The sequence below is a fragment of the Plectropomus leopardus genome, chromosome 18 (assembly GCF_008729295.1).
Source record: "Plectropomus leopardus isolate mb chromosome 18, YSFRI_Pleo_2.0, whole genome shotgun sequence".
Lineage (NCBI taxonomy): Eukaryota > Metazoa > Chordata > Actinopteri > Perciformes > Serranidae > Plectropomus > Plectropomus leopardus.
The window spans coordinates 17,308,344-17,595,887 of NC_056480.1; the positions used below are offsets into that span (position 1 = coordinate 17,308,344).

A 287,544-nucleotide genomic window follows, 5' to 3' on the forward strand; every position below is an offset into this window, starting at 1 on the left:
AAAGTAAACAAAGAGCAGCCTCAGAGTATGTATCTGTGTGTGGGAGGGTGTATGTCAGTTATACTCAACTTAAGGTCCGCGGGCCAAATATGGCCCCTGATAGGGAGCCGAGTGGCAACCAACCAATTCCTAATTCGCAAAGAAAAATTAAGTGATTCACACGGAATACATTTTGTACTTTTGGTATACATAAGGTGCCAGAGTGTAAGAAAAAGGGTCAATTGAGAATCCCACGCACCCTCTGACAGAGGTCCTATAGCGAAAGTGGACCTTAATCATAATGTCCTCCTGATTTCCATACACCTTTTGTCCTCTGGGGTCATTCTGACCCTGCCCTGTTTTGAGTGTTATGTAAAGCATATTGTATAAATTGTCAGTCAATTCTGTGAAACACCTTTAGTCTTACTTCAGTGCAACCCATTAACACTTATTTTCCCCTTTATTTTGGAATTAAGGGCCAATAGATAGAAGTATAAAAAACACATTTTGACGGCAAAAGATTTCATTTGGGGTCAGAATGATCCCAAGGACAACAGCAGGGTTAAAATCCTAGAAACATCCTGAAATCCTCCTAACATCCAAAATCTGTGAAATATCCTGCGATCATAGAAAAATCCTTAAATTCTGAAAAATGTCCTGAAATCCTAGAATTGTCCTAAAATCCAAGACGTGTCCTAAAATCCTAAAAACGTCCTAAAATCCGAGAAATGTCCCAAAATCCTATAAATGTCCTATAATCTTAGAAACATGTATGGGGCTGCTGCGACTGGCCCCTGGCCTCCTGTCATTTTGCCCAAGTGGCCCCCAAACAGAGCAAGTTTAGTATTCCTGCAGCAAAGCGTATGTTTCCAGTTTGGAGTTGTATTTTCTGCTGACTGTGAGAGATTTCTTGAAGCTGAGAGCTTTTTTTTTCATTCCAGTTTAACCTGAGACAGAAGACAGGTGAGCTGAAACATGAGAGGGTCCCAGCCCTGCTCGCTGTGGGGTGTTGAAGATGGTGGTGTATGTTTGCACAAGATGCTGGCTATAATGGGGGTTAAAATCAATCCCAGTGTGTGCCTCTTATGTGTTAAAGGTCCAGTGTGAAGGATTCAGGGGGATATAGTGGCAGATATATAATATAATTTAAAATAACACATTTATTTACTTTAGTATATGATGACCTAAAAATAAGAGCTGTTGTGTTTTCATTACATTAGAAAGAGCCATTTACAGGGAGGAGATCACCATGCTGTAACATTATTTTTCTACAGTAGCTCAGAAAGGACAAACCAAATGGCTCAAGAATAGGGCCATTCGCAATTTCATGTTGGCCACCACAGTTAGAAGCCCATCTGCAACAACCAGCACAGCAAAAGCACCAATTTAAAACATGAAACTGCTTTATTCAGCATTTTCACTGGTTTTAATCACCGGGTCAGTTTGTTTTGCAGAGGAGGAGACCTCTGCGGTTAATTTGGCTCATGGTAAAAAACCTCTTGAATGTCTGAATGTTAAGGTCTAGACAAAGAAGGCTAGAACAAAAAAGCATGTGGTGGACGAGCCCTCCGTCTCCAACATGCCAAACAGCATCAGAGATACACTGATTTGTAACATGAAACTGCAACAATGAAACAATGAAACTTTTTTAAGGGTTTTTAACTCGTTTTAATCACCTGGTTGCTTTGTTTTGGAGGGGAAGGAACCGCTGCAGATAAATCGTCTTCTGAAAGAAAAAAAAACTCCTGAACAATAAACACTATAGGAATTCTAAAAAAGAGAAATTTCAGGTGGATACAGTCTGCAATCTCCACTGCTAGATGCCTCTAAATCCCCCTAAATCCAAAACACTTGACCTTTAAATAGAACCTCTTTAATTAATCCAATACCTTTTTTAATTTCAATCACATTGAGATGGACAACAAAACGAATCTTTTTTTGAATATTAATACAACAGTAAAATGGGTCCCTTGCATTTTAATTTAATGTTGTTTTTTTTGTTGCAACACACATATCAAAATCATATATTTTGCATGTAGCTTGTAGCATTATGTGCAGTGAATGGGACAAGATTCACTGTAAATTTACACAGCCCTTTTGGGAAGTTAAGTGCATTAAATCTGATTAAAGATTACAAGTGAAAATCATCTAAGAGAGAATTAATTTGAAATCAGCAGATCCAGGAGGATCTGAGTCTGATACTCCAGATGACATAAATCTGAGCAGAGTTCGGTTTGAGTGCAGTCGGCTCAGTTGTATAACTCAGATGTCGAGTCTGTGTTCCTGATAGGATGTGTAATCTGGGATAATTGGCCCCTTTCAGGGACTGAGATTATACCAACATCATCGCTGTCAGATGTAATGGGCCAGCATACATACTGTTTAGCAGCTGAATAACACACACACACACACACGCACACACACACAAGGAAAAACTCTTTTATTTTGTTTAGATCAAAAGCTAGCTGTAACATGTTGAATGCAAGTTTGGTGAATCCAGACACAAAGGAGAAAAAAGGAGCAGTGATGTGCTCCATAATATTCAACACACACTCACAATTATGACGTGTTTATTTCTTATTTCTCCAAGGCTCTCCATATTTTGGCTGTCGGTGTCACCTCTCCTGTCATAATACTGACATCGGCAGCTGTGGCTCAGGAGGTAGAGCAAGGTCGCACACTAATCAGAAGACTGGCGGTCAATCCCCAGCTCCTCCGGTCCTTGGGCAAGATATTGAACACCAAATTTGCTCCTGATGGCTGTGCCATTGGTGTGTGAGTGCGTTTAAACTGGTGGTCCCCTGTATGGAAGCCATGTGCGTGGTCAGAAGACTAGAGAGGCCCTGTACACGTGCAGGTCTGTTTACCATATTGCACACTCACAAAATCCACAATGAAAAAAAGAAAGCGTCCGCACATTCAAATCTGTGCAAGAATCATGTTTACTATATGCAAGCTTTTAGTCAGAGACTTTCTTCAAGGCATGATTTTTCCACTGATTTGAATGTGTGGATGTGCTTTTTTTTCACTGTTGATAACGATTCAGCTCCAGCACCGAAGTCCAAATAGCAGGTGAGCAGTGTTTTTCCAGGACACTCACAAAATCTAAAAGTCTGTGTCAGTGAAGTGTCCCTTTCTCTCTGTGCTCACTCAGCCCAGTCACCAGAAGAAAATGTTGGCATTTTACATTTATGCAAACCTTAGATTTTAGAGAGTGTCAGATTTCTGATTATGGGCTGCTTTTATCATTTGGAGCTGGAGAGGATGTTAGATGGCATGTCACTTGGGCGAGACACCTGCCAAGCTGCAGACCACTGCTCAAGACCAACAAACGGCAACACCCATTGTTTTTCAGTGAGACATTGCTGCATTTTTTTAACGGAGATTGTGCAGCCAAAAGTGTGTATTTTAAGCCAAAACATGATCTTTTCCTAACCATAAACAAATGTTCTTTGGGTCCTAACAGAAACAAATGAAGTACAATTGTGACACACGTGTGGTTTACAGACACGTACAAAGCCAACATTTATTCTGGTGATTGGATTTTGTTTTAGTGTAGTGTTCAACACAAAGTTTTGTTTTTCTTCTGTGGGTAAAGAGAGGAGGAAAGCATTGATAGGCGTTAAAGCCACTGAAAACTTGGTTTCAAATCTGTTTGTACAGGGAAAAAAGCCCCAAGTCTGGCCTCATGTGTGCCATAATCTGCCATCGCTCTATAGGAGAGCTGAACACAATTACTGAGAGCTCACTCCTTTTTCTGATCATTGTTCAGATAGCTGTCTTTTGAGATTAGGTGGGCAGCGCTGAAGGAGAAGCTATGAATCATCGGTCAGCTGTGAGGATGAGATATTACTGCTGAGGAGAAACGCTGCCAAAGATGCGGCTGAAGATTTTGCATGCACTAAAATAAACACTAAGTCATCATTTAAACAGGGTTCCCACACATTGCCATGGAGAAAATTTCAAAACTTTTCCATAACTTTTCGAGGACCAAAAGTTAAGTTTTATTTCTTGCCTCACTTGCTACAATTTAAGATTTCAAGATATAAGAGATTTGAAAATCCAACAACTATTTTTGTTTTCACAGTTTCTGGCCATGATAAATGGCATTATTTTGGTGATTTTTAAAGAAAACATGCCCTTCAAAAATTTAAGAAAGAAAACTTTCCCAAATCTTTATGTTTTCTTTAAAAATTGCCAAAGAAAAAAAAAAACCCAAAAATGAAAAAGAAAAAAATCTCTAAAACACTTGAGCCTTCCAATGCCTTCCAAACCCATTTCCTTACATTTTTTTTAAGTCTGACAATTTGACAAAAATTAAAAAGAGGAAAATATCATCAAAAGTTATCAAAGAAAACATGCATTTCAAACATGTAAGAAAAAAACAGAAAGAAAAATTCTATGAAAATCGTCCAAAAATGTCAGAGGAAAAAATCACCCAAAAACAATTAAAAAGTAGAAAAAAATATTTATATGTAAATATAAATTTAGAAAAAATTAAATATTGCCAAAAACATGGATGTTTTCTTTTAAAATCTGTGGTAAAATAAATGCAAGATACAACCATTTAAAGTTGTACGCCACATATTTAAGCTACGTTTAGTTGTCCACTACAGAAAATAAATTCCCTGTTATGTTACATTAATATAATTTCATTTATTACAAACAACACATTTCCATGATATTTACCAAAACTTTCAATGTTTTTTAGTAGTTCCATGACTTTTCCAGGCCTGGAAAATGTGATTGTAAAATTTCATGACTTTTCCAAGTTTCCCATGACCGTGGGAACCTTGTTTAAATATAATCCTGGAACTGTTATTGCACAGTGCACATTGTCACCCTGGTCAAGACTGAGAAAGAAGTATGACAATCAGTATTCTTTCTCCACAGAAGCCCAGAGGTTCGCTTTCAAAGGACCTCAGTTTGAAGTAGTGAGCGGCACATGCTTCAATAGCTCTATAGTAATTGTGAGGAAAGCAGCAGAATTTGTATTTAGACTTAAAGCAGCAGCAGACGCCTGAAAGTGAAAGAAGGAAATAAGAAAAACACTCAGTGATTGCTGAATTGCTGAAGAAGCAAAAGATGAGAAGGGGACTTTGGGCTTTCTTGTGCCGAGTCTGGAGGATGATGAAATATGCTGCTCTGCGGTCCCCGGGGACCACTGGGACCAGCCGCTGAAACTAACACACACACACACACACACACACACACACACACACAGTCGCAAATGCACACACAGCAAAATCAAATAAACCTGAAAGTACAGCATTTGAATGAATGAGCCCTACATAGTAATGCACACACATACAGTACACCAGGGTTATGTGATGATGCACAGGGAGAAGAATGGATTATAGGGGGAGGGGAAATGGAGTAAAGGAGGAGATGGGGAAAGAAAGCGCAAAAAGGAACAAGAGGGCTGAAGCAGGGAGAGAGAGAGAGAGAGAGATAGTAAACCAATTACCATAGGACTGGAGCAAGCCTTTCATCCCAAAACTGTCACCACGCACGCAAATATACACACTTTCTTCTGCCTCTCCCCTGCATACAAATACAGTATCCACACACACACACATGGTCAGACATCTCTCTTTATCACTCACTCACACACATATTCAGAGCTCTCTTCAAACAAATGCACTCTTGATTAAATATTGAAGAGTGCCTGTGGCGAACTGAGCAGAGATACAATTCCTCTCCTCTCTTATGGAGCTCTTCGTCCGTTGGAAAAAGAAGAAGTGCCAGAGGAGGGAGAGAGAGAGAGAGAGAAGAAGAGGCAAGAACGTGGTGGCCTGAGAAAAAGGCACAAAGAGAAAGGCAGGATAAAGAGGAGTGGAGAGAGAGTGGTGAGAAACCAGCTGGGCGGCGATGAAAAGACGAGAAAGGAGAAACTGAGCACAGACAAAAAGATGGAGCAGAATCTAAAGGGACAGAAAAGTGAGGTGAGGATTGCCATACTAAAATGAACAAGAAAGTATAACACAATATGACAGATAAGGTCATATATAAAAGATCAGAGGCGAGCTAATGGTGATCTGTGCACTTTTTGGTAACTGCACTGCCTTTTGGATCCAGACTGAAATATCTCAAAACTATCAGATGTAACACAATACGTTTTTATATGAACATTAATGGTCCCCAGAGGATGAATTCAAAAGACTTTGGTGACCCCTGACTTTACATCCGGCTGCATCATTAGGTCGAAATGTCAAATCGAACCGAATACCTTGCTTCATGAAGCACCTACCTTCTAAACATCAGCATGTTGTTATTGTGAGCATGTTAACGTAGCTGAAAGCACTGCTATGCTTACACCCTTACAGAGATGCTAGCATGGCTGCAGCCTCGAACTTTTCCATCCATCTATTCATTTTCAGATCATTTCCTCTGTAGCAGTGCAGATAGCTGAATTGGACAATTAAGATTGTTTTCTATGTGACATAAACACACCAACATGTCAGAGAGCTCCTGGGTGACGGGCTGTACAACTGACAAGACCAGACAAATCAAAGTTTCCAGTTTTATATCATGAAAGCTGAGGAATCATGAAGGAAGACGTAACTGGCAGCCATTAAGAGGGCTCACATAAACATCCATTGTCAACCAAAACAGACTCGGGTCCCTCAAGTCAAGTCACACTTCGGTCTGAATAATTAACTGCTCTCATACTCATATAATGGTATAATTATGATACTCATGAGCCCATGTGTTTGGTCTTGCATTTTGATAGTCATTATAGGCCTGGATTTAGAACACTAGAAAAGTACTTTTACTCATACTCCTACTAATTAATCACTTTTATGTTAGTTTGAGGGTTGTGGTGTCATTTAAGACAACCCAAAGTATGATTCAAGGCCAGTCAGGGCAACTCATTTCCCATATCCTGCCTTCGATTACCAGAAAGGCTGTGAATTTAAAAAGAAAGGATGAAAAATGAAGCTTACTCATGCTTTTGCACTGTACAGACCACAAAATGGACAGCCCCTTTTCTCCAAACACGGATGGTGGCGATATTGTGACATCACATTGACTTAGGTAATGTAGGGTCAGCTTGCATCTGCAGAGCAATGATATTAGTATTTTAGTGTATGAAGCCGAAAATATAAAATGTGAACCTGCACTGCGGGACAAGATGAGACTCCAAAAGTTTTGCTTCCAAACATAGTAGAAACATGTAATGGACTTCAGAGTGATATGGATCAATTTCTGCAGAGACAATTAAAAAGCCATTAGATGATAAATACTTAGCATATACCACAGTAATTCATACTCATGTATATTCATATAAACATAAAGTCAAACTCGAGTCTAAACACTCACTTGTGTGTTCACAGAGGCCTTAAAGCAAGTTCTGTTCATTGTGAGGGTCATACATTACTGCTGTAATGCGTGGAAAAAGCACAGGGCTCTCCACACTGTTGCCTCAGGGTGTCTGTCTCTCAGAGGGGACTGAACTTTCTCTATATCATATCCATGCTGCGTGACTGCCATCTAGCGGTGATCATGGTAAACTGCAGACTTGAGGGGCCAGGGACACTAGCATGAAACAATTAGGGTTTTTTTTTAAGGTCAGACAATATAGGCACTGTTTTGGTCTTGTTGGAAACACCTTGAATTTAATCCTTCAGTTTCACTTTCAACCTCAAAGAGGTATGTACACTATGCTGCAATATTTTGTAATCATTGCAACTGATCTGATCAGCTTTTTGTTTTTAATGCTTTTGATGATATGATTTATCAGAATATGTCATCCATCCATCCATCTATCCATCCAGTTTATATACTTTATTGAAAGAGAGCACAAGTTGAACTTCCAGTTGATGATAACCTATTTTTTGCATAGCAATCCAACATGGTAAAAAATAAAATAAATAAATAAAAGCAGCCAAATAATAATTAATGAAATTATTTAATATTAATATAAAAGAAAAGGCCAACCTATTTCTTTCAAAATACATAATTATTTAGTCAGCTGAACATCCGGTTCATTATGTCCACCTGTCAGGGCTGTACCTGTATTTTATGAATTCTGTATCTGGCCAAATTTAATGACCAAAGTTAGATTAAAAGGTTGGCAACTGGGACCCAGAAGTCAATTAGTGTTTCTAATTTTATATTTAGAAATTTGAGGGGGGGGGGCTGTTTTACTGGGTTATTTTGTGAACCTGATATAAATGAGGTTCACTACAGAAATCATTGTTTTGTGGTGGTCAAAAACCTAGATATGAGAGCTGAAATACTGTAGTTTATATTGTGTTCACATCATGCATATTCATCATAGATTTAATTAAGTCTAATTTCAGCATATGAGTGCTGGCTGCACTGGATTTAACAGTGTTTTTATTTTGGCCATTGGGGGCAATATTGTAAATCAATGAGCAGAACTGCTTCATGGTAATACTGGAATTTCAGGATTTTTGCATTAGTGTGGTGAAGTGCCTTGACTTGACTCATTTTGTCACTGCATTAGCCAAAAACAGACATTCCCATCTGGTTATTACGATGGTTTCTCAAATGAATTCTTGGAAAATGTAATGTCATGGTACATATATTGATATTGATTTGTTGATATTGGTATTATATTGATATATAAATCAAATTTGATATATTGTATGTTTTTGTTCAATTTCTAAAGAATTATTTTACAGAGATATTTGAAATGTGAAATTGCGTGTTAGCTTAGTATCACATCTTTTTTGTAAATACAATGACTCATATTAATAAACTGTATGACATCTACAGTATGCCACAGTGCATATAGCAGAGCACAAACAGAGAATATGGTGACACACTAAGATGATATATATATATATATATATATATATATATATATATATATATATATACATATACACAACATGATGTATTTTTTCATAAAAAGTCATTAAATTATGTGCAAAATTCTCTGCAGCCTTATTTTGACCGATAAGGATGCAAATGCTGAATAAATTCATTCTCAAAGTATTTATACCAGGGGCGTCCAAACTTTTTTTGAATTGGGGCCAGATTAGATTTCTCTGCATAGTTCCAGCTTGATACATATCTGACTTTATAGTAGTCCTGCCAGTTTGAGGTAAACGGAAGATCTTGCTTATTTAACCAACAGTGTGGCGAAGCTGAGGGCCGTTTATCCGTCTGAAACCTGGAGTGAAATCACTTTTCTTGTACTCCTTTCAGACGCCTTTAACGAGTGTTTAGTACTTTGAACCTTTATTTAATTGGTGCAATTTCTTTCAAAAACATTGGAAAAAAGACCATGAGCAATTTAATAAGAAATGTTCCACAAATTGCAATAAATGAATAGATTTAGCGAATTATTTTTAAAAAAATTTTAGGGGAAAATGTCTCGGGCAAAAAAAGAAGAAAAAAAATGGGTACAACTATATTTACAGCTAAGTATTATAATTACACCTTTAAAATTATTTTACAGAATTATTATATTTCAAGCTATTTTTCCAAGACATTTTCTTTCTATTCTTCTTTTTAAATTTAAACAGATTTTATCAAATCAAGCCAATTTGCTCAGGTTTCAAAGGCTTAAAATTGCTCCACAGGCCAGACTTGGGACATGGCTGATTTTACAAACTGTCCACTGTTACACATGTTCACCTTAACAATACTGGTTAAATCATTTTTGCACAAAGTTTGCACAAAATGAGCAGAATTCCCCAGAATTTAAGTATAGCTGCTAATGAAAGAACAAAAAGAGGATCTGACTAATTCAGACACCATTTTTTTTTCCCTTTCTGAGGATGTAGGCTAATTATGATGGTGTTGCCTTTGAAGGGATTGGACATTAAAGGGAAAGACCAAGTGGGAATTTGATGGATCTTACCCAATTTTTAACCACATAGGATATATATCTATATTATATGTAAAAAAAAAAATATATATATATATATTTTTTTTTTTTAAGCGATGCAAGTGAATGAAAAAAAACAAGAGAAGATATGGGATTACTGAGCAATTTGATCCCCCCTTTCTTAGTCATAAAAATTTTACAGGAAGCATAAGAGAAACAAAAACTAAACAGGAAGCTGGGAGGGACGTCAGCCAAGGCGCCACCGGTACAAATATGCTGAATAATGTTTTGAAGGATGTAATCAGCATTAATCCTTTCTGCTACATTGAACCTGAACATGGTTTAGCCTCTGTTCATTGACGAATGTGTTCTGTTGTTTTACTCTTCTGACTCACATTCCCGTAATAATAGTGAAAGGAGTGTCCCTGCATGTAGCTGCCTAACACAGCAAGGAGATTGTCTGGACTTGTGCCCTTTGACCCCAAGACCAATTTTTTTCTACAGAAGCAATATAGTAGCAAGGGAAATTGAGTAAGCTTCTCAAAACCTGTGACGATTTAGCTTCCACCAAGCTTGTTTGTTCAGGATATCCTCATTGCCTTTGCAGTAAGAGTGACACTCTCACTGCTTACTGTACAGTCTGTCATACTGTAGTCACCACAAGGTTCAAAATACTGTATGTGAGGTGCTCTTGTTCACTTTTCTTATATTCAGACACTATTCTTTATATTGTAAAGATGTTAGCTTGATAGTGTTCATAAGCCTTCGGGTGATGGGACCATTTTGGCTCTGTCTAGGTTTGGTAAAATAACAGCAATGTATTATAGATCCAACACTATGGAGAATTATTTGGCACCAAAGTGCTTTACTAAAGGTCTTATGTGTCATTTTTTGTTATTATTCAGGTATTTCAATTTAGACCTTGAGGAGAGATTATTTTAGACAACAGTTTGTGTTATTTGCCAAAAGATTCAGACAAACATTACAGATTTGAGAGCCTATAATATAATTTTAACATTTGAACTCATGTGTCAAGGACATAGAGGAGGAATCTAATCAGCAGATTTTAAACCCATCTGAAGTGACAGTGCTAACTACTGACCCACCATTAAGTAATTTGGTCAAACACAAAATTGCAGAAATGAGAGTGAGCTAATGCTTTTGGCTTACCAGACTTTCTTCCTAAAAAAGAAAACACACAGTAACAATGCATGTATTAAATTCATGATTGTGCCTCAGTGCATTATAGGTTCAGAATTGGAAAAGGCATTTTCCAGATTTTTATTGCAAAGACACATTTCATAAAATTTTGCTCCATTTCCCAAAACTCAACACACACAAATACGAAACTGCACATTTATCTTCACAATATTAAACATCAGAATGCTTTAAAACCTGTTATTGCAGTGTATAATGGCACTTATGGCTTTCCCTCAAATAGACCTCTTACATGATGTGCATAACATAAAGACACAACACAAGTATACATTTTTACATTTCTAATGCTAAATGTACTGTGGAAGTGAAAAATTAAATGTACTGTAATCATCGACTGGACTTGCACCAGACACTATTTGTCCCCCTCCCCATCCCTTCCTCTTCTCTTCTGGTATTTGTGGATCTATTAGTCTAAAACAGGGGTGGGGGACCTTTTTCCTACCGAGGGCCATCTCAGTTTATATTAAGTCTTCCAAGGGCCACACTACATTTATGGACACATATGATGCAACGGTTATAGGTTTTGATAATATGAAAAACCACAATTGTCGCGGTTTCACGATTACTACAAGTGAATTAAACTCCTTCAAACACTCTCCTTTCTGTGTGAGGTTTCAGCTTCTTAGCTATTAATTCACTCACCACAAAACTTGGCCTCCTGACATTGTCTCTGTCAGTCTGTGGTCTTGAAAGCTGATTGTTGGGCACCCCAACTCCGACGAAGAGTTCATTTTATCAAAACGCATTTGTCCTTTCAGCTCCTCCAGTTTAGCATGTTTCGAGCTGTAACGACGCTCGAGACTGGCCTTCATCACTGCCAGCGTCACGCCGCAAACTAGGCAAAGTTTGCCTTTTACTTCGTCTGTCAATCATCGTCTGTCCATTTCTCCTGGAAAACGCGGTATTTTGCATCCAACTTCCTTTCCTTGGCACCGGCCATGATGCATTTCAATTGTGAATCAATCCCCGATGTTGTCGCGCGATGGCACGTAACCTCACGTGTTGAGTTCACTGACCCTGAACCTGACTCGGACCCCCGATATGCATAGGTCTCAGTGTTATCTTAGGAAAGTAATTGCTATCGACATTTTTTATATATATATTTATTTTTATAATTGCGTGGCGGGCCTGATAAAATGGTCTCGTGGGCCGTACACCGTTCCCCACCTCAGGTCTAAAACATGGGATCTGCCCCACTGCCCTTTTGTCTATCGTTTCCTGAGGTTCTGCTTGGTGTGTATGAGTGATTTTGACTTTCAGTGTTTCCAAATGGGGAATTTAAATATGATCAAAACTCTGTCCACAAACAATCTGCAAGAAATATTGATGTGTTTGATCAAAATTAAAATTGTGACACATTAAGGAATAAGTTCAGTTTTATTTTTTGTTTTTTTAAACTCCGAAATATCGCCAGAACTTCTGCCTAAAAGTATAACAGAGTGAATATCCATGCTTTTACCCCTTCCCACTTGAATTAGTGTAACTCCTAAATTTTTTAAGTTTGCAATGCATGACTTCAATTTGCTCAGAACTAGGCAGGAAGGCTGTTGATAAAAGATATCACCATCTTTCCAGGCCACTTACAAAGGCTCCTGTGCATTTCAGAATCTACTTCAAGATCCTCTGATCACATTCAAAGCCCTCCATGGCATTTCTGATTGTTAGTAGCTGATTGCTCTGTACCAAGATTTTTCAGATCATATGACCTTTCAGATCATATGACCTTTTGCTCTTATACAGTGATTATATATACTACTTATATATATATATACCACGATCCACGCTCAGTACAAAGGGAGACCATGCCCTTACTGCTTTAGCTCCAGCACTACGGACTTGCCTCCGTCTGTGTGGTCAGCTGAGTCTGTGCCACATTTAAAAAACTGGCAAAATCCCGTAAGCTCATGCAGGACAACCACTGCTCAACCTGGCTTAGTTTTGGCAAGGTGCTGGAAACATCAAAAAGTCCAAACTTGTAAAAGGAATTTCAGCACACTTAGGCCTTCATCTATGTAGTGCTTCACTTTGTTCTGAGCTTTTATCAGAGTATACATGAGTCAACATTGAGCTGGCAGGTGAAAGTAGCCCGTCTCAGTCTAATCACTGGCCGTATGCAACAGCACCTGTGCACTACCAAGTGGTAGAGACTCCGCCTCTAGATGTAGAGCAGGGGCTGGAACAAAATAAAAACAGAAAAACATATGTAAAATCAAGTTCCTTCTAAATTAGCTGCATTTTTTAATATATATATAAATTTGTTGCTTGTGATTCCTTTTGGTTTTATTTTTCTTTTAATTCTGTTATGTTTTTCATATATCTAGAGTTGAGTATCTTTTTCCATATTATACACTCCACAATTACCTGTTTCCATGCTGATTTATTATACATTTTTATTATTAACTGAATTATTTAAACTATTTATTACAAAGAAAAGTGAAAGTGTTTCTTGAGCTCTCCAGCTGGACGACAAATGTCCAGGATCGGTACTTCCCAATAACATCAGACAGAGCACTGAGCTATTCTAAAGTCTCAAATTGTCCTCCGAAAGTACATGAACTCTCCATGCTTAAAAGTGGTACCAAGCATATTGTTACATCATCTTCCACAGAACAGATACTGCATCAACTAGTATGGAGGATACTTTTGTTTTATTTGACCCAATTTGGGAGTTCTCCAGTTTGATTCCCATGAGTAATCCTAATACCCCGGGGGGAAGTTACACATCAAAAATAGTCAAAACAAGCCAATTTTTTTAATATAACCCAATATCACGATCACAATTTGCCTCAGGGGGCTCCCCAGATGGACAGACGTGCAAAAGAAGTCGTGTGCAGAAGAGAGAAGAGGAACCAAGCTTGGCCACATCTAGACAAAAATACTCAGGTGCAAAACAAATCAGTAAATTTGTTTCTCTTTCTGTGAGGGCAAATTTTGATCTACAAGATCTTCATCAAGAGTGTACAGAACTGATCAACATATAAATAACAATATAGACCATCCGTATGACAAAATGATACACTGAATGAGAACATTTGTAAAGAATGGAGCAGGAGGACGTTAGCGGCATCCGTGTCTAGACTACACAAAAACACAAATATCGAAAGTGAAGTGCATCATTCACACAGATAAGAGAATGAACAAAAAGAGGGGCAGAGAGACGAAGAGGAGACTGAATCTTCTGGAGAGTGGAAATCCTTGTCCAACATTTGGAGTGTGGACAGTGAGGAGAGAGAGGTCCCAAAATGGTTGATGGTCTAGCCCCGAGAAGCTTCAGTTTAAGGGAAAGAGGAAGGGAAGGAGAGAGAGAGAAAACGAAAGAGAGCAGTGTTTGTGGGACACAAACAACAGAGGGTTATTAAGACGTAGTGCCTCAAAGTTAATATTATTCTCATCTGCAGGACAATTGGCCTAAATTATACATTGAAACTGAAAATAAGAAACCAATTGAAAGTTCAGGCAATGAGATGACTTTTGAGTTTGGATTTAAAGGCCACAAAAGAGTCAGACTGTCTGATGTCCATAGAAAGCTTATTCCAGAGGATGGAGGACACGATGGGAAAAAGCTCTGTCCTGCTGACTTCTTTTTCACTCTGAGGGCAGACAGGAGCACTATATTCTGAGAGCGGAGGGCCCTGGATAGAATAAAACGTTTTAAGAGATCAGACAGGTAGGAGGGGCATGTCCATTTACAATTTTGTAAGTCATCAGAAGCACCTTAAAGTCTAATCTGATGTGGACTGGGACCCAATGAAAGAAATCTTAAACTGGTGTATTATGGCCCAATTTTCTGGTTTTAGTTAGAATTCTTGCTTTAGCTTTTGTAACCATTTGAAGACTTCTTGGCAGGTCTGAAAGTTAACAATAATCCAGTCTTGATGATACAAAGGTCTTGGAGAACTTTTTAATGTGCTGGTCAAAAAAAATGGGATGTAATAATGTATGGTCAAGAAGGGCTCATCAGCATCTCAGTTTTTTCTGAGTTTAGGAGCAAGAAATGACATACAGTTTTTCACAGCAGACAAGCAGGCCTCTTATTTAATAATTTCAACTGATAAACTATCTTTATAAAAAAAAAAACATACAGCTGGCAGTGGAAATTCATTCCATAATTGTGTATAAATTGGTCTAGAGTTGAGATGTGTAGAGAGAAAAACAGAGGGACGATAACAGAGCCCTGAGCTACTCCATATTTCATACCAGAAAATATCAGTGTCAAATTATTAAAGGAAACAAACTGTGTTTTTTCAGAGTGGTGAAGCTGTGACCACGCAAGTGCCAGGACAGAGATCGTGTATACAAAATACACTGATCAATAGTGTCAAAAGCTGCACTGAGATCCGATCGTACAAGCAACAAGGTGGAATCTGAATCTATAGTAAGGTAATCATTACAACTTTAGTAAGCACACCTTTTGTGGAGTAGCAGGTCCCGAGAGCAGGTCGAAATAGCGGGAAAAGATTAGGCTACTATTCAATGTATGGTCTCAACGTTGTTGAGACACCACTTTCCAGTACTTTTGAAAGGACTGGAAGATTAGAGACTGGTTAATAGTTATTTAAAGACCCCGGATCAAGGTGTGTTTTTCTTAAGTAGAGATTTAACCACAGTTAGTGGTACAATGCAGGTCATAGTAGCTCCAGTGAAATCAATTACATTACAAAGCTTCTCACAGAGCCTGCGGAGTAAATGATCACACATGTTCCAGTGCTGAATTGAAGGGAAGCAGCGTAGTTTGCATAATTAGTATGATAGAAGAATGTGAGGAAAGAAAGAAAGTTATGAAAACATTACTAAAAGTTGGTGGAGGAAGACGGAGTCACTTCTGGATCAGCAACAATAACTGGCACCATGGAAACGAAATTTATCAGGATTTTTCATGGGAATGAAAAAACATCAGAGGATTTACGTCTGTTATTTTCCCGGAGATGTGTTCCAGGAAAGGGAAGGAGACGAGAAACCCTGCTGCAGCTTGCAGGATCACATACAGGAAGGACACAGTGCATGGTGGAAGGTTACATGGTACACTGATAGCTCAAATTATATATTAAATCTTAAAACCTCCTCAAAATTATATCTGGCATGAACTGGAGATGTGTGTGAGGATTACTGTAGTCATACAGATTTCGCTAGTCAATACCCTGGCGGCAACTGAGAAACAGTTTATGCAATAATTAAATCTTAGCATTTTTGGACTAATATTTCCAGTCTACAACCACATTACGGGCTCTGTGTGGGTGTATGTATGTATGTATGTAGGCACAGTGGTGGCTCACAGTGACAATGCCAACATTTACATGTTTGCCATGTTTTCTATCTTACTTCAGAGTGTCAGCAAGCTAATAACTGCTATTGGCACAAAACACAAATGGCAGCTACATTACACCATTTCCCATTCAGGCAACAAAGTCAGCTCATATTTGTGTAACCACAACTACGTCACTTTAAACATTGACTGGATTTATTGTTTTTTCTAGGTTAAGGTTTCAGAAGAGACATTATCAGATCTATATGAAAAGCATCAGGCACAGTGTAGGTGACTGTATATTATTTGATGTAAATAAAGATTAGAAAAAATGACTTGGAAATATTATTAGCATTTTAATGAAGTCATTAGTGTGCAAACACAGCTGCCCTCTTGTTTCACAAGTAAGTCCTACAAGTTGCAATTTTGTGATCATTCCCAAAGTGAGAAAGCTCTTTAAATCTAATGTGTAATTCCAGAGGTCCACATGGCTCACTATCTGTATTTCATGCAGCTGAGAACGTCATACACACCTGAAACATCAAATAAAATAATAAAATCTGCTATTCTACATGTTTCCAATAGATATGTGAGGGGTTTTATGGAATCACAATAAACTTACTGATAACTTAATTTTTAGATGAGCTCAATTACCACTTTTTCGGAGCCTTGTTTTTCAGCATGCCGGCAAATTTTTGCTTCCACTCATCACCACGTCTACTGTATGCATGTATTTTGCTTGCTCAACACCACGATGCCTCTTTGTTAAGAATCATGTGTTTCCGCTTTACTTGGTGATCCACATACTATGACGCAAAAACAAAAACTATGGCGCTGAACAGGTTAACTATCAAACTCGTTCATGGAAAAATCTAGTATTGTGAATAATGTTGGAAGTGGAACATGACACAGAACATCACAGTGAAGAAATAACAAGAAAATCACTGATTTCATGAGACAAAAGAGAGGCCCTACTTCACCTTGTATTATTTTACGGCTCAATGTGAGATATTGATCATGTCAGCTGGTCACGTGAGGTCTATCTATCTATTTGTCGATCTATCTATATAAATATATTTGTATATATGTGTGTTTGTGTGTGTATGTATGTACATATATATATGTGTGTGTGTGTGTGTATATATATTACACACACACACACACACATAGTATTATAGTATATGTACTTGTATATAAGCTACTATAGAGTTTACTGCACCGAATCCCTGTGTGTACTTAAAATGAAAAATCATTATTATTTATTATTATTTATTTACTATTTATTAATTGAATCTAAACTAGGTGTAGGCCCGCGGGTCATTGGAATATTGCTAGGCAAATTTATGGTTTTGAGTGGGTTTCCCTTTAAAATATTTGGCTGAAAATATCATAGGGATTTTTTTTTTTTACCCCAGAATTATGTAAATACTGACTGGTCCGTGTGTGTGTGTGTGTGTGTGTGTGTGTGTGTGTGTGTGGGTGTGTGTGTGTGTGTGTGTGTGTGTGTATGAAACGCGCTTTTCTATTTTTCCAAGAAATGATGAAAGAACACTCTAATTTCAACCAGGGAGCAAAGATGAAAAACACACTGCAGCTAGAGTAAATTTGTTTCATTTTGATGATAACCATTTGTTATCTTTATTAAAATCACAATCAACCACAGGAGGGATCCCGGACCGGATGCTTGACGCAAAGTCTTAATTCCGTGTCTGCTGCAGGGAGGTATTGGGAAATCCCTCCAGTCTGAAGTATATAAAATGACAGCCCATCGCACTGACAGAGCAACTGCCTCTGGCCCTCTCGGCATCACTCAAGACTCAACAAGTGCCTCCCCGCAGCGCAACATGCCCTCTACACTCAGTAAGTGATCCGCATCCTGTGGTGCGCACGTTTCCTGCGTTTCTTCCTCTTTCCGTTGATTCACGCTTTCCCTCTCCGCACAGACGCGTACTTGCTGTCTGCAGTGATGCTGGCTGCTTTGCTGCTGTGCGCCCCAGGAGCTCCGCTGGAAGACGCGCCCACCGAAAGCCCGGCAGGTGACCCCTCAGGTGAGGAGGAGCTGGACTCCTCTGACCTGCTGAGCAACTTAGAGGTCTGGGACAAGATCCTTCCCACAACCAAGCGCCACGAACAGCAGGTAAGATAATGATAATTCTGGACATTTTTCCCCAGAGGTTTTTATTTTATTTTAAATCTAATCTTGGAAAAACACAGCTCACCTGGTATTTGGACTTAGACTGAGATACTGGAGCTGAATTGTTATCAGTGGTGAAAAAAACCACATCTGCACACTGAAATCCATGTAAAAGTAATGTTTATCATGTTAAACATAGATAATCATGTTAACATGACTTTTGCACAGATCTGGCTGTGCGGATGTGCTTTCTTTTTCACTGTTAAATTATAAATCTACTAATTTCTTTCAATTTGTGGTACGTTTCTTATCAAGGTGCGCCTTACCTTTTTTTGCCATATTTTAAAAATAAATTAAACCAACTTGCTCGGGGTTTAAAGGTTTAAATACTTGTGAAAGGTGCTTGAGCCCAAATTGATGTTGATCCAGGTTTTAAAGGGTTAAGCTGTTGTATAGGATGGTATAAACCGTCAATATGCGAGTAAAGAAGTGGCATACTGATACACTTTGGTTTCTTATTTTGCAGTGAATATTAACATCAGTCTTGTTTTAATGTGATATGGATGGACATGTGTTAGGCAATTCATTGTTCTTCAGATAGGCTGGGTGTCCTTTTTTCTTAAAATGACAAATATACAGCTTTATTTAAAGGACATCATTAATTAAAAAAAAATACTGGGAAAAAGCTGTCTCAAGTTTGGGGGAGACTCGTGTACTAGCATGACAAGGTTGGTATCAAATGATATCTTAGTTTGTCTGATTTCACAAGATGCCACTATGAGCACCACTGCATCTTAAAGACAGTCATGTTGGCCTCCAGTGATTTTCGTCAGGAGTCAGGCTCTGCAGGGGTCTGCAATTGTATTCGGGTGGCCACTCCTGGAGCAGGTGTCTGATAAACCAAATTCTTGACCTCCATCCTTCTCTTTTATCATTTCTCCTTGTTCAGTTTGAAGATGAGTTCCAAAATGAGGTGAAATACCATTTTCTGGATCACTACAAAATCTCGTCTCTCCCAGCTTACTGTCCCCCCTCCAACTTCAGCAAGGTAACCTGTCTCCGCTCGTCAGCCTGTTACACTGACAAAAGAAACTGGGTGATGAGGTTAACTTGAGCACTGACGGGGACTTTCTTTCCTCTCTCCAGGAGGCATGTCTCCACAGGTTTGTCTCAGGCCTGCTCACCTACAGCGTTCTTCTCATGCACGTGGAGAAGGAGTACCCCGGCAGCCTGATCTGCTCAGAGGTCAGACGCTTCAGCGTCATCCTGATCAACCAGATCAAAGAAAAGGTGAGTCTGAGATGCTGCATACTCTTCTTTCAAATTTCAGTTTGTTGCTGCATTAATAGACTTTAATGGCCTTTGTATTGGCCTTGCTTTTGTCTTTGCTTTTTTTTTTTTAATCTGACTTACTTCTTCATTATCTTTTCCACTAGAGGTGGGAAATGTATTTAGATATTTTATTTCAGTGAAGCAATATTTCACCTACTTTGAAGAGGGGCTGCAACTACCATTTATTTTCTCAGTTGATTCATCTGTTGGTTATTTTCTCGATTATTAGATTGGTTGTTGGGTCTTTAAAATGTCAAAAAATGGCGAAAAATGTCCATCAGTGTTTCCCAAAGCTCAAGGTGATGTCCTCAAATGTCATGTTTTGTCCACAAGCCAAAGATATTCAGTTTATTGTCACAGAGGAGTAAAGAAACCAGAACATATTCACATTTAAGAAGAATATGAACTTTTTCTTTAAAAAAATCTCAAAAGAATAAATGTACCAAATTATTTGACACTTAATTTGGTAGAAGACAAATAATCTGTTAATCTTTGCAGCTCGACTTTGTAGACTGTTAGGTAGTTGGCAAAGCTACATACTTCATCAATTTTGTATGTAATTTTCAAAGTAACTAGTCATTGCAGCTAGCAAATATATGTAGTTGAGTAGAAATGACATCATCTTCAGAAATGTTAGGAGTGGAAAAAGCACTGTTTGGAAATACATCAATAAAGTACTTCAAAATGGTACAGCTCACTAATTGAGAAAATGTACGTGGGTTCATCCCACCTCCAGTTATACCTTAATTAGGTATTTGTCCTATTTTTAAAAAAATAAATTTTTAGGTTTACTATTATGATAGAGGACTGCTTAGTCACATCACATCACCGTCACTTCTGCCCACAGATGAAGAACCCTGAGCGGGTGACGGCAGTGACCAGCAGCCAGGAGGCGCAGCTGCTGAAGGCCCTCGAGAACCCCAACACTTTCCACAGAAAGATGACTGCACACAGCATCCTGCAGCAGCTCCACTACTTCCTACTCCACGGCAAAAGACAAATTGCTAAAAGAGAGAGGACCAGAGGAAGTTCGGTCTTCAGGACGATGGAACCTGTCAGTTTCTACCAAACGCTGAAGAGATGAGAGTATTTAAAACCAGTTATGGCGAATACCTCAGGGAATTTGTGTGGCGTAAACACTGCAACTGTCGTCACACTTGGGTGGTTTTTGTTTGTTTTTTTATGGGAGGGTGATGAAAATGAATGCTGAGTGCAAAAACTGTATTTACAGTATAGTTACAATCTATGATTGTGTACATCCTAAAGGCCTCATGGCAACAGTCCACTGTCGCATAACTTATTTAACCTATTTATACTTGGTGAAAAGTGTTATTTATTGGTTATGGGAAAACCCATGATTGTGGGCATCCTACACTAAAAAATATTTTTTATTTATGATTCTAGTGTTGATTAATGCATTGTTAGGACTGCATTGCTTTTTATACAAGAAAACATTTTTTGTGAAGTAATAATACAACATATCTTTGTGAACAGTGAGCTTACACCAACAGTATTCTTAATTATTTATTCAAAATTACATTTATTTATTTACAACTATTAATGTTATTAAACTGAATTTGTTATTGAGTGGGATGACACGTGACCAATTGGTGATTGGAAAAAATAAAAATGTATTTGTCAAAATATAAAGCAAGTTTGTTCATTTCGACAACACACACAAGAAGTGTCATTGCAGGGTTGCCTCATATCTTAAACCTGTATGTTATTGAATGACTCTGACCTGTCTCCTTATGTACGTGTTTCATAAGAGACTTCTCACACTTGAGGAGAAAAACAACAACAGAAAAGTGTTGATGTAATAATCATTATTTCAGAATTTTGTCTGGATTTTCGTCATTTCTTTCAGCAGATTTTCAACCATTTTTTGCAATCACGCCCCAGTATGGTTGTTTTAAAAGGAACAGTGCTAAGAAATAAGTTTCATCTAGAAGTGAGGATTGCAGATTGAAACCAGCCGAAACTTCTCCTGTGTGCCAAACACGAAATCACGGTTAGAATTCCCTGTTTTCATTGCTCATCAGGTTTGTGCAGAGTCGAATTATCCCCAGAGGTCTCCCAAACACACGCACCCAGCGATTTACACAGCTAAAACACTAAATAAAGCCACTTAAAGTTGAAAAATTAGTGTTTTCCAAACGCTGTCTCCCTCGTCACGGAGGGAGCGCGAACTACAGCAACCAACACGAAAATGCAAAGGAATGGCCCTTTCTAGAGCCGCAGTGACATGACGGCGAAACGTGAATTTATCGGACGAGGACTTGCTAATTATTTAGATTATTTAGGGCTCAGATTATTTAGAAGACAACATAGTAATTATATTGTATTCCATTTATGCCAGTATATGACCTTACATCCTACACACCGGACATTAAATATTTAGTATCAACGCGACCCTTCATGAGACAAGAGTGACATTTCTTTATGGATTTATTCTCAGCAATCTTAAATTACAAATAAAAAGAGAAGGAAAAACTTGGAATGAATGGCATATCCAAACATCGCTGTCACACGTTCCCAACAAAACACAGACACAGAGTCCAGTCAACACTACATCACTTCAGGACGACGTCTTCCAGCTCGTTAATCCAAATATCTTCTGTTCATGGAGCCGACGACCTACGCGTGTGTGGCCGTAAACGGTACGGCCACACATCACGATCATTCATTACTTCTCTGACGTTGGACAACATGAATGTTAAAGGAGAGCGAAGTGAAAAATAATGTCCATTTCCTGGATTTCCAATGACAGCTGGGTCACGTGGTCTTGATGATGGGGGGGCGGCTGTGTGGAGACATTCTTTAGCCCCATAACAAACTACAGGATTTAAAAAAGAAAAAAAGGTTAAACTCAACTCAAGAAACTCATTTCCAGCTGCAAGTTATAAAAAAGTATTTGAGTCATCATACTTAGCACGCTTACTACTACAGCCAAAAATAGTTAAGATTTAGACAAAAGGATGTGCAACATCTACAGGTGTAAAATGTTTAGGAGTGAAATCATCATCATCATCGTCATCATCAGGGAAGTTTACAGTAAAAAAAGAAGGAAATATAAACTGGTTGAGCTTTGTTTCTTACAAGCCAACTGTGCAGTTCACTCATTATGGAGTGAAATCCAAAAAGATAAACCTGCAAACACTGAAGTACACAGCAGGAGGAGAAACTGAGGATTCTCCTAAAGATGTTGGCTCCTTTTTTTTTTTTTTTTTACATTTCATGACACACTTTGTGACTGTGTGAATATTTGCGTAGATAGTATTACAAAACTGAGATTTTCATGATACAACCATCTCTTTTAGTTGGACAAACATTGTATTCCTGTGCTCTACGACTACTGTGAAAAAACTTTTTTTTTTTTCAAATAAAAGTATGTGTAAAAAGTATTCCTTTTCAAATTACTAAAATAAAAGGGAAATTTTCCATCAAGCTGATTTTCAATAATGTAGATAAGCAAACATACACAGTATGATAACAGGCTATTTTTATATTTATTTGCATATCGTCTATTTGTATATCTCTGCAACCCTTCAGTAGCTGTATGTCAGCATATATTTTTTCTCTGGTTTTATGTAATTGTCATCCTTTTTTTTCAATAAAAATTTAATATTGTGCATTGGAGACTTTGAGTAAAAGGGGAAAGTAACTTTTAGATGTTTGTAAGTGTTTTTTTTTCTATGTAAATTAAAAATATCAGACAGAAAATAGCAACAATCTTAAAAAGATGCGGCTTAATAATTTCCCCTTTGAAACTATGAAAAACAGTAATGTCAAAAAAAATTTAAACTTTTAATCTTTATCAAATTCTCTACACTCTCAAAACGTACATCACCGCGTGTGTAATTACAGTCTTCACTTTCCTGCCAGTAATTAAAACAGCCACCAGTTTACAGTTAGCTCAACTATTCAAAGAATACAGGAAATATGTCTCTGTGGTGCAAAGCTGTGAAAACTCCCTTTTAGTTTCACATTTCACACCATATTATGTGCTGCTTTTGACACCACATACAGTATATAACTGTACAGCAAGCACAAATTTCACACATTTCTGTCCTCACCTCAACACTGTGGGTTCAGGCATTCCTGGATCTGCTCCTCGTTTAAAACCTGTGAATCAAAAACCAAAAATGAAGAATTTTAACATGCGGGTTTAAACTGTACAAAAGAAATACGATGTAAATATTTGACACAGCAAAAACAGAATCAAGTTCGTCCAAAATACTTCATTACGACTAGCTGCAAGAATCTAGTAAAGAAAATCATATTAGATATATAGTATGGCCCACAGCTTGGAAGTAAATACATCTGACCAACTGAATTTGTGACTATTCAGTTGTAAATGTTCTCTCAGCTGACAGTTGAGTTATTCTTTTTCACTGACTCATTTCAGTTTGTCAGCAGTTATCAATGCATCAAACTTGCAGATTTCATTTCTGTGGAGGGCCTGAAGGGCCCTGGTATTCACATGCAGCATATCCGATTACTGCCTCCACCTCACACACACAGCAAAGGGACAAAACACTCATTTCTCGAATATTTTTTTCTGGCTTCATTCACAGGTCATCAGCAGGGTCATCTATGATGCAACTGATTCTTGAGAAAACGACAAGAGATTCCTAGAAGACTTAAACGAACTTCAACTGACTACTCCCTAAATCTAGGGGTTTGTCGTGAGTAAAAATCTTCAAATCCTCACATCAGAAAAGTTGAGACCTATAAAAGATTGGAATTTTTATTTTACTGATTTATCACCAAAAATAACTTAATTGATAAGTTGTTTCCAAGCTATCAGGTCACGATGAAATATGCAGCTTCATTCAGACTGTGGCGCAAGAGCAAGAAATGATGTTAACATAATTCAGTCCTCAAGAAGTAACTGAGTTGCATAAGAGGAGTGCGTGTTCAAAAAAGGGAGAGACAGGAGAAAGTATGACGTCAGCATTGGTGTTTCCAATATGCTGAAGTCAGAGAAGATTCACTTACAGAGGGCAACTCCACCGGCTGTGACGCCAGAAATGCAAAAATCTTAACTTCCCCATTTTTACTCTAAAACCAGTATTTTAGTGCATTTGACACAAAAAAAATGTGCCCAGTCAGGTATTGGTGTAAAATTATTCATCTTGTAAGTCCAACTGCACAGGAATTATTTCTCAAGTAGTTCAAAATCAACTATATTCAACTTTTTTTTTGGCCAAGCAGACGGGAACTTGCACAGTCATTCAAAGTTATCTCTCCCTCTTTCACATGCGAGTATCAGAGCTAGAGCTCATGCATAGTTTCAACATCACATTTTTGCGGTCATTAATTGATTCAAATGTTCACCCACGTATTTATATGATTTTCACCTCAAAACTCATTGTACTAGGGGTTGACAGATATTGGTTTTTCAGGGCTGATACAGATATCAATTGTTAGTAATTAATTAGACCAATAACCGATATTTGGAACCGTCGTGCATTTACAGTAAAAGTCTAAATCTTAATATGCCAATATTCAGAGTTTAAATTATAACTCCAACACAAATCTTTGTTTATATGCCTTTAGCAAATGTTTAATTAAATCTATCATTTTCAACATCATGTACAGCAAGTTTTCAGTAGCTTTTTTTGTTGTTGTTTTAAGTCAGGTGAAAATTTGAATAAAAGAATAAAATTAACCCCCTGGGTTTTCCCCAGTTCCTCCCATGCTGACACTTTCTTTGCACTTTTTAATTGATTTGTTTAATCTGTATAAATCTGTAAAATGCAAATAAAGACAATCTTCAAAATGCCAAATATTGGCCCAATAGTTTCAAAGCTGAACTCTACAACCGATTAAAATAGCTACTAAAACTGACTTGGGACTGGAAACCGTGTTGACTTATGAGTTATTCATATAATATGTGCAATTATTACCGGTATGAGCTCACATTTACAACTAACAACCCACCCTGGAGAAGAAAAAGTCTCATAAAGCTAGTTTAGCTGAAGGCTAGTGTGCTAAGCTAACTGGCTAACATTAGCGAGGCATGTCTCCTCAGCACGCCGTGTCCCCCCTGCTCCTGTCGGAATACTGACCGAGGTACAGCACGGTTGGGATAAAACCCCATCGGATGACAAACTGGCCGCACTGGAACAGCTGCTGCAGCCGCTGTTTGGTCTCTTTGCTCAGTTTAGCCATGTGTTTATCCCGAACAGCGAGGACGCTGCTGACACCAAGGACGAGGAAGAGGAAGTGACGTAGAGGAATTGCTGTTAACTGACCTCATGCTTCCTCTGTCACAGAGTGCCACCTCGTGGACAGACGTGTAACTGCAGGTCACGTTCTGAATTTAATAAATGCCATTAAAGCTGATGTTAAGCCCAAAAGCTAATATATATTATGTAATAAATTAACTTGATAACAACATCAGACACATTATTAGGAAAATATTTTTAATTATTTAATAATATTATATCATAAAGTTAATACAATTAAGGAATGCTATTTGACATTTATCATGAGAATATTTTTATTTATATATTCAAGAATATTTTGGCAATCATTTCAGAACTGGATATCTGAACAGCATCCTCACGTAGCTATTTTAAATTATTATGACATAAAACTAGGGGTTTAAATAACATAAATCAATAAAATTGGCCCAAGTTTTTTACAAGTTTTGTCATTAATATTAGGCATGTGTTTACATTTATTTTTTGCTTTGTTTTTATTGTTACTTCATTTTTTAAAAGCACCAGAGTGCATAAAACACGATTAATCACAGCCTAATGACAATTAATGACAGTTTTCACAAGTAAATATTTGAAACCTGAGCAAATTGGTTGAATTTCTTTCAAAAACATAGGAAAAAGGCAACTTGGGGAGAAATGCCCCGCAAATTGCAAGAGATAAGTAAAAGGTGATACGTTTTATTTGATGATCCAAGAATGGGGAAAATAATAATAATAAATATGTTTAGAATTTTAAATGTAGAATTATGCAAGAGAAAAATAGACACTAAATAGCACTTTTTATAGGTCATTTTCTATTTTTCTTTTTTACCAATCCACTAAGCTCTTAATACTAATTGAATTAAACCACCACACACCTTTCTCAAGCAGTAGTGCTGAACAGCTGTCATAAACAGAAATAATAGATATCAAACAATATTTGTTTTAAAATTCTGAATTCATCTTTGTAATGTTTGGTGATGCTTTCCAGCAGAGATACAAAATGATCGAGTACACGAGTGAAATATAGAAACACTTTATTCCCAGAAGTTGTAGCAGTGAGTTATCTTCATACAGAGAAAGGCCAATATAAACCGACTAATGTACAACAGTATGATGTACAACAGGAGCTTACCCATTCATATTCGGTAAACCCGCATACAGAAACACGATGATTGTTATTGTTCCACCAAGCTATGGACACTCAACAGCTCTGGTACACAGATGACAGAAAACACATTTGCTGGAGGGTGGGGCAGCTTGATTTAGGACATCAACTGTAGCAGATTGGTGGAGTTTAATTCCTTTTTTGGTACTAGAGAATATCACCATGTCTTGGGATTTGATGACGAAGTGAACAACAAAGAGGGACAGAGGAAACACATCACCAAAGTACCACAAACAGCAGGAATGGTGGGTGGATCAGAGGAGGAAAGATGCCTTGTTGCCCACACACACATTCCCACTGCAGAACACACAGGAACAGATTTAGTAGCAGTTTTGGATTTCAACATCTTTACTCAGTGGTACCTCTGTGCAAGTAAGTGGACTTTGTATCTGTCTTGTAGAAATCCATACGGAACAACAAAGCGCATCTCTATCACAGGAAAATACCACAGTTGGAGAGTTAATCCTCACTTGTTCATTTTAAGAAAATACCAAAGTTGAAAACGCAACTCATTTGCTCTTTCAAGTGCAAAATTCAATACTTAACAAATCATACACACCCACCATCCCCAAAATCTAAACTGTCTTTGTCATTTGTCAGAAGTAGGAGTTTTATTTTTGCCATTGAATAAACGGCAATTCAGGAAGGTGCTAGAAAGAACGAGAGGGAAGGACACAAATATTGCTTCTCCATCATGATGACAACACTGTGCGATTGTAAACATAAAAAGTACAGATTTTTTTATCATACTGGCTGATTATTAGTGGTCATTTTTCTGACATTTTAGGGAAGAATGCAGATTTTCTGTCAAGGAGCACAGCTGTAACTGCTGACAAAAGAGAGAAATTGTCCCAAAAGATGGAAAACACTGAATAGGGGAGATTTGTATTGCTATGGTAAGGGATCTATTCATTAAAAAGTAGAAACATTTTTTTCAACTTGGAGAATCATACCTTTTCATCATATCAATCAGCAGCCTTTATTCTAAAAACAATTGTACATACAAACACACAGTACACGCACTCAAGCATGCTCACACATACTCAACATCTGCCCTCTCACAAACCTGGGCAAGGTCAGGGTGGACGTATGGAAAAGCCATGCAGGGCAACAAATGCCGATTAAAATACTTTCCAAATACTTTTCCACACAGTTTTTTTTTTAGTAATAAGTTTTAAGTACACCCATTTACAAACAGCTGCTCTGCGTCAGAGTGCAGTTTTGTCCTGGCACGACTTCACAGCAACAGTGCACTACTAAAAATCAGTGGCTGGAAGTGATATCCCTGACATCCCGGCTCCATCAGGCCCAGAGGAGAGCTGACAGAACTCCGGATGTCTGAGTGGAGCTGAGCAGCCGGCCGCTTCACAGCACAGACAATCAAAGACGTTAAAATGGAGCGACGAGGGAACCAGCAGGGGTGTTTGTTCATGTGGTCCGTTGTGGTTGGCATGGCTTGGAGTTCCAGGTCACAGGTACAGGGTCACAGGATCAGAGGCGACGGTTCAGGTAGTCAGAAGTCACAGAGGGTTCAAAGGTCAGAGCCAAGGTGCACGCTGATGCTAGGAGAGCGTTGCGTGTGGTTTGGCGCCGGACTCAAGTACCCCAGCCCATCCTCCTGCAGGCTGCAAGAATAGCGGCCAACTTCGGAGGCCGTGTGGTTGCTGGAGGGAGGGGCGATGCCGCTGGCCACCTGCTCAAAGGAGCGGGAGAAGACGGCGCTGGCGGTGCGCGTCAGGCTGGTGAGAGCTCCTGCCTTGGGCACTGATTGGCTGGAAGTGAGCGTCAGTCGCTTGACAGACAGCTCTGCGTTCTCGCTGGCGGCCCGGCCAGTTGTTAGAGGGCCCGTCTCCTTGTCCTTGTCCTTGCTGGAGCGCCCGCCGAGCCGACACTTCTTCATGGCCTTGGCCCCCAGGTTCAACGTGGTGACGCTGTTGCTAATAGTGATGGTGGGTGGGGTCATGTCAGGGCCCACCCCGCCAGGCCACACCCCTTCATCCACCTCCGAAATATCCATCAGCTCATCCGGGGAACCCAGATCCACTGCGTCTATGAGACGGACAGACAGAAGGAGACAAAACAAGCACTGGAATAAAAAACAGGAGCACGGAGAAGGAAAAATAACCAACTCATCTGTCATCCAGCCCATCTGATGAACGAAATGATTAAGATTAATGTAATTTAAACACAATATTCAGTGTTTTGAATTTGGGAAAAGATACACTTCACAAAAATTTAAGTGCAACACGTTTGTTTTTGGCTCCCATTTTTCACAAAGTTCTAACATATTTATGCACTCAATCGACATTTTTTTCTCATATTTTGGGAACAAATTCATTAAAATCTGTCTAAGTGAGAACTTCTCTATTCTCAAGTCCACCTGACAGGTGTGGCATGTCAGGATACTGATGAGGCAGCATCATTTTTGCCTGGGGATAGTCAAAATAAAAGGCCACTCTAAATTGGTGATTTGATCACATAACTCAATGCCACAGATATCCCAAGTTTTGAGGGAGCGTGCCAATGGCATGCAGGCTGCAGGAATGTCCACCAGAGGTGTTACCCCTTGAACTCAATGTTCATTTCTATCCCAGCACATCCAATCGGCCTCACAACAGCACAAGGCAGTTGCGTTGACAAACTGATTATCAGGTCAAGACCCTGGTGAGGATGCCAAGCATGCAGATGAGCTTCCCTGAGACAGTTTCAGACTGTTTGTGCAGAAATGTGTTGCTTATGTAAACCATTAGCTGCACAGCTGTTCGGATGGCTGGTCTCAGACAGTCTTGCAGGTGGAGATGCTGGATGTGGAGGTCCTGGGTTGGTGTGATTTCACATCTGCTGTTGTGAAGCCTGTTGGACGTAGTGCCAAATTACCAGAAACGACTTTGGAGATTGCTTATGCTTGTATAATGAACAGTCAGTTCACGGGCGACAGCTCTGGTGGAAGTTCCTGCAGTTAGCACACCAGCGGCACGCTGCCTCAAATTTTGTGACGTCTGTGACGTTGTGTTGTGTAATTAAACTAGACATTTTTGTAGCCTTTTATTGTGACCATTCCAAAGCATCAGCATCTCGATATGCAACACCTGTCATGTAGATGGATTGTCCTGGAAATATAAAGTGCTGCCTAACTGAAATCTGCAACCAAAATTTGAGAGAAATATATGATTTTTTTGAAGTGCAAAAAAAGTCTAAGACCTTAAAAACCTGTGAGAAATGGGAGCAAAAATGAAAGTGTTGCATTTAAACTCTTGTTCAGTATATGTCGGGCTGGATGACAGAGGAGCTCTATCACTGTCCAGCAGGTGGCGCCTTCACACAGTAAACCTCAGCTAACGGGGACATCTCGCCACCTGACATGAGACATTGTGAGTTCAGTATACAGCCCAGCACACAGATTAGTTTAACCAGCAGCACTGTGAGACAGTGAGTGTTTTTTGGCAGAGGAATGCATGTTTTGTCCCAAAGGCAGGAGAGGACAGAGTCTAAGAGCGTAAGCCTAGGAAAGACCACAAAGGGAGAGTAGAGGAGGGCAAACAAAGGCACAAAACCCTAAATGCACGCATCTTTGCCAACTCTAAAGACATACATAAACATCTGTCCTGCTCTGTTCAAGGCATGCATCCACACCCCTGTGAGTGGCCAACCACCTGCATGTGCACAAACACAGTTTTGACCTGATGCTATCACAGTAACAGAACCTGTAAATAGCTGGTGATCAGATAGATAGGCAGGTCCTTGTCAGATCTGTCACAGTCACATTTAGCCTGTTCAGAACAGTCATCAGATACAAGTCTGACTTCAACACTGAGAGCATCTTTTGCTTCAGATTATTCAAGACCTGCATATCTTTCCTCAGCTCTTAGCTACCAGTCAGAAGGAAGTGATCTGTCTCCAGGTGCAACCCAGGAGTATGTGTCGAGGCGTACCAAGGTGTGCTGTAAGAGACCCAAAAGCTTACTGATCTCTCCAGCAAAAAATAGAAAAAAAACCCCCACAGGTGTTATACCCCTAAATAACACTGTAAGAGCACAGCCTCACAGTACAGACACAGCTGACAGAGATCATATCTGGGCTTCATAATTCAAGGTTATCAGGCTTTTTTTTTGTTATCAGTGACCTCAGAGTGACTTTTACAGAATGAGATACAGCGAGCAAGAGTTTGCAGACTTATATCTACAGTATGTGTTTCATATCTATTGACAAATGTTCATAAAGGTACTTTTATAGCTGTTGTGCTGTTCCTTGTTTAACTGATGTTCTGCTGTTAATAGGTCCCACTTAATTTTGCTCAATGTAAAAACATCACATCATCTTGACTCTGGGATTCAGCCAAGCATATTTCATCTTTATGCATTTATTATTAGGTTATTGATCTGTTATTCGGTTAAATAATTAATTTCAGGGAACTCAGCAGGAGATCTTCATGAGGAAGCTTTAGCCACAAAGGAGAGAGTAGATGAATGAGTGACGTTGGATAGACAGATGAGAGGAATAGTGCAATTAGGCGAAAAGAGGATGTTGGAGCCCAGTGTAAAAAGGTAAAAAGGGAAGTCATCATGCAGCTTTTTAGACAACGCCCCAACACACGGTTACCTAGGTTACCCCAAGACTGGGGCAGGGGGAAGGAGGGGCAGGACCTTAGTACTGGCTCCTCCCTGTGGAGGCCGACCCAGAACCCTCATTCTCCACCATTCGCCTCACAGACTTCTGCCTCCTGACCTCCTGAACCCGCGTGCCGGAGTCATGGCCTCGGGAATCCAGGCTGACCTCGGAGGCAGCGCCCAACGGGTCGCAGTCGGGCTGGGCACGGCCGTCAGGGCGCAGCCGCATGGAGTCTCCGTTAGGCATTCGCTCGCCGCTCACACCTGTCACACTGATTTCGGGGATGGCCACGCCCCCCAGCGCAGCCTCACTGTCTACACTCACCTCCTGGGACTCTGGTGGCGGGGGAGCATGGGGGGTAGTGGGATAATACATAGACATATACACATACAAAGACACACACACACACACACACACACAAATGGACAAAAAGACATATCATGCACACATACATGAAAAAGACGGCCGTGTGCACAGGCACACACGACCACAGTGACACAAGACACACAGAGGTAATCAATGTAATGTAATGGCAGAAAAAATAAAAAGACAAAAATCATAGTGATCAGAACATAACACATGGTCAAAGTGCATGCAATGTGGAGATGAACATGAACACTGTATTTGAGTGGAACCAAATTTCACACCGAGTCACCGCTCGCCCCTATACATTAATTATTATTTAATAGCATTTTCCTCAAACATCTGCTCAAAACAAAAGCTTTCTGCATTAATAAGTAACTCTGATACTGGCCCCAGTGAGCAAGATCCATGACATGATAAAGGGGTGTTTGGCTCATTAAACTAGCTGAAGGCTGCAATTTACCTGCCTTATCTGCACACTGGGAAAACACTCATAATTCTAAACCACAAAGTTTCGTTTGTTCCATGGCCATCTGAATACTATCAATTTCCTTTGGCTCGAGCTGAAACTACAAAAAACACAATATATTCTAAAGTGTTCACACTACAACTCAGATGCATTACACTACAATTACACTACCTGCTCCCTGGTTTCTTGCTCTCTCCTATCTGTCAGATGTCGTTCATGGGGCAAACCCTAACAGATTGGGCAGGAAGTCATGGTTCTGAATGAGGAGATACTGAGAAGGCGTTAGTCACTACCAAGCTGAGAAAGGATGCTCTACGAACTCAGCGACTGATGATGACAACAACACTCAGGTACACAGTGACTGTGGGACATGAAATGGTAGGGTGAGTGAACAATGGAGAGATCTAAACCTCTTGCTCTCTCCTTTGGTGTGGATTTGTTCTTAAATCAATAATTCTATTTTCATCAACCTGTAAGAACGTGATTACAAAATGTATATGAGACCTCATCCTGAGTTTCAGCAAGTTTACCTTCCACATTTGCATCCCTACTTCTCAACTTGCTTTATTCCCTGCTTGTGAAACTTACCGTGTCTCTTCCAGCGGTGTCCCCTGATAGAGAGGGAGGTGACAGCATTTCGGGAGATCCTGGAGGAGGTGGGTGTGATCTCCACCTGGATACTCCGTGCGCCCTCCTTATTGTTGCTCTTCAGTGCAGCGCCGTGCAATGACGACTTGATGGCATTGCCCACCTGAGGGCGAGGAGAAGCACACATGCACAAACATAACTGCTTTGGAAGATGCCCAAATTTCACAGAAGGGTTGCCATGTGGCTCTCGGCCAGTGAGGAACTGGGCTGGCTCAGAGTCACACTGACAGGTTTGCAAGTGGCCCAGCATGTTTTATTCAGTGTTAACCCCTTGAAACCTGAAATTGTCTCAATTTCTTTCAAAAAATGGAATGCCAGCAATGAGCAACTTAAAAAAAATGACCAAAAAATTTGCAAGAAATTAGTAAAAACTTATAAGAAAATTACTAAATTAGCCACACAAAAAGAAAAAAGAAAAGTAAAAGAACCAAAACAGGAAATGACCCAAAAAAAGTGATAACATAAAAACAATATTAATAGTAATAATAATTTCTAATAAATATAAATATAGTTTTTTGGTATTGGTCCTTAATCCTTTGAACATTTTCTAATGATTCTCTCTCTTTTTTAGCTAACTTTTATGGTAATTTTCTTTTGTAATTTTACATTTTATGCAAAGTTGCTTATCACCTTTTTTCTCCATGTTTTTGCCTGGTGTTTTAAAGTTTAAAATGCTTGGGAAAGGCACAAGAAAACAGGTTAGGTCAGGTGTATGCAGGGGCATTACTACAAATTTGAAGACAATGGGGCTTAGTCTAGGTTTAGGGGATATTCCCCTGGCATTTTTTTTTTTAAATCAACACGCTCTATTTTAATGTTTTTTATTCACTCTGGCACTTTATATACAGCTTACAGCTTTAAGTTAAGTATCACTGATCATCACATATCACTGGCATTTTTGCTCTTAAGTAAGACTGAAGTTCAGATTATGTTACTAAACCAACAAACCTTGATCAATAATCCAATTTCAACCAGATTTATACCAAGGGATAAAACAAAAAGCTCAGAAAGACTGCTCTACACAGACTAGTGATATAAGAAAAACAACAAGTCTTTGTGTTTCGCTCTATATAACACTATTTCACAAGTCTTTATATAATCACCCTTTGCTCTCGCTGGAAATTCTCAAGTGACACTTGCACTAATGATCATGCAACAGCTGAGTACGTAACATGAGGTAGAGGGAATTATAGTCACAATACAACATGTCTTTTGTCTGTAAGGCTGCAACACGTTGGTCTCATGAGGGGCACGTCAGCATGCTATGCTAAGATAGCAGCCACCTGGTGTATCCACTGCAACAAGTAAACACTCAAATCAACACACTAGACAAAAACACTGATAATTTAACCCTTACACACTAGTGTTCACGGCCTGTGCCCACACAGCTGTTTCTTTATTTTAAAAACATATTTTTAAACCTCACATTATTCTAATTAGTATGAATCCAAAGGTTGTGTGTTTTGAGTGTTGTGGAGGAGCACACCTTGACTTGTATAGTAATGCTGTAAGCTTAGGTTCAATCCTCTACTCCCTGGGCCTCAAGGATTAAAGCTTAACGGAGCAGAGTGGAAAGCATGTAAATAATCTAGTGGGATTACATTCTGCTTGCAGTCTCTGACACACACAGACCAACACAATACAGCATACTGTGCTGCTGTGCATGAATCCAAACCACAGGCGAGCGTGTGCATCTTAAATCACATGCTCTCTCTCAAACACAAACACAACAGGTCCGAAAACACAAATATAGGAGGGAGGTATGATAGTAGAAGATGGAAAACGTGATTGAACCCACCAACAGAGCTTCAGGGAACAACTCTAGCTGGGCCCGATACAGAACGTCATCCAGGGCTTTGGATCCCAGTTCAACCTCCCCATTACACCTACACACAGGGAAAAAAAACAGAGAAATATGTAAACAAACACAGTGCATGAGTCTAAGATTAAAGGTTCCCTGAGGATTTTTAGACCTCTAGTAGTGCTGTGGAGCTGTTTTCTATTTGTGTCCATTTTGTTTTTCTCTGACACAAACGTACACAAGTGTTATAACACAGAGTCCTACCAGTAGTGTTGCACCATCCCACTGATCACAAGGTGGTGGTAACCCAATTTTTTTAAACTCGAGAAAACACACTAAAAATAGGCAACAGACTCCTTTCCCATTGCCAGTTGATCGTAGCTGTGTATACAACTCTGCAGATGAGTACATCCTTTAGGTTTTTTTCTGGTTTGTAACGTTCAATGTTGTAAATTAGCATGTAGACCCAGCTGCCATGTTTCCATCACTGCTGATCAGAGTCGATCAGATCTAGAGCTGAAAGATGTTGCCCTTGACTACTGCACAGTCACTTGTCCCTGAAATGCATGCAGATAGTACCCTTTCCCAACTTGAGATAAAAACTAGATATTGAGTAAGTTTATTGTCAAGTTGGAAAGGTGCTCAAGATACACTTTTTAAAAGATCTGATTTACAAGGTAAGAAATGCAAAGAATGTGTTTTGCTGAGTAAAACTCAATTAACTCCTAACTAATAACTTTCGCTTAATTTTTACAAGAAAACTCAGGGCAGGGCACCTTTAACAGCTTGATTACCAATTGCTTGTTACCAATTGTAAATTGGTTGATTGTTTTAAGTCTTTTGTTTGTAAAAAAAACTTAATGCTGTCTGTTTTTAACTTTTTAGTCTGTTGTTCTTTTATGTGAAATTCTTCATGCTTCTGTCTTGGACAGGACTCCCTTGAAAAGGAGATTTTGAAAATTAATAGGACAATTTCAGGTTAAATAAGGGCTAATTAAAAAAAAAAAGAGCAGAGACAGTAGTAAAACTGTGCCAACTACTTATGTTATATTGTAATAAAGATGAAAAGTAATTTGTGAAATGCAACATAGCAATGTTAAACTGGTTCACACTCAAAATGCAAAGTGAGCAGGTTCAATGACTGGCACAGTCCAACCGTTTTTAAACAGGTTTATCATTAACGTGTATTTGTAACAAATCAAATGGTTTCATAGAGATTAGACACATGGAGCAGAATTGAAGAAATCACTCTGACAAATGTAAGACACAAAAAGATCAAGCTGATCAGTGAGTCTGTGCTGTGTTGATCTGTTTGTTTGTGCAGGCATGCGTGTACACTCACAAGGCGTAGTGTATCCCGGTGATGAGCTGAACCAGGAACTCTGACGTGACTGTCAGCCGTGTGCTAATGCCTTTGTAGCGCCGCATCTGCTGTCGAGGGTAGCCACATATACACACTCTGGAGGATAACAAATAAAAACCCAACAGGGAAGCTCGTATTAGTGAAACAGGGAAGCTTCAATCAGGGAAACCACTCCACTGAGCCACTTGGCTGCAGCTCCATTAAGGCAATTTACTTCCCTGTGGTGAGCAGATAACAAAAACAACAATAAGCAAACAATTGCTGGATTTAAACATGCACGCTCACACAAACCCACATGCGTGCACAGACACAGACACAGACACAGACACAGACACACACACACACACACACACACACACACACACACAGTGCATGCTAAATAATGTTTTATAAATGGTTTACTACATTACCCACAAGATTTAAAAGTGCTGAATATTTTCTGTGCTTAAAACGTACGTCATTATTTAAAACAGATACAATACAAAGAAGATTCACCTGTGCATTAGAAGCAATCGCAGCTGCTATATGCTGTAATTGTACAGTGCACAGCTGACACACTGAAAACTGTCTTGGGGAAATTAAAGCTGATGACTTCTCTATAGCCCTCTGCTTATTGGAGCAATATTCAGCTACAGTTGGCAGATTACCAAAATCACTGAGCTGGGATGTGTGTACATCGTAGCTGTTTGCCGAATAGCGGTATCTTGGTGCTCTCTGGCAGCAAAGTCTATAAGAGGATCAGATAAGCAAGTGCTTACAAAAAGCTCCTGTGTGTTTATGCGTAGGGTTATTCAAGTACCCTCCTCAAAAACTTCCACAATCAAGAAGGTCATCACATAGTATCAAATTTGTGTGCGTGTGCATGCGTTTATAGTGTCCTTTCCTCATGAAAAAATGTGTGTGAGTGTATGTTTTACCTGGAGCTGAGCTGACAGAGGGACTGGAGGGAGGTGGGGGTCATGTAGCTGAGAGCAGAGTTGTAGCACAGCAGCAGGAAGGTCAGCACCTCAAATCTCAACAACACAAACACACACTTAAAATAGCACGTCTACATTACAGCATGACATATCGAACAAAATTGTTAATCTATCAGATCAGAAATCCACAGACACAGTTTCACTTCTTTACTACTGTCAAAAGAAATACCACAAAAAAGAGACTGGAAGATTATAAAAGCAGCACTGTATTCCTAGAAACAGAAATGTTTTATTTCATGCATTCGTCCTTCTTTTTAGACCCTGGCATCTACATTACCAACAGTGAAACTCAACTGCCAACAGTTTAGAAATTCGGGTGTGCCGTGCAAGAGGTCAGATAAGATTCCTTCTTTCAAACAATGCAACTCCAGATTTTCAAATTTGTGAACTTCAGTCCCAACCAATACTGACTTAAGGGACATCACTGAGACAATTCCCTCACAAAATCATTTTTTCACATATAAAGTAGTACTCCCAAAGACCTATAAACAGGCTCTAATACGTAACTCACGGGATTTTCCCCTTTAAAAACTATAGTCAGTGACAAATAGAGCATGCAATATTAAGATACCCGGCCACAACTTCCGACAGCTACTGCTACGCTGAAGAGATTGAGATAAAAGTATCTCTGCCTGATTTTAAAAAGAAGCCAGACTTGTTTTGTCACAAGAAAACTCCTCTCTATTTTAAATAATCTACTCAGTATAAGAAAACAGTGCTGAAAAAAGTTGAGGCCATTTAACTCAGACCATCATGACCTTCAGAGTTGGGCCGCAGTAGGGTCTCATTATATTAATGAATGCCACAAAGCAAAGACAACTGCCATGGGCCGTCAGTGAGGCTGGTGCATGAAATAATTGGCCCTGGCAGCAGTTAAACTTATTATCACTGCATACATTTAAGGACAGGAGACACTGCAACTACTATATTTAATGAGACTGTAAGACTAAATTTCACAAAAAAGTTCAGCTGAAAGTCCAAAATGTTTGATGGATTTGTGTCACAACTGATCGTCTCATTGACTCCATCCAAAACGGTATCTTAAGTGAATGTATAATAGAATCTCTTATCAGTTTAGAAATGTAAATAGGTACAAAGGTGGTCAACACATTCAACACATTTCTGTCGAATTTCACTAATCGTATGAGTTATTTGTACTGCATTTAACTTCTTGAGACAACTCCGTTGGTGAAAACATTATTTTAGACGGACTCAAACTGTCACAAAAGAAGAAATAAATGCCTTGGCAAGATGTTGCACACTTCACTTCAAAAGCAACAAAAAACCCTACAAGTGCCTCTTTGCCAGACTGTTCATTCTCCATCATGTGTGTTTCTATTTCGGTTGTCATCTGGTATTTGCTGCCAATTCAAAGCATTCAGACTGGCAGCCTGCTACCGGGAGAGCCTATTTAAAAACGTGCAAAATCTCCACCCTGTTGACGCCTCATCAACGGCCCATCAGCCTTTCAAAACAAGTGCGGCCATGAAGTTTCTTACCTGTTCTGTGCTGTAAAGGTCTCTCTCTGGAGGTGTGGTCCGCTGTACACCACTCTGCTCAGCCCGTGATTGGCTAGAGCCCCTTCTGTGAGGGCAATGGAGCCGATGGCTGAAGGCTGGAGAGGAAGAGGATGTTTTTAAACTAAACATTTCTGCGAAGGCAAGAGTTGTTTTTGTGCATTTGTGTGCATTTCTCACCTCATGGTACACTGAGGGTTTGGAGAGGGAAGGGACGGTAAAAGATAATACTTTACTTTGTCCATCTTTATCAACAATTTCCTGTGAAAGAGGAAGACAGGAAGACTATGAGAAATGTTATTGTGGGCGAGAAAAACAGAAGCTTTTTTTTTTTGCATTTGCCCTGAACCTCTGAAGTGCGTGTGCTTATCACTTCAAGCACACTCATCTGTTATGTGTGGGTGTTTGTGTGTGGCCCTCAGGGTCTCCGTTTCCCAAATCAGTCTGCTAGTGTATGTGTGTTCGCTTACTTGTGTGTATATTGTGTGAACACACATACACAAACCCCAGGGTTTTGGTGTCCCCTGAAGGCATGTTAATGTCAAATAGATTAATGGGAGCCAGTGAGTGTGCTGAGTGACAGCTGACCTATTCTGCTATTCATAGAGGAAGTTAGGGGACACTGCACTTTGCTGATAGAACATCGAGAGCCAAAATGGATGAACATAGGACTCAACACACTTAAATAATTACTGGTGCTGGCATCTCTCTGTGGTAAACTTAAGGGTATTTGCAAGGTGCAACCCTTCCAAACTATGTATTAGCAAAGTCACTGTCTTCCAGTTCCTCTATTTCTAAGCCATATTTCCTGCCACTCTCGATGCATAGCTGTCTAACAAGGCAGAAAGCACAAGAAATAATCTTTCAAAACACATGACGCAGATCCCAGAAATAGTTGAGCAGCTAAGTCCCCTGCCTCTGGAACTGCATGATTACACCCTTTTCTTTTCCTTACCTTATTTATAACACTGGAAACTGATTATTTTTATTAACAGAAGCAGAAAGTTCACAAAAGCACGCACATCCAGACGACAAAAAGGCGAAGTGACTCTAGGTACTGCACACTTAATTTTTATCTGAAACTAGCGCTATTAATGTAATTCTTCCAGTGATTTCTAGTACTGTACACTGGGGCTATGTGTATATATGTAGATATTTCTACAGTGTAATATAGCATAATCTAGTGTGCGAACTTTGTATTTTCTTCTCTTGTATTAACGGAGGCAGCTCTCCTCCACAGGGAATAAATAAATAGATCAGCTTTACCATAAGAATGCGGTGCTGAATATATAAAACACACACAAAGACCAATACACACACTGCCAGCACCGGCTTCATCCTCTCCCCTACCAGGTTGTAAATGCCCAGCAGCAGGGCCTCGATGCAACCGGACGTGTGAGGGTCTCTGGCTGCGCTGACGGACAGGAGGCTCCACAGGAGCTCTGGCAGGAACTGTAGCGTGAAACGCTGCAGCTGCGGCTCACCGCTTCGGTAAAACTCAAACAACTGGTGACACACTGGCTCCAGCAACTGAGGAGGACAGAGACCAAAAAAATATAGGCGCATGGTTACATCCTCACATCACCCCTAAAAAAAAAAAAAAAAAAAAAAAAAAAAAAAATCAGCCAACAGCAGCTGCTACTGTGACTGTAATACATTTTTCCATTTGGCATTCATGGTTAATCAGGAATGTCAAGATAAAGCACAACAATATTTACAGTGTGTTGGACATGGCAGATCATGGCAGATCCATAAACCAAAACACAATAGGACACAAGAACATAAGACACCCAGGGATGTGTAAAAATATAATAATTACCGGTAAATGGTGGCACTAGAAACATGACAAAATACTCAAAGATTTTGGCCAAAAATTAGTATTGTGATATTATTTATAAACAATGTGATACAGGATATAGATCTTAATATTTAAAAAGCTCCTCTAAATTACTGCAGACAACTAAATACCAAACAACTAAATACACAACTGCTATAATTAAGTAAAATAAAGTAGCTGTCACATAATAAAGGTAAATTAAATACTGCTATAATAAAGTTAAAGTGCTGTTAAAACTAGGTTTAATGAAACTACTTTCATTGTAAAGTGTAATAAAGTGCTGTTGTAATAAAGTTAAACAAAGTACTGTTAAAATTAAGTTAAATTAAACTACTGTCGTAATAAGGTTTGTTTAAATCAAAGTGGAGCCACTGATGCTTTTATTCTGAAGCACCCGGCTCGGCTCTTGCCGGAGGTCTTGACGTTTTTGAGTTGAACTTAAAGCTTCCAGTCAACAGTTAGGAAAGTTAGACCGTCACCTCTGCGCCATTAAACTCGAGGATTTATTCGCTGTGACCAGGAAACAAACAGCTCTCCAGTTCATATATAAAAAATACCTGCAAGTGGCACTGATGCTCAGTGGTCATAAAATGTAACTAAATGTTAGTGGCCTGGAGCCCTGCAGATACAAAACACATACCTCACCCGCTCAAATTACTGCCCAGGAGAGAGAGAGAGAGCGCCTAGTAGAGAACCAAAACACTAAAGCAAGTCTTTAAAAAATGACGCGACAATATACTCAATGTTCACAATAGTCATTTTATGCATCCCATGTGTGGAATAAGGCATGATGCATAAAATATAATCAATATATCACCACCCCTAACTCAAATAAATAAATTACATAAGTAAAACATTAAAGTGTGTAGCCATACATCACTGTAGTTCTCTCGGATGACTTTGTAGAGTGCAGGAACCAGGGCACCTTTGTCTTTTAGTGAGGCGGCATAGGTGGACACAGCACTGTCAGGGAGGGTCTGAAAAACACAGATACACTCAGCAGCTGAAGTCTGAAACACTAACTGACTGACCAATTCTAAAAATAAAAACACAGCATTACAGACTGTGAGGTAATTAGCAGAACATTTGTTGATGTAGTCTAAATTTGATCTGTTTAAATTTGACACTGCTTATTTTCGCATCACATCGAAGACACATAGATATAATTTAAATCAACAAATCCGTCCTTGATAGCATAACAGGTAAATGAGACAGACTTGATGTCAATAAAATTGAACTATAAGCAGCATAGCAATAAACTCAGTTTGACATTTGAATGATATTATGACAGCATCTAAAGCCAGCAGAGACAGACAGCAACAGTGTTTTTAGAAGAAGCTGTCAGTCACATCAATATGTTTGTATTTAGAGGTCAATTTCACTGAGAGGGGACAACAGGTCCCCATACGTCCACATGTGCAGTTCCCCTCTGCTCCTTTATCATCACACCTCACCGAGCCTTGGCTTTGTTAGCAGTCACATATTGGTGAGCACTCATCGTGTCTGAGTAGGAGCATGCAATTTTCTGGCAACAGCACGCTTCAGAGTGTGTGTTTGTTTATGTGTGTGGAACAAATAAGCAACAGCAGGGAATGTACCGCACATTAATCACGGGAATGTGCTTTTTGATATTGCGTTTCGTGCACACACACACACAGAGTAAAAGCAGTACCTTAAATTCTGACAGCCATTCCTCCACCACTCCTTGGTCCATAGCCAACATGTTCCCTCATTTGCAGTGGAGTCACCTCTACCTACGAGAGAAGGCAACAGTGTAAAAACACAAGCTGCGTAATTATTGACACACAGCATATATACAGGACATTTGCAAGTGCATACACACAAACACACACACACACACACACACACACACACACACACACACACGTAATTATAGCTGCCCAATGCTCCTTCCATGTTTTCCAGCCTTGTATTACTTTGTATCGTGATAGAAAAATAACTTTAAAAAAATACCCAAACAGCAAACAGTACCATGGCAGTGGTAAATAATGACTGTACAGGCTCCAGCCTCCAGGCAACAATTCAATACACCAAAGAAGCATAAGTCTCTTCTCCCCTCTCGCTCTCCTGTTTCCATCTCATTCCTCTCCAGACACACACCTCTACAAGCGAGCACCTCACCTTTTCTCAACCCAAGCTCTCAAATCGAAAAAAATCACCCACACAGAAAAGCCTGGCTGGCTTCACAGTCGAAGTACTGACGAGGGAAAAGAAAGTGGCACAGCAGAATTTAGACGCTTGCTGTACAGACTGTGCAGTTCCAATGTCCTTAAACAAAGAGACAGACAGAAAAAGCTTCTGCAAGCATGTACTTATAATGGTGAAATGAATGCCTTCCTTCATCTCTCCCTCCATTCCAGTTTTTTATACTCATCACTGCATTTGCACGGTGTGCATCTCTCTTTTTCCACCTCCAAGCTCTCAACTTGGATGCATGCAGCTTCTTTTCTGTTGAATCTCCACTGTTACCCCATCTTCTCTGCCTTATTCTCTGAACAGGGTATCTTTTGCTCTCAATGTAAACTTTAATTCTTTTGTGTGTGTGTGTTTTAATAAAGCTTCAGCTGGTTGCTATTTGACACTGCTGTCCTGCAATCACATATGAAGATGGGAGAAAGACAATAGAAACATAGGAGATGAAGGGAATATATAAGAAAAAATTAGAAGGGGCTTTTTATTATTTTTTTTCTTTTTTTAAAACTGTTGATCCGATACAGATATTAGTATAGGAAATGCCTCCGATACTGCCTTAAACACTGGATAGTATCAGTGTGTACACTAGTCTAAGCACTGATTCGATACCATGTAATTTATTAAAAACTTAAAATTACATTCACACCCTACTAAAACTGCAGTTTTCACAGAAATCAATTCTTCTTCATTACTTTCAAACAGTAGCCTACTTAACAAGTTTTCAGCAATATTAGCAGTATTTTATACTTGAAAGTACTACCGGTAAAAAGACAATTCCTAAAGTATGCAAAGCTTTATCATCTTTAAAATCATCAATTATTTTTCAAAAAATGATATCGGATCTGTACTTGGTATTTGCCGATACGCAACGTCAGGTGTAGGAATAAATACCAGGAAGGCAAAAAGTGGTATCAAAACATCTGTTTTTTCAAAATATCTACTGCAATGTGGGCATGATGAAGACAAAGGGCAGTATTTGATTGGTCGACTGAAGTTGCCATGCCCACAGCTTCTTGCGTGACTAAAAATGCCAAATACAAACAATTTTCTGCTTTTTTTCTTGTTTTATATTAAAAACTGAATACCATGGGCTCTGGGGAATTGTGATGTCTAATTTTCACCATGACATGTTCTTTCAAAAGAACAAACAATCAATAAATTGAAACAAACACAAAGAACTGATAATAAGAATAATCAGTAGTTGCAGTGCACTTGGGTCACCTTAACTGACTCTGCACTGTGACTGTCACCATAAGACATACGCCTTCTGCTGAGGAGGAGGAGGACACGCTCTCTGTTCATCTCTGACGGATTATCTGTTTTTCACTAGCAGTCTGTTTTCACTGCGGATTGTGTCGTGTCTGCACTCTGTCGTGTCTGTGCTGTAAAACTGCAGGCACAAAGCTGTATTGGCCATTGAATGCAAAAACAAAGTCCATGTTTGGTATGTCTGGTAACAGAGTCTGAGAAAAAGAACGTGGGAGGAAGAAGTCCTTGTATGTGCTCACTCATCATGCAGAAGCGTGCTCGGATATGAGCTGAAAGTGGCATAATTCCACCTTTTAATACTCTTACACTTGCGACACTTCACTTAGTGAATGACAGACACACGCAATCTGCTCTTAAAAAGCATTTCTGTCTGTAAAAGAAAATTTATCAAACCTATTCTAGAACTGAAGTCAAAGCAGGAGACCAGAGTACTGATTCAGAAGATTACAGGCTTGATTTTCAAAGACGAAAACCATTTAATGTGTAATTCATATTTGTGCAATACAAAATGAAAAAATACATCTATGGTCAATTTTCTTTTCATCATTTCTCCCTCTGTCCCTCCGCTTATCCTCCCACACAGCACCGCTTCTCTCTCTCTCTCTCTCTCTCTCCCCATCTTCCTTACTCCCTAATCCATCTTTCACACATTCAAATGCTTTCTTTTCTATTATTATGGTGCTTGGTCCCTCCATGGCAGCCAGGTGTCTATTTATGGACTGTACCAATGTCAGAAATGACAGGGGGGAGGGGAGTCAGTGACTCATGAAATGGGGAAGGATTATAAAACAGAATAGCCTCCATTTAGAGAAATTAGTCCTTTGTGGCGGTCTGTTGTTGCTGTTCTTTCATACTGGTGAAGACTACAGGGAGGACAGCGCCGATACCTAAAAGCCAGCATGCGTGTCTTTAATGGCAAGTTCACTGAATAACGAAAATAAAAGGCTGTGATTAGAGTGTGGATGAGTCAGTCCTGTAAGAGGACGGGCTCTCCTCCTACAGAGTCACTTTAACGCTATCAACTTTGTCCAGGCTGGCATCTGGGGCATGTCATCTATGTCCAGAAAAAGATACCTGAAGACTAAAAGCAGCAGCTGCCTGCCATTCCGCCTACCTGTGCGGTATATTCGCCTCCTACCTCAGCGGCAAGCTAAGAAGCAACTGCAGTGACATAAAAGCAGCAGCTGAGGATGGACATTCAGGTACAAAGTTATTAAACAGGAAGTAGCTGTAAATCAAAGTGCATATTTAAATGTTGATTTGAATTTGACAGTTTAAACCTAGTCAATGTTGCAAGGTAAAAGTCAAATGATTATTAAAAATCTTTTTAAGTGCCAGAAAGAGTTAGCCGCTCTGCTAATGATTATTTTCACTCTGCTAGTTATTTCATTTGGTCTATTAAAAGTTAAGCCTGTAAAATTCAGGGGGGTTGAGTGGGGTCTAGTAGTGAGGATTGCATATAGCAAAAAGCTGAAGTTTCTCCTGGTTAGATTTTTTTTCTGTCTTGGTTCATTGTTCAGGAGGTTTTTACTGGCAGCCAAATTGTCCACAGAGCTCTCTTCCTCTCCAAAACACATGAACCCAGTGATTTTAACCAGTTAAAAACACTGAATAAAACAGTTTCACATTACAAATCAGTGTTTCTACGACGCTGTTTGGCATGTCAGAGACAGGCGGCTCGACCACCACATGCTAATGTGTGCTACTGTGCTTGCCTTGGTGTGTCCGTTCTGGGCTACTGTACAAACATGGCGGCGCAACATGTTGATCTCCTCAAACGAGGACCCACTCCATATGAAGCTATAAATGGCTGAGGTGACGAAAACACGACAATTTTCATTTCCACGTGATTATACACTGAAGAAAATATACTATTACACCATTTCTGCCAATATATCTTCCTTAATTCTACACACTGGACCTTTAAATGTCACAAAGTAGTAAAACACACCCATCATAATCAACATCGACAATATAAAACAAAATTTTACACACCCACATTTCACCCTCGCCCCTAAAAATTGCGACAATTCATTCTGAAACTGTGTTCAAACCACAAGAGACAGCAGTTCAAACACATCTTGCAGGCAGGCACAAGCAACTAGGGGGGATGAAAATAGCAAACTAATTGCCCTGAGAGGACACTATAGAGTGTAATTATGTTATTAAGCAGATGTTTGTGTTCCATCTCAGTCTATTTAAATGATAGCAATCTCTCAGTCACTAAGGACTTACAGATCATGACAGAAATCAATATAAGATAGAGCGAGCACGTTGTAAATGATGTAGCAGGTGGTGAGCTTCTTCTGAGCAGCACAAACAACACAAATGAATAAACCAGTGTTAAAGATAAGTGGCTGAGTAGACTTGACAAGCACAAGTAACAAACCAAGGGAGTGATGAACAAGTGAAAGCAGGAGACGGACAGAAAGGGGATGCTGAGGGGATGAAAAGAGATGAGATCAATAGCTAAATGAATGGAGCGAGAGATTAATGGATGTATAGAGAGATGCGAGGCAAAATGAATGTACTACAACCCAAGGGAAGGATAACTCAAAAGGAGTGAGACAATAAGGTCAATGAAAGAGGAGAGTTCATTTGGTTTGCAATCTGTGCTGCTGCCCCAGGCAACCTCCTAAGCTCTGAGAAGCACACGAGATAAGTGAGGATACTGAAACACACACCTCTCTGTGATCTACACAGGCTTTAGGAACAGATCTAACCAATGAGCTTGGTAGTCTAGCTGTGGCTTACTGACTTTTTCCACCAATGCAAAGTTCTGACGGAGCCAACTACAGGGAGTGCGAATGTGTCATGCACAAGTGTGTATGTGCAAGTGTGTTTATTCAATGTCTGGTTTGACAAAACCTGTTCCTGTGAGCTAGCTAAAGTTGACAGCTCGTTCTCTCTGAATTTACACCCACGCCTCTGTCTTAAACTCTGTGACGTGCCACACACACACACACACACACACACACACACACACACACACACACACACAGACAAACACACTGGACTGGCGGTTTAAATTAGCTTATTTTTGACTCCTCCTTCCAAAGACATCTTCCAAGACAAATAGGTCTCCTTTGAATTTACATTCCTAATCCTCGTTGGAAGAATACTAGCATGTCCAGACAGAGTTACGGTACAACACTTGAGGCAACCTGTCCATACACATACTTCATATGGATTAATACAAAAATCAGAGGCGATCAGCACTATCAAAGCACACGAGAGTCCTCTGGTGCTCTGTAGTTAAGTGAGAACATACCTGTCTGGGAAAGCTGGCGGAAAACTGACGCGAGTCCGAGTGAGAATGAATTAAGGACACACACACACGCACGCAGCCCTCCCTGCTGATTACCTCATTTCCTATTACACATATGCTTTGGAACAATCTTTTTTCAGGAAGTAAGAGGACCAATAAGACTGAATGGAGGGAGGAGGGGAAGCAGAGAGAAAGACGAAGTGGGTGGTTTTGAGAGTGGCAGGGCTGCCCCAGCTGCTTTTTCCTGTGGTGCAGGGTGCGAGCCACACAAACTACTGGTTACGCTGACAATAACAATGACCCCTATGTTACTAAGACTTCTACAAATTAAAGCTACAAAGAGATGTAAAACTGATCAAATAAACTGAAATAAAGCGAATGTATCTTCAGCAGACTTTACTCTTGTACAGACACGCCCAAACCACTAATAAACTGTTTAACTAACACTAACCAGCATCAGAATAAGGAACTGCAGCAACATGACTCCAACCGAAATCTACAAATGAGGTCAGCTGTCAGATGTCAACACGCTGGACCAGTGACTCCAAGCTTGTTTTAACTAGGGGTTGACAGATTATCGGCCTGGCAAATTATCAGGGCCAGTATTTGGCATTTTGCCTATTATCTATATTGGCATTATGATATAATTTAATGATCTAAAATAGAATTAATTAATTATAAAATGCAAAGAAAGTGTCAGCACAGGAGGAACTTGCACTTTGTAAAACCTCAGAGAGCTATTGTTATTTATTCTTTTTTTATTTAATTTTTCACTTGACTTTATAAGAAAAAGTTGCTGGGAACTTGCTGTACATGATATTGAAAGTTTCAAAGTTTCAAAGTTCTGATTTAACATTTTCTAAAGGCATTTAAACAAAGTTTTGTGTTGGAGATTGTTATACTCCAAATTCTAAATATTGACAGAAACATTTGCATTTTTACTGTAAATGCATATTGTTCCAAATATCGGTTATCTGTCTAAATTAAAGACTAATAATTGGTATCCGCCCTGAAAAAACAATATCAGTCGATCCCTTTTAACTTGAATTGAAGCAAAAGCTATTAAGAAACTATTTTGAGGAGCTCTGTCCAAATAAAGGTGGTGGCAGGGTTATGTAACCATGGTCATAAAGGCCAGAGCCTCTAACGTGCCTAGAGCTCACGCTTCGCTCGAACTCATGCTCACCAGCCGTGCTGAGAGCTCTTTACACTGTTTGTCCACTCTTAAGACTGCAGCACTTTGTTTTGACATCTCTCTTCAGTTTGTATCAATTTTTTTCTCATGCTGCTTGATGCTATATTCTTTATTTGGACTATCATGACCTGCGGTTTACCCTGTTGCATCACCACCTCCCACCTTGCTCTCCCCCCTGGTCATCTTACATAGCAGGTTGGTTATAGCTTACAGGAAGGGGGGGCTTCTGCTTTTGTGCTTGTTGTTTTTCATCTTTCACGCGTGCGCATGCGGGCGCGCGCGCACACACACACACACACACACACACAGCAGAAGAAGACTGCAGGTAGCTAAGTAGACATGACAACACATTCTGTGGCTTGTGTGTGTGGTTTTTGCTGCTGAGGGAGACAGATACAGAGATCTGACAAGGAGGAATCCTCTTATAGCAGCCTACACTCTTTCCTCCATTGCCTCTAAACCAGTGATGCATCTTCGTCCCTCCTCTCTCCTCCTTTCAATTCCCCATCTGCTTGCAGCGAGTCAGCCTGAAGAGACCAATGACTTACATCACGGATTTTTCAATTTTAACGCTCTCTTTTATCTCTCCATTTTCTAGCCACAGTTGGATAACTCTATCAATACACAGCCCTGGAATTTCACATTTGAATACCACTTTTATTTCAGAAAATTTGCTTGATTTTCTTTATTTTTCATGGAGCTAAAAGTATGCTACATCTACTGCTGTCTATACCTGCAAAAATATTGTTTTGCTCTGAAAAGTCAACTTCTGTGTTTCACTTTTATTGTGCTTGCGTATGCAGGATCTGGTGCAGAATTCAATGACAAGTATTGCTATGGTTTTCATTGCTCAAATTGCCAGGATATTTCATGAACCCGCAGGCATTGGGTGACAGTAGCTGTGATGCTGGATGACAACAGAGCCTGTGCGATCTTCTCGCTTCATGACCTGCTGGGCTTCACTGTCAAATAGCATTACGAGGCCTGGGACACTAGCAGCTTCGGATGCCACACATTAACAAGACTGTTTATAGTTATTACGTGTGCATGCACATACATTCACAACCTAATGACAACACTTTAACAGTGCACAATCACCCACCCAACAAACAAGTCTAATGCTAAAGGACAAGCCTCTCCCAAATAACAAAGACAAACATACACAGAAAGCAATGGTCAAATAGGAATGAAGCCCCAGACAGTATCTTGTTAAAATAATATCTGACACGCCACCAAGAGCACAGCCTTTGTGAAGGACACAGATTGTAAAACACAAAAAATATTTATTTTTCAACTTGAGAATGCGTGAGTTGTGTAATTTGGGTTAGGTGGAAAGTGAGTCCTATTCTCTCTTCTACTGAATAAACTATGACGACTGGAAAGAGTTAGTATTCCATGAAATGGCTCGTTTACACCCTGACATTTTCTAGTGCTCGGATGACCAAAAGCAAGAATGGTTGTTTAATTTTGATGTGTTTAATTTTGTCAATTTTGTTGAAAAAGCCTGGAAGACAGGGCAAGAGAGTTTGTTTAATTAGTACTTACTCTGACTTTTCTTTCAGTGCTACACAGTAACTGTCTCTGTGAACGATCCATGAACACCATTCGTCTCAATGATTTGGTTATGTATAATGCTTTTGTTGCTTTGCTTCGCTCTATCTTCTTTCCTTTAATGCTGTCTTTTAATATGAACGCTGGACTCTGGTCCTTAGCTAGCTTTGATTTTATGGTGTCTTGTAAACTCATGGGCATAACTGATTGCATGAAAAAATAATTTTCATGCATTTTTTCAACTTCTAACAGCGTGTTAAGTAGTTAAGGACCTCTTTTCATACAGCAGGATCGCCACAGGGCTCTGCAGCAAAGCTTTACACTTGTTTTTATCATACAGGAAACTGCTGCACTGGACGGGTGGTACAGGGGACAGATGCATCACATGATTGCTATTAGAAAAAATCTGAACTACGCATTATCTGACATACCAGCCTGCAGTGGTTTCTGTGCCCCTAACAAACTGGCACACACACACCCACATATACACCGATCACCTGATGAAGTATCTGAGGAAGGTCCTGACAACCCACACACACCCATACAGCTGATACTCACCAGGGGAAAGTCAGGTACAAAGTCTGTGACAAACGTGACTTAATCTATAACTAGCAAAACTGGTGTAAATGAAAAGCTTGTTTGCTTTACATATTGGGAAGACATTCCAGTTTTATTTCATGTTTTCCAACTTTTGCCACAGCACTGTGCAAAAGTCTTAGGCTACCGTAGATTTGTTGATTTCACAAAGTAGCAATGAGAATATATATGTAACTATTTATGATTTTATTTATTTCTCAGTCTCTTCATTATCAAGATACAAACAACGAATATAGATGCATTAAAACACCCCAAAAAAGTCCGTACAAAATGGCTTCTTCAAACTGAAGTTAATATTTAGTATGAAAAGTGGAGTCGTACAACCATTATAAAGGGTAGCTCAAACTATCAATATTCAGCTTCGGACTTGTCTTGAATGCCACCTGGTGTAAACACACCTGAAGACTATCATCATACATCTCATATTTTCTGCCCGAGACATTTCAAGACATGCCAAGTGGAAAGGCAGGTCACACCAAATACAACATTAGCCTGTTGGAGGTGTTTTATTCTTAATTTTTTGCATTCTTAAGACTGTACACGTATTTTCTTCATGCTCTGGTTGTATTTTTGTAAATATACTTCTGAGAAACAAATACGTATCATAATTTTTAACCTTGCTATACCAACACATTTTAAGGTGACCTAAGACTTTCGCACAGTGCTGTATTTTAAACAGTACTTGTCCCCAGGCACTGCTAACCGGCTAGTTTGCCACAATGACAACCGTTAAGTTAACACAGTTGTCAAACAAACTGAAATTCTGTCTCGAGGTACTGGTAGCTCTGTCGAAAATATCAGCTTTCCCAGACATATAATTCATTATATTTTTTCGCCAGTGTCAAGCAGAGACCGTAAGTTAATCCGTCACTCTGTGTCTCTGCTCTCTGAATGACTCCGAGCTGTCACCACGGTTGCTTACAGATTAGCTAGTTAGCTAACTCGGCTAAGGCGCGACACCAAGTAAACCGGGGAAGTTACTGTGTACTTACGGGCATGCTATCTGTCAGTTTCCAGGTATCGCTGTCCTCTATCGTTCCGTCAAGACGAGTAAACAGCTATCACTTCGCTACTCCATAAATCTCCTCAATAATTCATCAACATCAGCTCCTTCCATCTTCATTACTTTCTCTACTCAGACTACCTTAGACGAGAGGGACTCGGTCTTTCCGGAGTGACAGGCGTCTGAGCCAATGAGTGAGCAGTATATATTCTGGCTGTCACACCCCCAATCGCAGTATCCAATCAGATCAGAGTTTTGGCTTCACGTTAATATTTCCACGATCACGGTAGGTTGTTGCTGTCAGTCACTGCTCTTTGACAGCAGTGATCTAACAGAGGTGATATTAACAATTCATAAAAAATAGTTATTTATTGATAGATGATTCATAATTGCATGGTAAGAATAACTGACTATAGATCATATATACTGAGGGTGAATGTTTAGTCAGTAACTGTCTTTGATCAGTGAGATTAAAATATATTCACATTTTAATTGTAAACATAATCAGTTACAGTTTTTTAAACATTTTTTTCACACAAACATTTTATCAAAGTCATGAAGGACATAATTATAATTTTCCTTTATTAAACATGTGCATTTTTTCAATTAAATTTAAATCCAGTTTTTTACTTTAATTCCCAAACTTTTTTCATTTAGCGTTTAGGAACTCATTGTCAGGTTTTACTCACCCCATCATGCACTCTTGACGCAAAATTAACACAAATTAATCTGTAAGGCTTAAGGCGAAAGCAGTATCCTAAAACTGTCTCCGTCTGATAAATAATGCATGAACACTTGACAATGACCTCTGGAACAATGGATTTTCCGAAATTAATTATCAAGATGGCATATGACCGTGTGTTTGTTTGCTTTCACATTAATAGCAGATGGAAAGCTTGGATTTTTAATCAGTTAATAAATGCATGGGCTTTTGTGGATAATAATCAGCAAAACTGCTCTTCCTGAGCGTTACAGACAATACACTCACAAAACTAACAAACCGTTACCGTTGCTGCTATAGGAAGCAGTGTCCTGTCTCTAACCCCCCCACCAAAAAAACAGTGCAGTATTTCACAACCAGAATACTTCTGCATTTGGCAAGCCAAAGAACGGTTTAAGTTTTTCAAAAATGTAAGCATCAAATAAGGCACAACATTCTTTTTTTCAAAACCCCCCAAAACCCTTTATTAATCTTATACCTGATTCTGGAATTTAGGTAATCTTTATCCATGTAGGGCAATTTCTGATAAACAGAGAAATATGAATCAAAGAGCAGCTGTTAGAATTGTAAATTGAGTCTGCAGTGCTCTCTAGTGTTAGCTGGTGATATTACACCCATCCCGGAAAATAATGTCTATACAAACATTATTTTTGTTAAAGTGAGTCTCTGCGATATTAATTCCATTTTTTCTATAAAACATTTAAAAGGCAGATATATTCGCAAGTCTTTGTATTCTTGTAACGTGATACAGCATATACTTGGTACATTTAAGGTTCAGTGTGTAAGTGTTAGGGGCATCTATTGTCAAAAATGGTAAAATATTAATAACTATGTTTTTATTAGTTTATAATAAGGGTCGCTCAATATTTGGTTTCAGGGCCAATATCAAAAACGACTATTTGGAAACAATAAGCATTTACAATAAAAATGAAAATCTCAATATTTAGACAATATTTAATATTTAAAAACTTTGTTTAAATCCCTTTAGCAAATGTTTAACCGAAATTTTTAACATCATGTACAGCAAGTTTCCAGCAACTTTATTTATAATGTCAATTGAAAATTTAAATAAAAAATGAAAAAAGAGCTCCCTGGGGTTTTACAAAGTAAAAGTTCCTCCCATGCTGACACTTTCTTTGCACTTTTTAATGAATTAATTTTGTCGGTGCTCATTAAAATAAAATGCCGGTGCAGATAATTGGCAAAATGTAACATTTTGGCCCTAATAATCGTCCAGGCTGATAATCTGTAGGCCCGTAGTTTATAATCACCTACAAATATAAATCATTGTGTATTAGTTACCTTAGAGTGAGTTGTTTATATACACAAGTTGTTTCTATAGTAACCAGGAATGGACAAGTGCAATACTGGCTCACATTTTCCATTTTTTAGATCTAACCGCATAGGACTCCTACACACTCTGCACATGGTTTCAGTTCTGCAACCTCACCACTGGATGCCACTAAATCCTTCACACTGGACCTTTAAATGCATGAAGCTCTGGGTGTGCGTAATTGTTAGAGTGTATGTTACCTCTGTAAATATTTGAATCCTGTAGGCATGTACTGTAATTGGTGGATTCCAATTACATATCTAAAGTGTGCATGAACTACAGAGAAGCCCCTGCTATCTGTGCAGCCTCAGTGAGGACGTCCCCGGCCTGCTGTCTGTATCTTAAGGACATCTCCTTCGCCCTCCTCACTTCCTTCAGATTCTCCTCCAGGTTCTCATGCAGTCTTCCTTGCTCCTGGTACGTTCCTGCAGCTGTGTACACTTGCTCAGCCATTTGATTCTTGCTATGGAGCAGCCAGACAATCAACTCCTGCAGCGTGGTGCCCTTTGAGATGGTGGCTTTGGCGCTATCAGAAATGCCCTTCACTTCATCCTGAGCCAATCGCAGATGTGGAGGCAGCAGCTCCTCCTCACTTTCAACCACAGGAGCCAGGCTGAGGGAGAAGTCATAGCCCTTTAACTTAAGGGAGATCCTGTAGCTGAGCTCTGGACGCAGATAGAGGGGGAGATCATTACAGAGAAACATGGGAAACAAAACATTTAATCCTTTGAAATCCCAGCAAATTGGATTTATTTATTTAAAAAATACTGAAAGATGGCAACAAAAGAGGAACTGACCCAAAAAGTAAAAAATAATTATTAACAAGTACAAAAAAGAACCTGAAAATCAGTATTTAAAAAAAGAAAGTTAAAAAAAAAGGAAATGACACAAAAAAGGTGCTTTAAAATGTAATGTGAAACATGTTATTATGATAATTCTAAACATGATTTTTTCCCTAGCATTTTTCCTTTTTTTCCTGTCTTTTTTTCTTTTTTTCCGAGAAATTTTTCCCTAGCTTTTATATTTTTCCATTGGCATTTCTCCCTGGCTTTTTTTCTTTTGTTCCCTTGGCACTTTTCCCCATCTGTTTTCTTTGTGTTGTTGTTGTTGTTGTTTTACCTAGACATTTTTTTTTCTTAGAATTTACTATTCCTTTTTTCCTGGACATTATTCCCTAGCTTTTTTGTTTTTGTTTTCCCTAGCTTTTCAAAAATATTTTTGTTAATCCACTAATTTCTTACAATTTGCGGAACATTTCTTATCAAGTTGCTCATTGCCGTTTTTCCCCATGTTTTTGAAAGAAATCGCACCAATTTGCTTAGGATTCAGAGGGTTAAGCACAGAAGTCTGGCATCATGTTGTCTGTATTGGCAGGGAGCTCTGAGTATGTCACTCACCGTGCTCATCTCTGATCCTCCCCACACATTCAGATAAAGCCAGTGTATCATTGTTATTACAGCCGTAGATCTGACGCAGGTTGCTGATATGTCGGAGCATGGCCTCATAGCACTCGTGCTGTTTGTTAAAGGTCTCGGCCATGTCAGAAAACCTCTGGTCCAACTCTGGCACACACACTCGCCTCATCACCAGCTTACCGATACGCTTCACGGTCTGTGCATCTGAGGGGAGAAAACACACAAAAGCACAGATAAAAAGAATGAACGTCGTTCAAATTCATCTCTAATTTTGTGTATTGTAAGTGAGTGACAGACACATAAACATTTCGAGAGACGATGTACCGCTGAGTGCTGGCCGGGTCTGCCTGGCTGATCCAGCTTCATTCAGGGCTGATGGTTGGGGGTGCAGGAGAGGCTGCCTCTGAAATACAACAGCAGAGTTGTTTGTTGACTTCACATAGAGTCAGTTTGTTTTTCGCTGGCACTTTTCCAAATAAAACATAAACAATATTTTTCATCTACAGTATGTCTGATATTAATTGGAAGAAGAAGAAAAAGAACTAATACAGCTTGCATTCACCTGGATATGTAACTAATTTGTCATAAACTCAGTGCGCCAATCCAGTGTTCATGTTTCAAACAAAAAAATACATCTTAAGTGTCTCATGTGGTTCATATTGTCTTTATGGAGGCCATATTATACTTCAAGGTTCTGTTGTATCATTGCACTTTGTACTTTTGACAGAACAATAAAATTATAGTGATTTCATTTAGTTTTGCCGTCTCTTGTGTGACACCAGCAAAATAAGCTCACATGGGCTTTTTTGTGACGGCATAATTCAAATATATTTTATCTTTACAATGGAAGTAGTCATGGATGAATTACTGAATTACAGGCCCACCAAGTATAAGCCAAGGGGGGCAAAGTGTCCAAGGGCCCTTTTATTTTAAACTTCAAAATAGCTCAAACTAACACTTGCTGACCAGGAAGACTCAAAACAACAACAAAGGGACACAGAAGAACTGCAAAGATGCACAAACGAATTACACAATCTGCAAAACAACCACAAAGAGACAAAAAAATGACTACAAAGCAAAACAAAATTAGCCCAAAGATCTGTAAAATTACCTCAGTAAGACACAAGAAGACATCAATGAGACAGAAAATGACTTCAGAGACACACAACCAACTAAAAAAAACACACACAATTAATCACAAGGAGACACAAAATGATCCCAAAGAAGACATAAAATTACCTCTGTTAGACACTGAAGACACATAAAATTATTTTAAAGAAATTCAAAATAAAAACAAGAGACAACAACTACAAAAAAGACAAAACTGCACGAACTGCTAAGAGGCACAAAAGAATATAAAATGGGCAAAACAACCCCAGAGAGACAAAAACTGACTACAAAGCAACACAAAATGACACAAAATTAACCCAGAGAGACATAAAATGATTTCAGTAAGACATAAAACACATGAAACAGATAAGAACGGCTTAAAAAACACAAAATGATCAAAAACAGAGACACAAATTGCACCAAAGAGACAGAAAAGGATCAGAAAGCAATATAAAATGACACAAAATTATCCCAAAGAGAGACACAAAACCACAAAGTCACAGAACCACCAGCAGATGCATAACTAGCTGCTACAAAGAGATGCAAAGTGACCACAGTTTACTTGTCTTGCCCCTGTGTATTAGAGGGGGTCCTTTACATATCGGTGCCCAGGGGCCCAATGTCTCATAATCCGTCCATGGATGTTGTCCTCGTGGCTCTTAAATTGTAGCCTAATAGCAGTAATGGGTTCATCCAGTAATCTGAGCAAAGCAATGATCCATTTTCTTGTCTGAACTCGACTAGCACGCTCTGACATTTACACAAAAGCCAACAAACAAACACATACCTCCTCGATGGCGGAGTTTTCATTCGAGAGGCAGCAACAGCAGAGAAAACGGAGCATTTTCCTGCAGCTCTGGGGTCTCTCGATTTGTTTTCGGGTCAATTATTTCTGACAATTGCATCTGTCGTCCGCACATTCCTACTGACGTCAACGTCACGCGACTGTTGCAAAAGTTTTCTTCCTGGTTTTATGATTCCTGGGTTACTGTACTGGTATGAGCGTGACAGACAGGTGAACCTACAGGTGAGCTGCAGCGAGGAAAACACAGCTCTGCTGTGGCCATTTAGCTGCATCAGTACCTTCACTGTATTAACTTTACTGACATATAACAACAACTAAAGTGTTTTTGTTTTAAATAACAAAAACATGATCTGTATATCTACAGGCTGTTTTGATGCATAAATCAGTTTCGCAGTCCTGCAGGTTAATCTTTAATTTCACAGATCTGTCGGCGGAGGGCGAACGCGAGCATCTTCAACTAAAACACTAACCGCCGAAGAAGAAATCACAACCAGAGACGATGCTGAAGTTGGTTTCCGATTCGTTGCTTCCGTTTCAGCAGTTAAGGGGAAAGTAACTTGTTAGATTCATTTTTTTTTTTCATTTTCAGTGTAAATGCATGTCTGCATGTCCAAATATCAGTTATCAGTCTCATTAAGTACTAATACTCATATTGCTATGGGCCCTGTTAACAAGGTGGACGGTCGGTCAACCCACAGTGGATTTTGATCTGGACCGGGTCTAATGTGGTCTAGAAGTGGAAAAACAGTGAAAAGTCCTTTATTTTGCATTTCAACAAAATAGAAAAACCTTCACAAATCTGAAAGTGGGTTTCAGATAACACTGAGGCTTTACTTAAAACGTCTAACACGCGTTCACCGCAGTATGAGGTGCAAAAAAGAGAATGAGTCTTTAAGCAATGCAGAGTATGTTTCCCTTAACTCTCCACTTAACCACTGACTCGGAAGCTATGAATCTGAAACTAACTTCAGCATCGTCAACCTCAGGTAGTTGTAGCTTACTAAAAACACCAGGCTAACCCGGTCTGTCACTACCTGACGCGACAGTGCGCTCATCTGTATGATTTTCTTTCGCCCCACGAGTTTTCAAGGACAAGCTCTCGTCAAACTTGCAGCTTTTTAGCTCATAAATGCGCCACCAGCTGCTGGCTGCTAGCAAGCAGAGTGTCAGCGGCTGATCGACAACAAAGAGGGAGAGAGAGCAGCTGCTGCAGCTGCACACCGCTGGAGAGGCTGCTCACGGTGCTGCAGTTTGATTTCACTGCAGAGTTTACAGTAATCTGGCTGACATGACGGGGGTGGCCTCTCCGGAGAAGGCGGCGAGCACCAAGAAGAAGAGCGAGAGGAAGTGTGCCACCAAAGAGGAGTACAGACAGCTGTCCAGCATCATGGGAGTCATGAACAACCTGCGGAAACAGGTGTGTGTGTGTGTGTGTGTGTGTGCGCGCGCGCGCGTGCGTGTGTGTGTGAGAGAGGGCGAGAGTAGTCTGTTACAGAGCTTTACACAAGGTATTTACTATAAGTGTGTGTCCATCTCTCTCTCTCTCTCTCTCTCTCTTTGTGTGTGTGTGTGTGTGTGTGTGTGTGTGTGTGTTTCTCAGGGTACTCTCTGTGATGTGACCCTGGTGGTTCAGGGGAAACACTTCTCTGCCCACAGAGTAGTGTTGGCTGCTGCAAGCCACTTCTTCAGCCTCATGTTTACCAGTAAGTGTGAACACAAATACACATAACACGCTTAAAAATGTGTACATTTTTCCCCACTACATTTATGCAAAAATGGCCTCTGCTGCTATAAGAGGTAGCAGAGGTATTGTGGCAGGGGACACGTCCCTCTCAATATCTTGAACATGTGCATTTGTCCACCCCATATAAAAACACGAAAGTGGCAGATGACTTTATTTTTTTTAATTTTTTTGGAAATACAATGCAAGGCATATAAATCATGGAGAAAGCAAGCAACTTTGAATTCTTATAAATATTTCCATGTTTTCTCCCCTTACCTTCCTGCCCCCCTAGAGAGAGGCCATAACAGAAATTACACTAACTGCAAATATCATGACAAGACTTATGGGTAGCAGTGACACCAACGTTATCATTACAATACACACACAAGATAAGAAAATAATGAATAAATAGTCAGGTGAAAAATGACCAAAAAAAGCAAACAAATCGAGAGAAAAAAAAAACAAGGAGGCTCAGTCATCACAACCAGGCAGGGAGGTCAATGGATTTTAGGAGAGGTCTCCAAGTTTTTTTTTTAAAAGAATGAACCTTTTAGAGAAAATCTGAGTTCCTCCAGAGGACTTTTGTTTTTGACAAAAATAGAAAAACTCTATTAATTCATGCAAAAACAACACAAATGTTTGCATAAACAATAACCAGAATGCAGGAAAATAAGTGTTTGACGCTTAAAACTTTCTGGCAGGGGATCCCCAAAATCCCCAGATAAGCCCATTTATGGTTAACTATCATAATCTGTACTGTTTTATTAATGAAAGTTTAAAACAAAGCCAAAAAAAAACAAAAAAAACTCCCAGTCATGTATTTAGATGTTATGATCATTATTATTTGTTAAAAGTAATTTTTTAAAAATTCAAATAAAATATATAGCATTTTCTCAACAAAAGGACTATTTTTGCTACAATTCTAATTTATAGCATTGTACATTATACATTACACATTGCTCCCCCAATTATTGCCAAACATAGCAGGATAAACATTTCTTGCTGCCATGTATTCCAAGTATGTGTTTATTTCTTTCTTTCTTTTCTCTCACCTCCAGCCAGAATGATGGAGTCGATGTCCCATGAGGTGGAGCTCAGGAGTGCCGAGCCTGAGATAATTGAGCTGCTGATTGAATTTATCTACACAGCTCGGTAAGAGTCTTGGCTAAAAGTAGAATGTTAGTAGTGACATGTTGTACACACTGTGTGAGACTGCGGCGTAAATGCTTTGAAAAGCTGCTAAACTTCACATCAGATTAGAAAAATCCTCTTTTAACTGTTTCTGTCACCCAATTTCATCAGAAATTCATCTTTGATAATGAAGTGCGGGTGTATTTTTATGTGTGTGTGTGTGTGTGCCAGGATCTCTGTGAACAGCAGTAATGTCCAGTCATTGCTAGATGCAGCCAACCAGTACCAGATTGAGCCTGTGAAGAAGATGTGTGTAGAGTTCCTCAAAGGACAAATCGATGCAACAAACTGCCTCGGTAAGAACAGAAACACAAACAAATGTTATTTGCTTTTACCTGACAGTGATGAACTATCAGACTGAGGGCCAGACATTTCTATCAGAGCGAGCTAGACTGGTACTCATGCCAGGTATGTACACAGAGGAGCATTTTTCTTTATTCTAGACTGGCTGCTCCTTGTGCAGGTATTTCCTCCCTGGCAGACTGTATGGACTGTCCCGAGCTGAAGGCAGCAGCAGAGGACTTCTTCCAGCTCCACTTCACTGAAGTCTACAAACTGGACGAGTTCTTGCAACTGGACGTCACTCAGCTCACACACTTACTGCATCAGGACAAACTCACCGTCCGTGCTGAGGCCCAGGTTTACAAAAATTCTTTGACTATATGCTTTATTTCTCTTGTGCTAGAATTTTTTAGAATATGCTTAAGATAAAACATTTCACTTGGTATTTTGGTGCCTAAGTTTGACGACATAGCAAAATAATACCTCCCCAACACTGTTTTGTGAAGTAATATATGCAAATTATGAGAAATGCTTCTTTTAACAATTTGGATTGTCAGGAAAAAAAATGGGTTTTTGATCACATCAGGAGAAAAACAATAGCCATTATAACCTATTTACACTTGTTCTGTTGCGTTTGTGTGCAGATTTATGACGCAGCGGTGCGCTGGCTGAAGTATGATGTGTGTAACAGACAGCAGTACATGGTGGAGGTGTTGGGGTGTGTTCGCTTTCCTCTGGTCTCCAAAACCTTCCTCTCCAAGACGGTGCAGGCTGAGCCCCTCATCCAGGACAACCCGCAGTGTCTCAAGATGGTCATCAGTGAGTAGGATGAGACACATGCACATAAACCTACAAACCATTATTTACGAGTGGACGCAATAAACACGCACAATACTGAGTGTGTTATATTCATGTTAAGAGCCACAAAAACACATGTAATGATGGCATTTTGATGGCATTGCCTGCAGTTTGTAGAAAAATGTTACATTATATCTGCGATATACTCTATTATAGTAGTGAGAGCTTAAATGTACGTATTATTGTTAGTGGAAAAATTCAAGGTTATTTCAGGGATCTAACAGAAATGCAGGTTTCCCAACTGTCCTTGAATAAGTAAAATCCTTGACTGTGTTGGAAAAATCGTGACATTTTGTTTTTTATAATACTTTTTTGTTGTTGTTGTTAATCTTTCACATCATTTAACAAAATGAATATACAAAAAATATACAAGCCACTAGCACAGATGTTGTAAACTCAAATAGTTTCCCTACCCTGAATTAATGTATATATGTTAATATATTTGACCTACATTATCTCATATTGTAGATTAATTAAGATTAAGTTAAAACTTGCTTGAAATGTCTCCTGGGTTGATGTGAGCACACACACACATGCACACAAAAAATAAATCAGCCAATGCTTGTGTCCCAGGTGGGATGCGCTACCACTTGCTTTCCCTGGAGGACCGAGAGGATCTTGGAGAGAGCAGCCGACCGCGACGCAAGAAGCACGACTACCGCATTGCTCTGTTTGGAGGCTCCCAGCCTCAGTCCTGCCGCTATTTCAACCCTAAGGTACTGAGCTTCTGTCAGTAAATATTGTATAGATATACTCTTGTACAGCAATGTTTGAAACCTCAGAACTGTCCTTAAATGAAACAATGTATTTGACCTCTTCAGCTTTACAGTGATTCTGACACTTCATTTCATATTTATCAGATCAGATATGGCAGAAATAAATGTTATAGCTGAAGTTTTGTAAAGTCTATCACATTTACCAGTTCTAAAGTGTCAGTCTGGCTTTTTCAATGCAGGAATCCACCTGGACAGACATCCGCTGCCCCTTCGAGAAGCGCCGGGACGCCACAGCTGTCTTCTGGGACAATGTGGTCTACATCCTGGGTGGCTCACAGCTCTTCCCCATCAAGCGCATGGACTGCTACAACGTCCTGAAAGACAGCTGGTACTCCAAGCTGGGCCCCCCCACACCTCGCGACAGCCTGGCTGCCTGCGCCGCCCAGGGCAAGATCTACACGTCTGGGGGGTCGGAAGTGGGTGAGCACCGGGAGGTGGAACGGGTGGACATGGGACTTGGGGATAGTAAATGGACTGTACTTGTATAGCGCTTTTCTAGTCTTATTGACCACTCAAAGCACTTTCACACTACACTGTCACATTCACCCATTCGCACACACATTTACACACTGGTGGCCGAGGCTACCGCACAAGGTGCCACCTGCTACTGAGTAATCATTCACACGCACTCACACTCCAATGACGTGGCATCGGGAGCACTTTTGGGCTCAGTATCTTGCCCAATGATACTTCGACATGTTGCCCGGAGGAACCGGGATCGAACTGCTGGCCCTCTGATTAGAGGATGACCCGCTCTACCTCTGAAACACAGCTGCCTTATGCTTACAGTGGACATAAATCCTAATTATGTACAGATCAGTACAGAGTTTTATTCACAGGTGAAGGATGTCTTTCTAAAAGCAATCGAAATACAGCATTTCAGATATAACCTCCATAATTCGTGTGTTGCGTAACACAGTCAGCGTTGATGATCTGTCATGGAGGAAAGACATCTCTGTACTGAAAGCAGTTACTCACAGTGTTGTGTACTGTACATGTGTGTCTGCAGGCAGCTCTGCCCTCAACCTTTTTGAATGCTACGACACTAGAACGGAGTCTTGGCAGGTGAAAACCAGCATGTTGATGGCTCGCTGCAGCCACGGCTCAGTGGAAGCCAACGGGCTCATATACGTCTGCGGAGGCACGGTGGGCAACAACGTGTCAGGCAGAGTCCTCAACAACTGTGAGGTTTACGACCCCAACACTCAACAGTGAGTTTCACAAACCTACAGCTCAGGACTGTGCAAACCAAAGGATGATGAAGGACGTTTTTCTGCACAATAGCCTTGGTTACAGTATTGATGAATGAAATAATGAAAAAGAAATATTAGGGGAAAGAAGGTTGCCTTATTGATAGGCACTGGCTGACATCAGTAGGAAATGCAAGAAAAATGTCCTTATTATTTTCTGGTCTGCATATTCATATCAGCATTGTTTGATGAAAAGTGTGTACCCCCAAAATGTCTCAGGAAGGAGCATAAATCGCCTTCTTTTTAGATTAAATTTTAGTTTTAATTATTATTATTATTGAATGATTTTTTAAATCAGACCAATAAGTCATGGGAATTTCACAAAGAAGCAGAGAGCATAAAGATTAGAAACCATAGCTTTTTACCAGATAATAATCTTATATGCACATGACACAAAAGTAGTAAATCACATAATGTTGTGGTCTACCGCTGCAGTTATCCATGTTTATTGTTACACTCTCCCTGAATCCTTTCCTTGTCCCTCTGTCTGTCTTTGTCTTCATGTTTCTGCTCTCAGATGGAGAGAGTTGTGTGGAATGAGAGAAGCAAGGAAGAACCACGGGCTGGTGGTGGTCAACAGCAGGATCTATGCTGTAGGAGGGCAGGGGGCACTGGGTACAAAAAATATTAATATTAAGACTACAGTAGTAAGGAATGAATGATACATTAATAATACTATAGAATTACTACTACTACTACTACTGTAGCAAAATGTGGCCTCCGCATGATTCTTTTTTTATGTGTTGTTTTTCTAGGTGGACTGGACTCGGTGGAGTACTACGACATTCCCAGTAACGAGTGGCGTGCTGCTTCAGCGATGCCGTGGCGAGGCGTAACAGTGAAGTGTGCAGCAGTTGGTGAGGTCATCTATGTGCTGGCAGGGTTTCAAGGTGTGGGGCGGCTCGGACACGTCCTGGAGTACCACACAGATAGTGACAGGTCAGTGTATTGACTAAATTTTACTTATATAAAACACATAGACATTGTGTTCTGTCACTAATAGGTGCAACTTATAAAACTATAAAACTTTAACTTATAAAAATCTGAGCACATGGGTTTAATTCTTTTCAAAAACATGGGGAGAAGGCAGTGAGCAACTTAAGACATAGCCCAAAAATTGGCACAAAAAAAATGAAGAAAAAAGTTACAAGAAAGTCACCTAAAAATAAGCAAAACAAAAAGTGAATAACAGCAAACAAATACCCTAGTATAGGGTAAGTATAAAAACTGATTGATTGTTTTGTATATTTTATCCTATTTTTTTCTTTAACACAATTTAAAATATAAAATTGTTCTAATTGTATTTTTTTCAGGATATTTTCCGTATTTCTTCAGATAATTTTCTAATAATCCCCATCTCTCTTTTTTAAACTAATTTTTAGGTCGTTTTCTTGTCACCTTAATTTCTTGCCGTTTGTGGTACATTTCTTGCCCAGTTGATCATTGCGTTTTTCCCTGTGTTTTTCAAAGAAATCTAAGCAGTTTGCTCAGGTTTCAAAGGGTGAAATATCTTGTGAGAGCGGCCAAATGCAGCACAAGAAAACTGATATCGATCCGGGTTTCAGGAGGATAAACCCTGAGTCTCATTACGCCAATATAACTAAAAAGTTTGATCCCTGAATCAGTTTTCTTCTGTGTGTTCAGGTGGGTGACATGCAGCAAGGTGCGGGCGTTTCCTGTCACCAGCTGCCTGATCTGCGTGGTCGACACATGTGGAGTCAATGAAGATGAAGACATGGACCTCATAGACTCTCAGTCACATGCTGCAGCCACTGCCTCTTCATCTGCCTCGACCTCATCCTCCTCATAGGACAAGAGGAGGATTCAGTGTATGTTAAATTGTGACGTTTGATGACTGTTGTGACAGTTTATGGATTCGTCCTTCAGTCTGGTATGCAGCTGATGGAGAGCTGTGCATATTTAGGCAGAAAACTGGTTTTGTTCTTTAAATAAGTCCATTAGCCACATTTCTTTTTAACTTTTAGCTGTGCCAGAATTGTAGGTCCTAATGTTTAAAGTGCCAATGGTACACTATTTCATAATTTAAGGGAACAAGGAGACTTTTTTTAGTTGCATACTTAGGCTAATTTCTTTTAAACAAAATTTAAAAAAAAGAAAAGCAAAAAAGTGGTAAATACAAGTGGAGCATTTTTTAAAAAATTTGATTTCTCTGTCCTTATTTTAAAGAGTTTTGTAATGTTGTTTCTGTTGTGAGAATTGTATTTCATTCCAGAGTGTAGCAAAGGAGCTTTAAAGGTTGATTTTTTTTGTTTTGGGGTTAATTGTTTACTTTATGTTTCCATGGGATAGTAAACCACCTAGCAACAGCCTGCTGATGTTATACCCCATGAAACTTACACCTCGCAAATTTGTGGGTATGACAGTTGTCTTGACTTTAAACATTTATATCTCCACAGTGGCAAAATGCATTTTTTCGTCACATTTAAACGTCCATATCCCTTTGTTCTTTTGCAATTTGAACTGTTAACTGAACTGCATTTCTGAATTGCTGCATCTTGGTTGTGTTGTGTACATATTTATAAGAGTATTTTGTTAATACACTGTCACTTAAAACTGACTTTAGAAAGAGTGAGTTAACATTTTTCTCAGCTGTATGTGGTTACAAGTAAAAAAAAAGTTGAATGTGAAAATTGAAATAAAAACGTGTCAGTAAGTTTGATTTATATTTTTTATTACATAAAGATGAGTAAACTCAAGCACCAAATTCAGAGTTTGAAGGCATCTGCGATAAAATAAGATTTACTCATTAAGATGACATTAGCTGCCAAACAGGAGATGATACGATAGGACATCTCTGTATATTCACCGTTTAAATCTTGTGGTGACGTTAAGTCAAGGTTGAAAACATGCATAAATTACAGTGGCGTTACTTTAATAAAAAGCTCTCATAAATCTGCTAAAATATGGCAAGAGTGGGCTATAGGAAACTGCGACATTTTGCTTGATATATTTTGACCTCACTTGATTTTAGACAGCGACAGAAGTTTTCACAGGCAGGTAAATATCACTTTTGGAGGTTAAATTAGTGCAATAAAGTTATAGAGATAGAAGCTCAGTGGTCAACATTAAGAGGTGTAGTTATTCACTGGTGAAATCTGTAGCATCCCCTGAGTGTGTTATTGATAAACACTGGAATGTCCTCCCTCATTTGGCCCCTAGCAAGTGCTTCTTATCGATCAGTTCATTTTTCTCTGCCTCCTCATCAATCGTCATCAAACTCTTCGTCACTCATCAGGAGAGCAAACCTGTTGTTAATCTCCTCAGCCCCTCTCTCCCCTCCCCTTCCTCCTCTCCCACCTCCCCCTCTTCCTCTTCCTCTTCCTCTCCTTCCTCGGCCTCTGCCTCTCCTCCCTCTCCCTGCTGCAGAAGAGGAGGGATGGCTTTTGGAGCCGCAGGTCCTCACAGCGTCCAGCAAGGAGGAGTAGAGTTGTCCAGATAAGAATCCCCCGGCAAGGAGGGATTCAGCAACTTGGCCTCCTTTCAGATACCTGAGGAGGCCGTGCACCAGTGTACCACTGTACAACCTGAGAGAGAGAGAGAGAGAGAGACACACACACACACACACACACACGCACACGCACACGCACACACACACACACACACACACACACACACACACACGCATACACACACAGGGAGGCAACCAGATCACAAAATTTACATTTTTTCCACTCAACCATGGTGGATAGTCAAGTCCTTCATGTATTTTTTTTTGTTTGTTTAAAATTTTTCAGGAGCTGATAAACTTTAAATTTATTGGATTTTTACGTTGGTTAACATTCAAAAAACACATTTTTTAAAAACAATGTCAGGTTCCAGGCTTGCAGGTGTTCACTTGTGGTGGCTAAAAAAATTATTTATTCATTAATTTCAACTTAAGCTATGGTAAATCATCTAGTTCTCATACAAATTAAACATGTTTAACATATCAACGAGTCTTGTCAAAATTTTGGAATTTCTAACTTTGATACAGTTAGAGATTGGTGGTTAGTAGCAGAGAACAGCAGAATGACTGCAGCAAACATTAAATATAAGAGACAGTGAGAAGAGCTCAGCAAGTACCGGTGTATCGATTCTGCAGAAAATGAGTATTGAAACTGTTTCATATAGTCCTTCAGTATATTGATGAATCAATATTTTTGACAACTCTAATAAAAATATAATTTTAACATAAAAATTCAAGCATCATAACAACATTTAAAAACACAAGTTTGTGTAAAACAGCAATTTGGATGAATTTTCTTTTAGTATTGTGAGCAGATTATTTCCTGTAAATACTGCATCAGAGATGAGTTTTCCTGATATTTTTAGGACATTTTTATATGATTCCCTTTCTTTATTACATTCTCCCTGACGCTTGTCCATTGTTCGGTTAGGTTGTTTTAACTGCGTACTTTTCTAATCCAGGACAAGGCTGTTTAGCAGAGAGTGGAGGCTCTGTGAAGATAGTCTGTGATCAGGTCTTCACTGTGCTCTTATCCTGTGAGTAGGAATAAAGGGGAACACACAGGTGTGTATATATACACAGAAGGCACTAATCAAGACAACGACACACACAGGTGGACAAAGCGAACAGGAGGGAAACACATGGATTAGCTAACAAATGCAGGTGTGGCAGGAAACTCAAGGGTGGTGCAAAAAAGACTAAAACAGAGCAGGAGTGCAGAGAAAACCCTAACAAGGAAGGACAAACAAGGCACAAGAAAGGTGAAACTAATCAGAGAAACACACAAAAGACTTGCGTTATTAATACTCTATAAATATTTCCTGTATGTTCGGGTTGTATTTTAGTGAAGAGACTACTGAGGAATAAATATGTACTATCATTATAACCTTGCTAAAACGACAAAGTTTAAGGTGTCCTGAGACTTCTGCACAGTACTTGTATGAATTCAAGAAATACATAATTTTTGTTGTCATGTTTACCTAGACGCAAGGGGTTCTGGGCTTATCCTGTGAGATTTTATTTAAATTAATATCTCGAACAATAATCTAAACTTTATAAATCATTTCATTTTGTTGTCTTCCTAAAAATGTATGAAATACTGAAATACAGGCCTAACCTGGACTAAATGATCCAAGAAATAACAGATTAATTGATCAAATAGTTGATAATTGCAACTCTGGTTTTCATCTGTGGAAAATACAGTGTTTTCTCTCTCCTCTTTCAGGTCTTACCATGATAGGTGCGGTTCAGGCAGTGGCAGCAGCAACAGCTGATTAAGACACAGTGTGCTCCAGAGGCAGGCCTGCCATTGGCTGAAACTGTGAGCCGCTCCAACATCCAAGCCCCGTCTCTCCCCTGGCCTCACACGCTGTCGATCAAGCCCTGACCACACGTTGCGCTCTGCAGCCCAGTTCAGCTGAGGGACTGGGATGATACGCAACAGGTTTTTGATCATAAAGGATAGATGGCTGTTTGTCTTGTTGCTGGGATAAATGTGTTTTTGTAACAAAAGATACAACACAACTAACCGGTATGTTGGTAGTGGGTAGCTCCTGGCTGGTTGTTCAAGGTCAGCTCTCCGTAAACCATCCCAAGCACCAAAGCCTGGAGCTGAGGCTGTGAGGGCGTCGGTGTGGCCTCTCGCACCCAGAAGGCTGTCACTGCTACAGCCAGCCTCAGGTGGGGAGGAACAGCAGTTAGGGCAGACTCCTTCGTCCCCAAGACTTCTAACAGGACAGCAAGACGAACTGCCACAGGAGCCTGGATAAATCATAAGTGATTTCACATAAAAACTACAGTACTGTGCAAAAGTCTTAGGCCACCATAAATTTGTTGATTTTTATAATATATATGTCTCTTTATTAAGATACAAAGAATACAGAAAACATGTTCAATGCATTAAAACACAGAAAAAGACTAAAACAGAACAGGTGTGCAGAGAAGACCCTAACAAGGAAGGACAAACAAGATACAAGAAAGGTGAAACTAATCAGGGAAACACACAAAAGACTCGCATTATTAATACTCTATAAATATTTTCTGTATGTTCTGGTTGTATTTTAGTAAAGAGACTACTGAGGAATAAATATGTACGATCATAGTTTAAGGTGTCCTGAGACTTCTGCACAGTACTCTATGAATTCAAGAAACACATATCATTTTTGTTGTCATGTTTACCTGGCCGAGTGTATCTAGACGCAGGGAGGTTCTGGGCTGATGTGCTTCCACCTGGTTTTTCTTTAAGTTCAGATCCACACGGTCGTACTCCTCTACACTGATTGGGGCATTAGAGCCCTGAGCCTGCACTGTAGCTGCTTGTTCAATGCCAAATCCTACATTAGCACCCTGCTGTGTGGGTAAAATGATGCCCTGACCCCTACCTCCACCAACATGACCACCTCCTCGCCCCCTTCCCCCTCGCCCTCGTGTACCCTGGCTGATGTTTTCTTGGCCCCTCATACCTCCTGCTTGGACATCTTGGCCTCTCTTCAGTAATATTCCATATATGGCCTGGCGTATGGCTCTGGCACTGCAATGACTGCTGGCTAGCTTGCTGTTCTCCACCTGTGGGATGAGCAGGACTCTATGCATCACTACAGCATCTACAACCAAAGGAGCCAACAGTCCCTGCGCTGCAGCCAGCGACAGGCACTCTGGCAGCCCAGAGATCCGCCCTCCAGGAGCCGCCTTACCTCCAGAGAACCAGCGAGCCAGAGAGCTCTGAGCGGTGATGTGGTACTCCTGCATACCTGCCCACAGCTGGGAACTGAGCCCACCCTTCTGTCCTCTCTTGCCCCTACCGCCTCCACCTTCCTCCCCCATTAGCCTGCTCACTTCCTCCAAAGCCTCAGCAGGACTTGAAAAAGAGCACAACCAGAGGAGAAAGCCCTCGATGCGTGAAGCGGGTGCTCTGCCTTTACCTCTGCCGCCACCTCTCCCTGCTGCACTCACATCTATCAGGCTCACGAGTGTCTCAGTATCTTTTGGAGTGCCGTAGTCATTACCAGCCAGGACGGCACACAGGGGCAGTAACTCCTGGTTCATGCCCCCAAACCAGCGACACAGCCCGTTAGTGGTGTAGCAGCGAGCCGAGATGTAGCGGTGAGAGGCTTTACCGTTCAGATTGGTCCACTGGAAAAAATGGAGTGGCAGATAACCACCTAGGAAAACAAAGCATATAAACAACATGTAAAACAACAGCTATATACTATCACTATCACTCATTACAAAGGTCTTTGTGGACTTGTGTTGATGGCAATTTTTTTTTCAAATTTAGGGAGAATTTTGAAGGGAAAAAGAAAAAAGCTAGGAAAAAACATATTTTCAGAATTACTATAATTACATACTTAAAGTTATGTTCCAGAATTATTAAGATTTTTAAAGCACTTTTTCCAAGTCTTTTTTGTCCTTTTTTAACTTTCTTTCTTTTCCTTTTAAAATAATTTCAGGTAATTTTCTTGATCTTTTTTTTTTAAACTAATTTCTTGTTAATTTTGGAGTAATTTCTTCATTTGTTGCTATTTGCCTTCTTCCCATGTTTTTGAAAGAAATCAAACCAATTTATTCAAGTTTCAAAGAGTTAAAGTCCTGTCTCTACCCACACCTGGCAGGTCAAAGATATAAAAGTCGCTGTCGTTGGTCAGAACTGGGCAGTTCCACTGTCGAGCCAAGCACGCAATTTCCCAGTCAGCCTCCGCTGGACACTGGAACAGTGGGACTCCTCTCTGGACGAGGACCTGAATGAAGACATCTCGTGTGAGGATGGGGAGTACAGAGCCGTTGCGGCCGTGGGAGAGACTGTCCGCCTCCTTTATCTTGGACTGCAGACGCTGGCGCAGAGTGGGAAACTTCTTTTCACTGGGGTCAATCCCTTATTAACATAAAAAAAGACAGAAAAAAATATCTGTTGGTGTTACAAATGCCGACAAACCTAATGGACAGTTATTTATTTAAGGAGAATTTGCCTTTCAAACCCAAAGGCAGGTCTTGTGGTTCATGGGAAGTCTTAAACTGAATGAAATCTCTGACTGATGTTTAAACATGGAAACATTCATATAATGAATTTTAAAAAGTTGAGTTTCCTAAAAAATAAGAAACTCATAGGCAGTGGTGTAGTTTATAAAAGTAACAATACTTTGTTACAATACAGAAGTATATTTTGGAAGCATCTGTACTGTACGTAAGTTTTTATATTTCTGTCACCTTTCACTTTTACTCCACTACATTTCCTAAATAAAAGGTATACTTTTACTCCACTACATTTCTATGTTTTGGAGTATTTTACTGTAGGAGCAGGGTGAGGGTTTCTTTCACAACTTCACCTACTACCAGGGTGCTTGGAAAAGATAATATATCAAAAGAGGTCCAAGCTCCAGCAACACTGGTAGTATTTCGAAGAACTTTATAGCAATAACAACATATTTTAGCTTGTGGCCTTCATCAAAATGACCTAAATAATCCACAGAATTCAGGCCGCTTTGTTTTTCTTTTTAAAACCAGCCTTTACTTGTTCGTATACAACGTGGTTAATGAGATTGATAATCAATATTTGGAATCGCTATGCATTTACAATAAAATTAAAAATCTTTCTGTCAATATTTAGAATTTGGAATACAACAAACTCCAACACAAAATTTTGTTTAATTGCCTTTAGCAAATGTTTAATGAAAACTGAAACTTTTATTAATTTATTTTTATTAAGTCAAGAGAAAATTTAAATTAAAAATGAATAAATAAAAATAGTTGCCTGAGGTTTTACAATGTAAAAGTTCCTCCCATGCTAACACTATACTAACAATTAATTTTATCGGTGATCATTAAATTTTCCAATACAGATAATCAGCAAAATGCTAAATATCGGCCCCAATAATCGGCCAGGCTGATAATCTGTCGACTCCTATTTAACATTATAACATTGCTTTTGATACTTAAGTACAGTAAATATCAGATACTTTAAGACTTTTACTCGAATAATATTCTAATAGGTGAATTAAACTTCTACCACAATCATTTTCTGGTTAGATATCTCTACGTTTAGTATGGCTTTTAGGTACTTCATCCACCACTGCCGATAGACACTGCAATTCCAAAGCATCCTCACCTCCATCCAGTACCACATATGGCTGGATGTTGCAGGCCGCCAATGCAGAGAGGAACTGGGTGAGCAGGCAAGCAAAAGCATCATAGTCCCCTCCATGCTGCTGGTCCAGACCGTGGTTAAAGTAGAGACGGAAATACAAGCTGCAGCCATCAATAACCAGGCGGCTGTCCCTGAACTTCACATCCTGGAGGAAGTTTCTGTTCCCCTCCACATAGGTGGTCAGACCCTGGACACCCATAGGATCTCAGGGCCTGCAGGAGAACATGTAGTGAGAGGATGAGTTAATGAGTTACTCACAGGGGTGCTGCAGTGACACGAAGAGTAGTTTCCTGGTTGCTGTGAGGGGTGTGGAGTCTGCGGTTTTGGAGATATCCAATTATAGAAGGAGACGGAAAAATATCATGCGCTCCTTCTGCTGAGTAGACAGTCAGCTGTACAGGAGTTTGTTTTCCTGACAGACATTGTGACTGACTCTTGGAAAATTACAAGAAAGCGGAAGTTTTTGCAACAAAACAATTCGTATAAAACAATGCTAAGAGATTTAACCTTATTATATATACATTTTCAAACAATTATTCGACACGTAGCTTGAAATTAAAGAGTTGCCACCGACCTATGTCACTTCACTTCTGTTTACATGACTCGCGCTGTTATTTCCTTGTTGTGTTAAACTTCAAAGTAAAAGCCCTATATTTTAACAACGGTATGTATTCTGTTGTGCATAACAAACACTCAAACACTTATGGTGTATTTTAAAGGGATAATAATAAATCAAAAAAGCATACGATAAATTTGTAAAAAAAAAAAAAAAAGAAAATGTAAAAATAATACATAGTTAATTACTCAGAAATTGAAAACCCTTATGCCGAACTGCGACAGTCACGTTGCGTCTCGCGAGACAAAACGAGAACTCCAAAGCTAGCAAGCGCGCTAGCCAGTTTTGTTCTCCCATTTGAGAATATCCTCGTTTTGTTATGGCCACAATGTCCGGAGGAACAAACCTCGGCATTCCCGGGACAAGCCAAACCAGCTCCGGAACATCCACACACCGGAAAAAAGACAGCAGTCCGTCCGCCAGGTTCTGGGAGAGCCCAGACACTTTAGCCCAGCTGGAGGTGGTGCGACAGTGGATCGGGAAGCACTACAAAAAGGTAGTTAGCTGGTCAGAAAGCTAGCTAACAAGCTAGCCGCCCCCTGCTAGCATGGCTCAGACTGTAAACAAACGACTCATGCTGAATAACGTTACGTTTACACTAGTCTGCAAGATTTGTGTGGTGAAGTTAAAGAGTGCCGTGTTTATTTAAAATAATAAATATAAAATATGAGGTCCAACTTTAGTTAAGTCTCAGAGGTTAATCAAAACAAATACAAGAGTTTAGGTGGCGATGCTATCGGTAAAACGCAGTGGGTTGCATTAAGCATGATGATACTACATTCTCCTCATATGCCTCATAAAAGCTCCGATTACGTTTGTGTGTCTGTCAGTATGTGCTGGTGGATGCTCCATCATGTCAGGCTCTGGCTGCAGTGATCCTACAGCTTCTTCAGTTTCAAGAGGATGCCTTTGGCAGACAAGCTACCAGTCCTGCGCTCACCAAACTGCCTGTAAGTCCGTTTTTGTAATCGTTACACTTCACTCTGAATTTATAATACCTGATCGTTTGATTGTTAGCAGTTCTCAAATTGCATGCCAAGATGTGATGATATGTTCTTGTAAATGGATAGATACATTTGTGTGACAACACTATTGCAATTATTATGCGTTTATGCAATCTATTCAATTTTTCCTATTTGTTATTTGTATTCTGGAGCTTGGTACAAAAGAATTGCACTACACCTTGTACTGTCTTTTTTTTTTAGTGTGACATATACAAGCAATTTGATTTTATCAAGTCAAGTTTTGATATTGTATATCTAGAATATTCAAGGATAAAAACACCAAAAATCTTGAAGCATCTACCAGTTGTGGTCCTCATTAGACAGCGAAAAGAGTAAAGTGACGGAAGATCTGGCAAGATGTGTTTAAAACATATAGAACAAAACAGACTGTTGATTTTTACAATTTCTCTGCAGGCACAGTACTTCTTGGACCTGCGGCCAGGGGGTGGACTCTGCCACATCCTTGGCACTGCCTACAAGTTCAAGGCTGAACAAGGCTGGTGAGTAGCATGCCTGTAATGTCTTTGCATTTTTCGTAATAGTATCCTTCATATCATCTCTCTTCTGTTCTCTTTCTTTTATAGGCGCAGGTTTGACCTGCAGAATCCATCCAGAACTGAAAGGAATGTCGAGATGTTTGGTGCTATCGAAAGAGCACTGATCCAGGTGACATAGACTCATATAAATACACACAAATTAACCTCACCAGAGATGCAACACTAATAAATGTGTGCATGTGTTTTGATTGTCTACAGAACAAATGTATGTCACTGCCTGTGGTATATGTGGACCCTACACTGGATGAGGAGCTGACGAGCAGACTTACGGATATTATTACCAAACACCAGGTAAAGTTCTGCTCGAGTGAATTACCTTTGAGCGAACAGTGTGATGAAGACAAAAGTGTTTTAGGTTGATGTACACATAGGCACGTCTAGATGACTTGAAAAGTAGCGAGCATATGAAACTCTGCATAGCTCTGATAATGTAGTTCAGTATCAGTGCTACAGGGTCACAGTTTGTCCCACCACAGGCTACACTCACTGAGGACCGAACGCTCGCCAGTCACCACATCTGCCCCTCACCCGCTTCGACAGAGGAAGGTGAGTTAAAGTTTTTGTGTGAATATGTGTTTGTTTTCCTTTAAAGGGCTACTTGGCACGTATATAATCTAATAAATTGTTTCTGACACATTTATTTTTAGATGAATGGATGCGTCCTGTAATGCGTAAAGACAAACATGTTTTGGTACACTGGGGCATGCACCCTGACAGGTAATACACGAGCACAGACAAAGATGCTCATACATAAACACAATACTTATACTTATTGTGTCGCTTGCCACTTTTTTAACAGTTACGACAGTTGGCTGTCCGCGAGTGATGTTGAAGGAGAGGTTGAAGAGCCACCACATTCAGAAAAGCCGTGGCGGGTCAGTAAAGCAGCACACATACCAAAAACATGATGCTGTTAATGCTGTACTAGATTACACAACCATTTTTGTTTTTGCTACGTTTACATTTACACTTTATCAATAAGTCTAAGTCAATTATGTTGTTGTTTTTTTCTATATGTTCTTTTATGTGGGCTTTTTTTGGGCGCTAGATGAGATGCACCAGTATGCACATTAACGCAAATTTTGTATGGGTGGGTGTGCTCCAGGTCCATGCTGGCTGGGTTCTGGACACAGATGTTTTCAACGAATGGATGAATGAAGAGGACTATTGTGTGGATGAGAGGAATGAACCAATAATTCTCCGACGACGTATTCACCTCAGAGACGACCAGGTTTGTGTGAAGCTGTTGGCTGTCTAGAGGGCTTGTGGGCAGGAAGGTGCTCTCAATTATTAATGCATTAATCCTCCTCTTTTTCCTGGCAGAAAATAGAGGAAATCGTAAATGAGGGGACTTTCATTTTCCAAACATCTTGATCTTGAGCTCTGATATTTCAGTCAATGATGTTTAAACTCTGGCTTTGTTGGTTTTTCATCATGTACCTCTTTGCGCTGTTGCAGGACTCCAAACCCACCCCTTCCAAAAAGAGAAGACGCTCCCCCTCTCCTCCTGCCTCTGAAGGCAGGAAGAAAGGAAAGAAGGGGTAAGAAACAACTGTTTTAATCAAACAGGAGGGTATGTTTTTGTTTTGGTAATTTAGTGTGTAGTCTCAACATTTATTTTTGTGTGTGTGCACAGGAGAAGGCGTGGACAACAGGAGGAAGAGCCAGAGGAGGACCTGACCAAAGACATGGAGGACCCTACCCCTGTTCCTAACATGGAGGAGGTTATACTACCCAAAAATGGTAAAACACTAAAAAATAATGACTAGGAAATTTGCCACATAGAATTATTCATTAAAGTAGCTTTTATCTCTAAATTATTTTCTTATGTTCTTGTAGTCAACCTGAAGAAGGACAGTGAGAATACTCCTGTCAAAGGAGGGACCATGGCTGACCTGGGTAGGTTAAGTGTTATAGCTAATGTTTCAAGGGATACTTCAAACCCCAAAATATCATTTGTACATCCATTACTCGTCTGGTATTACCTCAAATTCATAAAAAAAAAAACAATTCTTCTTGCATTCCTCCAATAAATATGGAATCCAAAAACTTGAGAAAATTCTTAAAGAAATTACATAAAGGGGGGCTACGTTTAAAAACAGCAAAACTATATCAAAACATCAGTTTAAAGATGCTCTCACAACTTGTACAGTATAATCTACGTCTCATATATCCGTCAGTTGCTCAGTACTTTACATGCACATGCATTTTTGCTAAAACGTTACTATTTAAAAACAAGTAACGCATCTGGGCAAGTACATTTGTCTGATCTCTGCGTGTGCATTCCATTGAAATCCTGCTTCTCAGCTCTGCCTGAGACTTGGATTTGCGTGAGTTGTGTGGGAGTTTGTAAACAGATGTTTTGAAACAGATTTGCGGTCATTAAAAACAGTCCCATTTGTTTCAAGAGTTAATCAAGAGTTGTTTTGTTTTTAGATAAGAAAAGCAATGTTTTCTTTATGTATTAATGCAACATCGGGTGAGTAATTGATATAAAAATGATCATTTTTGGGGTGAAGAATTTTTTCTATAAAGAAATGTAGCATTTGTAAATGATTCTTACAACAATAAAAAAGAATGAATTAAGGCTGGTATTTTGTTTGTGTAAATGCACCTTGAATTTTCACCCTTCCTGAAAATTTCTTCTTTCAGATGAACAGGAGGATGACTTCCCAGGAAGGGTAAATATGATGTCACTTCATCTCAGTGAAAATGTTTTCTAATTGCAGGAGGTCTGAGAAATCTGCCTCATGTATTGTCTTTGATGTTATAATGGTACTAAATGCACCTTGTGTCTGTATGTGTGGGTGTATGTGTGTGTGTGTAGGAAGATGAGGAGGGTAGAGCGGAGATACCTCGTCTGTCAGAGGGAGAGGATAACATCACAGAACAAACCCATCACATCATAATACCAAGCTACACATCTTGGTTCAATTATAATAGGTAAATGAAAACACACACAGATGCATTCTTCAGCACATACTCAAATTCATAACCTAATCCCCAATAACCTTTCCATATATTCCAGCACTCACTCCATAGAGAAACGTGCATTGCCTGAATTCTTCAATGGAAAGAACAAGTCCAAATCTCCAGAAATGTGAGTACTGCAGAATTTAAGACTTTTAACAATCAAGTCTGATCCAGTTATGGAGATGGTGTCACTAAAAAACCTTTTTTTGTCCTGCACACTGCAGCTACCTGGCGTACCGTAACTTCATGATCGACACATACCGGCTCAACCCCCAGGAATATCTCAGTTCAACGTCTTGCAGACGCAACCTCACTGGAGACGTCTGTGCAGTCATGAGGTATGACTTAGTGTGTGGGTGTTTGCCATCATGCATTGTCTCGCTGTATCTGCTTGAGTAAGTGCAGTATGTGGGTGTTCTGAAATATAAATGTGCGAACAAATTCAATCTGTTAGTGTTGGGATGAAACAATCGGTATGTGGTGCTTTTAATGCATCTCAAAAGCAGCTTTTACTTTTAAGTACAACGTGACACGAGTGGATTTGTCAGTGTATTTACATCCATATGTGGGTGCATTTTTATAGCTTCAACACTGTAGAAATGAACAGAAGGATAAAATATTCTTTGTGTCCAGGGTTCATGCGTTTTTGGAGCAGTGGGGTTTGATTAACTACCAGGTGGATGCAGAGAGCAGACCACTCCCCATGGGACCCCCACCCACCCCCCATTTTAATGTTTTGGCTGACACACCGTCCGGGCTGGCCCCCCTACAACACAAACCCCTGCAGGTAAAACAAACACACACACACATACAGGAGCACGTGACAGCAGCTCTACAGAGATGTCTGATTGCATCCTGATAAACTCGGCGCCCCACTCTCACTCCTGCAGGTGTCAGCCTCTCAGCACATGCTGTATTTCCCAGAAAAGAGCAGAGAGAAGCCTTCAGACTGCCAGAACTTTGGTCTTCGCTCCGACATCTACACCAAGAAGCACCCTAAGGTCTCACACAGTAACCATACAAAAATAGTGAAAATGGCTTTTTTTAAAAAAAAAACTTTTCTTGTTTTAAGATAGTTTAAATCATGTTTTGCACACAGGGTTGCAACGGTATGTTGTTATTGTTTGAATAAATGTTTTCCGTTCCATTTTCCATTCATTTGCTTTTTTTTTAGAACATTAAATAAAATTAATACTGTAGATAAGTAAAGGTGCATGTGAAGTACACAGGATAACCACCAATTTTCTTTTTATTACGGTTTACTGTAAACTGATAATCCGTTGCAACCCTTTTTCGTAAAATTACCTAGTTTTACATTTACATGTTGACATATTTTTTCTCAATTGTTTTCCCCTTTTTAATATACTAATCTCTCTTTTTTTAACAATTTCTGTGAATTTTTAAATGTCTTTAAATAAGAATTGTAATATTTTTATGGCATCTGTCTCAGACGAAAGGAGCAAGTGCAGGAAGGGAATGGACAGAGCAAGAGACGCTTTTGCTTTTAGAGGTAAGACACTAACTTTTGGATTTCTATCATAGATATTAGGCCTTATAAGTCATTGAAGTCTTCAGTTTGAATGTATCTGCTGTAATTGATCCATCTTTTAATTTCTTTTTTGTCAAAATGCGCAAAAGTCCACCTTTCTGATGTTACAAATCTTAAAATATCTTTATGTCTTTTCACATAATACTTGCACTTACCTGTTGGCAAAATTTAGATAAGCCGAACTCATTCTAAATTTTGTATACCTGCATAAAAGACGGGACCACTTGTGTATTACTTTCCTTCTTAACTAGCTTAAATAAGAAAAAGATGATTTGTCCAAAACTTTCTTATATTTTTTTTTATTTATTATTTTGACAAGGAATTTATGTGCCTGACACCCCTAGACACCCTTTTTATACGCGACTCTTATCTTCCAGTGAAAATGCTTAATTTTTTTATTACATGGTGATTGACGTTTAACGTTTTACAATCTCTTCTCTGCCTCGCCTGTTATTCTGTCTTTCCCCTCTGTCACTCTCAGGCCTTAGAGGTCTACAGAGATGACTGGAACAAAGTATCCGAGCATGTAGGCTCCAGAACTCAGGACGAGTGTATCCTCCACTTCCTTCGTCTGCCGATAGAAGACCCTTACCTAGAGGACTCATCTGCCTCCCTCGGCCCACTAGCGTACCAGCCTGTGCCTTTCAGTCAATCAGAAAACCCCGTCATGAGCACTGTGGCCTTCCTGGCATCCGTGGTTGACCCGCGGGTGGCATCATCCGCAGCTAAGGCCGCACTAGGTGAGAGGACAGAGAAGGAGGAGTGTAAATATCTGTGTAGTATGGATTATTGTATGGTTTTGATTCTACATCTATGTCTTCAGAGGAGTTTTCCCGAGTGCAGGAGGAGGCGACGGATAAGGTCTCTGAAACATCCAACCAGCCTGACAAAACAGGTAATACATGCACATAATCACACACAAATAAATATTGTTCTCCCCAATGCATCTCTTATTCTGTCTTCCTCTGTCCTTCAGAGTCGATGGATGCAGACAAAATAGAAACAAACTCCACCTCCCACCAGGTGAGTCAGCTGTAAGATCTCAGATATAGTTTTGTTGCAGCTGCTCTCGATGTTTTTTGTGGCTTACCTTAAGTGTGTGCACATTTGGATCTGTTCCAGGTCCCTTCAAGGGCAGATGGGCTGAAGGCAGAACCCAGTGGGGCCAAAGTGGAGGGAGACCTAGTCAAAAGAGAAAACGCAGAAAATATACTTGCAGAGGACAGAGACGGTATATAAATGTGTCCAGTTAATGCACTATGTGTGCGCACGTGCATGTCTGTCTAATGAAACTCTCTTATCTGTTCCAGGAAGGGGGGATGACGATGAGAGTTTAGGGCGGGGAGACGTGGATGAGGGAAGAGTGATGGAGCAGGATCTGGTGGAGGGCAGCGTTGCCACGGCAGCAGCAGCTGCTCTTGCTTCAGCTGCCACAAAAGCCAAGGTAAAGTCCCACCCTTCCACTTCAAAACCGACCAATCACAGGGATGGAAAGTGAAGCAATGGTTGTCATCTTAAATAGAGGGGTCTTTTTCAGTCTTGCCACTGTTTTTCTAGCAGCCAAGACAGACACCATCTTTCAGATCATTCTTTGCACACAAGTGTATATGTAGGATATACAATATATCTGACAGATTATAGATGGGGATTATTTGAAAAATGTTTTAATGCAGGTTATAAATGAAATAAATGGTCCTGTAAAGTGGGTTTGATTCCACATTGTGTTTTATTGTAAACCAAGAAGTTCTTTTCAGACTTTTGGTTTTTCCCAATCTTCCCTACATGAGTGAGATCACTTATGCGCCGCCTCTTGTTACCAATGATTGATTTTGTAGTTTCCTTTCATTCACTCTCTTAATTTATTTCCTCTCTCCCTCCTTGCCATGCTCTGTCACACCCAATTTATTCTACCTTCCTCGTACCTCTTATCTTTTCTCCTCTTCCTCAGGGTTTTCTCTCTTTTATCTTTACCTCTGCTACCTTTTTAATTTCCTTCCTTCTCAACTGTCAAATTTGCTTACCCATGCACTTCTGTACTCATTTATTGTGTCTATTCTTCTAACCTCTTCTCACTTTCTGCGTCTTTGCCTCGTGTGACTGCAGCACTTGGCAGCAGTAGAGGAGAGGAAGATCAAGTCCCTGGTGGCTCTGCTGGTGGAGACCCAGATGAAGAAGCTAGAGATCAAACTGAGGCACTTTGAGGAGCTGGAGACCATAATGGACCGTGAGAAAGAGGCTGTGAGTGAACATGAATATCTGCCAAAGCCAATCTTTAATTCCTGAAATGTAAAAGAAAGAATCTAATGTCTGCGTGTACGTGTGTGTCATGCAGCTGGAGCAGCAGCGGCAGCAGCTCCTGTCCGAGAGACAGACGTTCCACACTGAGCAGCTGAAACAGGCAGAGATGAAGGTTCGCCAGCAGAGGGAGCAGCACAGTCAGCCGGGATACACAATGCAGCAATCAGGTCTGACCACACACAAAAATCTAAAGCTGTCTAAGAAGTGACACACCCAAAAATAATGTTATTTTTTTAAGGACAAAACCACTGACACATTTTCACCTTTAAGTAATGGTTTGTTCCTGCGCTTAACATCTCTGGTACTCTCATTTCAATTTAGCCCTGCCTCCTCCGTCAGGTCAGGCCATGCCCAACCGGATGATGCCTGGTGGGGGAAACACTCAGGTGATGGCCCCTCGTCACCCTGGAGCTCCCAATGGCATGTGTGAGTTTTCGTTACTGGTTCAAAATGCTGTTTTTTGTTATTTTATCTATGGTCAGACTCTGTTGGTATAATGATACTATCTTCTTCTGTTTTGTGTCTCAGACCCGTCCTCACAACCTGATGGGATAGCACCAGCTCAGCCAGGTCCTCCTGCGTCCAGCCACAGCTGAACCGACCAGAAAAGACACACACACACACATACACACACACTTCCATTAACCACACATGAAAATGTAACACTGACAGAAATGTTCAGGAACAACTGTTAAGAAATTGAACTCTGTAACTCTTCATTAGTCACGTGTTTATGGACACAAGTAAGTACACTGTTAATGTGTAATTGGTCAACGGCTCAGTCCGTCTTATATCTGTGAAATATTTGTGCTCTGATGTCAGAGTTGGGAAAGACTGAACTCGACTCATTAAAGTTGTTTTACAAGAAACAAGATATGTCTTTTGTTTCAGTCCAGCTGGTTTCATTAAGTGCGTGTGCGTGCGTGCGTGCAAGCATTGCTGTTAAAAACATCCTAAAAATGACAACTTTTTTTGCCCCTTCTCTGAGATTGCTGAGTTTGTTCACTTAATGTACATAAAAAGTGGAACACTTGCCCTTTTATTAAGTATACTCCATGAATCAGGTTGCATAAATGTATTTATTGTTTTCAAAATCATACATATTCTTCCACACATTCTATAAACTACATATGTATGTAGTTTGTGGCATTTTATAAGACACTGTGTTGTTCTAGTTAAACTAGTTCAAATGTCCCATTTTGGCAGTGAGGGTGTATTAACTAAACCTGCTTTGTGTTTACATCCTCTGAACTCATCTTTGTATGTGACGACAATAAAGTTTCAAAGGTCTGTCAGCACACAGACCTTTGAAACTTTATTGTCATCACATATGAACTACAGTGTTTGGCCTCCCGGCCTGTTAGATGTCCACGCCTGGGCAGTGAATTTAAGAGGGAGAAATGATCATCAGAGGCTTGATGTCTTCGTTCAGTGGTGACTGAAATGGGCAGACCCAGAACACACTGGAGGAATTCAATAACTCGCCTGGTAAACTTAAAGGGCCCACAGGGGCACTGGAAAGCATTGCTTGGGAGAGGAACGTCTGGAGTGCTTTGCTCTGCTTGGTGCTCCAGTGAACCCGCCATACGTGAACGGACAACAATGGACAGATGGATGGGTGGATGTATCCATTTTTTTCTTCCTCAGTTCCCTCCCTGTTTTGTAGGAAGTATGTAAAATGTGTAGGGAAAATGTTGCAAAGAAAAAGAACACATTTTTCTTTAGGAAAAATTGTGGAAGAAAAGTAAAAGTTGACAGAAATATCAAAATGAAAAGTAAAGATACCCAAAAAAATCTTAGCGTAACAAAGCATTATTACTTACTGTTACATTACCCTGCTGTCTTCTTTTCAGCTGATTCCTTGTTTTCCTTCAATGACATAAGGCCAAGGATGACAATTACAAAAGCATTGAATCCACACGCCAGTTTAATTTCCATTTTGAGTACACCAGTGACGTTCAGCGCAATAATTCCAATGATCATCTTTGTAACATCTCTGAAAATACAGGAAGAGTAATTAATTAAAGATGAGTTTAGAATTGGCTGAGAATTTTATCTAGCTTCATAAATATCTCACAAGCTATAAAAATAACCACAACGTTACTAACTACGTTCAGTAAATGAATGGCAGGGAATACACGTAAACCTACCCTGAAGAAAGCTCACTGGTCAGTGCTTAGATTCCAAGAAAGACCAATGAGATTGTTATTGTCACCGTCACGACTTCATAAGATGGAATTGTGACATGTGCTGCTTTCACTGATGTCGCACCTCCAAATGTAAACACTAAATTTTTCCTGCAAAATGACAACAACAGAAAGAGATCACCAAAAGGTCAAACTCGGATTTCCACAAAAGAGGGCAGTTTTTAGATGTATATAGCAACAGCATAAGATGTATTAATACAAAGAGATGCACTGTGTCAGCTGTACTCACAGTTGGATTGGATCTATCATCGTGAGAAAAGCCCTCTTTGTTTCAGCAGTTGTGGCTTCAGTGAGATGACTTTTGTCTTGTCAAACTGTACTGAGGAGGCTTTGGAAATAAGCAGGTAATACAACTGGAAAGTGATCAGACAAACAAGACACAGGTGGTAAAAGGAGAGGAACACAGGGATTTGTTAACAACAAGGGTGTGGCAGGGAGCATTAGCGTGGAAAAAACAAGACTTTAATACTGAACAGGAGTGCAGGAAAGATTCTGGGATCAAGGAGGGACTAACGGGACTGATAAAAGACAGGTGTGACCAAAAACAGGCAGGAAACTTGTCCCTTGTTCAGCTGCTGCCTTCAGGCAGACGCTTCTGAATGCCAAATTGTATATTAAACTTGTTCATTTCACTTCATTTCTCCATCAAAACACTATAAGTCACTTTGACCAGAATGCTGCATCATATCTGATTTGGTTACACTTGGTTTTACAGTTTGACAGTGGCCTAGTTTATGCTTTCACTGATTTTATCAGATTTAATTCTGTGAAACAATTGTTTTTATCATTTTTATTATTTATAGGATGAATGAATTCAGGCACATCAATGCAAGTGTTCATATGTAAGATGTTTATGTGTATATGCTGTAAGACGCAGTGGCTTTAGATCAAATTTTCCTGTGGGACAAATAAGTATACCTTAACTGATTAAAACAACCAAAGAGCTAATGTAACAAAGGTCAAACCCTGGAAAGACGAAAACACGAGATTTGTCAAACAAATGAAGCCTATTAAATATGTATGATTGTTGTGAATAAAAAATTCTAAAAAATAAAAAAAAAATACAGCCACAGAATTGCATAAAAAGTTTATGAAAATGCAGGAAAGGAAATGTAATATTACATTTATATTCACAAGAAATAGTCTTCATCTGAATTGCTCCTTTTTTCACAAACTTCCTACAGTGATTGTGTTCAGTATCTGGGTTAATTGTGCATTTTTATCAGTTGTGCTGTACTGTTACTGTTATATGCTGACTAACATATGAAATATCCATAACATGCCTCTATGTCAATGGTTGCCAGCTTATTCAGTGATAGATGAAGAAAAAGGTTGATACCACTGAGATATGAAACACCTACCAACTGGGTTAACCCTTTGAGGGAAAAAACAAACACACATTGTCAGTAAAATGTATCCAGTGTCACTCAGTTCTTTATTTCGTATCTGTTAAATCACTGTTTGTACAATCTGTGGTTCTGTTGTTACATTTGACCCTGCCTCCTCCCTCAGGTCAGTCCATGCCCAACCGGATGAGGCCTGGTGTATAAATGGAGGTGATGGCCCCTCGACACCCTGGAGCTCCCAATGGCATTACCAAGTATTCTTAACAATTGGTATAGCTTCAAAATACTGTTTACTGTCATTTTTAGTATGGTCAGCCTCTGTGGGTGTGATGACACTATTGTCTACTGTGTCTGTTTCAGTCCCATACATTATACACAGCTTATATTTGTTTTTAATTCAAGTTATGATTCCATCAATGTTTTTGATAGAAGAATGACCTCGTCAGTCAGAGATTCTTTTCCGAGTCATCGTTTTCCTATAAATAAAAAAACAAATTGACACTTGAATGACATTGTGGTTGTGTAACACAGCATTAAAATATAATATAGTATATATTCATTTTTTTTCTCAGACAAAATAAGCTTATTTTAGAGAGATTTTTACACCACTTACCATGATCTTCTACTGCCGCTCCCACTGCCACTGCCACTACCACTACTGCTGTCACTCCAAATATTGCCCATCCCACTGGTCCCATTCCTAGTAATGTACATGCACCAGTCATAACGACTACAAGACCCTTAGATGCAGCCCTAAAAAAACAGCAAAAAAACCCAAAACAGTCAGCATTTAAAGACAGAACAGCGTGACAATTACACAATTTTTTTTTTACCACATTTGGAACTGACATTTTTGTTCCTATTAGGATGATTTGCAAGTGACTATAGACTCAAACATGATGAGACCATCCAATTACAACACTAAAATTGCATAACAAGTATCAAATTCAAGCCCTGGCCTCATGAGAATATTGCTTTGTTTGTTTAAATATCCAAAAAAAAAACATTCATTAGCTCTAAGCTATAATCTAGTATGGTGCATCAAATGGTAACAATTACATTAATTAATTAATGATATACAAACAGACTCCTATTAGCTATAGCTGAAGGTGAAATAACTTACATCTTATTTCTCTCTTCTCAGTGGGATCAGCTGTATCGTTGAGGTTCAGTGTGAAGTGTGGAGGTTGGTTTCAGTATGATGTGTCTAGCCCTTTTTGTACAGCTGCCAGAAGGGGCAGTGCAATGAACCTGTGCAATGACACTTTCAGTTTCATTCTTACTCAAAAATCCCCTCCATTAAATGGCAAGCCCTTTAGACACTCACCTGCATTGTTGCATTGCAACAATTTACTGGAAAACCCCACTTTAATTCAAATTCAGGAAAAACAACTTGACTTGGTGTTTCAACTGCAAATTAGACACATTTATAAGAATTGTCATATAACCGAGTGGCAGCACGACTAACTTCATTAAAGCACCTTGAATTTATTTTCTGTAAAATCATGAAGAGAAACTGAGACTTGTGGGTGGGAAAAGCAAACATGGAAGGGGAATTTTGTCACACAAGTTATTTGAAGCCAAAAGAAATGCTGCAGCAGCTAAAGTTTTTTCACCTTGTGAGGCTTCGTGTGTCTTCCGTGGAATCATTATGGTGAAATGTGATGCTGGTGAGATCTACTGTAGAGGGAAGTATCACAGAAACTTTCTGTCTTTTTGTATGTCTGTGGAGATTTTTTAACACTGTAACACCACAACTGTGCAAGATGCAGTCATGAAACTTTTCAGGTGTGTAGTTACATCACAATGACGGCTGTGTTTAAAGTTGAGTGTGGCACCAAGGAAGTATGTGGCAGTAAGGAATCTATTAACTTTTATTGCAAATGTCAGTGTACTCCAAACCACCAATGGTCAGTATTAATATTATTATTAGTTTTGTTTGTTTGTTAGTTTTTTGCAGCTAGGAATACCGGTATTTGTGTACATGCATATGTGTGTGTGTGTGTGTGTGTGTGTGTCTGTGCATGTGTGAGTGTACTTATGTATATACAGTACATGTGTATGTGTGTATATGGATGTACATATATATTTTTATAGAAAGCATATTAACTAAATATTTAAGTTATAGTATATATGATAAATTGTTTAGAAATTAAATTCTATTTTTTAGGACATATTTGGCTACAAATGATATATATAAATACATATATGCTGTATTTGTATGTTTATGCATGTATACATGTTGGTATGTGTGTGCATATATATATACATTATTTCTATTTATTTTGTATTCATGAGTTATGTTTAAGTAAGAAAGCATATGTAGATTTATTAGTTAATGAATAATGGAGAGGGGGTGGGATTTTGTTTTGTTTTGGGGTTTTTTTATGCACTAATCTTTTGTTGGTTTGTATATTTATGGTCTTGGGGAAAAAAAGGTACGTTCGAAATAAAGATTTCAATCAGTCTGCATTTTGTTTTTATTGCAGAGTTATGACTCTGCTGATGCTTTTGAAGGATAGATACACTTCATTAGACAAATATAATTACAACAAACATTACAGCTAAAGACAGACATGAAACCGCAGAGCACACCACAAAAATATCAGGCTTTGATTATAGGCGATGAAAATGCAGGAAACAAGCACAAACAGACATTTCACAGGAACTTGTTGGCAATGTGCAGTTCCATACACTCTATCTGAGAGGAATGAACTTGTCTGTCAGATTTCCTTTTCTTTGTCCTAAAAAACAGAAAAAAGACTTACTGCCACTTGAAAGTTGAAACATAGATTGTTGAAGTGTAATGTGTAAATTCATATATGTAAATATGGTGCAGTTTTTATTCTTTTTTTTTCTCTTGGAGAGATTGTTGAGTCACTTAACAGATGTTTGTACACCAGTACTCCTGCTGCCACAACTTCAATAATCAGTAAACCAGTGGTGGTTATAGCCAAGCCCGTAATATTTATGTCATACTAACCTCTCGCCAAAGAAAGAGATTCCCTTAAAAGGAAAGATAATCAGTCAGCGTCTGTCTGTGCAGCATGACACTATTTCATATGTCATGACAGATATTGACGTCCCCATCAGGATGAATTGTTATTACTTTGGTAACCCCCTGGCTTTTTATCTAATGCCATCATCAGGTCATATTTTTAACTTTTATTTTTTAATCTGTATTAGTGTTTGATCACATACCTGCAAAACTACCCCCATGCACATTCAGTTTCATTAAATTAGCTGAAACTTTTCCAAAGCTACTTATAATAAGTGCATTCAACAATGTGGGTAAAACCCCAAAAGTGCAACCTACATTCATGTACATCAACTTCATTGAATATGTTGAATTGCTTCAAGTAGAGACTATAAAAGAAAGAGAATGCTTTTTTTCATTTAGTATTTTACATTATACAGGCAAAGGTGCATATCACACCACCAGTCATACAAACAGCTATCATCTACATATTTGCAGGTAAAATTATTTACAAACTCACAACAACAGCTATCATCGGGATCTTATTTCTCTCTTCTCAGCAGCTTTTTGGGATAAACTATTTCAGACGCAATGTGAAGTTATATGGTTGGTATCAGTTTTTACCTTCAGCCTGTCATGGATAGCTGCGAGAAGAGGCGTGTTATAGCACATTCTAGCAATCGAAAAAAAAAAGTTGATCGGCTTATGTCTTCCAGTTAACAGTTTTAACAGTGGTGGAGGAAGAACTTAAGTGCTTTGTTTAAAAATAGCAATACCACATACAGTCTGAGGAATGAGTAGCTCTTGTTATCTTGTCTATCCTGATGTTATCAAATGTTATGACCATATCTGGAAGTTCACAGGTTTTTAACATACAGGGTTTCTTGTTTTTGTTGTTGTTGTTTTTTGCTGCTAAGGTGTAAAAATTCTGGCATGCATTACTCTTTTGGTTTCATTTTTACTCATTCAAGGTTTGTATGTATGCATTCCAGTCTTCTCACAGAAAACGATACAGGATGTTTCTGTCTAATAACTTTCACTAGTGGGAAAGCGGCCTACCGCCCTCATATTTATGCAAACTGAAATGATAACAACAGACACAACTTGAAAACATATGCAGTCGAATGCAGACAACAGTAAAGAGGGCGAGGTCATCAAATAGTTAACCTACATGAGTTGCAAGTTTAAGTCCAAATCCATTTAGTCTGACTACCTCATCTGTTCAATAACTATCCTTTGAAAACACATGGCTCATCTGTAAGCACCAAAACACGTTTGCATTCAGGTTAAAATGTGTGATGATTTGTTCAAAATGTTTAAAAATGCAGCTGACAGTGAGGAGTCCACAAACTATGAATTGGAATAAATGTTGCAAATGTCAGTGTATTTCAAACCACAGATGGTCTGCAGTTTTTTTTTATTTCAGAGTTATGATTCCATAGACACACTTAGTTGTCAGGAAAATATAATCACAACAAAGACTGTCAAAGACCGACATGGAACAGCAGAGCACCTCATAACATCATGAGGCTTTGATTATAAGGCAACAAAATGCAGGACATGAAAATGATCAGAGTGACGAATCACAGGCACCAGTTGCCACTGCGTGGAGCCATGCAGAGAGGAATTAACTCGTCTGTCAGTATCCCTTTTCTTTTCTCTACAAAAAAAGAAAGAGTTATAGACACTTGAAACTTTAACATTTAAATTTAGCATGTTATTAATTTCTCAGACAAAACAAGATTATTTTGGGGAGATTGTTGCATCACCTACCTTTTGGTTTTGGCTGTACACATACACTCCTACCCCCACTGATGCCACTACTACAACTCCAATAATCGCTAAACCACCGGTGGATATAGTCAAGCCCGAAAGTGAAAAACCACCATAAGAAGCAGCTTGCCTAAAAATGAGTGAGAAACAGGAAGAGTCTGTACTTACTCAGTGCACTGACAATGTTTCATTTCATTTCCGCCATGACATTTGGCACAAATATTTATGTTAACCCCCGGATGAATTATAATAACATTGATGATCCTCTGACTTTTCGTCTAACCCCATCATCGGGGCATATTTTCTTATTTGTATTAGTATAAGTAACAAAACTTTTAAATTCCATTTAACTAGCTGACACCTTTATCTATGTATGATTAGTACATTCAACAATGTGCACATCAACTTCTTCAAATATGCTGAACTGCTTCAAGTACAGGCAATAAGGGACAGAGAGTGAAATTACTTACACACTCACAGCAGTCCCCATCCTCGATATTGTATTTCTCACTTCTCAGTAGCTTAGATTGGCTGTATTATTCAGATGCAATGTCAAGACATGTAATGGGTAGAGTTCTTTGTCTCCGCTCTTAAGATATAAACAGGACGTGCTATGTTAACGCCCTTCCTCCTTGGCTGTACTGGTCTGGAGTCTGCCTGTGTTGAGTTGCTGCTGTTTGAGTTCCTGCTGTCTACCATCTAATGTAATGACAGGCTTTTTTTTTTTTTTTTTCATCGACAGAAGGAGCCTCACCATTTGACGCCTAAAAATTCACCAAAAAAAAAAGGTTTTTTTGGTGAATTTTTAGGCATCAAATGGTGAGGCTCCTCCCGTCGATGATGTCTGCAGAAAAGGGTTTCAAAATGGCCTCCAGAAAGTCATGTGACAAATTTAAACATTGCTATTGGTTTACTTAGAACCCCACCTCTTTTTTAATGCATTTCATCATAACTTGGAATGTATTATCTGTGTAGAAGGCTTAAAATGGGGTTGTTGTCATGTGGCAACGCTGTACCATAGAGGGTTAAAAAAATTGCTGTGATGGAACAGTGCTCCCCACCAAAGACTGAGAGTGGAAATGTACAGTTGCTAAGTCTATTTATTAAAAGCTTTTTAACTTTTGCAAAGAAGTTTTTCTTTTTTTTTTGGTTATGACTGATTGACAAAACAAATTACAAGGTGAACCTCTCCCTTCTCTTTTTGAGAAATTTAAAAGATGAGATTACACACTGCTCTGAACAAACCGGATTGCTATCTGCCCATTGTTAGCCATACATATCGTTGGCTTTATGATTGTAGATATAGTTTAACATGCAATCTCTTCTCCCCAGAGAATATGTTGCAATAGACACACTCACTGACATGCACAGGCAACGCGCCAGAGGAGATTTGGACGTACCATCCACCCCACATAGTTCAACAGTGCTGTAATGAAGTTTAAGACTGGATTGGATCTGTCATCTAGGGAAAACCCTCTTGTTTTTTTTTTTTTTTTTTTTTTTATTTTTTTTTCAGTGAAAAGGCCCTGTCTTATAAAAAGTCCTGAGGCAGTGTTGATCATGAACACGTGATGCATTTGTTTTCTCGTTATATATTTTGTTATCAGTCTGTAGGCAGTTACAGTATCAGGTGTTCCATATAAATTGTGTTCATTTTAGGTCACAGTCTGAAGTCTGCACTATCTACCCAATTGGAAGCAGTGGATTTTTTTTATTAGGTTGCATTTTTTATTTTCTTTATGCAATAAAAGTCGATTAAAAAAAAATCTCGACTGACTAATATAACTGAAAACCTCTAAAAGCTAGACTTACTGCCTCGAATTCTTATCAGTTCATTGTTTAGACTAAATGGTGATTGTGCCAAATTTTAAGACATTCTCTAAAGGTGAAAACTAGATTACAATATACACATGCTGCATGCTACGAGTGCACTCTGCAGTTTTTTTGGGCCTAATTTTCAGAACTCAATCAAATGCAAAAAAAATTTGAATAACCCTCTTAAATGATGTGTTCAGAATATCTAAAATGCAGCCGGCGGCAAGGTTTTACAAACTATATGTTGGAATAAATGTGAATGTCAATACAAAAATAAAAACCACAAATTGTCTTCCATCTTTGTCTTTATTCTTTATTGCAGAATACTAACTTCATCAATGTTTCTGCAGTTGATTTTGGAGGAAGGAACTCGACCATCAGCCTTTCTTTTGTTTCTTGTTTTCCTACAAAAAAGAAATTGTGGATTTCTAACATGCTGTTATGTTTAAATTCAACATTTAAATATTGTGCTGTTTATTCATTTATCAGACCAAAACTTCTTCCTGTGGAGAGATTGGCGATTTACTTACCATGAAATGGTCCACGGCCACGACCACTCCCACTCCTACCCCCACTACCGCCACCCCAGCAATCAGCGCGCCACAAAAGGGGGAAATAGCCACGCCCTGCGCTGCAACATTAACAGCCGCCCCTGCAATCCCTAAAGAACAGGCACAGCTTTCCCTACAAAGAAGTAAGAAACAGTCAGCGTAAAAAGTTAGTATGCTAAGTCAAACATTATATCTGCTAAACATCAACTAATTAAACTAAAACATTGTAAACAGTTTTAAATCAAAGCATGAACTTCATGAGAATACTGCTCTGTTTGTTCAAATATGAAATGTAAGTACTGTTTAATTGGCAACTGACACTCTAATGACTCTTAGAAATGAACACTGTCTCTTCATCACTTAGCCACCTACAGAATGCATATAGAACCCAGTAAACAAGAGTTACGATAAAAGTACTTACATAACGCAAGCCATATTGAATATGTTATTTCCCTCCTCTCAGCAGTGTCCTGGGATTATCTGTAATCTTCAGGTTCAATGAAATGTTTTGCAGTTGGTTTCATTTTTACTCATTTCAGCCCCTTATATATGTACAGTTCCCACTCCTACAGCTGTCAGAAGGGGTGGGTTTTAGCTGTTTTTAGCACAATGCAGCAATTTAAAAAATCACTGACTGAACTAGCTGTCTGCCATTTTACGCAGTGGTGGAGAAGATCTCTTATCTAAGTAGCAATACCACAGTTTAAAACAATACTTGTTAAAAGGTAAAAGTCTGGAGTAGCTCCTTATATAATTTTTGTCCTTTTGTTATCCAATATTGTGACCGCATTTAAAAGTTTACAGTTATTTAAAACAAAAAAGTATACATTTGTTCTGGACAATCTACATATCTATTTAGAGATAATGTTGTATGGTTACAGTATATAATGTCTGTGCCATGGTGGAAAACACTGATATGCACTGATTCAGTAACACTGAGCGGTAACTGAGCAGTAACAGTGGCAGCTCTGCTGTCTTTGTTTAAGCACCTTGAGTTTACTTTTTGTTCATCTATCCAGTTGCTGAACACCCTGTACTTTAGTGACGCCTTTACTGAGGTTCAAAAGTGAGATTTAGAATGTGATAAAAGAATGAATATTTCCAAGATGAGATTCCAAAGTGGTCTGAACAAACTTCTTGTTTGTTTTAGCAGTTGTTATGCCAACAGTCAGATGACATTTGTCATGCAGTCCAACAATCCTGAGCCAGTTTTTTCATGAACAAGATGATTCTGTGGTTTCCTTCTTTTCTTATCTTATCAGTCTGTAGGAAGTTACAATGGCGGGTGTTCCATATAACTTACTTTCATTTTTGGTTACAGTCTGAAGTCTGCAATATCCATTTAACCAGGGTGGTTCAGCCATCACAGTACAAAAAATAAAGAAATAAACAAAAATCTTGCATTCTTTTATCTGGGTGTTTGCTTTATTATTATGGTTGTTAGCTATGCTGTGTATTTTCATTTATTTTTTCCTTAGCGCTTGTTCTTTTATGTAGTATATGTGAAAGACATTACTACTACTACCACTAAATTATTGCTACTTTGCATTTCTTAGTTTCTGCAAGCAATACAAACAGATTTTCTTTTAAACTAAACACAGTTTTTTTTTATATGAGCCTCTACTTGGGTTTGAGGTGTTAACTTGACTAATTTAACATAGTATATATTTAAAATTCACATTCACATTAGGATTTCCACAAATAAACATTGGACTAGGCTACCCTTTCATTCACTGACACTGACAAATGCTTCTTTGTTATTAGAAAATTGTGTATTCTGTGGCAATATTCAGTTTTAGTACTTTTTCAATAAGAATAAGAAAGTTTAACTGTCAGAAATGCACTTATGCCATCAATGGACAGATGTTTGTTGAGGTTTTGTTCAATGTTCTTTTTTCAATGTTAAAGGTACACTACCCACAATTGCAGGTTAGTGTTTATTGATACACTGGCCAATGGATTTCAGATGATCAAATATCTTTACATAAAATTATGTTTCATAACTGAATGTTGTATGACATCCTGAGGTAGCTGAAACTAAAAGTATATTGTTTAACAAACAGTGACACAGAGTGTCACCTTTAAACACCAACTCAAGTTTGAATTCAGGCTTAAATGTATTAATATCCTAAAAAAGTGTTCAAAATGTTAAAATACAGACAGCAGTAAGAAATCCACCAACAAATGGTTGGAATAAATGTGAATGTCAATACAAAGAAACATGCTTCAAAACCACAGATTGCCTGCCATCTTTATTTTTATTGCAGTCATGATTCCGTTGATGCTGGTTTATTTTAGAGGAATTAATTTGTCTCCATCTGTGCTGCTTCCACTGATTGGTCGTCATTGTTCTACAAAAAAAGAGTATTAATTACAAACAGTGTAATTTATTAATTTCTGACAATGAAAATGTTTCATTTGATTTATGTCATAATATTTGTATCTAGCTCAGGATGAACTGCAAATAGTTTGGTGATCCTCTTACTTACGCCATTATCAGGTCATGCTTTTAATTTGTACTTTGTGTGCGACGAAAGAATCCTGCAAATTCAATAACTTTAACATAAGCCTCAACTCTAATTTTTCCTTTGGACTTATATTAGCAGATAGTAGCATGCCAACATGCTGAGCATGCTGGGTTGAACATTAAACCAGCTAAACATCAGCATGTTAGCAGCAATGTATCATCAAGTGTTAATTTTTCCTTTAAGTTTGATTTTAATTAGTTTTTGATGCTTTCGTAGCATCATATTATTATAGCAAAGGGGATGTGATGTCATAATTGACAGCTGTGTGTGGCAATCAGTGTTTTGTGATCAATTAGGCTGCTTGCTATTGGTTGTGTCCATGGCAGGGGGCTTTCTGCACAGAAGGGCCCTCGCCACGGACTGAATCCCATATTAACCCAGGATCGGACCAGGGACCCTCTTGTTGTGAAGCAACAGTGCTAACCACAACACCACCATGCCGCCTAGAAAATGTACCTGAATTAATATGTAGGATATTACTGCAAACTTTACTGTAATCTTTTGTTGCAGCATCTACTGTGTCCTAGACAGTAGCTCTAATAAAGATGGACGACATAACAGCTCCCCAAAAGTGAAGCCAAAAGATCTACATCAACCCTAAAAACTCAAAACACACGTCAAATAAATGATTCCAAGAAGTGATTTTTTGGCTGTGAAAGGAGACGTTATATTTATCTAAAAATTATGATGCTTTACACACCAGGGGAAAAAAAGATTCAGTTAAATGTATACAGTGTCTTATTCAGTTTGTTATGGATTATCACATAATGTCACAATCAAAATTTTACATTTGATTTACTTGATACTGGGTAGATGATTTTGGTGCTCTCTATAATCAACTGAAGGTGCGACATTTGTATAATGTTTCTACATAGACTGCACATTAAGATACATATAGGCAAACAGTCTGTGTAGGGTTTGTTACATTGTGTTTTCAGATTAGGGAATTTATATGTAAATTTTTATGTACTGTACATTTTCAATATATATGAATAAAACCATGATCAGCATATAACATAAATTTAACACTACTAAATTACAAATTTTATAGAGAACCCACACAAATGTCCTCCTCTTGGGCCCAGTGTACTCACTAGAACAACTGTGCAGCCTCATAGAGCTCAGAATGATAATTAGAAATGATCTCTCTGTCTCACTATCACTTAACCACATACAATATGCAAAACAGATAATATCATCGATAGTTGAAGGTCAAATTACTTAAATCTTGTTTCTCTCTTCTCTGTCGTGTTCTGGGATCAGCTGTAGATTTAATATGAATTTTAGTGGCTGGCCTCTGTTTCCAGCTATATATGTCTCCCTTGTCACTGTTTCGAGGAAGTACTTAGGTCTTTAACATATGTAAAAGTAGCAGTACCACAGAAAAAAAAGTTACATCTGTTCTGAACTACATGTTTATTTTCATATATTTTAAGCTAGATTTTCAGTACAATATGAGCAGTGCTTTGATGAACTGGTGTGCGAAGAATCTTTCAGTTTCATTCTTAGTCAGTCCTGATTTAAAAAAAACTGCATCAAGACAGCTGACTGGAATTTCGGTTGTTCATTAACATATATAATATAATGCTACAATTCTTGAAACGCTATTGCATGTCAGCAATTTACAGGTTAACCTCACTTTAACTTGAAACTAATTTGGGAAAAAAAAAAAAAAACTTTTCTAGTTTCTATCTGTATCTTATGCAGGCCCTCACCCCACTGATGTTATCTCACACAGTGGAATGTTATGCTGCTCCGCACAGATTTATGATTGTTTTACAGTGGTGGTAGTTAAGGAACAAAGTCCGGTTAAGTTAAATTAAGAGTTAATCAAAAACAAAGTCCTGAGACTGAGCAGGCTGTGCACTGTGTATACACTTTCCCACAAAAAGTAATGCACCAAAATTTGCACATAATGTAATCATTAGCCAGTCTACATACTTAAAATAGCTGCATCATGTGACCACGGCACTAACTAGCTTAAAACAAGGAAACGGTACCGTTAAGTGGGGTGGTAGCACAGGCTGTTTATAAGATATACGTTTATTGCAGTATATAAATAAACCTACAGTCTATGGGTCTTAAAAAACAGGTCACAAGACATAAAGCCCTCTCCCGGTACTTTCCCAGAGGCCTGAACCAAGTGAACTCTGCGTTAGTTCAAGGTATGTCATCAAATGTTACTTTTGCTAAACCAAACCACATTAGGCTAACTGTACGTGCTTAAATTTAAAGACGCCCAACCATTGTGTCTTTTATGAAACGTGACTACAGTTACTTCATTTGCGTTTGCGAAGATGCGTTTACTGTTTTCCTCCTGCCGACACAGTTACAGTGAACTATGCTGCGGACTGTGGAGCCAAGGTCTTGTGGTTGCTTGTGTGCGTGTGCGCGCGTGTGTATGTGTTTTTGTGTCTGTGTGTGTGTGTGATCACGAGTCTGTGGGCCTGGAAAGGTTGTGGCTCCCCCTGCTGGGATGAGGGCGTCCCTGTGCTGGTTGCCTATAATTAACCCCACCTGTGTATATTGTTGGTGAAATTGCCAGAATACATGATGATCTCGCCTGGAATGTGTGAGTGGCCTTTTTTTAACAATCCAACACAGGTCTAATCATGAGTTGAGCACATTTTGTGTCTTCTAAGATATTATACAACGCTTTTTTTCTGTGACGACATATGTTTAGAGGCCAGTCCAAAAGAGATATTCAGAATGTGGTAGAAGCTGGCGTACACTGAATGTTTTAAAAATGTGATTCCAGCTATCTCTACTATCTGCCCATTGTCAGACATGCAAGGCTTTATTGATGTATGTAGAGTATAATAAGCCGCCTTTTCTTCTCCCTACAGTGGAGACTGCAACATTGGACTCACTGACACACACACAGGGAATGCACCAGAGGGGTTTTGGACATCCTGTTTGCCCCACACTGTTCAACCCAGGAACAGGATGGAAAAAACGCCGTGGCCTGAGCACAACATGCACAAACACATGCACGCACAGAGCTTGGCGTCGACTAAGGTGAGTTATTCTTCCATTCTGCTTCTCAGTAAGATCCATCTGTTCATCCTGCACAAGACAACATGTCTCTCTCTTCCCCATACAGTCTGAAAACTAACCTATGCAGCCTGTAAAAAAGCCAAACACTGGATTAATTCAATCACTATAGGAAGATGAGAGTTGAAAGATGTACGTGTTTGTGTGTATTTTTCATGCCTGATATGCGTGTGTGTGTGTATGTGTATGGGGGTAGGCGGGTGCGGAAGCAATTTCGTTCTGCTCTGTTTGGCAGTGCATCAGTGAACATTTTTCTGTTTCTCCATCTCTACCACTCTCCAGCTCCCTCTCTCCAACACTCAGTCCATCCTCTGAATCCCATCACACACACCCTGTCTTTCTCTCTCTTACCCTCTTGTGGCTGTCCCTCTCTCTATCTGTCCCTCTCTCGCTCTGTCCCTCATTCAAAATCCCATTCTCCCGTCACTGACAGTGGGAATTTAAGGGAATGGACTCAGTTTAGGTTGTTTTTTTTTTTTTTAGAGGATGATTGATGGGGAGCAGCAGGGCGCTGCATAAAGCAGGCTCAGATCAATTCACTCCTGATTCAATGAGAAATGGGTGAAGCTGCAATTTTTCTTCTCACTAGGAACAGAGCATTTGGTCTCAATTATTTCATAATGTGTTTGACTTAATCCCATTTAGGAGAGTGGGTAGTCAGCCCTCCACAGGCCGTTTTGTTTGCAGTTTGTGACAGTAAAAGAGACAGCGAAACAGGAAAATGGATTAGTGTCACAGAGCAGTGATTACATAAATGTATTTAAAAGCAATTCTATTATCTATCATGGCATTTAGGATAGGGGGAATGATAGTTAAATTAAATGGTGTAAAGGCAGGGTGAAAAGTGTGCTAGGGTGTGAATAATACTGGGAGAGTGTATTAATGGTGGATGGGGGGCATGTGGAAAGGGGGAACATTTAAATTTTCATGGTCTGTGTGTGTGTGTGTGTGGGGGGGGTGGGGGGGCATTGTCTGGAGCATATATCACAATATATAACAGTAAGAGGATTACCATGCTCACACATACACTTGTCTTTGCTGACTACCCAGTTAACTGCCGACATATAAACACCACCCAAAGTAAAAGAGAAAGAGACATTTCCTGCTACACTGCAGCGTATATAAAGTTCTTTATAAAAATTACTCTACAAGATTTTGATATGCTCTGAGCAGATTAAAATGTAGCATCAGCTTCAAGAAAATAGTGTCAGCATCGCAGAAGCAGCAATAAATGTCAGACTCAACCGACACAACACATAACAGCTGGAGTTCATTTTACAGCTCACACTACCTTTTCATTTAGGCAATTACTCTTACTTTACATACGTTATTACTAATTTCGAAGTAATATATTGTTGTTGTTTCTTTGTTGATATGTATGTATGTATGTACAGTATGTAGGGGAGAGACAGAATGACAGAAGACAGATGCACCTCTAAATTTGATATAGGCTATATGGGATGAATGACTGTATATGGGTAAATTGACTTTATTTTGTGTTATTTTGCTTTGTAAGCTGCTTTTGCAACATCATATTTTTGTTCATGCTCATAATGCCAGTTGAATTTGAATTTGAGACTCTTGGACATGATGTTCACACACATTAACTGTCGTGTAAAATGGAGCATACTGACTCCCAGTGACAACAGACGCTGTTTAAATCCCCCACTCAGCCCCATTCTTCATCAGCTACAGCAGACTGGACACTGTCGAGCACCTACTCGTGTGTGTGTGTGTGTGTGTGTGTGTGTGTGTGTGTGTGTGTGTTTGCGCGCGCACTTTGACACCCAAACGCACTGTGCGCGCACGACGTGCCGTGCCGTTCTGCGCCGCGCCGTGCTGTGCCGTGCAGTGCTTTACCGCTCATCTTCTATGCAGCCAAAGGCTTAACGGATCGCACACAGACAGGCAGGCAGCGACAAACCTGGCTCATTAAAATCTCGTCTGCAGACCCTCCGCAGGTCGCGCGCAGCCACTACTACAGCTCCTCGCGGTGCTGCCGACGGACTCTGAAGCGCATACGCGCGCGCTGAAGGTGTGGATGAGAGGGCAGCCGCTCGGTACAATGGACCCCAGCCAGAGCCGTTAAACGGTCCAGAGATATCACAGCATCTGCGAGGGAGGCCAAACGTTGGGGAGGTTAACGGCGACATGGCGAAAACCGGCAAGATCTGAACTTTGAAGGATCCGCCGTGAGGATTATCGTACAGCCCCAAAATCTGACCGGCGAAACGAGGAACGGTATCACAGTTTGCATCAGTGTGTCTAAAAGATAGCCAACGGTATGGCGCGTGATGACCGTCGTTTGGGCACCTGGCAGGTGTTGCTGACCATCTCAATGGTCATCATCCCGCTGTCTGCTCACGGTAAGTCCACCGCACTACCGGAGTCCCACCCTGTGCGTGTGTATGTGCATGTGTTTGTGCAAGCAAGCGCGCACGTGCGTGGATCGAATCACACCTGCATTGACATACAATATGGAAAATGACAATTGTCCACGTATGTGACATGGGAATACAATTGCCATTTAATGTCTGGGGATTTATTAATCACATCTTTATAGTCTGCATCAACTGTCTTTGAGCCTTTTGATAGTGGCACGAGACGTTGACGTTTTGAATTCTGCTTTATGTGGACACTGATATTTTAAATATGCTGTTAATTCATAGTATTTTGGCGTTAATAGTTAATATCTTATTTGTTTGCTTTAAAATTGCACTCAAATGTTGTAAATCACGCCTGTTGTATGTTGCATATGTTTTGTCACTGCTTTATTAATGACATTTGAACCCCTTGCTGTGTCAAGCCATTCTCACGTCAAATCAGTGTGGCGGAAAAAATCTCCCTCCTGTAACTATGGCCTTTTTAAAGGTAAATGACTTGTTCTCAATTTTACAAGCTCCAGTAAGGAACATCTGTATAAAGAAAAAAAGACGGGCCTGATCAGAGACATTTGACAGCTCAGTGCTGCAGCTGGGACTCGCCGCCGCGGTGCGTGGCCCAGACAAAGGCGGGATTAGGTGCACCGTGGTCAGGCTACAGGAGGCCCATTCACCGTGCTGAAAGGATTGAATTCCTTCAGACATTCCGAGGAAGCCCGAGACAACCACCTCTCCCCCTCTTCGTCTTCTCATTTACTGTCAGTCCATCCCTGGAGACACGGATGAAGTCAGTGTGGGAACGAAAATCTGACAGTCTCTGCGATGTCTGTCTGGCGTACACATACGCGCGCGTGCGCTGAGAGTAGTGAAAATGTGGCAAATCTAGAAATATAGAAATGGGCGCTGCTGACGCTGCCCAGCAACAGGGTGGCGCGTGCACACCGAGGGTCGCCGGGGTTCACGTGGACACGAGCTGCCACTGCACCCCCTCCCCTTCTCGCCGCATCTCGCGCCCTCAATGTGTAACCAGGCGTTAACACAGTGACATATTGACCGGTAAATAAACGCCAGGCGTCCTGTCTGTCATGCTTAAAGCCCCAGAGACCACGTGGCTGAGGACATATGTGATTCATTAGGAGTGCTGTGTAGGTGGATCTTCATTAATTTCTTTGGGTATCTGGGGAGAATATGGGGAGAGTGAGAAGAAGATTTTTTTTTCTCCATGACCCATAATGTATGGCCTTCATATAGCGTCCTTGGGTCCCTTGAAAGGAGCTATAAAAATTCAAGCTATTAGGCCTGCAGACCATGCAATAAAAAGAAAAACACACAAAACAGACAATGGAAAAAAATCCTAAAGGGGACCCTGGACCATAATTTACCACGTTTTTGTGTCTAAGTGACAAGGAGTATTGAGGGAGGCCACTGCTGCAGTAGTTGTGAACCAGACTGAATGCAACCCCTACAGTGGTAATTGTGCAGCATCAATTTACATCCACTGACAGTGCTTGTTTTTGCCACTGACAGACTCAAACTGCTATTATAAGTGTCTGACAACATTATGAAAAAGTCTAGAGAAAAGAAACATTTTTTTATTTTTATAATTTTCACCTTTGAGAAGTAGGAATCAGTTGGTATTTGGGATTTTTTCTTTAGAATAACTTAAACTTAACTAATTGACTAATCAACTTTTCATTTCACCACCACATAAAACAGATAAATCAATCCACCCATACACACAATTATACAGAAACACAGATTGCTCTTGATAGCCGTGTAAAGCAATATGGATCAAATCCAGACTCTTGGGTGCTCCGCTATGTGAGTGTGTGTTTGTGTGTGTTTCTCAGTGAGCGCATACTGTGAGGTCCATCTGCCCTGTAGCCCCAGAAAGCTCATGATATGTCACGATAGATCAGATCATCAGCATCTCCCCGACTCCCTTTTATCCACACGCACGCACGCACACACAAAGATGGAGAGGAAGAATACTTTTTATATGCATGGATATATTTGATCATTAATTGGCTGTTATTTAGATTACACATTGTCACTGGGCTCTGTGTATTAACTGGGACCTAATCCCGAGTGCTGACTGTGAATTAGGTGGTTGTAGCAGAACAGCGTGCAGGATACCTACCCATAATTCCCACTGAGTCCTGTCCTGCTGGTAAGATGAAAAAGCTGCTGAGAATCTGCACTCTAGCCAATCACAGTGACCTCAGGTGAATCTTGTTACCATGGTGACATGCTCAGCATGATGCCAGAGGTGAAGAGATGATCACGAGTTAAAGGTGCAAATCACACTATTTCTAAGACGGAAATTGCTAAGCGGAGGCTCTAACATTCAATTTACGGGTCTTGCCCTCGTAATCTCTTCATGTTCCCTTTTGCTCTTGTAATCACTATAAGACTGCCAGCTGCTAACAGGATGCTGCATCTACGGCTCAACGGGGAACAAATTGGCAGATTGAACCTTTAAATGAAATTTGAATCAGCTGTAATCAGTTTTAACGGGTGGAGCATGTCTATCTCTTTGACAAACTGTGAAGCATTCGAGCTCACTCCGGCTCGGTTTTCCCAGAGATGGAGTTGGCATGTAACGCTTACTGCCTGGCTGGCTGATTGATTGAAAAACAAGAGAGAGAAAGCGTGAACACTGGATTCTCTGTTTCCATTGCAACTCCCTCGCTCTAATTCTCCTTTCAACATGGCACCTCTTTACATCTCACCATGGCAACTGCAGTGTGTGTTTGTGTCTCTGTGTGTGTGAGGTGAATCTCATGGTTCCTCAGCCACCACTAGTCTTCGTGACTCGAGGCACGTTCAGATGGTTTTAGTATTAGCTCTGAATGAAGTGCCAGACACTGAAAGCAGCGATCCCATTGGACACAGAGATTTCAGGGTGGCAGTGGGAGAGAAGCCGTCCAGCCAAGAATTTGGTTGAGTTTGGCTGTTTGTACCAGACCAGTGGAAAAGCGTGAAGAGGTGGCTTCTTGATTTTCAGTCAACTGTGGGAACGTTACATTTCCCAAACTGTATACTGTGCATCTTTCTTTTCCTTTCTTTTGTTCTTTTCTTTCTTTCTTTCTTTCTTTCTTTTTTTCTATCTCTTTTCCCTTGAAGGTAACATTTTTGGATATGCATATTTGTTTTCTTGCCAAGAGTTAGATTACAAGATCTCCTTATCTGACTCAAATAAGTGTATTTTCCAGCTATTATGACTAATGTTACTGCAACCTGGATGCGAACAAAGTGGCTACGTGTCACATTATTTTAGCTGCATCAGTTAAAATTGCTGTTTCAAAAAATGCCCAAGAGGCAACCTCAGAGATTGAAAATTAAAGCCAAGGCTGAAGTGCCAGAACTGCAGATCATCAAGTGGCCACTTGAGGCCGGCTCCAAAAAAGAGTAAATCCTCACAGAGCCCCGTCTGTTTGTGTGTTTTTATGCAGTCTATGGTCTATTCATATACCATCTCCCCTCGACAAAGCTCTGATTAAGTGCAGATATTTCTCAGTGAAGCTTCAATGCTGCAAACCTAGCTTTTGGGACAGCCTCGAAGTATCTCTATCAGCCTCCAACTCTTTCCCACGCTTGAATTAAGCCATGTGATGTTTATGCTGAGTTAAATGTACAAACCCAAGATTTCATGTTTTTACTGCTGCAACATTCTATGAAATGGAAATCAGCATGATGCCATGTACTTTTTAATATTATTTTTTACACCTTTAACCAAAATTGACCCTGTAAGGTTTTGTATGTTTGGAAACTTTGGGATCTCTACTTAAATTTAAAGGAGTTCTGTGGGTTTGAAATGCCTGGCTGCACAGCATGAGTTTTTCTGTCTCTGTCCATCTCTCTGCCTATTTATGTGCATCCTTTTTTGCAGATTGCCAAGTTCAGGAGAAGTGCCTGACCAATCAGCCTCTAACCTATTGCTCTAAATCCCAATCTAATCCTCACCCAGTCTCGGTCAACAGAGCACATTAGTCAGTCACTCGATGTGCCTAATCCTACATCATTACAGTCTGATTACACGGCAGTCTTCACCTCTTGTTCTGATTTCTTTGACAATTAATCACTTAGCTCACAAGCGTGAACCCCGACAGGCTTTTTGCTGAGCTGCACTTCTTCACAAATCAGCTCTCTGATGAGAACACATTGCCTGTATATTGCATATGTTTTATTGTATTGTATTCATCAAATTCAGCCAAATATATGGGGAAGGATATTGTGACATAATAGTTTCCTGTTAGAGAACTAGCCTGCACAGCCTTAAGGCATCTCTATGTATACTGTAGGGATCCATTTAAATTATTTATGCTTCATCCTTGGGCCACAATCTTTATCAAACAAAACACACTCAGTACCTTGGGATTAGTTAAAAAAAGGATTTGTGTGTGTGTGTGTGTGTGTGTGTGTGTGTGTGTGTGTGTGTGTGTGTCTAAGTCTTTTTTTCTCATTTTATTGTCTACATTAAGATAAGATCACAAAGATAAGTGACGAACTCTGGCACGAATGCAGTGTTGACAATAAGATTATGTTAAATCAATCAGTTTTACACATTACAGTCACTTTACCCATCACATGAAGTGCCACTCAGCCTGTATGTCATCAGTAGCTCTGGAAGAGCTACAAACGCTGGTGATGTCATCATGGTTATCTCTCACCTTGGACTCGGATTACTTACAATTGCTATATTTTAATATACCGGTTCCACAATTTGGGAAATGAGCTTTCTAATAGCACCATAGACGATAGTATTATTACCCCTGTTATACCTATCCATTAAATAAATAGCTACAGCCTGTCAGCCTAGCTTAGCATAACGACTGGATACGGGGGGAAAAAATTTGCCTGGCTCTGTCAAAAGGTACCAAAATCTACATACCTATCATTTATTAACACATTTTTGTTTGTTTGATCCGTACATAAACTAAAGTGTTAAAATGACAAGTTGTGGTGTTATGGTGAGTTATATGTGGGCCTATTTCTTGCTCTGCTTCCAAATCGCATAGTATGCTCTACAAAAACAATATGTGTAGTACTGCTTAACATATGTTTGTGTGAAAAAACGGTAGTATGTATTTTTTTACTGAGCTGTAATTGTCATGTAGTAACCATGGCAACCAGTGCCAAACTTAGCTTTGCCAGCATCTGCAATACAGAGAGAGCAAGCATGATGAGCATCTTGAGTTGAATTAAATCTTACACTTTAAATTAAACTGAAGCGTCATTGACGTTACAGAGCTGTCTTTGCTGCTGTCTGCAATTGTCTGTTATAAATTTTGTTGTCACTAACACATGGCATCGTGGGATATTTATACTGGCATAGTGTCAAGTGCATATACGTAAAATGTAATATTTTACCAGAAATAGTATGCAATTTATATTCTATCAGTTTCAAACTAATGTTTCGCACATATTAAATAAGTCTGACATACTAACATATAAGCGTGTTCGGCCCCAGTCAGACACAGAGTGCATTTAAGCAGCCCTAGGTTGGTTTTTAAAAAAGTTGTCAGTAAGAGTGAGTGTTTTTGCAGGAGCACCCTAGACCCCTCGAGTTGAGAAAACAATCACAACTTAGAGCGGAAAAATTGCCAGACATTATTATCATTTTTTCTCATTGTCCAGTCAGATTATTTGGGAGGTAGGCCCTCTGTGGTCGCAGTGATAACAAGTAGCAACGTACAGTGTCGGATCACAAGGTATAGATCTGTGAGATTGCTTCACAGCAAAATTGTGGTTAGGATAAAGACCGATGTTTCAGTGGTTGTCTCAAAAACAACTTGGGAAAAAAATGCCCAGCACTCAGGGAAAAAGTGTTCCCTTCGAGTGGGGCAGGCTTCAACAAAATGCAACTTAACTCATATTCCTCATAATGCTGAACCATTTCTTCAAAGACATAGGTGTTAACCATGTCTGATGAAAAGATACAATGGAATTACAGAGTATCGAGAGAATCAAGAGTTTTTGGAGGTTGGCCCATAATTTGGACTAAATGGTCTGGTTTTGACAAGTCTCTGTTTAACGTGACTCTTGCGAGTCTCTCAACTTTATCAAAGTGCAATACGTAATTGCTGGATTGCTTTGTTAAAACTTTTTTTTTTTGGTGTCTGATTTACAGGGAGGCATACACTGGCCAGGCACCATCATCACCACAATCAATCATCTGTCAACAAGGAGGCCTTGAACACCAGGATGGTGCTCAGTGACGACTCAGCAGAGAGGGACCACCTGATTGGGCTCGGAGCTAAACTCCCACTTAGCTCCACTAAGCGTCACCATTTGCATAAACATGCCCGCTTAGATGTAGTAGACGAGGATCCACCTGTTGGGGAAGAGCTCACTGCTGGAGGGGCGGGTCCAGACCAGCCCGGAAACCCCATGTCCGATGATGTTATTACCGTAGAGTTCCATAGCCCTGCGCCGGATATTGTACCCTCTGACGATGCTCTGGCTTGGGCCAAAGCACCACAACCCCAGAAACAAAAAGGAGGAGACCCCACTGCATGGACGCTTTCTGACTTTTACGACTACCTATCCCCTGATGATGACCTCTCTGCGCTAGATTCGACCCCAGAACCTGAGCCCAGCCCCTCACCTCCGCCTGACATGGAGGACGAGAATCCGCTTCTGGCTGGTTCTCCTGCTGTTCCCGACAACGTGAGGCCTAAGATGGATAGCGGACCCTCCTTACCAGCTCCTCCCATGCCAGGGCCGGATAAGGGTAAAGGGTTGGGCTTTGGTGGGGCCATGGGGGCCGACGGCTGCAGGCTGGGCTTTGTGCGCTCTGGACCTGGGGTGTGTGTGTCTGAATGTGATATTGAACCCAATTTCTGCTTCAACGGAGGGGTGTGCACCGTGGTGGCAGGAATGGGAGCCTTTTGCAGGTGAGAAAAACACAAAAACTTGTTAATTACACTAACTGGTTTGTTGTCCTTGAATGGAGAAATGTTTTTTCATAGCACTTGCAAGAAGGCAGTGACTTTTTAGAGGAAAAGTGGTACACACTGCACAGTATGTGAAGGCAGCAGGGCTATATGGGGTTGGGGGTTTGTCAGGCGCTTAAAAAGCATTCCCCTTTTTAATTATCTTGTTGGTATGATTTCCAATATGTTGCCTCTGCAACACAAAAGAAAAGATTTAGGACACTTCAGACAAGCGTACAGACACTGAAAACACAGACACGCACATAGATAGGAGGTTGGCTTAATGTGTCATCGGGGTTTGTCAAGATCACAGCAGGGTCGCCAAAGGATTAGCTCAGTTTTGGGGCGGGGGGGGTGGGGAGAGAATGTGTGCACATAGGCAAGGCAGCTGTATTGGTATAGCACGTTTCATACAGCAGAGCAATTCAAAGTGCATTGCGGAGCAATAAAATATGAAACATAATAAAGGATACAGATTTACAATAAAAAAAAAAAGTAAAGAGATAAGATATAAAAGATAAAATAAATTACAAAATGATTTACAAATTAAAATAAAGAGGTGCAAGAATAAAAAGATGATTTAAAATAATCAAAAATCAAGTTTAAGAATAATTTTGTAGTCATTACCGGGTGGAGTAAGCAGTGTAAAAAAATGGAACGCTTTTAGCTTTGACTTAAAAGTAGTTAGAGTCGAGTTTGTCTAACATCATCTAGGAAGTAACTGCAGGTTTGTGCGGCATGATAACAAAATGTGGTAACTCTTGGTACAGTCAGTAGGCTGGCCCCAGGTGTCCTAAGGGTCCTAGAAGGTTCACATGTCACAAACATGTCAGAGACACTTTAAGAACCTAGGCTTGTGACAGCTGATGCAGACACACACAGCATGTGCACAGAAAGTATAAGGACAGTACAGTAAGGTCAGGGAGGGATACACTTCTCGTGCACACACCTTCACAGACACACACGCTCATGCACATACACTACCACACCTTGATAACACCATCTGTCCTATCCAGCAGACTCAGTGTAAGCTCAGAGGTAAACTGTTGCTCACCACGTTTACCTGCTGAGTAACAGTGCACACATGCATACACACACTCACTCGTGCAGACACACTTTAAACTCACGTTCGAACACAAGCAAGTGCGCGGAGAAAGACAGGACTATCGCAAAGATGCACACACACAAACACATGCACGCACGTATCCTGATCCTTTGATCTCATTAAGAGCTAGGATGCAGGCCGAATCCCTGCTTTGCAGGACAGACCTCGGGACACCATGTCATCAGCTCTGAGTACCATTTTACACTCTTTACTCAGGCTTACATGCTGTGGCTATAAATATTGTAAACATGCTAGAGCAGTGGGCACACACTCATATTAAACCTCTCAGCTTTTTTATACAGCAGGTCAGGAGAGAGGTTATTTTGTGCTGTTTTTCTGACCTACAAAGTGCTTGTCAAAAAGGACAATAATGCTGCTTTTTGTGCATCCAGGTGCAACGTGCAGGACTACATCTGGAACAAAGGCACGCGCTGTGATTGGGCCGTCACAGAATTCCAGGTGATGTGTGCGGTGGTGGGCGTGGCCTCCGTGGTGCTCATCCTCCTCTTTATGATCATCGTATTCTTTGCCAAGAGGCTGCACCGCCTCAAGAATGAGAACAAGCGCCTTCGCAAACGCAGGTGTGTGTGTGTGTGTGTGTGTGTGTGTGTGTGTGTGTGTGTGTGTGTATGTGACCTGGAGGTGTGAATGTAAAAAAGTGTGTGCTGTGAGTTGCACTATGCAATGGGTGCTGAGGGAGGCAGCTGTGACTGTGTATGTGTCAGTCTAATTCCTGGTAGACTTTACAACCTAATGATTGAGAGAGGATGTTGAAATCAAACAAGAAAGGAAGCGTAGCAGCAGCAGCACAGAGGTGAGAACGGAGTAAAATGGAGATGAAGTCAAGTGTTGACAAGCAGTGAACAGTGAGAAAAATCCATCAGATCACATAGGATTTTATAGCTGCAATATAGTGTTTACAATGGACCTAATTTCTTGTTGATATCCACTAAATTATTTCTGTTACTGTGATGAGACATTTTTGAGGTTTTAACCCCAGTTTCACACGGTGCAGAGCAGTGTAGGGAAATGGACTGAAAGAGATACAAATGCATAGGTAGCTAAAATAAAAACCCTCCACGTATTAACTGCAATATTTATGACACAAATGTCTGTCTTTGCCCTCCTGCAGTAAGTACCGCCCACAGAGCAGCGAACCACAGACGGACGGCCTCTCCGTTTCCACAACAGCTGACGGCTCGCAGCCAAACGTAAGGAAACTGTGTGACACTCCTCCGCCCGCTCCCCAAGCTCACACTCACAACCTGGCATACTATGACAACATTATCTGTCAGGTACGCCCCAAACTCTCCTCATGTTTATTCTCCTTTTTATCTCCTTCTGTTCATCTTCTCCTCTGTTGATCATTTTCTAACTTTTCCACCCCTTCATCGCATCTTCGATTTCTTTTCTGTTTGTTTTCTGTTGTAACCTCCATCTGTTGTCCACTTTGTTTATGAAGCCCTCTCCTTTTTTTCCCTCTCTGCCAGCTTAGAGATTTGATTTTTGTATCTGTCTGGGTTTGCCTGTCTTTCTGTCTTCGCGCATGGCCATCTATCTGCTCCAAACCACTAAGTTAAAGGGGACCTATTATGCTCATTTTCAGGTTCATACCTGTACCTGGTTTACTACTAGAACATGTTTACATGTCTTGATTTTCAAACACACTTAACTTTCCTCATAGTGTCAGTGCTGGAACAACTATATTTGCCCTCCGTCTGAGACGGTCCATGTTAGTGCCTGTCTCTGGAAGTCACTCTCCAGAAAAAGCCCAATCTGCTGATTGGTCAACATTTTGCTGGTCTTCCCGTCTCAGTGTCTCTTCTCCATCATTGCAGCAGGGGGGGAATGACTATAATGGAGAACAGCAGCACTTTATAGCATGAAAAATCACCAGTAAAAGCTACAAAATCTAAAACCTACAGGGCAGAAAAATGAAGCCAAGGCAGAAGTGCCAGAAATAACAGTTTCTTGTATTGCCACTTAAAGCTGGCTCCAGAAGCGAGTTAATCTCCATAGAACCCCATGTTAAAAGGCTCAACTTTGCAGCAAAAATAAACATGTTTACAGCCTGGTACAAAAATGATTTTAGTCTCTGTAGCTAATTTCAACAATTATGACAACTGAACGGGGGTCAGTTTTGATATAACTCACCCGTTTCAGTTTCCTAAAGGCTTAGAGTTATGCATAATTAAGGGTGGGGCCACTTTAAGGACAGACTATCTGTGAGGCGTCGCTACATCTGGGTCAGATCCACCCATTGCTCCTCCACAACCTCATCCAAATGTGGTCACGTCTGGCTCTGAAAAATAAGAAGGTGACATGCAAAATGCCAAACTCAAGGCTACAAAACATCATTGTGACATCATTGTATCTACATCCATTATTTCATACAGTCTATGGTAAGCACTTGTAGCAACACACGTGGAGCAGACAACCATTTATAGAAATCCATCACAAGCTGATGTCACATTGTCTCAAAAGTGGAAAAAACAGTTGGAAACGGAATAATCTGAACTGTCAAGAACTTGAGGTTTTTGCTCACAGGGATTACTTTTACAAACATTTACCACATCATTTGAAACTTTGGCTATGTCTAATATAATCAGCCAACACTGTAATATTATATTCAGAAACGAGGAAAAGCATAATAAGTCCCCTTTAAGCTGTGCACACATCTGACTCACCTTAGTACCCTGATACATGAGGAACTTGTCATTTGGATTTCCACTTACAATTATAAATGTACAGTATGTGTGTGTTTAATGCTTTTTACACTCACTGATCCCCTCAGAGGCCACCAACAACCAGCTATACCTGGGAATATAAACCCAGAAACCCTTATAATCACTTACAGGTAAGCAGAGCGGAAATGTCCACATTGTCCCTCAGCAATTTCCCTCCCTGGCTTTGCTTTGAACTTTCCCTACTGTGCAAGCGCTAGCCACCAAATTTCGGCCCTTCATCTACTTCAAACCTCACTTCCACAAACTCTTGTTATCAGCTGTATTCCACGTACTCTGTAGGTTAAAATAATTAATCACCTCCCCGCAAGGAATCCTGCAACTAGTTGTTCAAAGGTGTTACGTGGTGACAGCTGTGTGATTAAATAGAAAGTTCCCCTATTTGCTACCTTTCTTGCCCATCTGTGAGGAAGCTGAGCCTCCATTTTGTTTTAACTGCTGGCTTCACTCTTGTGCCCATAAAGCTCAGACAGCCATTTTAGGGTCCTTGTGCAGCAGGTTCCCCTCTTTTTACCCAAATCTCTTGCAAAGGTCATGCATGTAGTGCTGCTATGACGTGAGCTGTAGCAGCATGTGTATCTATGCATATGATACTTGTATGCATTGATGCAGTTATTTCTATCTGTGTTTCTGAGTGTTTGTGGGGTTTTGTGTTTGCAGGCAGATTTGTGTGTGCCCCTGTTTGGTATTCATCAATGATGCTCGCCTACTGGGTTACTAGGCCAACACAGTGTGTACTGTAGGGTTACTAATGCATGGTTAAATTTTAATCTAAATAAACAATGAGGAATCTTGTTGATAGAGGCAGATATAAGCAGGGATGAACCATAAACAGCACATAAAGTCTATGAGATTAACAGAACATAGACATTTTCCCCCAGCGACTTTAAGCTTGTTGAGCTTGTTGTCTCTGGTGTGAAAGGGCGTTTAGCGAGTTTTGTCCAGCGGTAGCCAGTCTGGCTGATCAATGGTGCCCTACTTATTGCCTGCTGTGCGTGTGACCTTCAGATGTCTGTGACATGCCAATCGATCGATGGCTTGGTCATTTGCTAAATGACACATGCAGACAAACATAGTAGTTTCATAGCCATACAAACACAGATCTCTGACTCATGATTGCATAGGTGTCGATTTCAGGCGGGACGCAGGGGACACGCCCCTCTTACTATTTAGAACCTGTGCATTTGCCTCCTCCAATAAAACTATTAAAATAGCAGAGGAGTTTTATTTTAACACCACGAAAAAGCACAAGTTGGTGCATAAAAAATCCACCAGAATGCAGGAAATGAGGTGTTTGATGCTTAAAATTTTCTGGTTGAGCATCCCCAGACCCCCCATGTCATATTTGTTCCCCTAAATGTTGAAACAAAACCCACGTACTTAAATAATTGCATGTATTTACTGCATCTAACACCCGGCAACTACAAGCACACACTAATGGATTTTCCAAATCATATATTAATTTTCAGTTTATTAGCCACACCTGGCTGGGCTAAATGAAATGAACAAATAGTGACGTGCTTTTCTTATGTAAGCCACTGCTCTCAGAGCTCTGCTGGCATTTCAGTGTAGTGCTTATAGATGAGTGTCTGTGACTTCCGGATGCTCTAAATGTCAGGTCTAGAGGCTAAAAAGCCCCTGCAGACACATGGCCTGCAATACAGTTTTTAAAATGTCAGAGGTCCGACTGGCATTCTTTTAAATGCTGCGGCGTAATTGTCTGATTAGATAAAACTCTGAGTATGCAGGTGCAGTATTAGTCTATAAAGTGACCCGATATGAGCTCAGGAGTGATCATCTCTAACATGCAGGAGAACTCCCTGTGAGATATTTTGCTTCAGACGGTACTGATTTACTGATTTATTTTACATTTTCAGTTCGTTCAGTCCAAGCTAGTCCAAAGTTCCGATATGTGCCTCCTCCAGTACATGTGAGGTAGCCATGAAGCCTCTTCTTTCCACGTTTTGACCCAGAGCTTACCTGTGAGAGTGTAATGCACCACCTGCCTGAAATCAGAAAGAACTGTCAACTCATTAGACTGATGAGGGGATGAAGTGCAGGTGGAGAACAGGCAGGAAGCTGATTGGCTGGGTGAAACTCAGGAGCAGGGAGGGACTAACGAGGCCGATGCAGGACAGGTATGTAGATGGGTGAATAAAGGAAAGTTAGCACAGGAACACAGGAGGGGAAAACGCTGTAACTGAAATCCAAAACGCAAGAAAACATGATATTCACAATAATAATCTGACCTAGTAAAACAAAGCACTCAACAAAACGACAACTGACATGCATGAATTAAGTAGATGATGTCATCATTTCCCAGACACTCTTTTAAACACTATTTTACATGTCCACACAGACACACGATGACTGAGCTTTGAAAAATCTGTCCTTTAGATGGCGTTTTAAAAAAAAATCTGTTTTAGTGACCTCAAACTCTGTGTGTTCCAATACTCATACTACCATACTATATAGTGTGCCAGACAAAGATTTAGTATGCCCCAATACATAGTAAGTCAGGTGCAGCATGCCAAAAATACCAGGATGCTCTACTACATCCGGTCGGATTTTGCAATATGCAAGCCAGCATGATTATCTGGCTACTCTTACCCACAATCCTCTGTGCAGTGAGAGAATATGTCACACTGACTGAGCCGCAAACAGATAACAGCTGATTGACAGCTGACAGACGCCGCAGTGACTGACGACATTACAGTGACTGGAATCGAGGACTTAAATAGTAATATAATTGTATTATATAAGCTTTAATTGTTTAAATGAACGAAATAATCATAAAGATTAGCAACAAGGGCAAAAAAAACAGAACAACAATAGATAAATGTATATCTAGGCTAATTTTAGTGACATAAAATGTTTGAGTCCACAATGTTAAAACTTAAAAATTAAACATTATGAAGTATCAACAGCAGAGCTCTTTAGGTTGATATCCGACAAGCTCTGCAGATGTTTTCTTTGATATATGAACAAGGGGGTCAAAAATTAGGGCACAGTGTTATGAAGATCTAGTATGTCCCGACTGTGTGCCTACTGCATGTAATAGTACAGACCTACTCTGTAATGGCAGCCCTGTTTACTAAAATATCTGTATGTGTATAGACAGGGTCTCAGGGTGCAGAACATCTACTCACCTGTGTCCCATGTGTTCTGTGTGTGTCTATATTCAGTAATAAACTCTCTCCACAGGATGATCCTCAGAAGCAAGAGGACCCAGCAAAGTCCCCACAACCCAAGGAAGAGGGGTCAATGAACATCCTCAACTCTCACTCTCCCAAACACGAGAACAACCGTCCAACCTCTGTCGTCCACGACCAGGGCCACACCCCTAACAATGCAGAGGAGGGCGCCGAGGTAAACACGCTCCAGAACAACCTGGTATAATGTCACCTTCTGTCAAAGTGTGCTGCTTGAGAATCAGACCAAAATTTTTTAACACGCACACAAACTGCAACAAATTGTTATCTATTGTTACAAAGTGCATACTGTGTGTTTTAAACAGTCCAATCAGGCATAATGTCAAAAGTAAGCACAACATGAATTTAAGGACACAACTTGAGAAGCACAATAGTCCTGTTTACAAGGCGGCCATGCCAATGCTGATCACATAGTGGCGCCTCGCCTCCTTTCTTTCCTCTATCGCCTCTTAATAAGCTGGACTAAAATCACTGGCTTGGACCATCTAATGACTGACTTTCCTCTCTACTGATGCCCTGCCTTGGTCTTTGGCCAATGAACGCTCCTTCATTGTCTCCTCTCCTTTTTCCCAAAACCCTCCCTTCGCCTCTGCCTGCCCCGCCTTACTGTCTCTCTCTGCCCGCATGCATTGGTGTTATCGAAGAAAAGTGTCTGAAAACGTAATATTTGCAAAAGAAGTAAGTGGAAATCAAGTGAATCTGTATTTGCGAAATATTCATATTTGACATTGCTAATAAGTGGATACGTCTAGATTACATGAGGTCAAAGTAATTGCTTGGAGTTGATATTTGAATCTATATACATATATTAAACACGCTGTGTCTTGGTTTTCAATGTGATTTATAATACTTTAATGTACTTGAGGTTCTTTTGTACTTTTTTGGGTATACATGGAGGATTATAGTTCACAGTTGTTGGAATAAATCTTTTTAATTTTATCCAGCTTGTCCCTGAGTGTTGCTATTAGCTCTACTTTCCCTCTCTCTTTTTCTCGCTCTCTCTTTCTCTGCATGTCTGCTCATGATGAAGCTAACTACTGCCCAACTGCTCCCCTGCTATTAATGAGTGAATGCACGGCTGACCCTGCTTTTGTGCTACAGTAGGCTGCTCACAGATTACACCAGACAAACAATGGCTACCCGGGGCCCGATCAGCACCACAGACAGCTCTCCAAAATGAATGGAGGATACCACAAGGGCTTGAAATATAATTTCTTTTCTTATTCTCCCTCTCAGAACATTAAAAATCCAAGCTGGCTTTTTACTTAAAGGGGCAGCTCACCCCCAAATCAACTATAAATAGTGGCCTTTTACCCGTAGTGCTATTTATCAGGCTAGATTGTTCTGGTGTTAGTTGCCTAGTGTTGGAGGTATTGGTCGTAGATATCTCCAACGCAACTTGCACCAAAACAACCAAAACTGATAAAAAAGTACTACAGGTTAGAGATAAAATACTTATTTTTTGGGATAAATTGTTTCTTAAAATATTGATATGGAAATTTATTTTGAACATGTAAAAAACAAGAAAAGAGTTATTTATTATTATTATTGTACAAACAAACAAGCATGCAGACAGGGGAAAAGTAATATTTACAAACTATGAAAATAATAAAGCTTAATCTTTTTTTTAACACTTGATACTTGGTACACATATTCAAAAAGGAGTGAGAAGAAGTACAAACTTATTTAACCCCACTCCTTCTCCATAAGTCATTGATTTATAATTTATCAGCATCCTTATTGATTTAAGCGTATACTCTAATACACTCTAGCTAATTTTCCTAAACTTATCTTTATTACCTTTTATCTTTGTCATACATAAAATATAAAGTCATAACTGATATAAATTCGTATCAAAGAAAAACAAAGTCATTATTTGCATATTTATATCAGTCAAAAATACAAATTCATTACTCAAATGACCAACCAACTTACCCAGATTTTCTCTAGATGTCCCAGGACATGAATAACCTGTTTCTGACGTTCATCCTGGATGATCATACCATATAATTATATTTGGGATATGGCGTTTACATGAGTACAGGGAAAATCCCATCATGTGTATTCCTGGTATACATCCTAGTTTCTTTCAGAGTACTCCAGCTAGCATATTTGGGCTTCTCATGAACAGAATATGGTGTTTACATGCTCAAACACATAAACAGGATAGTCCAAAACCCTCATCGTGAACAGGTTATTCATGTCCACGTAAACGCTCTCCCTTTTTTTTGTTCACAGCGTGTTTCCACCCTCCCTGGGTGGCTAAGAAATCTACAGATTTATGACAACATGTCTGTACCAATGGGTTTCATGTCTAATGATTCAAACATGCCTGTATTTCTTTGTTTATTTTTCTGTCATTATTTTTGTCTCTCTGAATGTTCCTACATTGTTGCATGCTTCTCTACTTAACATATTCCCACATCAGGATGGGGTCACTATTGGCCTGGAAGTGCTCCTCCCCAAAGAGGCTAAGCTCCACCCAGAGACCAGCTCGCCTCTTCAGTATGACGTCTTCCTCTACAAGGTTGCCAACAATGGAGACTCCGCCTCTCCCAGCCAAGCCCCTCCCACTCACAGCGCCAACTCTTACTCCTCCTCTCACCCCATGCCTAAATCGCCCAAATCGCCCAAGACACCCAAGACGCCCAAGTCACCCAAGTCACCGAAGGTGCCAAAGTCACCCAAATCACCCAGACACACCAGGGACCACCCACCCGGTAACCGTGAACCATTGTCTGTGAGGCACTCCTCACCTGGTCGTCACCCCACACCTGGTTGCCACCCCTCACCTGGCCGCCACCCATCACCTAGTCGTCACTCTGCACCTGGTTGCTATTCCTCCCCCACTCGCCATCCATCATCCCATCACTCTCCCTCCATGTACAAATACATGCCGCCTTCCTCCACCACCCCGCCTCAGCTACGCAGGCCCAGAGGTCGGTCGCAAGCTCCCAGCTCAGAGCGCTCAGGGAGTGGGAGAGAGTACCAGAGCGGACATCTGCGTCCATCCCCCTCCTCCCCTCACCTCACCCAGCCTCCTCCATCACCATCCAGGGCGAAGTACAGCCCTGCCAGCACCCGATCCCTGCCGCCACTCTCCTGACCTGGCCTCCGCCCAGCCTGGCATCCATACGCACAAGCATCTGTCATAATCTAATCTGTCCAGCGATATGTCCATCATGGCTCTAACTTTTTTTCATAGTGATTTATAGATTATCAATCATCCATCTTTGCACCCTGCCTCCTCACATTTATACTCAGAGGAGGTGCACATCACCTGGTCTTGGTCCATGGAGCCAGAAAACTAGAACTGGGACAGCTGAATGCACCAAAACACACATTCAACACCGCTTAGTTATGCTGCAGCCATTCACACTTCCGTGTAAATAATAACCTCTCAAAGCTCAGGTTACTGCTCACAAAAGCACAAAGTGAACCACTACATGTGAATTTGCTGTTATAGCACGGTGCCAACGTCAGCAACTGCTGAGGATATTGTTCATTGAGGTTTCATAGAGGTTTACTACATTAGCCTTAGTGTTATCAAGTGTTTATATAAATCTTTTGGTATTCGGTGTGTACGATTATTTCATGTTTTCACAGGCTTTTTTGTATGTTTTTCATGTTTCTAATCCTCAATAAATAGATAATACAACAAAGTGTGCAGTACTGTGTTCGAAAGATGGAGAGAGCTGAGAGGAAAAGCAAACAAAGACTAAACAGACAGCAAAAGCCATAAGAAGATACAGGGGATTTGCCTTAAGTGTTGCAAAGCTACATGATTAAAAACAGAGTGACTCTGCTGCCTCCGTGTGGACGGAACAAACACTGGCGCTCCAGGAAGATTTCAGGCTGTAAAAGCAGTAAATCACAGGGGTAAAATCCCTTGTTAGCCTCCTTGTTTATTCTGTGACTTTTTAGAGCTCTGTTTGTGTTAGTCTACAGTATGAACTACAGTGTGTTAATCATGTACATGTGTCTATGCATGAGACTCACATTTAACCCTTTGAAACCTGAGTAAAAATTTCTAAAATATTGGAAGAAGGCAGTGAGTAACTGTAGAAGAAATTATCCAATATTTGCAGGAAAATTTGTAAATAAATAAAAAATAAATAAAAACCAAAAGAAAATTCAACTGAAATAGCCTGAAAATTAGTAAAAAAAAAAAAAAAAAAAAAAAAAAAAAAACTAAATACATAAAAAATAAACGAAAGTAAAAAAAAAAATCCAAGAGCATTAGTCAAGAAAGAAAGAAAAATAAAGTTTAAAAAAATGAGCTTTTGTTTTACTTTCTATTTTTCATTTTCAATAATGTTGAATTTGGATTTTTTTTCTTTTCAAAATTTGAGGTTTGGAGTATTTTTTTCCACCAAAATAATTTTAACTGCTTTGAACATATATATATATGTATATATATATTGCTGTGTGTGTGTGTGTGTGTGTGTCCCTAATAATCTTGAAGTTTAGTATTGGGTATTTTCACTTTTAATATGCTACTTTAAGTACCATTTCCTGATTATACTTACTTACTTGATTACCTTTTTCAAAGCAGGACTTTTACTTGTAACAGGGCATTTTCATTGGGTGGTATTAGTATTTTCACTTTTAAGTGAAGGGTCTGAAAACTCCTTCCACTACTGCCTTTAAAAGATTAAATCCATGGGATTTCATTTTTAAAAAAATTAATTAAACAACAGCTGGCATTAAATGGGTGCAGTTATACAATTCAACAACAGCTGGACTTTTAACTCCTCATATATCACTCCGCTCTCAGCTGCTCTACCTGTTAATTAGGCCTACATTAACGGTCGGGTGTTATCTACTTTAGGTTGCAGTGTGACAGACTGCTCTGTGTGTCCCTCTGGATTTGCCATATAGCAGGGAAAAAAAGTTGTGGGGGGAACTTCCACTCTTTTTGGGGGTCATGCATGTGTGAGAGTTTTGGTAAGGGAAAGTAAAAAGGGCAACAGTTGCTGTTGGAGCTGTCACACCGTCTTCCGTTCCGTCGGTTTATTGTTTTATTAGTTATCCAGTTAGGCGAACCGAGGACGCTCGGTTACATTGGTGGCAGCGGTGTTCTTCAACAAGCCGCCATGAGGACTTTTCTGTGGAGTTGTGGAGCCATTACCTGAGCTGTTGTTTTTAGCTTAGCTGCCTCAGTATAGCTAGCTGGCTAACCCAATACAGCACGTCAAGACTATGCACAACTATGTTACAAAGATGTGGCGTGGAGACGAGGGCCCTTTTAAAAGCCGGGACATTGATGTCTGACAGTCTCAGGGACTCTAACCTGCCCTCTCCCTTCACTGGCGTCAGGAGCCAAAGTTTCCTCAGCTGGGTGAGGCAGCTTAAGGTGGCTCTCAGTGTGTGTGCGGGAGGCGGCGGACACTGCGGTCATGAGCCGGTAAGGATTTTTACTAGTGGCCTGGACAACTCCAGAGAGACACAACCTATTTCAGTGGAAAACCCACAGATAATTGTGATACTAAGAAGCTGCCCTGGGCATAGCATATAAACCTAACTAACACAAAGTAGCTAGTTAGAAAAAGTTCTGTGTTGCTAGGCAACAGCTATCACTTCCAGCAGAGCCCTTTAAGAGATTTTTCTAGTGCACTAACTTTCAGGTTGCAGGACTATGTGTGTCGGTGGAGCTAAAAAAAATCATTAGATGAACAAAAAAATTGTTAATCTGTTGTCGCGTATTACTGTAAACTAATAAATGATGCTTGTGGAACTGTTGTATAAAAGCAATATCACAGTCGAGATCGTGCTGTTGCACTGTGTGGCTGTCATCATCTTCGGCATTACAGCCTGTGAATCACAGCCGTGATGGTATACAGTACCACAGCACTTCCTGTCATTTGATATTGCTTAAACATGCAAACAAGACTATTAAAATCTCAGTCAAAGAGGCAGCAAGTAAGACAGAGTTTAAGGGTTACATTGAAGAAATATATATACATATAAATATAAATATAAATATATATATATATATATAGAGAGAGAGAGACTTCAAGAATAAAGTCATAATATTATGAGAAAAATGTTATAAAATTACGACAAGTAGTAGTTTTACAAGAAAAAAGTGGGAATTTACCAGAATAAATTTGTAATATTACCAAAATAAAGTCGCAATTTTATGAAAATAAAGTTACATTTTTACAGAAATAAACTTATTGCCAGCAAATTATAAAACAGGCAAGAGCACAAACAGCCTTCTTGGCAACCACTGTCCCTGAGGTCATGCCGTGCCACATATAGTCAACAGGTAACCTGTTCTCCTCTCTTTTATAGTTTGCTGGCTATATGTTTATTTCTGTAATATAATATCCCCTTTCTCATAAAAATACAACTTAATCTCGTTAAATTCAGATTGTTTTCTTGTAAAATTACAATTTTTTTCTTGTAAAATTACAACTTTTTATTCTAGTTATGTTACGACTTGATTCTCAAAAAAATGAAGACTTATTTTCTTGTAAAACTGGTTGAAAAGTTGATTCTTGTAATATTATGACTTTTTTTCTCATAATATTATGACTTTATTCTCAAAATTACAAGTTTATCCTAGTAATAGTCTGACTTTTATTCTTGAAATCTAACTTTAAGTTTTTTTAAACATTGCCCTAAACCTCCATCGTAAAACAAGAACAGCAGTCCCCAAAACAGAAGCCTCTCTCCTCTGAGCTTTTAAGCAGCTCCTTCTCATGTGCACCTTGTTAGGCCATACAGCACACATGGGCAGAGCTGCAGGAGAGAAAAGGGACAACATCACAGAGCACATAAAGCTTAACAGGTCATACCAGAAAAACTAATACTGTAGATGCAACATTAAGTGAGTTAAGTTTGCAGTAGTGCTTGAAGAGTGAGAACACCAGCATCTAAACTGACAGAAATGACTCTTGCAGTTAAGTTAAGCTGCTGAATATATATCAGCTGACCAACCAATTAGTTAACCTGCAAACTGATATCAGTAGTGCATTTCCTGGGTGAATGTCTGGTCACTCATGTTTTATTGTTTGTTTGGTGTGTGTTTTTGTGAATTTCTGGCTACCATCTTTTTGGATTAGGAAAACTGGTGATCACTGGTTAGAAATATTCTTTTTTGTTGTGCAAGAAACAGAATATTTTTCGAGTCTTTGAAGATTTTGAAAGTATGCTCAGAACAGCAGTTGTCAGTGAAGTTTATTTGGGCTCAAAACATGCCAGATAAAAGACACTCACCTACAGATACTGACTAAACAAGACTTACTTTATTCAGTTAGTATCCATCTAGTTCAAACACAGAAAGGAGACAGCGTGTTATTCTCTTTGAATCCCTTTATAGTTTCTTCTGCACTTCTCCCTCATGTTGTTACTGTATTATTCATTTTGTGAGGGGTAGTGCTTCTATCCTCTTTCAGGGTGAGAACGTGCTCACCTCTTGCAGCACGCACTTCTATTACTTTAGGCAATTCAAATTAAACTTCGAACATAGTTCCCACAATGTGACCTCCTCCACTGTGGTTAACAGCTGTAGGCTGCAGTGGCTCAGCTCTTTTGTTCTCTGACTATATCCTGGATGAAAAGCACCCTCTCATTCTAGATGGATCAGTTGAAGGTGAAGTTATCCTTCCCGCTGTACTCATTCATCAAAAATAGGCTGTGTTGACATGAAAAGAGTAATTGACAGGCTTTTAGGTGGAGTGTCCGTGTCCCTCAGTGACACTCAGGGCCTCTGAAGAGCTCTACTGCCCTGCTCCACCTGCAAAGTGCTTACAGTGTGTCCTCAGTATGCCCTCACTTGTCAGGTTTTTCGAGAATTGCCCCGGTGTTTTGGTTTTTTTTTTGCAAGGGCGCGAAAGACAGTTTAATTTTGGAGTCACATTTAAACTGAAATAGTACTCACTTGGAAATATGATTACATTTTCTGGGAATCATGTTTCTATATTGGTGCATGAAAGCACATTTAGTTCAACATTTTACTTAAAATTTGGCTGAAAGGAAAAGAATTGACACACATCTGTGGGTCTATAGATGACCTGGCTGTCCTCTTTATCTTGTTATGGTCCTGAATTATAGAGGAAATCACATAATACATTTGGCAATATTACAAAGCAGATTCTTGCTTACCTATATTCAAAGAAAATGTGAGAAAAAGTGAGTGGTTTAAAGTAAACAACTACTCAAATAACACCAGCTGAATGTCTTATTTTTGCTGACATCCAGTGGTTAAACTTTCCAGATCATTTCAAAGGATTAATGGCTTGAAATAGGTTCAGAGGATGCCACATTCTTGCTGCCACTAAGGCTACATCCACATTACAGGGCTTAATGCTCAATTCAGATTATTTCCCCAGATCCGATCTGTCTGCCAAGACTGTTCACATTCATGCAGTGACCCAAATCTGACATCAGTATGAATATACCTCTGCCCTTAAATGCCTCACATGCAACCAATAACATGTTTGAAAAACAAAAATTAATGGCATAACAATGCAAGCTTCATCTCAGAAATGGACTCAGTGGGAAGGTGCGATGACAAAATCCTGCGCACAAAAATTAGCCTTGATGTGGAGGGCTTCATGAAGGACCCATTCTTTCAAACTGTGGGATATCTAGGTACAATATTTATTTTAGTGCCTTACCAAAACACTGTCGTGGCATATAGGCAAGCTGCTCGCAGTTGGGGCTGGTGTGCACCGGGCTAGCAAGTGGGGCAGCGTACTGCAAGAGTGGTACAACCTTGGCAGCCTTCTGTAATAATGATGAGATAAAACTGTGGATGTTTGGGAAAGTCGCATGTGAATTCCAATAATCTCACAGTGGTCGTGTGGTCAGTGATCAGTTATGTATCAGATTTAGTACGCATATAAAAGTGGCCCAGATCTAATTGAAATACACTAGATTTTTGTTTCTGCAGGACTCTGAATAAAATCAGATCTGTGTCACATGAGAACAAAAAGTCAGATTTGCTTGTAACCACAAAGCCTAGATCTCAGACAAGAATCTGCAATTACTTCAAAATTCGAATCCAGTGAGAAATTAACTTATCAAGCTGTTTGTAGACTTTGGTCCCATTATCCAAGCAGGGCGCACGTTTGAGGGTCAATCCTGTGATAATTTCTACCCATAAAGAGGTCTGTTGTTGCAGATCACAGCCAGGTGTACAAGTATTACAGCCTGCTCAAAGTTGATAAATGTCCTATAGGGCTTTGTCCATGTGTCTCACAGTCAAGGCCAATAAAATCTTTAGATTAAGGGTGACATCATCCACAAAATACAGTGAATGAGTCAAAAATATATTAATGGAGAATGTATTTGATACCTCACAGTTTGATTGTAAAAATATAACAACTTAAATTTGCAGAGTTTCATAAATGTTTCTTTTGTGGCCAACTGAGCAGAGAGATTTTTCACAGATCTTTGCAGGTCTAAACACCTAAATCGGCTTTCTGAATGCAGAAACACAACCTTGAACATGCTCTTAAGAAAAACATCACTTTTCTGTACTCTTAACTCCTCTGAGATATCACCTTGCCCACTTGTGTGTGTGTGTGTGTGTGTGTGTGTGTGTGTGTGTGTGTGTGTGTGTGTGTGTGTGTGTGTGTGTGTGTGCGTGCGCTCACGTAAGTGTGTCTGTGTGTGCAGCTCCTAAGCAAACCACTGAGTGGCAGCGTTGCCCCACAGACCAACATCGCACTGCTACTGTAGATTCAGATAAGACCCACCGGCACTTTGAAACCGCTGATCTGCATCTTCATTTGCATTCACTCTGTGTCGACTGAGGGAATGTGTGCTGATTCAACATGATGCTGTGATAATTGATATTGTTATCATGTAGCTATCTGGGTGATCGCTGATGATCTCGGACGCATTTAATGCTTTGCAGGGGAGGAGATAAGAGCTGGGATAGTGCACAGGTGTGTGTATGGGTGTGTGTGTGCAGGATGAATAAGATGTGATCTGCAGTTAATGCTTTGCAGGGTTGATGGGATGATATGTTTGCATACTATATGTGAAAATTTTGTGTGTGTGTGTGTGAGAGAGAGAGAGAGAGAGAGAACTGCTTGAGTGGATTGCCTGCTGGCAGCTTCATTACTGCCTCTTTAAGTAAGACTATAAAGTGTTTTTTCGCTGACCCAAAACAGATGTAATTTCTCTCTCACTTGCTCCCACTCTGCCCTCCCTTCTGTCTTTAATACACACACAAACACATGCATGCATGCACACACACACACACGCACACGTCTCCTGAGACGCCTTCATAGCAGATGAAGGTTTTTATAATTAGTGGAAAACCCACACAGTGCAGAGAATTGACTGCATTTTCACATAAAACCCAATTCGGTTTTTAATCATTTTTTGACAAAGCTTTGATTCATCTGTTTGTTTACTTTCAGTAACAAAGAAAAGATGGTGAAGACACAGGAGTGCTAAAACAAGCTATAATAATCTATAGAATCCGGATAATCTGATGGAGTTTATGCATCTATTGTTCATCCTCAATACCTACAATTACTCTATATTTGGTTTTCAAGTTTTTATGCTCTTTAATGTCTTTTACTCTCTACAATATTAAGAGTCCCCCCACTCTTTCCCTCTCTCTTTGTGCTGTTGCTTTTGTGTCCGCTCCTCTCTGTGAGTCAGGTTAAATGGCTTTCTATTCAGGATTGAGAAATGTCATCACTTTGTATGTGTGTGTGCAAGAAAAGAGTTTATGAGAAACGACATTGTAAAGGGTCACCTCACCCAAATCACAGAAAAGATTTTAAAAAAATATTCCCAATTTTAACATAAAGGTATCTAGCCATGAATTTTACATTTATTTATATGAATTTGTTTTTTCTTTTTCTTTTTTTATGATTTGGATTTTTCCATCTCCTTTGTGTTGGAATTGTAACAATGGCCCTACCTACTGTAACGTCAACCACTGGTTTGTAGAACACGTTTTGAAGCCTTGACTTGACACTATCAGTAGCTAGCCTGTCTCTCAAAGCAGCCGCATCTTTAATTATGTGTAACTTTTTAGTAGAATGTAAATGGGTGAGTTGTATAAAAATTCACCACTGTACAAATGACGCAAATGTGGAAATTAGCTATTGAGATCGACACGTTTTTTTTTTTTTTTTGGTACCAGGCTGTAAATATGTTTATCATATCTTAACTCAATAAATTTCACACACACACACACACACACACACACACACACACAAAGTGATAATGTCACAGATTAACTCTCACTTCTTCCATCTGCCTCGTCTTCCTCCTTCTCTCCTTCTTGTCCTCCTTTTGCTGCTGTCATTTAGTTTTTCACCTGCGGTAACATCGCTCTCTCTTTATCTTTACCCCCCTCCTTCAGCCTCCTCCCTTGGCTTCCATATTGATTTACTCAGTATCCCGTGGTCACATTCTTGTGGTGAAGGTTTCCGGCTGAAAACTGATGACATTTACCTCCTAGTCACCACATGGCTCATTTAAGCCCCACAAAACAGCGCACTAGCTTATACAGTGCATGCCGCTGCTGTGAAAGTTAAAGGATGATTGCAGACATTTTGAACGTTGGATGGTGTAATGAGCTACTCTGCTATATCTGAGAAGCATAATTCAAAGGCCTGAGTGCTTTTGATAACTGTATAAACACAACTATGAACATGATGTTTGATATTCGTTCCCAAACTTTCTCTTTGTTCTCTGTAGACCGAATCACTGACGTTATGCCAACACAACCGGGTAGACAATTGTAGACAATTGTTTTGATATGTGAAACTTCTCTCCGTTGTCATTTTCAGCAGTAATGTTTTGAGGTACAGAGGTAAAAACCGTGGTCAGACCTATCTGACATTTCAGCTGTGCCTCTTTTATATACTGTGTGGCTTTGCTCACATGTTTGATAAACCAAATCTAAAGGCACAGAATCTAAGCAGTGTGTTGATGTGGATAGCTTCCACAGCAAAATATTTCTGCCAACTGAAAAATCAATATATTTCTAGCTATAAGTGTATTCTTTATATGGAATATTTGCACTGCTTTACCTTACACGTTAACCAATTGAGGCAGTGGTAGACCAGCAACTCGGAAATAAGTTGTTTTTTTTTCTTCAACACAGTCTGATGGCTTTGAGAAAACAGCTTTCGTGTCCTTTCAGAGACGGCTGTCTGGCGTCAAGCTAAAATGCTGAAAATATAAATAAATTTAAATATAGCTTACGCCTAAACTGATTTTTTATTAGGTGGGTCTTTTCTTTCAGTGGCAAAAAACGTGTCATTTGAGACAGCATTTATGTTAGCGCTGTTCAGTTTTCTGTACGTGAAACAGAGATTTATAACAGGAAGTTCTTGTAAATAGACATTGATATTCAGTCTATTTTCATGCCAACTCTACTTTGCCATTCTTCCATTGGTCCTTGTTACCATGGAGATGTCTTGGATCCAAGGTGGGCTTTACTTGAAGGAAAAGAGTGTGACAGTGAAAGGTAATGAGAGACTGTTTTGTAAGGTCAAATAAGTAGAGCCCCTGTACACACACCCACAGTCATGTTTTCATCCCATTCGGATGAGATTAAATTGCCTTATTCATTTCATTGATACCCTTACCATGACTTGCCTAACGCGACTACCCTGTGAAAAGATAGAGGTCCGCACACCGGGAGCTCCCCTTAAAGGACGTCATTCTGCGAAATAAGTGAAGTTTTGAGCCAGACACTCTTCCTCAGACTTATACGTTTTCTAATGAGTCGCCATCTTAAATACATGTCAACAATCACGTAACTCAAAAAACAGCTGAGGTCATTCAATCTCGGGTGAGGTAGTAACCGAGTACCCTAACATTAAACTAACCGTACCCTAACTTTATGTATCATCCCATAGAGATCACGCTGTAGGGTCACAACGAAGCCCCTTCTTTACACGGAGGGTAGAGAGCCCCTGAATCTCATTATTTTCCCATTTTGCAGATATTTATAACTGCTGTTCTTCTTTGAAAAGCCACTAATTGCTAACAGCTGTTTTTTAAATATCCCACAATGTGGTCACCAACATAATATGTGATCAAAAGGTCAAACGTCCAACCCAAGGTCATGTCTTTCAGGCTTTACATTTTACCTAGTTTTGGCACTGTTGCTACCTTTGGTCCCAGCTCAGAGGCGAGACGACTCTATCCCCCTTTTCCATTATTGGTCGTTATAAACAAAACGGCAAGGGGACATAATTTATATTCCCGCTTTGAACAGGCAGTGTAAATGCAGCTTTTAATCCAGATCTTTAGCCTAAAATTTAATGATTTAGGAAGACAAACAGAAAGAGAAGTCTCCACAATGTGACTGTGACAACAACTTTGTCCTTACAGTACACGTGTAAACACATACACACACACACACTCACACACAAAACAAAAAAACATATCTGAGGGCAGGGTAGAAACACCTGTGGAGAGGAAAGTGGGGACCCAAAGGCAGCACCCTGCTTTCACCCAGTGGTGCTGGAAGGAAGGAACCCAAATTTACCAACATGGGTGGGAGGCATCACACACACAGCACATGCACATAGACACACACACACACACACACACACACACACACACGCCGCAGGTGTGCAACTATTGGGAGGGGCACACCACAGCGGGACCACCGTCTGTGAGGCTTAGAGGGATGATAGTCATGCATGTGAAATTACAAGCAGGGTTCTTCTCTCTTTCCTCATGTCGTCCTGAAAATACATTTCATTGGCTTAGATTATAATAAACAATAAAAATTCAAATATCTATGATTAGGAATCAGTGTGTATTCACATAATTTAAGGATTTGAGTCAATTGTGCAGCTTTCTTGCCATGATAGAAACAAAACATTATGCAATACATGATGCAAGAGCTCGAGCCAGAACAATCAATTCACTCGTGACTCTATTATAAACTTCAAATGCCACTCAGACGCCTGTTTGCAGACTGTAATTGTATTCAGTCTAATAAAAATAACTTAATGTTCTCTTCCTGGTGAAAAGATTAATTTATTTTATTCCTCATGTTAATTGACTTGAGAGCTTATATAAACACTTTATTATATCATTGCCTGCTGATGCTGAAGTCAGTGTGAAATTGCATTACCATTCTCTCATTTTTTCCCCCTTCTTTCCGTTTAGTCACTCGCTCCCGCCACTGTAGACTTACGACTGGCTCTCCGGCTGAGGGAGTTAATGTGTTCGAGAGCCAGCTGTCCCTCAAATAACACACTCAATAATTCATATTGCACAAGCACACACATGCTGATCTGTGTGTGTGAGTGTGTGAGTGTGTGAGTGTGTGTGTGTGTGTGTGTGTGTGTGTGTGTGTGTGTGTGTGTGTGTGTGTGTGTTAAGATGCAGGTCACTTCAACACTTTTTGTGTAAACTCGGCAAAGGAAGTTAAAGGAAGTGCTGACCAGTCTTGGACGCAGAATTGTTGCTTGCTAAGGAGGCAATAAAACAATGTATGTGTGTGTGTATCCGTAAGAGATAGAGTCACAGTAGGTGTGTGTGTGGGTGCGTGAGGAAAGCAATAGAAGGGAGGCTATGTCCTCTTTACTAATGGAAATCAGATCTCTCATGTGTTGAGCCAGCAGAAGTAGAGAGGTAGATCCATCATGTCAGACTGGGGTCAAAATCGCAGGCCGACCTTCACTCACACACTCCAAGTAATTTCCCCAAAATGCTCAGATTGGCCACCTCTTTAATTTACAAATGGAAACGAATGCAGGGATTAGATATCAGTTTGACAGACAAGAGAATGGGTGGAAGCGCTTAATATGTCTAGATTTGCAAACTTGTGTTTTGTGGGCCAGCTGCAGTGTCTTGCTTGGGCATGTTGTCTTAAAAATTGTTTATTGCTCCCACTGCTCAACAGCTCATCTGTTTTTTTTTCTTTGCTTTTTTTAGCTGCTTTGGGTCAAGCCGATGCCCAAGTCTCATTGAAGCAAGTCTGGAATCAAGCCCAAGGTATGACAAACATCTTCATAAGCAAGTTGCAAGTCAACTGCAAGTCTTGAATATCTCTGAATGCTGATCATTAAAATGTCACACTATAGGGACATTTTGTCCTTTCATAGGTGTGTTAAGTTACTTATAGTAAATATACTGTCAAATGTGAATAATTAAGCAATATTACACGAGAGCACCTCGGTCTTGTGTTATCACGGTCGTGCCAACAATGACGGTCAACCTCACTCTCAAGCGTAATTTTGCGATTCTACAACAGTCACCAGCAAAAAAAAATAGATAAAATCAAAATGTAATTATATTGTGGGAAAAGGTCACTGTCAAAATAAAACACTTTTTCTAGTGTTGTCTCCAGACAATGAGTCACGTCAATAGACCCCTTTGACATCTAGTGTAAGAATTTGGGTGGAGTAGCACACTAAAAACTGACTCACCGGCTGGTCTTTTACCACATCCTAACACAAACACAAACACACCAGGCTGGAGTTCATCGTCTTCTCTTTCTGCTCTGCTGCTTTAACAGGCAGCAACTACCCCACCCACCCCCCACCCCCACCCCTCCTCACCCAACCCTTCCCTCTTTCCTCTGCTCTCCTCTCGTCCACCCCCACAAGAGCCTGATGATGTGCAGGCTCCACAGAGCAGGACTTTCAAACGATATCATTACCATTTCAAAGAACCTGCTGCTGCCTTATGGACCTGCAAGCTGTGGCATGTTATATGGAGCAGGACGTTGTTTGCCACTAACTAAATCACCACCTTGCATCTTTTTATCTAAATGACAACCAACTACATGCTACGCCTTTCTGAGTCTGTTGCTTGTGTCGTTTCAATTAGGGAGTAGGCATCAATGCAGCGTGTATCTGCAGCTGTTGCAGGGCATCGCTACCACTTGGATTTCAAACAAAAGCTTTGTTTTTGCTTCTGTCAATTACATGTCAGATATAGCGCAAAGCCCAACAGGGAGAGCAGAATCACATGCAGGCCTCTGAGGATAAATTTACACTGAGCAAGAGTCCAACACTTTACAGGACATGATTTGAATTTGATTATGTATTGCCCAAACAGGCGAGGAGGGCTCCCGTACGGTGCAGAAGGAAATCTGTCAGCACACCAGCTTGAGGTTTTCTCATTTAAATACTGCTGAACACAAACACACAGACTTAAGCGCCCAGCGGTTTCTGCTGCAACATTAATATCCTCATTTATCCTCTTATGCACAAATGTCAACCTTTGTGAGCCTCCATCCTTGCCTCTCCTTTTCTCCCCGGTAAGTCACCCTGCACACCTTCACCGGCTCCCTCCCTGTTTCTGCTCCTTTGTATTTGCTTCCATGCCTTCTCCCCATTCATTCCTCCACAGGCCCTTTCCCTCCTGTCTGCATTCCCCTCACTCTTTCACTCTGCTTTGTGCAACTCATTGTATCCAGCTCCCCTCCTCCTCCTCCTCTTCCTCATCACCCTCCCTCTCTTCCCTTATCCTGCGTCCTGCATAGATATTGCACATTTCTCCACCACATCTGCCTCTCTCTTGTTTTGTTTCACTGTCTTTATTTCCCTCCTCTCTCTGCTTGGGGATCCTCTAGTGACATCATCACTCCTACAGTTACCATGGTTTCGGGGGAAAGGGGCCGTAATAACTGTTTGGATCAAACAGACAAGCTCGGTGCTGTTGCATCTCAAACACAAAGAAAACTAGTGAGGCTGAAGGCATTCAAAGGAATTGGTCTTTATTACAGGATCCAGACATAGTGTGTGGGTTTAGATGAAAACATTACACGTGTGTGTGTGTGTGTGTGTGTGTGTGTGTGTGTGTGTGTGTGTGGGGTCAGGTTAGGTCAGTGATAATGATGGGTCTGTGTGAATGAACAAGTTATCGTCGTACAGGTCTTCATCCAGGTCGCCCTCCTCTTCAGTGAAATAGGTTGGGAAAGGAGGGTTGAGCAGAGTGGACTTCCTGGTTGGCAGCACAGTATCTCTTATCTGAAACACACAAAAACACACATGCTTTCTTTGTAATGACAGTGAGGTAGGGTGATTTGGAAAGAAATCAAATATCACAATGTTTTTGACCAAATGCCTCGATACTGATATTGCAGTGATATAGTAGAGTTAACAATTGGTGCTTTCACAAATTATTTACACAATGAGATTTTTGCTAAATAATCATTAGTACTGTGGATTTATAAGAGCTAGGAAATTACATCATTTTATTGTAATACAGCGTGTGAAACCAGGAAGAGACAAAGCTTACTATATTACTTTTAATTAATTATATTTACAAAATCGAAGACAATATCTAGTCTCACATCACGATATCCATGTAATATCGATATACTGCCCAGCCCTACTGTAAGGACACTCTTGTTATTAATCACTTATCAATTAAATGACACAAAACGTGTCTAGTTGCTAAAAACTTTGAAAATCATTATTGCTAAAAAAAAAAAAAAAGCCTGTATTTTCCATCTCCAATTATTGCTTCTGTCTTTTATTTAATTCTGATAAAATATCTTTGGGTTTTGGACTGTTGCTAAAAACAAAACAAGCACTTTAGAAATGTCACCTTGGGGACTGAAAAATGTGTTACGAGCATTTAACACTATTTTTTCTATTCTCACATTTTTCAAATCTAATTAGCAGTTCTCAAACTTTTTCTGTCATGCCATCTTTCAGAAGCAGAAAACATTTTGGCTTATCTTTTAATCTTAAAAATAAATTAAATTTGAAAATATATGGTTAATTGCAGCCGTTAGTTAATCAATAAAACATAGCTGTTCCTCATTTACATAGGGACAATAGGGCTGCACACAATAATAAAAACAAACGGCAATAAGCAAACATTATTAACCTGCATGTGTGCCCTTAAGGGTGACATAAGTGGATCCAGGTGTGTGTTTGTGTGTGTGTGTGTGTGTGTGTGTGTGTGTGTGTGTGTGTGTGTGTGTGTGTGTGTGCGCGCGCGCGTGCACGAGCGAGATAGCTGAGCAGGGTGAAATGCAATGCACATTTGTATTCATTATCGCTTGTCTGCAAAACAAATAATAGTCTGTGTGTGTGTCCGCACGCATACACACAAGGCAAACGCAACATGCTGAGTATGGAGATGGATGCTCTGGATATTACTAACATCATTAAGCTGCGCGCTCCCATTCTCTCAGAAAAACACACAAACACACACACACATGCATACACACACACACTGCTGATCCAGCACCGTGTCAATGAAGATGGATCGCACTGTCTTCAAGGTGTGATGGCGTTTTTACAGGTGCAAGGTCAAACTCATCCCTGTCAGAACACTAAGCACGCTGAGGTTGACCTTCGACTTTACTTTTCACTTTGAGTGTGTGCGTATGATTATTTTTACCTTCAACAAGCAGTTTTTGTGGCCGGGGACAGAGCCGTTAACGTACAGCACGTTGTACTTGGTATTGACCCTCCATACCTGAGAGAGAGAGAGAGAGAGAGAGAGAGAGAGAGAGAGAGAGGAGGCAGATGAAACAGTATTGAACTGAAATTGCAGTCAAGGACGAACAAGATCAAAACCACAACTGTACGTGTTGTCTTGAGTGTCTGTACCTTCAGTCCGTAAGCTGTGACGTAGATGTTTCCCAACATGCCCGGCATCTTTTTCCCTTTCCAGACTTTGGCTGGATCCTAGACGCAGATGATAAAAGACACACACGCTCACATTACTGGATTATGGGAAGCCAACTGTTCATGTTTGGCATGCATGAGCATCTTATGCTGTGTGTGTGTGTGTGTGTGTGTGTGTGTGTGTGTGTGTGTGTGTGTGTGTGTGTGTGTGTGTGTGTGTGGCATCGGTAAGGGGTTTCAAGGCGTAATGAAGCGATGGGGGTTCAAAGGTCAGCCAGCCAGCCACGGCCAAACCAAAACTCATCGCAGACCAGGGTCTCTTGGACCTGGAGGGGTAAGACAGACACACACACACACACACACACACACACACACACACACACACACACACTCAGACATACACGAGCATCTTATGCTGTGTGTGTGTGTGTGTGTGTGTGTGTGTGTGTGTGTGTGTGCGTGCGTGCGTGCGTGCGTGCGTGCGTGCGTGCGTGCGTGTGTGTGTGTGTCTTACCCCTCCAGGTCCAAGAGACCCTGGTCTGCGATGAGTTTTGGTTTGGCCGTGGCTGGCTGGCTGACCTTTGAACCCCCATCGCTTCATTACGCCTTGAAACCCCTTACCGATGCTACACACACAAACAAAATGTGCCAAATTCATTCAGATATTTTCAAGCATACTGACTTGTTGCCTTAGAGGAAAACAGCCTAACAAGAAAGGTTTGGACTTTCTTGTAAAGTCAAAAACTGATCTGTCGTTAGAATGCGATGCTGGAGCTAAAACATGGAGAGCCAAGAGGAAGTGCCAGCGAAAAGGGAAAGCTGGCAGAGCAGAACTTACGATTTGGCTGTGACGTCCACATACTGGCCTGGACGGAAATGTGCTGCATACAGAGGAGTGCCTGATCACACAACAAACAAAAATCTAAATTAATAATATCAATTGTGTAGCGTGGAAAATACAGTAAATTTATATATATTTTTAGAGGACCTATTAGATAGATAGATAGATAGATAGATATACTTTATTGATCTCAAAACTGAGAAATTGGGGTGTACCAGCGCCATACAGTAAAAATTATGCTTATCTATTTTGAGTTCACGTTTACATACTTTAATATTTAAAAAAAACAACAAAAAACTTATTTTCCGCAGTGTTCATGCTGTAACAAGTGTATGCACCCTCTGTCTGAAATGAATAATTTTATTGCCTGTCTCTTTGAGACCACCTCCTGAAAAAGCCCAGTCTGCTCTGATTGGTCAGTGTTTTCAGGTATTCAGTATCTTGGCATCACTGCACTATCATTACAACCAGTGGCACTTTGTAGCGGGAAAAATCGCTACTGAGAACATCAGAACCAAAATTTTCCAAAATATGATCTGAAATCGGGGAGAAATTAACAACCGCATCAGTAACCAAAACTGCATGTTTTATTCAGTATGTAGTTACATGTGGCAGTGCAGGCCAAGTTATGTAAACACTTGCAGTAGTGTGCCTGGATCAGATGACCATATAAGGAAAGTTGGGAGAAGTTTTTATGGAGGGATTTTCTACCAACAACGGATTTCCTGGGTAAGGTTAGGAAAAAAGCCATAGTTTGGGTTAAAACGAATAGATTTCAAACAGAAAAAGCTTTTTTTGGAAAAAGCCTACAGGGAAAACTTCTCCAAAATGCTCATGAGCTAATGTCAACTTAAGTAGAAATTAACTTCGGAAACAGACTATTTAGAATGGACTGAGGGCTGTGGGTTTTGCTTACAGGGATTACGTTTACATGTCATTTTTTGAAACTTTTGCCACATTTAATATGAACATCGGGCATTGTAACATTATATATATATAATAGAAAATAAGACATAAACAGTTCCCTTTTATTATAAGCTAATGCATATGTGTACCTGGCTTTATGAGGGCGTTGTCCGAGACTTTAAAGGTGGTGAGTTTCTGTTTTGGAGGTACCCCTGCATTCCTGAACATCTCCATTTCCTCTTCAGACCTCTGTCAGGCAGAATGATGGAAAGAGAGATAATTGTGAGGATGGAGGGAAAGGAAATAAAGTGGTAAAAGCAGTTGGACTTTGGCATTTTAAAATTAACCATGGGCCTGTTATGACTGTACGGGAGCCAAAACACACACACGGGCGTACGCACGCACACTTGGCAGTGAGCATCTCTGACATTTGCTTTCACTCGGCTCGCTCTCATCTCAGCCCCTCCAGTCACTCTAAACTCTCTCTCCCTTTCAACAGAAGGGTGAAAATCAGCCTGCCAAAGCTTCTCACTCCAACAAACTCTGCCTGACTGGAGAGTGATGTGGCTGTGTGAGATGGATCCGAAACAACTTCACATTCCACACCGGCCCATCAAGCATCCATCAATGAATAAATTACACTTTGATTTATTCATCCTTGTTTATCTTTTTTAACCTTAAAAGATGGATGTAACATATTAAAAAGGAAAAAATCCTCCTCATACATACCAAGAGGCGATCTCCTTGGAAAAAAAATCTCAAACTGTCTCTTGAGAAGCACGTTAAAGCTCACAGAATAAACTGAAGAGCCAGTGTTGCTGTCACCTCAGGTTATAGAGGTCAGAGATGCAGTCTGAGGCGGTGATGGGAGTTCATTACGAGCATGAAAGACACATTTCAAATGTGCTTCTCACTGTAAGTGGGACGTAGCAGCGATGAAATGCCGTTTATTTCAACATCTAAGATGAAATATACTCACTGATGGTTGGGTATAATTTCCTGGCTACAGATCTGTATTCATAAAAGGTCCTAAAACTGGGAGGCCTGATATGAGCTCAATGCTACAGGGAAATGACAAAATTCAGTTATGCTTCCATAAAGCTGTCACACTGATTAGATTTTTTTTCCGCATGATTATGAAATGTAGCCAGAACTAAAATGAGCAAAAATGGACGTTGTAGTGTGATAAAGTATTTGGCACCGGCGGCTCTGCTGGTGTTGAGAGCAAAGTGACTGGCATGATTACATATTAGGACTGCAACTAATCATCATTTAAATTATCGACTAATCAGTTGATTATCTTCACGATTATGCGATTAACTGTTTAATGTATAAAGTGTCAAGGAATTGTTAAAAATGCTAATCACAGTTTCCAAAACCCAAAGTGACAGATTTAATTTCCTTCAATTTCCTCCATTCAAAACTCCACACTCTTCATTTAGTATCATAAATGACAAAGAAAAGCAGCAAATTCTCACATTAAAAAGCTGAAACCAGCATTTTTTGACATTTTTGCTTTACAAATCACTGAAATGATTTATTGATTATCAAAATAGTTGCAGAATAACTTAACTTTGATCGTTTTTACAATTTAACAATTAATGGACCATATGTTGCAGCTCCATTAGATGTGATATTCTCAAACGTTAAAATTCAGCATGAACTGAACGCTGCAACGAGTTAAGATTTTTTTTTTTAATCAAAAAGGCACACTAGTTTTTGTGAAGTCAAAATCGTGATGTGAAAGAGTTGTCACCGCTCTGCCTCAAACTTGATCAAAGTTCAAAGAACTGAATAAATACTGACGTACAGCTGCAGCCATACTCTGTTTGAAGCCTACATGACATGCCCCCTTCAAACGACCCGTTCATAAGACAAACCCACATACGTGACTGTGATTTGAACTCTGCTACTGTCTCTGTCTCGTGTAGTGAATAAATAGTACTAATGATCCACTTATTAATTTACTTAATTCATTACACACGAAGATAAGAGTCACCTTTTAAGTAGGGATGTAACCTAAAAACTTCTCCCCACCCTAACTTTAACCACTTCTCTTTTAACCTTAGACTTTAAAGATTCTAAATGCTAACTTGCTTCCACTTCTGTACCAATGAGCAAAGAAGGCTTATTGTGGACAGATGATAGGAGGGTCACGTAGCTACTCCGGCAGCTGCAACTATACCTACATTACGCCAATCGGCTGATTGGTCTGACGATGACAAGCTTCTTGGGTCAAAGGCCAACATTTCTAATTTTCTTAAATTTTCTGAGACTAAAAGTTGAGTAATGTTACTAATTTCTCAAACTATTAGGGGAAGAAAATAAATAAGCACACAATAATTAGATTTTTGTGCTGGCAGAGCTGCTGATTATCAGTACTGTTGCCCCATTACTAAACACACACAAAATGTTGTTTTTAATGATAATATTTCATCATAAAAATGTCATGTATACAAAGAAGCTTTTCCAACTCATTTTAAAAACTTTTATTTTTGCTTTGGGTGAGATGGTGTAACTTTTTAGAAAAATGACAAATCCCCACCCTTGAATAAAAAGTTGAATTCAGAGGCAATAACATACCACAGCTGAGTTCAGTGCTCAGGGATTTTGCTGCTACAGCCTCGCTTTGTCTGGTACGACCAGTAGCCTAATGATGGCTAACACTGGCAAACTTTAGGTGAATATAGATGTATAACATATATCCCACTCCACCAGACTAATATATCAAAACTAGCATCCAGGTGTGTTTTTTTCGGGTTTTTTCATGTTTGCTTGGGCCTCTTATGGTGTAACAAAGAAGGGGTACTTCAGTTTTCCATGATCATTCTAACAGGGTTATTACTTTTAAAAAAACCAAATGATATCTTTGTTTTGCTAAATTTTCATTTTTAACCTGCGATGACTATTTTTGACACCATTTGGTCTCCTGAGGGAAATATCTGTCTCTTCAGCAGATAAATGCTCCACTTTATACACCAGCTGGTGTTTAACAGTATCTATCTACTGTTTGGTGCAGATCAGTTGGAGCACAGTGGCTTTTTCACTGAAAACACCTGCCTACTGTGTCTTTCTGCCAACACACACAATTTCACAACTAAGATAAAAACATCAGACATATTTTTGATTTTAGCAGCCATTTCTTACATAGAATGGTGATACGTTTTTCCCTCCAACCACAAGGGCAGCAGTGTGTCCGTTAAATTCCTCCTTGGACAGGTGCTTTATTACATGGCAGTCTTGCACCTGGAATCAAGAACAGAGGCTAGATTAACAAAAGTCATAGCCTGATTGCAGTTTTCACTGTGCTTGTTTCCTCCTGACCTATATAACCACCTACATGACCAACATAAAAGATGTGCACAATTAGATGAAACTCCCTGGTGTAAAACAGTTTAATAATGGGGCCACTGGCTAACACAAAAGACGTGACTATCTAAGAAAATCAGACGACAAGAAAAGCAGAGGAAAATAAAGCAAAAATCAAGCCTGTGCTCTGTACCGCATTGTGACGCACTATTACTTTCACTTCAGAAAGAACATGTGCCAAGGTGGTGGGAGTACTTCACCCTCAGAGTAAATTTAAATGTTCTACTTTTCATCTAGCACAAACTGTTCCTATATCCTCTGAAAAGAAACAAATGACTAAATGTGAAAAAAGTGAATCAGCAGATGGGAGTAGAACCTTCTGTATGGCCTTGAGTCTGATATAAAGTAGAGGTGATGACAAATTAAGAAAAAATGTCTGACTATTGCCGTTGACATTTTAATGAAATTGCAATAAGAGTTTGTTATGCTACCCACTACAGTATGTCGTTATCAATATAGAGCAGAGTGAACACACATCAGTGGTTTGCCATCAATTTGCCTCGCTGACAGATTAGTCGATGAAATTAAAGCGTGATCTGAATAAACCTGTCAGTGAATATCTCCTCTTTGCACCTTGTATGATCAAAGCCTGCAGGTGAGATTTCAAGGTGTTCAATATTTGCTATTGTTCCCCCGACACTCGACAGAACAATCCAATTTATCTAACTGCTTTTCTGACCTGCTGGTCATTTCATTATGGATGACAAACGCTCGTCATCATTCCTGTAGAATATGCGCAGCTGTTTTGATGCAAAGCTAAGGCACTACAGAAATGGTAACAGGTGTCTTTGTGTGTCTGTGTGCTACCTGCAACATGGTTGCTACAAGTCTTTCTCCTGTTTTTGTCCAGATAGGAGCCATACCCAATTTGACTGCTACCAACCCAACTCTTCGACTACCTGGGAGGAGAGATAGATGAAAAGACGGTTAAAATGCGAACCCACAGGAGGAGTCATGATGTAAGCAACTCTCACTAATCATGAAACTTACCCTCTGTCCACTCATGACGCTGCCAGGGCTCATCTTTGAGCGGGTTGAGCTTTTCATCTGTTTGTCTCCTGTATTCTTCTGCCATGTTCTTCCTCATGTATTCCTGATTATCTTTTGTGAGGTGCTCCTCAAACCACGTGGTGGTTTTTACTGTCCTAAAACAACCCACCACATGGGCAGGACTGCAAGAAAAACATAGGGAATGAGGAATCATTATCTACTTGGAAGTCCATCATTTATGCCCAGAACTAGACTAATAATCAGGCTCACACAGAATCTGTGTACAACTCTGCACATAAAAAAAAAAAAAATCTATCACGTTACAGGCACAAAAAAAATTAATTTTGCTGAATTTTGCATATTTTCATTCAATATCACCACTAAAAATTGAAAAAAATAAAACATGTAGAAATATGTTATTAATAATAATATTAATAATAACATGCTGATTTCTTTAAGGTTTGCTAATAATGGCCGTGTCAGTGGTATGAGTATATGCAGTATATACTAATTTATTTTAGGGCTGCAACAAGCAATTATTTTGCCCTATTTTATAACTACATTTTCTTAAATATATGTAGAATAATTAATCAATTATTAATTATAATAATACATTTGAGTCAATGAAATGTCAGAAAATAATTAGATATGCCCATCGCAATTTCCCAGAGTACAAGATGAGAACTTCAGAAGCCTTTTCTTTGTCTGACAAACAGCCCCAAACTCAAACATATTGAGTCTACAATGGTACCAGGCTGTATCAAGCAACAAGCTGACTTGAGATGTTTTCACATTTACCTGTAGTTAAATAACTAATAATAAAATTGCTCCTTTTTATTTACCAAGGATCACCATTAACAATGTATGCATTTACTAAAAAACCTACACTGGAAGTGCCTTGCTGCTTCAGACTTAATACTGCTCTGCCGCTGTAGTTTATAAAGTCAGTTAAGTCACTGTAGTGTCCTTGCTGATGAGTAACCATTAAGTCACACATTCACACGGACAGTTTGTGCATCTTATGTGCATAAATGGCACTGCTTAATGACGAGCCAAAGACAGAATTAAAAAAGTTACACAGGAATAAACCTCGATGAACTTTGTCATATTTAAGTCTGCCCACGTCTGCTTGCAGATGGCTATCATCACATTACTCATTTGTTACTGTAGACGTGGACTGTGGAGTGGTTCATCAGTTTTGTCCTTTATAACAGAGTACAAATTAACATGAAGTATTTCACATGTAGAACCGGTAATCTACAAAAATGTTTGAATGCAATGAAATACTACACAACATCCAGGATAACTTGTCACCAACAACTGAAAAACACAGATTTGGAGAAAGCGCAGAAAATGTTTTTTGCAGCTAAGTTATAAGCTGAGTTAACATTATTTATAAGTCACTCTGCAGCAGATTCAAGCAACCGTTAGCGTTACTTTCCGATGAGAAAATGATAACACTGGCGTGTGTAAATTAGCGAATTAAAGGCCCATCTCAAAGAGAGCAAAGGACAAAATTAAACTGCAAAACTGTGTAGTTATTTTAACCAAAACCGCGTTGTTTAGCAAAGCTATATACCGCAGTTTCCTTAATTTATCCTACATAGGAAACCTAGCCAGTTAGCATTAGCTACCTTTCAGCCGCTGCTCGGAGACAAATGAGTCGATTTCCCCGCTGAAGAAGAAAACGACCGCTCCACGCCGCCATTGCGCTCTTTAATTTATAGACTTACGCATAAATATGAAAACTACACAGTCTAAAGGTGCATGGAGAACCACAACCATGGATCTGTTATGGCCACAACACATCAACCATGCCTTCTGTCCTTAATGTCACCCTGGCTACTTCCGGTACGTGATAATAACAGTTCCGCTGCGCAGTGTCATGAAAAGGTTCCTACTATACGTTGTACATTTTCTTAATTTTCGAAGCTATTTGATTTCCAAAAAGAGATTAAACTATAATGTTTATTTGTTTGTATAGACCCTAATGCTGTTGACGGCTTAATGCAAAACAAAAACGATACTAAATGTTGAATTTCAAAGTTCATTCTTGACCTTGGAATCAGCAATTGACATAACAATTTCACCTTTAGGTTTGAGTAGTAGTTTTTAATGGTCCGTCATATTACACGATCTTCATCAACAGATGCCAGTTGTTCTGGACAAGTTAATATTTTGAATTTCTAAAAACAATTATTAACTGATAATAATAATAATAATAATAATAATAATAACAACAACAATGGTAAACAAATTTCAAGTCTTGAAATATCATGTAAAATAAGTCTATTGATTTGGGGCTCCTTTCTGATAGTTTCCGTAGTTATAACAATATACTGCTGTGTAACCAAAAAAAGAAAAAAAAAACAAACAACTGTTAAACCATTTGAACATAAAAGATACAGCTTTAAAAAAAATGTTAGAACTTATACTATACCAGAGGAGAACAGTATAGAAGTTAGAGTATGATTTCTGTGAATTATTAGTGGCTCCTCCTAGCCTTTATATAACTTTTTATGACTCTCTTCTGATGTGGGTGGTCTCTGAAACAGATATCAGGGACACTGTGTGTTGAATACTGATCTGACCGTCAGAGACTGAGGCACGTATGGAGTGTACTCTCAGGACAGCCCAACTTTGGTTCACTTTAATTAACTATATAGAGATTCAGAAGATAATGTATTCTTGCATTTTAATGATGTCTGTGTGGGAGACGAAGAGAATGGGAAAGAGAGATGTTGTGGATGAAGGTGTCATAAACTAGCATAATATTTAAAACTGCCACACACAAAAATAACACTGTCGGCTCAGGGGGCTGTTCATGAGAGAGACAGAGCGACAGAGGTGTGTGATATCTAACCTCAGTGGATGTCTGCATATACAAATAGTTTGCAAGCTCAGTGGCAAACTGAGAAACAGAAGCTTACAAGTTGGAAGAAAAAAAAAGAAATCAACAGGCTGCCACCTGCTTTATCTGTTATTCAAGATTATATATCCACACTGTGTGTCTGAACACACACACACACACACACACACACACACACACACAAAATTTCTAGTTTAGTCACTCAATGACGTGGTGTGACAGCTCATTTGCTAGGTTCCTCTGCTGCTGCTGATTGTTGTCTCTTTCCCGGGCAGCAGACTTGATGAGCCCAGTCAGTGTCATAGGACGGACACACCTGGGCCCAGTGTGCCCTGTGCACATAAAAGCAGCAGCAGTCAGTCTTCGGCTGGCAGACCTCCTCACCACACCTTTGCTTCCTTCGTTTTTGCAGCACAACACCCCTACAGCACATTTTCACTCACCCATTCCTGACACTACTGACTCTACAGATTTCTCTTACCTGTTTGTGCAGTTTGTTTGTTTGGAGAACATTTAGTCAAATAATTTCATTGGTAAATTTTTTCCTGTGCGTCTCCCTTTTTTTTCCACTCGATGAGCTGGGTTGTGGCAAATAGGGGCTGGTCAAACCCCAAATACACCATTTTCGCTGTTCTTCTCACAGCTTAGGTAGCCAGAGTTTGTCATTTGTGTTGTGATAATCAGTGGAACTGGTCTCTGGTGCGTTGGTACCATGTGTCCAGAGTTTGTAGTAAACTTAATAGGAAGATGCAGAAAGTGAGACACATTTGGAAGGATATTATCTTAGTATTGTCAGTGTTCTGTTTGTTCTGTTTTGACATTATTTTTTTGTAAATTTTGAATTAAGGAGTCTTGTAGCACAGGTATGTGCATGCTGTTCATTGCACATTTAGTACATTAATGGGAGGAAATTACATTGTTTTACATGAATTCCTTGGAGATTTAACCTTACACTGGCCATATTTTTTACATCTCAAGCCCTATTTCAAATCCTAATCCAAGGGCCTAGTAACACAGGGGTTGGGGGTCCTCCATCAGAACATGTTAAATGTCAAACACTTAATTTTCTGCATAAATTCATGATGTAAATATCTTTAATTTGTCAAAATAAAAGTCCTCTTCTTCTTCTGTACTGGGGGGGATGACCTGCCCTTATCCAAAAACCGTGATATGATATAAAATGGCACAGTTTTCGTCCCCAAAAAGGAGGAAATTCCCATCTTTGCAACAATGTGAACATATATATGTGCATGATTAACACACGTACAACTGCACACAAACATCACATAACACTAGAATGAGAAAACCAAAGTGTCTTTATTATAATCAACATGCAGAATACAGAAAAAAACAGTTTTCAGCTCACAGATGAGTGTCTACCACACACACACACGCTTTGCTATCCTTCCAAAACTCTTTACAGTGTAAGAAGGTTATTAAGAAATTATTACAATTATTCAGTTGTTCATTTCCATTTAGCAAAATCTCAAACAAATCTGTAGAAAAGAACCCCGAAACACCCAAGACAACCCTGAATGTCACTCAAATGACAGAGATACTTTATTTCATAACTAGCAAGCGGGTACTGGAGATTGGATATTAGCAGGAGCTGAATTATTCATGCATTTATGCAGTACACTAACAGGGACACTACCATTCCCATAAATAACATTTGCAATGCTAATTCTAAGCATTTCGGGCTATGCAATCACATATTTTTGGCTTTTCCTACCTACAGATCTTTTGGTTCGTGTACTTGCTAGTTATCTAAATAAGGTAGGAGTGTCATTTCTCTGGGTGGGCTATGGTCTGAGTCTGCATGCTGGTTCAGAAGGCTGCTCTTATTCTATAAACATCTTTTTGATATACAGTAGATAGTAATAATTTCCCAGGTGGTGCCATTGTGGCCAAACATGCAATAGTCATCAATGGAGTATTCAAATTGTTTCACCAGAACAAGCTAATTCTCTGAGCTAGACTACTGTTTGTATATTGTTTTGATGTTTGTGTGTGTGTGTGTGTGTGTGTGTGTGTGTGTGTGTGTATGTGCTTGTGCTTTTACACGTGTATATGTATTATACAGTACATTATGTTTATATATATATGATATATACACGTGTGTATTGCGGTGTATGTTTGCATGTAGTCCATTGTCAGGGGCTGAAGGTTCTTGTGGACTCATAGTCCGACATACACTTGGGTTTGATGCCTTTAGCGTTGTAGTAATCCACCACCTGGTTGGGGACTTCTGCCAAAACACTCTTAGCCAGCGCGGCAGGGGAGGCCTGGAAACACAGAAACAGACGGAGAGAGAGGAGGAGAGGGGTCACAAATGAACACACATCACCAACCATGCATGATTCTTGAATGCTAAAATATGCTGTTGAGACTGATGCTGCCAAAGGTCTGGACTACTGAGACTGATGTGATCAGACAAGCTCATTTGACAACCTCAAAACATACCTGCTGTCACCTTTTTGTCCTCTGTTGCCATAGATGGCTTGCTACATATATGCTCGACAAAATGGCACAGGAGAAAAGCACATCATATCCTGTCTAATCATCAAAAACAATATATGACTGTGCACTCTTTACATACAAAAGTAAATGATCATGTACATTAAACCATGTAGTTGATTTACTGTTGTAGGTTATGTTGTAGGTTATCTTCCCATGTGTCATGTCTTGTGTTACTTCCTGCCTTTGTCTGTTTCCCACCTGTTTTCTGTCACACCTGTCTTACATCAGCCTGGTTCGTCCTTCCCTGCTCCTCAGTTATTGCCAGCCAATCAGCTCCCTGCCTGTTCTTCTGCCTCATCCCCTTATTCCCCTCACCTGAGCTTCTCCACCCTTTTACTCCACTTGCACTTCACCTCAACATTACAAATCATGTAGTGCAGTGTTGGTAGTCCTTGCCTCCAGTTGCCTGCCCTCCATCTGAACAGCACACATTATGTCATATGCAAAGAGGTTATTCCAATTTTGATGGCAAATCTTTGTGATTAAAGGTCAAGAAATCCTATCAAAATATTAATGGAAAATGTATATATTCCTTTCAGAAACTACAGCAGCTAAAGAAAATGAAAATTTATGTTAGAAACCTCCATACTGAATAGAAAAAATACTTTCCTTGACAGCAATAATTGGAACGATTCATCACCAGGATGCATGTTGTAAAACTGAGATCATTCTAGTCTTGTATTGTCACAATCATCTCAGCTAAGTGCTTTTTATTATTCATTTTATTCTGATCTATTATTTCCACCAGATTTTAGGTTATGGGAGGAGGGGTTTTGGGTGGTTCGACACTGGGATTATTATTTCTTTACCTCTATGTATCTGTCTATTGCCTTTTTCTTTTTTGTTAAACAATAAATGATTAATTAAAAACAGTTGTTCACAAAAAAAGCCTTTCAAAATCCATCAGATGATCAGCCGTTTGAAACCTGGAACGACATCTGTTTTTTGTGCTACATTAATAAAAAACGTTGAAACCTTGAAACCAGGAAATTAGGAAAAGGTGACAAGAAAATGACCTGAAAACAGAAAGCGAGCGAGAGAAATTATTTTAGTTTAGTAATTATTTAAGTTAATTATATTTCTAAAAATATATAGGGGGGGGGTGTCCCAAAAACTATATTTATAATTACAATTATAATTATAAGAAATTGTTGTTGTTATTGTTATTATTATTAATTAATGAACTATTTTATCTGTATATGTATTGTTTTATTTTTATTTATTCATTTTAAGCTTTTTTGCCTTTTTTCTTTTTTCTTCTCTTTTTTTTCTGCTAGATTTTGGGTAAATTTTCTTGTAGCTCATAATTTGTAACTTCTGTTTTTTGTTTTAAAATTGGCCAATGTGCTCAGGTTTCAAAGGGTTCAAACTAGGTTGATTTTTGCTTGTTAAAAAAAGACTTTAATAATAAATGAAGTAATACATGGAAGACTATTCTTTATGACTGCACAGTGACAGTATAAAATATTAAAATAATACAAAACCACAAATAACTATACTTGTCATTTGGCTCCAAAAAAAGAATCCTATTCGCACATGAACACACACACACATTATTGTGCATACGTATTGGTCAGCCACTCATCTGCATGAACACACACACACGCTTCCACACTGCACGCACTTCCGAATCATCAAAGTCAGAGAGTCTGTCGTACTCCGTCTCACATAATTCCCAGAGACAATGCACCATCAAAGTGCGCCCACCCCGACCCCCCTCCCTCCTCTTCCTCCTCTCATTTCCACCCTCTCCTCTGCTCCTATCTACCTGTTATCCCCCACTCTGCCTGTCTCACAGCAGCTCCGTCCTGCTAATCCCTTCTGAAAAGAAACGACAGAGCAGAAAATCACCTCTCCACCTCTGTCACACACTCCCTCGCTCCCTTTTGTCTTTAGCTCCGGTCTCCTGTTGACCGCCCTCCAGCCTCCTCCCTCCATCTTCCTCCTCTCTTCACCCCAGATTTTTTCTTCACCTCTCCTCTCTGACTTGTCATTCTATGTACTTTTAGGTAAACTATTTGTTTCTTCTCCTTCTTACATTCGCCCATCTCTCTTTCTGTTTAGCTGGGGTGTAATTGGTTGATTTCTCAACCTGTCACAGACCAAACTCACCATAGCAGACTCGACCAAACAGACCCTGTCAAGCAAATGAATTAATGCCACCAGACACACACACACACACAGAGGGACCAGATAACTGATGTATTTTGACGAGCACACCAAGCCTCTTACGCCCACATACACACACTCTTTACCCCCTGAATACAGCGCTTCTTGACACCCACCTAACACACACATACACCCACCCAACACAACACGCAGACAGAGCCGCTGTTGAAGTATAACTTTTCAAATAGTTTTGGTTGGTTGGTCTGCCCTTGGTCTATCATTAACTTATAGCACAACTTGGTATCAAACCTCAATACTTTTTCAGTAATGAAAAATAAAAATGTTGACTCACTCTTTGAGCACACTTTTCCACATAATTCCTCCATATCAGATTTTAGCAGTTAAATTCAACTGTGGGCCAGATTTTCTCATAATGTTCATTGGTGAGCCAACCTTTTACAGGCATGGTGGAGACACAGTCATTCTTTTAATTTTAAAACAACACATAGATTACGTGGCAAACCTCAAGGACTGAAAAATGAAGCCAATGCAAAAGTGCCAAAATCTGCAGTTCCTTTAACGGCCACTTGAGGCTGGCTCCAAAAATGAATCAATCTTCCCAGACCCCCATGTTAAAATTCCTATCTTTACAGTGTAAATAAACATGTTTAAAGCCTTATACAGAAAACGGTTTTGGTCCTCATAGCTAATTTCCCCACTCATGACATTAATACATTTCATTAAGGCTTAAAGTTGCGCGTAATTAAGGGTGAACTGCTTTAAGTGACAGGCGTCAACACAGTGTATCAGTCAAATCCATCCCTCGCCCTCCACAGCTCACCCCCCTCATCCAAATGTTGTCACTTCTGCTCCAAAAAGACTAAGATGGCAACAGCTGAAGTGCCAAACTCACGGTTTCAAAATGGGAGTACACAAACCAATGTGTGATGTCACAGTAGCTACATCCATTATTTTATAGGCTATGATATAGACTCATACACAGTTAATCCCCCAATCATCACTTATGACCCACTAGAGGTGTGTGGCGATATATTCATCTACAGAGTTTCTTATTTTCTTCATATTTTGCTGTGTACCTGTGTTTGCAGGTCAGGACTTTCTAAAAAGGTAGTGACCATGTGTCAGACCGTAAGCGTCACACAGCCAAGAGGGAGTTACGACAACTGTGGACATAGCACCAAAAAATATAGGAGGCAAAATGCTACATGGACAAAGCTCACTCCAAAATCAAGAGTGAACCCAGGGTTTGCTTTTACTTTCACTTTCCCTGGTGGTACTTTTTACAAACAGCAGTTGACAATTCCCACATTGTATGGTTGAGGCGAGTACTCAGATGAAATGAGTATCCGGTACAGATAATGTACTTTTGAGTATCATCGAACTAATGTGTCAATAACCATACATAACCATAACATAGCTACAGCTATGGAATTAATTAAAACTGTTTTAACTAATCGTAAAAAGCTATCAAATGTGACTTTTGCTGATCAGTGTAATTATTGCAATGTGCATGAGCCTTGTGGTTACAGTGTAATCTGCAGTGAATTTCTGAAAGCCCATGTGGAAGTCCTGATGTGAATTGTAAAAGTGAAAACTTCAGCTTTTGCTATGGGGACAACTTTTTTCTTCTGGGGGTTCCACTCTCATTTAGTTTTCACCTTGCTATATTTCTGTTTTTTTGACGCTTTGTCTCTTGGATGGCTGCTGCTCACAGTCTGGCACCTGGTTGCGACCTTTTTAAAAAGCCCCGACCTCACCTGAGCGCAGTGAGAGAACACGGTCATAAACCCAGAAGCCCCCAATAAATACAAAGAAAATGTAAGAATACAGGCAGAGGAAACAGTCTCTGCAGAAAAATATGCCGCCACACACTTCTGGGGGGTGATAAGTGAAGACTGAGTCAAATCTTCAACCAAACAAAAGAAAATAAGGATTGTAAAAACGTGAAAGCACCATTTTTTCATATCATTTCAGAACCTCAGGTGTTATTCTGGCGACAGTATTGAAAATTTTAAAGCAACGCTTAGCCCAGCTGAAAGGCCTTTTTTAAAAGTCTGTGGCCTTGATGTGAATTCTCTTAACGTTTCATGACTATCTCCTCTTTTATGACCTCACATTTCTTATGCCCTTTAATGTTGTTATTCAGCTTGAGAGAGCTCCAGTTTTAAAGTAAGCGGCTCTGTATCCACTATAGTTATGCTCGCTGTGAAGAAGTAACCACACAAGGTACAAAAATAGCTGAAAACAGCATCTAGTGCAGAAATATGTCACAAAACTCATTCTGCTGCATTCTCATATATTGCCCCATTTGTATACGATGTTGCCTGACCTCCCTGGAGAAGTAGTCATATTTTTGGCCTGGGATGCATTTATCACAGCTCTGTGATTATTCCAAAAATACAAGACTTCCTTTACAACTCCTCCCAAGTGCCACCCACGTGTTTGAAGTCCTTGAAGGGGACGAACTGGACGATGTCACGGAGGACGGGCTCGCCCTTTGGTGAACGCAGGATCCCATCGTCCCCATCCAATATCTGCATGTCTGTGAAGTCTGCGTTGCCCACGCCGACAATAATGACCGACATGGGCAGGTGGGAGGCGTGCACGATGGCCTCCCGTGTGTCCGCCATGTCGGTGATGACGCCGTCTGTCAGGATCAGCAGGATGAAATATTCCTGGCGGGGAAGGGGAGAAAGTTATGGGTGGAAGGGAGGAGGGAAGAATAGATGTTCAATGACTTTTATGTGTTAAAAGTGCCTTCTTGTCAGGGCCTAATTTGAATAAAACTCATTCTAATCCACCAGAGAGCCAGAGAGAAGCGGGAGGCATTAAGGCAGGGAGGAATTTGTGCTCTAAAATTTATGACTGGAATTAAATTAATATCAATCACTTCCTCCCTCTTTTCAATGCATCTCCTCTTCATCCCATCTTTTTACCCACTCTGATATCTCACTTTTTGGCTTTTCATTGCCATTTGTCTTTTCCCTTGTCCCCCTTTGTGCCAACACCAACAGTCACAACAACTGAACCAAAATGGTCCAGACTTCATCTTTTTTCATCTTTTCTCATTTTCTCTCTCACCATGGCCTCTTTGGTGTGCATCTCCTCTGAGGCAGACGAGGCCACTTTCTGGATGATTGGGGCGATGTTGGTGGGCCCATAAAGCTGGATCTTAGGGAGGCAATTCTGGTAGGCCTCCACCACGCCCTGAATCCCTGCAACACATGCACATGTCCTTTAAAAACAGACCTACCGAGGCCTACCTTTTTAGTCTAGCTTTTAATTGATTAACTTCAACTTTTTATCTATTGACCATTTATTTATACATTTTAGTCTGTTTTGGCAGTTGGTAGATCATTTGATTCCTTTTAACATATGTATTATTTTACTTTGTGCTCTTATCCTTTCATTTACCTCTTATCCACTGTTTAGAGTATTTTACTTATTTATTTATTATTATTCATAATTTAATGATTGATTTATTTTTTTATCTTTCTATCTAAAGGTTTTATCCTGCCTCTGGTGTTTCCTCCCTTATGGCAGCGTTTCCTTAGTTCCTGGTTTTAATAGATGCTCTTACTTTAGTGTTTTACTTAATTATAAGGTATTGTTTTTATTCATGTGGTTCCTTGCTTTTGTTTGTGGGGGGGTGATTGATTGATTGATTGATGTCCTTTTTCCAATTACTATCTGTCTTCCTGTCGATCTGTCTCTGTATTGCTGTGCACTGACCTCACCAAGACTTAATTCTTGTACTTGCAAAAGTATCTGCTAAAATGAATCTATGCATGTGATTGCACTTCAAGGTGACTGGGCATTTTTCATAAAGCACTGAGTCCACACAAACACAAGCTCACACACACACACACACACACACACACACACACACACACACACACAGACACACACTTTCACGGCAGGAACACAGCTATGTTGGGAGAAGAGCGCAGAAGCCCATTTCACACATACAGATTAGTGTTGTTTTTCTCTGTATCTTAGATCCTGAAATACTTCCTGCAGCATAGTGACAAATCTCCCAGCTGTATGTGTGTGCTTAAGTGTGTGTTAGGGGAAGAAACAGAGAGTGGGGATAGATACAGAGGGAGAAAAATATGGGACTGACAGCGAGGGAGAGATTAAAAGACGTGCAGCAGTGATGCCGTCAGAGTGTTTTGGCTCTGCGGTGCATGAAGAAAAGTTTTTGTGAGCCGAGGAATCTGTGAATGAAGTGTGTGTTTGTTTGCGTGATAGCTCACCAGCACATTCGGGATTGTCCTCGTCGAAGTTCACGGCGAAATCGTGTGAAACCTTCATGCGGGGGCAGAGAACACAGGGGCCTTTTACCGCCACGTTAAACCCGTCACTCGGCACAACATGTTCAGTCCAATTTACAGGTTGACAGATGCATTCTCTTTTCATGTTGATCAAAAGCAAGCTGTGCCTCAGAGAGAGATCTAAAAATCTAAATCTGAAGTAACCAGAACTCCCCCTGCTAATGCAAAAACCACACATACACACATCCCACAAATCCTACCTTGAAGTCAGGTGGTATCAGGGCTCCGAAACCAAACGCAGGGAACATTTTATCACTAGAGAAAGAGCAAGGCGCATGAGTCACTGGAAACGATGGAGAAAAGGTTCAGAGCCAAGGACAAATAATGGGCAAAAGCCTTGAAAGGGAAAAGCTAGTGTGTTTGTTTGTGTCAGGATTAGATAAATGATGATTGATGAAGTGGTTTCTACCTGTCATAGTCTTGGCAGATCTCCCCTACAGCCACCAGCGCTTTCAGGTACTCATTGGGCTGGTAGGGGTGGATGTAGTGGAGGGAGCAGCTGTTTCTGGGATCCCCGTTGGACGCTGTGAAGTCTATTGCCACCTGGGACAGAAACACACACACAGCATGAGCGGGCATGGACAGACGACAACGTGCTGCTTTAAATATTGAGGAGATTATAAGTGACAAAACTGACTGTGAACTGAATTTGACAGCCTCCCATGATGTAGTCCAGGAAGGAATACATTTTGATGATCTGTCAGGGGGGCAGGTAGAGATTTATGGAGTCAAGTCAGGATACAATAAAAGCTGAATGAGGTGGCTGTAGCTGTGCTTGATACATAGTGACGCATGAGATAAGTGCCGAAATAATTAATTGAGTTGATGTCACAAAATTAAGCATTAATAAGCGATAAATAGTTTTTGGTTACATCAGGCAAAAATGTCCCAAAATTAACTGGCTGCAGTTCAGATCTGAGCATTTGCTGCTTATCTCTGTTTTATTTGATTGTACATTTAATATCTTTGGCTTTGGACTGTAGGTTGGACAAATGAGGCAATGTGAGGACATCGTCCTTTGTCACTGTTATGTGACATTTTAACAGTGAACTACTAATCAACTTCACAATTAACTGACACATTAATGGTACCCTTTGTTGTTTTTTGGACACTAGTAACGCTTTGGAACAATGATCTTACACTGGTTTCACACTATTCCATTAACTGACAGCTGGTGACGGTAGTGCATTGAGAAGTGTAGAAATGTGTCAATCAGGGTGGTGAAAAAGAACACTGCCAGAAAGCAAACACAGATCTATCTAATGTAGAATTACATTTTTTTTTTAAATCCACTTCACGAAACACTGAATGTAAACATAATTTACATTTGCTTATAACAAAACTCCTTAGAGTAACTTTATTAATGAATGAAAAAGTCATTATTTGCAGCCCTACTTGACCTATATGAAACCCTTCTGGAGGGAGGGATGACAGGAAGTAGAAAGTTACGATGACAATTATGTGTTACTTCACCTTACAGTGGTTGAGAATGACAACGCCAGAGTTTCTGTAATTCTTCTTCTTCATCTGGTATTTAGGGTTTATGCACTCCCATTGAAGCTAGACACACACACACACACACACACACACACACACACACACACACACACACACAAACATTTAAGTCATTGTTATGTCAACTGGAAGGGCTAAATCTGCATGATAAAGCTGATTTTTGATAGCTGCCCATAATTTTCATTGTAACACACGTATTGTTAACAGGTGCTTATGCGCAGACATTTTTCTGGCCAAATATTACATCTTTTTGATATGTAAAATGTTTTTATTCTCTCAAATTATAGATGTTTTTTGGCATATTTTTGATTCAGTATTCTCATGAAGTTATTTATGACTCCGAGGCAGGCGTGTGGACACACATGGAGTCACATGGCTTGACTCGTCTCAGACATATTTGATGACTTTAGACATCACTTGTCAAAATCAGACAGACTTGCAGCTTGACTTGTAGTTGTCCAAGGCTGAGCAATGAAGCCAATGCAAAAGTGCCAAAAACTTCAATTCATCGAATGACCACTTAAGGCTGGTTTCAAAACAGAGTCCCCCTGTTAAAATGACCAAATTTACAGTGCAAATAAACATGTTTGCAGCCTGGTACAAAATAAATAAATAAATAAATAAGAAGAAGTCTGTAGTCTCTTTAGCTAATTACAACATTAATGATAACTGTACGGGAAGTGACAGGCTGTTTGTGAGGTGTCGATACAAGTCCATGAGTCAAATCCACTCCTCCACAGCTCCACCCTCTCATCCAAATTCAGTCACTTCTGGATCCAAAAATCCTGAGTGGCGACAGCCCAAGTGCCAAACTTAAGGTTTAAAAATGGCAGTCCACAAACCAATAGGTAACGTAATGGTGGCTACATCCATTATTTTTATACAGTCTATGGTTTGAACCAATCTGACAGCATCCAATCAAGATTCAGGAGAAAACCATGACAAACTGTTATGTTACTGAGCACCAGTTGGAAAAAAAATTATGTCATAGATAAATTTGTTCATGGTGTTCAACAAAAAAGTAATTGCAGCATGCAAAACAGGTGGGTTGAAAATTGCAGATGAAGACAAAACAACTTCCAACAAACTTGTTTTAACAAATGTACAAATTTAAAACAGCATTCAGGATTTTAGAAATGTAATAAATTAATACATAGTCATTAAATTGCATTGTATGTGATAAAGAGCACATTATGACTTGTTTAGGGCTTGAAACTCAAAGTTTAGAACTTGGGATTTGTCTGGAGGGTTGCCAGCTTTGACTTGGTATTTGAGTTAGGATTTATGAGCAAAGACTTATTTTTGACTTGCAAAACAATGACAATGACTAGGTTCTCAACTCAGCTGGTATCCAAGAGCAGACGAGCTTATTGGTAGATGTAATTACCATTTTAAACATTTTAAACTGACAAAGATCCAAGTATCATCAAACCACTGTCCATCTAAATACATTCGTAATGAGTCGATGTACAGTTGTCACTCATTCCATTCCCTTGGGTGTGCTCACCTGTTTGCCCTCCTGCTCTGCTCTCATCTCCTTAAAGGTGGTCTGAAACTCCCCAATAAAGTCGTGTTTTCCATTAGAGTCCCAGTCCCAAACTGTGCACTGGAACAGACACAAAGAGACACGCACAGGCGCACACACTTATTCAGTTAGAGCGCAGCTGAAACACTGTCACCTAAACACACACACACCCACGCACGCACGCACACACACACACACACACACACACACACACACACACACACACACACACACGCACTCATGGCATGCAGGGAAATGCCATGCTGAATGATTGATAAGGCAGTGTTGGTGGGGGGGCAATGGAGCGGTGAAATATTAATCTGAGGATGCTGAGAGGGACGTGGCTTAAGAGACAGCTTTATATGAGTGTGTGTCTGTGTGTGTATGTGTGTTTTGGTTTAGGCGTAATAGTTTGTTTCTCTCAAAGGAGCTGCCAGACAAGAAAAATGGCCTCAATCCCCAGTGAAATGTGCAGGTCAGCCGGTCAAGGCTCCGCACATCATAAAGAAACAAGCCTGTAATATGAAAAGGTGACAAAAGGCACCAATATCTGGATTGTCCAACGGAGTCTGTGCAATCAATAATATTCAATAAAGTGGGTCAATAGAGACGCTTGTTAATGCAGAGAGAGAGTGATGCTCTACATTCACAAAGGTTAAATGACTGTGAATGAGTCATTTTGCTGTTGAGCTTTTTGACCTTCTCGCCCGAGGTCACCCTCACAACAACAAGCGATCAGAACCAATCCAACAATGCTTGATTAAAAACAACGACCGACAGCAGTCCTCTTATTTCCTGTCTCCTACTTAAGCTGACAAGTGCCTGCCCCTGAAGTGTGCTGTGTTTGCCTGTGTATGTGATCATTTGTGGATTGTATGCATGTCTGTGTTTCTGAAAATCATTTTTGTGTGTGAGGTAGCGAGCGCTAGATTTTTGCATCAGTTGAGTGCTATGCAAGAGAGTAATTAAAAAAAAGAAGAATCGCCATTCCATCCACTGAATGCTAACTGACGGAGAGAAACCAACAGAGGGACAGATGAAAAAGTAGAGAGGTGGAGGAAACGGATGAGGAGAAATACAAGGCAAGAGACAGACAGAGCCTGCAGCCGAGGGTTATGCATTTATGCATTGGTCAGTTAAGAGCCCTGTGAAAAGGAAGCACTGGTCTGAATAGAAATCTCTGTCCTGCCATTTCTCACTATAGCTCTGATGCTTCAAACAGGTAGCCCTGGAAACCATAGCCAATGGCGTGCGTGTGAATGTGCGAGCCCTTTCTCCTGCTGTCAGGAGCCATGCAGAGTTAAGACGCCTCTGAATATTTAATGAACAAGCTCATGTTTATTCATGGTAAGAATAACTGTTCGGAGCTAATGTGTTGCCACCACACACACACAAACGCACTCACATACTAGATCTATTCTGGCAAGTAAAGGTGAGAGTTTAGGACAACCACTGAGCTCTTTCACACCCGTCCGGCTCTTTAAATAACACATCAGGCATCAGGATGACAGGAAAGACAGCACATTACTTGGGCTCAACTCATGACTCGGAGAGGATAAACTAAGGTGATGATCGAGGCCCCTTTTTGCCTGCTTGCATTGTTTGACTCGCTCCTGGGTGTGTTGCACTTTGTTTATGTTTTACAAATCTCATCATTTGTATGCTGCATAAAAAAACACCTTGCAAAGAAACACCTGCAGGCCTTCAGGTGATGTTTTTTAGCCTCTACCTCTAAATGCGCATTGTGTCTCCTGTGGGGAACCTAAATAACAAAGGGAACTGTTGCCAAGGTTCAGCGCGCTCAAATTGTTGCATATTATATAACGAAAAAAACAAAACCAATTAAAGTCCAGCATGCTTTGTGTTCAAGTCCACGGTGTAGGTTGGCATTTTAAAAAGCACTTAAGACACTGTTACTGTAACAACTGTTACTTAAAGATTTTTTTTTTTTTTTTTACTGAAAATCAGTCTTTAGCAGGATATAAAAGAGCTTGTATACCTTGATGAAGACCCTGATGAAGGCAGTCTTAAGGATTTTTACTTAATTACTTGTAAATAAGTTAGGTATTTAACCCTTTGAAACCTGGAGTGTCATCACGTTCCTAGGGCTGCTTCAGATGTCTGTCACAAGTATTTAAACCTTTGAGCAAATTGGTGCAATTTATTTCAAAAACCTGGGAAAAAGGCAATGAGCAAGTTCTTAAGACATGTACCACAAATTTCAAGAAATTAGTAGATTTAGAAAATCATTTTTTAAATGTCTAGAGGAAAAAAAAAAAAATTATTATATATATTATATCACAGCATAGTTTTCTTTTAAAAAGTATAAATGTAGAGAGAGTCAAGTCCACGCACCCATCTTTTATGTAGTTATGTCTCTAGTGAACCGCACAGCTGATAGGTAGCCTCTGTGGTTTGTTTACATGACAGGGTTTCCCACACATTCATGTATTTGGGGCAGCATGCCACAAATGAAACTGCCACAAAAAGCTTTTATAGTTTTGGAGTTGAAATGTTCATTAGGGTCACTGTTTAAATATATACACCTTCGAACTTGAAACTTAACCATTCATTGTGCTGTGTCTAAAAGTTTGCATTCACTCAAAGCAGGTGCTCCTCTCATCCATTACAGCCTCTTTACATTGTGGTTTATCTACCCAGATAAAAATATTTAAGCCTAACACATTTAGTCATCCATGTGTTAATAAAATATTATTACTTACAATGGGTCTTTGTTATTGGGCCAAAGGGGGTATAAAAGGGTTTTTATACCCTGATGAAGACTGTTTGAATTGAAATGTGTTGGTCATCTATGTATTAATAAAGGATTTTTACTTGCAATCAACATCGGATTCTTTAAAGACTGCCAACCATGGACTTTTGCATTAAGTAATCTGGACAGTCATTCTTTTTTATTCTTATGACTTGCCCTATCCTTGAAGAGCACCTGTTTTTTAGTATCACTAACAACTAGTTTCTTGACCCAGTGCAGCACTACCCATTTTTCTTCATTTGTTGAATGATACTAGTTACTAGAAAGTTATACTAAGTTTTGCAGCTATCATTACTAACCAAAAAAAAGAGTTCATTTGCAGACTTACCTTTAGCTCTCTGTCATGGTCACCACTGCAGAGAGTGTTCAAGGAAACTTTGAAGGATTTCCAAACTGGGCTCAGGTTGTTCATGACCGTCTGCAGTGTACAAAACATCACAGTTTTTGTTAACCGCAGATTTGAAGAAATAAATAAAATCTCAACATGTGTTTAAGTGTGCATGTAATTACCTCAGTTCTGTGCACAAGCGACTCAGTCCCGTCATCATTTATTCTAAAAATCTCCAGGAAAGGGTCTGACTTGCTGAAGAAATCCTTTAGAGGGTAAAACACGCATGTAAGGCATTGCCTCAGAACTGCCTTTGATCATCATAAATCATTCATACACTTACAGAATCATTATTTCACCCCATTTTTCTCCTTTTCTTCCTTGTGTCTTCCACCCATCCTTTTCCTGTCCTCTCCAATTTATCCGCCCCTCCCTCTGCTGTCTTCCATTTTTCCCCTAAGGCACAACTTGTTTGGATTAGTCATCCGTGGACGTGTGTGCGCGCGTGTGTGTGGAGGCTGAAAATTAATGTAGTTATCTGTGTGTGTGGTGGGGTGGCTGAGATAGGAGAGGGTTATTGGGGAGAGGAGGGTGCCCACCTATCTCAGCAGGCCTCCTCTAATGCCAGATTGTACTTTTGTGTATTGTGAGTGAGTTGCTACATCGCCAATTCCCACAGCCCTCCACCCACGTACTTCCTCACAAACACAAACACAAACACACACACACACACACACACACACACACACACACACACACACACCTGCTCCATAGCCTACACATCCAAACTCATATAACTGAATATTAATTCCTCTCATATCTAAAGAAAAAACACAGATTTTTTTAACCTTTTGACACTTGCACAAACCTTGTCATCTAGTTTACGAGCGCTGAAGGAGAGTTCAACATAATCGTCATTACCAGACAACTCCTCTGCTGTCACCTTTACAGTGAGGGTGGAGAGCAAAAGAAAGGGGGAAGATGAGGAGGAGGGGGAGGCAGAGAGAGAGAGAGGTAGAGAGGTAGAAGGAAGAGGTAAGAGAAAATGAGATGGAAATGAGTAACAGAACAGATTGAACAGCCAACATCATCAAATTAATTATCTTCAGAGTGTCTGAGTGCAAGAGGTGGTGTGTGTGATTCTCGTGTGTGTGTGTGTCTGTGTGACTCTGGAAACAATGTCATACCGTTATGGAGGACTTTCCAGCAGTGTTTCCCTGCTTGAGAAGAGCTTTGGACAGTTTCCTCTGAGAGACGATCTGAAACAAACAGATTCCACAAAATCAGCTCACATATTCCAGTTTTTCGTCTCAGAGGGACAAGCTCGCCCTGTCAGTGTCACCCCGGTGTTACCTCGCTCTTCTCCTTAATGGTAGCATACAACTGCCAACTTTACACATCCAATGTGCAGCGTGCAGATGTCACCTTTCTCACCACCTGTCAAATGTAATTTTCTCAGGCGTTGTGTTTGATCTGCCATCTCCTGCTCTCTTTTCACCTATTACTATTTTGGGCTGGCCAGGTGTTACACAAGCTATAAATGTTCAAATGTTCTGCTCAGGTTTACATGGGGAGGACGGTGACATCCTCTGGGTGTTCACTACACAGACAGATGGACCAATAAAATAGGCTTTAAGCCTCTGGAAGCTGCTAAGAGCTGCACAGTGAGGTGTTGATTCTCAGTGGGATAAGCAGTACCATCGATGCTTTTGGAGTTACATATTTGATTCGGTGTTAATCCAAAGAGCAAAAGTGATACCGAGGTGCTTTGAATTGAGGGCCAATTACTGAAATGTATACATATACACTTACTTTCTTTCATCTTGAATAATTAGTGCAGTGCAGAGTGCAGAGATATGATGTCGGGTCATTTTTGTCTAGTTTTGATATAACAGTTGGTTTTGAAAGCTTTAAAGGTACAGTATACAGGATTTTATTAAAGAAAAAAAAAGAAAGTAATCCCTCTCATTCATCAGCCATGACCCACTAGACGTGAGTGGAGGTGTATTTTAATGCAGAGACTTTGCCCTCTGCTTGTATTTTCCTACTTTCTTTTTGTTTTGCCATGTTCAAGACTTTTCCTCTGATTGGCTTACCCTGAAATCCTTACCCTTACTCTCACCAGTTTCTCTTGCCTAAAACTAACCAATCCAGTGTTCAGGATGTTCCTGAGCCCCTAGCCAAAAATAAACATGCAGGCGAGGTCAGGATTTAATAAAAAGGTAGCAACTAGCTGCTAGATCATAAGCAGTACGCATCCAAGAATTAGCTATAAAAATCACAGACATAGCACCAAAAAAATCACCAAAAAATCACAGACATAGCACCAAAATAACACACAAAAACATGTAAACATGGTACGGTTCTGGGATATTACTTTGAAACTGATGTGGCAAATTTGTTAGCAAACTGTTGTCTATCACCTACAAACGGAGCAAAATTAGCATTCATTTGAAGCCTTGTCTATGGAGAATTAACTAATTAATTGTAAGTCCAATTTTCACCATCCTTTTGACTCAATCTTGGTCTCCAACAGCACTCGAGAAAAATATCAGGCAATTAAGCTGCTAAATGCTCTACTGTGTTATCTAGCCCATCAAAAAAAAGATGAAAGATGCAATAAAGAGGGGCACTGTAAAGTTGGTGGATAATCCTCTGTGGTTCTAACACATAAAAGTTGTAACGCGTTCCATTGATTAAATATAAATATTGATTGAGAAACTTTAAGGCCATGGCTTGTATAATTGCTCACATGCTGTCTGTGGCAATATCACTGACACAATGCACCTGTGACATGCCTTCCCCCCGGCTACATTCCCCAGTGATGGCACCAGCAACTATGGGGAGCTGCCACCGAACATCCAGTACAGAAACAAAATATTAACAGATCAATTACTACCACTTAGTGAGATTCTCATGTGCCTCTGGTGCTTCCATTGCACTTATATAACACTGTCTTTTTCTTAACAGCACTCTGTTGGACAGGCTGTAGCCTCCAGAATATTGTTGTTTAGACACAGACAAAATGTCAGCAACTTGTTATCCCCTTTCAGTAAACCTCCCTGGTTCTTGCCTTCATAATCACCTTCCTCCTTGTCAATTATCTCAGTTCTCCCAACTATTGAAAATCCACCAGCTTTATAATAGCTGATAGCATCTCTGACAATGAAAAGTGGATTCAAACACTTCAGTGGTTTCCTTCCTCTCATTGTGACTTAACTGGGGATTTCCTGAAATCAACTTGTTAATTAGCACGACTGCAATTTTCTTCTTAAACGCTCTCGGATATTAAGTGAAACACATAAATAAAGCAGATCTTTAAATATTGATTACAGCTACATCATTAAGAGGTGCAACAACACCACTAAGTGAGAGAAAAAAGGCCATATGTATTAGCATATGCACATGGAAATGCTTTGAAACATAAAGCGCCATCAGGGCTTTACGTAACAAAGCACTCAAGGACAAGGAAAGCTCAGTGTAAATGCAGATAGAGACACGAAGTGAAAAGATCACATTAGGATTCCATTCACGGCTTAAGCTGTAATCTTAAAGTTGCTCCCTCACCCTAATCAAAGCACACATTACCTGATACAGACGTTTCAAATCCCAACAAGCTCAGTTAACTTTACAAAGGATTATATAATCCGCACTGTAACTCTTATGCTCAAAGCAAGCAGGCTGCTGCCATGCATGCATAGGTCTGACACGGACCTCCATGCTCTGCACTGGTAAACACAGCACCTACGGTAGGTGATATACTGGTTTTAAATGCAATTTGCTTGTTGTAAGTGCACACACTGATGCACTTAACTGCACTTCTTTCATGTATTCACCTGTAGATGCATGCTCTCATCATGCACTTCAGGTTCTTATAGTGAACTTGTTGTTATGCGTGTTCAGAAGTGAACTCCAAATTTCACTCACATGCACCACTTAGCTTGTGCAGCGACCCGCCTAACATGCGTTTTCATATTTTTAGAAGCTTTTCCTCTAGGGGACGTCTGTGTTGTGCAATAGTGAACAATAGAGAGAGACAGCAATAGCGAGCGGTGTAACATGGCGTGATTACAGAGTGTCCAGAAGCTTTCTTACTCACACACATCATGAATGCTTAACTAACCTGCGTGTTTCACACATGCTCCCACATTTGGTCAAGCTGTAGCGCTGACCTGTCGAAAGACACACTGACCTGTCCTAAGGTGCACTCCATGGCTCCCAGGAAGTCAGCGTCACGGAGGCCATTGTTGCCAGAGCTGATGTCATGCAGTTCAAAACGGAGCCTCTGGACCTCCTCGAAGTAGTAATCCACCAGAAAAATCTTGGAGAACACTGGGCCACTACTGCTGCGAATCACCTCTGTGCGGTCCACCTGTAAACACGTGTGTATACAGGTGCACAGAGGCAGGGGTGTATGGACACGCATACACACACACACGCACACACACACACACACACACACACACACACACACACACACACACACACTCCAGGTTAAGCTTAAAATAATAATAATAAATTATTCTACACTAAATTAACATAACTATTGCTATGGGTTTCAATTTTCTCAAAGATCCCAGGGCTGTAAATTATAGAAGTGCTGGTAAATGGAAAGGCATCTGGCAGGTAGAAACACTATAACAAATAATAAAATAATAAAACTAAAGTGTCAAGTTGATTTCCATCATTCATTTCTATGGGAATCAGTCTGTTTAATGGTTTTATTACTTTTTTATATTTCCAATTAAACATCAACTACTTAAGTACCTTATAATGATTTGTGAGACCACTGATGTCTTTCATGCAGATTGGTCAAATCATATAATGACAAACAGCTCATAGTGATGGGCAAAAATGAACAAAGAAAACATTTTTTTTAACTCTTTTTACTGTCTGATGTGAAACAAGTCACTTTTCCCATTCGCTGTTATCATAAGGTGCAGCTCACGCTGCCTGCTACGGTGAGTGAACGAGAAGTGATTGAATCAGTCTTGAGTCAAGACCTCCACAAACCAAGGCAAACAGTGCATTCACGTGCTCCTTTGACAGTCATTCTTTTGACCTTGGTGTGTTCATGGGCTTTAAATTGTAATGTAAACTAGGGGTCGACCGATATTGGTTTTTCAGGGCCAATACCAATATCGATTATCAATAGTTAATGAGACAGATAACTGATATTTGGAACCAATATGCACGTACAATAAAAATGAAAATCTTTCCGTCACTATTTAGAATTTGTTTATAACAAACTCCAATATAAAACTTTGCTTAAATGCCTTTAGGAAATGTTTAATCAAAACTGAAACATTCAACATCATCATCATATACAGTAAGTTCCCAGCAACTTTTTTTATAAAGTCACATGAAAATTTATATTAAAATGATTAAAATGCTGTTAAAAGCATTGGTCAGCCTATAAGTAACGACTAAATCTTAGGTCTCAAGTCTTAAACTTTGAGTTTTGAATCCTTAACTAGTTACAATGTGCTCTTCCACTGATGTAGTGCCATTTTAACAACACAGTAATAGTATAATAAATTTACAAAAATCACAAACACTTTTCAAAAATTGTATTCATTTCTTAAAACAAGTTGCTTTGTTACAAGGTTACTTTGCTGTTTAGCTAAGCATTTAAGCAGTAACTATGTTAATATTAGCCTTGACTAACTGCTCTTTGCACAGCCTTGAATGGTAAAGCTCGAAGTTGCATCTGTAATAATTGCCCAACACGTTTTGCATTTTGCAATGCGTTTTTTGTCAATCACCATGTAGTTTTTGTACTGAAACATAACTATTTCCTGTATTTTTTCCAGCTGGTCCTCAGTAATGTTTGTTCTTCATGGGTTCCCCCTACAACTTGGATAGATGTTGTCCAATTGGTTAAAACAAAGTTGATTAAGTTAAATTAAGTGGCAACTTGTTGGTAATGGATAGCATTCATGTTAGTTATTTAAGGAAATGAGGGGAAATTATTTGATTCATCGCACACTTTTGAAATAAAATATAATTATTTTTATTTTTTGGGCTTCAGGGAAGGTTTCAAATATTTTCAAGTAAAAGGCTCAGGTCCAAAGGACTTCAGAAATCAACATTTTACATAGTTTTGTATATTTATTATATGATTATTTATTCAATATTTTATTTCATAAAAGTGCTACTCTATTGTTGACAGTTTCACTTTTTTATGGTCTTTCCAAAGTGAACTGAGGTATGAAGATTTCATTCAACATCCAACACGCTGCCACTGTGCATTGATTGTGAACCTCAGCAGACTTTTCAGCACTGCAGCAATTACCACAAATATCCATTACCAAATTGTTTACACTTATCAACTTCAGGACTGCGAGTATAGATTTTTTTTTTTTTTTGATGGCTAAAACTGAGCAAGCTGTTTGACGACACAAAGAAGCGACTATAGTAATATTGATCTCACATTTTCTTCTGTCTGAATGCCTGATGCAGAAAGGAATAGAAAGCCAAACAAAAGTGTGGCTTAGTGCTGCCAACAAAACCTATCCAACACTTGCAGCAACAACTGCGTCCCTTTTATTGTTGATAACCCTTTGACACACACACACATACACACACACGCACACACACACACACACACACACATACAAAGACACATGCTGACACAAAAGTGAATGGCACACCCGCAGACTCAAACAAACACACACATAAACAGATTTCGCCTTTTTTTGACACGTACCTCAATAGACTGGCATCTCATCAAAGCAAAACGAATCATGAAAGCATAAACACACACACACTCACACTCTCTCTCTCTCACACACACACACACACACACATTTACATCCAGTGGCTTGAACACATTCTCAGCAATTATCCAATTAAGAGACTCTGAATCTGATCAGCAGTGATAACATTTGTCCATTCCCTCACTCCCACAGAGGGGCTTATTGTAACACATCTCACACAAATTCATGCACATGCACACTCTCTCCCACATACACACACACACACACACACACACACACAGTATGCTGCACAAAGTAGCTTTTTGTGGAGTCTCCAAAGACAGAATAATGCTGTACTACTTTCTGAACACTTGATCTTGAGCCCCTGTGGAAATAGATTGTGCGTGTGTGTGGTGTGTGTGTGTGTGTGTGTGTGGTGCCTGTGACAGTTTGTGTAAATGAGCGATGTGTTTGAATCCATGTACGTCCATTAGAGTGGGTCACTGTTGCACTGTATGTGTGAGGATGTGCGTGCATGCGTGGGTGTGTTGGCATCTACATATTTAAAAGGGAGACAGTGCACTACCTCTCCCAGAAATAAAGGAAAGAATAAGATCCAATGAAATTCCTTAAGATTTGGGTTCTTACAAAGTTCAGCTAATACAAGTGCTGCTGCCACCGGTGAGACTTCAGTGGGAATAAGATGTTTCTTAAAGAAGGAGATTCCATCTGAAGTCTCTGAACGAGCGGGTAGTGGGTGCTGGAGATAAAAGGAGAGGAAGTGGAACACTTACTAGAGGAAAGCACCGACAGTTTTCTATTTCTTTGCCAATTTCAACTGATAAACAATCTGTTCTAGGAAGATGTTGTCTCTGTATATTTGAGTTTATAAGTGAGTATATAAGTTTTATTGTGTACCATGAGCCCAATGAAATTGCCTATGAATCCAGGAAAAAAAAAATCTCATTATTTTAATATCAGAATTACTGGGGAAGACAACTTGTTTTGAAAAGCAAAGATGAGCAGAGACACAAAACCAGCACACTTTCCGTTTCAAAGTGATAAAAGCATTTGAATAGACAATCTGTGCACCAATTCATAAAAGTTGTGATTTCTGTTGCCTTCTGTGACAATTATCATCCATAATTTATTAGAACCAAACATAACTCGCAATTTAGGGTGAGAAAGTTAGCGACACAATCACAGCTCGGCATGACAGTGTAGGTCCTTGATTACACACAATCATTTAGTCAAACAGGAATTCTATGACATGGCTGAATAATTTCAAATATGGAAAATTTGATTAAAAAAAAATAGAAAAGTGCAGTCAGTAGATAGTCAGCAGATCTGCAACAGGCAGCCACCCGGGTTGATCAGTCATTCTAAGCAATCCTTGTAATTCCAGCAGATGCACCGCTGCACATTTTACATATAATAATACATATCTTGTCTACTTTTAACAAAGCCATGGCAGGTTGCAAAGGGCAGAGTTTTCCTGCTAACAGGCACTGTATGTGAATACAATAGAATTATGATGATGGATGCATTTCAACACACCGTCCAAAATCTTTGGACTTTCAACGGTATTAACTTTCTCTTTAGGCTACAGAGCAACAACCACAAGAGATCCTAGAGCACACAGTTATATATGTACACACAATATATGAGGCTGATTGGTCCAATAGTTTGCGAGATAGGCTCTGACAGACACACACACACAAGCACACACAATCACGCACACACACAACTAAACGCATGATCCCCTCCAGGCTTTGCCTGGCGAAGATAATTATCTTCAGCAGAAACCCGTAGAGCAGATGAAGACACTTACAGTCTGACTGGTACATCAGGTCACGGATTTATGGAATAGATTATAAAAATAATGTTGAATAGGCACAATAAGCTCATTTTGAAAACACTTCTTTTCATTGATATTTGGCTGAAGGTTTGATCAACTCATAGTAGAAGCAAAAAAAATCCTCTACATAAATCCAAGGCAAATTGTTTGTGAAAAGGTTCAAAATCCATATTGTTATATTATACGGTGATTGTTGGAAATCTTTTATCAGTGGCAATCAGTTCTATAGGCACTACCACTGCAAAGAAAAAAAACATTGTCCAAATGGCACCTGAGTTCATAACAGAGCAACAATATACAATATGGATAGATGTCAGACTGCATGGACATGCATTCAGCTGTTGTTCAGGCTGTCTTACATTTTCTTTTTCATGAAACAGTCTGTTTGAAGTAAAGACACGCTCCGCTTCAACCCTGCATCCCACCCCATTATTTTACCTCAAACCATTGCCCGTGCGACTGCATCTTCAGCACAACACAAGGGTCTGGTTTGGAGAGGGCGTCGCGGTCTGAGATCCCCCGGCAGGCCACTCTCAGCTCCACTTTGGTCAGACATGGAGAGCTGATGAAGCCCAGCGTGGCCTCCGCAGACTCATAGATGTTACTCATGCTGAACACACAATCACACACTGCGAGGAGAGAGAGAAATGATGAAAGACAGGGTTAATCTGAAGATAGATAGATCATTAAAAAAAAAAAAAAACATTCACTGCAGTACATTTGAACTGTTGTTTGCTTTGACAGGAGCAGATGCAGTGGCCCTGACTAAGCAGACAGCACTCAAAGTGTTCAAGGTCAGGACTCTAAAGCTACTGAGTATCAGACAAGGTCCCCAAATACACACAAACGCATACATACCATACAGCATGAACACAAACACACACAATTATGCATGTACACGTTGATTCAAACATGCATTTTGATGTATGTACTCATTCTGTGTACCAATGCATACGTGCACACACACACACACACACACACACACACACACACAGACATATACATACACATACATAAGGGGAGCTCTGCTGAGTAACGAGAACAAATCGGCGGGGTTTCTCCTCAGGTTTCCACAGAGGGTATAATGTTCACAGTCCCCAAATAGAATACTGTCAAGCATCTAATCGCTGCGACAGAGGGTTTTTTTCCCCATTATAATGTGTAATGAATTGTTAATCATAAAATGAGTTTAAATCACATTTTACAGCAAAAGCTGCAAAGAAAATGACCCCTCACCATAATGAAGGCTGAAACGATCTGCTGCTTTTCATTTATTCAAGGTGAAATCTCTTGAATTCCTACACAAAGTCTAGCTATTTTATCTAGTAGTTTAACGATACAACACATCTTATGGGAGTTTTTATATACAGCAGTGATGGTCAGTATGACACACGCATGGCAATAATGTTCAACGCGTTATGGGGCACTCTTATGATCTTAAATACCCTGCACATCCATTAAACGCCCACACAGGTATTTTAAATAACCCGGCTTAATTAGACCTGTGTGGGCGTGTGCAGACTCAGCTTGATTTACATCTTCTTCACTTTTCTTTTAGCTTTGCTGCACCTGTTTGAATGTAAAAGCTACACCTTTATAATTCATAATAATACATGGGCTCTTGTGACTTAACGTAATTCCCAGCATAACTCCACCCACCTTTAATATGACCACAAGATGTAATTATTAAGAAGTTCTGCTCTGTCTAAAGGTGAAAACAAAACTCATTAAAGGGAAATTTTGGTATTTTTCAACTGGGACCCTATTTTCCTATTTTTGTGTGTCTAAGTGATTTATGGGAGCAACGATTTTTGAAATTGGTCCAGTATTGAGCGAGAGCGCTGCGGCCGCTTAAAGGGATGCAACGTCATCTCCTATGGGGCAATATCTCACCATCAATCTACACCCACTAAAAATGCTTGTTTTCTCCAATGGCAGGCTGAGATTGGTATTAGAAGTGTAACAGGGCAACATTATGGTTACTAACACTACTGGTAGTAGGCTACTTCTCCTGTGCATTTTTTGATTGACTAGTACCCCTGCATACTTGAAGCTACAGAAACCATTCAAAATGTCAAAATTGAATGCTCTTCAGGTGCGTTTATGTTCTGATTCAATTTGTTTTACTTATTTGCTTCAGTGCATAAAGCATTTCTTTCATTAACCTTTTCACTTGACATCAACTTCCTCTTTTTACACTATTACAGCTTTTCTAGCAATGTATTTGAGCTCTTAGCATCTTTAGTTAAAGCAGTTAAGCTTTCATTTAGCCAGTTTTTCAGATGTTTCCGGCAGGCTGCTCTCATGTACTTTTCCTATCCAAATAAATGCACCAGAATTTGAACATTATGATGTCATATGATATCATATGAATTGTTGAGTGTGCATTTCCGTTGGATATCATACAAAACGTAGCATGAGGATAGACTGACACCATAATTACACTCCATAATGTTATGGGGCACTTATAATAAAAATCTGAGCCTGTCACTAGCAAAACCAATATACATAACAGTGCCATATTGCTCCAAACAATTACAGCGCAGCTCATTTTGCAGCTGCAGCCCTCTCTGTCAATACTGACATTATCAAACATCAAAAAATGTTGTTCCCGTCGGTCATTTAGACACAAAATATCGGAAAATAAGTCTAGGTTGAAAAATACCAAAATTTCCCTTTAATTAACACATTATATCTTGTCCATTCTTTTTGTAAAAAACCCATAAGTGAACTTTAATTGGATTTGGCTACCTTACAACAAAGCACATCTGTTCCCCTGCCACCAGTCTTTATGCTAAGCTAAGCTAACCATCTCCTGACTGCAGCTTCATATTTAATGGAAAGATGACACTAGTATTGACCCCTGTCGAAAATTAACAGTACACTTAGTACAGTACAGTAGAAAGAACACTTAAAAATGCATTGTGGCATCATCAATGATACGTTTAATGACCTCCCACCATGTGCTCTTTACTCAAAGCCTACAAAGCAGGATCCAGTTATAAATATAATACTACAACACTGGAAACACTGCATTGCATGTATTATTAATCTCAAAATACATAGATACATTCTCCCAGCCTATATTGAACGTGGAGAACTGAGCTGTACCTCAGGTAGCTTCATGTCCAGTTAGTCCAAACTAAAGGATAACCGCAGGTCTGATGAGCTAGATGGTACAAACTGAATATTAATGCCGCAGTATAGTAGTATCATCCTTAGGGAGCAAAGCTCTTGGAACTGGGTCTGAATCTGACCTGAATGTCTCTCTCTCTCCCTCTGTCTTCCATAATTCATGTTCCATGTGTGTCTTGGCTGGTGGTGATTATTTTTAGCTAAGCTCAGTGAATTTGCTGTATAGCTCCAGACGAACGGGTGTGGACTGGGCAGAGCCACAGGGCAGGTGTGTGACCTGTGTGTAGGTGGTGTGTATAGTTGTATTGCTGTATGTGACCCCCTGTGCACAGTGGTTACATATCTGCTGGTGTGAGTGTGTGTGCGGGAAGCAGCAGATGCCTGTCTGTTCCGGGTGACTGACAGCAGATGACACTGATAAGTGATGGAGGATGTAGAAGATTTCTGCAACCACTGTGTGCGAGATGTGCCTTTACAGTACAGCAAAGAATCAGCTACCACATGTGTTGCACATTGCCAGAGGTGACAATGAATTTTCATATTGCACTTCAGCACAAGATTTCAATAGCTTCTTGGGGGGAGAAAAAGTCCCAAAAGTGGTTTTGTCAATGCTTACAACTGGTTTATTTTGATAATTTGAATTCTAATTAAATGCATTAGTGGAAATGGTTGAAGCGGAAGATGTGTTTTGACAAATTTTTGGTGTTTTCCCCCTGATGAACAGGTAGTTAAGCTTACAGAATCATAGGGCATGTAACATTTGACAGTACATGTTCCTGCAGAGAATTGCAATGTTTTACTGTATTGCTCTTGCTGTCACAAACAGAATAAAATTGCAGAATAAAAGGCTTTGAAACAAATTGGTTTGTGTGCTCAAAAACGTGTGCATAAATCAAAAAAATGCCCAAACAAAAACCAGAATGATTGATTGCCGGGTGGTGTAAGATGTCTAATAATCATTCCACGGCTCCTCACCGTCAGCTCGTATTCTCCACACTGTAACAATCAATCACGACTCAGAGCTCAATTGCCTTGACCCTTGACTGTGTGTGTTTGTGTGCAAACCTGTCATTGTGTGTGTGACCATTCACCTTCACATGTGCACGTGTGTTGAGTGACTGTGGCAGATGTGACATTAATGATTCAGCCAATAGGAAGATCCATAACATTCAAGTACTGTAATTGCTCTGCCACATATTGATTATCAGGCACAGAGAGGAGTCGGCATCCAGACACAGCACAGGCAGCAAAGTGTGGCATGTTATGCATAGACCCTACATGGAATATTAATCATAACAGGTGACAGCAACATGCTCAGCTGAGAGTGGACATTGCAAAAAGGCAGCTGGGGGTGAGGAGAGACACAGAGGAGTATCAGAAGTGAGGCAGTCTGGTGTTGCAAACTCACAGTGTTATTAGAGCTGACAGAGGCAGTGAGAGTGAGGGAGACAGTGGTTGTGAGAGGGGGGATTAGAGGGATGGAGAGAGAGAAAAGACTGGGGGAAAGGCAAGCAGGCAAGTGAGAGCGAGGGGAGAGAGGAGAAGAGATGCAGACAGAGAATGGAGCAGATCTCCCCCTCCCATAGGGCTTATCTCGTCTTATAACACTCCAGCCAAAATAAATTAAAGCAGAGGTTTTCTAAGAGTAGACTACAATGGTATTTTCCAGTATTTCCTCCAAAGACATGATCTCTCAAGTCAGTGTGGATTTCATATAAACATATTACCTGATAGTAAAATGATAGTTTTATGTTCTGTTTTATTCTGCATAAATTAATAAATCCACAACAAGCTGGTAAAGAATAAAAATGATAAATCAGACTATGAACAACTGATGTCATCATATATGACTTCCACTTATAAACCAATACAGAAAAGATGTCCAAATGTTTAGAGTCTCCAGCTCTCTCTGTCATGCAGCGGGTTAAGACATGCACCATCCGGGCTGCTCCTATCTCCTGCAGAGAGAAAACTCACCTCAACGACCTGGAGAAAAGATCCGAGCGGAGCCGAGCAACTTCACCGCCGTTTACTTGACAATCACGGATGCCTCACCACCGCCTTCGGACCCATCTCTGTCTCCTCACTCTTTTGTCTATATGTTTTCTTCACACTGCAGAGCTCGGACGGCTTTGGCGCTGACAGCCAAACAGAGCTGCTTTCTAATTCCCTCAGGGCGAGCACGGTGAGGATGCGCTCCGTGCGCCTGGGTTTACTCTGGGTGAAAGATGGGGAGGAGGAGGAGGACGGTGCGCCACTTAACTAGAGTTTGTAATCCGCTTGCTCCACCGGGGGCCGCAGAGAGCGCACAGTGTCCAGGGACCGGCGGGCCTCAGCGCGCGGAGCGTCAGCGCCATCTCGTGGTTGTCACTGTGAACTGACACGTGGCCTGTAAAACTGATTTTCCGGGTCTCAGCTTTGATTGGCTACGATGTGCTTCAGCGGTTTTATAATAAGCGATGACCGCACACCTGAGACCACACTGTAGTTAATTTAAAGTTCACGCTGTGCCCGCCAGATTCATTGGTTCAGACGAATTTAAAACGTGTGATCACAGTGTGTGAAGTGATTTTGCTGCTGACATAATCAGAATATATAAGGTCCTATATGGGGCAGTGGTTTCCAACTGGTCCAGCCACGGGGTCCAGATTTCTCCTCAGTCATTACATTTGCTCAGGGTCTACATCTAAGATAAATGACAGAATGTTCAATTTTACACAATAAATAAATAAACACATGGGCTCACAACACAGTGAAATAAAACATTGCAAGAATAAAGTGCAATTACTTAAAATTCAGTAACTGTATTGCACTGCAACCAAAAAGTGCATATTAATGCTGCAAGACTGGTCATATAAAAACTAACAAGGCACAGCATGTTAACAGGCCAAATAATACCAAGAACAGGACAATAAAATAGTTGCTGTACTGGAAAGAAAAAACAGGTTCATGTAATAAATGAGGCCCTTATCAAAGTTTGTAGGTCTTTACTTCAAAATTAAGTGTGCTTTTACAAACTTGACATGTTCAAAAGTCACTTACAGTCCATCAGTATGAATCTGCGACCCACATTAGGACTAGGACCCACTGATCACTGCTGCAGGGGATGGCTCCAGGGGTGTAGCAACAATTTCTTGGCCCTATGCACAAGCAGTCTCTTTGGGCCCTTCGCCGTCCTCTCATAGTCCACGGGTGCGTTCCGATCTGCATACTTTTTCTTTTTACTTTTAGTTGGCACTGCAGCTGCCCTTGTAGTGTTACATGCAGTATGCACACAGTTGGGACATACCACCACTTCATTACGGCGTGCGCTGTACTTTGGCCCTGCTTCTCATGTATTTGTTACTGTGGAGATAAAACAAAATGCCATTCACCAAATTTGGTAGAGACTGAGATCAACCCAGAGCGCTCTGCCAACAGCAGCGTACTTTGCAATGTGTAACATTTGAGTTATAACTGCATGCCTTGTGGATTCAAAAATTTTACATGCTAAATTAGCCTACAGATGCATTTCTGCATCATTATTTTCTGGTTGTTGGTTTTTTTTGTTGATAATCTCTACCATTGTTTTGTTCACTTAAATGATTCATATACCTGTTATTACCATTCGACTGGTCATCTGTCATTTTAATGTGCTGTCATCCCTCATTGCAGCTTCTGTCAATCTTCTGTCAGTCAGCTGTCAGGATGTGATGTATCTTCCACTACTTTTTTAAAAAATCATTGTAATTTTAGTTTAGATTGGTCTCCAGTTTATATTTGTACTGTGTTATTATTGGTTTATCAAGTCAACTGTAAATTACCTGGAATTATGAATTAGTGAACAAGCTTAAATTAAAGAGACTCAAAATTAGAACAAAAAGATGGAAATGAACTGCAAAGAGAGACAAAAAATAACAGTAAAAACAGGTAAAACAACCACAGAGACAGAAAATTACCCCAAAGAGACACAAATCATCCAAACAATAAGACACAAAATGAACCCAAAGAGACTCAAATCATCCAAACAATAAGACACAAAATTACCCCAAAGAGACACATAACCACAAAAAGATACGTAATGACTGCAAAGAAATGCATACCATAGAGTTTCAACCATCACTAAGTCTGTGTGTCCTGCTCCTCTGTATGTAGTCTGTATGTAGAAGAGGTGGTGGGGCCTTTTACATATCTGTGTCCCAGGGGCCCATTGTCTTTTAATCCGCCTATGCTTGGAATTGCACTAACCTGCATGAAAGGTGCTGTACTAATATTTAGATCTGTGCTGAACATGCTCTGATTTTGAATAAACTCCAAACTAAATTAGTGTATTTAGCTATAATTTAAAAGGCTGTATTATTGGATTAATTCCCTTCTGTCCCCTATGTTATCACATCATCACATTGTCAAACCTGTTGTAAAATCACTGATGCTCTTAATCTCAGCTTCTAGTCTATGCATAATAGTCAATTTGAAGTGAATCCAATTCCTACATGGTATTACAGCTTTATCTCTATCCTGTAAGCTTAGGCCCAGAGCCATATTATGCACAAATCAACGCATTGATTTAAGAGGATATTTAGTCTGAAACGGATTTGCGTGGCTCTTGTGAAAACCCATTTCTCCTGATAATTTACTCTGATGAACCGGCCTGGAAGGGTATACATTGTAGCAAAAATATTGTATATAGCCTAAAATTGTCATAATAACCTAGATTTTGTACCACAAGAGCAACTAGAGTAATACATTAATTTAGTATCAGAATCAGAAATACTTAATTGATTCCTGGGTAAAATTGCGGTTTGTTATAATCGCTCTGATGCCAAGCGTAGAGAATTACATAAAGTAGAAATAAATACCAGCACAGAGTATGTAAAAATATAAAGTAGATACTAAACACAGTAATAATAATAAAAACAACTACCACTAGTATCTAAATATTTTTAATTTATAGATATGTATAATGTGCTGAGTGAGTAAAGTGTGTAAAAACATGAAACTGTGTGCCTTATGCTACAATACAATGTATAAAACAAGTATGTAAAGTCAGAAATAGAACATATGTGTGATACCCTTTCAAATCTGGTTCATTTTCTTATCCTGCATTCAGAAGCTTTTCACATTGGCATTTTCAAGACAGTGGTAAAAAAATGACAAGAAAATGACCACAAAATAAGTGGATATAAAAGGGTGGGGTATAAAAAAAAGGGGGGGGGGGGGGTTAATAACTATATTTATAGTTACTACAATTACATATCTAAAATTATGTCACAGAAAAAAGTATACTGTTTTTTTAAACAGCTTTCAGCACTTTTTGGAGGCAATTTTCTTGTTTGTTTTTTTGTGACATTTCTTTTTTTAGTTATTTTCAGGTGATTTTCTTGTAACATTTTTTTTTCTTTTTCAGTATACCTAATTTCCTGCTTATTTTTGGGCCATGTCTTGTGAAGTTATTCATTGCCTTCTCCCCATGTTTTTGAAAGAAATCAACACAATTTTCCCAGATTTCAAACAGTTAAATATAGCCTAAATTCAAGAGTTGAAGGACATTACACATTTGAATACTTGCACAGAGTATTGCTGTAGTTGAATTACTGTAGTTAAAACAGAGTACAAAGAATAACTGCACCTTAAAACCGCATCGCACCTTGAAATTTAATAAATAAATGATGGAATTATTGGATAACTGAAGATGTTTGAAGCCAGTCTACATAATAATATACTCAGGTGTGGACTCTCCTCATGCACATAACTTGACGTGATTGGTCTGTGCAGATGTGTCACTTTGCGGATGAGATCATGTCATGTCTGGAGCAGGGACCCCAGCTTTGTGCGGGCGGACCACGCCCCGGCCCCGGCGTGCGGTGCACCAGGCTAGGTTAGCACGCTGCTGCTACATCCGGGCGCTCTGCTCGGTTTACAAGCCCTGCGAAGATGGCGACTTCAGGGAGGAGTGCATTATTATCCTCCACCTCAACTGGACCTAAGAGCACGCTGGAGAACTCCAACCCAGAGGAGGATGACGGACAGGACTTATGGTGGGCGAAACGTTATTTAAGACGCGTTATTAGGAGCAGTGTTTGTGGGCGCAGAGGGTCCATTGTGCTGGGATGAGGATGGTTTGACAGCTAGCTTGCTAACGAGGCTAGCTAGCATCAGCACCAGCAGACTGGTGACACAGCAGCACTAGCTCGCTTTAGCTGCTCGCTGTCAGTTTGTTAATGAATGAAGAAGCCTTGTTTGGCCGTGTTGTAACGGGGCTGCTCTCTCTGCAGGTCCACCATCCTGAGTGAAGTGTCAACCCATTCAAGGTCTAAGCTACCATCTGGGAAAAATGTCCTGGTCATGGGTGGGTATCTGTCTGCAGTCTAGCCAATAAGCATCGTTAGCTTCATCTCATCCTGTGCATCCTGAAAGACTTAATACTGCTCAATAGCTAGTGAGCTAGCTTACTCTGGACTAATTGTGCTTTTGTGTTCAAGCCTGGCTAGCGAGTGCTAGCAGAGAGAGACAGGTGTATTTTCGCACGAGCATGGGCGCGCGCGTACAACGCACACACCTAACCATTATTTTATGAGATGGCGCTGAAGTTAGTTTAAAAATTGTAGCTCCCCATATGGCAGTAACTGGGAGAGTAAAGGGAAACATATTTAGTATTGCTTAACGACCGGTTCTTTGCTTTTTGCACCTTCTTTGTGGTGAAAGCATATTAAGTAAAGGCTCATCCCTGTCTGCAACCTATTTTCAAATTTGTGAAACCTTTACTCTGTTTGTGATAATGTATTAACAAAAGGAGATTCCACTGCCTTTTTCCATGTAGACCACATTGATCCAGGTCCAGATCACAAAACTGATATACTCCAGCGGGTCAAATCTGAACTAGATTATCCCAGAAAGGCTAAGGATGATTTAAAACACAATTCCAGATTTGTGGAACATATGTTCTATTTGTGAACATGCAAAAAAGTACTAGTAAATACTTTTACTGCATTTTTCCCATGTAGACCACATTGGACCAGGTCTCTCTGATAAATCACTATACTTGGATGAGACTTATCTGGAGACTACATCATCATGATTTAAAACACAGTTTCAAATTTGTGAAACCTTTGCTGTATTTGTGGGAAAACACGGGAGAAATGAGTGGGGGGGGGGGGGTGGTTCAAATAGAAAAAAAAGGTTTTAAAAATCTGAAATTGGTTTTTAAATCATATGTAGGCTCTCTGGGATAATCTAGTCCAAATCTGACCTCTCTAAGTACAGCAGTTGTTGATCTGGACCTGGTTCAATGCAGTCTTCAGTGCAGTGAAATGCATTTTCACAAATAGAATGAAGGTTTCACAAATGCGAAAGTGGGTTTTAGACATCATTGCGGCTTTACTTAAAACGTCTAACATGCGTTCACTACAGTAAGATGTGCAAAAAGCTGAGAATACGTCGTTTAACAATGTAATTTATGTTTCCTTTTAACGCTCCCATTAACTGCTGAATCGGAAGCGACGAATCGGAAGCTAACTTCAGCGTCGTCACCTTTAGCATCATCTCACGAGAGAGAATCGGGCCGCTTTGAAACACTGCAAGTCATCGTAGCATCCAGTGATGCTAGTAGCCGATGATGCTGAGCGGACAAGACAAACCATCAGCCTGTGTTTTTTATGTGACTGAAACAGAGAGGGTGCCTCCCCGTCTCGCTCTGTCCTCGTGCCCCGCTGCTGCACACACACACAAACACACACATCCGCCCAGGATAATCCGCAGCCTGCTACCCATTCCAGCTAATCAGCGAGGTGGTTGCCGATGTATAGCTTTAAAGCCAGCAGTCTGTTGTGCTGTCCATGACAACATCAGCAAGCTCTGCTTTATGGTGCATTGAGTCCCCCTGTCGACATAATAAGGCATAGTGCAAGAATGGATGCAGCCTTGACCCTTCTAACATGCACAATAACAATGTCACCTCAGCGTTGAGGTTGGCCATAATGCCAGGACTAAAGCAGAAAGAGTCCATTGTCAAATATATAGTATATAAGTGCTTTTGATTCTTGATGAAAACTGCAAACTGTATGATGAAGCTGTGTTGCTCAAGTCAAAGGAAAATATTGTATAATATACAATATGTGTTTGCTACATAGAGCTGCAATGATTAACATGTTAGTGGTCAGCAATTTAAAAGTAATTTGATTATAGATCAATCAGTTTGCGTTTTTCTCTGATTCCAGCTTCTTATATTTTAATATTTTCTGGATACTTTACTCTTCTGTGACAGTAAACTGAATATCTTTGGGTTGCGGACAAAACAAGACACTTGATAACATCATCCTGGGCTTTGGGAAACATTGATTCAATGTTTTTTTTTATTGTTTTCTTTTTATAGACCAAAAAACAAAATGATTATTAAAAAAAATAACCACTAGGTTAAGCGACAGTGCTACACATATATATTGTCCAGAGATGAAACGATTACTTCATAAATGGATTTGGTGATTGGCAGAAAATTTTTCTGCAACTATTTTGATAATCAATTAGTCAATTTAGTCATTTTGTTAAGCAAAAACACATTATCTTTCAGGCTTCTCAGTTGTAAGGATATGATGCTTTTATTTGTTCATTATGACAGTAAACTAGATATCTTAAGGTTGTGGGCTGTTGGTTGCCATTCAGGAAATTGTGATGGGCATTTGCCACAATGTTTTGGCACTTTACAAACCAAGTGATTAACAAATGAATTACAAAACATTCATCTTTATTATCAGTCATCAGTCCTGTATTTGTGCATTTTTGTGCAGTCCTAATTTTGGACAGTGTGTGGTGCACATTTTTGCACATATATCATTTCTACTAACCCTGCGATGTGTCTCATAGCATGAGAGGGCAGCAGCATGCATGGACAAACTGTACACCTTAAGCAGTGGAGTGGTGTGTTGGCAGCAGTTCACCATGCTTTTGTCAAATTTGAATTCTTGCTTCCTTATTTTTCTGAAGAAGAAAAAAACAAAAACTATAACATTTACTGTTTCAGCACTAAAATGCAATATTCTTATCTGTATAGCAGTGGATGCTGACATGTACAATGCTACTCGCCATAATTAGTCTGCGATCTTTAACTCGGTTTTGTTTTGGAGTTTTTTAATTTTATTTTTTTTATACTGATTTTGTGGTTGCATGTTTAGGTGAGGTGGGTTCGGGGAAGACCACCTTGGTTGCAAAGCTACAAGGGGTTGAAGAGTTCATGAAAGGGCGTGGCCTGGAATACCTTTACTTCAGTGTCCATGACGACGACATTGATGGTAACCAGCAACTTTTAGCAGTCCATGGACAAATTTTCATGTAGTCTTTTTTTTATCCCTCTACAGAGTACCTCTGATGTAATGTGTTTATACTGATGTGTGTGTTTAGACCACACTAGGTGTAATGCCTGGGTGTTAGACGGAGACCTTTACCACAAAGGTCTGCAGGGTGTAGCTGTGCCAGTGGACTCCATCGGGAACACGTTGCTGCTGATAACGGTTGACATGTCGCGGCCGTGGAACGCCCTTGACTCTCTTCAGAAGTGGGCTGCTGTCGCTAGGGAACACATCGACAAACTCCGGGTCGCCCCGGAAACGCTGCGGGAGCTGGAGCACAGACGTGAGTCATACTGACAGCAGTCAGGCTGACTGGTAGATGAAGTTTAAAACAGAGTATATGTCAGTGTTTTTTTATGGAAATGTTCTAAGCAGTATGAAGACACTTCTTTATCAAAGACCTTTTTGAAAGCTTTACATTGGACCATTAACCTGGATTTTGTCCTAGCATGTCATTTATGAGTAATAATGCCACATGTTTAAAATTATAACCCAGGTCTTACTTTTTGCTTCCCATTTTGTTTTTTTAATTTTGTGTGTGTTTGTTTGTTTGTGTGTGTGTGTGTGTGTGTGTAGTTGTAAAACAGTTCCAGGAGTACACAGAGCCGGGCAGTGGGGAGGATGGCACCCCGCAGAGGAGGAGTGAAGAGGAGGAGAGCGTGCTCCTGCCGTTAGGAGACAACACACTCACACACAACCTGGGAATACCAATGGTGGTGGTCTGCACCAAGGTACACACATTCACTCACTGTTGTTGGATTATGAACAAATAGGGTTCCTGCAGATCCTTGAAAAGTTGTTTAAGTAATTTCATTCATTTCTGATTGAAAAAACAGTCTTAATTTTTATATTAAAATGTCTTAAATAAATACTTAAAGCCTGAAAAATGGTAGCTTGTTGCGTTGTAAAATGTCAATAGAATAGGTAACATGTATTATTTAAAAAGAAAGTTAAGTAATTGATTCATGTTTCAGGTTCATGTTTATTTCCATAAGTATTAGTTATTGTAATATTGGTCTTATATTTTATTCCAAGTGGTATTTAAAAAGTCTTAGATGTCTTAAATCTAATTTCTTAAGCTTTAGAAACCCTAAGCGCATGTGTGGAAACATATTTATCTTAAAATCTGAGTGTACTTGGTTCTTGTGCTGTTCATTATTTAGAAAACAATGTGTCATTTTTATTTGACTTTTTTTCATTGCCTCTACCTGCATACATTCACCTGTGTCTGACGCCTACTTTTCTGTCCTCAGTGCGACGCCATCAGCACACTGGAGAAGGAGCACGACTACAGAGACGAACACCTGGACTTCATCCAGTCTCATATCAGACGTTTCTGTCTGCAGTGTATCCTTCACTTTACGTTGTCTCTGCTGTGAGCTATAGAGTGCACAAACAAGAATGTGTAGGGTCAGAAAACAAAATGAAACTTTTGGTCACAGAACAGTAAACGCAGGAGTTTTAATGGGGCTGTTGATCAATACCACTGACTCTGCAGTTTTCCCTTCTGATGCAGAAATTTAAGGCATTCATTCACATTTTGGCTTGTACTCTAATGTCCAACTGATGAAGGATGTTGATACATCTGAGTGACCAGTAGAACAAGGTGCTTTGTTCTTAGGTCAAAGGCAAAGTTGCCATCAGTTTTCTTATTGCAGTATTTTGGCCACTGTAAGCTGAACCGTTGTCATTAATATTGCTTTGCTGCAAAGAGAGTTCCATAAAGCAGATAGATAACCCAGTAGTGCTGAAAAAGTTTGTTTTTCAGAGTGATTTCTTCAGTAAATGCTGAGTAAAGGCGGTATTAGCTTTTCAAGGTTATAGTGTTTGAAATGAGCCATGATCGCACACTGCTTTTTATTGACTGGTAGCACTTAGTCAAAGCTAGAACCTGTGCTTCTGTGGTGTTGCTGTCATGAAGAGATGTAGGTTTTTTTGTCGCTGTGGTATTAATGTTTGGTTGTGAATTTAGAAATCACGGTGTTGAAAATGTCCTTGACAGTCGTGTCAGACGGGGCGTCTCTGGTTTACACATCAGTGAAGGAGATGAAAAACCTGGACATCCTGTACAAATATCTGGTCCACAGACTCTACGGCTTTCCCTTCCACTGCCCGGCACAAGTGGTGGAAAGAGACGCCGTCTTCATGTAAGCACGCCTTTACATGTGTGTATGCATGTAGGTCTGTGAGGCCACCTGTATTTGGTTTGTAACCCTTCCTCTGCGTCTCTCTTAGTCCATCAGGTTGGGACAATGAGAAGAAGATTGCCATTCTTCACGAGAACTTCCAGACAGTAAAATCAGATGACAGCTATGAGGAAGTAATAGTCAAACCGCCAGTCAGAAAGGTAAAGACTCTCACTAAAAAGCTGCTCACTTTAAAAGATCCTCTTAGGGAACAGATTGATGACATCTGTAATATAATATATCATTGCTTTCTGCTTCATTATTCACAGCCAATGTGTCAAGATGTAGCCAATATCCCTGCGGGGATCATGACAGTTTTTTCCAATATAATTTATTAGTTGCTGTAGAGTTTTAATGAAAGACTTGAAGTAACTTTTGAAATATATTTTTTCTCACTTGTCACCAGATTGTACATGAAAAGGAGATTCAAGCAGAAGATGACCAAGTGTTTCTGGTAAAACTGCAGGTCAGAAAAAAATTCTGTTGTGTTTGGTGTGTGATGGTATTCAGATTAAATCTGACTTGAGGGTCCTGATTTGTCACTTCAGTACTAGTTGGAGTGAGTGTGCATATTGTGCTTTAATTTGCAGTCGCTGCTGGCCAAACAGCCCGCTGTGACAGCAGGGCGACCAGTGGTGAGTGCCTTTTTATTTTTATTTTTATTTTTATTTTTTTTGCTAGTTTTGGCTCATAAGAGAAAGTAAAGCTCCCCCCACTGATCATGTGTGAAATAAACTGTCATCGTTCTCAGGACACCACCAGCAGAGCACCCACTGGCTCCCCAAGGACGAGTAATCGCTCAGCTGCGGCTAACGTAGCAAACGCCATGCCACAGTCAGGTGTGTAATGCATTCCATCACTGCGACCTAAATTTATGAGCACTGATCAGTCGGTGCACTGCTTTGTGCGTCTATGTGGGTTTTTTTTAACTCTAGTCCCGCTCTCCTGCAGGTCAGACCAGTGAGGGTGTGCTGGCCAATTTCTTCAACAGTCTACTGACAAAGAAAGCTGGGACAGGGGGTCCTGGGACGCCAGGTGGCGGTAACAACACTCCAGGAACAGTACGCAAGTCAGGTAAGAAGACACACTGGTGGCAGAGATTGTCAGTGAAACACCGATTTTTTTTAGGATAGAGGAAAAGTGCTCATTTATTCAATCATTTTTTGGCTTTAATGCCACTTTCAGTTACCTTTTACCACTCAGCTTCTTTTTGGTTTTCACTTCCCATCTGCCATCCTTCATTTTCTCGCCTCTTTGCTCTCCTGTCCTCTACTCCAGACATGAACATAACACATGGTAAAGAAAATCATGAAAGGGTCTGAGTCCAAGCAAACACCCATCATCTTTCTGCCTGTTTGTAGCTCTGTGTGACTGACTTTTCATTCTTAAAGGGTACCTTTGGTATTTTTTAAAGCTAGACTCTTTTTTTCCATTTTTTGTGTCTTAGTCACTAATGGAGACAAGAATTTTTGAAGCCAAAACAGACTGCAATGTAAAGTTAATGTGCAATTATACACCGTCAATTTGCATCCACTGAAAGTGCTTGTTTTTGCCACTGATGGGTTCAGATTGTTATTGCTGGTGTATGACAATATTATGAAAGAGAGAGATTAACCTTTTTTTGAAAGACATTTTTTCTTTTTCTTTTTTTTTAATCCAGAAACAGTTCCAAAACTGCTCTCACCAAACACACCAGATTTCATTTAAATAAACAGTAATCGTATCATTGTAAAACACACTTCATTCAAAGTCGACAGAAACAAAATAACAAACAAAAACTGCCTCGGTTCGTCTCTCCACTGTTCCAACAATTACCAACTCTGGCTTGGTTGAGGAAAAAAAAGAGATTAGATTTGAAAATATTTTGGCTCTATACATGCTAAAATTACTTTTTATTTAAAGGGAGTCTGATGCTGAAGGTTTTTCTCTGTAAGGATCCTTTCCGTAATGTTGTCAGACACTTACCATAACAATCTGAGCCTGTCAGTGGCAAAAACAAGTACTTTCAGTGGACGTAAAATGACTATGCACATATGCCCTTAATAGCTACATTACAGCCTGGTTGACTGCTGCTTGGCTGCAGCGCTCTCACTCATAACTGGACCAGTTTACTTAGACACAAAAACATGGGAAAATCTGGTCCAGGTTTAAAGGTACAGAAGTTTCCCTTTAACTATGCTCATAGTGTGTTGTGCAGTCTCACTGGTAACATCACTCATAATGTGTGTGTATGTGTATGCACTAGTCAGAGGATGCTGGCCACGTTAAGGTGTGTGTGAGAGAGATATTTCTTATTCATTATTGCTTGTGTATGTCTTTGTTCATTCTAAGAAGCATCCCTTTATTTCCTTTGACCCCTTTCCCTTCCCCAAGCCTTCAACTTTCTCCAGCACATGTGGAGGAACAATGCAGGGATCAAGCTTCCTGTATCACCCGTTCACTTCTTGTGTACACACACACCCACACACACACAGACCTGGTTGCGGGCTACAAATTATGTCAATTTGTTTATTTACATAATGAGATTTGATTATAGGAAAATCTTTAAAACAAGAACTGAGGAATTAAGTTGTGGTTCAGGAGATGATCCCATGGCTATTAAATTACTTTTGCACCATGTACCTTATCTTTGTTGTTAGGAATGCAGGTAGTTTCTTCAATTGCAGATTTTAAAGCCTAAACACCAACCAAAAAATATTATTTCAGGGTCTAAAGTTTCATTTGACCTGGTTTATATGTATATGAATACTTGTATTTATTTCACAATCGTTGCAAGATCCAGAACTGTGTAAAAATTACCTGCAGAAAGACCAACATGTTTAAGAGCTGCACTCTTTTCACCTCAATTTGCTTCGGGGGAAAAAGTGCCAGTCATGCCGGGATCATTTTATTTGATTGACCAATGATTTAATAACAATTGCACCCTTAATGCCTCCCCTCCTAATACCCTGTCTCCATTCTGCTCCTCTATATATTTTTTGGCATGTTGCATTGCATTTCTCACGACTAACATCTGCTACAAACATTGCACATGATTCGAACTAAGGCTGGGTGATGTATGATAAAATGTTATCTTGATACTATATACATATACCCGATATCCATTCCTCATATTTCAAATGGATTAAGGTAGATCATTTAGACAGAACAATTCTTCTAACTAGAGCTGCGACGATTTATCGAATAATTAATCAACAAAAAGTTAATCAACAGCTATTTTGTTAATCAAATAATAGTTTTAGTTTTTAAGGAAAGAAGTCAAACATTTGCTGGTTTCATTTGAGATTACATTTTTTCCTATTTTCTGATATTTTATTAACAAAAGATTAATCAAAAAAATAATGGGCAAATTAATTGATAATAAGTGATAATGAAAATAATCATTACTTGTAGCCTTACGTTTACAATGCAATTTCAAAACTGTCAGGTGCTAAAAGTTGCAGTACATAAGATCTGTCTTCCACTTTGGTCTGCTTTAAATTAGGTAACTACACACACAGCAAGTCATGCTGGTACTACTTTATGAAGCATACAGCATACTGAGTAAATTGCAGGCCTGTCATGCAGCCATAAAGAAACACAACAAAAGTCTCTTGCGACAAGTACAAATCAATGAATGCTGAAGCCGTACAAAATCTCAAACTCTGTATGGCTCTATATGGTACAGCCCTAATAGAACAAAAACCTGGAAGTGAACAAATGATCCCATATTATCTAAATTCAATGTCACTGATAAACATTAACAAAAACTATTTAAATCAACGAAGTCAAGCCAAACTATTTTACCACCTCTTCTCCATCTCCTCTGTCAGCTAAGTGCTCTTGCAGCTGTTCATCTTCTCACAAATGAGATGAGAAACAATGAGACCACTGAAACCAGCCCTGTCTTCTGAGATTATTGTACCAGATGGATTTAAAAAGCCGGATGAATAATACTAAAACCCTGTTAATATTATTCCAGTAATATTTTGTTAATATCAGTATTGAACCCAGCTCTTATTTTAATCATGTGTAAATGCCTTTGTACGTGTTGCATTGTGCCTTAACCACTCACTGCTGTGTTTATTTCACTGGCTAAAACACATCTTTGCCATGGTGTAGTGCTGATTTGTATATTTGTATATACCCATGCTCGATGCAGGTTCAAAGCTGGGCCTGAGCGATGTACAGGCGGAGCTGGACCGCATATCCAGCCGGGAGACTGACTCAGACTTGCCCAATGCCAACGACACCCCTGCCACCGACGGCCAGGACACATGAAGACCAACGCACCACATCCTGCTCCCTTCCCCCACCTTCCACCTCCCTTGGTCCACCCTCCCTCCACTCTCACCCTCCACTCCATCACAAAGATGCGGGGAGAAAAGAGGCACACGGTTTTCCCCTCCCCATCATCTTTCACTTTCTCCTCAAGGAGAAGAACTCACCCTTTCCCCCTACCCCTCGTTCTGCTTCCCCCCCCTCTCTCCTCTCCTCCTGGCTGTTGCTCTGATTGCGAGTATTTGTCACTGTTACATACAAGACTGTCTGTTACATGAGAGAAAATGGGTATGGGGGACCAGTGGGGGGTGTGGAGGTTGGGATGAGAGGAAGTGAGAGGTGGGTTGAAAAAGATTGATTACTGGAATGAAAGCGAGAGTGTGTTATCCATCCATTTCCTGTGATGGTGCAGAAGGTGTTTTTACTGTAGGAACTGCTACATGGTGCATGTTGAGGAAACTGCACTTAGGGTACTATAGGGATGATTGTGTGATTGTGTGTTTAATGTGCGTGGGGCAAGTCACACTTGACCAGAAGAAGAGATTGAGAACAAAAAAAAAAAAAAATGCCTGAAACAAATTTGCAAACAGTCTTGTTTTTTAACATGAAGGGACAAACATACCAGTATTTGCGTGTGTGTGTGTGTGTGTGTGTGTGTGCGCATGTGAGAGAGAATGAGGCTGACGGAGAGAATTAAGGAAGTTACTTTAACCTAGTTGTATGTCGAGAGATTTTTGGCTGTTTGCATTTCAACCAAAAGGCAAAAACATTACTATGCTCTTACACTACAAGCTCTTAAAACAGTGCATACACTATTATTACAGCAGCACTGTCTGCTAGACTACACAAACCAAACATGACAAAAAAAAGGAAGTTCACACTCAAGCGCTAGTCCTGTGTAGAGGGCCCTTAAGGTCCATCTTGATGGCACCCAGTTCTACATTTGGCCAAACATCCCCCTATAGACACTGCTCAGACCTGTAGATAACAGACAGTGCACTGAACGGGGAGGGTTGTAGAGGGTAGGCGGGTGGGTGGGTAGCTGAGCTTTACTTGTACAGAAAGAGGCACTCGTGTTTCAGTTCAGTAGTTACTGCGGGCGGGGTGGTGGGTGGGTAAGGGGGTCAGAACAAGGGAGGGTCACACCAAGAATGTACAGTCATTGTCTCGCTGATTGGTCCTGTTATTTCAGAGCTCTGTGTTGGCGTTTGTATAATCAGATCTGTTAATCAGTCAAATAAAAGGTGTATTTATTCGGATTCATCCACCTGGCTTCTCTTTTTGTTTTGTTTTTTTGTTTTTTACCAGTGTTTTTTCTTCTTCTCCACACTTGCACAGAACAAAATTGAACAAAACCTTCTTATAGCTGAGGATTCTTCAGTTAGATAACAGGTTAAACCCATGTTGGTAAGTAGGGCTGGGTATCAGTATTCAGTACTTTTAAGGTATAGGCCAAAGTGGCCCAGTGCCAAGTAGTATAGAAATGTCTCCAGTCAAAAAATACCTGCAATCAATCCTTTTTGCACCAGAGGTCCTATTCCAGACCATCCAGGCTCCTTGTCCCATCTGCAAACTTTCTGTTGCTGCTGTCTTTCTCCTCCTGGCAAACTGTTAGTCGACATCTGCCTGGTTAGCACAAGCTAACACAGCTGCAGTAGCTAACATCCAACACAGAGTTAATAAACGGTCCCAACAAACAGTTAGTCCTGTCAATGTGTGTGCATCAAAGATGACAACTAATTGGTCCTTGGTGCGGAGCTCTCACTCCTGCAGCAGCAGCCCCAACCCATACAGTGCGGTGTGGTGGAGTGGAGCACAGTGTATTGATGGAGTTAGCAGTTCTGTATACTAAGATGTCGCCAAAATGTTTTAAGAGTATTGTTATGGCTATCTGTATTGCAATCTATTTAAGGCAGGGATGTCCAAAGTTTTTTGAATGGGGGCCATATTAGATAATGTGAAAAAACTCTGGGGCCAGTTGCTTCTTGCATCATATGGGTCACTAAAAGAAAAAAATCGCATACAGATTAGAAAAACGCAACTGTTTTATATTCACTTGAAAACGTTGTCAGCTCCTAAGAGCAGTGGCCCTCACTGTTGACGCTGTTATGCTTCTTTCTTTGTTTGCTTGTTTAGTGTCTCTTCATGAAAACATACACTTCTGCCTACATAGTTTATACTTTGTGAATGTCTACAGCTGTATGATAATCCTGCCATGAGCGTAAAAAATGTCAAAATGCTGAGAGCTTGATTAACCAATATTGTGTAGCGGGCCACATATAGTATATTTTGTAAGACAAACCATGGGCTATTTAAAATCTGTAAGAGGGCCATAATTAGCCCCGGGCTGGACTTTAGGGGTACCAGTATTGGCACTGGTATTGTATTTTTTAAAATGATACTCAACCCTATTGGTAAACTTTCAACTGCTGTAGTGACCTTTTGTTGATTTAAGGCACAGGTATTCTTGTCAAAGAATGAAATTATTGGAAATGATTTAGAAAACACACAAATGTAAGAAAACTGGCATATGGATGGCTAAGATATAACAAACAGATAGTGCTTTATAGGTGCTTCTGCTGAGTACAGTCTTACTCAGGCAGAAACAAAGGGGTAATGGAAGACCAGACGCTGGAGGCACAGAGTAACAAACACCTTAAAAAACAGTTGTTGTGCATACAAAAGTGCACTTCCGAGTTTTTGTTGACTCTCAGATGAATTGATTCAATTAAACTTCCATTTATAAGGCCATTAAGTGCGTCACAATCAGTATTGGTTAGGGCCTACTCACTAGCCCTAAAGATAACTCAAATTTATGAGCCTCACCGGCACTGAGGTAGCCTATTTTTGCTGCAGGGTTTATGCATTGTAAGTGGTTTCTGTTATTTTGTCAACCATGTGTGGGCATTATGGGAGGATTTATATTATTTATTTACGGTATATTCCATTTTCTATATCTTATGTCCAAATAATTTATCTTTATCTTCAAAAGAACAAAGTTTATGTGCATCTTACTTTAAACTGTCATTCTCTATGTTGTCATTATCATTGTAACACTGGTCTCTTACCAAACATGCACATGCATGACAGATTTAAAGGAATATTAGCAGCTTTTTTCAAAATGAATGAATACTCGTGTAAGAAAGGGGTCTGCATTTCTATCTTGTTATGTGTGTGGAAGAGATTCCTGTCCAGTCTAACTTTCTGATGGCACACTGCAGACATGCAGTGGTTCTTTAAATTGTCTTCTCTGTTTACCATGCTGTAGCCTATTTTTCATTACTTGGGTAAATAAAACAGACTTGCTCCTCTTTGCCACAGTTGAATAGATAGATATATTATGATAGATTCGGTTTAAAAAGTGTATGGAGAAATATTGTCACATTTCCATTTGCTCTGGTAGCTTTTGGTCTAAGTTATTTCTCTTCCTCACTGATATTTTTCATACCCTTTGCAGACATGTAACTTTTTTTTATGAACCTAACACACATTTCTATCCCAGTTTGAGAGATGCTATGAATATAAAATGTTCCAATTAATGATTATAGTATAACAGGTTATAAGTTTCCTTTTCCATTTTCTTGCAGTAACACTATTGTGCTTCCCTGTGACACTTTGGACTTTGACCTCAATGGCACGCATCAGACGCATGAACATGCACTGTGCTATGTATGACACTTTATCTTTTCATTGTTTTGATTCAATATCAATACATTTTCTTTTCATATACCTATAATAATAGGTAAAACAAGCTACCCTATTGGTTGATTGTTGTACATTTGTGTGTATTTAATTATAAGAACCTGGGGTAAATGCTCAAGTATGTTAAATGAAGTTATGTAGATGTTAGATAGCAGACTGGAATGTGCTTTGCAATTTGATTAGTTAGTCTATGAATAAATGGAGATGCGTACATAAGCATTTCTTTTTACAATACCCAGAATAAACAATGTAGTTAAGCCTCTTAAAGTCACACAAAGTAACTTATATAGCAGACTTATAGCTGTCTTCAATCAATTCGTGGTGAAGGGAACTCTTCAGTTGTCACAAGCTGTGCAGTTCATATCATGACAAAAACAACTATGGAGGCAAATAATCAAATGTCATTTAAGTTATGGCACAGGATCATGTTATTCTGGCCATTGCATGTTTTTACTTATTTGCCTAATCAATGCTTTTTTAAGGATGGGCACTTTATGTGTGGAGGGAGTAGATTATGTCTTTTTATAGAAAATTTAAATTCAGTCTTGACATTCTACAACTTCCTATATGGTTTATTAGTGGTATGTGCATAATTTTTCTTTTTCTTCCTTTAACCACTGCAGTTTGTTTTGCAAAATTAGTCCCAGTTCAACTGTGAGCAAGAGTAAGACATGAAGAAGGATGGCTGATGGGCACCTTTCACATTTAACAAAAACGAAAAAACGATGACTTAATCTAATGAGGCAAAAATTAATGATATAGTCCTTTTAGTGGAAATGTATTGAGTTAACTAACTGCATGTTAGAGGTGTGTGTGTGGGGGGGGGGGGGGGAAAATGGGGGGGGCATGGCAAATACAATAACAAGAAGAAGAACTGTATTTGTATAGCACAGTTCATACAGCAAGCAAGCAACTCAAAGTGCTTTACATAAAAAAAATATAAGTACAAATAAAAGACAATAAGATCAAGTAGATACAAGAAGATACAAGTACACAACTACATACACACACACACACACACACACACACACACACACACAGAGAGACACATACACTTCAAATGAAAGACAGAAAAGGTCAGATTTGATACCAGTTACTTAAACAAAAGCTACAGGAATGTAAGTCTAAAATAAAGAGTTTTAAGATTGTGTTTGAAGCTGTCAACTGAGTCGGAGAGTATGACCTCCTCCAGAAGACTATTCCAGAGACGAGGGCCAATAAATGCACTATGCACAGTATTTATTTTACCCCCAAAAGCCACCATCTTGTTCAAAATACATGTTTTCTTAAAAATAAAACAAAAACTGTAAAAACAGAAAATATTGTAGAATTTTCAATTACGGATAGTTCTACAACATACATCCTTTTTCAGGAGGATTTGCATTTGTATAGAAATTAGCTGTCTGTTTTTGTAAAAAATATATAAGTCTATTAATGGTGGAGGGAGGGTGAGTCACACCCCAGCCACCCCCTCCTCTGATAAATTAAGTACAGTCCCTTAATGAACTCCCTCTATCATATCACAGCAGCTCATGAATCACATTCCTCTCTAATGAAGGCTCCCTGCCCTCCCCACCACTGCAGCACATATTTTTTTATTGACGTGTGTGAAAAATCTCAAAACTGAAATGGCTGACTTCTCTAAACATAGCAATATATCAATATCTGCCACTGGCCGTTAAATAACTGTTTTTTATGCTAAAACTTTATTTAAAACGGCGCCCTATTTTTTTCGAGTGCGGCAGAATACTGTATTTTTTTCCCTCGCCATCTTGATGTTCGATCGCACAGGCGGAAGCAACATCTTCGGCGGAGCAACAGCGGGTGTGGTTCGGACTTCTACGGGTGGTTCACCTAGCAGCCCTTTTCCCATTTCCAGCCAAGAGAAAGGAGAAAATTTTCCTGGCAAGAACCACGGAGGAGCCGCTCGACTCTGGTAAAGATACTATGTTCACTACATCTATTATATAACGGATTTACAGCGCGTCAATGCTCGCTTCGCCAAAGAAAATCATCTTTGGCCAGGGAGGGGGCTCCGGTGGGGTTTTCTGATTTGGCTGGCAGCACAGCAGGTTTTGTACGGTGGCGCTTGGATCTACTTTTCATACGTCCTGGTTAGCTAAGCTAATCAAACAAGAATTAAACATTTGGAGGCTTCGCTTCAAAGTCACGACTCGGATGATGAACTGGTTTGTAACGATAATGACTTTGAAAACTGGTTCGGGCGAGTCTTAACAATTTAGGCTTTGTGAGTGAAGCCTTAAACTGTGTTTGTTTATGTTAGCTAGAAGCTAACTAGCGGAGGGGTTAGCTACGCACGTTAGGTTAGCTTAGCGAGCTTTCAAGGTAAGCTAGCCAACCTGTTAGCTAGCAGCGATTGCTAATACGTGCTAGCGCTTCGGTCTTGAAATTTACGTCCTTCAGGAAATTTGCTGGTAATCTAAGTCATACAGTTCGGTGGGGGATTTAGTTTTGATTAAGCAGCTTGTTACTCTCCACCACGAGAGGAGGAGTCATGGAAGTGATTGCGGGGCGGAGGGGGTAGTTTCTCTCATTGGAAACCCAAGCTGCGAGGTCGGAACTTGGCCGTGGTAGGGGGAGGGGGAGAAATATGCCTTTGATGTTCTTTGCCGCTGAATGGTGAATTGTGTTCGTGCTGGCCTGGAAATACCCACCGCTTTGCTCTCTCGGCTGGAGGTGGAGGCTCGGCATTTCCCCTCATAGCTACGTTAGCCAGCCAAACAAGCGTCTGAATCGCAGGGAGCTGGTACAGGTAACGTTAGCGCAGAAGACAGCGGGTTTATTATTGAGACCACGTAGGAGAAACGCATAAACATTTCTGTACTGTTTGGCTTTGGCAAACAAGAAGTCAAGGTTGAGTTGTCTTATTCTCTCCTGTGTACTTGTTTCTTTTACGCAGATTTATCTGCTGTGCTGGCTGAGGGCAGGCAAGAACAATGGCTACCCAGTGTAAGTATGAAAAACTTACTTTCATTTAGTTTAGTCTATTTGCACTTACATACAGTGGTGGGTGAAGACCCTGAAAGCAATTCTTGAGTTAAAATACAGATTTCTTACCAGAAAATGACTTTGGTAGAAGTTGAAGCCACCTATTATAATGTTAATTGAGTAAAAGTCTTTAAATATCTGATTTTACTACACTTAAGTATCAAGGTACAAGGTAGATTTATTAGTCATTTTTAAGCTATGCTTTTTAAACATAGTTTAAAAAATAAAGTTAAAATGTGTCCTTCATCCTGCTACATCTGAGTACCTTGAAAAGTGCTGTATAAGTCCTGTGTATGATTATTGTTATTATCATGGGTGGAGTTGAAGGATGAGTTGATTAAAATCACCAGCTACTATGAAAATTCACTCTGGTTGCTTGGACATGTTGCTGCTGATGTCATCATAAAATTCCTGCAGTGCATTTTTTGAATTTACTTCAGAGTCTTGTGCCCTGTCAGCTCTGAACAGGATTCACCCATCCAGTGCAATAGCTTGATCTGGGATCAAAAGTAATTTTAGAATATTAAATGTAATCAAGTATTGAAAACTAAAGTACAAGTTAATTCTGTTGACAAAGAAAGCAGAATTGAGACATAGTGAGAATTTGAAAGTTTATTTTTTCTTAACATGTACATCATTGTAAAAATGATGCATACATTATTATTATTATTTTTTTTTATACAACTTAAAGGGTTTGAAGAGCAAAATCCATTTTTCCTTCCTTCAGTTCCTTCATTTGTCCCTTCATCTCCTTTCCCTCTCCTCTCCTCCTACCCTTCTTTGTAGTAAGTACCTAAATGCTTAGGGCAAATGAAGTGGTGTAAAGGTATACATTTTTATGTAATTTGAACTCAAATTTAATACAGATATACTTCAGTACTTTAATGAAGCATGTTCACTTGTTACATTGCAACACTGTATATAAAAGACAGAAAAAGAAAATTAAAAAGTGTAGCCACTGTGCAGGAGAAGTTAGAATCCAGAGTTGGTGTGGTGAGATCCCTACATATTGCTATTGATTGTAGTCATGGAAGTAGGTTATCCAAAGAGATGGTCCTCTGTTTTTCAAAGAATATTGATTAAGGGAAGTTCGACAATATGGAAGATGAAAGTCCTTACACTTGTGTGAGATGAGTGAATGTATGAGGAACACGAGAAGAAGCTCTGGAAAACACCCGGCAGGTCGTGAGTTAGATGTACTTACCGAACAGGATTCATATTTTGGTACTCTCATTTGACAACTACAACTTCTTCAATTCCTACATCTTCTTTCTGAATTAACTCAAGATTATGCATGTTAAGATATTTGTAAGATTACTGTAACATTTAAGTTCACTCATTCAAGCAAGAGACTAAGTTAAAGGGAATTAGGTAAAGTAAAGATTAGTCCTTCTAATCTGTCATTCCATGTATTTCACCTTTTTCCCCTTTTGTGCAGCTGATTTGATGGAGTTGGACATGGCAATGGGAGACAGTAAGGCTGCAGTGAGCCAGTGGCAGCAGCAGTCCTACCTGGATTCAGGCATCCAGTCTGGAGTCACCACCACAGCACCGTCTCTGAGTGGCAAGGGAAACCCTGATGCTGAGGAGGATGATCCAACTCTCTACGACTGGGAATTCAACCAGCCCTTCACTCCTGAGCCTACAGGTACATGAAATACTGATATAATTATCATGATATTTGCAACATTGGGATAGCTGCTATGGCATAAATCTGAGATGATTGAAACATTTCTTTGATGATATTTTTTGTCATATTGCTATATTTTCAGACATTGAGGGGTACGCCATGACCCGGGCCCAGCGTGTGCGTGCTGCCATGTTCCCCGAGACCTTGGAAGAGGGTATTCAGATTCCACCTACCCAGCTGGATGCTGCCCACCCGACAGCCGTGCAGCGCCTGGCAGAACCTTCGCAGATGCTGAAACATGCTGTGGTCAATCTCATTAACTATCAAGATGATGCTGAATTGGCCACTCGTGCCATCCCTGAGCTTACCAAACTGCTCAATGACGAGGACCAGGTACGTGTACTAATGAGTGAATTATAACATGAACACACTCAAAGCCCAAATGGTGCCTGTTGAGTAACATGTTATATCATGGAAGTTATCTGCAATGTAGTTTATAATATGTGCTTTACCATTTATACCTAACAAACATTGTCTCTGTCCCAGGTTGTTGTGAATAAAGCAGCTGTAATGGTGCATCAGTTGTCAAAGAAGGAGGCATCGCGCCACGCCCTGATGCGCTCCCCACAAATGGTTTCAGCCGTTGTTCGTGCCATGCAGAACACTGGTGACGTGGAGACAGCTCGCTGCTCCGCTGGCACCCTGCACAACCTTTCCCACCATCGTGAGGGGCTTCTTGCAATCTTCAAGTCTGGAGGAATTCCTGCCCTGGTCAAGATGCTGGGGTAAGAATTTGTGCTGCTCTTATCTGTATATGTGCAGTATCAGTGTCCAAACAGTGTCAGTGTCCGAAGCTAGCAACTAGAAAAAAGGATTTTGCAGTGAGTGCAAAAAAAGTGGCATACAGTTATTTGTTAAATGTCTGTTGCTAAAATTAGTGTTGGTATAAAATACTGCACTGTATGAAATGACTGTTGACTGCGTCCTATTGGCTACTTATTGGCAAGACATGTTTGTTGTATAGGCTCAAATCTATCCAGCAGGCTGCAGTGTTCTTACATAGGCCTTTAAGACAGTGGCATGAATAAACTAAAATGTGTTCATTTTGTGTGTCTCACACACTCCCTCACTGCCCCCTTTTCCCTTTCTCTGATTATGTTACCAGTGAAGGCTGGACACTGGTGAAAAAATAAAATGCAACAATCATACTGCTGCAACAGCTCTGAGCCAGTCAGTCAGGATTAAGCAAATAGTGAGTCAACTGTAAATAAAAATTAATATTAAATGTATAGCTTTCACAAAGCATGGGCCTGGTTTGCCAACCATCACCTGCATTGAGGAGCACACCTTAACAGTCATAACAAAAGAGCAAGTATGAGACGGCGTGAAACCAAAACTGGCTAATCACCGCTTTACTTTGATGTGAGAAAAGCACGGTGATAAATTTCTTCAAATAACTCCAAATCTTCACTAACCAGCTACATCTTCAAAGAACAGAATACTCCAAAATGTTGCAAATTTGAAACTTCTAAAATGTATTCCTTCCTTACCTAAGTCTTTTTTATCTCTGAAAAGCAGCAATACACAGCCACTACAGTAAGCTGGCTGGCAAGTAGCAACATGTTGGATATTACATGTGCTGTGTTTGATTTTGCACCTGGGATCATATTACAACACTTCAAATACAGGATGGAACGGTTGAACGAGAGCGGATGATAAAGTACCTGATTTTATTGGACTACAAACAGGTGATCACAAAATAGATGTGAATGCAGGCGGCAGTATAGATGATTAATCTACCATGAGTGAAAAATGGCTGAAAAACATTTTTGATGGTCTACATTATAAAGTTATTTTATGGTTTCCATCAAATCTGCTGTGATTTGAGTTCCTTTGTTCTACTTTGAGTACTCTCAAAATGTTGTTAATGTGTCCATTATTCATTGAATGTTGTATTAGTAAAGCAGATTAGAATAGAGTATGACAAATTGTGTTGTACTCTTACAGTGCTTCACAGTAACAACAGTCTGGGCACCGCGCTCTCCCGGGGACTTAAGATGTAGATGTTTATAGCTAATTTTATTCTAACTATTTATTTAAAATGTGAATTCCTCCCAACAACACTGCTGCACCCACATTCACAGCTGACTGATGACTTAAACCTTAAAATTCAAATTTATGTGACAAATAAACAAACAAAGCGAATTTGTCCCTAAGAAATGGCTTTAAAAGATGTTTTGGACTGTTGTCTGATTACTTGATATTATTTGGATTATTTCCTAGCTCACCAGTGGACAGTGTGCTGTTCTACGCCATCACTACACTCCACAACCTGTTGTTGCATCAGGAAGGGGCAAAGATGGCAGTGCGCCTGGCTGGAGGACTGCAGAAGATGGTGGCACTGTTGTCTAATACCAATGTCAAGTTCCTGGCAATCACTACTGACTGTCTGCAGATTCTTGCATATGGCAACCAAGAAAGCAAGGTATTGGCAGATAAATATATGTTTGCATGCATTCACTTTCACTCTATCCAGGTTGTAAATCCCTTGATGTGTAGCTGATCTTTTTAGCATGTATAAACATAATTTTGTTTTGTTTTAGCTGATCATTCTGGCCAGTGGTGGTCCCCAGGCCCTGGTCAACATCATGAGGACCTTCACATATGAGAAACTGCTGTGGACCACAAGCAGAGTGCTCAAGGTGCTCTCTGTTTGCTCAAGCAACAAGCCTGCCATTGTAGAGGCTGGTACGTACAGAAATGGAACGGAAACACAATACAATCAAAAATACAGAGTGTTTTGGTCTAACTTGTTGCAGTACAGCTGTGGGCATTATTACAGGTGTTTGATACATTTTGTTGTTGTGGTTTTTCACTATGGGTAAAGTCCTCTGACGTAATAAATTTGTTTGTGGTGCTGTGGCTTTTGTGCGTGTGTGCGCGTGTGCGTGCGCAGGTGGCATGCAGGCTTTGGGACTTCACCTGACAGACCCCAGCCAGCGTCTGGTCCAGAACTGCCTCTGGACTCTGAGGAATCTTTCAGATGCTGCCACTAAACAGGTACAGGGTTCCTGTGGATCCTTAAAAAGTTTTAAATGGCATTGAATTCATTAATCTACAAATAAGGTCTTAATTGGTATTAAAATGTCATAACTCAATCTTTCAAAAGTCTTAAAAATGCTAAGGGGACTCGGGCAGAAAGGGGGAAGTAGGATTTTATGTATCATGTTTTTCTGACATTACGATATAAAATGTCAAATTGGTATTTTAATATAATTTACCAAATGCCTCTATCATAACTGGATGACATGGATAAGTGCAAAGTCAATCAAATTGTCTATTTAACCAAGATTTTACAGCATGGCTGAAACTAGTACAAGTCATGCAAGGAGGCTGTGTGTATTTAATGCAAAAAGCTTTTCAAATTCAGCGCAATGGAAATCAAGGCAGTTGAATCCCAGATGCAGAGTAAAAAACTTAAAATCACCCAACAAAACCCACCAAATGCCAGGTATTTCCTTGTTCTGCTCTACCCCCTCCCCACTAAGCTACATTGGGCAAAATTGTCAATCACCTAAGTAACTGGTACGGTTCATGTTTTTAGTTTCTTCAGTTTTGGTTATTGTAAAGTTGATATTTGGTTTTGCTCTGACTGATTTTAAAAAAAGTCTTAGATATAACCTTTCCTTCAGTTGTAGAAATCCTGAGGTTCAACACACTCTCAGTAGTCACAAATGCCAACAACTTATGATTTCCTCAGGTTCAATGATAAGAACACTTGCTCAGTAATCTATGTATCAAATGTCCAAGGTGTGTAGCTAAAAGTACCAATACACACCGTAGGACATCAATTTCTCAATAATATGAAGTATGACAACTACATACATACAACATACAGGAGCCTCTAGTTGTGTTTGGACAGTTTAACTCACTCATGAAATCCACTTATAAGATACCAAAAAAATCTTAAGTCTTTCAGGATGCATCCATTCTGCTCTCCTCACTTGTTTTCTTCTGTCCCTTCCAATGTGTCCTCTGCTCTCTCCAGGAGGGAATGGAGGGTCTCCTGGGGACCCTGGTCCAGCTGCTGGGCAGTGATGACATCAATGTAGTGACATGTGCTGCTGGCATCCTCTCCAATCTGACCTGCAACAACTATAGTAACAAACTCATGGTCTGCCAGGTACGCGTTCTACACGCAACCTCTTTGAACTGTGTCTCTGTGGGATGTAGACTGTATATTCTGGTACAAATTCTTCGGCCACGGTCTTGTTTTTGTTGTGACGTAATAGCACTTACTGATCTCATCACGTTGTCATCAGGTTGGAGGCATTGAGGCTCTGGTGCGAACAGTGCTCCGGGCTGGTGACAGAGAGGACATCACAGAGCCAGCAGTCTGTGCCCTGCGTCACCTGACCTCCCGCCACCAGGATGCTGAGATGGCCCAGAATGCTGTGCGCCTTCATTACGGCCTGCCTGTGGTGGTCAAACTACTGCACCCTCCGTCCCACTGGCCACTAATCAAGGTCATTAACCATCTCAGTTTCTCCGCAACCGCACATTTATCCCAGAACATACCGTGGATCAGCTTTGCATATGCTGACATCGTCGATTAAAAAATCACTTAATTCTAACTAAATAAACTATCTTTAATGTTCCCCGTCTAGGCCACAGTTGGTCTTATCCGCAATCTGGCTCTTTGCCCAGCCAACCACAGTGCTCTGCGGGAGCAGGGAGCCATTCCCAGACTGGTCCAACTGCTTGTCAGGGCTCACCAGGACACCCAGAGGCGCACCAGCATGGGAGGCAACCAGCAGCAGTTTGTGGTGTGTAACTAAGCCAACAGCCCTTCAAGTTTCTTTGTTTAAATTCCTCAGGATCATGGAATTACTGGAAAATTAAACTACATTAGTGTAACTTTACGTTGAATCTATTTTCCATAGCTGACAATATAATGTAGCTCTAATATGTGTCAAGGTGTGACAGCGTTTTGGTTGTTTTTGTGACGTGTCTTCTTTTTCTCCCTGCGTTCTGTCTGTCCCTTCATGTAGCCCACGAGGTTTATCGGTTATTGTTGGGTTTTTTTCAGCCATTTTGGTAGGGGAGAGGCATACAACTTTTAATGGCTGTATTTTATATTTTTTTTACCTGCCATTTTCAAAGAAACAGGCATGTTCTCTTTTTTTTAAATGGCTGTTTTTGTCCGCTTTTTTAATGGCTTTTTTTCTTGTGGTTTTTTTTTTTTTTTTTTTTGTTTTTTTTGCTGTTTTTTTTTATAGAAATCAAGTTTTTTTTTTAATTTTTTTTCTTAAAAAAAAAAAAAAAGCAAAAAAAAGCAATTCTGTCTGTGGGGTCCCTGACATTTTGAATTGTTTGTGTGTTTGATTTGTCTTTTTTCCGCACTTAAACACATACAGGAGGGTGTGCGTATGGAGGAAATAGTGGAAGGCTGCACAGGAGCTCTGCACATCCTGGCCCGGGACGTCCACAACAGAATTGTGATCAGAGGGCTCAACACCATTCCACTCTTTGTCCAGGTAAATCTCCCAGTCTTATTACAGACAAACACTGACTGTCTGTTAGTTTCTTAGTTTAAAACTTTTAGCAATCAAATGAATAGTTCACCTAAAAGTAGAAGTAATTGTATACAGAACTCACTTTCAAAGACTTTTTATGTTCCCAGAAATGTTTTAATTAATTAATGTTAAGAAGAGTGGGACAGCCAAAAAATGAAAGACATTCATTTTAAGACTTTTTATAGCATTTTAGGGTGAACTTTTCTTTCAAATTGAAATGAAATTGTTGAAAATACTAAATCTGTAAGTTACCAACTTCAGTTCTCCCATATCTCCCTCGGTCTTATGCTTTCACCACATACATGTCACCAACTCATGTTTGTGTTTATCAAACATCTTACCTTCCTCTCAACTGTCTCCAGTTGCTGTATTCTCCAGTGGAGAACATCCAGCGTGTGGCAGCAGGTGTGCTGTGTGAACTGGCTCAGGACAAAGAAGCTGCCGAGGCAATCGAAGCTGAAGGAGCCACCGCGCCCCTCACCGAGCTGCTGCACTCCCGCAACGAGGGCGTCGGTGAGTACACATGCACAAACGCAGACTGTGCACACAAGTCCGATTGTCGGTGGTCCCGCTGACACTGAGCGTACTTGACTTGTGTTGCTGTGCATTGTCTGTTGTAGCAACCTATGCTGCAGCTGTCCTTTTCCGCATGTCTGAGGACAAGCCCCAGGACTACAAGAAACGTCTGTCAGTGGAGCTGACCAGCTCCTTGTTCAGAACTGAGCCCATGGCCTGGAACGAGGTACACACATGCACGCACAAGTTGATAATCAGATAAATGTATATTCTGTGTACTGTGCCACTGTACATACGGTAGTATATTGTGGTTTTTATTCTGTCTAAATGATTGTATTAGTTATTTATTCAGTTTTTTTAGGAACAAATGCAGTATGTTTATTGTCGGAGTTTGTTTTGCAGTGTATGTTGAGCCATGTCTAAGATGGTTTTCTGTCACAACAGGCAATAAAGTGTTCTGAATATCAATTAGCTGTGGTCACAAACATACAGACTTCTTAGCAGATTCTTGAGTCCAATATCTTCATACATTAGCCAAATGTAAAATGTGTACTTAATGTTGGCTAAGGATACAACTGGTTACAATTAGTAATGTCCTGTAGAATTGAGACAAAGACATCTACTGCTCTGCGTCGGCTGGCTTATGTCGGGCTTTACTCATCACTTTTTTGCCTTTTACAGACTGGAGACCTGGGACTGGATATGGGAGCTCAGGGAGACCCTCTGGCATACAGGCAGGATGGTGAGTGCCTGCTTCATCTCTAATGAAATGAAATCCCTACGCTTTTTCTCGCCTAATGTTTCATCATCTTTTGGTTTATGCTATTTCTTTATGGGTTTATTTAAACTTATTTTTATGGCATCCTGTCTCTATCTTGCAATATCCAAAGTTTTGAATATACATTGTTTTATTTAGTGTTTAGAATATAAAAATGCCATTGTGTGACAGTTAACTAGATCGTTATCGGTCCTGCAAGAAGAGGGATGACCTTAATGTTTTAAAAGCACCCATTTTGCTGGTCTGCTCTTTAAGCATAACCAGCTGGTTGATGGCAGGATTGTCTTCTTCCCGAGTAAAGATGGCAAGCATTGGCCGTTTGCTTATTCACAAAGGCCTCGGAAGTGTGACTTTCTAGGTCTACATCTTTTAAAATACTAAAATTAAGTTGTTAATTGGGTAAAATAAATTGGAATTTTTTGTTTTTAAATCATTGGAAAAATCTGTGGGAACCCTGAATTTTTCAATTTGTGCCACCCAGCAATGACTGTGATAACTCTGCATTTTTTTAAGAATAAAACAAAATCTATTCGAGTGTTGATGTGTTATTGAAACCGCTTTCACCAATTTAATAAGTTGTTTGTTTTTTTCATTTGCCTTTTTTCAGATGGAGCTTACCGGGCCTACCCAGCAGCTTACGGCCAGGACTCCCTTTTGGACCCCATGATGGAAGGTGCTGACTACCATGCTGACACTCTGCCCGACCTGGGTCACCACACTGATCCATTGCCAGACCTTGGCCACACCCAAGACCTGATGGACAGCAACCAGCTGGCCTGGTTTGACACCGACCTGTAGGATTGGTAAGAAAGACTCCCACAGAAGATGCAATTTTCAAGTTCACAGTAAATTAATTATTGCTGTAAATAGCAACGTTCTGAACATTTTGTCCTGTGCTCTTTTGCAGTTGTATTCTGATAGAACCTGCATTGTGATTGGCCTGTATTGTCTGAAGCAGCATTATGATTGGCCTGTAGAGTTGTTGAAGGTAAAGAGAGAAATAAGAGGTCTTGGAAAGTGCCTGACACAAGAAAACAAAGAAGATGGTTGCCATGGGAATGTTAAAGCAGGTTGAGGGGGGGGGGGGGGGGATAAGAAGGGGTTAAAGTATCAGAGAGATGTGGAATCACACAATGGAGGTCTTGGAGCAGGTTACCTATATGGATGAGTGCACATGAGGTGGATCTTAAAAGTTTGAAACACATATGTTTTAGCCTTGCCTGTATTCTTATCAGTTTTTTGTTTCTATTTTTCTTATTCTATTTTTTTATTTCTTTTTGTATTACTCATTCTCTGTTATGGTACTGACCCAGCTTGCCTTCGCACTAGCCATCTTCATATTCTCTTCAATGCTAATCATTTGTAATTTTTTTTTTTAAACGTATATTACATGTAGTGTTAAGTTATAGTGATATTATACAATGTTCCTTTGGTTTATGGCCGAATGTGTAGAACACTAATAATCAGTTGAATTGTACTCTGACTTAAAGTGTAACATTGTGTAGTTTTTTTTATAATCTCAAAAATGGAGAATTATGCATTCTTAATATGTGCTTGTTTAAGCATAAAGTATGTCAGTGTCACAAATGTTCTAAAGAGGGAGAGGGGTGAAATTGAGGGTGGGTTGGGGATAAATCTAGAGACAAGTGTTTTATATACAGTATCACTGGTAGGTTAACAACTATTTTGTATGCTATCATTGGATGTCTGATAGAAAAGTCTTTAATGCTATCATTGGTGGTCTAATAAAACCCAGTTTTATGTGCTATCAAGGGTAGCTAGGTTGATGAACCAGTTGTAGTCCTGCTGTGCTTATTTTGGAGACGAGGTTGTGACACGGCTGAACAATAAAATGGCATTTTATTTGATTTAGTCTCTGTCCTGTGTCTTCTGTCCTTCCGTGTGACGTAGTGCTTGTTTACCTCTTTGATATGGTGAGATACAGCAGCGTGCACAGATGCAAAGCTTGAGGTGCACAGTTGTGTCAGAGATCAAAACAAACGGTCAGCACTCAGAAAAACTCACAGTGGCTTCTAGCTGAAACAAATTTGGGTTTTTTTGGCCACAGGAACTAAAAAGAGAGTATATCTGTGAGTGCCCATGTTCTGTTTTACAGAAGTGCATGTGCATGTGTTTTACAAAGTGATGGGGCATTAATGAAATTATAATGTGAAAGTGCTACTTTAGTTACTATTTTGAAATCAATCTAACTAAATTCTAGCAGTAATTCTTAGCGTAGAAAGGTTTGTGTATTTGTCCATGTTTGCCACTTCCAGTCTTTACAGTCGTAGCTCTCGTATGACCACAGACAAAATATCAAAGCTGCGATACATAAAAGTTTAAAATGAGGCGGAATTTGCTTGATCAATATTATCATCATAGATGAAACCAGGTATTTGTAAGGTATTTTGTATTTGGCAATAAAATAGATTCCCTGTGTGGATGCACATGGTGCCGTGTTTTTAAATATATAATTATGAGTATTAGAATTCTAGTTTTTTGGTAATTTCTCCAAATCTACAAATTTCTTGCAATTTGCAGAACATGTCTTATTTTCCCCATGTTTTCAAAACAAGCCAATTCGCTCAGGGTTCAGAGGGTTAACCCTCTGAAACCTGGGTGGACATCAGTTTCTTGCGCTGTGTTCAGATGCCTTTCACAACCATTGAAACCTTTCAAATATGAGCACATTGATTTGATTTCTTTTGAAAACATTGGAAAAAGGTGATAAGAAACTTGGCATGAAATGTCCAGAAAATTACAAGAAATCAGTAACAGGTGGCAAAAAATGCCCTTAAATTAATGAAGAGACAGAGAAAATAACTTGACAGGTATGAAAAAAGTGAAAAATATCAAGAAGATTGTATATAAAATTGTTAGAATTATATGTTTAAAATTATAATATAGAAAAATATCTTATATTATTTTGATTTAGCACTTTTTTCAGCCATTTCCTATTTTAATTTACTATTTATTTTTAAGTTTTTTTGTTGCTAATTTTGTTTCTTGTAGGCCTAACTTTTTATTAATTTTTTTTTTTGTTTATTTTTAGGTAATTTCTTGTGAAGATGCTCATTGCCTTATTTCATGTTATTGAAAGAAATCAAGCCAGGTACTCAGGTTTCAAAAGGTTAAGAATAAGTGTCATTCCTTTAAAAACAGCCTGTCTGGAGGTGATACAGTATAAAAGGCTCTAAAAACAGGCCTTTCACACACTTTTCACACTATAATAGTGTGAACATGCATGTTCTTAGTCATCTGCGGTACAGGAAAATCTTAATATCATGCTATGATACTTCAACTTTTCTTAGACGCACACACTCTGTCTGACTTTAAATATCAATGCTATCCAGTCAAGACAGTAAATGATAACATACCATGAACAGAAAAGGACATTACTAAGATAACTACTCCCTTTATTTATGTCATGATATTAGTTGTCTATATACTAAAATTAACTGAAATGTGAGTAAATATCAGTATAGGAGGTGGGACTTATGCACAAAGCCAGTTGTTTATTTCTGCAAGTAATTGTTAAATTAACCTCCCAAAAAAGGAGCAGTTATTTTAACGGTTGAAAACCTGTGGTCAGCGGTCCTTTGGCCCCCACCCTGATGCTTTCACCCCATTAACGGAACAAAGGGCCTCATTAACCTGCAGTGCACACCCTCTACTGTCCTGTGTGTGTGTGTGTGTGTGTCCTTCAAGCTTTAGCTGGAAGTTTCCCCCATGTGCTCAGCAGGGGGCAGCACACACCATGGACTCACTGCTGATGGAGCTGCTCAGCACATCAAAGAGATGCATGTGTGTACTGAGTCCTCTCTCCTGTCCACACAGGAGTCAGTGCTGCTCCTTATTTCACCAGCACACACAGCAGTTACATCACTTACTCAGCATTTACCCACGATGCATGCAGTTTCCGGCTGTAATGTGTGTTGTCACAGAAAACAAAATTAAGTTTGCGCTGCGTTCACCTCTTTTTATTGCCATAATGTTCATGTGTATGTATGTGTATAGGTGTGCTATGAGAAATCCCAGGGCCCTCTTTGTTTGAGACTAGATTGAGTAAAAATGTGGTTGAGTCAGGACTAGATCAAAACCTTTAAAAAGTGGCCTTGATACCAGTCTGTCAAACATTAGTTACTAACACAATCTAACATTTCCCTTTTTTATAAAAACTAAAAAAAAAAAAACTAAGGTAAAAGGCATTCCTTATAAACTACGGTTTTAATTTATTATGTAATATTTTTACTTTCTCTAATATTGTGCATAGAGGTGACTGAAAGAATACATAATAAATATTTAATAGATTAAACTGCTGTAGTTTGCCTCTTCACAGTAAATCGCTGTGACAGAGTAAGGCTGTAGTGATCACTGGAATATAACCATTTAAATATCTGAATACACTGAACACAATGGCTCTGAGTGGGATGTAAGTCTTTGGTCACATTCCAGTAATTTACACCTCATCTGAGCGACATTCACATTCAGTGACACAGACTGAACAGACGACTGTGGTATTTCACTGATACACAGCAGGTTTTTAAAATACACAGTTTGACTTTTATTTAATAGTGCAAGCTGTTCTACACAGACTATGGCAAACATCCTTATTCTTACTACATCCAAATGGATAGAAATGTAATATATATATATATGCATTGTTTACTGATCTTGTATTAGACATACTATATACATATATATATATATATATATATATATATATATATATATACTTTTTATTATTTGATTTTTTATTCTGTTATTTATTTATTGCACATTATTTAAGCATGTTTTTGTGTTTGGGGTTATATCCATGCCATGACTTTATTTATTTTATTTATTTATTTTTTAATTTGTAAAATTTAAACTTTGTCTATAAAATGACCAATAAATCTACCCTCTACCTTCCTTTATTTTTAGCCCACTTTTACCAAGAAACATTTTAAGACTATTTAATCTCTGTAATGTTGTGGGCTTGACTTGGTGCACTGTACAAATAAATGTCACTGTGTTTGCACCAGTATATTGCCTCTTGATCACTGTCATTGTTGCTCTTGCCCGATAACTCAAGCGTACCTTTTAATAAAAATATTCCATACAGTCATATTTCCATATCCATCCACCACCCCAGTTTTTTCTACACATGCTTACATAAAATGATGATCAAAATGCCTTGACATAATTCAGAAATGTAAATAGAGTCCACACACTAGACATTGATTCCACAAACATTTATCATCACACTCATAACATAGATGTTACATATCTTTATTGTGGTCATATTAACCAATACTGAACAATGTGTGAAATATTGTTGATCGGCTGCTTTTCTTCAAAACAATCTGCATCAGACTTCTATCTTTAAACAATGTTGGTGGAACCCAAGGTATCTAAATGGTTTTTAATGGATAAATATTTTCATAATATACTTCTTTATACTAATAATCAGCAGTCATTGTTGTTTTATAGGTTATTATTCAATGGTTTTACTGGTGCGGCACTTGAAATCAAATTGGGCTGTATGTGTCTCATGAACTAAAATGAGTTTGACAATGCCAGACTAAACAAAGTACAATTAAAATGTCAATACAGCTAATAATCAGTCTGTTTTCAATTAACAGAAGGCACATTGTGATTCATGAGGGGAATAACAATTACAATAGACGAACACTGGGTCTTTTTCTGTTGGGCGATACATTTAGTTCAGGAACACGACCACACCTCAAGCACTCCTCATTCCTGTCTATAAACACTTCACGGTCCCGCACGCCCGTTCATTGTAGTATGATGTACCTCACCCTCGGCCCCTTTTTGCAGTCTCTCATCTCCTTGGGGGCCACACTGCAGCTGCCACACACTGCACAACATTTGCATTAGCAACTCACTACTCACCTGCTGCATGATAGATAAAAAAAAAAAAAAATCTTCACATCTCTCAGTTGATGGTTTAGGTCAGTGAGTTTCTAGCATCATATTAGTGGTATATTGTTATTTTACAATTTCCCTGACTTCACCTCCACCCCCAAATTTTTTAATTGACACAAGCACAAAGGCATGTGAATAAAAACACAAAAAACAAAACCAGAACTCATTAAAACCACGAACTGAGAATACCATAGGCTGGATAAAACCTATAAATAGAAAAAGAGTAAAATAAATAGATTGATAATTAACCCCTAACCTGCCTCTTAGAACAGACCCCAGAGCAGCTGAGTAGCTCAGCTTCAATCAGAGACAAGTGAAGTCAGCTGCTCTGCAGACTCACAGCCCTCCACTAGAGTCACTTCAGAACTTATTTTCAATGCATTCAGCAAAGGTAATATGTTAATGCTTCTGAGTGGGGATCAGTGATGTAAATGACCTCCGTCATTGTGTGGGACAAAGGGCAGTGATGGGTTTGACTAAAGGAGTGATGAGGGATGTGTAAACTGCTGGAATGTGATTAGATTGCTCATTGGAATGTCAGTGTCACTGAGCTTTGTGTTGTGTATTATCAGAGCAGCCTTTGAAAGGCTGAAATACAACATCAAGGATCAAGCTCGAAGAAAATGAAAGATGGAATCGTGTAGGTTGAAGTTTATGTAATCATTTCTGGAGTTAAAATTTCCATAGTATTACAAATTGAAGGAGGATCATCTGCAGATAGTTGAGTTTGCCTGCTTCTCCACTGCAACTTCAATGTGAGTACTGCACATTTCACCCCAAAATGTTCAAGTTTGAGGGCACTTTCAAGATACATTTGAAAGTTAACCAATGAAATATATATACTATTAATCATTTTTTAGGCTTTTTAGGCTTTTTTTTTTTTTTTTTTTTTTTTAGAATTTGTTGCCTTTGTTCAAACTATGTCAATATAGCTTAAAAAGTTGACTTTACTTTGTACATTCTTTGGTAATAGTTTGTTGATTTATTGCCTGGATTTTATTTCTGTATTACTTTGATAAAAGCCTCTTCCAATTTAAAAAATGTATATTTTTGATGGTGTTTCTTTTAATGGGGCCCAAAAGTCAAACAAAACATGAATGCCATCAGAATGTCTTCTAATAAATAAATGTTTATATATATATATAATATTAAAGGAATACTTCAGCACCAAATGATTCATTTGTATATCAGGCACCCCATGTTATGTTGAATTTGAGAAATAGTTTTGCTGTTGTGAAACGCAGACAGCATTTACTCAAATTCAGCAAGAATTCTCTCAATTTTGGGGGATCATTCCATGTTTTTTTTTTTTATATATAAACATCTATTTATCTATTTAGGACCTTGTAATGGCATTTAGTTTTATTTGGCTTTGCAGATTCATTCAAAGTAACATTAAACAAATATTCACATGTATTAAATTTGAAACTTTTATCTAAAGTTATGTACAAAAGAAGTACAGTCCAGTCCACAGTAAATCATCAAAGCACTTTACAAATATACAAAAACTTTAGAAAGTTTTATTGTGGTTAAATGCAACTTCAATTGTTTAAGAATTGTCTTGTTTTTTGGATTCTTTGTTCAATTGGGAGGCATGCAAAAAAACAAAACAAGTTTTCCTCTTGAATTTAGTGTGACACAGGGTTAGTACTTGATATACAAAGAACGTGTATGCAGTGGTAGACTTCTATTACCTCATTCAAAGTTATAAAGTCTGGTACTTAAACTGCTAATGTGAACAAAGAGACAGATCAGACTCTCAGAACACCCTCATAGACATGCTGATGAACTTTTGGAAATGGACTCTCTCTGTGATCGCTGGCTCCACCTCCGGCTGTAATGGCTCATCGACTTTTCAAAAGGTCCTCATTAACCTGCAGTGCACACCCTCTAATGTCCTATTGTCCCAACAGGACTTATATCCAGAGCTGAGCACTTCAGGTCCACATTTGCTCTCAGTGACGGTGTGATCACACTACTGTGTGTGTGTGTTTGTGGGACCTGACTCCTTCGATTCTTCAACAAACAAGATGCAGAACAGGACTGAGAAGTTTGGAGCTCAGCTGCCTCTCTTTGTTGCAGCCAGCAGCTCTCAGCGAGGTCTGTTCAGAAAGAGCACCACCTACCTGGCTAAAATCGCTGTTGTCCTCCAAGACGCTCCAGGCAAGATGCTCACTTTTACTCAGGTAAGACAGATTTGTCTTTTACCAAAATTTAAGAAAAATCTTTAAGAAAATTGTCACAACAACAATTGTCATTTCCAACCTCTAATTTCAACTTGTTGTTTTGTAGCTGATGGACAGACTGGCACCTTTAATCTCAGAAGACAGAAAATCTGTTGAGAACAACATTAGAGTTTGTTTATCGACCAACAAATGTTTTGTCAAGGTGAGTTTTCATTCCACAACTTTTGATATTTCTAATGAACACAATTGTATCAAGCCACTTAACCTCTGACCCCGTGTTGTATTCATCAGATCCCAGTGGTTCCAGATTCTCTGGACAGTAAGAGAAACTACTGGAAACTGGACCCCATTCAGATCACAGCAAAGATGGTGCGTCGTCACTTCAAAGGAATCCTGCATCTCTTCCCTGAGTTGGCCTCCAAGGTGGAAACGGAGAACAGGAGCAGAGCATCAGAGCACTGCAGCTCAGCTCTGCACTCTCCTCAACCTGCAGCCTGCAGAGCTGTTCAGCTCAGATGTGAGGTGAAGTTCAGCAGTCCCTTCTCCATTGAATCCCTCCTGAAGAGAGACAGTCCCTCTGCTCGGGCCTCCAGAGCTTCTCCTCTGTCCAGTGTGCCGCTCAGAGTGGGACAGCAGCCCCCCTCCACACACACACCCGGTGGGACAAAGAGGAGCTTCAGCTGCGACTCTGAGGAGCCTCTCCTCCTTCAAGCTTATGCTGGAAGTTCCCCCATCTGCTCAACAGAGGGCAACACACACCATGGACTCACTGCGACAGGAGCTGCTCAGCCCATCAAGAGAATGCATGTGTGTACTGAGTCCTCGCTCCCTGTCTACACACGAGTCAGTGCTGCTCCTTATTTCACCAGCACACACAGCAATTACATCACTTACTCAGCATTTACCCATGAGGCTTTCCGTTTTCGTTTGTAAAAAAGCATTTTTCCTACTTCTGAATTGCACTTTTATATGTTATGCATTTTTGAGTAGACTGTACACATCAAGATTTTTCTTTTAAAAAAAGACACACTTTCAAATCACACAAGGCCCATAACTGGTCTCATGTGTGTCTCTTTGTGTCATTTAATTATGGCTGTAGGCAGACAGCTAATGGTTAAAATCTCCTGAAGCTCTACTGTGATGATCTGTGTGTTTTGTGGTTAGTGGAACATTTTAGAAAGTTTTTCCATTTGTTTCATTTTGTGTTTGAGGTCAGCATGTGACCACAAGAGGGCGGCATGGTGTTTCAAAGTTTAGCTTAAAATACAGCAATGTCAACACACTCTTGTGACAAACTAAGCATGATTAAAGGTGTTTCTTATGCGTCCTGGGACTTCAGTATGATTTTGTTGACGATAATCATTTTGGGATTGTCTTGTAATAGTTTTATTTTCCCCCTAAACCCACCTAAAAGTCCAGATCATGCCATGTTTAAAGTGTACAGAGCCAGACAACAACATTCAATAGTGCATGCCATTATTATCCTCTCCAAAAACTACAAACCCTATGAACTGTGGGTTCAGTTGTTAAATTTGAACATTTTGTACTTCAGCCTTTTTCCTTGATGCTCTGTTTAGTGGTTGACATAATACTGAGTTGACTGACCACTGTGGCAAGGTTATAGTGTGCAAATATGTAATGGCTGACATCTGTTTGCTTTTCTATTTGCAGTACATCTGCACTGCAGTGTACATTGTCTTGACCCACTTAGTCCATCTGAACATCTTTGGTACAATTACACTGCACTGCTAATAATAGATGGTCAAAATTGCATAACGATGAATTAGAAGCAGAATGTTTTCTTCCCTTTAGCAAGAGCATCTAATGCGTCAATACTGGAACAGTTTGTGGGTTATGTGGGGTAGAATCACATTAGTTGACCGTTCAGCCATACAGTATAGGATTTAGTGAGGATACAAAGGCCCAGAGTTGGGGATTATGAAGAAAAAACATTAACTTCTGCTTGCACAGTAGCCCTTTACATATTATACTGACACACTTTCAGAGTACAAACTCTCCTGGACATGAGGGAGGGTGGCTAAGCATAAGAGTGTCTCACTTTCCATCACCATGTCTTGCTCTCAAGTCACCAAGAATTTGACTGCAGCATGGGAGGATTATGAGACAATGGGCCCCTGGGCACAAATATGCAAAAAGCCCCAGTACCTCTCCCACATAAAGAGCAGGACACACAAACTCTTTAAACACAGAAATCATGCTATAGTGCCACCACAAAGTCCCTTCCTAATGCTGCCTCTGCATTTAGACAGCATGACGGCATCTTGGAATCAAGAGGTGTGGAAGACGAGACACAACAGCTTTGGCCTCCAGTGTGACATATATTGTGCATCAGCAGTGTTTTCTTAACAATAACAATTGCTTAACATGGCAATACTGTCTGTTATAGTGCAGCTGATCATGCCCTCTTTTCAGAGGGCAAAAAGCTCCCAAATCTCACTCTTTCCAATTTGCAAATATTTTCAGTTGCTGTTATTCTTTTTTTTTTGTTTGAGTTTGCTGCTAACTGCTGCTATTTAAATGTCCTGCAGTGGGTTGGCATGCACAACATACCATCAAAACGTCACACCTGTCCATAGTCCTGTCCTACTGGTTGTCCCTTTCTACTGTATCAGACTACCTCCACTGCTGGCTGAAAGGTGAGAAAACTTTGTCCCTTTAATCCACCATTGTACCTCTTATACAGAACAGTGAAGCGACATAGCAGCAGTGGAAAAATGCCTACAGACTTTGTGGTGTTGCTTGTTTTTTTGTCATTTTGCATCTCTTTGTCATGCTTATGCATCTTTTTGTGGTCAATTTGCTTCTCTCTGTTGTCATTTTGTCTCTTTTTGTAGTTGTTTTGCTCCTTTTTGTAGTTATTTTGTGTTTCTTTGTGGCCGTTTTGAGTCTCTTCCTGGTCAGCACGTGTTACTTTTAGCGGCACTTTGCAGGTAAAGGCCAGGTGAGGCCCTTACACTTTGGGCCTCTGGGCCTGTGCCCATTAGGCCAGCTCAATAATCCATTCATGATGAATACCGCCGAGACAGGCTTAGCAGCAAGTGGAAAGGAAGACTGTAAGTAGTGTGTAAGTGCCAGGGATTACCTGAGAAGTCTAAAGCCAGATTTATGTTGTCTAGCAAATCAAACTTTCATATCAAAGTTTATCCAATTCTTTTTATCCCAAGCATAGCAATCAAACATTAGATATAAGGAGTTTGAATGGTCTGAAGCTCAATTTAGAGGCGATCAATTAACCCTTTGAAACCTGAACAAATTGGCTTAATCTCAAATCTAAAACATGTAAGGCTTTGAACAACTTTACAATAAATTACTCCCAATTAACATGGAATTAGTAAAACCTTACAATAAAAGTAATCATTAATAATTTTATAATATTTTCTAGAAGTGTAACAACTATTTTTCTCTGTAATATTGTCCTTTTCTCTGTCTTGTATTTTTTTTTAATTACTAATTGTCAGTTCATTTTCTTGCCAGCTTTTCCAAATATCTTGCCACATGCAGGACATTTCTTGCCAAGTTGCTTGTTGCCTTTTTAGCCATGTTTTCAAAGGAAGCTTAAGCAATCCCCTCAAGTTTAAAAGGTTGACAAAATGTTTGCGAAAGTGCCTAAATGTAACACACACAAACTGATGTCGATCCAGATTCCATATTGTTACATCACAAAGCCCCAACATAACATAAAATAATAATTACCAGATGATGCAGTGCAACTTCTCCCCTTTATTGAAACCTCGTGGCCACAGCTCATTGGCTGTAAATAGGCCTGAAATTCATACAGTGTGTGTGCAAACTTTAAACACTGTGTGCCTCAGTGTTATGAAGCAAATAACTCAGTAGGTTGAGTGATCTGAAGTCAAGTCCAGATGTTCATTCTTATTCATTTTGTCGCCCTACTCGACAGCCCTTATCAAGGTCAGGAATTTCTCACAGATAACATCACAACATGTGAGTCTCGCGGTCGCAGGCAAACTGAGGGAGGTCTGTCATGAGTCGAGAACTTGGCTGGACACAGAGCAAGGAAGAGGAGTTGGGTGAGCTCAGCATTGGCATCGTATGCCCACGACATACTTCCACCCTGTGGGATTACTAGTGGACGACCTAGATTGTGATGCAGCCCTCCATCTTTTTTCCCCTCCCTCCCTCCCTCCCTCCCACCGCTGACTGGTCAACAGAGATTACACTCTGAGAGAAGAGCCTGGCAGTCAGACAGAAGGGCTCAGCATGTGACTGACTGAGTGACACACTGAGGGACGGGAGACAAAAACACTTGTCTTTCCTTTTCTTCACTCATTTTCCTCTCCTCTACTCTATTCTACATGTGTTTGTGTCATTTACACACCACCGTTCATCCCTCAGAGCAGCTTCTTTAGGGACATTTTATCAAGTCTTATTTTACAATGTGAAGGCCTCTTCCAGGCACACAAACAGCATTGTTTTGAAAGTTTACAAGACCCAGATTTTACATATATGTGAAAATGGTACCCACAGAGGGAGTTGATTTCCTTTAATTGCACAAAACTGGAGCTTGTCTGTCTGTCTACTGTTGTACTGTTGTGGATTAACTTGAGTTGCTGGTTTGTGTTTACTGATTGAGTAAACTGGTTCAAGCATTAATCCCCCTGCATGCTGTATTGTACAGAGGATCCTTACTGTGTTTACTGTACAGGCCAGTATTGCTCTGGATGTCAAAGATTTCCTGACCTCATCCTGTGTTTGAGTGTCTCTTTATGTATGTCACGTTGTTTGTGAACTGGTTACATAAATCCTTAACCTCAGTCTAACTGCAGTTCTGTTGCTAGTTGTTGCCCCTGGAATAAAATATGCCTCTCTGCATTAAAAAATGAAGATCAAATTGTGTTCAAGCCCTCAACTCTTAGCATGACCCATTGTATGAGTGTGTGTGTGTGTGTGTGTTTATGTGCAAGCTTCAGGCTAAACTCTAGATATTTTTTTCCAGCATGTTTACATGTAAGCTGGGAGACACCATGGAAACCTGCTGCACTGAGGACAAATGCACTAATATTAGCCTCAAACTTCCATTTCCTCCCATTTAACAATGTAGTCTCTAGAGTAATTAACAAAATTTCATTAGTCTTTATTACTTCATGTGGTCCTTTGTACTATTACAGCAAATACTACAAGAAATAGCCTACTATGATTTAATGTTTTAGACCATACATCTTTGTGAATGCAGAGGGAGTATTACAGTAGCACCCAGTGGTAGAAAAATGGAAGTACTCAGATCTTATACTCAAGTAAAAGTAATAATACCACAAAATATAGGCACTCAATTACAAATAAAAGTTCAGAAGTTAAAATATAAAATGTATGCTAAGCATCAAAAGTAAAAATACTAATTATGCAGCTGAATGATCCCTGTTGTTATTTTCATGTTATTGTTTTATTGTATAGTTTTATAGTATTGTTATTTCTGTTTAATATACTTTATATTAAAAGTGAACTTTTGTTACTTTACAGCACTACACCGTGAGAAACACATATACCTTAAAGCATGTAGAACCTTGAATACATACAATAAATGAGTAATGTAAATTATCACACAGGTATAGGCTTTGTTGTGCTGATTTTTCTTAACGGAAAGAGAAGTAGATTATAACCTCTTAGCTAATTGCAGGCTGTACTGAGCTCATGACATGATGTCCTGAGTAAGGAGCAGCCCTAAAGGTGCTGTACTCAGACCCAAGGGATAAAAACAAGCACCACCCTGACGTCCGTTCACAATAAACAACAATCGGGCCAGTCACGTCTCGCTCGTCTTCCTCGTCCGGGTCCGCCCTGCACCGCCCACAGCAGCTGCTGTCATCCTCAAACTACCAGATCATCGTTACAGCCAAAGAGTATTTACAGTCTGTGGTTACAGCCTGTTCATTCAGCCTGCGGGCTGTGCTGCGTTCAAGAGCCGTGCACAACAGACACCACACAACCCCGTTTTTGTTTTATTTTGAAAGCTGTTATCAATAAAAACAATTAAAAAGGCATTTTCATTATATTAAATGCATAGTATTTTGAACTTAAACCAGTGACAGTATATTGTTTTGAAATTGTATTATAATTTCTATTCTCTCTGCTCTAATCTATTATATCTATCAATCAACATCAATCATCAATCAACACCACATTTGTTCATCACAAATTTCTTATTTTTTTACAGAGGTGGAATTTTTACTTAAAGTACCTAAAAAATAATTTGAGGTACTTCTACTCCATTGTGTTTCAAATGGAAATATTGTAATTTATTACTCACTTGCTTTAAAAAAAACAACTAGTTACCATCTTAAAATTAAGATTTTACACATGAATTAAAACATGCAAAAGTATTTGAAATTTTAAGATTAGCTTCAACTCAACAAATTAAAGCAGTTAAAGCCACTTACATATGAATGCCTCTGCAATACCAGTATGATATAAAAAAGTATAATACACACGTGTAGTTCCCTTTGTCCCATGTTGTTTAAGTTTTAAACTGTTTTAAAAATGTGACATCATTTTTCTTTTTTATCTCTGTAAATTATTATTATTACTATTACTATTATTATTATCAATGATACCCAATTCAATCTCTTCACAGAGCACTTTTACTTTTGATACATTAAGTATATTTTGCTAATTATAATTATGTATTTTTAATCATTTAAAATGCATGCCTTTGAACTGTAACTAAGTATTTTTACAATGTTGTATTGTTACTTTACTCCCTCCTCAACTACCCTTTTCCAATTCATTGAATTTTGTGCCTGATGACAGAAGCCATACAAAATCCCGTGAAGGCATCATTACACACAATAATTAAGCCTTTACGGTGTGTACTTTGAACGTGCTTTTAAAGTTCACTTACGCTTGTGTTTTTAATGAACACATAGTTATACTGAAGGATATTTCCTCTTATAACTGTGTCTTTATGTAACACATGTGCTTTATGATTTATCAAAGTAAAAAAAGAGCAGTCTTATCGTTGGGCCTTTAATAGCCCCTTTAAATATGCCAATCATAATTTACAATATTCACTTTATAGTACTTTTGATAACTTTTACCAACAGAATCCTCAGGCGGTGTAGAAGCAACCTTTGATTTACAGCAGTGATATTGTACGATTTTATTATCTGCTTTTTAAGAGTGTGCTGTTTGTTTATCCCCACTTTATGATTAATAAGGAATAATTGACAGCTTGTCTATCTGGGTCAGTAGTTTTTCAACAACAACCCAGACAGTCAAGTATGTAACACAATATCACACTGTTCTAAATTTTTCCCAAAACAAACTGTCAATCATTGAAAGTACATTGCAGTATTCACTCCTTGGAGCAGTGCAGTGTGCTCCAGCCTGCACTGAGTTAATCAACTGTAACTTTTCCTTGGCCGTGAATGAATCTGTGACTTTGAGGACACATGGTCAGTCCAAACATCCGTCACACACATATGCACACAGTTGTGCTTTGGTCTCCATATTAAGTGTCGCCTGCCCTGACCCCTAAGATATCTTTTAAAGCAAGAGTGGGAGTTAATTTACTTTTAATTTACTTTTGTGCTGAGAGTTAGAGTTTTCTGTCTTTCTGTTTTGAGATGTGCTTTTCCCTTAGAGCAGTGATACTAAATTTACGGCCTGTGGGTCAAATCTGCACCCCAATAGGGTGCCGGGTGGCCTCTCGACCATTTTCTAATTCACAATAAAAATCAAGTTATTCACACTGGGAATTGTTTTTGTACTTTTAGTAAACATAAGGTGCAAGAGTGTGCTAAATAGCATCAAAATAGAGCTTGTTTATTAAAAAAACAAAAACAGTGGAGGAACCCTTGCATCTCCTGACAGAGGTTCACAGCCCCTACTGTCCTAAAATCCCCCAAACATCCAAAAACCCTAGAAACATCTTAAAATTTCCTAAAATTCTAGAGACGTCCTAATATCCTAGAATTCTTCTAAACTCCCAAAGATGTCCTGGAAATGTCCTAAAATCTGAGAAAGTAAATTGAGTGTCCCTGCCCTAATGTGTGACTCCTCTCTCCTCCTTATTCCCGCTGATGACCCCATTCCTCCATCCACAACATACTACCATCCCTTATATCTGTTATATCGGATCCCCCCTCACCCCTAATCAAAACAACTGAGTCCATCATTTCTACATAAACCCTATTATTCCAGACTACATTCTCTAATTTTAACTGTGTTTGGTGAAAACACGGCCCCGCCTGCAACACAGCAGGAACTCACAGTTTTCCCCCTGTATGCCACAGCGCACACACCGCCCCTTTAATACATCCAGGAAGAGGCCTGTGATCAGGATTATGTTTTACTCCAATAACGATCCTGCACTGAGTTCATATTTGATGCAGTCTCACCCACCAGCTGACGTCCTGTCATCCTGACCTCACATATTTTCCTCAGGAACCAAAACAGAGGCTGGCTAGGTGCAGCTTCCGCTATTACAACCGGTCCAACTTTATCTGCGCTGGCTGACCTGCTGCTGTAGGAATGTGTTGGTCCTGCCAAGTGTAAATGCAGAAAAATAACTTTGAAAGTAGGTGGGATTTCCACATGCGTGGAAAAAGTGAACAGTGTAGAAAGGAAGTAATATTATTACTCTGTGGGAAATACTAGTTACATTGGCAACAAATTGATGACTTTGTTTCATTGTGCCTGTTACAATTACATTTTTATCTCATCTGTATTCATCTGAGCGACTCCTTTGTAGCACTGATGTCAAACCTGTGCAAGGCAGAAGTGGCAGAAGTCTAAGTCAAACGTGCAAGTCACAAGCAAGTCTTAAACCTTTAAGTCTCAGGCAAGTCAAGTCAAGGTCCTGCTATGAGTCATACTTTCTAGCCAACAACTGACCTACCAGTAAGCAAATAAATCTGATAAAATAAAACATCCATGTGCTTATATTTGTGGGTTTTGTAGTAATGGATGAAGCTGGATGTTGTGGCAGTCATGTCAGTGATTTTTGAGGTGCAGATCTTGCTGCTCCCTTCTCACTGCCTTCATCAGCAACATAAGCCTTGAATCCAACATTTTATTTTCTTTTGCACTAGCTCCCTCCATGATAGCTGCCTCATGTGTTGGCCTCTGCTGGTCTGCCGCGTCCTAATAATTGCAAGGTTTGCACAAGAATTTGTCCATAATAATATTTGTATATTATATATTTTGTTTTGTTTTGTATCTTAAGCTTTCTGTTTTTTTTCCCTCTTTTTTTTAAATGATCTGTAACTCCAGTGTTACTATGTTGTATAATTTCTTAAAATGCAAAAAAAAAAGATCAGTTATGTTCCAAAAACAAAATAGAACTTCCAAATGTCTTTTTGAATCATCTGTCTCAAGTCTAAATCAAGTCATGAATACCGAGTCAAAGTCAAGTCTCAACTCCTCAAATTTTTTTAACTTAAGCCTAACTCTAGCACACAACACAGCAGAGTAGTACAGATTTACACATGACGCCCACTGAGCATGCTACTCCAGCTTCGTTTGAGTGTGTCATCAGCACCCACACTGCATGTTTACTGTGTCTAAAATTGGTGCTGGTGATAAAGACATTACTGCCATGAACACAGACTGTGGCTCTGGGAGGATTAGGTTAGCTGACTGTTTGTTTATCTTCATTACTTATGCAACACAGAAAGCGCGCAGTCAGATGCATGCATGGTCATTCACACAGCCACAAACCCCACTGCACTGCATAGCTGAAAGGGGATTTCCCCCCCTTTATCTGAATGATTTACTGGATTTTAAATGGGACATAAAGGGCAAGTGTGCATATGAGCTTGTCACTTGACTGCATTGTAGATAAGAATTTGTATCAAATCAGTTAAACAGTGTGAATACATGAATGAACATGCTTTAATGTTTCACTAGTCTTGTGCCTTTGCTTTTTGCATTAGAACAGGCACAGGGCTGTTCATTTTGTAAGATGCGGTAATAATTACACAGACTTGTTTGTCTCACTGCTTTGAGAATGTGTCAGCTGACTGTCCCTGTAGTTATGTGGCTCTGAACTGTCTTTATCGAAGCAAGGCAGATTTATTTTCTTTATCCTAGTTTACAGCTCTCCCCAGACAGCAGTAAAAATTCAGTCAACAGTAAAGACCTAAGCAGCATTCACATTTTGTGGGTATCTGCTTAGTTTAACCTTTGTCCCCTGGAGCTCACAAATAAAGCTTACAATATTATTAAGGCTTCAATAATGACCCATATACAACAGTAACATTTACCACCCAGCTTGGTTAGTCACTCAGTAACAGCCTTATCAACATCAAGAGAAAACAGGACAGTCTTATCATAGCAGTTACTGCACCTTTTAGAGATATAATCAATACTGAATATAGGCCAGCCAGGCCCGTGCAGGCGCTCACACCTCCACCAAATTGACTATACAGCCAAATAAAAACCCACAAGCTTTGTTTGTCTGTTGACCTATAATACGGTGTAATAATTAGATGTTACATAAATTCATAAACACCTGAGTCCTGTCTGATAGGGATTAAAACAATATGTTTTTAAGCTAGAAAACCACACAATGCAGAAACAATTAGTTATAATCATCCATGAAAGGAGCAGGGTACGTCAGTTTCGATAAGCATGAATAAATAAAACGTGATATAGAAAAGGTGATTTATGTATGACACATTTTTTTTTTATTTTTTAAAGGAATTGTTTTACACACTGGGACATACTGTTCTTTACTTTCTTACTAAAAGTTAGATGAGAAGATTGATGCCACTCTAATGTCTGTCCAGTAAATATTTAAACCTCCCATCAGCAGACGATTATCTTGGCTTTGCTCAGCATGAAGGGGAAAGGGGCAAACAGCGAGCTTGGCCATATTTGATGATAACAGAATCTGTCTGATCAATACCGTCCATTAAATGCAAGGCAGGAAATTTTGTTTTTCGTACATCCTAAACAAATGAGATAAAATGTCTTAATCTGTTAGCTTTGCAGGTGCTGGTTTGTGTATTTTGTTACCTCCAGACGGAGCTGTTTCCTCATGTTTGCAATATTTATGCTAAACTAAGCTAACTGGATGTTTACGATCATATTAAATTAGCAGTACGAGATGCCAACAACAACAATGCCTTTGTCTTTTTTGCTGGCCAGTTTGGCATGTTAAATTAGTGTCAGAGACAACAGAGCCCATCAGCAAATGAAGTCACTTTGCAGTTCAGCCCAGTGTACAAGAAGGAAAACAGAAGTGAGGAAAGCCAGCAAACAGCTTAAGTCAGAGGGAGTGAAGTCAAAACAGTTACATTAGATGAGATTATTTTTTTAGCTCTTGGATTCATATTTGTTTTTGTTATTGCTCGTTAGCGCACAGTAGGTCTAAATATAGTTTATTCTTTTACATGAGGTTGTTTTTTTAATGTGCAAACTGGCTAACAAGTATCCTGAAATCATCCTGTTGGTCTTCTAATTTTCTTCCACCGCCTGCTGGTATGGAAAGTCATTTCTTTTTACGCAGGTGCAGAACATACATGCTGTTTGGCCATTGGCTGTAGTCTTTAAGGTGTGTTTACGTGCAACTTTTAGGCCAAGACACAAGTAACATGAGGCAACAGTCAGTCTTCGTCACCACTAGTTCTTTGATGTCATTAACAAGAAATAACACAAATCGCACATGATGACTTATCTGGACATCACAGGAAACTTTAGAAAGTAACTTTTCAACTTCTTTGTTAAACTAAAAAAAAAGTTTGTAAAGATTAACCTCAGCAGACAGTGTCAGTGCCACATTAATGCTGTTCTTCTTTAAACTGGTGATCGGCCTACAATGCAGGCATACCTTTCTGAATTGGTCACACTTCAATTTACACACCATTTACTACGTGACTGACAGACACATTGCATGTCATGTGCGTCTGAATCACCCATTCCTGTTTCAAGCCTGTTGCATCACCGTCACCGTCATGACTGACTAAATCTGCCTCAGAGGAAGGCAACACAAAGACTCTGGGATGGGTGTGTGTATTGAATAAAGGTGAGCAACAAGCAGGTTTCAGGAAAACAGCTCGCAATGGTATTTTTTTTAACTAAATACTTCTGCTGTAACACAATTCAGCCGTAGTCAGTGATATGGACTTGCTTTGACCTTTGGTGCTACCTAATCTGTCTGTCTTGTATTATCTGCTCTGTTTGCGGTGAACATTGTGGTCATGAACTTAGAGATCAAACAGTGACCCCTGACTGGCAGAGAGCAGACACAGAGGGCAGGAGACAGTTTTAGCTACTGCTGGATGTCCAGTGTGGTTCTATTGTATTAGAGGAAGAGAAGAAGGAAAAAGAAGTGACAGTTTAAGGACACAAAAATAAGGATCCAATTTGCTCTAATGTTCTAGAAGATTTCAAACGTGGTATTTTCCTGTTTCTGTTTAAAGTATGACAGGTCTAACATGTTCTGTGTTTACATCACCTCATCTTATTTCTCTTCACATAATACCTAGCTCCCAGAACTCACTACACATGATATAAATAGAAATAATAATAGCTTTATTTGTATATCAAATAAAAAAATAAGTGCTTCAAAGACTGTGCATAAAAATAAAAGGACATAATAGGCTAAAATAAGACGTTATAATGTGCATAACACAGAGGTGGGACCAAGTTTTTAGTCATTGGGCTCTTTAGCAGAAACTGTTCATAACTGTTTGCTATTGTTTGCATTAACTGTGTGGTAAATATTATTTGTTCTCTTATTCAAGCGTCTTGAATCTCTCTTGTCGGTCTTGCATTTCCCTTTGTGATAATGACAAATTCAGACTACAGACACTTATTTCCCTCTTACACAGATGCAGAGTGTACGCACTGGTTGGCCGTCGGCTGTAGTCTTTGTGTTCAGGTACAACTTTAAGGCCAACAGAGGCAACGTAAGGCAACTTGGCTTACCTTGGCAACTCACTGGCTTTTGTCGCCAGTAGTTTGTCTGATGTGAGTTTGGTTTGTCAGGGCCTTAACAGGACAGGAGCTACATCTATTTTCAACCCAGGTTTGGAGACAAGCATTCATACAACAAAAGTATTCCCTGACCTGAAGCATTTCCATAGGGTCCCAACCCATACCAGTTTACCGAGGTTCCTCACAATATCATTTGTCTTGAGAGGTGTGGATGGGTGAAGCCCATCCCTGAGGACCTGAGGAGCACTGGCCTCATTTAAAATGCCTTGTAGAGGCTGCCAGCAAATACTGCAATCAGCCAGGTGAAAGTCCACCGATTTATCAAGTATTGAGACACTCTGTGACCTACGTATGCTGCACTAAACCTCTCACAGTTGGCAGATCTGCAAATGCTATCTTTGTTTCACAATGATAGCCGAACAGGGTCTGTCAGGTCAGGAACTCACTCACACACACATGTGCGTATGTCACTATGTAGTGTTTTTATTCATTTAGGTCAAACTCATTTTAGTTCGGGGGCTACATATAGCCCAGTTTGATGTCAAGTGGGCCGCACCAGTAAAATCATTAGTTTTTTTTTTACAGAAAACTTTGATTAAGTGAGATGCCCTGAACCTTTTTTGTTTTTTTGTTTTTTTAATAATACCTCATTTTTTCAGATTCGAAGTCATTTCAAGATGGAAATGTGAAACTTTTACTTTGGAGTAGTTCTAAATCTATACAATAAAAATGCTCGATTTTTGTGTCTGTATATACTCAGAGATATCCTCAGCTGACGTCAGTTATTATCTATTTAATTTTTATTTCTGGCAACCCCCCCAAAAAATCAAAGAATAAAGCCAATTTCCTCACAATTTAATGGTGTTTACTTTTTAATTTGTTAAAGGTAAAATCAGTCGGGCTCTAGTATTAAGGACTTCTTTGAAATTTAACACTTTGCAAAGAGGGCTGAACTGGACCCTTTGGCAGGCCGGCTCTGGCCCGCAGGCCGTATGTTTGACACCCGATTTAGATCCGAATATTTTTGTTTGACTTTTGTCCATCAGTATTGCTCCCCATGTTTTGTACTAAGTGACTGACCATGTCATTAGCATAGTGGTTATATTTTCCCCCTCAAACGCGCCTATTGTCCGATGTGTTCCTATCGTGGGCCTCACATTACAAGCCCACAGTGCGGCTATTGTGTCCTGACAAGGACCTTTCACACACTCATTGCCAATACTAGCACTTATTAGCAGATTCGCAGTGTAACAGTCAGCCACTTGCAGGTGTGGAAATTTCCACAGCACTGAAGTTGATGCTTAGTAAGTAAAATGAATGGATCTGAAATCCCAAACATGTTTAGAAGATGCTGAGGCCTGCATTTATGCACACACCTCACATTACGTCTGTTGCTGAATGGTGTCAAAACACAAAGTGGCCACTCAACACAGGCTTTATTTCAGATTAGATATCTCTTTGAGGTCACTTGTGGAGAGGGTTGTTGCAGATAACATGTCTTTCGTGCTTTCCCTCAAATAAAATCTGCACCTCAGCTAACACGGTAGCATATTGTGATATTGACTATTGCTTCTGTAGGACTAGCGGACTTTGATTAGACAATAGCCGTGCGCTATCAAGGAAAAGTGGTTTGATCCAGGGAGAGGGAAGGGCTTCCCTTTGTACAGACTTATCTCCTCTTGGCCTCAAATCAAGGTTGCAGGCCTGGCTGCATTCCTAACCCCCTCAGCCTCATACAACCACAGCAGACAATGGCTCAGACGCACCTTTAAAAAAAAAAGTCTGCTGCTTGGATGCAAGCGTGTAAAAATACCACGATGACTTGTAGTCCTCAGTCAGAGCGTGGTGAATTATAGTGCACCGATGTAAAAAAGACAAACAGCCATGTCAAGATTCCTGTCCACGCCCCGTCTGTCTAGTGTGGAAAGAAGAAGCTCTGTCCTACCAAAGTAATTACCACCTAACCATGAAAATAAAATGTATTACATGAGACGGTGTGAAGATGACAGTCACAATGCACATAGCGGAGAGAGATTAATGAAATTAGACACATTTCTCTTGCAGTTAAACTGTTTCATCAGCACCATTGTGAAAACAGCTACCAGACTCCATACGAAAAAGTATTAAAATGTATTTAATTTAAATTATAATAAAAGGAAAGTGAGTGCTTAAAATGCCTTAATGCTTAAAAGAAAGTCACAGAAGTCACTAGGAATCCACATGCAGTTTGGCAACACTGTGACAGTTGTGGTGATTTATCATGGAGGAGGGAATCGACTCGTATCGAGCATTTTCACCCACGAGTCCCTGTCATCAACTTCCCCATCATGCAACCGCTGGAAAGAGTCAAGCTGCGTTATCAATCCCACAGCTGCTGTTGCCCAATAGAGAGAGCAGCGGGGGAAAGTGGGCCGGGCTGCACACCCCCAAGGCTTTATAAATTTCCCTCATACGTCCGCCTTGTACTGCACGTTATAAACAAAGCAACGCGTCTGTCTGTCACTGCAACTGTTTGTGCTGTTTGAAAAGAGGGAGAAAAAGTTTTTTTGTGGACTTTTTTTCACATTTCGCGAGTGTTTATCAAAGGACAATCAGAAGTTTAATCCACAGGTAGGTTTCTGCTCCAAATGTTTAACTTGTTTTCATTATTTTATAAGGAACTGGGCGATTACTTCCTAGTTGCGTGTTAGTTTCGCAGCATGTCTCAGCACGTTGTTTTTCTCTGCTGAAGCACGATTTTGAAGTTTCGGTCCATGTGTGCTGATTTTATTCGACCACACAGAGCAAGAATATTTAACATATGTTTCAGAGTGTGTTTTCTGTGTATATAAGGAGTTGCAAAACACGAGAATTACACGCATATATACTTTATTGTGTTTATTTATTTAAACTTATGTGGCATGGACTCAGGGGCGTAGCTTTTGTTTCAACATTTGTGGGGGCACATTTTCAAGAGGGACTTTGGGGGTCTTCTGCCAGACATTTTTAAGCATGAAGCACCTAATTTCCTGCACTCCAGTGAATTTCTGTGCATCAATTTTGACATTTCCAACTTTTTTTTTTTTTGCATCATTTACAGTGTAAACTTGGGATCCATGAGACTGGGTTCTTGACCGATATCGAATATGCTGATATAAAAACAAATAATTTATTCATGTTATGCATGCTCTTATCATGATGGCCCTCCAGTAAATGGAGACATAAAATGCAATGTTTTAAGTAATGTATGTTATACTCATTTATACACAAAATAAGAAAAATACTTTAACTTGGGTTGATGTTTTGAACCTGTTCACTTGCCAGTTTATATATATATATATATATATATATATATATATATATTATATATATATATATATTTATATATATATATAGTCAAGATAAAAGTCCTCTGTCACTCCAGTGTTTTTATTGAGAGGGCACAAAAAGCACATATTCTCACCCTTGAAATCGACACCTGTGCATTTAGTTTTATATTAAGGTAGGTCACACCTGTATGAAGAATGCTAGAGAAACCTTATCCTAAATCAACATGCTTTTCACACAGCGACGCTGTAAACGCGTGCGCACAGAGGCAGAAAGCTTTTATGGCAAATATTACAAATATTATGAGAGCCATAATTGCATTACAAATCCTCTTTGCTTTCTAGCCTCCATATAAAGAAAACAAACAAGAAAATACATGCGGGTGGGTGGAGGAGGGAAAGGAGGGGGTTAGCGCTTGTTAAGTCAAAATATGAAAAAATGTTTTTTATTAATTTTAGAGCTTATTGGCAGTCTGCCCAGATATGCTACCAAAACAACATCCTGACCTGTTTTCAGGGCGTGTTTACTTTCCCAGCTAATTCTAATGTAAAATCCAGACTTCAATCTAAAAGATTATGAACCTGATCTCAGGAGGTCTGCTTAGCTATGGTGATACAGGAGGATACATCGCACAATAAACAACAACAGCTGCTTGAAGTGGTGATGGTGTGATCCCCTCAAACCACCCTGAACCCCCCCCCCCAACCCACCAACTAACTGCAGCAATGGAGACACCCACATTTTGATATCTTTTTACTATCTGAAAATGTAGGTCTGTAACAGCTTAGTCCAGCAGGCCTGCTGCCGCAGTGCTGATATTTCAGAACCAGGGATTTGACAGATTAAGCGAGTTCCCAAAGATTAGGGAAGCAATCATTGTTTCTGCAGATGGAAAGCCGCGGCCTCGTGGATTTAAAACTATATGGAGGCAATGGAGGAAGGATGGCCTAGCCTTGATTCTGGCTCCCTAAAATTGAGACTGTCCAAATCTAATCAGTGCATATGTTCCTCTCTCTCTCGGTGAACAGAGAAAGAGTTTGGGCTCATGCTGTTTTGTAACTTGGATGTTCTGGCTTAAAGTAGTGTGTCATATCTGTGGATTTACAGCAGCAAAACACGCACCAATGTGTTACGTAGGCCCACATCAGTGTTGTTGTTTTTCTCTAAAGCTCAAGCTACTTTCTTATTCATTCAAGTGAAAACATTGGATTTTCGAAAAGTCCGCTTTTCAGGAATCAACATATAAAACCTAATCACGAGAATTATTGTCAGTTTAAAGATGGATTATCAGTTGGATGCCAAGAGCATGTAAAGGCTTTATTATATTGTATCTTGCCATGGGACCATCGGCCAACAAATATTCATTTCCAAATCTTGTTTCAGAAATAGTGAAACCGAGAAGTATTCTTTTGGGCTACACATTTCGGATCATCCTGAGCCTATATCCTCCCACAGTATCCTGTTCATGATTGCATAACTCAGTCTCACTTCTGCCAGGCCAAAGCTGTCTCACTGAATAGTCTGCTTTCTTCCCCACAGCTTGACATTTTCTAAATAATAAAAAAAAAAAAGACACTAGTTTCAATTGTGAATATGCATGCAGAAACTGGTTTGACTTGGTTATAAACAATGTGTGACTGTTGCCATGCCATGACACCAAGCCAGTTTTGGAGTGAAGCCAGTTTAAAGAGAGCCTCCTGCTGCAGCAGCCACATAAAATCCCTGTGAGAAAAAGACGCTCTGCAAAAACAGCACTTCCCTTTTTTATGTAATGTGTTTTTCTAAATGTGTGATAATCTAAGAAACAACATAAAACTCACTTATATGTATATTTTGAATGTTTTTCCATGCCAGTTATTCCACATCCATGAAATTAATTTGACAAATCATTACATAAGACGTTTCAGAAGCCAGCTCTCATGTCTGGTTGCTTGGGATTAGGATCCTGTGAGGTCGAACACCTCCCTCCCTCCCTCCGCTCCTCTTGGCCAGGTGAAACATTAGCTCAGTGAGGCCAACAGTTTGAGGCACACTGCTGGTGTAAACAGCAGGTGACCTAGTTGTCTCAGTCTGCTGTCGTGCCAGGCTCTGTCTCTGCTGCCAACCTGCTAACATGTGGCATTTGTGGCCAAGTTCAGAGGAAGTCTGCACTCTGTTTTTGTTGTTAATGAGCTCTCTAGTCTGGTTTTACGTAGTAGTGTTTGAAAATAAGCTTAGAGGATTCCCCCAGTGTTGATGCATTTGCTGATTTTTTTCACCCTTATCTTCTAATCTGAAATGGCCTTTCATTTCTCGGCATCATGAACATGACTTCTCTCTCATGGCTGTGGAATCTCAATGGGGTATGACCTCTTGTCCTCCTCAACAAAGCTCCTGCAGTGCGATGACGGCCATGTTTCTGAAGGCCTCAGCAGAAAAATGAACCTGTTGTTTGATACTCCTCTTCCTCTGAGCTATTGTGAGATCCGGCTGGCTCCAGTCTCTTTTCTCCCAGTCAGAGGAGCATGTGTGCACTTGTGTGTGTGTGTGTGTGTGTGTGTGTGTGTCTGTGTGTGTGTGTGTGTGTGTTGAAGGCGTGTTCTGACAGACATCTGCACATTTAAAGTGCAATGAATCATTTCCTTGAAAAGACTTCTTGCTCTGACAGCCACTCTGCAGTCATGATGTTGATTAGTTGTCTGCTGTGGCTGTATACAAAGACAGACGGAAAGACGGAGAGCACAAAACACATGGAATGAGTCTGTAAAGAGCAAACATAGCAACCAAGCAGAAACCAAGACAAACAGAGAAAAAGTGGCAGAATACACAGAGCGGGAAAGCCAGCAGAGGGTTGAAAAGAGGCTGGGGTGTATTGATGGAAACCAGAGTGTCTGCTGCTTCCTGTCTGTGCGGGTCAGTGAAGGAGAGCAGGCCCCTGGCTCTCAGGAGCCACCGGTGCCAGTGCACAAAGAGCCCTCTTAACTGGCTAATTTGATTTGCATGCAGGGCCGCAGCCTGCTCGCTCTCCTCCAACATGACCAACAGCACAATATGTACGCCTGGCTTCTCTTCATCCTCCCCCTTTCCTTTCTTTATTTTTCTCTGTTTGTCTCTCCCTCTTTTCTATTTTTTCCCTCATGAATCTTTGGACAGGACATTCTTCTTTTTTTTAAAGAAAAACTGCTCCCAATCTTGAAACTATTATCAGGGAGGGACTGCTTCAGTATTCAGTTCTGGCAGCTCTCTGTTTTCAAAAAGAATGTGTAGAAGATTTAGGCCACAACACGGTATTTTAGGCATGTTTAAGTAGTAGGTCTGTGTACTGACACTAATCTGGTGATTCGATATGTGTCATCATACAGGGGTCACAGTTCAATATATTGCAACATTGTAAGCAAGGCAATACGTCATGATTTTGCTAATCTGATGTTAGGAGAGCTGTCATATAATAAAGAGCAATAACTTATAGACTCAAACACTTGAGTCACTTGAGTCACTTGAGACATGCTAACAACAAAAATCACTTCCTGGTAGACAACTGGCCATTAATTAGAATAGCAGAGATTTGTGAAATCTGCAAACTTGTTTATTTCTGTTATCATTTTCCGATGTCACTGTAATGTTTGTTACACAATCAAACACATTGGTTCGACCTGTCTGATGTTTCTACTGTGCTTATTTTATCTACTGTGTTGCTGCTAGCATCTTTGATAAACTAAATCCACCAGCATGCTAAGCAATGCACTGCTGTTGACAGGCTGCAGCAAAACATATTTTAGCCACAAAAAACAACCACCCCAAAATTAAGTAAATCAGTGTAAGAGTACATTATATTAATATTGAATATTGTCTCTGTTTTACCTTACCCAACAATAGCAGTGGTAGACCAGCAACTCCCAAGTTCTGCAAATTAAAATTATTGTTTTTGTAAGTAAAGCTGGGTGGCTTTAAGATAACGGCTTCAGTTCCTCATTGGAAAAGGCTGTCTGACAGTAAGCTAAAGAGGTGAAAATATTCTAAATATAGCGTACACTTTAAAAAAAATCCTAGGTGTGCCTTTTTATAGGTGGCTGAAAACAAATCAACTGAGGCAGTGTTTGCTCAGCACCATTTGATTTTATGTACGTGATACTGGGGATTTCTACCGGGAAGTTATTGTAGACAGACATCATGATGCCGTATATGTAAAAAAAAAAGTTGACTTTTTATGCAGTTAGAACATCCAACACTATAGCACTACTTTCATGCAATATGAGCAAAGGAATTAACATTTTCCTATATCAGTAAAAAATAAACAGAAAAGTGCTTGCAGAATTCTTTAGGTCAAGGTCAAATTTATTTATATAGCATATTTAAAAACAACTAAGGTTGACGAAAGTGCTGTACAGAAGTACTGGACAAAGGTCCACAAGTAAACAAGTTAAAGAAATATACAATTGTAAACCATTGACAATTAATACTTTATTTTTGAGAATCAATATAGTTTCACAAACATAATATTTGTAAACTCAAGTGTATTGATATTTTTTTACAGTCCTATTCAGGAGGGCGAAAAATGATTTACATCACATGTTCCCTTTATCTGTCAGTGAGACACATAAGCCCCCTGGCCTGTGCACCCTGTCTGCCAGGTTGTCTGTGAGACTTTCTCTTTTGAAGGCGGTTCACAGGTGTGGCCTGTAACATGGTCCACATGTTAGTGCAGATCAGATCACCAGTCTCTGCCTGTTCCTGTGTCTCTTTACTTGTATGGGTGTGTGTGTGGGTGTGTGTACGTGAGTTTGATCATGTCTGGTACTTTTTTTTTATGAGCTTTGTGTAAATAAGAAACACGCCCACCCCAGTGTTTGCGCAATCTTTAATTTTATTGTCTGCAAATCAACCTTTGCTGCACCTTTTGTAAAAGAAGTTTGAGTAATATAAATTCATGTTAGTTCAATGAAAAGAACATGCCTAAGCATTTTCTAGAGTTAAGTAAAGCCAAATATTTTCCCACACATTATCCAATATAACCTGAAGCATCTTCCATTTGGAAAAGTCTGAAACACAGGTTGAACCAGTCACGCACTAATCTCATTGTCATCTCTCTGATACCCAGGCTCTGCAGCTCTTTGAAATGGATGACATCCAGGTTGTTGAGTCCAAACCCCTGCTGGTGGACAGGGAACTGCCGGTAGGTACTCTGAACAGAGCCAAGACAAACAGTGTTGGAAAAGAATTCTCAGAAACCTGCTTGAGTCCAATGTATCACTCAGTTTTGCATTATTTTTATACCTGACAAAAGTTGCTTTTGCAGTTCATTTAAACACAATTGGTTTAATCAGGTTGCTGCATAAAAGAATTTGTTAAGATTTTAAAGGAAAACTGCAGGTGCTGTTTGCAAAGAAATACACAATAACATGTCTCTATAATTACAATTGTTACAATTTACAACATAGTTCTGTCAAAATATAATATAAGTGAAACAAAACACATTTTGAGGCTAATTATTTTGGTAATTAAAACACTGAATTGTTTTTTTAAGGAGATTACAGTAGGAAGAATTCAGAGAGCACTAAAGAGAGTAATAGAAATGTTTAATCATCTTTTTTTTTAAAAAAAAATATATAATCAGTGATATGCAATTGTGGGATACATGTGTCAAGTTGGTTTTGTACAAGCAAGTGTAGCAGTTCACTAGAAGATAGAAATATAATGCTTCATCTCACAATTACCTTTTCATAATTGTGTATGGCGGGGCGAAATTAAGAGAAAATCAAGTAATAATAATAATAATAATAATAAAAATAATAATAATAATAACAATTTTGACAAAATACTTAGACATTGATATTGGGATGGCATTTTAGGGTTGACTATTGGTGCCTTCACCAAAAATTTACATGAGATTTTTGATGAACAATTGTCAGTGAAGTGGATACAATGAATAACTGAGTAAAGGCAAATAATAAAACAGCTAGAACAGTCTGATAAGTTCAGAAAATTACATCACTTTACTTTAATGCACCCTTTAAAAGCAGGAATAGACAACACTTACTGTATATCCAAATTCTAAGACGATGTCTATTCTCATGACACACTTTGCTATAATATTGATATATTTCCCAGTCTTTAGTTAAAGCATAATCCCCCCATCAAAACTAAAGAAACAGTTTTCCAGTCATGATTATAGAAAATCACTCTCAAAATGCTTTTCTTTTTTCCAGATGGGCATTCAAAAAACCCCTTAGAACAGGGATTGAAGTGAACTTTTCTTGTGCTGCATTCAGATGACTTTCACAGGCATTTAAACCTCTGAAACCTGAGAACACTTGGTTCAGGTTTTTTCAAAAACATAGGAAAAAAACATAATGAGCAACTTTGCATTTGAAATGAAACTCAGTGCCTCATATGACTGAGGCCATACTGTAAGGATGTGAAAATACATTCAGTGACAGGATGGCGCCCTCAGGATATTAAATTAGAGCATGTTGCATTGTAATCGCATTAGTTTAGTATTTTCATTACTCTGTTCTTTCCTTGCAGGGTCTCAGAGAGGCTGTGCAGCAGCTCGTTGTCAAGGTACGTCTGCAGACACACGAAATAAGATCCAGCAGTCATCATTCCCACCAGCTGTAGAGCCGGCTTTAGTATTTGAAGCTTGTGTCGCCAAATGATGCCAATTACTGCTTGCATATGCAGACATTTTTATTCTGTATTTTGTGTTCAGCTTGTTTGGTACCATCTAGTGGTGGATTAAAAGAAATACTAAATAACACTGTTGCTGCAATAGCTCATCTGTCTCAGTGATGACCTTTCATCCGCTGTGATTTTATTAGGACTGAAATCTAATTGGACCAACACTAATTTAGTCGGCTACTGAAAGTAATGAAACACACTTTGGACAGATGACACAGCTTTAGTGCATCAACCCTTTCACTTACAACACATACACATTTTGGATGGTATGTGGGTGCTGCTGAGTGTCGGGGCCTCTCAACACCTTGGACAGCGCTGACTAATCGGAAGTATTCAGGGCAATTGTCTGTATCTCAGCGGGGACTAAGCTTCTAGCTATTAGTGACGTAAGATTAGTTGAGGGTGACAATATCCTTACATTCATAGTAAATGCATATGCATTTATACGTGCACATGTCGCGATGTGGGATTATCTTGCTCGAGTAACCTACGTGTGCAAGTGTGTCCACTGGAGGTGGAGGGTGGGCGGAGCGAGGCGCTGTGAATCCTTAGATGTTTACCTTGTGTCCAGTAAATAGGTTATACGCCTCCTTGGACGCTCCTCCAGAGCAGATCCCATGCAGTTAAAACAGGTTTGAAAAACATCCAAGAGATCATCTTAGATGTTTACAGTGTGCTAAACCTGCAGGTCAGGTCACCACAGGGCAAATTGTTTTATTTTTCTTATTAAGACTCAGTCTGCACACAAACAGTTTGATTTCAAAATGTTGTTTTGGTGAAAATATAAAATTGCATGGAAAGCATTTTTCTGCTACAACAACACTGTTCTGACATAGTCACCTGTGTGTGTGTGTGTGTGTGTGTGTGTGTGTGTGTGTGTGTGTGTGTGTATATATATATATATATTCATGAGAGTGAATCATTCAGAAGAGTTGGAGGGAAAAAATCAATAAGTTTTTTCAGTCCACAAGTTACAGTTTGCTGCAATAAAAATAATTGAAGTGAGATGAAAACATCAAACATCATCAAAGTTTGAGCATCAAACACTTAATTTTCTGCATTATGGTGAATTTTCATGCACCAACTTTTTTTTTCATCAATGCACCCTTTCTGCATCAGTTTATGGTGTAAATAAATGTCTTCAAAATAAAACCACTGTCATGTAAAGCATGTCAAAAAGGAATATACTGAGAATATTGAGGGGGGTGTGTCCAATGTTTTGCCCCCAAATCTGCAATTATGGAAAATACCAACAAATAGATTCTAAGCTTTTATATTTAGATATGTATTATTCTCTCTGACAGGTTATGTAAGCATATTGGACATTTACTGTCATTGTTTATCTCTTTCTAGCCTTTGCTGCTATGTTAGATTTTAGGATTCTTCAGTTGAAAGTTCCTTAGTTCAGCCATTCGTTTGGCAATCCCGAGCCATCATCGAATAACGGCTGCTGACTTCCCCTCCCTCAGTCATTCAGCATGTTTTCCCAAAGCCGTACATACTCATCATGTCAACACAGTAGTCAATGCCCCTCTGTCTGACATTGGTTGATCCAATTTAGGGATCTCTTCATCTAGAGTTAGCTTGTTTTGACCAGCCTGCAAGGCACCATGGGAGGCAGGGAGCTTAGGCCAACTGGTAAGCAGCGGGGGTATAAAACTCAGCTCTCAGAGCAGGGAAGAGGCTTACACCATTTGGATCTATAGCTCAGGGAGCCACTGCAGCGACTACTCTTTTGTTTTAGTAGCGAGAAGCGTTAAACTCCACTCCTGCAAACATGGTTCTGGAGGATTCTGATGTGGAAATGATTGTTGCTGAGATTGAAGTCAGCGTGAGTACACTAAAGGCTTTATTGAAAATGTTTGAGTAGTTTCAAGTGGATTGTGGGATTATGCTCCCTGCGTGAATTGTAGAACAGGTGTCAGTGCTGAATGGAGGATATGTTTATACTTCTGTGTTGTGGCTTACAGGAAAGAATGGACCAGATTTTAATATGTGGGCAATCTTTATAGTGTTTTGGCTGTTCATTAGTTTGGCTGGAGTTTTTAAAATCTAAATAAAAAAGCATTTTCATGGCATTAAGAACATTTTTACAACTAGATGAGGCAATAATGAAAAGTCAGTGTCAACTTTTTATTGTCAATTCTGCCATATGATCTTGAGTGTCGGTGTATAAAAGTATTGAAATAACACAACAATACACAACAAAACAACAATGGTTTAAAAATAATAGGATAAATGCCATATGCAACTTTCTAAATTACCAGTTATGAACGGGTTGGGGAAGGACAAAGGCACAGATCAAGGATAAGAAACTATAATAACAAGTATAGTGCAAAAAAAGGAAAAATTAATGCATTATTGCAAACTAAAATGCAAGAATGAAAAATCCTGTTTGGTCAATTAGTTTAATGTGGTGCATTGTATGTATACAGATTTTAGAATGTATCAATGTTGACATGCAGCATTTTTTTGTTTAAAAATGAATTCCCTGATATGTTTACTTGGCATTTTGTTAAACTGTTTTTTGTTATCCACACATAACTAATTTTGGTCATGCTTTTCATCTCTAGGAGCATGATGTGGAGACTCCTTATGGAAGAGTCCGTTGTACAATGAAGGGGGTCCCCAAGGCGGACAGACCCGTCATCCTCACCTACCATGACATTGGACTGAACCGTAAGCTCAGCTCCTTATTCAGCTCAATCTAGGTGAAACATCTGTTGTTGTGCCTAAAGCCTGTGGTGTTTTGAATTACCGTACCACGTGGGACCAGATTAGGTTCACCCAGCTAACTTTATATTGTTAAGGCTATTACATTACATTTTGTCAAATATTGTGATACGATGAGTCACCACACCTGCATGTTGCACAAAAGGTCATTTCTGCTCATCAGCCAAGTATTGCTCACTCTTTTTTTCCTTCCTTTTTCCTTCCAGACAAAACCTGCTGGAACACACTCTTCAGCCATGAAGACATGTCAGAGATCATGCAGCACTTTGCCGTTTGTCACGTCGACGCCCCCGGGCAGCATGAGGGAGCTAACACCTTTTCCACTGGGTGAGCCAAACACACATACACAAACACTTAATGTATGTCAAACAGTCTGCGACCTTTGACTCGGCAGGTAGATCACTGCGGATGTACTTAAGGCGACCTAATTTGACAAGTGTGTTGCAGGGGACTGGTGTTTATCTCGTTCGGCGTAATCTCTGCTTTGATGGTGGGACTTCGTCTCATGTTAACGCTACCTGAGCTGAACATGATATATGAAAGCAGATAGTGAATAACAGTTGACTGTTATAGGCTGATATCAACACTACAGAGAAGTAGGCCAATTATTAGATAGTGGTTATTATTAAACTGTTAACTATTAATTATAACAATATGCTTTTTGTTTCCCAGATATGAGTACCCATCGATGGACCAGATTTCTGAGACCCTCCCTCTGGTATTGAAGCACTTTGGGTAAGTTGAGCTTCAGTTTTCACTCCGACCCCTTCACACTCAAATTTAAGATTTTTTCTAACCTGTTGTCCTAACAGTATCCACATATGTTTGGCTGCAGGCTGAAGAGTGTCATCGGAATGGGCATCGGAGCCGGGGCCTACATTCTGACCAGATTCGCTGTAAGTTTCGCCCCTCTCAATCAGGCTTAATAATTATGAGTTTTAATCATTTTAGGATTACCAGAGCCAGCTAATGTGTTACTTCTTTTTGCTGATTTTGGCAATATAACGCTGCTTATTGCTTGAGCCTGCTGAGCCATAAAAGCCTTAGGAATGTTCTAGATCAGCTCAACACTAACACTGTGCGCAGTGGGAAGTCTCTCTCTGTTGACACGAGGCTGACAGAGATACAGCTTTTAACTCCTTGCAGCAACCTTCTCTGCAACTAAATCCAGTTTGCATCATTGTAAAATAAGTTATTTTTAAAAAATTAAAACATATTTAACAAGGAAAGCCTCCTTGTCACATGGAAAATGTCTAAAAAACAAATAAAAAATTCAATTATAAAATCGTTTACGCAATCATAATAAAGATGTAATCCTATAAGCAACTGAAATGGCAACATAAAAAACTTCAGAGCTGTCTAAAAGCATTAAAACAAAACTAATCCTAATCCAGAACATGCCTTAATAAGATTAACACATATTAAGATTTTAGAATACCCCCAAACATTGGCAGCCTAAACACTGAGAGCACTCAGTTTTCGCACATATATTTAACTAAAAATGGTATTTTGTGATACAGTAACAAATCACTTATTTCATTTTGTGTGTGTTTTCAGCTGGACTACCCGAACATGGTGGAAGGGCTGCTACTCATTAACATCAACCCATGTGCTGAGGGATGGATGGACTGGGCTGCACACAAGGTAACACACATTAATAACTAAAATAAACATACAGAAAACACCTTTCAAATAATTATCTTACCCAAACCATCAAAAAATGAAAAATACATGTTTTTCTTCTTACCTGTAGTGCTATTTATTAACCGAGTGTTGGGAGATATCAGTCATAGAGACGTCTCTATTATAGTGGAGCTAGATGGCACTCAGCTTGTGGTGCTCAAAGCTCCAAAAAGTGCATGAAAAACACCCAAAACAAAACTCAGCAGCAATGTCTCTTTCCAGAAATCATGACCCAATTACTCAAGATAATCCACAGACCTTTTTATGAGCAGTTCCATGTAGGAACCATTTTCTTTCTACCAAACTACACCCACAAACTGTATCACTGCACAAAAGGAAGCGTGCATACTGCCCGATCATCCAAGCACAAGAGAGTTAGCTAACATTACAGCTCATGACCGATATCTCCAACACTTCATAGCGTTACAGATCAATAACTCACTGGAAACTGAGAATTTTGGACTAGCAGAGCTAACAAGAACATAAACGCTGCTTTAAAGCTAAATGTAGATCTTATGTGTGATTTCAGCTCAGCGGCTTGACCCATGACATGGCTGACATGATCATCACCCACCTCTTTGGAAAGGTATTTAAAAACCCTTTGAGTAAGAGGGCAGTTCACTCGCTCTTCTAGGTCTTGAGGTCTCGGTGACTGTAACAGATTTTGTGTTTGGTCACCACAGGAGGAGATCCACAACAACCAGGACCTAATTGGAACATACCGCCACCACATTTTAAATGACATGAACCAGTTCAACCTGCATCTCTTTGTCAAGTCCTACGAAAGGTAAAGCAAAAGCATCAAAGAAAAAAAGTAAAGTAAAAGCAAAGATTGAACTGGTTGACTCAACTTTTAACAACTAAAATAAGAAGATTTTCTAAAACATATGTCTCCCTCTACAGTCGGAGGGATTTGGAAATTGAGAGGCCGATCCCTGGAAGCAACGTCAGAACCCTCAAGTAAGTTGTCATCATGCATCAATCATCAACATTAACTACGGCAAATTTTATGAACAATTAAATCACAGTATTATTTTAAATATGTAATTGTATGTGTCTTTCTTATTCAGGTGCCCTTCTCTGCTGATGGTTGGTGACAGCTCTCCTGCTGTGGAGGCTGTGGTGAGTTAAGACACAATCTCAATCACAGTCTAACCTAGCTAACTTGTGCTGGATGTGTTTTCTGTTCCCTCCAGTCACCTGTTTGAGTCTAAGACATATGCAACATTAAATACTCATGGACAACAGTTTAACATGATATAGGCAAGAGCAAAGTTTAGAACAGAAATTAAGAGACACAACGTAGATTTAATCTGTTAACCCTTTGAAACTTGGACAAAATTGTTTGACTTCTTAAAAAAAAACATGGGATGAAGGCAATGAGAAACTTCATAAGAAATGACTCAGAAATAAGCAAGAAATTAGTACAGAAAAATGACCTGAAAATTAGCACAACCCCCCACCAAAACAACCTAACAAAAAAATGAAAAAATAGATTTTTTTAAAAAAAGATAGCTGCAACATAGAAATTACCTAAAAAAATATGGGTTTTCTCTAAAATAATTTTAAATATAAAAGTATGATAATCTAAAATATAGTTTTCTGGAAAATTTTCCCTAACTTTTTAAAAAAGATTTTTCTAAATCTACTAATTTCTTGCACTTTGCAGGACATTTCTTGCCAATTTGCCCATTGCCTTTTTTCCATGTTCTTGAAAGAAATCAAACGAATTTGCTAATTTGCTCCGTCTTCCAATGTTTAAATACTTGTGAATGGCGTCTGAATGCAGCACACGAACAGTGATGTCGATCCAGGTTTCAAAGGGTTGCAGGTTGAGAGATTTGTGTGACTGTTGTAACTTCGTGCCCCAAACCCCCAAAACTGTTACTGATTTGTTGGCATTTATTTGCCATAGAGGACTATATTATATTATATTATATCATTATATTAAACCCTGATTTCCAGATAATTTTACATTTGAAAATCAATGTATATATTCAGCCTGCAAAAAATATGACTAATCAGATAAGATGATTTACTGAATAAAAGTGTGATAATTGTGCCCACAGGTTGAATGCAACACCAAACTGGACCCAACAAAGACCACCTTACTCAAGGTAAAAGGGTCTGTTTGTCCCCCTCCTCCTACACCTGTCCCATATCCTCATTCAGATTATAATAGCCTTGATGGAAACGCATCAGCTGATAAGATTCCAGTGGCTCAGCATTTACCTGGTGACACATTAACCAGAGGTAGGAGAGCTGAATGCATCCTCAGAGTCACCGTGCGTATGCATATCGCCTCTGAGGACGCAATCTGCTGCAACTGACCTACTTGTGTTGGCCCCTGGCAACCTTTTATGACCCACAACTGAAACCAAATGTCTGTTAGAGCTAAAATGGGCGCCATTTATTGGGGTTAACAGTTCAGGGTCCAGAGGAACACTGATTGGAGGTAGCAAGAACAAGGTGTTTAAATGGGACTCTGTAATGGTGGGTAATGGGGCGTGTGCTGTGCGAATGTACAAGTGCCAACGTGCTAAATGCTAATAGCCTCTTTTTGTGTTTCTCCTCCTCTCTCCAGATGGCCGACTGCGGAGGCATGCCCCAGGTTGACCAGGTGTGTATGTCTGTGTTTGTGTGACATACACAGAGACGCTGTTAGTGTTGTAGAGCAGGCTCGACGGGGCTCGATAATCGGTGCAGAGGGTCAGGTGGATGGAGTGGATGGCATAAGAAGGTTGCACTTAAGAGCATTAGCAAGTAGCAGACATGAACCGCAGTTGTCAGGTTGTAATCCTCCGCCCTGCGCAGCACCTGCTCATAGCAGCTGTCATATCTCAGACCCTGAGCAGTAAGCTGCAGGATGAGAGATTGAGTCTGCCAGTGTTATGTAAACAAGTGTGATAATTAATGACAAGAGGACTAATTATCTCCGTACTTGTGTTTTTTTTCTTTGTCTGCAGCCTGCCAAACTGACAGAAGCTTTCAAGTACTTCATTCAGGGCATGGGATACAGTAAGTATTCAAGACATGCTGTGTTTTTACTTTGGTGTACTTCTCAGGAATGTTAAGATAGATTTTTTTCAAACATTGCACTTCAAAATTTCTGGTGCCGTGAGTGTAAGCAGAGTTTTACCCACATTCTTCTTCACCCTTCGGTACTGGTTAATAAATGACTCTTGTGCTTACTGGGGTCTAACTTGAACTCAGCTTAAGGTTATTCAGGATGTTTGTTGTACTAGTATGCAGCATAGTATGTACAGCAGTGGAAAAAGATTAAAAGTAGTATCACCGGAGTCAAAATGATGCATTTAAAACAGAACTTAAGAAAAAGTAATCAGATATTATCAGAAAAAATGTATTTAAATTTTGAAAGTAAAAATACCCACTATTACAGTGTACAGTGACCTGTGTCACAGTTATGGTGTTTCATGTTAAATTATTGGATATTCATCACTTATACATAAACATATAAATAGCATTTCAATGTCGTAGTTGGTTGTAACTGATTCTAGATATATTATATATTTTTAGGTGGTTACATGAACTTTATCACAATGAATTGTACTTTGTAGGATTATTGTCGGTTTTAAAAACTATTAACTTTAACTTTAAGACATTGTAACCTGGATCGACATTGGTTTTCTTGTGCTGTGTTCAGATGTCTTTTAAGCATTTAAAATGTTTAAAATCCTGAACAAATTGGTTTGATTTCTTTCGAAAACACGGAAAAAAGGCAGTGAGCAACTTGGTAAGAAATGTTCAGCATATTCCTTAAAATTTGCTTATAAAAAAGGGAGAGACATAGAATTGTAAGAATTTTTTTAAAAATTGAGAAAAAATTATTCACAATCGAATTTATTTCTTTCAAAAGCATTTGTGAAAAGGCATTGGGCATCTGCAACAAATGTCCTACACACTGCAATAAATTAGTAAAAAGTGTCAAAAAAGCCCTAAAAATTACTTTTAAAAAAGGGGGAATTACGAATATATATAGAGGCATTATAATTATATTTTATATTTTCAAATTATGTTACAGGAAAAAAATGTACACGTGTATTTTTTTTCAATCTTCAGCATTTTTCTTGGTCCTTTTTCTTTTTAATTTTTACTGTCCTTTTTACTTCTATTGTTATTTTGCTTAGTTTTAGGTTATTTTCTTGTAATTTATTGATCATTTCTTGCTAATGTATGGGCCATTTCTTGTTTAGTTGCTCATTGCCTTCTCCCCATGTTTTTTAGAGAAATCAAATCAATTTGCTTACGTTTTAAAGGGGTTATTCAGCGCATTTACAAAATACTCTGCGTAATACTTTTTACTCTCTCCTCAGTGCCCTCTGCCAGCATGACCCGCCTGGCCCGCTCCCGCACCGCCTCTGGCTCCAGCGTCACCTCCTTTGAGGGCAACCGCTCCCGCTCCCACACCAGCGAGGGCAACCGCTCCCGTTCGCACACCAACGAGGGCAGCCGCAGCCGCAGCCACACGGCCGACAACCAGCGCGGCCGCTCCCACACGGATGGCTCCATGGACGGCACAGGCAACAGCAGCGTGGACCAAGCCGTGCCCAAGTCCACTGAAGTGTCCTGCTAAGCTGACCCTTCACTGTTCAGGCACCCCAAACCTCTCAAGGTCCCTTTGGTTTGTGCTGCGCTGCCTCTAACAGACACACAGACACACACATTCCTACGCACATACACTGATGTGGAGAGGGACATTAAGATAGCTTACCTGGAATTTTAAAAACGCACAATGGGCGCGGATGATTCAGTGCAGCTGAGATGCAACAAATTGAAAATATGATGTGAGATGTTTTGTCTGAGGGACTTAAACACATCTGAATGAAAAAAATGCTCCTGAGCTCCTTGGTCAGGTGAGTGTGTAGTTAGGGGCAACGCAGCATTTTGGGACAACAAAACGGAGAATGTTGGAGAAAGCTGTGGTTACACCAGCTTGTACATGTATCTCATAATCTCTCATTCATATAAAAAAAAGTTTTAATTTGCATTTCTGCGTTCCCTCATCCTGTTTTTATCCATTTTTACCATATTGACACAGCTTTCTCAAATATACCTGACTGTAAATGACTGTTTTCTGTTCTCACTGTAATTGTTTGATCATTTATTCTTTATTTTTTCCATGTCTGAAGTGTTGTTGTATGAACGTAGGAGCAGATTTGTAGATGTGGCGAGGGAATGGAGAGGCACTTGGATAAATGGAAATAGCAGTTTGTCTCACAAATTGCTATGTCACTTTGAAGATTAAGGGACAGGCTTCAAGTATATCATGTATATACAGCAAATAATATTGTTTCACCATGCCAATATCCATTACCCTTGAGTTTTTATCAAACCATCTGTCATTTTAATGATTTTCAGGAATCAAATGATCATTTTTAGTACATTCCAAAAAGGCTGTAGGCTTAATCAAAACACACTATGAAATACAAAATTCAAAAGCTTTTACATTGTATGCTTTATTAATGGATCATGGCTTCAGACTTTTTTTTTCTTTTTTTTAATGATGATTTCTATGCAATCAAGCACAATGGAACAAAGATGTGCCATGGAGTTTCTTTTGTTTTTTTTTAGACATGATGCTCCTATGTGGTTGTGGATTTTTTTGGGTGAGTGAAGTGATAGGTCCACATGTTAACACGAGGATAGCCATAGAACTTACCCGACACCTTCTACTCCTGTATTTTACTTGCACTACAGCAACATTTTTGCTTTGTAGGACACATACACAGCTTTGTAAAGATGCGATGCACAACCGTCTAATGCTGTAGAAAAGCATTAAAATGACATAACAGTTTGTATTTATTAAAAAAATGACAATAAAAAAACTTGTAACTGATCTTCCTTGACCCTGTCATTATTGCATATTTGGACACATGGTCCTAGAATAAGGCTTTGGCATCCCAGTCCATTTTTGTCCTTTTAACATTTATTATAAAGTAAATATTATAAAATATGAAGGAAAATATCTACAATAAAGCCTTATTATTTAACATGTGAGTTTAAAGACAGACAATGTTGACTGCTCTCGAAAGCATCTCAAGAACATTACATATGTAGTCACAAAACACTATGAATAAATTAAGCCCTCAATGTTTCACACACTCACTGGCTGTTTTTTTTTTTTTCATTTGCAAAGCAGTTCTTCAAATATTCTTCAAAAGCACACCATGCTTTATGAATCCAATCTGGAGACACATATATATTTCATATTTACAGATTTTTCCAATAGGAAAAAAAGACCATAGAAAATCCCTTGTACATACACATCACAAATATGAAATATTACATTGAAAATGTTTTTTTAAATTTGATTCAATTGGCACCTGTTAGTTCACTACTTCTGGGTAACCATAGTAACTCTCCAGATCGGCGAAGATGTCGTTTGGGTTTTTGCAGCTGAGATTGCAGAAGCAGGCTTGGACCCACAGCATCTTCCAGGTGAATCCTGTCCCGTTGGGGCATTCGAACTCCACGTCAATAGTTTTGGATTTGTAGGGGATGCAGCAGCGCTCGTCTGTGCAGACGCCGCAGTATTTGGGCCTGTACTGCTTCCTGCTGGTGCAGCCAGAGATGGTGAGGTTTGAGGGCAGTTCTTCCCTGTAGATGTTCAGACATTTCTTTCCCGGCTGATTGAGGAAGGAAGCATAAAGATTTAAAGTCTGGGAAACTTTTTTTAACATCCATTTTTCAGCAATCGAATCATCATGTTTAAGATATTAAACAGAATTCCTACCTTGATGTGTTTGGTGATGTCGACCTCACAGGGCCGCAGGTTGCAAAGGCGTGACTCTTTGACCAGTTCACACTGCTCGTTGGCATTGGAGATCCTCAGGGACAGGCCACGGCCACAGGTCTTTGAGCAGGGGCTCCATGAGGTAGTCTGGGTGATGCAGTTCTTGTGCCAGCTCCTGGTCTCAGCTGGGAGGGCTGGATCAGCACAGAGAAGTAAAATAAATACACTGCGTCTGCACTGCTACATTTAATTTTTGATACATACTGATGCATCTTGTTTTGATTGCAAACATTGTGTCATGCCAACTTAAAGGTCCAGTAGGATTTTAGGGTGTAGAAAGGGGAAAATGACTGAAAAGTGCATAACAGCTATTTGCAGGAGAGTAAGGCAGTGGGTGGAGTGAAAGGAGATAAATGAGGCACACCTGTGACCTGGGAGAAGGAAAAATCAACTAAGCAGCATTCTGGAAAACAGGAGTGAGAGTGGCTCAAGGTGAAGAAATTCAAAGCTTAATTCAGTTTTGGTCATCTTTGCTCAAACATATAAAGTCAAAAGTAAAGTGAGCAGCTGTTAAGACAAAGACCAGCTGGATGGAGTAAACCAAGGATTCTAAAGGTGTGCTGATCCCTGGAGCAGGTGAAATGGAGCAATTCTTTATCTTAATCTTGAGCCTGTTTGGAGGCAGTGATGGACTTCTTCGCTGTGGCCATCAGATAAGTGTCCTTGTTTTTCCCTCTCCCAGCTACTCTCTTAAGTAATTTATATTACCCTTCACTCTAATTTAAAGGGTTCCTTCTGTGACCCTCTGCCAATATCAATGTTGGAAAACACTAATTTTTAAAGTGAAGCTGCTTTATTTAGTGTTTTAACTGGTTTAAATCATCCATGTGTTTTGCAGAGGAAGAGACCTCTGCAGATAATTCAGCTCCCAGTAAAAACCTCTTAACCAATGAACACTGAAGGAATTATAACCAGAAGAAGTTTCAGCTGGTTACAAACTACAATCCTGACCACTAGATTCCACTAAATATTACACACTGGACCTTTATAATGGTAAAGATATCAACAGAATTATTTAAACTGACCAAAAAAAACCAAAAAAAAAAAAAACCCAACTCAACAGCCCTCTAGAGAAGCACAGGAACACTTCACCGCCCCCTACTGTCCCTGTTTTTAATCTCAACCTTTAAAGCATGTTAGTTTCTTAATCTGGATCTGATTTGTATTCTAATGCAACACAAAGAGACCTTCGTTCACATTGATCCCTCCACAGCACTGCTGCAGTAAATGACTGGAAACTGGACATGACCCAAAAAACAGTGTGAGGGCTTCCACAGGAAGGGATTGGTCTGTCCCTGCACACACACACACACACACACACACACACACACACACACACACACACACACACACACAGAGAGAGACACACACACACACAGACCACATGATCCTCCTGGACTGCAAACTGTACTCGCATAACTGCAGATGTTTGTACTGTCAGTGTCAAACACAGCTGCTGCTACTTATCAAATCCAATCATATCCACCCACTACTGAAAAACAATATAAATTCTTTCTTCTACAAAATATAAACTTAGAAACTAACATTAATGTTTTGTCAGTAAAATCCAGAGAGCTGAAACTTTGTGAAGTAAACACAAGGCCACACTTTGCATTTTTTGGCCTCAGTGGTGGAATTTAAGTATATTTACTGAAGTACTATACTTAAGTATTATGTGAAGTACTTGTACTTAACTTTATTTTCATGCTACTTTATACATTTACTCCACTACATTTCAGAGAGAAGTATTGTACTCATAAATTTGCTATAGTTATCTCACCGTCATGTTTATATGGTGTTTTGTTGTTAATTAAGTGACCAAACAGGCTATATAAGCACACCCGCAACAATTAGTTGATTAACCTAATCTGTTGATTCACGGAAAATTACTAGCCAACTATTTTGATAAATATTTGAGCCTTTTTAAAAAATATATTTTTGAGGTTTTTTGAGTGTTTTATCTTTTTTATAATTTTGACGGTTTTTTTTTAGATGTTTTTCTCTGCTTTGCGTACTTTTACTTTTAATACTTTAAGTACATTTTCCTGATTATACATACTTTTACTTAAGTGCCATTTCCAATGCAGGACTTTTGCTTTTAACAGAGTGTTTTCACAGGGTGGCATTAGTACTTTTCTTTAAGTAAGGGATCTAAATACTTCTTCCACCGCTGACTGGCCTCTTAAAACTTGATTTAGCTCTCAGAGAACTGTATCTACTTATGAATGAAGTAAACTATATTCTCCACATCACAGTGCTTTAAAAAGCCTCCTGAACCTAAAAATAAGTTTGCAAAAGCATTATTATAACGCAAATGAACGATTCCCTAGTTTACCCAGCATTACCTACGTTTTGTGTTCTCTTACAATACTTGAAGCATTCCCTTTGATTTAGCTTGCCTTGATGTTTTCAGACTCAACTGTGATGCATTTCAATGCGCTGGAGGGAAATTAGGTGATTTGGCAGTGCTATTGGGAATTGTAAAAAAAAAGAGCTTTTGCAAGATAAAACAACAGAATGCAGTACTCCCCACCCCACTCTAGTGTGTTTATATCAAAGGCGTCCTACCCTCTACTGCATGTCGTGGCGCCGTCTTGCGCCCTCTTTTGGGTTCATCACAGATCCATCGCTCACAGCATTGTCCCTTGACTTTGACCCGCCGTGGGGTTTGGCACCACACCCGCGGAGGCTGGGACTCGGTACACAGTGCCACGCAGCCAATGGCACCGTTCACACACACACACTGGTATTTACAGCTGGGCTTGAAGCTCTGCCCGTTGCGGTAGATCACACCATCATGCTCGCAGCCTGTACCCACCATATCTGGCGGAGAGGAACGACAGGCAGTCACATATTATAGAGAAATGAAAGGCAAACTGCAAACAATTGGAAGCAATAGAGGTAAAAAGCAGTTATGTTGCAGGCTGATATAGCACATTAGCATTGCTATGAGTAATAAAGTGATAAAATATAAAAAACAATTCAAGTGACTATATTGTAATGTGTAATCCAACAATTTTTATTTTGGTGTGAAAGTGAAATATATGGAATGTCTAAAATAGATTTAGGCATAATTTTTGGCTCATATTATGGCTAAGTCCAAGACTAGTGATGTTTTCAAACAATATTCTGAATACGAAAGTCTTTTCTTGTATGCCTGGGAGTTGGATATTATTTCCCATGTGTAAGTAGCCCCAAAAACATATGGAAGTCAGGCTTTTGATGTTAACAAGTTACTTCCATATGTGGTTTATAATACAATCCACATTACATATGTGGACATTAAACTGTTGGCATTGTGTTTGAAGTGATGAAATTCAGCAGTAATGACAACATGTCCTCATACCTTCTTTTAACAGTGTCAGCTTAAAACATGTGGTTAGTATCTTGTTAACATCTTGGTTAGGTTTAGGAGAAGATCAAGGTGTGGGTTAAAAAAAAGTATGTCTGTTCTGTACCTTACACTATGCAGCTTACATGACATAGGTTCAGTACGTTATAAAAATAAGTCAGCATTGATTTTTGGTGTCACACTGGACACAAACAGTGGTTCTCCTCTGTGAAAGTCCTGTGTTTGTTTGACCATGTGGCTACCAGATCCACACTGGAAATCTGATTTGTTCCTCACATTTGCAAATATGGTTGGGGTTGACTTTTTTTCCCCCTTGGATGGCGAAGGCATAACCTGCCCTACTACTAGAATAATACATATTTCTAAGAATATTAGGGCGAACCAATCAGAGGCAGAGTAAGGTATGTCATGCCTTTGCCATCCTATTTGGAAAAAAAAAAATTAGGGCTTGACACTGACCTTGAATGGTTAGGGTCAGGATAGCCCCTTAGCCAGAGAATAGGACAAATCGGGTTTCCAGTGATGATCGGTTGGTGACAGATCCATCCATCCACCCCAAACTCCTGCCAACGTGGCTCTTTAGCAACGTTGTTGCTCTTTGCTCCTGTCATAATTACTACCACCACAAGAAATATCTGTCTGACAATATATGGTAACTAGCTATTACAAATGATCTGTATGGCCCTTTTTGTAACATCAACAAACAGAGCTCTGCACATTAAAATATGCAGTCAAAATTCAACTACAAACTACTGAAATAACAAACAAAAATCTGAGATATTAAAAGAGTGGCTTGCATGCTGCTGCCTGTGGTACCAAGTAAACATCATTAAAAAAAACATCAGTATTCTGGTCAAGTGACACCTGTAGTGTTGCTAGGACAACCAGTACTTGTACCACAGCAAACACCTGCTCTACACAAATACAGTGTGTTAATTTGCAGCCGATGCCACTGTGTGGACAGTGTAACTGAAAACCTCAGAAAATATGCTAAAACCTGTTGTTGTTGTTGTTTTGTCGGTTTTGGTGAGTGACACTTACATGCACACACTCCTTTTTCGTACCTAGGCTTGTCCAAGCTGTAGTCACAGTACAGTCCCTTGTGATAGTCACATGTGTCTGCCTCGTTGCACACCTCGCCCACCTGCCGTGCGCAAGTCTTGCAGCAGTCACAGCCGTCCATGAGGAGGCTCACGCCCGGCGGACAGACAGGGGTGACCTTGGGGCACTCGCAGGGCCACTTGCAGTACTGCGTGCGGTTGTACTGGTCCACAGCTGGGGATGTGAAGGCTATGGCAGGCGGCATGGCAGTGGAATTCTGGGAGTAGGCCTGGAGAGAGGAGAGGGGACAAATTAGGCCTAAAAGACAGGCTTAACAACAAAAATACATGCAGTTTAACTAGCCAATTTAACCAAAATATTTTGTTTTTGTTCACAATATGATCAATTGTTTCTTCATTATGCAATCAGTTCATGAATAAACCTTCAGTACATTGAAAATACAATATCAGCTTTGGTCACACAAAGTCATGGGCTTCCGAAGCTCCTCCTTCTCTTTGTTTGTGCAAGATCAAAATGCCATTTTTTATTACATGAAAGGTATTTGACCACATGTGGCGAGGCAATATTCTTAATATCCTTAATCCTGAATTCTTTCATATCCTGCCCTCTTTGGTAACCCCGTTTCAGAAAGCTGCTGATCCTAAACACCATTGTTTCACACGGGTGAAACGTAGTCACTAACGTCTGCTCACGCTGTGTAATAAATCAATTAAGCCTATAAAAATTAATTAAACACCCAGTGGAGATAATCTTATTAAATCATGACACAGTCGAGTCTTGTACATACTTAACACTCTGGAAGTGTTCCATCATCAAATTTTAAAAACTGAAACTGTGCTGAACAGTCACAAAATCCTGCCAATGAAACTTAATCAACGAAGTCCCCACCTCTGTGTGTTTTGACTCATGCTGCTATGTGACGACCAGATGACACAGCAAACAGCTCTGCGGCTCTTAAAGGCAGATGTTTTCGCTGAAACAGGCCACATGAGCCACATTAACAGCCTAGCACTTGGAGGTTAGCTTTGGACAGTGGATGCAGGAGTCTCAGCAGAGGAAGCTTGTGTTATTTTGAATTAGAATGTGTTTTTTCTTTCTGACAACAGAGATCACTCTTTAGGAGCCAAATTTAATCCTGCTTGTTTTGAGAACATGGTGTGCTTGAGAAAATGCCAGGAGATCATTGTCTCTGGGTCATCGTTGAGTGAGTGAGACGCTGAGATTCGTTTCTCAGACAAAGGAGAGTTGACTCTAAATACATTAGTGATGGCTGAAAATGAACTAACCGATCTTTTTGACTGATTTTTTTCAACGTCTGGTATGTACAAGGCCTGCTGAATGTCGGCCGGTTCATGAATCCCTACGTGTCATAATGTAAAGCTGCAAAGGCACTGAATGAATGAGCAAGGATAGATTAAATCAGACTCGAGTCAAAGCTTTGCCGGTCAAGGCCAATGGTGCATTCAGAGTAATGCATTGAAAAGAAATGTATTGTGTGGTAGGCAGAACTTGTTGTTAAACATGCATACTATTACTAATAAGCTTTTTTGGAGGATCACTTGAATGCATCACCTCACCTGGCATCTCAGGATCCTCTCATTAAAGACAGGTGTGTCAAATTAGTCAATAGGGAAGGTGTGGAAGAGGATACAGTTTTCAACCACCATGTTTTTGGTCAAATCTGTTTTATTGTTTGATAAATCCAAGGTTTTTTTTCCCCCATTGATTTAAACTTTGTTGTATTTTAATTTCGTTTGAATGTGACAACCTGGCAAATCAGTTGAGCCTCACACATTAACTCTCCTAACATCCTGCAGTCAAACGACGCCCTAAGAAGGCGGGATCATCAAACAAAAACAGTAAGTAATACAGCGAGTTGGTCAAATCCCATGGTGTCTGTGGGCGGCTATCTCAAATTAATTTAGAAGCCGAAATACATAGGGTGTAACTAAGAAATTGACACCATAAAGTCGCAATGATTATGACACAGTGAAGCTGTAGCAGACACGCTAACATGTCCATCATTACTGTCACATTGTGAACGGTCGAGACAGGGAGGCAAACAACACACTGCAGGTCCAATACTGTCTGTATACTCATAAATCATGATATCATCAATATGCTCAGTGCGCTACACTTTAGTGAGGAGCCTCTGACCCATAAAAGGCGCATACATACACACATATGTGTATGCACACTTTATCTGCAATTAATTTTGAGGAAACATGCTTAATCATCTCATGCCAGCTGTATACCCTTTGTCACATCCCTGAGTTTGTTCTTGGCACTTAAATGGAATTATGGCTATATTAATAACCGCTGTGCACAGTGTTGAATGCCATTGCAGATAAATGAGTTTTAATCATGGCCGTGCCACTAAGTCATTCATCAGAAGAGTTAATTTAGCCCACAGCTATCAGGCTAATTTAAAGACAATTGTAAAAAAACAAAAAACAAAAAAACAAACACAGCTCAAAAGCTGAGAGAGACAGAGAGAGAGAGGGAGGCGGGAATTTTTAAGTTAATTATGAAAACATGGGCTAAACCTAATGCAATCATCAGCCTGACATTGTTTATCTTTGCTGACTAAATTCGTTATTTTATTTCAAAAGTATTTAATCACTGTTGGGAAAAGGGCAGAGTAACAGAGCACTAACTGAATTAGAGAAACAGATATTTGAGAAAACTAGCAAGACTGCAAAGAGAGGAAGACGCTCAAATTATTTGGTGGCCTAAAAATATTCATATTTACATTTAGCTATTTGTGACATTACTTTTTAATGTCATCATCTCTTTCACATTTTCCAGTGTGACCTTGAATAGCTGTTATATTTTGGTGATGGCTAGTTAATAGTGTTTTCTTTTCTCTGTTATGAGAAGTGACAAAGACTGATGATCATCCTTTTCGTGCTGGTTTGATCTTTTTCGACCTGTCAGGTTGGATGAACTATGATCACTTTCTCAAGAGAAAAAAAGGCCAGAAAGTAAATGGACAAACTGTCACTTGGGTATTTTCTTCTTAAATTTGCCTCCAAAAGCTTGTGTCACTTAAAGGAGGCATCATGGAACGTGGCAATAAACAGTGTAAAACATGTTCATACTTCAAAAAATTACATGAAAATAATAAGAATGTAAAAAATAGCATTGCTACATTGCATTACATTATAGTATTGTCAAACATATCTACCAGTTTATGCTGATTCTGAATATTAACAGTTATCGCATTCATTTTCAACAGTTTGATACATTGGTATCAGCTGCACTTTCTCGCTCTCTCTTATTGTTGATGTTTTCTACAGTCATTCTGCTTTTCTTTGTCACTAACCAAGAAGAGAAGTTGTTGTTATGTTATGCCCTTCTTATATATATCTGACCATGAAATGTTTTATTTGTATGCCCTCACTGTCAAATTTTTGAAAATAGTATTGAATATTGATATTTTCAAGGTATTTCAATGATGTTAGAAATTCCAGTATTGTGACAAAATTATTATATTGTCTAAACTCAAAGTAATGACATCCCATATGAAATAATGCATTATTATGACCTAATTTTTACACAATGTCATCATTTGGATGGATATTTTCAGTATATTTTAACCAGTATTACCATTGTTGGGGAGTAACTAGATACATGTAAGTATTGTGCAGGGATGCCTTCTTTTGTGTAGCCTTTTTTCTGACATTTTAAGTTTTAAAACCCAGTTTAAAAAGTTTGAAAAGGTACCAAAAAGCATTCTAATGTTGTAATATGACTTTATGGAGTATTTAAAATGGTTAAATTATTTACATTTTTAACAGGTTAACTTGTAATCTGTAACCTATTACATTTCAAAAGTAGCCTTTCCAACACTGAGTTGCTAACTTTCCCAGTTGCTAAATGTCTTTTAAAAATGGCTGTTTTTTTATTTTTTTTTTTGGGGGGGGGTGTTTGCTTGTTTTGTTTTATTCTTTGTTTCTTTGATTGTTTTAGCTTCTTTTTTTTTCTTTCACGCTATCCGCAATTTCCAAAAGCTGATCCACAGACTAATAGGTGGGGGTCTGTGGAAATACATGATGCATTAATGAAGCCATTAAAAAGCAGTTTCCTATGTAACCACGAGGGGGCACTGAAATATAACAAACGATGGGAATGTGACGCTGCAGTGTGGCAACTGCCAACATCTCACTGCAAGTTAAACAGCGCGATGATTGATGACAAAACGACTTCTTTTCAGAAACATTCATAGGGAATAATGCGGTTCATTCAACCAAAATTACCTTCTCACAAGTCAAGAAAACTTGCCATTTAGAAAACTGCCACATCCACAAATCTATGGCCAACTAAGTTTTCATGTCATTACATTAATTTAGGTTACCTTGACAGACGACACAGACACTGTAACTCGCCATTGAGCGTCCCAAAAGTCTCTACAAGGATATCAAATAGCCTCCTAAAGCCTCCTAAACTGTGAAATCGGACAGGTTGATCTTACTTAAAATAGTCTTTGAAAACGATTGCCTTGTAAAAGGAAAGTAATATACCTATAAATCTTAATTCATGTTTACTTTATTTGAAATTTAGCTATATTTACTTAATTTTGTGAAGTTGTTGCAACATAAAAATGACAAGTGATATGACATTGTCTTTTCAAAGTGTTTGCTACTTCAGTCAAGCAAGTTAGTCTGACTTAACTTGATCATCACAAAGATTTTCCAAATGATGAAGTAAAGCGATCTGCAAGTTCTGTTTCCTTCACATGTTTAAGAAAATGCAAATATGCTTGACTAGCATGCAGCCAACAGAATAGAGATATAAAGCACAGTAAACCTTACTTTATTTACTGAATAAAGTAATACTGGATTACTGAAGTTTCTAAAACGTAGAAAGATTGATTTTTATTAAACTTGTCATTTTATGTTGCAAAAACTTCATAAAATTAAGTAGCCCAAGTATAACAAAAATTTTAAGTAAACGTAAAAATTAGATACAACGTAGGCCAATAACATAAATTAAGATGAATAGTTATAGGCTAATTACATGTTTCCTGGAAATAAGTATATTGTATATTGTATATTTTCAAAGTAAAATAAACTTGTCAGATGTTACAGTGCATAGTTTTGGTAGAATAAGATATCAAAAAAAGCCACTAAAACTTACTGTGAAGTCCACACAGGCAGTTTATAGTAGCTTTCGGTTGTATAATGGGAACAATGACACTACTAAATGAGCACAGAGATGCGTATTTTCGTCCTCTTCATCCTCAAAGTGAGCCAAGTACGCAAACTGCACAATATAAAGTATTTTTTAAAACATATCCTCCATCCCACCTGTTGAATCCCGGCTGCAGTTAGAATCCACAACAGGAGCCAACTCATCACTGGTGCGGAACTGCAAATGCATTGAATCCAGAATTAGTCCCGTTTTAAACGCGCGACACGCCGCTCTCCGCAGGTGAGCTACATCCTCGTCCCGTCGCAGTCATCCTCATTCACCTCTGTCTGCGTCCTGACCGGGGCTGACAGCCTGATAAAGAGTCCGGGCTGACGTAAGGTCTGAGAGGACGAGCCCCGCATACTTCTGACAGGGGACGGTTTCTCCTTTTCTTTCCCTCCGCTCCACTTTCACCCGATCCTCCTCCTCAGCAGCAGCACTGGCAGCCGCGGTGGTTACAGGGCGTGTCTGGAAACGCAAAGACACTGCGGGCCGGGCAGAGGTCCCTTTGACACACGTGTTATTCATATGCACACATGTATATTCAAAGAGTTGTTGGTTGCTTTAATGACTTCTCATCCCCATGTTAGCCCTGAGATATCCTTTCATGATTTCAGAGTAACCTAAGTGATAGGCTCACAAAACCACAGTCCTCGTTTTGCGCAAAAATAGGCCTACATTAAAAAAAACATTCATTTATATTCTTTACAATGCTCAATTCCCTCTTCAACAACTCTTAAATGTCTAGTACAAATGGGCATCTGCACATCTTATACTCTATTAATACGTCTCACAGTGGACTTGACTGTTGGTCTTGCATATAATGTGTTTTGTGGTATAAATGCCCAATAATGGTATAATCCAAGCCAAAAATGGATCCCTTCTTTAACTTTTCTCACTGTATTGTAATTATTGCGCTAAATTGCAATCTACCTATTGTTGATTGTTGGCTGGAGTCAAGTCCTGGAGTAGGCTATGCATTCTTTGTTTGCACTTTAAAGGGACAGTTCAACCCCAAATCCAAAATACATATTTTTCTTCTTTCCTGTAATGCTGTTTATCAATCCAGAATGTTTTGATGTGAGTTGCCAATTGTTTGAAATATTGTCTGTGAAGATGTCTGCCTTTTTTTAATATGATGGAACTAAATGGCACTTGGCTTGTGGTGCTCAAAGCGCCAAAATGATACTTTTGAAATACTCAACAGGAATTTCTCTTTCCAGTAATCATGACCTAGTTACCCAAGATAATTCACAGACCGTGTTTTGAGCAGTTTCATGCAGTGACTATTTTCTTTCTACCAAACTTCACCCGCTGACCGTATCATTGGGCATAAGGAAGTGTGCATCTATTTATGGATAAGGGGCTTGTGCTCGAGACAGTGTGAAATGTAAACATTATGACATCCTCCTCTGCTGAGCTACAGTGTTATAGATAGTTCAGTGCTGGGGGGGAAGCTAGCAGTAAATGCATGATTCCTTCTACACAGTGATACGATCAATGGGTGAAGTTTGTAAGGAAGACAATAGTTCCTACATTAAACTGCTCACAATAAGGTCTGTTGACTATCTCAAGAAACCAGGTCATGATTTTTGGAAAGAGTCATTGCTGTTGAGTTTTTCAAATGTATTTTTTGGCGCTTTGAGCACCACAAGCCGAGTACCATCAAGTTCCAATATATTCAAGAGAAGGCAGATATCTGTATGGCTGATATCTAATACTTGGCAACTCACACCAAAAGATGTGCATTTTTGATATTGGGTTGAGGGGTCCCTTTTAAACCACACCACAAATTATCTCAACTGCACATAAATTCTTCAAATGAACATTTGCTTTTAAAAGGAGTGAACAAATACACCCCACAGGTTGCCTACCTCCTACCTACAGAACCTATTTTAAGGCTGGAGCCACGTCTGGCCAACAGATGTTGAGTTTAAATCAATGATGTCATCTATCTCAAAGTCTGCTACTTTGCTTGTCTTTCATTTTCCTGGAAATTTGAATGTTTCTCTTTGAGATGACGCAAATGATTGCCAAAAGAATTCCACTTTATGTTGGTGTTAAACCATATGGAAACTGTCTCTTACTCCAGTTCTGCTGGACCTCTCATGTCACTGCTGTGCTGATGAAAGTATCACTGAAAATAATCTAAACTCTAAGAATTATAGGCACTGTAGGCAACAGAGCAAGAGAAAGAGGGAAAGAGTGACAGATGAGAAATGAGCACTTTGTCAAGGAGCAAGGTGCCCCAGGTCTGAACCCCTATTATTTACAGGCAGTCCTCTAATCCCTGTCACAGAGCTGTCAGCCTCGGAGCTGATCTGAGCAGCGCTTCTCTCTCTGCTCTGACCGGGACGACCCGATCCGACTCCACAGCACAATGTACCCACTCTGTCTGTCTCTGCTACTCTCTTTCTCTCATGCTCAATTTCTCCCCATCTTTACTTTTCCATTTCTGTCACTTTCTATTGCTCTCTTTCTTTCCCCCACTGCAATCCATTTCCATCCACCTCACTTCAGTTCACTTCAGTTCACTGGTATATTTGTAACATTTGTATTCCCCTCTCCTGTGCAATCTAATATTTAGTATAATTCCTCAATGTTTGATTTTTTTGTTTCATTAGTGATATTTTTAAAATCCTAATGTAAATGCTCTTAATGTAACAGTGGTGATGTCTTCCATTGTAAACTAGGAATCCCCTGGGACTGTAATTAAGACAGCATACGTTTTATAATTGTATGCTTTTCTGTGCTATTGAATGTCATTAACCCTATTTGATTTGCTTTTGATTTTGCAAACTGGTCAAGGTTAACATCCATATCTGTGAAAACATGGGTGCCTCATACACATCTTCCCTTCAGCAGCACAGAAGATCTATACAATCAGCACAGTTTCAAGGTGGGCACCCAGGATTAGTGTCACCGATTCAGTATCTGAACAAATGTCCCCCCTTCTGTTCCTCATTTATGAAAAAAGGCCAGAAAAGTGTTTTTTACAGCATTATGTTATGTTATAATCACAATGAAGTTGACCTTTGACCTTTTGGATACAAAATGTCATCACTTAATAATTGTATCGTATTACACGTATGAAATTTGCCATAATTTGCATATGAATTCTTGACTTATAGCCAAAAGCATGTTTTGTTACGTCACAGTGACATTAAGCTTTGACCATCCAATAAGTTCATCCTAGTAATATGTCAGTAATATATCTGCAAGGTCAGTGAGCTCATTTTGTGAGCTTGAAATTTTGCGTTTTGTCATATATGATTCATGTGCATTACTCATTATCTCAGTCTGTATGTTTCCTTCTCTCCTTAATCTTATAACCTCTCTCTTATCTGTCACAAACTGGCTCTCTTACACACCAACGGCCTTGCCATTCCTCCACTGAAACCATACAGAGACAGGAACGAAACGTTTCAAACCACAGGTGATATCATTCACGCTCATGTCAGCGTCTGTCCTCCATTTTCTGCTCTGATACGACAGCGGTAGTTCGTGTTAACTGCTTGGCTTCACATGGACCTATATGCATCATTAGGTGACGTCAATCAAAGTCGCGCTGCGTGCCAACTCCTCTGTGTTTTTCATGTGTCTGTTGTGGTGCTTTTGGCAAAAATATCTCTTAATGAAAGCCAGATCTGGGGCAACTACTGCTTTGTTCTCACATGAGCTGGATATAGGGCTCAGTTTGTCAGCTGACTGAAAGTGTTTGATGATTTAGTCAAAGTTTAAAGGTGAAGGTTGTTTAAAGGAAAGGCTTAACAGGGTGTAAGAGCAGAAACAAAGAGCACTAGTGTAGCAAATCATGATTTAATTTATTATCTGATTATTTGGTTTCTTGGCAAAAGTTAGAAAACAAAACATAGAGGACCATACCCATTTACTGCCCGCCAGCCCAAAATTCTGAAGTTCCCTTAAGTCCAAACAATGTTCAGCTGGACCAAAAGCCCATTTCTCCAGCAGCCCATTATCCTAAAAACAGACACCCATTTCTCAAACTTAATGTTTTTCCAAAAATGCACTCTCCCTGCAGTTAAACAACCCAATGGCAAAAACATCAGCATTATACATTTCTGTAAACCACAGATACATTATATTTGTACATTATTACATTGAAACTTTACATTTCTTGACAACACTGAGGTTAGGTTTAGGCACCAAAGACATATTATTGATGATTAGGAAAAGATCATGTTTTGGATTAAAACATCCCTGTTTTGTAGCACAAAAGCCGCTGAAGAAGCAAGGACGAGTCAGTGAAAAACATCCAGGTATGGTGGCTCAAATGCTGCTGGGAAAAACTACGAAGGGTCAGTTAAAACACCTGGGATCGTTGGCTGTAACGCAGCTGGGAGACAACACAAAGAGGCAGTGAAAAAACCAAAGACTGGGCCACTGGGAAACTGAAACTAACTACAGAGAGTGTGTATTTTTGGAGAACACACTTTGGAGGAATGGCTGTTTGTTTTTTGAATGATGGGCTGTCTGAGAAATGACCTTTTGGTCCAATGAGATGTTTTTCAGACCAGTGGGGCTTTGGAATTTTGGGCCAGAACAATGGCGCAGGACCAAAATACAAAGCAACTTCCATGGAAATGAACGGGGTCGCCTCAAATGCTGAATCCACTTCTGTTTAAACGCTCATGGTCTGCACCCACAAAAGCTTCAAACGTGAGGTCAATTGTTTCGACTCAGTGGGTCACACATTGTTAGCATTTGCACCACTTCACTCTTTGGATGCATCACATTTTTGTATGAAATGCAGAATAAAACAGACCCTGAGCACTGTGCACTATTGGTCCCATGAGAGTGAAAGAGCCAGTAGAGCACTCCAGGTATAAAAGTGTGATAGATGGCCTGATTATGGGAGCCGACCATCTATGACTTGAGTCAAAATCCCCTCATTAAAATCCCCTCAACTCACAGAGAAGCCTTGAAGTCAAACAGTGTTTTGGAAATCTTCGAGCTTCAAAGTCAAGTGGAGTCGGTAATCCTCCTTAGAATGGGAGACTGAATTTACAACACCTTGAGGCGACCAAAAACTGCTGAGGTGATACTTAAAAAAAAAGAGTTCCTCCACCGCACACCACTAGTGTGGGAAAGATGTGTGATCTTCTTTTCCCTCTTCAGCCAGTGGCCTCGTAATAGACTGTAAACTTTTTAAAACAGTGGAGTGTATTTTCTCTGCAGCTTGAAATAGCTCAAGTTCAGAACAATCAGTCCTCCAAAAAGGGGTTTTTCGAAGTTAATTTAAGGTCCATGTGATGAAATAGTTAGTATATCTCCTAAATTCATCAGGAAGTGACTGCAAAAAAAGTCTCTGTAAAACCACATGTTGTTTGTGCACTTTAGTTATTGCGCAAATTAAACAAACAAGCACAAGAGGCGCTGGTTGGCAAACAAAACTTTTGTTACCTCAAACAGTCTGTATGTTAAGCTCTATTCACCATACAGACATGAGCATTGTGATCTTCTCATGTAACTCAATTCAACTCAACTCAGCAAGAAAGCACATTTGCGTGTTTCCTCAAATCTCAAACTATAACTTTAAACTTGATTGAGCCATATGTAGGCCTTTGTGCTGAAACTGTGTGAGTGGCCTGTTTGTATTTGTGTGTGTGTGTGTGTGTGTGTGTGTGTGTGTGTGTGTCAGAGAAAGGGCATGGCAAGCTGTTCTCAGACCAGTCCAGTAATTATACTGCCTTTATATAGCTGTGGTCTCATGGACTGAGGAAAACATCTGCTGGGCTCTCACAGATATGAGAATCCTACATGAACTCCAAGCGGTTTAATGGTGAGCGATTCCATATGCAGCTTGCAGGTATATGCTAACACTGATTATCATGTGTCTGATGAAAATTGATTGTTCTCGAAACTTTGATGAATTAAATAAACGATAACTGGAGCCCTTCAGTGTGTGAGACATTTTTTGCCTTTTTAATTTTCACTCATATTTTGGTTCAGCATGTGCGCCAAGTTTGGATTGGATGTGTGTCCATACTTTTGCTTCTTACACTGTTTACCATGGTGGCCTTATAGTTAATACTGTACTTCTAACATTGTTGGCCCTGTAAAGCTAAAAGCACTCAGGTACAGTTCAAATAAAACTAAGCTTACAATAATGACAGTCAGCTATTTAAACATTTGATTGATTACATGAAATGCTTGCAGCATGTTTTATTGCCTTGGGTTGGGTGAAAAATACATATTGATAATAGATGTATTGTTCCTTTGACATTATTCCTTACACAATTAACTTGTGAAAGACTCCCCACCTGTGCAGTTGAGGAGAAATGTTTATATAAAAATGAAGTTTCCACATCTGTGTTTGTTGTGAAGTGGAAAATCCAAACACATCCTGCAAACATTTAGCAAGTCACCACCCTGCCAAAAACAACTTTTATATTACTTTTTGTTCCAATGCTGTCGGCTCTGTATAATAGACTTTGTATGAAAAGTGGTGTGTTTTGTGCAAATGCATGCAGACATTTCCACACAAAAGCTGAATAATAATTTGCTTGTGATTAAAATGATTTAGGGCCTTTAATGTCTATCATTATTCTCTGCAAGCAGTTAATTTCCTCTGGCTGACCCAGCGTGGCCAGATCTATAATTCTAGGGAAACATTTTTATCTTACATTTCCATTTCCTGCATTAATATCTCCTCTTAACTACACCTTGACAATAACAGATTAATCAGGAGTGCAATCTTTAGTCCAAGCCATTAAAAAAAAAAAAAAAAAAAAAAAATTGTAATAGTTTTGTCTCTGGTTTGTGTCAGCTTTTGGTTTGCAAAGGCTGATTGCATCACAGTTTCATGCACTTTTGTTCAGAAATTATTTCAATGATAGAATGACAGTAAATATCAGACACTGTCAGACTATTCTTGTAAGATATCTGTACTTTTATTCAAGTGTGGCTTTCAGGTACTTCATTTTCTACTTGTTGGACTGTAAGCCTACTTGTATTACAGAAAAGTTTTTATTTTGGTTTTACAAGTTATGCAAATCAACTGTAACTTTTTGCCATGGTAAAAAAGGATTAAAAAGTTAATTGATAAATTAAGCCTTGATAGTTTATCCATAATAATGGTAATATGTGATTAAATACTTAAAATGTAAAAGATAAAAAAAAACAACACTTAATTTAACTTTATTAAAATATTATTATGTAGAAAATGATTGTCCATTGTTGATTTTGATGAGCAACCAATTATAATCTGGTATCGTTATCATTGTCCAATGAGATTGTTTATCCCGCCCATCATAAATCAGGTTAGATTTCGTCGGTGAGGCTTTATAATAGATCGGGTTTGGTTGAATTTGAGCGAAAAACATGGTAATTAAAGTTGAAAGAAATGCGGTTTAAAGCAGCAGAAACCCGTTTTCATGAGTGAATTTGTGTTCTGTGTTGACAATATAAACTACGGTGTGGATTTAAAAAAAAAGAGTGCGCTGTCTGTGCACCAGGCCAGACGCCTTTTTCAATGCGGATTTGCCCTCAGGTGAGTTGAATCATCCGCTAGTCCTGATGCTAATTTTCGTTGTGTTAAACTCCATTCACATGTGCTAAAAACATTAGCGATTAACGTCCGCTAGCTCCAGTGCTAAATTATGGCTGTGGGTGATGGGAAAGCATGACATTTAATCCGTTTAAAAATACTTCCAGTAAGCAGTATGTTTTGTTATGTTGATATAGTAAAAATATTGTTTTGTTTTCATGCACATTTTTTAATGCTTTCTTGAGTTAATAGCTATAGTTTGGCTGCTGGTTAAGATATTTTGCTTTTGAGTTATACCATTAACATGGGGATTTTTGTTTACTGCCAAAAGGTAATTCATAAATATTTCAAAGGTGTGTTGAATTTACTAAATGTATACTGTTTGTGTTTTATATTATGTACCATAACTGCGATTGAGTATTTACTACAAGTGTAGCCTTCTAAACTATTTATTTTGTTAGGATATGAGTAAAATAGTGGTTTTTGAGACTTAAGTTTAATAGGGATGCATGATTGTAAGAGCAAATCATCAACACATGATGATATCCGCCTAACACAAACCAACAAGCAGACTGTTTTTTACTGACAAAGTGAAGATGTACAATACAATCAATCCTAAACTGAAGTATCTTTCTTGCACAAGGAGTGAATATTACATACACTTAAAGGCATTGTGTTTTATATCTATCTGCTGGCAGGTCATCATGATGCATAATATGAATTTCACTACACAAGAGATTTGAAAATCATTAAAATTAGGAGGGGGGATAAAAAGTGTATATAGTGATATTGGCATCGGATATCGGCCAAATAAATTGTCACATATTGACATATTGAGCATTGCCAAAAGTCCATTGTCGTGCATCCCTAGTTTTCACTGTAAATTGATGCAAAAAAGTTTGAAATGTCAAAATTAGTGGATATGAATACACCCCCCCCCCCCCAAATGTTGAAACAAAAGCTACGCCCCTTGAACTACAGATGTTGTACAACAGAAGTTGTTAATGGAATATTACGTTGATTTCATTGGCTGTTTTCTCTAGTTCTTAGAATCAGCATAAAGGTAACAATCTCTTCTCATTTATAGGTCGTTTTTTTTTTTTTTTTTGGAGTTCCTCGAAGACGAGTCAAGACTTTGGAGAAAATCTCAGGGTCATTAGACGAGATTTCAGAGATTTGGAGACAATGTCAGAGAACCATTTTCAAGTGCTGGATGGAGACTCCAGCCCACAAGAGCCCTGAACCTGCCACCACAGTGAGGAGGCTGTACGGTTAACACCTACATCAAGTGTGGTAGAGTTTAACTGTACACACACACAAACACACACACACACACACACACACACACACACACACACACAGCTCAGAGGAAAGACAACATACATACCTTCCTTCGTAGCAGTCCCACTTCTTAAAGAGATATTGAATCACATACTTGAGTCTTTCATTTTTAAATGTGCACACGGTTTATTTTTATGCCTCCACACCAGCGATAGTCAAGGCAGGAGGCATTATATTTTTGGGTTGTCCGTCCGTCTGTCCAGCATGTTCTTGTCAATGTCATATCTCAAAAATGCTTTGAGGAAATTTCTACAAATTTGGTCTTTGGACTCGAGGTTGAACTGATTAGATTTTGGTGGTAAAGGTCACGGTGGCCTCATAAAACATGTCTTTGGCCGTAACTCAAGAATTCATATGCTCAAATTTCACAAAAATGTCTAACAGAATAAAACAATCAGTTTTGACAGTTCATATCCAAGAGGTCAAAGGTCAGCTGTGATATCATAATGTTCTGTTATGTTGTGTTTCTGTTCTCTGTGGTCTTCCGTCCTCTTGGCTCACATTATTCATGGAGTGTTTTTTAAATCTGGTCCAATCTTTACATGTACCTGTAACATCCCTTTTCTGTACTTAGTGGTAACACATACTGGTTACATTTTACATAAATGATAACAATCTATTGACAATGTTTTTCTGTCAGATGACAACGATTACGTAACTAGTAATGTTTTGAGTAGAAATAAGATGTAACATTTTTCTGCGGTTGTTGTTTTTTACAGTAGTTTATTCTTGTGGTGCAGGGACTCCATCAGTAGTCCTTGTATGGTAAATATGTTAGGATGAGGGTTAAATCCAATATATATATCCAATATGTTTTGCTAACAAGATGGAGTTTAATGGAATATTTCTGTGTTGCGTTGCGTTTCAGAAAAAAAAATGCAGCATGTTTGAATATAGCTTTGGTTTCCAGGTAACTTGAGTTGAAATTCCTCGTCTCACATCAGCCTTGTCCTGTGATTTTAAGTCCAGGCTCAGACATGCCTCCTGTGAATGTATTGCACATGCTGGTACTATGCCACCCTATAAGCATTATTTAGTATTACAGTGAGTTTGACAATGTCAGGAAGAGCACATTGCTTATGTGTATGAACATATAGGTGCTTTGAGCACAAAGGTTGTGGTTCACATCTCTTATGTGAAGGCCCAGCTGTGCTGGAGCTTCCTGTCAGCCTCTGACACGCTGTGCCTGCATCGAGCCTTCGTGCTGCTTTGTTCAGTTGTTTAGTTTTTGGCAGAGCGAAACGTGACATAGAGACAAAGCAAGAGACTTATGATGCTTCGAGATCCCAACTGCTCTCAAGATCGTGGCTTTTAACAAAAGCTGTCTTTTAGAGCATCTGTGTGTGGGTCAACAATAAGCAGCCCAGTGAGGCGTATACATTTCAGCTCAGTATGGCTCTGGCTGTAATTCAAGTCAAACACTGTCCTCTTTAAACCTTGTGCAGGCATTGACTTAACCCCCCTCCACAAATATATGACTGTTTTTGAACATGTCTTGGTTATAAATGGCTGATTTGTTAAGGGCATGGCATTTCTTGATTGCATGAGCCCAGCCCACTGTAGGACTGCTTTGTCTTAGCATGTTTACCCTGGCTGACCTACAATCTCTAAAGGCCCAGCCCCAGGATGCGTGACTTTGAAAACCTTCCATTTGCAGCCAAGAATCAGCACAAGGTGCTATCTGACATACAGATGGGTACACAGCAAAGAGATCAGGTCTCTGCAGGGGCTTTTCAGCAGCTGTTTATCACAGTGCCTCTGGATCCTGTGCATATCCAAATGACGGACAGGGCTAAATGACTTTGAGGCATTCTCAGGCTTTAACGCCAGATCTCTTACATCGGCAGCTAATCCCCTCAGAATTCATGGAATCAGTCAGTGGCGCTTTTGCAGGTATTTACCTTCATTCGAATAGAAGTTGATGGCTGGAAATGACAAATTTGACAGCACAAGAAAAAGTATAAACGAAAAAATGTAATCAGTGTGGGAGTCTATGCTTCCTTATCTGATCTGTCTGTTGAGAAATTTCGATTTTTAAGGGGAATCTTGGAGTCATTGTGGCCAAAGGATAAGTGAAGTGAAGCCATAAACAAGATTTAGAGCTGACAACATCCCCAGTGAACCCGCCACAGTGAAAACCGCACTTAAAACGTCTGTCTGGTTTACGCAATCACAGCTCCTGCGGGGCCCAGTTGAAAGTGAGACGATACGACAATGCGTCTTTTTATGCCTTGCTCCATCTTCACAAACTTTTATATATGAGAAGACTGCTAAGCTGTCAGCAATTATTCCAGAAAGCTCCAGTGTTTTTCCTTTGACCTTTCCCGCTTTGTGAAGTCAGTAATGTGAGTGAACGAGGGCCAATTACACACTGGGATGAAAAACAGCCTGCACACAGTGAAAGTCTCCTGAGTAACGTCTGCACTCGACCATGAAATCTGTAATAGTTAAAAACTAAGTCAGTGTATTGTTGTGACCTGGGATCAGATTCTCCTCAAGGAAGCTGGCAGCTGCTGCCAGGTGAAGTATAGCCCTAACAAGAGCTAATGAGACATCGACACAAGCAACTTATCTAACAAACAATAGTAATACATAACAAACAAAAGAAGACCCGTTGATGTGTGTGTTCATATGTATGCATGTTTATATGTGCATATATACAATATCCTTTGTGCTATAGGTAAACTTTTGATTGGTTCAATTTGTAACATTAATTCAAGCCCCTTTGTTTTCATATATGTGTATATTTTATCTTTTTCATTTTTCCCCTTTTTTATTTAATTATTTCACTATTGTTAATATAATTCAAATATTTTGTATTATTTAAAAAAATAATAATTTACTTGTTGGGGAGGATGGGGTGTCAGTGCTGTTGATATGTATATTTACTGAAAATCATATAAAAAAGTAAAAACAAAAGAACACAGCACGTGCAAACTTCATCTTCTTTTTGCTTTTTCTTTGCACTGCACCTTGGATGACATTTGCCTTTTCATTGGGGAGCATTTTTGGCAACTTCTCTAGGTGCCGCCCTTCCTACAGGCAGCCTGTGTTGCCTATAGGAGGATTCACCATTGTTTATAAAAGTAATAACTAGATTTAAAAAAAAGATTGAATTTATTTTTGACGCATCATTGTTGAGATTGAATAAAGCACATGAGTAAAAGGGATGAGGATTGAGGAGTTGATGAAGTTGAGGAGCAACACAACAAATAACAATATAACCACTTTTCAGTAACAGAAATAGCTATGTAATCACCTGGTCCTTACTTCTGATGAAGGAAGCTGTGAGCGCTGGGCAGTTCTGGCTTGATACCTTGAACACAGATGACAAGGTGAATTCCAAAGTTAAAAACATCAGGCAGGAATGTCAGGAACGAGGGAAATGACAGGAATCACGTTACACGTATTCAGTGGAGGTTACACTGCTGGAGTGAACACCGAAAAGCATTTGCTCCTTTACAGGAGTACAGAAATATTGTTTTGCTTTATTATTATTTGACAAATCAATTATCAAACAAATCAAGCTTCATAGATGGACTATGGAACTAATCAGTTTTTGGTTGTCTTTAAGTTTTATAAAATGTTATTGTTCGCAGAGAAAGATCATGCAGAGAACATCTTACCTAGTATAACAGGATTTTTTAAACTGCCAAAAGAGATTTCATTAACCGTCAGGCTTCGCTGGCCCCTCCACAAAATTAAACATGCTGAATTGGCCAAAAAAGTGGCGACAAGGGCCGTCAAAGGCCGACTTGTGCCAACAGTGCAGGACACACCCCAAAACATTGACCGACGGCCAACAATATGATTTGCTTGTCACGGCCTCAAGGCTGTGGAGGCAAAACACTTGAGTGTTGAACAGGGCTGAGTTTTATTGCTGATGAATTCAACTTTTCATTTGTAAGAGGAAGATTGTGTGAAGACTGTGTTTTTGATTGTGTCTCAGCTTAAAGAAAAAATTAAATATACTTTTACTGTAACGCCGTGCCTGCACATTTCACATTTATTTCACACATAATGAGCCTTTAAGGCTTAGCAGCTGTATCCGCAAGCCCAAAGTCTGCATTTCAACTTGCTCTGTCTCACATCTAACATACAGATATGTGTGACATTGAGCTGTCTTTCACTGACTTCCTACATCCACGGCAGGATCTAAATATTCTACTGAGCCGGCAAGCTTAGAAAACCATGGTTGCGCAGTAAATGGGCTGTAAATTTAAGAACTGCTGGCAATCAAATTTTCACAGTTCCGTTGTGTATTGTTTCTCAGAAAAGTAATAAAGCAAATGATCTGCCTGAAGTGCCAGCAGGAGCTGAGTGCTTCAAACACCAGCCAGTGGAAAAATAAGTTTAGAGTGTTTCCTTTATTATGTAACAGCTGCTGGGAGCTGCTTTTCCTGACAAGGTACATCATTAGCCAGCCAGGGCCCAGCTAGTGAAATAGTTCAATATGATTGTGTCACAACTTTACTTTTACAGAGCTGAATGAGTAGTGAAATCAGCTGACATCTACATGACATTATCTGCCCGGGACTGTGAATAATTACATTCCACACAGGTATACATCACTCATTACACTTGAGCAAGCACATGCTTACAACAGCATTAAAGTCTTTCTCAGATCTGGCTCTGGGGCTTTTTTAGGGATTTACATGTCTTAAAAACAGCAGTGTGTCTGTATGTTTGCAGGGAGGGTGGATGTACTTTCACAGGTGCACAGTGAAAACATGCATCGTGAAAATAGCTCGCTGAAGTATAATGAGTGGGTAACAGATGATGACGCAGCGATAAATGGTAAACTCCCATCTGGATGTTGAAGAGAGCGACTGCGTCCACCGATGCACACTCTCATTATGGGCTTCGCAGGGCTGGCTGGCAGGGTAACTGATAGTTACCCTGCCCTGGATGTGAAGGCTGGCATTATCCTTGATGTGTGTGCGTGTAAGCGTGCATGTGGAGGTGGAGGGCGGGGCTGCCTGAATACACAGGTGGCCCTCATGAAGTCACTGATAACAGAGCCTGAAGGATGCCCTGACATTAGGCAAACTTTCTCTCTTTGCAGAGCACACCTTAGGGGAATTCACTAGGTGGAGACTTGTTAGTTTAATGGCACAATTAGTACTAAACTTCACTAATGGATGCATGATGTCAAATCTGCGTGACCTTAGGTAACCTCACTGACTTTGGAATTAAAGGGGCTCCCCACAGATTTTACACATCAAAGTTTGTTCGCTCATCACAGGGACTCAGCAAGTGAAAACAGTTGTATAATGTCTCCTGTGGCTCTGGAGGGAGCTTCCTTGTGATGAAATAAGATACAAAGAGTCTAACAAAATATGCCATTCTCGGCCTCTGCTGCATCAAATTTGACCCCTCTTTTGAAAATCAGTTTCCTGAGAGTCCCCCAGTGAAAACCTCTTCTCACGTGCATGCTCGTTTTTCATACACGGGTAACCCTGCTTAAAACAGGCTATAGACTGCTTTCCCATTGCCAGTAGCAGATCTGTGCACAGGGCGCTGCAGCAGACAAGCCTGCCTTTCTTTGTGTGTTTGTGCAGGTTGTTTTGATGTGTCTGCAGCGTCACAGACAGACAGAAGAACGGGTAAACAGTAGACAGCAGCATGGACAGAGGTGTGTGAAAACTTTATGGTGGTTACTTCTCTTTGTATATCTCTTACTTATTCAGTCTGTGTATTTAATCCCCTGCATTATGCATTATCTGCATAAATTCTATTTTTTTTTTGTCAAATTAAAAGTCCTCTGCTACTTACGTGTTTTATTTGGGGTAGGGGGGCAGGCAAATGCATGTTCTTAATATTGAGGGGGACATGTCCCCTTTGTCCTCCCTGAAATCTGTGCCACTCCCTGAGTAAGTGCTGTGTCAGATTTGCAAAAGAAGCTAGTGAATCTGTTTATAGTACAGCCAAACAAACTCATGGTTTAATAGTTCATAGGATTATTAGCTTTAGCGCTAACTGTTGTGACAAATACATTGCATTTCCTGTGACTGCTTCACAGTGAAAGCCACACAGTATTTTGCCAGTTAAATGCTTTTAATTTGAAGCCTGTAGGAAATGTTGGGTTTGCGTTAGCAGTAAATTAATACAACAATGATGTGGTTGTTCCGCATTGGACATCCTAGTATTGAGAGATGAAGATGAAGTTAAAATAGAAACACTGGATTACATGAAGCCCCGCTTCCTGTGAATCCCTCATGCATGTAAACGCAGTTTAAATCACCACAGACAAAGGAAGGAAGTTAATTACAGACTGTCAATACATTAAATGGCTATTGTTAAAAAAAAGAAGGCTGACCATAAATAGGAACAAAATGGGTTTGTTCCACTTTAGACCAGTAGATGAATGAGAAGAAAAAGTGGCATCATATGTTAGTTATTTTGCCAGAAGAGAACAGCCAGGAATCTCCACTTAACTAAGTGCCATCACATGGCCCAGTACTGAATTCTCTTAATGGTGGTCGCGGTTCACAGTAATGTCAGTGATGCAATTCTTCTGAGTAATATTTTCCTCTACGCAGTTAAAAAAGCCATTTAGTCAGGTCTCATTATTGCAGCAGACTGGAATGAATGTTTCAGGTCTGGAAAGGTTTTCGGATCTGAACGTTGTTGTTGTTGATTCACTGAGGAACTTTGCTTTTGCTTCTCTGCCAGAAAAGACTAAACTTTGCAGCCCTGCGCTCTCCCCCCTCACAAACTGTGCTATAATGATGCAGTGGTTTGCAAGTGCAGGCTCAGATTCCTTATGCAATTCCATCCAATTATGTTACCATTAGAATCACCAAAATGATTCTGCTGAAGTGTGCTTGGGGATAAGACGCTATGTTATTATAGTTATTTTAAATCACTAAATAAGCAAATTGAAATAACACTGCTGTCGACATTCATCTGAGGATTATTCCCTTGGAGTATTTGGGAGGAATGCATTAATAGATGTGAGAAGCAGGGAGGACTGATTACTTGTGCAGATGGTTTGGTGGATAAGATGCTCCAGATGCCTGAGTGACCCACATGCAGTGACCACATTATATTATCGATTATAGGCTAACTGGTGGAGGATTCGGGGCTTTATAAGTAAATTTGGCTCTAAGTCTGTGCCTGCAAATGCTGTAGATACATGCACATGCACGTATAGCAAGCACACACCCCATTCCTGTAAATGTGGTTTGGAGTCCAGTGGGGTCAGCTTCTGTATTTAGATACTGCTCATTACAGTGAGAGAACACAGCGACCGCATAAGAGCTAACTACCGGTGTCCGAGCGTATGGAATGTGTATTGTTTTTAGGAAAAGAGGAACTGTGGAAAGATTCATTATAGCAACACTCACCTCTTGCTTGCACTCCCTGCCAAAGAGCCTTAAAGGCATATGAACACGTCTTGATTTAGACTTCTAGAAAAAATAAATTATGCGGGGAATTCCTTACAGTCAGTAATTTTGTAATTTTAGACAGAGGGCGTGGAAGTCACTTCTCCTTGAAATGTTCAAAGACATCCAGCCTCTTGCACAGCAGCCACTGGCAACTGTAGCCAACCTCAGCCACGGGCAGAGAGCATCTGTCTTTACGAGAGGCAGAGAAAGAGTGTGTTGCCCAGAAAAAAAAGTGCTTACAAATCATTGACCGTCTTTAAAGTTGCTGCTTTAACTTCCCCCCCAACATGTGTTATAAACATCAATCATGCAGACCTCTTTCACAATAATCCAAGTGAGGGAAGTCTTTGACAGCTAAATATCAGCTTTACTGCCAGCGTAACATCTGCAGACACCTGCTGCACGGCTTTTATGAGTATTTTATGAATAAAATCACTTGTTACAAGTGTATTTTTGTATCCTCTCAAGAAGACATTGATTAATAAAAAACTCTAACAGTTGAATGAATGGCTGTAGCTGTAATGATCATGGTGTTGCACCTTAAAGCACATTTATGATTTAATATCTTCCCGTTTCTTAACTGCAGTAGCCTGTGAGATGTTATCCTGATAATTTACCAAATAAATACCTGCTTAAACCAATTTCAGACGTTATTAATAGAGGCAATTTAGATGGGAAGGAGTCTCGATCAATTACCTTAACTAATTGGGTATACGTTTCTCATCCCGACACAACAAAGAGTCCATTGAGCGGGAGGTCAGAGTGGACGGCATTACGGCTGAGTTTCTCCTGTGTTATGTCTGCATGTGATTCATTCAAAGACACACACGGCCTTGGCACTGTCACTGACATGAGCCGGGATCTGAATAGAAAAACAGAAAATAAAACAAGCTGTGTAGTCAAGGGGGAAAATGTGTCAAGGTGAAGTTAAAGCCTCATATGCTGAATATGCAAACCTGTTCCGTCAAATAGTTATCCTTCACTTTTTTTTGTATACTTCGTCTTCATCTTATTTATGTACCCATATTTTTTTCTTGTGAATTCTTGATATTGTTAGTGAAGATTCTCAGTCATCCAGGTCATCGTAAGTCTAAGTGCAATATCAAAAGCGACTGGAATTAGGATAGCGTACATATATTTTATAGGATACGGGCTATTTCTCCCGCAAAACGTCTTCCCCAATGCAAGTTAATTCTTCTTGAACACAAGTGTATTACTAATATGGCGAACTAAATCACCTGTAATCCCCCTACCCTGCTGGCCCGGGCACTATCTATACTTATGTCCCTGCTGTACTTATGTTTTTCTATTATATGCTACTACATACTAGTTACCAGATGCCAGTTAGATCAAGATTTTACACAGAAAATCACAACATTAAAGTTCAAAACAGTATGTAAAGTAGCAGTACGAAATGGTGGTTACACATGAATGCATCACTGAAATTATGTAGCAATATAATATAGTATAATATGACACTGACAGGCACCATTCTCAAAACAAATAACATACTTTTGATACTATAAGTAAGGGTTGGAAATGAACTTTTTTGTCCAACTGTCACTTTGGCTGGTTGCTTCTCCCCATGAGACTCGTTCTTCTTCTCTATTCTACACTTTGTAATATGGTGCGTGGTTACAAAAGACACCTCAAATAGAGTATACAGTACATTGTTTCTGGAAGAATTAAACTAATTGGATATCACTTGAGACACTGTTTGTTTTTTCTCTTTTTTCTGTTGTTTTATAATGTGGCTGATCTTACCCTTTTTGTACCTTTATACAAAAACCTTTTAAAAACCCTTCATAACAGTTCCCAAAACATCACAAAAAGCATGTCTGTGGTAGCAACAAGTTGTTGAGAGAAGAAAAGAAGATGGAGACATTAGCATGTAACATTTCCACCAACAAAAACAGGTAAAATCTACTTCAAAACTTTAGAAAAATGAGTAATACTGGCCACAGGAAATGTTGCAAACTCTATTCTGTGAGCTCTTTACACTACTACCACACAAGCGACATGTTGACCGCATATTTATTTTCATCTAAAGCTGATGAAGACTTCCTTCCTCCCTTGCAGCCACAACAGTTAGAATCCTGGCATCTGACACCAATGCAGCCACCACCCACCGAGCTACAGCAGCTGCTTTTTTCTGCCTAACATGCAGTTTAGTTGCAGTTCAGTTCAGGTACAATTAGATGTGTGATTCTTGTGTACTTCCTCTGAGGAATATCTATCTCTCAGAGATACACACACACACACACACACACACACTCAACAGGGGGCCAACAAAAGGAACTGCCAGCTCAGTGTTATCTGACTACAACCAATATCTGCCAAGACTCAACGTGACGCAGATATGAAAAGGGTTTGTTTATTTATTTGCTTTTAAAATTCCTGAAGGCTTTTAAAATAGGTTTGCGATAACAATGAGGCTGATTTCTTTCTCTGTCTCCGCTTTTGTTGTATTTCATCGCTCTCTTGCACTCAGAGAGGAAAGGTGGCAGGAGAAAGAGGCCGAATGGTGTGGAGCAGAGCTATCCAGGTTTTAATACGGAAAATACACGAGCAAAGTTCTCTTGAGGGTAATAAAGTGTGGCACAGAGGAATATTCTTATGTAACCAGGGAACTGTGGCTTCAGATATACTCAATCTATTCTTATATAAGGGTCAAAGTAAAAGTTACTAAGGGGCTAGTTGTAATTTATGAGAGGGGAGGAGGTGTTGCAAACAAGGGGAAGCATGCGGAATATTTTTTAAAGCACTTGGGAGGGATTTAACATGTTTTGGCTTAAGGGAGGGACAGATCACTTTATATAAGGTTGCATTTTTGTTAATTTTAATTACCCCCTGAACCTCAAAACCTGGCGGCAGGCATGCAAGGCATATTTTGTTTTTTTGGTTTTTTTATACTAATATTATAACATTTGTCAGAGCAAGGAACTCTAAAAGCAGAAATTATTGTTGAATTGTGAAATTTCTGACAGTCCTCTAACAAATCATCTGCGATGATCACTTCTGTCAGGAAACATAACCAAATCTAAGATTGATATAATGATATTTCGTCAGCATCAATCAAAAATCAAAAATAAATCTTGCACCATAGAAATAGAGGGAGGACTGTGTGTTTCCCTCCTTTCACTTCGGGAAACTGATGGAAAAATATTTGTGGCTCTGGGGGAGTGTCAACATTTAAACAAACAACAAAAACCTGATAAACTATCAACATTCCCTTATTTTGCTGCAAAGATATGATTAAAATTAGAAAAAAAAACACATTTGTGGAGCTGTGACAATAAATAAATTGCTGTTAAAGAAAAAAACAGAAATGAATGTGAGATAATGAATCACAGGAAAAGTGTAGACAAAACTTCAGATGGTTTTTATCATGAGACATATGTAGCAAATCACCATAGAACCCTTTTGTGATCTGTTGGCGCAATACCTCATGCACATACCACATATTTTCATTTCTTGTTTCAGAACATAGACTTCTAAAGATATAAACTTCATAGAGACCGGGATGCACTGTTTCACAAGGTCACATATCTGAAACTTAATGGTTTTGGGTTCCCTAATTTGAAACTTTAGCAGCATCATTCTGGGACACTTTGAGACACCAGATATACAACAGCTAAAGATAACATCAACACACTTCCAGTTTCCCCTGTGCAGATAAGACATGGCAACATTATTTTCAGGTTTCTGTCTTAGTCACTTACAGAGCTAGTGCAGTATAACTATATCTGTAGCTGTCACTGAGTAGTTTATTGAAAATGAGCTTGCTTTGGTGTCTATTTTAGCACAAATACAACTATGCTGCTCATCTTTGGCATGACACATTTCTTTTTTAAAGATTATTTTTTGGCATTTTTGCCTTTATTAGATAGGGCAGATCCATAGCGTGAAAGGGGGAGAGAGAGGGGATGACATGCAGCAAAGGGCCACGAGCTGGAACACTCGGGTATTTATGGGGTTCTTTATCCACTGAGCCACCGGATGCCCCGGCATGACACATTTCTGTGCTGATAACCACAGCTGCAGCATGTCACATCAAATCTCAGGCTGTCCCGCCAAGCATGAAAGCTGGTAAATGCTGACTTCCTCTGGGACCAAAAAAGCCACTTCACCGACTAAAAATAACTTTACGGTATATGTTAAATGAGTTAAGGCAGTTCCAATAAACAGAATTATTTCTATATTTGATCTTGACCTTGTTTCTGGTGGCTATTAAAAAAGAGGAAAAGCGTTTTGTTCTACTTTAGGAAACAAATTAATTAAAAGCTTCAGCAAGGCCAAGTACGGTGACAGTTTGGTAAAAAAAAAAAAAAAGTGGCTATGTATTAACTCATTTAATTGTCGGGCTGCAACTAGTTATTATTTTTATTTCAGATTTATCTGCCTTTTTTTTAATTAATTTATTTTAGGAATAGGAATTTGGGGAAAAAAAGACTTGACCCAAGGAGAGATGAGAAGACTGATGACATTTTTTATTTAGGTTTGGCAAAAATGAAGCTACAGCTGGCAGTTAAGCCAGTTAGCTTAGCTTAGCACAAAGCCTGAGGACAGTAAAAAGAGCAACTTCAAGTACGTAGTCCCAGGAAGTCAATATCAGAAGTCAGGAAGTCTCAGCTAGTTGCCCGAACAACTTGGCCAAAAGTTATACTAGTGCTTAACCCCTTGCACAACTAGAGATATACGCTGTAAAAATAAACTACTTGTTTTAACATAAAAAAGTTAGTGTCCAGGCTACTTTAAAATGTTAAATTGACAGAGTTTGAGAAGACAAATTGAATTGCTACAAAATTATCTCAACTTGTATTCTCAAATTCAGACAACTTAAATTTTCAAGGCAGACTGGACACTATTTTTTTCTTTTAGTAACAAAAGAGTTTAGGGAGACAAATCGTGGCATTTCTAGCAGCGATCTTGCCTCCAACACTTGGGTTTATTTAGCTAGACATTACGGCAATTCAGGCCATGATTGCAGCATCTAACTTGTGTATTTTAAGTGAAAACAGGATATTTTCCTGATCATAACCAAGTGTTTTTGTGCCTAAATGTAACCTCACATTAAACACAGTGTTGTAATAACAAAAAAGAAACATGATGTTTTAATATATCCGTTACATCACAACGGACTGTGTCAAATGTCAACATGTCAAAATGTCCGTGGTTTGCAAAAACATACATTTAATCTGGTGATTCGGTTGTAATCTTCACATCTAAATTGGGCCAGAAAGCAAATTAATGTATTTACCAAGATGGTGAACTTTTCTTGTAATTGTTTAGTCCATAAAATGTCAGAAAATAGTGGAAAACCTCTGTTAAGTCCAAAGTGACGTCTTTAGATGCTTTGTTCTCTCTGACCAACAATCCAAAACTCAAAGATAATCAATGTACTATTGCATAAAACAAAGAAATGCATCCAATCATTAGAAAACAGAGGCTGGAACAAGGTAATGTTTAGTAATGCTTGATTATCATTCCAAACGATGAACCGATTACCAAAAGTAGTTGATAACATTTTCTCTCAGTCATTAATTATTTCAGCTCAGTCTTTCTATGCTCTCTAGAAATTGGCAGTAAGTTACTCATTAGACAGTAAATAAACAGTCATAAAATCGGATTATTCTCTACTGAAGCATTACCAAACATTAAACAGACATATTATTCGGTAAAAAATGTAAGCCTACACTGGTGCGACTAGTTACTCTTAATAACCCCATTTGGCCGGCTGTCATGCACGCCCCTCTTTCATGATCTGTTTGTCTCAACAACACTTTTGCTGGCCCTCTTCCTCATTTCACTACAGGAAGTGAGTTTGCAGTCTGATGCAGCGCTGTCACCGCTCTGTGACAGGTCATTGCTGTAAATTCTTATGAACATGGTACTTCTCTAGTTTTGGACTCCGCTGCTGCCAGCATGCCCTGTTTGGGCCACCATCTCTCTCACCACACTTGATGCCATCGCTGCAGGCCAGCTGCAAGTCCCACAGGTGGGTGTCTACGTTTTTACTGCTTGTGCTATGTATCGCTCATACTGTTGTTTCTATGGGACAGTTATTTCGCCATACTGGCCAACTGAACACTGTGGCGTAATTTCATAGTATTGTCACACAGGCAGGATCTGTTGAAATGCATCATTGTTTGAATTATGTAAAAGATGTTGTGACAGTAGAACCTTTGCAGTGCATGAATTGTAATGTCATCATAACTGTTAGACGACAGTACACAGAGGTATATGCTGCAGTGGAAAATTGAGTCTGATAGCATCTAGCCTCAGCTTCCCCATTCTGCAATGAGTGTGTCCGTAAGATAGTTAAATGGTCAGCTTATAGGAAGTAAAAAAACTCTGTGGTGAAGTTTAAAAAAAACAAAAACAGATTGGTACATGAGTGGAAAATTGTTGAGTACTTTTTAGAGCATATCTGTCTGTCTGCTCTGACTTCAGACTGGAGGATGGGGAATATTATGAGAGGTGAGAGTGCCAGGAGCAAGGTCAACACAGACAGCCCCGACAGCCCTTTAAAAGGTAAAAGTTTTTTTTTTAAATAATTCAATATAAGAAAATTATTTTGCATAGTGCACTGGGAAAACTTTCCCTACTGCTATCAGTGACAGTTGTTCTGCACTTTTTGCATATGCATAGTTATATTAAAAGTCTGATAGTATCAAAGATTAAATAATCTTGAGCTACACTTAAATGAATTAAAACAAAAACTGAAACAAAATAAAATTGGCAATAATTAAGGTTTGGTCTTCTTTGGATTTGTCCCAATAATGATGTCTGCGTATTAGCATTTGGCTGTGTTTGTTAATACTAGAAATATTGTTCTTGGCAGCTCCGGAAGAGGACATTGTGGTGGTGATTCAGGACTACCCGTCGCCTGAAATCAGCGAGCCGATCTTCAGGATGGGGGAGAAGCTCAGGCTCATTGCTCAGTACGATCATGTTTTCTTTCTTGGTTTAAAAAAAAAAATCAGTTTTTTTGATCCAGATGTACATTTGATAAGGGGAAGATCTTAAATAACTATGAGGAAATAAAGTCAAACAAAGCATAATTTCTAACTTGATGCTCTAATTTTGTAGTATAGAGAAGTGTCCACACAAAAAGGTCGGTGGTTGATTCCTCTTTGCGTCTTTGTGTTTGTCGCAGGGAGGCTTACTTATGGAGAGTACGTTCTGTCCAAACACAAAAAGAGAACTACATACCCAGCAGCCATGTGGCAAAAGTGTATCATGGGTGAGTATGTTGATATTGACACATAACCTTGCTGGTCTGTTTGGCTTCAAATTGATAACAGCAAAAAATATCAAACAGGTGTTTTTCTGCTACACTATCTAAAATCTCTCTGCGATAATGAGGTAGCGGGAGATGTCACAAACACAGGATGCGCGTTTGCACTGAGTTATCAAATTTTATCTTTAACATGCAGTATTTTTTGTTTGGTCAGTTGGCTGTTTGAGGGGGTGGAGAGGCAAAAGGCCGAAGATCTGCTGAGTCTACCTGTGAACAGGGTGGGCTCCTTCCTGGTGCGGGAGAGCTCCAGGGAGAGGGGTGAGTAGATCACATTTGTGCTTACAGCAGAGTCCGCAGTCAGATCTGTTAGTTTGGTTTGACTTTGGCTTTCGTGTATGTATAGGATATTAAAATGCTTGATTAGATCAGCATGACGCTCGGACAAGAGCAGTTTTTATACTAGTTTTTTGGAGCCCTTCTGTGATTTGCAAACACTATTAATATGTGAAGTGGAGAGCTGTTAGTTTGTTTCCAGCATACAGGTACTTTCTCCCCTGAAGAAAATCGATGATATTTAGATTTTTTTTTTTTTTTACCCATGGTGGAATGACGCATGGTGACTAAGCATTTACATTACTTCTGCTTTTACATTGTCCCAACATTTTCAGTTATGAGTGGATTAATAGTAATTGACGTTCTTGGGTTCTGGCAAAATTACCTTTTGACCTGATATTGACCTTTTGTTACAATTATGTATTTGTTGTCTAGAATAGAGCAGCTTGGTGTCATTATTCAGAGCTTAAGTGTCTGGTGTGTGTCATATCCTCAGGTCTGTATTCACTCTCAGTGAAGCACCGGATCGTAAAGCACTATCGTATCTTCAGACTGGACAACAGCTGGTACTACATCTCCCCTCGCCTCACTTTCCAGTGCCTCGAAGATATGATCAACCACTACTGTGGTGGGTGGATGCACAAACACTAACTAAACACAGAGACGTAGTCTAAAACCAAACAGAAAGGAAGCAAGCATCACAGCATGTAGAGCCACACAAACAAACAAGCACACACCGTTTAGGCGATGAAATTATAGTAGCATATTCTAAATTTAGAACTTTCTTATCAGTGGTCAACCTTAGATGTATTTCCTGCTATGATAGAACATTTTTGGGCAAGAGGAAATGAGATACACGATGTGTGTTTGATAAAGACTGCTGGTGCATACAGAGTGAGAAATGCATTAACTTTAATTGTTGTTATTGTGAAATTACGGCAGGCTGATATGAATTCCCACCCCCCCCCCCCACCCCCCCCCAAGATTAGCCTATGTGTTTGGCTGAGCAGTAGAGTGTGAAAGGAGTTAATGCAAATTATACAACATTTGATTTGTATTTGTTTGGAACAGTGAGAGCAGTGTTTTACTTCCCCTATCCTCGCCTTTTCAGACTTTGCAGATGGCCTTTGTTGTGCATTAACCACCCCCTGTCTATCCGGTGTGACCCCGCCGTTAGAGGCAGCTCCTGTACCTCCACCTGTAGTCATGCGACGCAACTTTGACTGGAAGAAACTAGACAGGTACGATGGAGGTTTGGTGATGATATACTGTATATCAGCTTTACTCTGTAAGCATGACTGCATGATGGTTCTGTTAGATGGCAGTTTTTTGGATGTCATTCAATCCCTTCATAGTTTTGAAACTGTCAGTGCAAATAGCTAAGATAAAATGTAAGAATATAGGTTGTGTTTTACTTCATATTGCGTGTTTTGTCTTACCAACAGTATAAATTTTCAAGATACTGAAAGTACTGAGAAAGAAAAGCAGAAGACCCTAAAACTAGAACCAGACATGTTTGGCATTTCTCTGGAAAAATGAAAAGAAAAGTAAAATTAGGAAAAAAAAAATCTTTCAAGTAGTTTGTTAATTTTGATTATATAGATATTCAAGCAGATCTGTGATGGACGGATTTAAAGAAAGTTACGGAAATCCAGGAGGCGATATACATCATTTTCATAGTTTTTTCAAAAGTGAAGAAGGAAATTGCAACAATAAGATGCTCTGTTGTTAATTATTTTCCTCGTCTCCTCCCTTAACAGAAAACAGCTGGTCAGCACAGACAGCTGCAGTGACAACATGGTGAGCTACGGAGTTAGGAACAGCATTGCCGCCTACCTGTCCTTTTCTGGGAGTAAAGACCCCGCACAGACGAGAGCAGAGAGCAGGAAGAAGAAGAGCAAATCTGTTTATGCTCTTCCTGAAAATGGCCTCGGAAACTTTGACTATGATGATGACTTCTAGAGACAGCAGTGGGGGTTCAGAAGACTGGAATACCTTCAAGTGGAGGGCAGTAGAGGGCATCCTTCTCTCAAATCCACCACATTTTTAATGTTGGCAGTAAACAGACATTTGTGTCAAGCACCCCAAACAAAGTATGCTGTACTTTTTAATGTTAATACTTTTAAGTACTTAAACGATAAAGTATGGCCACACACACTTGGACTCAGCTGATGAGACAGAACTTTATGGAACTGAACTGGACAATGGTGCAATTAAACTGTGAAGTGTATTCTGCCCTTGAGCCTGAAATACAGACGACCCAGCATAATGACGGTATAAAAGATACCTGAATGCTACGGGTATTGTTGGGTTATATTAAGACAGAAATTATTATATGCGTCTTTCAAACTATTTTGAACCATTTTCTTAACATAGAAATATGGTTCTTAATAAATGTTTTTTGGTAAAGTGGTCATTCGTGGAACCAACTTGAACATGCATTCATTTAATTACAAACATTTTTTTGGCCACTTTGAAATAGGGGTGGGCAATTTATCAAATATATTTGAGGTATCGGGACTTGTTCTACATGCAATATATAAAATGACTATATGACAGACATCGAGTTTAAATTGTCACGTCGTTTTTATGAGCCACCGGTGTTTCGGTTCTCTTGCTCTCTCCTGCTGCTCTCTTCCTCTCACAGACACACACACACACACACACACACACACACACAAAGCAGGACTTTTGCAGAGCACCAGACCATGATTATTCACTCACATTTTGCTACCATGGAGCCCTTCTGTGATTTGCAAACACTATTAATATGTGAAGTGGAGAGCTGTTAGTTTGTTTCCAGCATACAGAAAGTAAATCATCATGTTACGATGTTACAATGCTGCAATAACAGTTTAACTTAATGAGTAGGTGGCGGTAGTGTGAGCAGGTGAGGCATGTGTTTGTATCTGCAGAGCTTTGATTGTGACTATTTAGTCACATTTTGAGACCACAGAGCACCAGTGCAACTTGCAAATATAAGTAATATATGAACTGGAGAGCTGTTAGTTTGTTGCCCGCTTACAGTGAATGAATCCTCACGGGTAAAGGCGCCGCGGTATCTGTTTAACTTGCTGCTAACGCTAACATCCAACTCTTAACTGGAAGCTTCAAGTTCACAGCAAAAACATTGACACTTCTGGCCTGAGATGAGCCGGGTCCCACAAATAACTGTGCAACCAACAATATAATTGCTTGGAAATGCTCGGGAGGAAAAGGTGAAAAAAATCCTGTTTCCACTTTATGTGCATATGGAAATTATGTTAGCAATCAGTGGCTTTTTTGAAAATCCAGCAGATACGGAGATATGTTAGCAATAATTTTGTTTGTAACCACCTGTTAAGTCTAATATTCATTCTCATTTTAAGTTTTTTTTTTTTTGGTCTCCACCAACTCCTGAGAGAAAAAAACTTGGGTCTTTTGCAATTAAATGCTCTATTATTGCTACCACTTGTTCCTCCACCGCTCCTCCGTATCGTCCAAATTTGTTCATTACTCGCTCCAAAAAACCAAGATGGTGACAGCCAAAATACCAAACTCAAGGCTTTAAAATGTTAGTCCACAAACCAATAGTTGACATTACAGTGGCTATGTCCACTTTTGTTATACAGTCTGAATTCATGGTCATGATCTGGTATTGTTCACTCTGTGAAATTTACCATCTGGCACTGTAGCATGTCAATATTTTTTTGAGAAGTATTGAGAAAACTTTTGTGATTTTCAAACTGAATACAGAGTTACAATCTACAATGATTAAACGAGCAAAACCCCTAAGACTTCCTAAATTCACATTCCTTTGCAAACATCCAGCCAAGCTGTTGATATTTGTTGAACTTCCTCTGTCGGCTGCGTCTATTCTTGCCAGTGTGACGGACTCACTAATTTCACATGGTCACCATATGAAAAGCTGACTGCACTTAACTACTATTTAAAAAATGATGAATAACAGCATACCTTTAAAGGTATGCTGTTATTTATCATTTTTCCTTTAATAAAGGAATGCAAACAGTAAACATTTATCAACATAGCAGAAGTCTTTTTTTGTGCCAGAAAACCTAAATCCACGCTCCCCCTTAACACTTTTTTATTTGTGCTTGAGCAACTTCCGCTTCTGTTATTAAGAATTTGACCGAAACACTTTTAACCACTAACCTGAAAGAGCAGACTATATGTGCAAACAACAACTTTAAATGAAGAGTGTGTTGTTATCTATAGCTTTCTGCACTTGCTGGTGCGTCTGAGTCAGACAGTTAAGCCTAATAAATATGTCCAAGATTGTAAGCGTGGCGGAGTCAGTTAGTCAGTGAGGAAACTAATGTTAGGCACTGCTGTTTAGGTCTCTTTATAGTTTAACGCTGTGGTTTTCAACATGGGGGTCTGAACCCACACACACAGTTACCATTACAGAATTGGTACATAAACATATGTTCACGTGTTTTAACTTTTATTTGATTTTTTGCTGTTTTTGTGTGAACAACTGGACACGTTTATCTCTCCAAGCCTCTAAAAATATTCAGATGAAACCGTGTAAGAAGTGAAAATCACACCTCGTAGACGTACATGTATGGAGGGCTCACAAGTAAAAATTTGCTTTGTATTAAAGGGCTTACCCGTCTGAGTTCTTTTCCTTGTTATACAAATCAAAACTCCATCTCAAAGTGCTATTAAACCCTTGTTTAACCAGGTGAATACACATTGACATCCAACATAATACTGCATTTGCACTGTATAAACACATTAATAGATCTACAGTCTGTGTATCACCTACAGTTTGATAGTGGTCAGCACAGTCACAGTTTGGAGAAGCAGACAGGCATACTGGAGCACAGAAGCTAAACAATGTAGCCTAATGCTGTAGATGCCAAGTTAGATCATTTCTGAAACTCACAAAAAAACAAACAACCAAGCAATCAGCAGAAATGGTATCTAGTAACTCCTTGTGGCAAACTGAAGCCATTATCTATGATGGAGCCACCAGACTCCATTGACAAATACAGTAATTTTATCTCACAGCACACTGGAGTTGCTGATCTACTGCTGACTTGATTATTTAGTTTATTTATTATTGTCTTTCAGAACCACACTAATGTATCTAAAGCAGTATGTGGGTTTTATGAAATTTTGCAGAAACCCATATCCAGTCATTTGGAAAAATAACATTTTGAGACTAAAACATATATACTTTAACCCTTTGAAACCTGGATCATTGGTTTTCTTGTGCTGCGAACAAATGCCTTCCACAAGTATTTAAACCTTTGAAACCTAAATAAATTGGTGTGATTTCTTTAGAAGACTTGTTAAAGAGCCAATGAGCAACTTGGCAAGACAAATTGCAAGAAATAAGTAAAACAAGACAAGAAAATCAACACATTTCTGAAATAAAAAAAAAAACAAGTAAAAAAACCAAAATAATAGAGCAGGCCTGTAAGGGGTCAGAGGTATAAAGGATGTGAAGCAGTGTTAAAAATAGCCTGTGACATTTTCATCCTCACAAGTTCACAGCATCAGTGGATGTGAAACTTCATGGTGGCTGTGGGAAGATTTACAGAACCCTTATGCTGACAACCAGTTTCAAAGTAAATCCCCAAAACTGGCACTCCTGCCAATCTAATTTGCTCGTTTTCATTAAATTCATGAGTCAACTGTGTGAGACTAGTTAAGACGAGGTCAGCACTTTCATCTCAGTTAAAAAGCAGGATCAAATACTTCCTTGTTTTAAAGTCTCATAAAATACCTGCAAGTAACAGATTGGGAGAGAGAAGTCAGAGTGGAACAACCGGTGATGCAGACACACACACATCTGGTAGCCTACTGCTGCACCATGCAGAGACGGCTTTGTCCAGTCAGCATTACTCACTCCTTACATCAGGCTGTCTCTCCAGACCACGTGGAGCAGGTCTAGAAAAGACTGAACGTCGTGCTCTGGGGGACTTTGCTGATGATTAATGAGTACATAACTCACTGATAGGTTCTGTCAAAATGTACGTTACATCTGGGGTGAAGCAACGGGTGAATGTTGAGAGTTCATCTCTGAATCAGAATGAAGGCAAAGTGATGGGAAACCTGTTTCATCAAAGGCTGCTCATATTTTCAAAATAAACTCCAACTGATCCATATTCAACCAAAAAACAACTCTTCCCTGAAATCACAGGAGCATTTCCTGTCATACCAATGCAGATAAGAAAGACAATACTCCGTCACCTTGCCAATCATCACACATCTGTGCGTGTACATAGAGAAAACAAAGACTCTCAATGGGATGAAGAGCGGGGGCCAAGGGGCCCAAACTTAACAAAAGCAGACACCCTCAAAGCACATGTTGTCTTACAAGAAAAACCCCAGTATCAAGACGACTTTCTTATGAGACAAAAGGGATTCTGAGTTGAGTCCCTTGTTGTCCATCTGACTTTTGTTTGATGTTACAGTGAATGTAAGTACCAAAGAAAACACTCTGACGATGCACTTTGGCCTTTTTATTTTCTCCCTCAAATGCAAACAAGAAGAGGAAGGAGAGTCGAGGCCCGTACGTGTCTGAGTCCTGGAGAGAGGAGTGGGATAACTGAAGGAAATTAAGAGATGGAAGTTCCTCCTCCTCCAGCATGTTTTGTGTTAATCAGGCGCTCCTAATCTCGCCACATCCTCCCTTCTGCCCGAGGCCCAGCTGTCCAAACCTCTGACTTCACCACTTATGCGCTGGATGCTCGTTGGTGAGCTGCAAAATATCCAGATAAATGTTTGCTTTGCTCAACAAAAAAGCGTTCTGTAGTTTTCCCTCTTGGTAATGAGATCTGCTGTTTTTCGGCTCTGCCTGCACCGACTTCATCACATGAAACTAATTCTTGAAGTGGAGATCATTTTGTAGGGTTTGACTAGCTCTAGTAGAGATGTGAGTTTATATTAGTTTTTCCTCTAATGCTCTGTTTTTAGGAATTATATTTTTAGTTGGAGTGTTTCCTGTCAGAAGACCTCACCATGAACTGTTGCTGCTTTCAGCTTAAGTTGGTGCAGAACCTGACGTTCCACTCTAACTTTAACTCTGACCACTTCCTGCAGGTGTAGCACAGAATTGAGTCTAGATTTTTATCTCACTCTAGGGCCCCACGATGGACAAAAATATGGCAGGTGGAGATCGATAGATAATTATGACTTATGTTTTAGCGAGAAACTGAGAAATTGTCCCCCTGGTGCCAAAATTATTCTGAGAAAATCAGCACGTCAACTCGAAACCGCTTCTGACAATCTTCACCAAACTGGTGAAACAACCTCCTCCAGAAAGCTCTGTCAACAGCGCTGAGTGTTCGCTTGAGAAACAGGACATGAGAACATGTCCTTTAAAGTTGAACCAAGTGACTCAGCCAATACACATATCCAAGGCTGTCCAGAGAGCTGAGGGAAAACAAACAAAAACCAAACTCTACTAAAAAAAAGCTCCAAATGTCCACATCATTGCCAGGGAATGAAGTGTTCTTATGTGACCTGCTAGGAATCTGCGTCTGCTCCCATTCCTGAAACTATTTCTCATACATAATACTGCAGAATGAGGCGGGGACGATCATTGTGCTCATAAAAGGCTTTTTGTAATGATCTGTAATATAGACAGAAAATGCAAAGGAAAAGAAAACATAGTGACAATCACTATAAAACAGTTGCATGAGTATGCAGTGTTGTACATGTGGACAGGTTTGTGCAATAACTGTTGCAATTTCTGCATAATGAAACTTTGCTTTATTAGCTCGACTCAGGTGATATTGTTAATAGGTTAACCACCATAATGAACAATACAGTAGTGGTGGAATATAACGAGAATATACTTAAAGTACTGTATTTAAGTATGAATTTGAGGTACTTGTACTTTACTTGGTATTTTCTTTTCATGTCACTTGATACTTCTACTCTACTACATCTCAGGACTTTTCCATATAAACACATATGAAGAGTTTATAAATTAAATGATGACAAAGATTAGTTAATTAATCAGTCCATTAATTCACAGAAAAATTATTAACTAATTAAGGTTTTAGGTTTCTTTTTAAAAGAATAATTAGTCATTTTGAGTGTAATAGTTTCTTCTTTTTTAAAACATAATTTTGTATTTTTTTAAGTACATGAGTACATGATCCTGATAATACTTGCAATTATTTGCAACTAACTAATTATTTTTAAGTACATTTTAAGTGCAGAACTTTTACGTGTAATAGTATTTTTGCAGTATTTTTGTTTTTAGTACTTTTACTTGAGTAAGGGATCTGAATACTTTGTCCACCACTGCAATACAGTAACATTGTCACACCTTAATGAAATGCTGGGAAGTCTATTTGAATGGGCGAAACCTGAGAGAATATTTTTGAAAAGAACAGCCTTTTGGATCTGGAAAGCTTCAGTCAGGTGGAGGCATTAAGGGAGTTTTTCTGGGAAGCAGTTGAAGTGTGGATATTTGGACAAAAAAGGAACAACCTGACTTTGCTGTCATTCAACTGCCAGTTGAGCTCGGAGCATCCTGCCTGCTGCTACGCTTCAAGCAAACACAAGAGGAGGAGAGAGTTCCTCTTGGATAAAAAGTTCACTTTCCATGAGATTCTCAAGATATTTGCCACGTGGCCTCTTACAAATACAAACACAAGCACTGTGCAGGCATTTTCTTATTAGAAACTGTTGGTAAACCTAAATAAGCCCAGTTGGTGACTTAATGTATATATGCATATATCCCTTTCAGTGTTTCATAAAAACTCTTGTTAAATTTTACTGCCCTGGCAAGAGAAAGCATGTGGCAAGAATCCAAAGCTGAGACCTCTTAATACCTGTAAATTATTCCTCGTGTGTGCATGTGGATTTGGCGTCTTACCTGGCAGCCTGCATGTTCTTTCCATTGCCCTCAGCTCCTGTTGAACCCCATTCATCTCTTGAGAATGACAAGCAGGATGACAGCCATGAACAAATTATCATCAGGAATGGGTCTGAAGCACTTCATAGTCGTTGACATGAAAGAGGGAAGGAGGGCAGTAAAGATTGATGGGCACCAGGTCGAGCTGTGTGCAAAAGATGGATGTGTAACTGAGACAAAAATTCATACGTGATTGATGTAACCAGATCTGCTTAGTGACTCTCAGTTATTGGAACATTCATTTTTCGACTAACTTCTGACCTCTCAGACTGAACATTAAAATGATTCAAAAACACTATTTTATCCTATAACTAGAATTACTGTCTCATCATTTTATGCCTCCGGGAACTAGCCAAGTTGCAGTTTACATTCATGTCTGTCCAAACTCATATAATAGTGTACATGCAGCAAAGACTCTGAAGGACTCTAAATGTCCAGTTTGTAGGATTTAAGGGCAACAATTGGCAGAAATGGCGTATACATGTTTTCATTAGTTTTAAATCAACTGAAAATAAGAATTTTTGTGTTTTTGTCACCTAAGAACGAACCGTTTATTTAAACACATGGAGTGGGTCCAGTGAGTCCACTATGTTGTTTCTACAGTAGCCCAGAATGGACAAACCAAACACTGGCTCTGTAAAGGGCCATTCCTGTTTTCGTATTTTTTACATCTGCCACTGTCCTCTAAAGGCCGATCACACACACACACAAACACACACACACACACACACACACACACACACAAGAGAAGTCTCAAATCTGCAGCCTCACTGTTAGATGCCATTATATCCCACACACTTGACTTTTAACTAAAGGTATCAAGCGTATTTTTTAGCAAAAAGTGGATGCTTCACACACATCTTCAACCTGGCAGCACAAAACATCATTACACAATCAGCACAGTTTCAAAGTGGGCACCAAAGTTAGTATCACTAATTCAATAACCAATGACCAAATGTCTCTCCTTCAGTTCCTGAGTTATGGTGTTGAATAATGGCCATAAAAGTGTTTTTGATGTCACATTATGATGTCAAGTCAAGTCAGTTTTATGTATAGAGTCCATTATCACAAAACATGGTTTGCCTCAGAGGGCTTTACAGTGTACGACATCCCTCTGCCCTTAGACCCTCACATCACCCGAGGAAAAACTCCCCAAAAAGAACCCCTGTAACGGGGAAAAAAAAGAGGAAGAAACCTCAGGAAGAGCGGTAGAGGATAGTGAGGGATCCCTCTTCCAGGACGGGCAGACGAGCAATAGATGTCGTAAATAGCAAGTGAAATACAATCATGGCAAAAAAGGAAAGAGAAGAGAGAGAGGAGGAGAGAGGGGGAGAGAGGGGGGGGGGGAGAGGGGGGAGGGGGGGGGGCACAGAACAATAGAAACAGATGCATGTCATATTACAATAATGGTAGGTGTGAAATTAGTAATTGCTCTCTATGATGATGTTGATAGAGATGATAACAGTCTCATGCACATGCACATGCATGTCACAGTGAGGCTGACCTTTGACCTTTTGGATATACAATGTCTTGAGTTAATTATTTCATTTTCTTAGACATTAGTTGAAATTTTTTCATAATTCCTATTATGAATTAATGAGTAGTGGCCAAAAATGTCTTTTGCGAGGTGACCTTTTACCGATGACCATCAAAAACTAATCTGTTCATGGTGGCGCCCAAGTGGAAAATGTTGATAAATTTAAATTAAATCCCTCCAGGCCGTCTTGAGATATTGTGTTCATGAGAATGTGACAGATGAACAGACAGACAGACAACTTGAAAACATGACATGAAAGTACAGTGTCCAAAACTGAAAGACATCAGCTGAAACAAACCAGCTTAGACCACTTCCTCTTGTTTTTGCAAATCAGAGGTCGAAGTGCAATAACATTACAGTCGAGTGAAAACCTCACCTCCCTCAAATGATAACTTTTTAGGGAACCAGAAGAGACTTGTTTGGTCACCATGCATGTTTGTGTTATTCAGTTTTTAAATAACACCAACAGTGATATATGAGTGTTTTGGCTCTGGGAGGAGAGTTGTGCTCTGCTGCCAGGGACACATAATCCTTTTCTCTCACACACATAAGCTACAATAGAAACACAATCCTCAATATTTAAAACACTGATATCATTTTTTAGCTTTTTTTTGTAATCAGAGGCAGATGTCTATGTTATTGGCTTTGGTCAAACTCTTTGTCAGTCAACATGTTCCTTCCAGTGTGTAAGATTTAGGGGCATCTATTGTCTTATACATAGCTATATTTTCATTAGTTTATAATCACCTGAAAATCAGGATCATTGTGTTTTTGTTACTTTAGAATGAGCCACATAAAGCTACCTGGAGTCCACCATGTTGTTTCTACAGAAGCCCAGAGAAGACAAATCAAACACTGGTTCTATATACGGTCATTCACGTTTTTGTGTATTTGTGTCTGTCACCGTGGTTCTCCTTCACCAAATTTTCAGTTAGTTGCAATCTACAGTGTCACAGCTAGATACCACTAAATCCTACACATTGTATCTTTGATTTATTAATTTGATAACAAGTTCATTGGTTCTACAAACCCATTAGCAGAACAAAGGAGCAAAAAGTTCAAGGAAATATAACCATGCTTAGCTGCTGAAGACACATCTTGTTTCCATGGCGACAATAAATCCAAAGTAATAAGTAATAAAGTAATATCAGCACAGACCATTGTTAAACCCAGAAAAATAGCTTTAGAATAATATCCTGTATGTGTGTGTCACGGGTTTTGCAACTGCCCTCCTCTTTAAGAGACTAGCAGCTGTTCTGGGTCAGTTCATTCTGATGGGAAAAGTGAATGTGAGCACAGATAACTTTTTGGCCCCATAGTCATCGAGGTAAATGTCAGACCCATTTTTCACAAGCCTGAATTTTCTTCTTAACATTCTGACACTAAAATGTCATTTTTAAAAAAGATAGACAAATCAGAAATTTGTTTAAGACATATCTTTATTTTAGCAACACACTCTCACAAGATCTGGCAACAACTGGCGTGATCTTGTACTGGGGTGATATCAGATAACAAGCAAGCAGATGAAAATGAGCATCCAAATGAGGAGCAAACATTACATTCGTACTGTTGTATTGTTTTGAATCTGCTTTCATCCATCCATACGCCGTTTACAACACTTGAAAACAAGCTGTGTATACCATCTCATACCACTGTTGCAGCTTTTAATGTGATATCTGTTGTTATAGAGACTCTTTGACATTAGCAAGGCAAAGTGAAATGTGATCACTCGCTCGACATTCAGTCTGATCTTTTCAGTCATAATTTATTAGTTATGTTCAATTTATTGCTAAGGGGAGAGTGAGGCACTTCATGTAAACAGTTATGTGATGAAATATGGTTAGACTAAAGGGAATCATAAAGTTGACTTTCACACACACATATTCTCAGTGCCTCGGGCCTTGCTGCCTTTGGAGAGAGGCCAGAGATAACAGAGAAGCTCTGACATGATTTATTGCACCTTTGGCTGCTGATTACCACAGAAAAAGCTAATAATAACTTGACATGGCACCAGCTTATCAGAGCAATACTGCTCCTCTGCAGACATGACATTCATAAAGCTCATAGGACCTCTGAGCAACAGTCAGGAGCTCCGGGGTTTCTGCGCTGCTGTGTGTCCGCACATTCACTGACAGCAGACGGACGACTTCATGGTTTTTCATCTTAACTTCTAAAGTTAGGAAACAAATCACTGTGA

The 287,544-nt window shown here is 39.5% G+C and overlaps 15 protein-coding genes and 4 long non-coding RNA genes across 31 annotated transcripts; 9 read left to right on the forward strand and 10 right to left on the reverse strand.

The window, feature by feature from the left end:
• The first annotated feature begins 18,043 nt into the window (after positions 1 to 18,043).
• Positions 18,044 to 21,256, forward strand: LOC121958089 (interleukin-6-like). The gene is made up of 5 exons (XM_042506956.1): positions 18,044 to 18,104; positions 18,188 to 18,381; positions 19,328 to 19,426; positions 19,525 to 19,668; positions 20,558 to 21,256. Exons 1-5 carry the CDS (start codon positions 18,089 to 18,091, stop codon positions 20,792 to 20,794), a joined length of 690 nt encoding a protein of 229 aa, XP_042362890.1. The 5' UTR covers positions 18,044 to 18,088; the 3' UTR covers positions 20,795 to 21,256.
• Positions 21,257 to 26,939: 5,683 nt separating this feature from the next.
• On the reverse strand, positions 26,940 to 51,928 carry fam126a (family with sequence similarity 126 member A). 3 transcript variants are annotated; one of them, XM_042506196.1, is made up of 12 exons: positions 51,757 to 51,928; positions 42,343 to 42,424; positions 41,546 to 41,647; positions 40,184 to 40,363; positions 39,014 to 39,094; positions 38,816 to 38,931; positions 37,257 to 37,352; positions 36,319 to 36,435; positions 34,974 to 35,061; positions 33,116 to 33,278; positions 31,687 to 32,030; positions 29,051 to 29,136 (listed from the first exon to the last, which is right to left on the reverse strand). In XM_042506196.1, the coding sequence occupies exons 2-11, from the start codon at positions 42,391 to 42,393 to the stop codon at positions 31,732 to 31,734; spliced, it is 1,293 nt and encodes a 430-aa protein (XP_042362130.1). In that variant the 5' UTR covers positions 42,394 to 42,424; positions 51,757 to 51,928; the 3' UTR covers positions 29,051 to 29,136; positions 31,687 to 31,731. The 3 variants fall into 3 exon arrangements, with proteins under 3 accessions (XP_042362128.1, XP_042362129.1, XP_042362130.1); XM_042506194.1 differs by lacking the exon at positions 31,687 to 32,030 and having other exon boundaries at positions 26,940 to 29,136; XM_042506195.1 differs by lacking the exons at positions 31,687 to 32,030; positions 51,757 to 51,928 and adding an exon at positions 47,425 to 47,508 and having other exon boundaries at positions 26,940 to 29,136.
• A 1,756-nt stretch (positions 51,929 to 53,684) lies between these two features.
• On the reverse strand, positions 53,685 to 57,311 carry si:ch73-345f18.3. Its single transcript, XM_042507143.1, has 4 exons — positions 57,134 to 57,311; positions 55,561 to 55,639; positions 55,219 to 55,440; positions 53,685 to 54,486 (listed from the first exon to the last, which is right to left on the reverse strand). The coding sequence occupies exons 1-4, from the start codon at positions 57,188 to 57,190 to the stop codon at positions 54,098 to 54,100; spliced, it is 747 nt and encodes a 248-aa protein (XP_042363077.1). The 5' UTR covers positions 57,191 to 57,311; the 3' UTR covers positions 53,685 to 54,097.
• A 733-nt stretch (positions 57,312 to 58,044) lies between these two features.
• On the forward strand, positions 58,045 to 65,905 carry klhl7 (kelch-like family member 7). The gene is made up of 12 exons (XM_042505931.1): positions 58,045 to 58,568; positions 58,752 to 58,854; positions 59,933 to 60,026; positions 60,237 to 60,361; positions 60,529 to 60,704; positions 60,992 to 61,166; positions 61,779 to 61,921; positions 62,161 to 62,401; positions 62,991 to 63,192; positions 63,749 to 63,846; positions 63,987 to 64,170; positions 64,876 to 65,905. Exons 1-12 carry the CDS (start codon positions 58,440 to 58,442, stop codon positions 65,039 to 65,041), a joined length of 1,836 nt encoding a protein of 611 aa, XP_042361865.1. The 5' UTR covers positions 58,045 to 58,439; the 3' UTR covers positions 65,042 to 65,905.
• Position 65,906: 1 nt separating this feature from the next.
• Positions 65,907 to 73,385, reverse strand: aste1b (asteroid homolog 1b). 2 transcript variants are annotated; one of them, XM_042505930.1, is made up of 7 exons: positions 73,301 to 73,385; positions 72,300 to 72,550; positions 70,803 to 71,069; positions 69,377 to 70,359; positions 68,728 to 68,959; positions 68,431 to 68,623; positions 65,907 to 66,776 (listed from the first exon to the last, which is right to left on the reverse strand). In XM_042505930.1, the coding sequence occupies exons 2-7, from the start codon at positions 72,535 to 72,537 to the stop codon at positions 66,455 to 66,457; spliced, it is 2,235 nt and encodes a 744-aa protein (XP_042361864.1). In that variant the 5' UTR covers positions 72,538 to 72,550; positions 73,301 to 73,385; the 3' UTR covers positions 65,907 to 66,454. The 2 variants fall into 2 exon arrangements, with proteins under 2 accessions (XP_042361864.1, XP_042361863.1); XM_042505929.1 differs by lacking the exon at positions 73,301 to 73,385 and adding an exon at positions 72,913 to 72,966.
• On the forward strand, positions 73,199 to 82,204 carry smarcc1b (SWI/SNF related, matrix associated, actin dependent regulator of chromatin, subfamily c, member 1b). Its single transcript, XM_042505928.1, has 28 exons — positions 73,199 to 73,450; positions 73,785 to 73,904; positions 74,373 to 74,458; positions 74,543 to 74,624; positions 74,714 to 74,806; positions 74,992 to 75,061; positions 75,163 to 75,232; positions 75,315 to 75,390; positions 75,621 to 75,746; positions 75,974 to 76,056; positions 76,152 to 76,258; positions 76,355 to 76,414; positions 77,168 to 77,196; positions 77,343 to 77,458; positions 77,544 to 77,615; positions 77,713 to 77,826; positions 78,122 to 78,275; positions 78,379 to 78,489; positions 78,939 to 78,998; positions 79,519 to 79,777; positions 79,861 to 79,932; positions 80,014 to 80,060; positions 80,160 to 80,268; positions 80,348 to 80,481; positions 81,141 to 81,275; positions 81,370 to 81,502; positions 81,657 to 81,761; positions 81,864 to 82,204. Exons 1-28 carry the CDS (start codon positions 73,274 to 73,276, stop codon positions 81,929 to 81,931), a joined length of 2,868 nt encoding a protein of 955 aa, XP_042361862.1. The 5' UTR covers positions 73,199 to 73,273; the 3' UTR covers positions 81,932 to 82,204.
• Positions 82,205 to 82,376: 172 nt separating this feature from the next.
• LOC121958040 lies at positions 82,377 to 84,032 on the reverse strand. Of its 2 annotated transcripts, none has more exons than XR_006106807.1 (4): positions 83,772 to 84,032; positions 83,486 to 83,632; positions 83,159 to 83,331; positions 82,377 to 82,990 (listed from the first exon to the last, which is right to left on the reverse strand). It is a non-coding gene; the product is annotated as an uncharacterized LOC121958040 (long non-coding RNA). The 2 variants fall into 2 exon arrangements; XR_006106806.1 differs by having other exon boundaries at positions 83,155 to 83,331.
• Positions 84,033 to 84,958: 926 nt separating this feature from the next.
• Positions 84,959 to 86,939, reverse strand: LOC121958118. Its single transcript, XR_006106820.1, has 3 exons — positions 86,012 to 86,939; positions 85,502 to 85,641; positions 84,959 to 85,364 (listed from the first exon to the last, which is right to left on the reverse strand). It is a non-coding gene; the product is annotated as an uncharacterized LOC121958118 (long non-coding RNA).
• Positions 86,940 to 89,243: 2,304 nt separating this feature from the next.
• On the reverse strand, positions 89,244 to 90,411 carry LOC121958292. Its single transcript, XR_006106821.1, has 3 exons — positions 90,109 to 90,411; positions 89,639 to 89,768; positions 89,244 to 89,525 (listed from the first exon to the last, which is right to left on the reverse strand). It is a non-coding gene; the product is annotated as an uncharacterized LOC121958292 (long non-coding RNA).
• A 1,339-nt stretch (positions 90,412 to 91,750) lies between these two features.
• On the reverse strand, positions 91,751 to 92,510 carry LOC121957420. Its single transcript, XR_006106772.1, has 3 exons — positions 92,426 to 92,510; positions 91,984 to 92,137; positions 91,751 to 91,857 (listed from the first exon to the last, which is right to left on the reverse strand). It is a non-coding gene; the product is annotated as an uncharacterized LOC121957420 (long non-coding RNA).
• A 4,035-nt stretch (positions 92,511 to 96,545) lies between these two features.
• Positions 96,546 to 117,568, forward strand: cspg5b (chondroitin sulfate proteoglycan 5b). Of its 4 annotated transcripts, none has more exons than XM_042506659.1 (7): positions 96,546 to 96,697; positions 97,379 to 97,550; positions 106,101 to 106,866; positions 108,403 to 108,591; positions 109,143 to 109,305; positions 113,959 to 114,123; positions 116,395 to 117,568. In XM_042506659.1, exons 3-7 carry the CDS (start codon positions 106,175 to 106,177, stop codon positions 117,070 to 117,072), a joined length of 1,887 nt encoding a protein of 628 aa, XP_042362593.1. In that variant the 5' UTR covers positions 96,546 to 96,697; positions 97,379 to 97,550; positions 106,101 to 106,174; the 3' UTR covers positions 117,073 to 117,568. The 4 variants fall into 4 exon arrangements, with proteins under 4 accessions (XP_042362593.1, XP_042362592.1, XP_042362590.1 ...); XM_042506658.1 differs by lacking the exon at positions 96,546 to 96,697 and adding an exon at positions 97,075 to 97,104; XM_042506656.1 differs by lacking the exons at positions 96,546 to 96,697; positions 97,379 to 97,550 and adding an exon at positions 99,383 to 99,952.
• Positions 117,569 to 130,616: 13,048 nt separating this feature from the next.
• On the reverse strand, positions 130,617 to 140,452 carry mrpl3 (mitochondrial ribosomal protein L3). Its single transcript, XM_042506616.1, has 10 exons — positions 140,252 to 140,452; positions 138,618 to 138,799; positions 138,435 to 138,526; positions 137,406 to 137,504; positions 134,408 to 134,507; positions 133,350 to 133,410; positions 133,026 to 133,137; positions 132,494 to 132,571; positions 132,282 to 132,359; positions 130,617 to 130,894 (listed from the first exon to the last, which is right to left on the reverse strand). Exons 1-10 carry the CDS (start codon positions 140,323 to 140,325, stop codon positions 130,745 to 130,747), a joined length of 1,026 nt encoding a protein of 341 aa, XP_042362550.1. The 5' UTR covers positions 140,326 to 140,452; the 3' UTR covers positions 130,617 to 130,744.
• A 2,353-nt stretch (positions 140,453 to 142,805) lies between these two features.
• On the reverse strand, positions 142,806 to 170,494 carry cpne4b (copine IVb). Its single transcript, XM_042506160.1, has 16 exons — positions 170,280 to 170,494; positions 165,606 to 165,796; positions 160,804 to 160,983; positions 157,799 to 157,870; positions 157,480 to 157,554; positions 156,794 to 156,877; positions 156,612 to 156,701; positions 153,493 to 153,591; positions 151,944 to 152,030; positions 151,108 to 151,167; positions 150,880 to 151,013; positions 150,671 to 150,725; positions 150,393 to 150,444; positions 149,218 to 149,351; positions 148,575 to 148,811; positions 142,806 to 143,771 (listed from the first exon to the last, which is right to left on the reverse strand). The coding sequence occupies exons 2-16, from the start codon at positions 165,774 to 165,776 to the stop codon at positions 143,640 to 143,642; spliced, it is 1,662 nt and encodes a 553-aa protein (XP_042362094.1). The 5' UTR covers positions 165,777 to 165,796; positions 170,280 to 170,494; the 3' UTR covers positions 142,806 to 143,639.
• Positions 170,495 to 174,183: 3,689 nt separating this feature from the next.
• dync1li1 (dynein, cytoplasmic 1, light intermediate chain 1) lies at positions 174,184 to 185,327 on the forward strand. 4 transcript variants are annotated; one of them, XM_042506960.1, is made up of 14 exons: positions 174,184 to 174,319; positions 174,557 to 174,630; positions 177,449 to 177,565; positions 177,675 to 177,905; positions 178,199 to 178,353; positions 178,876 to 178,969; positions 179,634 to 179,769; positions 179,858 to 179,969; positions 180,215 to 180,274; positions 180,399 to 180,443; positions 180,560 to 180,647; positions 180,760 to 180,882; positions 181,087 to 181,104; positions 183,950 to 185,327. In XM_042506960.1, the coding sequence occupies exons 1-14, from the start codon at positions 174,216 to 174,218 to the stop codon at positions 184,066 to 184,068; spliced, it is 1,476 nt and encodes a 491-aa protein (XP_042362894.1). In that variant the 5' UTR covers positions 174,184 to 174,215; the 3' UTR covers positions 184,069 to 185,327. The 4 variants fall into 4 exon arrangements, with proteins under 4 accessions (XP_042362894.1, XP_042362896.1, XP_042362897.1 ...); XM_042506962.1 differs by having other exon boundaries at positions 181,087 to 181,124; positions 183,950 to 184,054; XM_042506963.1 differs by having other exon boundaries at positions 181,087 to 181,161; positions 183,950 to 184,036.
• A 4,244-nt stretch (positions 185,328 to 189,571) lies between these two features.
• Positions 189,572 to 201,147, forward strand: LOC121957504 (catenin beta-1-like). 2 transcript variants are annotated; one of them, XM_042506106.1, is made up of 17 exons: positions 189,572 to 189,706; positions 190,691 to 190,740; positions 192,218 to 192,427; positions 192,552 to 192,802; positions 192,956 to 193,194; positions 194,693 to 194,894; positions 195,013 to 195,157; positions 195,366 to 195,469; positions 196,458 to 196,592; positions 196,732 to 196,935; positions 197,077 to 197,235; positions 197,827 to 197,946; positions 198,348 to 198,498; positions 198,606 to 198,727; positions 199,183 to 199,243; positions 199,887 to 200,082; positions 200,187 to 201,147. In XM_042506106.1, the coding sequence occupies exons 2-16, from the start codon at positions 190,728 to 190,730 to the stop codon at positions 200,075 to 200,077; spliced, it is 2,307 nt and encodes a 768-aa protein (XP_042362040.1). In that variant the 5' UTR covers positions 189,572 to 189,706; positions 190,691 to 190,727; the 3' UTR covers positions 200,078 to 200,082; positions 200,187 to 201,147. The 2 variants fall into 2 exon arrangements, with proteins under 2 accessions (XP_042362040.1, XP_042362041.1); XM_042506107.1 differs by lacking the exon at positions 189,572 to 189,706 and adding an exon at positions 189,891 to 189,959.
• A 4,382-nt stretch (positions 201,148 to 205,529) lies between these two features.
• si:rp71-45k5.2 (uncharacterized protein LOC560783 homolog) lies at positions 205,530 to 208,675 on the forward strand. 2 transcript variants are annotated; one of them, XM_042506815.1, is made up of 5 exons: positions 205,530 to 205,598; positions 205,780 to 205,962; positions 207,121 to 207,393; positions 207,500 to 207,595; positions 207,685 to 208,675. In XM_042506815.1, exons 3-5 carry the CDS (start codon positions 207,238 to 207,240, stop codon positions 208,324 to 208,326), a joined length of 894 nt encoding a protein of 297 aa, XP_042362749.1. In that variant the 5' UTR covers positions 205,530 to 205,598; positions 205,780 to 205,962; positions 207,121 to 207,237; the 3' UTR covers positions 208,327 to 208,675. The 2 variants fall into 2 exon arrangements, with proteins under 2 accessions (XP_042362749.1, XP_042362750.1); XM_042506816.1 differs by having other exon boundaries at positions 205,551 to 205,847.
• Positions 208,676 to 222,788: 14,113 nt separating this feature from the next.
• On the forward strand, positions 222,789 to 240,547 carry ndrg1a (N-myc downstream regulated 1a). The gene is made up of 16 exons (XM_042506665.1): positions 222,789 to 222,921; positions 228,695 to 228,769; positions 230,122 to 230,157; positions 232,848 to 232,953; positions 233,214 to 233,334; positions 233,680 to 233,742; positions 233,843 to 233,903; positions 234,565 to 234,651; positions 235,220 to 235,276; positions 235,374 to 235,477; positions 235,594 to 235,650; positions 235,761 to 235,812; positions 236,760 to 236,807; positions 237,275 to 237,310; positions 237,657 to 237,708; positions 239,025 to 240,547. The coding sequence occupies exons 2-16, from the start codon at positions 228,713 to 228,715 to the stop codon at positions 239,282 to 239,284; spliced, it is 1,197 nt and encodes a 398-aa protein (XP_042362599.1). The 5' UTR covers positions 222,789 to 222,921; positions 228,695 to 228,712; the 3' UTR covers positions 239,285 to 240,547.
• On the reverse strand, positions 240,152 to 251,509 carry ccn4a (cellular communication network factor 4a). The gene is made up of 5 exons (XM_042506666.1): positions 251,228 to 251,509; positions 245,898 to 246,186; positions 244,073 to 244,327; positions 241,445 to 241,638; positions 240,152 to 241,337 (listed from the first exon to the last, which is right to left on the reverse strand). The coding sequence occupies exons 1-5, from the start codon at positions 251,273 to 251,275 to the stop codon at positions 241,038 to 241,040; spliced, it is 1,086 nt and encodes a 361-aa protein (XP_042362600.1). The 5' UTR covers positions 251,276 to 251,509; the 3' UTR covers positions 240,152 to 241,037.
• Positions 251,510 to 273,166: 21,657 nt separating this feature from the next.
• sla1a (Src like adaptor 1a) lies at positions 273,167 to 277,491 on the forward strand. Its single transcript, XM_042506991.1, has 8 exons — positions 273,167 to 273,351; positions 273,807 to 273,887; positions 274,198 to 274,297; positions 274,513 to 274,599; positions 274,811 to 274,914; positions 275,426 to 275,557; positions 276,041 to 276,170; positions 276,690 to 277,491. The coding sequence occupies exons 2-8, from the start codon at positions 273,815 to 273,817 to the stop codon at positions 276,889 to 276,891; spliced, it is 828 nt and encodes a 275-aa protein (XP_042362925.1). The 5' UTR covers positions 273,167 to 273,351; positions 273,807 to 273,814; the 3' UTR covers positions 276,892 to 277,491.
• The last annotated feature ends 10,053 nt before the right edge of the window (positions 277,492 to 287,544 follow it).

Excerpts from the sequence above, each read along its gene's own strand:
- LOC121958089 (XM_042506956.1), top strand. Across the intron at positions 19,427-19,524 it reads CCCCCTCCAACTTCAGCAAG|GAGGCATGTCTCCACAGGTT; the intron begins GTAACCTGTCTC and ends TCCTCTCTCCAG. Across the intron at positions 19,669-20,557 it reads TCAACCAGATCAAAGAAAAG|ATGAAGAACCCTGAGCGGGT; the intron begins GTGAGTCTGAGA and ends TTCTGCCCACAG.
- fam126a (XM_042506194.1), bottom strand. The coding sequence starts at position 42,393 with ATGTTGGCTATGGACCAAGGAGTGGTGGAGGAATGGCTGTCAGAATTT. Across the intron at positions 40,364-41,545 it reads TCCGAGAGAACTACAGTGAT|TTGCTGGAGCCAGTGTGTCA; the intron begins GTATGGCTACAC and ends TGTCCTCCTCAG. Across the intron at positions 35,062-36,318 it reads ACCGGGATACACTACGCCTT|GTGTAATGGGGAGGTTGAAC; the intron begins GTGAGTGTACAC and ends CCCTGTGTGTAG.
- si:ch73-345f18.3 (XM_042507143.1), bottom strand. The coding sequence starts at position 57,190 with ATGCTCCGTTTTCTCTGCTGTTGCTGCCTCTCGAATGAAAACTCCGCC. Across the intron at positions 55,640-57,133 it reads AAAACTCCGCCATCGAGGAG|AGGCAGCCTCTCCTGCACCC; the intron begins GTATGTGTTTGT and ends GTTGTATTTCAG. Across the intron at positions 54,487-55,218 it reads GAGGATCAGAGATGAGCACG|AGCTCAGCTACAGGATCTCC; the intron begins GTGAGTGACATA and ends ATCTGCGTCCAG.
- klhl7 (XM_042505931.1), top strand. The coding sequence starts at position 58,440 with ATGACGGGGGTGGCCTCTCCGGAGAAGGCGGCGAGCACCAAGAAGAAG. Across the intron at positions 60,027-60,236 it reads GAATTTATCTACACAGCTCG|GATCTCTGTGAACAGCAGTA; the intron begins GTAAGAGTCTTG and ends TGTGTGTGCCAG. Across the intron at positions 63,847-63,986 it reads AGGAGGGCAGGGGGCACTGG|GTGGACTGGACTCGGTGGAG; the intron begins GTACAAAAAATA and ends TTGTTTTTCTAG.
- aste1b (XM_042505930.1), bottom strand. The coding sequence starts at position 72,537 with ATGGGTGTCCAGGGTCTGACCACCTATGTGGAGGGGAACAGAAACTTC. Across the intron at positions 71,070-72,299 it reads ATATGTGGTACTGGATGGAG|GGATTGACCCCAGTGAAAAG; the intron begins GTGAGGATGCTT and ends TATGTTAATAAG. Across the intron at positions 66,777-68,430 it reads CCTGAACCGCACCTATCATG|GTTGTACAGTGGTACACTGG; the intron begins GTAAGACCTGAA and ends TCTCTCTCTCAG.
- smarcc1b (XM_042505928.1), top strand. The coding sequence starts at position 73,274 with ATGGCCACAATGTCCGGAGGAACAAACCTCGGCATTCCCGGGACAAGC. Across the intron at positions 77,616-77,712 it reads AAGTCCAAATCTCCAGAAAT|CTACCTGGCGTACCGTAACT; the intron begins GTGAGTACTGCA and ends TGCACACTGCAG. Across the intron at positions 81,276-81,369 it reads TGGACCGTGAGAAAGAGGCT|CTGGAGCAGCAGCGGCAGCA; the intron begins GTGAGTGAACAT and ends TGTGTCATGCAG.
- cspg5b (XM_042506656.1), top strand. The coding sequence starts at position 99,871 with ATGGCGCGTGATGACCGTCGTTTGGGCACCTGGCAGGTGTTGCTGACC. Across the intron at positions 99,953-106,100 it reads CATCCCGCTGTCTGCTCACG|GGAGGCATACACTGGCCAGG; the intron begins GTAAGTCCACCG and ends TCTGATTTACAG. Across the intron at positions 108,592-109,142 it reads AAGCGCCTTCGCAAACGCAG|TAAGTACCGCCCACAGAGCA; the intron begins GTGTGTGTGTGT and ends GCCCTCCTGCAG.
- mrpl3 (XM_042506616.1), bottom strand. The coding sequence starts at position 140,325 with ATGGCGGCGTGGAGCGGTCGTTTTCTTCTTCAGCGGGGAAATCGACTC. Across the intron at positions 134,508-137,405 it reads AAAACGTATCACCATTCTAT|AGGTCTGAAGAGGAAATGGA; the intron begins GTAAGAAATGGC and ends TCTGCCTGACAG. Across the intron at positions 133,411-134,407 it reads CAACGCCCTCATAAAGCCAG|GCACTCCTCTGTATGCAGCA; the intron begins GTACACATATGC and ends TTGTGTGATCAG.
- cpne4b (XM_042506160.1), bottom strand. The coding sequence starts at position 165,776 with ATGAGTAACATCTATGAGTCTGCGGAGGCCACGCTGGGCTTCATCAGC. Across the intron at positions 157,871-160,803 it reads TGGAGTGCACCTTAGGACAG|ATCGTCTCTCAGAGGAAACT; the intron begins GTCAGTGTGTCT and ends TGTTTGTTTCAG. Across the intron at positions 157,555-157,798 it reads CTGGAAAGTCCTCCATAACG|GTGACAGCAGAGGAGTTGTC; the intron begins GTATGACATTGT and ends CTCACTGTAAAG.
- dync1li1 (XM_042506960.1), top strand. The coding sequence starts at position 174,216 with ATGGCGACTTCAGGGAGGAGTGCATTATTATCCTCCACCTCAACTGGA. Across the intron at positions 174,320-174,556 it reads GATGACGGACAGGACTTATG|GTCCACCATCCTGAGTGAAG; the intron begins GTGGGCGAAACG and ends CTCTCTCTGCAG. Across the intron at positions 179,970-180,214 it reads TCAAACCGCCAGTCAGAAAG|ATTGTACATGAAAAGGAGAT; the intron begins GTAAAGACTCTC and ends ACTTGTCACCAG.
- LOC121957504 (XM_042506106.1), top strand. Across the intron at positions 195,158-195,365 it reads GCCTGCCATTGTAGAGGCTG|GTGGCATGCAGGCTTTGGGA; the intron begins GTACGTACAGAA and ends GTGCGTGCGCAG. Across the intron at positions 196,936-197,076 it reads CCCACTGGCCACTAATCAAG|GCCACAGTTGGTCTTATCCG; the intron begins GTCATTAACCAT and ends TTCCCCGTCTAG.
- si:rp71-45k5.2 (XM_042506815.1), top strand. The coding sequence starts at position 207,238 with ATGCAGAACAGGACTGAGAAGTTTGGAGCTCAGCTGCCTCTCTTTGTT. Across the intron at positions 207,394-207,499 it reads AGATGCTCACTTTTACTCAG|CTGATGGACAGACTGGCACC; the intron begins GTAAGACAGATT and ends GTTGTTTTGTAG. Across the intron at positions 207,596-207,684 it reads CCAACAAATGTTTTGTCAAG|ATCCCAGTGGTTCCAGATTC; the intron begins GTGAGTTTTCAT and ends TGTATTCATCAG.
- ndrg1a (XM_042506665.1), top strand. The coding sequence starts at position 228,713 with ATGGATGACATCCAGGTTGTTGAGTCCAAACCCCTGCTGGTGGACAGG. Across the intron at positions 233,904-234,564 it reads ACATTCTGACCAGATTCGCT|CTGGACTACCCGAACATGGT; the intron begins GTAAGTTTCGCC and ends GTGTGTTTTCAG. Across the intron at positions 235,478-235,593 it reads TTTGTCAAGTCCTACGAAAG|TCGGAGGGATTTGGAAATTG; the intron begins GTAAAGCAAAAG and ends CTCCCTCTACAG.
- ccn4a (XM_042506666.1), bottom strand. The coding sequence starts at position 251,275 with ATGAGTTGGCTCCTGTTGTGGATTCTAACTGCAGCCGGGATTCAACAG. Across the intron at positions 241,639-244,072 it reads GCCACGACATGCAGTAGAGG|CCCTCCCAGCTGAGACCAGG; the intron begins GTAGGACGCCTT and ends GTGCTGATCCAG. Across the intron at positions 241,338-241,444 it reads ACATCACCAAACACATCAAG|CCGGGAAAGAAATGTCTGAA; the intron begins GTAGGAATTCTG and ends TTCCTCAATCAG.
- sla1a (XM_042506991.1), top strand. The coding sequence starts at position 273,815 with ATGGGGAATATTATGAGAGGTGAGAGTGCCAGGAGCAAGGTCAACACA. Across the intron at positions 273,888-274,197 it reads CCCCGACAGCCCTTTAAAAG|CTCCGGAAGAGGACATTGTG; the intron begins GTAAAAGTTTTT and ends TGTTCTTGGCAG. Across the intron at positions 276,171-276,689 it reads GACTGGAAGAAACTAGACAG|AAAACAGCTGGTCAGCACAG; the intron begins GTACGATGGAGG and ends CTCCCTTAACAG.